This window comes from Mesoplodon mirus (assembly GCF_964341445.2).
Source record: "Mesoplodon mirus genome assembly, chromosome: 6".
Taxonomy (NCBI): domain Eukaryota; kingdom Metazoa; phylum Chordata; class Mammalia; order Artiodactyla; family Ziphiidae; genus Mesoplodon; species Mesoplodon mirus.
The window spans coordinates 87,919,831-88,208,188 of record NC_138982.1 but is presented as its reverse complement, the minus strand read 5'-3'; the positions used below and the strand labels follow the sequence as shown (position 1 = coordinate 88,208,188).

Genomic DNA, 288,358 nt, shown 5'->3' with positions numbered 1-288,358 from the left:
AGTGGGAGTGGCAAGTTGGAGAACCTTTGCTTCCTTTGAGCCTAGATACCCTGTTTCCATGTGGCCTGCAGTTCTAGGGCAGTGCTCAGCAAATTTCATACAAGGTGTGTTATTCCCTACCTACTGCTCTTTGCAGAGAGACCTATCCAGTAATCATCCCCACCCCCGCCCGAAACACACACACACACACACACACAATCACCACCTCCACCACCACCACCACCAACTCCCCTCTCTGTTTTACATTTTAAAGCACTTTGTCTTCAGCCTTCTCCTGAAGTTTGGCAGTGTCTCCTTCCAGGGCAGGACATGGAGGAGGGGCAGGCTTTGATTCCAAACAAAAGCAATAAAACCTCATTTCTCTTAAAAGTTTGAAGAAATGTCCAGATTTTTAATAATTTAATCCAAATAATTTGAATTAAGTCTTTTTACTGAACTTGTCATTTTCCTATTTGATATAGATTTTAAATATCTTTGTTTATATTAACTTGCACTCCTATGCACTGAAGGAGGCATTTATAGGGTTTTAAAAATTCATTTGTTATGAAGTCCAGTACTTCCCCTTATTAGGAAAATTTGTAAAAGACTTTTAAATGGGCAGAGATTACTAGGTGTTTTATTTGTTTTCTCTTACTATTGTAATAAATCACCCCAAACCTAGTGGATTAAAACAACACAAATTTATCATCTTACACTTCTGGAGGTCAGATGTCAGAAATGGGTCTTACTGGGGGGCTTCCCTGGTGGCGCAGTGGTTAAGAATCCACCTGCCAATGCAGGGGACATGGGTTCGAGCCTACTGAGCCTGCACTCTAGAGCCCACGAGCCACAACTACTGAGTCCGTGAGCCACAACTACTGAAGCCCACGTGCCTAGAGCCCATGCTCCACAACAAGAGAAGCCACTGCCATGAGAAGCCCACACACCGCAATGAAGAGTAGTCCCTGCTTGCTGCCACTAGAGAAAGCCCATGCACAGCAACAAAGACCCAACGCAGCCAAAAATAAATAAATAAACTTTTTTTTTTTAATTAAAGAAAAAAAAAAGGGTGTTACTGGGCCAAAATCACGGTGTCAGCAGGGCTGGAGGATCCAGAGGAGAATCTGCCTTTTCCAGCTTCTGGAGGTCACAGCATTTCTTAGCTTGTAGCCTCTTCCTCTCTTTTCAAAGCCAGCAGCCTAGTATCTTCAAACCTCTGACTATGACCTCCTCCTCTCCTGCCTTTTCCACTTTAAAGGACCTTGTAGTTCAATTGGACCCACCTGGATAACCCAGGACAATTTTCTTATATAAAGTCATCTGATTAGCAAACTTAAGTCTCTGTGCAATCTTAATTCCTCCTTTCCACATAACATAACATATTCACAGGTTCCAGGAATTAGGACATGAGCCTCTGGGGCAGGGGGCATTATTCTGCCTACCACAGTGTCCTTTCAATGGAATGCTCATTGTTATCTATCTACTGGACACTCTGGGGTTATCTGATTTTATACGAATATTCTCCTTGTCTTTGACAAGGCTATTTCACAACCCTGTAAACTGGAAAAACTGAGAGCAGTGCAAATGATTCTTCTCTATAGAAATACAAATGAATTATATCTAGTAGATATATAATTTATTTCTTCCCTGTAGAAAAGATAATTCCAAACTATATTTCATTGCCATATAGATATTAAATAGTTCTACATCAATTAGTAAATTAATTTTAGCATTGCTGAGTACCTAGATATGTGTCTGCTCTTCAGAGTTTCCTTTGAATCAGTTTTAATGTCTTCTCATTTCTTATTAAATCTTTGACAGGTATTCATTTATCAGTATGAGAATGACGATTTTACCTTTTAAAAGTTAAATTTTAACACCCGTGAAATTACCCAATAGCTGAGAACTATCTGTCTGGAAAATATACCAGAAGCTGATACTCTTTAGAACAGTATTTTCCGATGTGTGCTCAATCTAACACTAACTCTGCTAGTGTTAATAAATGTTCACTGAAAAAAGGGTTTCATTTTAAAATAATTTGGGGGAAGATTTTTATTTACAGAGCCTCTCACAGAGCTAGTATTCCATGTCAAGCATTTCAGGTAATTCTATTCCAGATTATTGGATTTTTGTCACATTATAAGCTAATAACAAACCAGTAGCCAAGACTCTCATAAAATTAAAATGTTCATATCAAAACAAAAATTTATTTTCTCAGTTCCTTTGCCTCAATTTACCCAACTTCAAAGTGCTGTTGAGTGTGTTTAACTAAAACCTGCTCGCAATCAGGAGGGTTGTAGGTATTGTAGGTATATCTCAGAAGTGAGGCTATCTCTGATTTTCGTTTGATCTGATTTTTTTAGATATTCAAGAGATTAAGGTTGGAATTAGAGTGTTAAATTATTGATTTTTAATAAATCATCAGTGACTCAAAAACTCTGGTTCATTATCCAAGCTTCCACCTTCCTGCTAACAGAGGGCCTGGTAGCTGATAGGCAGATAACTCCTTGGTGACCATGAATGAGAGAAAGGTGAGGTATGTAGTCTTTCAGATCAATTAAGATAATAAACACTAATATTATTAGATGTTTACCATTTTCCAGGCCTTGTGCTGAGCACTGTGTATAACTTCATTTAATGTCTGAACTTGTAATATCCTTATCTTACTAAAGAAGAAACCAAACCGTGAAGCCAGTAAGTCACTTGTTCCGAGTCACATGACATGTGAGTAGCTCAGCTGGGATTGAGGCCCACACATATACAGCATCATGACACACAGACCCCCAATCCCTTAGCTGATTGGGGCCAGATGTATTTCAGATTTCACAATTTTTAAGATTTTAGAGAAGTAAACAGTTCATTTACTGTATATGACAACACCCCTAGCTAGTGGGGTTGGGAAGCAGCTCATGATCAAACACATGAATGTATCTATAACACAACATAAATATATTCATGCTGAGATAAATGGAGGCTATAAATTACCTTATATCTACTCAGGCCACATTTCGTTGCCAAAGGAATTGTAAAACAGCTTCCATTTTCAGAGATTTTTGGATTTTAGGGCTCATTAAGGATTTTGGACCTCACTTCTTTTTTTTTTCTTTTTTTTTTTTTTTGCGGTATGCGGGCCTCTCACTGTTGTGGCCTCCCCCGTTGCGGAGCACAGGCTCCGGATGCGCAGGCCCAGCGGCCATGGCTCACGGGCCCAGCCGCTCCGCGGCATATGGGATCCTCCCAGACCGGGGCACGAACCCGTATCCCCTGCATCGGCAGGCGGACTCTCAACCACTGCGCCACCAGGGAGGCCCTGGACCTCACTTCTTTTCAAGTGCCCAGCTCTGTTCACTAAATTTAGTATCTCTCTCTCTCCTGGATAGTGCTGACAGAACACTGCTGATTCTTACCATTTTATTTTAAGTTTTGTGAGCCACCAGCCTTCTAACACCAGGTTCCTTTTTCAGTCAGGGTAAAACGCAATTAGCCTGTAAGGGGAGCTCCAGGCCTCCAGTTTCATTCCCCTTCTTCACCACTCCCCACACCCCAGTGCACAAGCATCTGGACGTGTCAAGAGGCCTTTTATTGAGCCACTGTACTAAGACTGCGGTCTCTTTGCCCCAGTATATTCTTTCTTGCGAGTCCATCTTGCCTCTGCATACCTGATACAATAGATGACCAGGAGCAGCTCCTGCCTGTGGCCCACACTGCCCTGAGAGAGCACGGGGTGGGGAGTTTAAATAGATCAGCCTCCCATAGCCCTTAAGGAGATGCAGACTGGCCCTCCCTTTTCCTTGGCAGGCTTTTGTACCGCCTTTCCTTGCTGTCAGTATGGTACACTTGAGAAGTCAGAGGCATTAATCTAAGCTCAGAAGAACATGGGCAAAACAGACCTTCATTAAATGTAGCAGAGAGAGGCCTCCGCATCCTCAGCCTGGTTCACCAGGTCACCCCATTGGAATCTGGGATACAAGTTCACAGAAGCAAGCCTATGTGTTCTGGTCTTGTCCTTGATGCATATTTCTCATATGAACTTCAGAGGGAGGTGGCCATAGTAAAGACTGTTTAGTTAGGACCCTGGACAAACACTGTTTCATTATCATTTAGACACAGTTTATAAATATGGTTCTCTAGGGGTGGGCTTTCTTAGTTTCAGTCACATTCCAGGCCTGTTCCCCTCTGTTACACCTTGAATTTGGGTGTTTTCATACTTTCTCAGGCCCACATTTACAGGAACGTTCTGGGGTTATTTCTGAAGATAGCTCATTGCATCCATTTATGTCTTGTATTTCACTGGTTTAGCTTTCAGCGGGTAACTGTGCACCCAGAGTTGGTATTCAAAACCCTGAACAACTGGAATGGCACAGGCACCAACCAATCAGAACAGACAACAGATACAGACAACAGAACGGGCTGTCCTGAGCCGTACTGGTGGAGCCTCAGCCTGGCTCATGTGTGTCTGTATAAGAAACTAGCCTATGATTCTATTCTAGCTTCTACTCCTTATTTGGCCCACTTGTGAACTGTATCTTCAAGTAACATTGAGGAAGGGCGGTCAGAGAAAATTTCTATGGCAATAAAACCATTCTAATACATGCTGCAGTGGGAAGAAATAAGTAACAAGCCAATGACAGTGCTAATTACTCTTTCTACCCACTTATGTGTAGTAAGAAAGGAACTCTTTTCTAGTAGAAGCTGATATCTCTCTGAAAGGCAGGCTGTGGCCTCTAAGAATCCGCTTTTACTTCTAAAAGGACAGGTCCTAAGAGACTGCATCAAGCCTTCAGCTCACAAAGAATTGCTGCTTTCACCATTCAAATTATTCAGTCTAGAAAGCTCCCCAAATATATTTCTTAAACCTGCTGACTGTAACTGTTACCCATCCTCCTGAGTTGGTCCCCAACAATGGTCCTCCTGCCCAGTGTCTCGTTCCAATAGAACGAGACAGTTCGGTTCAGAAGCAAAGCACAGCTTTATTCTTTGATCAGAGAACGGAGAGGCGCAAGCACTCAACCTCGAGCATTTGCTCTCCCGGCTCGAAGGCCGTGGGCGGGGCTGCTTTATCAGGAAGCCAGCAGCGGGGAGGGGGCTGAGCTCTCGAGGGGCGGTGCTTCTCACGCTCCAGACCGCAGGGCGGGCAAAGCGTGCCTGCGCACAGCCGCCTCCGCCATCTTGAACTGCAGTGTGAGGTGCAGCCGTTTCGCAAGAGGGTCTCTGGTCTGAAGCGCTGGAAGCGAGGCCTCTGCACGTGGCACCCTATGAGCAAGTGAAACTAGACGAAGCACTGAGGAAAGAAAAAAGGTTAGAACCTTTTTTTTTTTTTTTTTTTGCGGTACGCGGGCTTCTCACTGTTGTGGCCTCTCCCGTTGTGGAGCACAGGCTCCGGACGCGCAGGCTCAGCGGCCATGGCTCACTGGCCCAGCCGCTCCGCGGCATGTGGGATCCTCCCGGACCGGGGCACGAACCCGCGTCCCCTGCATCCGGCGGACTCCCAACCACTGCGCCACCAGGGAAGCCCAGAACCTATTTTATTATCTAGTTTCTATTTTTATTCCCCAGGATTTGTTAATAGGCTTGGTCAGTGACAAATCTCTCCTCTGTCTTTTGTCCTGTGCCTCCCTCTTGAGGAGTGCTGAGGGGCGAAGGTCCATCTTCTGTAATTGGGTCCTGCTGATTTGGGGGTGTCAGCCATCATAACCTTGGGTAGAAGAGCAGAACTTCTCGCCAGCTGCCTTTAGATATGTTTCGTTGTCACCAGTCCCAAGCCCAACTCTGTGTCCCTGAGCACCGCCATTTGGAGTTTTATAGTTACTCATGGCCCAAATATTAGCAAGAGAATAATGGTCATTAAGGGACCCAGGAAAGGTAAAAAACCAAGTGACGCCGGGGAGGGCCTGTTTTACCCAGCTGCGAGTTTGTTCAGTCAAATTAGGCTGAATTGCTTGAAGTCGAAGCCGGTGTCACTGGCCACCATTGCCACAGTGCCTGTTACCTTTTTTATGGTGATAGTGTGATATATGGTTCCCCCCGCCGAGGTCACTAGCACCCCTATGAGTGCAGTGTTTCCTGCAGTTAGTAGTCCTTTCCTGTTTTAGGGTGGGTGTGACAGATCCAACAGTCAGTGAAGTTCCACCCTTCCTGAGTATCCCTGGTCACATTTTTGTTGTTTTTCGGAAGAGAAGCTTCAGGTCAGAGGGAGGTTCACACAAGTAGTCGCGGGGGGTGGGGGGAGGGGGTCCATTGCCCCAGGTTGTCTCTCTGGAGGTTGGGGCTGGGGGAGGCCCCCTTCACTCGAGTGTGATGGGCCCCCGGAGTGATCCCCTGAAACTTCAGGGCAGAAGGGGTGGTTAGGATAACCAAGTGGGGTCCGTTCCACCTAGGAGTAAGCTGATCTTGTGGGCTGCCTGTTTTCCAGGTTTTTAGCTTCACCCAGTAAGTATCCTGGCTGGAAAGGGTGGAGGGCCAAATTGGTGGGTGTGGGCAGCACCTGGTTACCATATTCTGTGAAAGCTTTCATGTTTTCTCCTACCTGGAGGGCATACCGAATTGTTCCATTTCAAGGGTGTTAAGGTGTCCCTTCTCTCAGGCTTGGCAAATGGGTCTACCACATAAATTCAAGTGCACTAAACTTTAATTTATCCCTTGGGGCTAACTGCACTTGAGAGTAACTTAATCCGATTTTCTTGAGTCTCCTGGCATAGTTTGACTAAGGTTCATTTTAAGGTCTGATTGGATCTCTCTACTTTCCCGGACAATTGGGGTCTCCAGGCTGAGTGCAAGGTGCATTTTAAGCCCAAGGCACTTGTTATCCCTTTTGTCACTTGACACACGAATGCTGGGCCATTATCAGTTTGTAGGGATCCTGGGAGCCCAAACCTGGATATTATCTCTTTTTAGTAATACTTTAGCCACTTTGGCTGCCATTTCACTTCTAGTGGGGAACACTTCTACTCACCCTGAAAATGTATCCACTAACACCAAGAGATACCTGAAGTTGCCCAGTGCACTTGGTGTGACAGTGAAATCAATCTGCCAGTCTTTCCCAGTCTGATGGACCTTATGTGGAGGCCTCGGGGGGGGGTCTGGTATTGGGGTTGTTCATTGTACAGATGGGGCATGTCTCAACTAACTGATTGATAATGCTTTTCGTGCCAGGAGTTACCATGACCTCAACTGAACAATTATATAGGGGTTCCTTCCTGTAGTGAGTTCCTTGACAAACTTCCCTGATGGCTTGACAAGCTGCAGTTTGGGGAAAGAAGGATTGCCTATATTTATTAACTAGCTCTTCAGGGTCTCCTAGAGGTCTACTGAAGCCCTATTTCTGGGCTTTGTCTATTTCTTCCTTTGTGTAGACTAGGAAGTAATTGGCTGGATCTGGCCTCTTAGGTATGAAGGGTAATTGTCAACTTACTGGTTCTAGGGCCACCCTTTCGGCCCCTACATTGAATCACTACCACTTTTTTTTGGAAGCTGCACTGCTTCTAGGGATCTCAATATGTTTAAGCCATTTTTTACCTGCTTATTCTCTGCAGTAAGCATACCTCTTTCTTTCCAAATAGGCTGTGTGCATATAGGATGGCATACACATACTGGGAATCTTCATAAACTTTTAAGATCTTCCCTGGGAGGTCACTGCATATTCCGCTAATCTTTTCCCCTTTCTCATAAAACTGTTCCCATCTGTGAACCATTCCTCATCAGTGTTTCGAAGAGGCTCACTTCCTAGGTTGGGGCAACTGGAATAGATCCTGTCTGTGGTTTCTATACAATCATGCTCCATCCAGGAGCTCCATTTCTGTGGGTAGCAGGGTGGCAGGATTTAGCATGTGACAAGTTCTTATGGTAGCCACCGGGTTCTCTAAAAACATAGCCTGAACTTGAATTCACCTTCCAGGGGATAGCCATTCTGTCCCCTTAGAACTTACTAAAGCCTGAACCTGGTGTGGAGTCCATATAGTGATTGGCTGACCCAAAGTTAACTTTTCAGCCTCTTTTAGTAGGGTTGTAGTAGCTGCTACTGCCCGTAGGCAAGGAGGCCACCCCTTAATTGTTTGATCTAATCGTTTATAGAAATAAGCAACCACCAGAGTAAGGGATCCTGGTTTTTGAGCTAATATCCCAAGGATGATTCCCCTTCTTTCATGAATGAAAAGGTTAAAGGGTTTAGCTAAATCTGGGAGGCCCAGGGCAGGGCCTGGCCCTGAAGTAATTGCTTTTTCAATTCTTTTTTTTTTTCCCTTGGGGCAGTAAAGACCAGATAATTTATCTGGTCCCATTTATAATGAAGAGACAATAGGTTCACACTCAGAAGACTTAATTACAAAGTAACATATCCACAAGGAAAAAATTGTCTGTCTGTCTGTCTATCTATTCATAAAATCACTTAATCTTTGTTTTGGTGGAGACCTTAGAAGTCTTCTGTCCCAACCAGGCATACAAAACATTTTTTTTTCTTTTCAAACACACTTGACAATTTATTTATTCAAACATATCTTGTTTCTACTTGAATGTTTCCAATTAGGGGCAACTCACTTCTTTTCAAGAAAACCTAGTTCAGCAGCCGGCACATATAGACAGCCAGTAATGTTTCCTGAATGACTACTTGAAGTAACTTACAGCCTTTTAGGATTTTGCAGTGGGAAAGGACCATAGAGTGTGGAAAAATGAGACTTATATTGGTTAATGAGATGTATGTTGTTATTTAGTTATTAGTGACACGTTGGAATAACAACTCCGGCCTCTCATTTCCGGAGAGACAAGGAGAAGCCAGGAGAAAAAAAGACTTCCTGGGGTGAATGGGCGTCATGTAGAGAAGGGATTCACCTAATTTTGACTTGTTCCAGAGAGGGCAAAGCCAGGGGTAAGAAAACTGGTAGTTGCTTGTAAGCCAATTTCAGCCAAATTCAGGGAAGAGGTTTTTTTTTTTTTTTTTTGTGGTACGCGGGCCTCTCACTGCTGCGGCCCCTCCCGTTGCGGAGCACAGGCTCTGGACGCGCAGGCTCAGCGGCCATGGCTCACGGGCCCAGCCGCTCCGCGGCACGTGGGATCTTCCCGGACCGGGGCACGAACCCGTGTCCCCTGCATCGGCAGGCGGACTCTCAACCACTGCGCCACCAGGGAAGCCCAGGGAAGAGCTTTTTAATTGTTAGAATTGCTTTTTCAATTCTTGAAAGGTCCCTTCGCATTCTGAATTCCATTCAAAAGGATCATCGTCCTTTCCTTTCAACTTTTCATATAGAAGTCTAGCATAGTTAGAGATCCAGATGGGCAAAACCTGGCCTAAGCTGTCTTCTAGTTTTAGGAGGGGCAAGGCTGCAAATGGCTACTTTCTTCTCCTGAGGTAGGCTTCTCTGGCCTTCTGTGAGAATGAAGCCTGGATAGGTCACCCTATTTTGTGATATTTGAGGCTTTTTCTTGGACATCTCATATCCTTTATCAGCTAAGTTGTTCAGAGTGGTTACAGTGTTTTTGTCAGAGGCTTCCTTAGCAGGGCTGGTGGTCAGAATGTCATCTACATACTGAAAGAGGATTCCCTTCTCCAGATTTATAACTTTTGTGTCTTTAGCTAAAGTTTCCTCAAAGATGGCGGGGGAAGTTTTGAACACTTGGGGGAACACTGTCCAGCAGTGTTGTTTTTGTCGTGTGTTTGGTTCCTGCCAAATTTTTCAAAAGCAAAAATTTCTTGTGACTCTGGGGCTAATGGAATACAGAAGAACAGAAGGCATCTTTTAAATCTAATAATACAGGATACCAGGTCCTGGTGGATGGTAGCATGACCAGCAGGGTATAGGGATTAGGGACAACTGTATATATAGCCCAGGTAGCTTCACTGACTGCCCTGAGGTCCTGTATTATGCGGTATTCCCCACTGGGTTTCTTTATGGGGAGAATTGGGGTATTACAGGCTGATTGGCCTGGTTTAATAAAGCCTTGATCAGTTAGGCCCTGTATAACAGGGGCAGTGCCCAACAAGTTCTCCTGATGGCCATGTATGTCCAGGTTTTAGTTGGACTATCACGAGACTGGCTTCTACAGTTTGTCCCACATGTCCATGGGCCTGGGGAGGTCAACTTGCTCTGTCCAGGGAGGTTTGTCCTCAGCCATTAACATTATCATCTGGTGCCTTTTTTCTGATGCCGATCTCCAATTTGTCTCCCATTAGGTGGATAGTAGTTCTCAACTTATGTAAGGTGTCTCTTCCTAACAGGGATGCAGGGCATTCAGGAATGTATAGGAAGGAATGGGTGAGAGTATGCTCTTCCAATTTGCATTCTAATGGCTCTATGAATGCCCATCCTTGGGCCTTCCCTGATAACCCCATAATTTTACCACTCTTGTGACTGGGTTTGCCTGATCTGGTATTCAGAACTGAGTAAGTGGCACCAGTGTCGACTAAGAATTCAACAAGCTTTCCCCCTATGTCCAGCGTCAGCCAGGGCTCCTTGGGGGTCAATTGGAGTGTCAGATTAGGAGACCCCTGGCTCCATGATTGTTCATCTATTTGGACCATCTGCCTTTGAGGGTAGTGGCCAGGATCTGCCATTTCCAACCCCCTCCAGGGGTGGCGAAGGCATTCTCCCTTCCAGTGTTCCTCTGGTTTACATATGTCACAGTGATTCGGTCCTACTTTCCTTGGCTTGCTACCCCTTGGTGGGGACCAGTGTTGACCCCTGGAAGTCAGCAGGAGGGCAAAGAGCCATGGTGCAGCTGCTACTGCCTTGTACAGGGGTCAGGAGGATAGCGCTACTGGTGAGACAGTGGGCAAGATTTCCTCGGCTTCTTCTTGCCCACAAGTTGCCATCACCCCTGGGCCGCCTGGCACGGTGGAAAGGCCAGCCAGAGGCAATGGGCAGGCAGGCATGAGTTTTAGTCTCCAATCCCCAGTGATGGCACAGTATGATTCCCTCAAGGGGGCACAGTCCAGATGACTCTGGGGGCTATGCAGTGTGCGTACCGCTCCCGACTATCAGGTTGTTGGGCAGAGTCACTCTGAATTCAGTGGAAGGCTGCCACCGTTCTACCCTGTCAGAGTGTACCCAAGATCAGAGGCAGTCATTCCCATGCAAATCTCCAAAACATCCACTGTCCTCCAGCTGGAGCCAGAGCGAGTCTGAAGCCTAGTAGGTCGGTATAGGCAGCACGGCCATGGTCATTACCATCTGGGCTGCCAAAAATTTGTTACCGAACTCCCTGAATTGGTCCCCAATAAGGGGTCTTCTGCCCTGTGTTGCTCATGCCAATAGAACAAGACTGTTCAGAAGCAAAAGAGAGCTTTATTCTTTGATCAGAGAATGGAGTGGTTCAAGCCTGTGCTCTAGAGTACACACTCTCCCTGAAGGGCCCTTGGCAGGTCTGTTTTATAGAGTCCTTATGGGGGTGGAGTTCTTGTGGGTCAGGTACAGCTATGCTGGTCACTTCACTCCAGATAAAAGTGCTGGGTGCAGCATCCCTGCACATGGTCCACCATGCTGAAGTGTTGGCTGCAGCCATTTCACGCTAGGAACTCTAGTCTGAAGGGCCAGGTGCAAGGCCTCTGCACGCAGCACCCTATAAACAAGTGAAACAAGACTAAGCACAAAGGAAAAGAAAAAAAGGTTGGACTTTATTTTATTACCCAGATTCTATTTTTATTTCCCTGGAATTGTTAATGGGCTTTGCCAATGACATAACCTTCTGCCCAGCAATGGAGAATACCAGGAGCCAAAAATACACATTTCATCTAAACAGCCTTGAACTTTCTGAAGTGTCAGCTACCAAGCTGCCCTTTGTACATGACCTATAGTGTCTCACTCGGGAGTATTTTCTGCACACATCAGTCAGTGGCACCTTTTGACAAAGTATGACACTCCACTGTGGATCTATGATACATCCTAAATAGTAGAAAAAAGAAGAGAACTAAAATATGGGAGTTGTTGCAAGAAAACTATTGTGAGCAATAGCAAGAAAACAGAATTGGAAGAGTGGCCCCCTGGCCAGGAATATGCAGCCAGGAGCTCCCACCAGAAAGATTCACCTGGTTCATTACAATATCCAGACATGGGGTTGGCTTCCAAGGCAAAAGCACAAAGCAGTAACATCAGAACAAACATTAATATAGCCTCCCACTCTACAGAGAAGAACACAAATCTTTCAACTTCGTCTCAATTTCCGTTAAGTCCTTTAGAGAAGTTTTCTGATGAATCTGCATAAAGCCCGCTTTATAAAAATTGGTTTAATGGCCTCCTTGATTGGGACATTTCTGATGCATAAAACATGGGATGACTGCCATTGGACAAAGTGTCCCTTTTATATTTCTCAAGACTAGAGAGAATGGAGTACAAAGTATGAAGAACTTTTTCTCCTCTCCCATTCTCTCTTTCCTTCAAGTGCTTATTTTAGGCTCATATTTATAGGTTGAAGGACAGCTCTGTACAGAAATTTGAAAATCCTAACTCCCCCAACATTAAGCAGTGGGAATTTTTAAAAACTGTTTTTTTGTTTTTTACTTCTAGATAGCTTGAGAAGCACTATCCTGACTTGTAGTCTTTCCAGTTGCCATGCCCTAATCCATAATTATGTGATGATTAATTGTGACCTTCCAATTAGCAATGCCTAGAGTGCAAAATCAGGTACAATGTCCAATAAAAATAATCCATCACCTAACATCAGTATACTTTTTGTTTCTGTTTTTTTAACCTTGAAAACACATTAGCTCATTTTAATCTTTGCTTTCATATGAGATGGGAAAGAAAATATTATCTACATTTTATATGTGATTCTACTGAGCTCAGAAATAGTGTGCCCTGTGTGAAATGACAAGCTGGAGAGGACCAGGAGAGAGTAGAAAGACTATTTACTGTGTTAGTGACTGTGAAGAAATTGCTTAATCTCTCTGAGGTTTACTTTCCTTATCTGAAGCAAGCAGATAATAATACCTTGCAAGTTGAAGACTTGATTTATAAAAAAGAGAATATATGGTAATCACTTTAAAAATTGTGTTATTTGGACTTGTTAAAGATCTCTTCACTAGAACTACAGGTAAAACAATGGTATCTCACAAAAGTAGGACAGTTTTTCCAGGGCCTGGCACAAATCTAATTTTCAATAAATATTAGTGGGATGAATGACTAAATGAACAAGCACAGATTTTTTCCTTCTGTACTGAATCCTTTCTAATGCTCATAGAACTTAACCAAGAGGAACATAATCACACCAATTTTGTTCCCTATTACTATATCACTTAGAATTTCAGGGGCTGTGTCCAAGTATACATAGATTTTTGGATACTCAGTTTAGAGATCTTCAAACTCATTCTAATTAAAGAACTCCTTTCTCCAAACTTTTACCCAGAATTCCATTTTTAAAACAAACAATAAATATTCTGGTGGCAGAAATAAGGTGGTCTGTTTCCTCACTCACTTAGCCTCCCTCCGGCCCTGCAATAGCCCCTGAGACACCTTCTTAGACCCCTAGGGCACAGTCTGAAAACCACTGTCTTTCTAATAACGGTGACTGGGTGACCAGAACAAGAGTTTAGTAAGTTAGAAAAAATAAAAGGCAAGCATATAGACTTTTAGGAGCATAACTGTCTCTCCTGAAAATCTCCAAGAAGTGATGGCCAAAAATCAATTATTACATTTACCTTTGAAAGTCCAACCTATAGTGAGTTACCCAGAACCTTCCATTGTTCCACCCAATTATGCCTGCTTTGAGAGAAGTGCAAAATTAACTGTTGGGTACAGTGGTTTTAGTTGTTTGGTTGATTTTGTGATCATCCAGAGTCAGCTTTCCTCGAATTCAAAAACAGGAAAACACAAGAAATCAATGAAGAAGTTACAAACCTCTTGATAATCTTTGGATCGTACAAGGGTCAGGTTGTTGGAAACACTGATCTGATGAATCAGAAGAAGTGTACTTTTGGGGAAGTAGAATGAGATCTCTTCAGCAAAAATATTTGAAAGAACATGCTGCAACCTCAGGTTAGGTTCTGGGCAAGACATCAAAGGTCCCAGGAAATTTGCCTTGGCTACAGTGGTTGATACTGCATGGGGAGCTTGGGCAAATAAAGACTCTGAAAAGGCAGCATCCCAAGGGCCCATCCACAATTCAGAGTGGGTTCATATTCCCCTTGGGTTAGCTGTCAAGATGAGGAGCTTAGCTTTAGCCTTGTTGAATTCATAGAGAAGGTGGGGTATGTAATTCATTCAAGAAAGTGCCAAAATGTTGAAAGAATCATAGCCTTTTGTTCTGAGTTTCCTGGTTGAGTTCTCCTGTCTGCACGGTGAGAGATGCCCCAATGTGCTGCCAATTAGTATGGTTTGAATTAGCAACTACTGCACCAAGGTACTGTCATTCCATTTGTCCTCCCCCATTGATTCCTCTCTCTCTCTCTCTTTTGTAATTGAAGAAACTTTAATATACAAATTGGAAGATTTTAATCTCACTATAGACAAATTTTTGAGTCCTGGAGAGAATGGAGGAGGTGGGTAGGAGGACACAAAATATTCTAACGAATCTAGGAGGACATCTCTTTAATGTTTGAGGTAGCAGTTATACATTTGACTTCATTTTTCCTCTGCTCCAAATGAATTTTTCCTTCAAATCACGTGGACTGGGCTTCCCTGGTGGCGCAGTGGTTGAGAGTCTGCCTGCGGATGCGGGGGACGTGGGTTTGGGCCCTGGTCTGGGAGGATCCCACGTGCCGTGGAGCAACTGGGCCCGTGGGCCACGGCTGCTGAGCCTGTGCGTCTGGAGCCTGTGCTCCACAACAAGAGGGGCCGCGATGGTGGGAGGCCCGCGCACCGCGATGAAGAGTGGCCCCCGCTTGCCACGACTGGAGGGGGCCCTCGTACAGAGGCGAAGACCCAACACAGCAAAAATAAATAATAAATAAATTACTAAAACTCCTACCCCCAACATCTTAAAAAAAAAAAAAATCACGCGGACTTGTACATCTTAGAGCAAAGCTGTACAAAGTGACTTGTGAGATAGAGACAGATAATAAAGGAGTCCATGATTGCCACATGAATTTCATCTAGAATAATCTCAGTGCAGTTTACAAGGTCTGTATCACCTTCTAGCCATGGGTTATAAGTTAAACAATAATACTTTTGCAATAGCAATTTAGAGAGAGATAACCTCAACATTTCACATAAGAACTTTAAAATCACATGTTTGAACATCAACTCTGACGTTAGTAAAGAAACTTGACAAATACGTTCTTAGTTTGAAGCCGTAGGATATTTCATTAAGACTCTGGGAGGGGCTGGAGACTATTTTTTTTTTCCATTTTATATGTAAGCAAAATTTAGGCCCAGAAATGTTAATGGCTGTTGTAAATTCTATGACTAGATCCCAAATTTCCACAGTACTGACTCTTGAACTAGCCATTAAGTCAAGCCTTTATTCTAGTGGGATTCTTTGCAGAGGTAAGATTTTTCATTGTCTTTCATAGCACTCAATTTTCTGAGCCTACATACAGAATCAAAAAGCAGGTAAAATTAGACATATTCTAGGACTAAGAAAATTGAACCAACTTTCAGTATGTGGGGGTTTCCAAACCAAGTCTATACTGTTCACAGATTTTCTGCTACCCATAGTATTTTTGAGGAGAAGAGCTTTTAAATTATTAGCTGTCTTTTTGAATTATTCAACTAGAAGAACTAGAAACTGCATGTGGACTCAATAAAGACCCCAGCTGCTGCTAGCCCTATAATTGAGAGTGTTAGAATTTTTAAATCATTTGATTTTGATTAACTCCCTGGGAAAGATGGCATGGGGTGAGATAGAGAGATGTGTAGGTCACAGGGTCATGATAAAATGTTCATTTCCATATGGACAGCCAGAAGATGGACACTGGGAAGAAGTAGTGAACTGCTTGATGGAATATCTTTTTGTTGTTGTTGTTGGAATATCTTTCATGGAAGCAATGTGTCTGTTGGGCAGTTGGTAACCTGAGAGGAAGTACACTCAGGTGGAGCAGAGAAGAAATCCGTAAAGGTCGTGTGAATTTTTATTTATTTATTTATTTATTTTTTTGCGGTACGCGGGCCTCTCACCGTTGTGGCCTCTCCCATTGCGGAGCACAGGCTCTGGGCGCGCAGGCTCAGTGGCCATGGCTCACGGGCCCAGCCGCTCCGCGGCATGTGGGATCTTCCCAGACCAGGGCACGAATCCGTGTCCCCTGCATCGGCAGGCAGACTCTCAACCACTGTGCCACCAGGGAAGCCCAGATCATGTGAATTTTATTTTCATTCTCCTAGGCCAAGGGAAAGGAGCCAGGAAGGGAAGAAGCAAACTGAAGTTTCCTCTGCTAGAGTAAAGCAACTCATGCTGCAAATTATGCTGCAAATTCTTGATTAGCATCATACAAAAAGATCTGTGTACTTTTGATGAAAGCCTAGGATGGGCTTGGGGTCAAAGAGAGGTGAAGACTTTGGGATTCTTGTCAACCTTTATGCCCCCCTCCTTTGGATCACAGTCTCTAAAGCCAAGAACTAATACATTTTGCCAAAACATACATCTTGAATAATAATGGGTATGAAACCCCCAAATTATGACTTTCTAGTGGCTTTCCACAGCCATTATTTAAAATAGGATAATTATACCATATAGGCAAAATAACCAGGGTTTATACTGTTAGATTTCAGTTTGTAATATGAGCAACATGATCAGAAGTCTTTTCATGAAAGACAATATTCTTCATATTAAATTGCTTTAAAAAGTATTCAGATATCACAATTGTCTGTTTTTAGTTACTTCAGTGGTTTAGGGTCCCAGATTAATTAGTGCAATATCAAAAGTTTGATCTCAGAAGGTCTTTCTTAATTCCATGTCATTGCCAGGGTGAGTAAGAGCTGCTTGGCCCTAAAATATGTATAGTTTTTGCCTCCTTGTAGATCAACCATCCCATAATCAATACCCATAATTCTAGCTAGAGGTTTTGCTTATGCATTCATTCAACAAATATTTATTGAGCAATATGCTTGGCACCTTGCCCAGTACTGAGGATTAGAAGATAAATAAGAAAAAAGGAAACAAACATTTGAGAACCTAGGCTGTCCCAGGCATTGTGCCTATCAATTTACATGTAAAATGTCTTTTCATTCTAAATCAACCACACAATGTGGTTGTGTACATCATGACTTTTTTTCTTTAAAAATAAAACTCACTATTTTGAAAGTTATGAGTAATATATGATCATTATAAAGAATATGGAAAATATAGAAAGGTACAAAGAAGAACATTATTATCATCCATAATGGCAATCCCTAGAGATAATTATTATTAACTTGGGGAATCTTTTGTGTATGTGAACTAAGACTGTTCTGTGTTTGAAAAATTGTAGTGTGTCTTGAGGAGGTATCTTTTCTGGCAGAGGTGCTGAGGGGATTAGAAACTGAAGGCTTAATGCTAACTTTGCTGTTTATATGAGACTTTGTGAGATTCATCCTCCTCCCCACTCTCACCCCACTTCATCCTCAGCTGGACAATTGCTCATCTTCCTTTAAGTCTAAGGACATATTTCCTCTAGGAGCTCTTCCCTGACATTTCTTCCACACATTCACCCACAAGTTAGGTTCCCATTCTCTGTTCTTGGGGCACCCTGACTTCTTGTATGTAGCACTCTTATAATTGTAACAAAACAGTCAACTCCTATTCATCTAATGAATACTTCTCTCTTATTTATTGTTACAGCTTCACTCCCTAGCAAAGTGTCAGGTATATAAAATATTCTTTGGATTAACTGAATGAATGAAAGTTTATGGTGTAAAGACCAAAGGTTCTATAGGAATTCTGTCAGCACCAGAGGCTGTGAAAGTGGGCTAGGACCTGCTGCTCTAAACTTGGGTTCATATGTTGACGGGGGCAGAGGAGTGAGGGAAGTGCATGCCAGGATGAGGAGCAACATGACACAGAAGCTTGCTGTGGAACCTTGGGGAAGAGACTAAAGGATATGCCAATGAGCCTAATTTACACAATGGATTAACTTCTGAAATTTCACTTTTTTTGGCAATTGATTCATTTTCCTGTTGATATACACTAAATTCCAAGACATGGATACACGCATACACAGACACACGCACACACACACACAGATGTAAAATTAGCATTTAAAAATTGTATTTAAGAATGCCTAAAGATTTTCAAATACAAGAGTATCTGAAAATAATATTGTAATAGTCTTAATCTCACACAATCAGTCAAATACTTTACCAAATTGTCAGCAACACAAAGAGCCTAGAAGCTTCCTGGAATTAGGAGAGGTGGAAAAGAACAAATTTCTTATTTGAGACACCCTTAGGACATTTTTTAAAAGGAATTCATTAAAAGGAACACTTTTGAGCAAGTGCTTTCTTGTGATATCTTTTGCTTTTTGGCTTCTTTCCAAACCAGATGAGAAGTATCAGTTAAGAAGTCTAAAGTCTGCTGCTTAGAATTTTCTTACATTTGCAGTAAGGAGATGTAGTTGCTATGAGTTCCGCCCTCCCTACTGTCATTTGCCTTAGCATTCCACGTACCTTGCGGATTCAAGGAGTGTCGGCAGAGCTGGCAGAGCCTTTGCAATTACCTAGTCCAGCTGCATCATTTTGCAGTTGAGGAAAACAGGGATGAAGAGACTTCCTAAGCATTCATGCTAGCTGCTGGCAACTAGAACTCAGGCTTCTGCAGTCCCTGTCCCTCCAGTGTCCTTTGCCTGATCATACAGTCTCCCAGGATGAGCTGTCTTGCTATGTGTTTTGAGAAAGGAGGGTGAGGCAGTGTTCAGAATTTGAGACTGACCAATCACTTAATGTGACCATGGCCACAATTAGTCCAAAGGGACCCAGACTTCCATGCATTTTAAAGAGCCAAAGGAAGTATAATGTTCTAGCGCAGAAATAAGCAGGCTTGCAGTGCTGCCAGGTATCTGCAAAGGAGCTTCATACAGCCTGATGGACCTCAGATCTGGAATCACTATCACTATCCTGAGATGAAAAAAGAAAGTTACAGGAAAGAGATTTGGAATGACATTAACTGGTTATTTAAATTAAATTTACAGAACTGGATCTTCATCAAATCAACATTTGGAGAGTATATTTTTCACCTTCTTTAGAGGGTATTTTGAGTATATCAGCAATAACAGATAAAAGTAATATTAGACAAAAAGGGAAGACCTCCCCATACATGTACCACTCCCATTAAATTCAGAAAAGAAGAAGAAAAGATATAGAAGCCACACTTTGAAAAGAAACAGTCGGGTCATTTTGCCACTTCAGTTACATCTTGTGGGATGTTGAGACACAAATGGAACTCTTGTAAAACGTGCAAATGACTGAAGGCTCATCACACATGACCTAATGAAGATGAATATATGTGAAACAACCTAAGTAAAGGTAGCCTGTAAAGAATGGCAGTGCCCTGAACCAGGTTCTCCTGTGCTAGGGGAATGTAGAGAACAGACTTTCATCCTTCTGTGAAGTAAAAATAAGAGTCGAGGCTGGGCCATGTGCCTGGACAACTCACCCCTGGAGCTCAGCACATTTGGGCTCTTGCTTTACAGAGAAAAGCAAGGAATAATATAATCCTCCTAGTCCTCGGGCCACAAAGATCCTCAAACCCATTCTCAATCTGTCAGGGTGCTAATCGGTTTTGAACATTCAGTCCTTCTTTCCAGAAAGTTGGTTTTTTTTAATAAATTTATTTATTTTATTTTTAGCCGCCTTGGTTCTTCCTTGCTGCACACGGGCTTTCTCTAGTTGCGGCCAATGGGGGCTACTCTTCGTTGTGGTGCGCAGGCTTTTAATTGCAGTGGTTTCTCTCATTGTGGAGCATGGGCTCTAGGTGCGTGGGCTTCAGTAGTTGTGGCACTCGGGCTCAGTAGTTGTGGCACACTGGCTTAGTTGCTTCGTGGCATGTGGGATCTTCCCGGACAAGGGCCCGAACCCATGTCCCCTGCACTGGCAGGCGGATTCTTAACCACTGTGCCACCAGAGAAGTCCCAGAAAGTTTTCCCAGAGTAACCCAGCCTTCCTCCAAACTGCGAACACAGCCTGACTTCTGTGTTCCTTCAGTTGGAATTTTCTTGCCATACATCTGGCTGCCTGGTTTGTTTGTTTCCCCACTAATTTAGAAGCTGCTTAACAAAAATCTGACTCTTGATGTGATATTGGCCTGTCATTTTCTTTTTTGTGCAGTATTTTGTTCTGCTTTTGATATCAGGGTGATGGTGGCCTCATAGAATGAGTTTGGAAGTGTTCTTCCTCTGAAACTTTTTGGAATAGTTTCCGAAGAATAGGTATTAATTCTTCTCTAAATGTTTGACAGAATTTGCCTGTGAAGCCATCTGGTCCTGGACTTCTGTTTGTTGGGAGTTTTAAAATCACAGATTCAATCTCAGTACTTGTGATTGGTCTGTCATATTTTCTATTTCTTCCTGGCTCAGTCTTCAGAGATTGTATCTTTCTAAGAATTTGTCCATTTCTTCTGGGTTGTCCATTTTATTGGCATATAGTTGCTTGCAGTAGTCTCTCATGATCTTTTGTATTTCTGTGATGTCAGTTGTAACTTCTTTTTCATTTCTAATTTTACTGATTTGAGCCCTCTCCCTTTTTCCCATAGCTGCCCCCTGCCTCCCCAGGAGACCCTCCAAGACCAGCAGGTAGGTGGCCCAGGTTCCTATGGAGTCACTGCTTTTGCCCTGGGACCTGGTGCATGTGGAACCTTGTGTGCATCCTCCAAGAGTGGAGTCTCTGTTTCCCCTCGTCCTGAGCTCCTACACTCAAGCCCCACTGGCCTTCAAAGCCAAATGCTCTGGGGGCTCCTCCTCCCAATGCCAGACCCCTAGGCTGGGGAGACTGTCGCGGGGTTTAGAGCTCTCACTCCTGTGGGAGAACCTCTGCAATATAATTATTCTCCAGTTTGTGGGTTGCCCACCTGGCTGGTAGGGGGTTTGATTATATCACAGGTATACCCCTCCTACCATCTGGTTGTTTCTTCTTTATGTCTTTGGATATAGAATATCTTTTTTTTGGTAGATTCCAGTCTTTTTCTTTTTTTTTTTTCAAACGCCAGTAGAAGGCTGAATTTTTTTTTTTTTTTATTGAGTGCAGTGATTTTTATGAGGTAGGCGCTATTGTCCCTGGTTTACAGCTGAGGAGACTATTACTTTTTTTTTTTTAAGAAGATGTTGGGGGTAGGAGTTTATTAATTTATTTTAATTTTATTTTTTTGCTGTGTTGGGTCTTCATTTCTGTGCAAGGGCTTTCTCTAGTTGTGGCCAAGTGGGGGCCACTCTTCATCGCGGTGCACGGGCCTCTCACTATCGCGGCCTCTCCCATTGTGGAGCACAGGCTCCTGACGTGCAAGCTCAGTAGTTGTGGCTCACGGGCCTAGTTGCTCCGTGGCATGTGGGATCCTCCCAGACCAGGGCTCGAACCCGTGTCCCCTGCATTAGCAGGCAGACTCTCTCTTAACCACTGCGCCACCAGGGAAGCCTCTCCAGTCTTTTTTTTAATCAGTGGTTATTCAGCAGTTAGTTGTGATTGTGGTGTTCTCTGGTGTGTATATCTGTCGGTGGTCTGCAGCACTTTGCTCTGTGGTGTTCATAAAGTGGCTACGTATATGATATATATAAGGAAAGCTGGCTTCTACAGTGTAAAGGGTTATTGTACTCTCTCTAAGCTCTCCTAAAACTATGGCTGCAATACAGACCCTGAGGTAGTGAGGGCTGTGGGGAGCAAAGAGTGAGAGAAGATTATGGTTTAAAAGTTCCTAGGAAACTAATTTACATGATCCGTATTTACTCTCTTATAACCCATATAAAATGAAACCTGGTTATTATTCTTGCTGTGAAACCAGGTGCAGCCAACACAGTTAAACCACATCACCCTGCCTCAGAAACTTTCAAAAATTTACTAGATCTTTGTTGTAATTTTCTTAAAACTTGTAAAAATCCTCTTTAGGCAGCTTTTTTTCTCCCCAACTTTCATATCGCCAAGGGCACCTTTCCTCAAATTTTCATGAATAAACTCCTCCATCTAGTTATATGCTGATAGATTAAAGAACAGGTTGAAGCTACAAAGAGGATCCATATACATTACCTCACTGTTTAGCTTGATAAACATTTATTGAGCACCTGCTATGTACCAGTAACTGTTCTAAACGCTGTGGGTACAAAAATAAATACAACACAATCCCTGCCTATTGAAATGAAAATAGCAGAGCAGGCAACATAATTGTCTCTGAGTGTAGATTCTTTCTGCACTCAGAGATTAAAGGAGGCTGTATAGCTGGTAGTGATGACATCTGAACTAAACCCAGGACTATCTAAATTTTGGATCATAACTCTCTAGTTTTCTATCCAAGCGTTTGTTTTTCACAGATTGAAAAAAATGTGAACTATTTGGAAAACAAAAACAAAACAATGTGACAACAACAAAATCCTTTTAGTTATACCCAATTAGAATTCTTAAAAATAAGTTAATTAAAAATAATAGTTACAGCCAACTGGAATTTGACATATCTTTCTATATGGCATTTTACTCAGTTGAGCCTTTTATTCAATAGAACTTTCTGAAAAGATGAAAGTGTTCTGTGCTGTTCAATACAGTAATCAGTAGCCACAGGTAACCAGTGAGCCCTTAAAATATGGTTAGTGCAACTGAAGAACTGAATTATTTAATTTATCTTATTTTAATGAATTTAAATTTAAATAGCTACCTGAGGCTCTATCATGTGCAGATCATGGCAACATTGGGATGACATGGGAATTTTACATCTTTTACTAGAGGAGACTTTTTCCCTTAACAGATAGAAAAGATATTTAACCTGCTTTAATATTCTGTGGCTTGGAGGTAAAAGTGCAGTAGAAAGAGAAACAGACAAAGATGCTGACAGGCAGAAGCACAAAAGGATGCAGCCTTTCACAAAACAAAATAAGTGAATGAAAATGGTCATGGCCAACCCACATGCTCATCACTGGTAGGAAAACGATCCTCTCTCCACAGAAAGTGACAATTACACTTGCACCAGTGGGGAAAATAAGCTTGTGCTTACAGAAATCTGTTTCTAAATGAAACAGCTTGGCTATTTTTATCTATTCAAACCTAGACATATTACTGAATATTAATAAACTCTGTGGTGTAAAATTAACTGGTTGAATGTGGGAGGGAGAGAATTTTCTCTTTTTCTCTAAGTAAGAGACGAGCAAAAATGAAACCATAACTCTTTGGCTTGTGCACACCAAGTAAAGATTTCAGTCCTTAAAGATTCAGGTGTCTGCACAACAGGTGGCAAAATGTTCTTTTTCTATCATTAATTCCCATAATCGTCTGACTTGCACATGGTAGTATCTATGGATTTTTCTAATAAAAATACAACTTATTCATTTTGCATTTCCACAGTATAAAATATCCAAGCTGCTCAGTGTGATAAAGTTCTACCATTAGCTGTGCTCCTACACTGAGGCTGCCTAGGAGATTTGGTGAGCAAGGTCCAGATAACTTAATAAAATAGAGAAATTTATAATGGAATCACTGACACTAATTTTAATTCCAATAGCCCACATAGATGCCATCAAGCAGAGGGCATATAGAGGCCAAGACTCACGAAATTCTCACAATGCCATAATTTTCTCCCTTAATTATAAGGAATTACTCTAGAGATACAAGACACAATATATAGTAATACAAAGGTAACAGGATATGAATTTTTAATTTGGAAATTATTCCATGTTTTAATATGGAAATGTCACTACCTGTTTTCTGTTTTTCTTTGCTTCTGTGCATTGGAAGGAGTGATTCAACCCATTCTAGGATGGAGGGAACTTTCTCTGCCCTCCTTTTATTTCCATCACTCTCCACCCCTAGGAAGAAAAGCAAACATTTCTCCTTCCCCCCCCAGGAAGTGTCTAATGACTAAGCCCTCCTATGCTGTAAAGAGAAACTAGTGTTTAGTTGCTAGTAGTTTGAGCTCTGGATTTCATAGCTATTGAAGATTATTGCGTGAAAGAAAAGTAAATAGTATAGGACTTTGAGCTTGATAAAGGGTCTAGGGCTGTAGCTCTGGAAAGTACTAAAATTTGGGGGCAGAAGGAAAGAGAAAAGGGAGTCACTGGATGGGGAGAATTGTCTGGGAAAAGGATGGACTGGAAAGGGTGGGGAAAAGGGGCACTGACCTTAAAATACAGGATGAGTAATTGGAAAAAAGTACTGAATATGAGAGGTATCATAGTCCTGTCCACCTACTACCCAGTATTCACATAAATGAGAATCATCCCAAAATCGGTATCTAGGACCTCAGGGGGAATTTTTCTCCATCTGTACCAACACCTCACTAAATTGACTTCCCTGTGGAAACAACAACCATCCTTGCCACAGAACTTTCTTTGTTATTTGAAGTGACAATGTATGGACTATCTTGCCACTATATCTATCCCAGGACATCTTAAGCCCAAGGGACTCCGTGGGTTCTTCTATGAGTCATGGGATGGAACTTCTCTAACTTGGAAGGGCTGAATTGTATAAACTTACATCTCAAGCTAATTTTTAAGTGGAAAGCTCTGTGATGTAAGGATAGTGGTTCACTGATTGCCCCTCTAGTATCCATTCCCTCTCCCATCTTCTCCAAAAAGATTCCAAATATTTATTAGGTGTCCACTATCCCTTTTCTTTTCAGTCTATATTACTTAGGGGAAGCTGACCCTATCTCCACTTCAGGGATGCGTTCTTATTGATTGACATGGAAAGGACTTTTATTTCATGATTGGAAGAGATGCTACCACTCTCTCCTGCTGGACATGAATAAAGAAGCGTATCACCTTGATTCCTAATGAAAGCCATTTTATAAACAAAAGAGAAACCAATCTTAGGTTGATAAAATAGCTTTGACACAGAGAGAGATGGAAAATATTTTCATGTTTGAAGACATTGTTGAACCATTAAATCAGTCATTCCTGAAACACATCTTACCTATGGATTTATTCATTTCCTTATCACTTAAATCAATTTACTTGGAGTTGTCTATTATTTGCAGCTGAAAACTGGCTTAAAACCTTATTAGAAGAATTCAGGAAGTTGATGAGGAAGCTTCTTTATTAAAATAAAACCCAGAATGTTCAATGATTAGACAGAAAGGAAAATCATTTCGTGTAAAAGAGATGGGTAGCTAACTGATACATTCCCAAGGATCTCAGTCTTCTGCATGGAGTTCTCTGAAGTAAGACACTGTAGCCACCACCACACTTTGCCCTAGAGATATGTAAATTCCCTCTTAAGGCCAGATGTAGACACAGTCAAGCTGAAACTTTAAAGAAGACTTTGTTACATGCCAAGGGAGAACAATAGGGACACGAGCAAAGAATATACCAACAAATAAAGTTTATCTGACTTTTAAAGTATATAACCACACCATAGCTAGATGGTGCCTGGGTTTGCAGACCTTATCCTGTTTCTTGTCCTAATATCTCAGCTGATCCAGATTCACATGAGATCCCACTCAAGTTTCTAACTTCTTCCCTATGGGTCTCAGCATGGATGGCACCACTGTAGATTCTGCCCACCTGGAGTTCCTTCTTAGGCTTTCGATAAACTTCAGCATAAGAGTTCTATTCAAGTTCTATTCAGGAAAGCCCATCTCTGGATGTGTTTCTCAAATTCTGACCCAAGAACCCTCCACATTAGAATCAACAAGGGTGGCTACATAAAACACAGCTTCCTGGACCTTGCTCTAAGGGATTATGATACAGTAAGTGTGTGGCACCCAGGAATCTGCATTTAAACCAGTTTCCCAAGTGATTGTGATCAAGATAAAAATGGAAAGCACTGTTCTAGGAATACCTTTAACTTTTCTAAAATTAGCAGTAGGGGTAGCCTATCAATTATACCATCATGAAACAAACATCATATAAATGCAGTTCCTCACAAATGCATATTTAGTGGTTATTTTGAACTTTTAAATCTAGCTTTTAACTACAATTCTAGAAGCCATTTTCCATATCCCTTTTTTCCTTAACCAATCCAAACATAAACTTTTACCCAGAAGGATAGGTACAATACTACAGAATATTTGTTTTATTCCTGCTTTTAAAGAATTCTAGCTGAAGTTCAAATATACATTTCCTTATAAAAAGAGAATGTCACAAGAAGAAACAAATGAAAACGTACACTGTCAGTGAAAAATAATTTTGTTTTTTTCAATAAACTCTAAAAATTGCTAAACACATGCAGAATCAGGATGCTAACACATTCAAACTCAAAGATGACTAAAAATAAAAAGGAGGAGTATTTCAAGAAGTAACCCATGCACATGCCGAGTCACTCCTACCCATAACAGAATAAGAAAGTCCCTCCTGTTCCAAAATATCTTCCCCACCCATTTAGTCACCCATTCAGCCACCCACTGCCTTCCATTTCTACATCACATTTCTTTATTTAGTTTAGGGCTGCTGTAACTTCAAATCATTATGTGGAAAGAGTAGCATATAAACCAATTGTAAACTCTTCTACTAGAATGTATGTAACAATTACTTAGAATAACTGATGTAAGGACACCCAGGTCAGGTAAATTTCAGTGGGTAGGAAGTTGTCTTAAGTTGGATTCTATTTATTTGAGGTCATATCAAATGAGTCACAGGTAGGACAATGAGGAAGTGAAACAGGGAAAAGAAAAAAGCAATAGAGGGTGTGATAATGAGCAATTTACTACTGTGGCAACTGGGGCTTATCCCATAGGAGACCTCAGAGTTTTCTCAAACAAGGCGTAAGGAGCTGGAGTATTTTTTCACCAACCCCACCATTGTTTGAGGGATGTTCCAGGGCATTATCTCCCCCAAGCACTTCCAGTGTTCCACTTGTATGGATTGAGTGATTTGAGTCTCAGGGGCTTGAAAGAGAAATCCATCAGTATGTAAGAAACTGATGAGTGCTTAGGGGATATGGGTTGGGTTCCAGCAGTGTCTGCTGCAGTCTACCCTTTGCACCACTTAGATCCCCTTGGGCCCTATGTTAAATTGACTCAGTCCCATCATTGATTCCTCAAGGAGGTGATTCATTAAAACTTAAAGAGATAAAAGAAAAAAAAGACATTAGTAAGGTTGATGGGGCAAGATACAGTCTCCATTGGTGCAGTTGGTCCCAAATTCATAATTGGTAATCATCATCTCCATCCTCTACTACGTGTTAAACAGTTTGGCTTGGCTTGGTTGCTTGGTGTGATAACCTAGACCTTCATCCCTGAGGGGTCTAAGCCCTTGATTACCATGCTCTTGTTAGACTGAGACTGCTTAAAATGCCTGTTTATGATTATTATCATATATGAAATCAATAAAGAGTGACCCAGTGGATTTCCTGGGTTCCAGATATTTTCTTTCCTGTTGGTATTAAATGTTAGCAATCCTATCTCCTATCTCCTGATGGTAATCAGGGCCAGTTACCCCTCCCACTATAGAACTCTTCTTTGTCTGTTAGTCAGCATGAGAAGTCCAAAATGACTATGTGGGAATCATAACATTAGGATAGGGAATCTCAGGACTGAAGAGTCCTGGAAGTTCCCAAGACTATTTCAGGGGACTCATAAAGTTGACTATTTCCAACTACATATCTGTAAGACACCAGATTTTCTTCATACGCTTCAACCAAAATATCATCTCACAATAGATTGAATGCTGAAGCAGGTGTGAGAATCCACCTATCTTCTATTACATCAAAGATTGCAATGATGTAAAACAAGGCCATTTTCCCCTTAAATTTTTTTCTTTGGAAAATATTTGTTCTTCATTAAAATGTGTCATTTACTTTAACATGTAATGGGTTTGCAATTGTTATTTTTTAATAAATTAATAAATAAATACTATTAAAATTCTTTAGCTTAATGGGCAGAGAACCTAAATAGACATTTTTCCAAAGAAGACATACAGGTGACCAACAGACACATGAAAAGATGCTCAACATCACTAAGTATCAAGGAAATGCAAATCAAAACTATGATGAGATATTATGTTATACCTGTTAGACAACAAATAGCAAGTGTTGGTGAGGATATGGGGAAAAGGGAACCTTAGGTACTGTTGGTGGGAATGTAAATTGGCCCCGCAAAGGAGATCATCTTGCTGGTCAACAGCAGCACCACAGCTACCTAGCAAAGTGCTCTAGCATAGCAACTGTGGACAAGGAATGTTGCCTGCCATCCCAGTTCTACAAGGATCAAGCCATTAGCCACTGCAGCTGCCATTGACAGTGCACCTTGAGGAGAATTCAGGATGGAGAAAAACAGGAAGCATGCTGTGCTTTGGATACTGGCCCTAGATAGTTAATATGCATATCTAAGGAATAATTTCAGTGAGCCCAGACTCTTGCATCGTCCTATACATAGAAAACACTAAAATCATTAACTTGAGATGTTTGTTCTTTGTGATTAGCAGTAATCTTTTGATGTTCAGCTACATGTTTTGTTGTTATTTCCAGCCCAAAACTCCGGTATATCCTGGTTCCTCCCTTACCTCTTCAGAGCAGTTTCTCAGAGCTCTCTGAGAGGCTGTCTCCCGGGCTATAGTCCTCAGTAAGATTCCTGAATAAAACTTAACTTGCAAGGGGGCTCAAGATAGCAGAGTAGGAGTACTGAAGCTCATCCCCCCCGACAAGCACATCAAAAATATATCTACATGTGGAATAGTTCTCATGGAAAACTAACTGGAAACTGGCACAAGAAATCCTATACAACCAAAGCTGCAAGAATGATCTCCACGTAACCAGGTAGGACAGGAAAAAAAAAAAGACATTGGATTGGGAGCTATGACCCTGTGAGGGATCAGTAAGGAAGAGGAGGTCCACATGGGGGCACCCTCACCCTGGGAAATGATCAGGTTGACCCACAATCTGGGCACCCCAGTTCTGGGGTCCTGAGTGGATGAGACAAGCCCCCTTGCCTGCTGTGGAATCTGCAGAGACAGATAGAAGGGCTGGAGAAGCCTAGACTCTACTCATGAGGAGTGCACGCATGCTGGCTTGCCAACAATCAGGGTGGAGAGAGCTTTGCACTGGCAACTTTTGCCTTGCCACACCTCCCAATCTGAAGGGGCAAACACCCTGGCCTCGCTCGCTCGCTCCACACCACAGCCTGGCATGAGATCTGGGCAAAGATTTGGTCTAGCTATGCAAAGACAGACCAGAGCACCTGGGGTGTGGTCTGGGCAGAACCACAGAGGCCATTGTCAGTGCACGCATGGCACAGTGGGTCTAAAGAATGTGCAGTAGCTAGGTGCTGGCTGGATCTCTGGCAGATAATCCGTGGGAGAGGACTCAATATAGCTACAGAGACAGCCCAGAGGGCCTGTGGTGTGAACCAGGTGGAGCTGTGAAGTCCATTGTTAGAACCCCCACAGGGCAGCACCACAAGAGGGTGCAGCAGCTAAGTGCTGAATCTCAGGCAGACAGGCCCTGGGCAGGAGTACACACCAGTTTGTTTCCCAGCAAGAAGACCCTGGCCCTGCCCACTCCATACTGCAGCTTAACACTGGATCTGGAGCAGACAGGTCCTGGGAGAGGTCTGACAAAGAGGCAACCCAGATCTCAGGCAGTAGCACAGCTACCTCAATTCCTGCAGCCACAATGCCCTGACCCACAACCCCAGCCTACTCCACACCACAGACTTGCCCTAGATCTGGGACAAACACAACAGAGAAAAGGACATGACCTTGGGCTGCTTCTGAGGAGAACCGCAGTGCCTGCACAGGCAGTGCATAGATCCCCATGCACCTCACTTGCTTCAGCAAAATCACCTCCTTTTGGGCAGGGATTTCAATCAAGGGCAATGGAACCTGATTAAACATTACTCTCAGGCTTCTACTCCAACAACTGGGGAGCAGACCCCACCCCTGACAGTGCAGCTACAGCCACAAAGCAGAGGGTAAGCCCACTTCACATCCTTCATAGGTTTTAAATGCTCCAACAAAACCCACACCCCCTAGCAAGGGGATAACTGCCAGCACACTCTGCTCGACATCCATAATGAAACCAACTCTCACACCAAAAATACTGGACACACACAGTTTACACAGGGATGCTCCCACGTAAAATACCCCTTGAAGACCACAGTAGTTAACTGTTTCTTCTAAATTCATAGAGACAGAGAAAGCGAAGCAAAATGAAAAGGCAGAGAAACTATTCCCAATTAAAAGAACAAGAGAAATCCCCTAAAAGAACAATTATTGAAATAGACCTCACCAGTCTACTAAGCCCTGAGTTCAAAAAGGTAATAAAAATGCTAAAGGAATTAAGAAAGATTATTGACAGAAATGGAGATCCCAGTAACAAGGAACTAAAAACTATAAAAAACCAACCAAAGCTAGACAGTTCAACTGCTGAGATAAAAACCAAACTAGAAGCAATGAATAACAGACTAAATGACACAGAAAAATGAATAAGTGATCTGGAAGATAGAATAATGGAAATCAATCAAAAGAGCAGACAGAAAGAAAAAAAAATGAAAACAACATATGAGATCTATGGGATAATATAAAGCATGCCTACCTATGCATAATAGGGATTCCAGAGGAGAAGAGAGAGAGAGAAGGGAATCAAAAACGTATTTGAAGAAATTATGGCTGGGGGCTTCCCTGGTGGCACAGTAGTTAAGAATCCGCCTGACAATGCAGGGGACATAGCTTTCAGCCCTGGGCCTGGAAGATCCCACATGCTACAGAGCAACTAAGCCCATGCACCACAACTACTGAGCCTGCATGCCACAACTACTGAAGTCTGCACACCTACAGCCCGTGCTCCGCAACAAGAGAAGCCACTGCAATGAGAAGTTTGCACACCACAACAAAGAGTAGCCCCCGCTCACAGCAACTAGAGAAAGCCCATACACAGCAACAAAGACCCAATGCAGCCATCAATCAATCAATCAATCAATCAATCAATCACAGAGGGCCCCAAAGATAAGTACAAGCAGACCCACACCAAGATTTATCATAATTGAAATGGCAAAAGTTAATGATAAAGAGGGGATTCTAAAGGCAGCAAGAGAAAAACAGTCAGTTACAAGGGAACCAGAATAAGGCTATCAGCTGATTTCTCTGCAGAAACTTTGCAGGCCAGAAGGGAGTAGCATGATGTATTTAAAGTCCTGAAAGTGAAAAACCTGTTACATAGAATACCCAGCAAGATTGTATCATTTATAATAGAGAGATGAAGAATTTCTCAGATAAGCAAAAACTAAAATAATTCGGCATACTAAACCTACCCTAAAAGAAATATAGGATCTTCTCTAAATAGAAAAAAAGCAAGAATCTATAGGAAAGGGAAAATCACAATAGGAAAGGCAAACATACAGTAAGGATTGAAGATGACCGAAATAAGCCAGTACTTAGATTAAAAAACAAAAAAATTTAAAGTAGTCATATACAATTAACAGTAAAAGGATAAGCATGAAGATGTAAAGTAGGACATCAAAATCACAAAATGTGGGGGAGAGGAGTATAAAAATATAGATCCTTTAGAATGTGTTTGAACTTGAAAGACTATCAGTTTAAAGCAAGGAGATACAGTTATGAGTCAACATACATGAACTGCCAGGTAACCACAAATCAAAAACATACAGCAGTCACAAAAACCAAAACCAAAAAGAAAGGAACTACAAAAGAAAATCATCAAACCACAAAAAGAAAAACAATGAAGCAGAAAGAAAGGAAGAACTATAAAAACAATTTGGAAAGCAAAGATTAAAATGGAAATAAGTACCTACCTATTGAAAATCACTTTAAGTGTCGGTCAGTGGACTAACCGACAGTGCTCCATTCAAAAGACATAGAATGGCAGATTGGATTTAAAAAAGCAAGAACCTGCAATATGCTACCTAAAAGAGACTCAGTTCAAGGTGAAAGACACAGACTGAAAGTGAGGGGATGGGAAAAGATATTTCATGCAAAAGACAATGTAAAGAAAGTGGGGGGAGCAATACTCATATCAGACAAAGTAGACTTTAAAGCAAAGGCCAGGGCTTCCCTGGTGGTGCAGTGGTTGAGAGTCCGCCCGCCGATGCAGGGGACTCGGGTTCATGCCCCGGTCCGGGAAGATCCCACGTGCCGTGGAGTGGCTGCGCCCGTGAGCCATGGCCGCTGAGCCTGCGCATCCGGAGCCTGTGCTCCTCAACGGGAGAGGCCACAGCAGTGAGAGGCCCGCGTACCAAAAAAAAAAAAAAAAAAAAAAAAGCAAAGGCCATAAAGAAAGACAAAGAAGGCATTATATAGTGACAAAGGGATCAATAGAAGAAGAGGATATTACACTCATTAACATATATGCACGCAATATAGAAGCACCTAAATATATAAAACAAATACTAACAGACATAAGGGGAGAAATTGACAATTATACAATAATAGTAGGATACCTTAACACCCCACTGACATCAATGGACAGATCATCCAGGCAGAAAATCAGTAAAGCAACAGAATTCCTAAATAACACAATAGACCAGTTGGATTTAATTGATATCTACAGGACACTACAGGATTTAATTGATATCTACAGGACACTACATAAAAAAAAATACACATTCTTTTCAGTTACTCATGGAACATTCTCTAGGATAGACTACATACTAGGTTACAAAACAAGCCTCAATAAATTTAAGAGGATAGAAATTATTTCAAGCATCTTTTCTGACCAGAACAGTATGAAAATAGAAATCAGCCACAGAAAGAAAAACAGGAATAGAACAAACACGTGGAGACTAAACAATATGCTACTTAAAAAAACAATAGGTCAATGATGAAATCAAAGAAGAAATCAGAAAATACCTTGAGACAAATGAAAACACAACCTTACAAAACCTATGGGACGCAGCAAAAGCAGTTCTAAGAGGGAAGTTCAGAGCAATACAGCCCTTCCTCAAGAAACAACTCAAAAAAACAACCAAACCTACCACCTAAAAGAATTTTAAAAAGAACAAACAAAGCCCAAAATCAGCAGAAGAAAGGAAATAACAAGGATCAGAGAGGAAATAATAGCAAAACACAATGGTAAACATCAACAAAACCAAGTTCTGGTTCTTTAAAAGATAAACAAAATCAACAAACCTTTAGCCAGGCTTACCAAGAAGAAAAGAGAGGACTCAAATAAACAAAGTAAGAAATAGGAGAAATAACAGCCGATACCACAGAAATACAAAAAAAATCATAAGAGAATACTATGAACAGTTATATGCTAACAAATTGAACAACCTAGACAGAATGGACAAGTTTTAGAAACTATAGCCTTCCAAGACTGAGTCGAGGAGAAACAGATATACCCATGCATTGATGGTCAATTAATCTATGACAAAGGAGGCAAGAACATACAATGAAGGAAAGATAGTCTCTTCAACAATTGGTGTTGGGAATGCTGGACAGCTACATGTAAATCAATGAAATTAGAACACTCCCTCACACTATATACAAAAATAAACTCAAAATGGTTTAAAGAACTAAACATAAGACATGACACTATAAAACTCCTAGAAGAGAACATAGGCAAAACATTCTCTGACATAAATAATAGCAATATTTTCTTATATCAGTCTCCCAAGGCAAAAGAAATAAAAGCAAAAGTAAACAAATGGGACATAAAGTTACAAGCTTTTGCACAGCAAAGGTAACCATCAACAAAACAAAAAGACAGCCTATGGAATGGGAAAAAAACATTTGCAAATGATGCATCTGACAAGGGGTTAATATCCAAAATATACAAACAGCTCATGCAACTCAATTTCAAAAAACAACCCAGTCAAAAAGTGGACAGAAGATCTGAATAGACATTTTTTCCAAAGACAGACAGATGGCCAAATAGGTACATGAAAAGATACTCAACATTACTAATTGTTAGAGAAATGCAAATGAAAACCACAATGAGATATTCCCTCATGCACGTCAGAATGGCTATCATTAAAAATTCTACAAATAATAAATGCTGGAGAGGGTGTGGAGAAAAGGGAGCCCTCCTCCTCTATTGGTGGGAATGTAAATTGGTGCAGCCACTATGGAAAAGAGTATGAAGTTTCCTTAAAAAACTATAAATAGAGCTACCATATGGTATAGCAATCCCATGCCTGGGTGTATAAACAGAAAAAGTGAAAATTCCTGTTTGAAAAGATACATGTACCATAATGTTTATAGCAGCACTATTTGCAATAGCCTAGACATGGAAGCAACCTAAGGGCCTATCAACAGACTATTGGCTTAAGAAGATGTGATACATACACACAATGAAACATTACTCAACCCTAAAAAAAATGAAATATTGCCACTTGCAGCAACATGGATGAACCTAGATAATATTATACTTAGTGAAGTAAGTCAGACAAAGACAAATACTATATTATATCACTGATTTGTGGAATCTAAAAAATAATACAAATGAATCTATATGCAAAACAAATAGACTCACAGACATAGAAAACAAACTTCTGGTTACTTATGGAGGGAGGGAGGGACAACTTAGGAGTATGGGATTAACAGATACAAATTACTATAGTAAAATAGATAAGCAAGAAGGATTCACTGTATAGCTCAGGGAACTATATTCAGTATCTTATAATAACCTGTAATGGACTATAGTCTGAAAAAATACGGGACTCCCCTGGCAGCTAAGACTCTTCGCTTCCACTACAGGAGGAGTGGGTTCAATCCCTGGTCAGGGAACTAAGATCCCGCATGCCTTGTGGCATGGCCAAAAAATTTAAAAAAGAAAAAAAAAAAAATATATATATATATATATATATATATATAAAATTGGGGTTTCCCTGGTGGCACAGTGGTTGAGAGTCCGCCTGCCGATGCAGGGGACACGGGTTTGTGCCCTGGTCTGGGAGGATCCCATATGCTGCGGAACGGCTGGGCCCGTGAGCCATGGCCGCTGGGCCTGCGTGTCTGGAGCTTGTGCTCCACGGCGAGAGAGGCCACAGCAGTGAGAGGCCCGCGTACCGCAAAAAAAAAAAAATTGAATCACTTCGCTGTACACCAGAAACTAACACAATACTGTAAATCAACTATACTTCAATAAAAAAAATTAACTTGCAACTGTTAAATTGTGCATTTTTGCTCAGTCGATACAACAAGGGACTTTAGTTTTTGTGCGGGTAGCTGCATTTCAGCTCTTGGATGGTTAAGCCAGCTCTCCAGAGAACCAACTTGTAGAAAGTTACACCTCAACAAAATTAGGACTTTATTCCTTTCATATCCCCCTTGCCTGAATCTGTTACCGAAGTCAGGTTTGGCTGCTCACTGCTAAAAACCCAGTACTCAAGAGACAAGTGTTGGTTGGAAAGGAAAGGTTATTTATTCAGGGGGTCAGAAACCTGGGAAGAAAGCAGATTCATGTCCAAAAACCAACTCTGAGGATTCTGCTTGACCATAAAAGTTTTTAAAGGGAGAATCATTTGGGGAGAGGGTCAGAGTCTTCCATTGTGTGCAGACTATCTCCTAGTTGGCTGGTGGTGAGGTAACAGGGCAGGTGTTCCAGGAACCTTGTGCTCAGCCTGAAGTTACCATCCTCCACCTGGGTGGGGCCTTAGTTCCTGCAGAACTCAAAGATATTGTTATGTATATTCCTTAAGGAGAAACCAGGACCCTGCCCCATGGCTGTACCCTTGTTTCTTGACTGCTCGTCCTATTTCTGCATTCACTCCCTTCCCTGATAAGCAACTGTTTGAATCTGCCCTTTGGAACTCAGGGGAGGTCAAGGAGGCTGAGTGAAGCCTATTTCCTACAAATAACAAATGAGAAACACAGAAAGGATTTGTATCCAGGAGGGCCCTACAGGGTCCTACTCGGTTTCGGAACAATAGAGTGATTAATCTCTTACTAATTTGGTGTATGTCATTTTTTTACTGACTGATTAAGATACGTTATCCTGTATGCTATCGGCTTGTGAAATTATTATAACTCCCACAGCAAACCTGTGTTAAATAAAATATTGGCAAAGACAACCTCAGTTTCTGAGGGAAACACCTTGACAAATGGAGGTTTCCCTTATAAATGTAAGGGAAACTCACCGTTTAGGAAAGGGTAACTTCTCAGTTTTCAGAGCTTCATTTGTGTTGATGCCTAATGCAGATACACAGTGCACAGTAGTGGGCAGAGAGGAGGCCAAAGGGCAAAGAAAATTTTTTTGTTTAAATTTTCCTTGTCTTGCCATAAAATATGATTTTATTTCACAATGTCAATTAGGTCTAGTTGGTTTATACTGTTCTTACAATCCTCCATGTCTTTAGTGATTTTTCTTATCTTTTTTTGGTCTATGGACCTTAGCAATTACTGATAAAGGGGAGTTGAAATTTTCTACTGTGTGTTGAGTTTTCTGTTTCTTTTATTCTCTCAGTCTTGCTTCATGCCTTTTAAGGCTGTTATTAACTACATGCATATTTGTAATTGTTATATCTTTCTGATGAATTGTTCTTTTGATTATTATGAAATTTCCCTCTTTATTTCTGGTAATACACCTTGGCTTGAAGTCTATTTTATTATCTGACCCTCCAGCTTTCTCATGCTTATTGTTTGCATGGCTTACCTTTTTCCAGTGGTTTGTTTACTTTCAACCCATCTGTGTCTTCATATTTTAAGTGTACTCTTTTAGGAAACATGTACTATGTTCTTGCTTTTTAAAATCTATTCTGTCCATCTCTGCCTTTTAACTGGAACATTTAGACATTATCCAGTATCTCCCACTAGTAGCCCAGAGCTGTTCCCAGGGTCATTAACTCCCCGACATTCTTGGTCTGTCCCTCCTGATAGGCTGTGCATGGTCTTACAGTAAAAAGGCGTCCACATGCAGAGGAGGGATGAGTGTCAAAGTGATGAAGGGAGGGTCTTAACAATGTCCCGGAAGTAAAGAAAAAAAGGGAAGGGTTTATTTCTTTGTCTGAGGTATGCAATGTTGTTAATTAGAGGAAATAAGTCGGGATATTAGAAATGTGTGTGTTGATAGGTTGAGGACTGTGAGCCCTGTAGGAAGACAACAAAAAGAGGAAGAAAAAAAGGATATAGAAATCAGGCTTTTTTTTTTTTTTTAAAAAAAAGCTAACATTTTCAAGTATTACCATGACTTATGCCTCTACTTTCAGTGTGAAGCCACTCATTTGTGTTATTGGATTTAATATTTACAACAATACCATGTGTTAGATTGTATTATTTTACAAACGAGAGACTGAAACTGAGAAAAGTAACATCTCACAGTGAATAAAGACAGAGCCAGGATTCTAACCCTAACTATCAGACGTTAGATCCTGGGCTGGGAGGGGCTATGTGGGATAGGCTTTGCCTGCTTCACAGACCTCTGTATGTTTGCCAGGAATGCTCTGTGGAGCGTATCCTTCAGAAATCTAAATTCTGTTTACAGACTGTCCATAAACTGTGTGATCAAGGAAGTGGTATTCAGCCCACTTTCACAACTCCCTGGCACCCAGACAAGGACCAGAATAGGATTCTCACGGGGACTCAGAATCACCTTCTGTTGTGAGCCCTCGAGGGCAGGCTCCCATGCCTGCCTGGGTGCTCCTGTGCCCCACCCTTTAGGATGAGTAAGGGGGGCTCTGCAGCATCCCTATCACTTCATACAGCAGATGCTTGGGCACAAGCTGGCTGTGGAACAGTAAGAATGGCTCAATTCATAGGGCCCAAGAGAAAGTTCTAAACTTCCATGTGAAAGCCCAAGGCCCCAGGTGGCCTCTCTTGGGACTGATGTTCTTTTAGAGTGGACCATTTTTCTGGCTTCTAGTATTCTTGGTTACAATTTATATTGACTCAGCTGCAGGCACTCTAGCTGACACAGCTGTGTCATCAGCTGAAGACTTATAAATGTAATGATATATAAGCATTGGTCTGGGTCTGTCTGAAAAATAATTGCCCCCCCTAAGAGCAAAATGCCCCCTCTGCAAAATTACATAGGAGCCACAAACCTACTGGTAGGAGACGATTACTAAACCTAGACATCTTCTACTGTTCAATGCTTTACTAGCCAGGCTTCAAATTGTGCCACTCAAGTTATTCTCTCTCACAAACACCCATCCTACTAACTCATGCCCCTCCACCCTGCTTCATACACTTCTGTGAGGTATGAAGGTGCTCTTGTTGTACCCCATGTATGGGGTACAACAAGAGCACCTCCATTTTGTAACAAGGTAATTGAAGTCCAGACAGAAAGAGTAACTTGACCAAGGTGAAGCTGGACCAGAACTCAGAAGCAGGAAGTCCTTGTTGGGTGAACTTTGCAGTAGAGTATGGCACCAGGGGTGAGACACTGTGGCCAGTACATGTTTGGCTTCTCTCCTTATCCATACTGTAGGATGAGGACAGTCGGCTCAGCAGGAATGTACAACCTTTGAAAAGTAAATACTCTGCTTTCTACGGACTTTCTGGAGATCCTGTGTTTGATTCCTGTGGCTTCCATAAATAATTATCACAAACTTAGTGGCTGCAAGCAACAGACATTCATTCTCTCACAGTTCTGGAGGGAAAGTCTGAAATCAAAATGTTAGCAGCATTGATTCCTTCTGGAAGCTCTGAGGGAGAGTCAGTTCCAGGTCTCTCTTCTAGCTTCTGGTGGTCACCAGCAATTACTGGTGTTCTTGACTTATAGATGCATCACTCCAACTTCTGCCTCTGTCTTCACATCACCTTCTCCACTGTGAGTGTCTGTCCTCTGTGGTTCTCATAGGACACTTGTTATTGGATTTGGAGCCCACCTAGATAATCTAGGATGATATCATCTCAAAACCCTTAACATAATTATGTCGGCAAAGACGCTTTTTCCAAATAAAGTCATATTCACATGTTCCAGGGATTAATACATGGATATATCTTTTTTTTGGGGGGGTGGGGTGGGCACCTTCCACCCCACTACAGATCCCCTGTGTCCTATTCCTTTGGATTTATTTGAGTCATCTTGGTCTTGCTATATGCTGGAACTGAGCAGAAAACCAGAGTCCAAAATAAATTTAAGTAAGAAAATGCTTCTGGAGCTTCTACTATGTGAAACTAATTGAGTTAGGAGCTGGTAACATAAAAACAAATAACCTCCCACTGCCCACCTAACTGTAATGTACTAACAGGTATATGAGTAACTGATCCAGGACATTAGCGAGGTACAAGTACAGTAGCAGACCTTATGCCATTATCTTCTTGGAGATGTACTTAGCATACTTTTAACAGCAACATAAAGTCTCTCCTAAAATCTCACTCACAGTTAAAGGAAATGCCATCATTTCCTTTGCCTTTGGTGTGGACTCACAGAGAGATGACATTACAGGAAGTGAGTAAAGACATGTCAAACTTGGGACCCTTTGAAAAGATTTTGTGTGGTTGGTATCAGAACTTTGGCCAATTTCATCTCTGTTTGATTCCTGCGGCCAGACACTCTTACGGGAATGTGGAGCTCAGTAAAACCATTCACTGTATCAAGTAATCAACATTCTAAATAATTCCCAAAAGCATTATTTTTGAAGAATTTTGAAGAATCCAAAGATGGGACTCAATAAATGAGCTCTATAGGAAAATTAGTACTTCCAGTCTTTCTTCTCATGAAGCTAACTAAGCAGCCCATAAAAATAAGGACCAATTCCTGTAGAGCTCTACATTCTCTTCTAATTAAAAGACTGCCCCGTTTTGCTAACATTTTCTGTCAGTGTGGATTTCAGGACTGATCCACTAAGCGAAGACCCTAAACCACTGGAATTTACAAGAATCAAGGTCACTGAATAAATTGTGTCTAAAAATATAGAAGTGCTAAATGCTTTTAATTCCACTCCATATTTCATTCTGTTACCTCAGATATGGAACTTGGTGTATTTTTCTTCCTATTATTCTGAACCTTCAGCTCAGCAAGCCTGTGCAGTTTTATAAGCTGATGCTGTTCAATGTTTTCTTAATGTAACAACTTCTGAAAGATAGTGTTTGTGTGAACAGAAAAGAAGAAATAACAATTTATACCTTTATGGATGCATACACCTCAGTTTTGCAAGAAGCATTAGAAAAGGTCTAAACTCCTATAATTCTGGAAGAGTAAAGCTTAAAAGCAAGATTTGAGCAAAGAGGTGTGTTCTACCACCATTCTGCTGGCGTGGGCCACAACTGAGATCAGAGCCCAGGACTTCTTGGTTTGAGCTTCCCAACAGGAGAAAGGCGGGGGGGGAGAGAGAATATGGATGAATGAATGAATATGAATGAGAGAACCTTTTGAATTAAGTACGTGTCTGACCTGATTCAAGGCCCAACTTGCCAAAGCAGCCAGCCAGGGCCTGGTGTTTCAGAGAGAGGAATCAGGATGAATGCGCCCACAAGAAAGATCTTGATTCAGATTCCAACTTAAAATTGCATTTCCAGACATAGGAGGGGGATGGCCTGCTGGTTGATTCTTCCTGCTGTTGTCATGACCAGAACTCTTCTGGTCCTCATACATGCTTAATTGGTTGGTTGCATTTGGTTTAAGGACACAAATTCACTCCATGATTATACCCTTAGAATGGTTGTCTGTGGGAACTCCAGTCTGGCGTTACACTGGATGGGAAGCTGCCTTGTAGTTTTTACTCCTTCTACAGCAATGCATTTCTTGCCCCCAAAGAAAGTCTCATTATGCCCTTCCCATTCTCCCTTATAATTCTTCTTTGGCCCTCTCTCATATATGCAGAAGGCTTCCAAATTGTCAACTGGAGATTTCTTTACTTAGGATTGTTTATCCCCAAGGAAAGTCACAAGGATATGGGAGACTTACCTAGACCCTGACCACTTTTCCCTTGTAGGGTGCATTCCAGACACCCTCACAGCAGCATTTCTCATGCATGTGGCACTCAGTTTTATTTGCTTAATAACATTTGGCAATAGGTGTTTTCAGATGCTTAGTTTTCTTGCAACACTTTCCAGATGCTTTGTGCCCTCAGATTTGGTTATTCAGCCCGCAAAATATCTGCTCCTTAAACCTATCTGGGATCTTTGCTTTTAGTTTCTTTTATCTGTGGGGAAATCAATAAGTCTTGGGCCACAAGGAATGATTTCCTTTGCTCAACCCTTCATGATGCCAAAATTATCCAGCAAAAGATTGGAATAGGCTATCAATATCTCTCTCCCTATTGTATCTTGAGGGCCGAACTAGCACATACAGAATAAAAAAATTTTTGAAAGCAAGCTATAAGTACAAACAAGGAGAAGTACTTGAAGGAGAAGTAGGGAGAGGTGGAAGGTGATGGTTTCATTTGAACAAATTATCATGCTTATATGTACTAGTTTGGTGAAGGCACATTTGCTTCCTTTTCCTCCTGTGTATTCACATTAGTGAGTTTGTCTCAGAGGGCCAGTGTTATAGAGTCCAGGAAATGTCTTCTTGGATGACTTTTGGATCCAAGTAGCACGAAGTCATGACCGCTCACTTCACATGGGAAGATGATAGCAATGAGATCGTAGCCCAGAACTGAGACCAGTTAAAAATAAAATTGTGAAGAAGGTAAGTTTTGAGGTCAAGCCCAACTTCTCTGTTTCTGTAGCCCTCTTCCTGAAATTTCTTGGATCTGCTTTATTATAGCACCCTTTTATTACAAAGAGGAAAGCTGCCCTATGCATATATACCAAAACTCTTCAATCACTGGTACTTTGAACACTCTTCACCCTCAGTAATAAGACCCTTTCACTCTTGTTACTTTCTTCCACTGGGGAATTTATGTCAATCCCCCCAACCCCCACCAAAAAAAAAAAAAGCTAGAAAATTCAGCTGTGTTTTGCCTAATGGGGAGAAGAGAGAAAATGGAATTGAGCTTAAAAAGATAGTTCCAATACAACCAAATGAAGGTGGCTACTAGAGTAGGGAACTTCTCAAACACAGAGTGCATTCCAACCTGAAAAAATATTTAGAGATAGAATAAATCAGCACTGGCAAAATTGTTTGAGATAGTTGGAATGTTGTTTCCTTCTGAGACTGGAAATAAATCCCTGGTGGGTACTTTTTTTTCAAAAATAGAGTATATGGGGGCTTCCCTGGTGGCACAGTGGTTGAGATTCCGCCTGCCAATGCAGGGGACACGGGTTCATGCCCCGGTCCGGGAGGATCCCACATGCCGCAGAGCGGCTGGGCCCATGAGCCATGGCCACTGAGCCTGTGCGTCTGGAGACCGTGCTCCGCAACGGGAGAGGCCACAATGGTGAGAGGCCCATGTAACGCAAAAAAAAAAAAAAAAAAAAAACAGAGTATATTGCATTCGCTTTTGTTTAAGAAAGCAATTCATGATCATTAGAAAATGTTTGAAAAATATGAAAAAAGGAAGAAAAAAACCTCACAAAAACCATCCACCTGTAGTCCTACTGGACTGGAAGTAATTTTGGGAGTCATTGGGATTTTGTGAAAAGGACATGGCCTTTGGGTTCAGAAATACCTGGGTTTAATTCCAGTTCTAAGTTGTGTGTCCTTGGGCAAATCCCTTCAGGTTGAGCAAATACTTAATAAATGGAAGTTGAACAACAACAAAAACTGATCATTTTTACGTATGAGTAACTAAGGAGGAGTACTCCCCTTTCCTTTTCATATATGGCACTGATTTAGGATCAATGTTTAACTACCAATAATGTTCTTGTTTGGGCTTATTTTTCATTGGTATAACCTGAACTCCACATTCCTAGCTTTCTCATTTGACACTACCGTTACAGCCTTACTTTTAGCTATGGCCATGACTCCTCACTGTAGCTCTTGCCTTCCTTTTCCAAGACACCTTCAGTCTCTACCTACTAGCCTCAGTCATGCCAATGATGTCTCTCCACCTAGAACGAAGGTGGGCAACCATGAGCTTGAGCCTGCAAGCTCTTCTTCATTCTTGAAGTAAATGAAGGTTAAATTTTAAATGGCTATGATAAATCATATTGATGCTGTGTTTCAAGAACTGCTGTGTTATTTTGTCCACATGCTAAAGTAATCCAGAATTCAAATATTGGAAGAGCTATTGCATCTCATGTCCATTGCACCCTCTTATCTGACTTCTGTGTACTTTGGAAGAGCAGCCACTGCTCCTGCAAGTCTCTCTCACACCGTGTGCAGGGCAGAACCCAAGAGTCCTGGGGGCTTCCCTCCCAGGTGGGAGAAAACTGAGGGTCTATATAGAACCTCTCTCTTTTACCCAGGCTGCTGAGAGAGCCTTATGAAGCTCAGGGGTAAAGTTTAAAAATATCAAACAGTGGTGAAACCTTAATGCTTATCAAAAACCAAAGCAAAGCAAAATAAAAATCTACCTTATTTATCAATAACTTTCCTGGATTGAGACAGAGTAATACTTTATGAAAAGATATGGATTGTGAAAATTAGTTTGGTGGGTGGAGTTCAGCATTTTTAGGTGAAAGAATAGAATAAAATAGAAAATATCAAAGTACAAAATAGATGATGCAAGTAGATTTTTTAAATGTGTGTGTGTGTATGTCTTTGTAAGGCAAAATACTGTTGCCATGATCACAATCAAAAATGTTAAAGAAAAACCCTTGGAATAGGAACCTGGCTTGAGAATGGACTGATACTAGAGTCTTGAAAGAGGCAGGTTGGGAAGAGTAGGGTAGTGATGGAGAAAGGTGGGTGCTTGGGCAGTTACCAAAAATAGACTAGTCCTTCACGATTCACCAAACTCACACACCACACCATACCACACCCTGCATACACATTCTTCTATCCCTAACATCACTCTCCTAAATGCCTAAAAACTCCCCAGTTGCTGCCCCTGGCATAAATGCCATAGTCTCTACCCTTGGTCTGAAGGAGTCTTCTTGGGAAACAGCAGTCCAGGCCAATGTCCTCAAGAAGAAGATCAAGAACACCCAGAGACTTCTGCTTCTTTCCTGGACTGGTATAAACAGTTAATGAAGGGGTGATCAACCCAAGTATTCTTTACATAGCATCCTATTTTAGAGTCTCTGCTTTGAAATATTTAGATGAATAACATCATACGTAGACAGATCCCCCAGTTTTAGGTTAGATAATAAGCAGTTATAATTCAAACTTGAGAAAACCTGAAGTTTAGTGTTCTTAGTCACCTATATCACTTGTACAAACACTGCTACAGTCTCTCCTAAGGCAGTGTCCATTTAAACCACATCCACTGCAGGGTTCTCTCTAAATTGTGCAAGGACTGCGCTCGTGTGGTTTCTTCACGCTGTGTTAGATCTCAGACAGTAACTTAGAAAGGCTGCAGCCCAGGCAGCTGACCTAAAGCCAAAAGCATCTCTTCTAAGTTTCCTCATTTGGGTATGCTTGACATTTTCTCACCTTTCTTGCCAACGTGGAAACCTCACAGAGAGAGTGTGAGAATGAGGTTAAGAGTTTGGGGAGAGGGGAACTGAAAAGCACTCAGCTGTGGAGACAATATACCGCCATGGCGTCAGTGTGGGTAGGAGGCTGCAACGGCTCCCAGGGTCTCCTCAGCTGCTCGGGCTGCCCAGGCCATTCCCAGCCCCTTCCTCTTCCTATGGGGCTAAGAGGCAGCTTCTTTCCTTTCTTTGAGCTTCTCTCCTGCCATTGCATCTCTGATTGCCTACCCTAGGACACTTTCCTGTGAGTTACCTGCACTAGGCAGCTAGCCAAGGCACCTCACCTGGGAAACTTCTTTCAGTGACCTTTGCTTCTTTCATTGCCCTCTGGAAGTTTAGTTTCTGCAACTACTTACCTTAATTTTGGTCTACCCTGTAGCATATTTGTTAGCACTCCAATCCCAGGGGCAAAAAGAGGGTTGCTAGATGCCCATATTGTTCTGTTTCTTGATCTAAGTGGTGATTTCACAGGTGTGTTTGCTTTGTGACAGTTCATTGAGCTGAACACTTAAGATTTTTGCATTTCCTGTGCGTATGTTATATTTCAATAAAAGGGTCTTAATATTCCTATCTTGTCCACTAGACTATATCCTGAGGACAGTATTCTCCATATGTTCCTTAACTTACAGTAAAATGCTTGACACTTAAAGAGTTATCAGGAGGCCTTGATTTAAATTTTAGTGACCCTTTTTATGGAGGCAGCAAGGTCCAGTAGAAAAACACTGGTATAGAAATATGGAGACTTTAATCTAATCCTGGGCCTATCATCATTTACCTAAACTAATTTAGGCAAGTTATTTGGCCTCTCTAGATGTCGGCTTGTACAACTACAAAATAGACCCCACTACACCTGCCTTCCTGACCTTACAAGGATTCCTTCTAGGGATTAGATGAGGTCATGGTATAAAAGCATAAAAAAGTGGAAAGTGTTAGACAAATGTGAGGTTGGTTTTCTCAGGAGCCTCCTGCCTGCATCCGTGTCTCCTGGTCTGGATTAGATTGTAGGCATCCAGGGATGAAGCTTTTGTACCTCTCTTTGTGCAGTAGCAATAGAAATGCTTTTATACTATGAAGGATCATTTTAAAAGAATGTCCACTCATCCCCCAGCCTGGATCCCCAAGTCACCTCAGAAAGCCTTCCCCAGTGCTCTCTCTGAGCCCTTGTTTGCAGTTTCCCATGAGGTTTGACTCATGAAGATCCCTTCTGCCTTCCCCCTGGGGCCACACCTGGACTCGCTCACCCTGCAGTACACAAAGAGCTGTAGCCTGGCAGGAAGCAGCTGCAGTGGACCTAGTAAGTGGAAGGTGGTGGGGCAGGAGGAAGGAAAATGGGGTGTTAGAAGTGTGAAGATCCTGCAGAGAGAAGGGCCTGATCACCTCCACCGTGGGCTGAAGTAAAAAGGAGGTGCTCCCCTTAGACAGGAGCTATTGAACTTCTTGCTCAGAAGTTGACTGGTCAATCAAAAAACAATTCTAAGACTTTCTGTCCTAGATGGAAAAACGTGGGACCCCAACCAGAGCTACAAATCTAATCTGAGGGCTAGGAGGGGCAGTATGATGTGAAGGTTCATGGCACCAACTCTGGGTCAGGTATAGACCTCAGATTGAAATCTTGGCTCTGTAGCTTTCTAACTAGAGACCTTGACCTCCCTAAATCTCACTTTTTTCATCTGAAATGTGCTAGTAGGTACCTGATGAGTTTTCCACGTGATTAAATGAGAGAATGCATGAAAAGCACTTAGCACTGTGCCTGGCACATAGTAAGCTCTCAATAAATATTAGTAATTTTTTTCCTATTAAATACAAAGGAGAGCCTTATGAATGTTTGAAATAAAAAATAAAGGTAGCCCAGGTGTGGGGTGTGTGAGTGCCAAAAGGATGGGAAGGAAAAACAGGAAAAGACCACGAGCAAGCATTTGAATTCGAGTGGGAGGTTTGGGGAGTAAACAGGAGACAATGTGACTCAAGGGACAGAATTTATGACATTTAGAAGAATAACACAAATGGTTTAGTGCATCAAATAGTCTGTTAGTTTGTTAATATGGAAAGTTCTTGTTAGTTTTTAGCTCCAGCACTGTGGTATGGGTTGAGGAAATTTACTAACTTTAAACTGGCTCTATCAGGTAGGCAAAGATATCTTAAACAGATTACAAAAATAACTCTTACAAGAAAAGATTGATTAGGCTTCATTAAATTTAAGAAATGTTCATTAAAATACACCATTAAGAGCATGAAAATTCAGGCCACGGACTAGGAAAAGATATCTGCAACCCATGTATCCAACAACGGATTTAAATTTGAAGTATTTAAAGATATCATACATGTCACTAAGAAAATGACAGTCAACCCAAATAAATAAAAGTTTAGGGGGAAGGGGAAAGTGGTAGTAGACTTGAACTAAACAAAGAAGATATACAAATGGCCAATAAGCATATGAAAAGGAGTTACTCCTCTGGGAAATGCAAATTAAAACCACTCCTTACCTTCCAAAAGGGGGGGAGAAAAGGTGTTGGCAAAGGAACATCTGGAATTCTCATGCATTGCTGTTGAGAGTGGAAATTCTTACAAACCCTTTGAAAGTGGGTTTAGAAGTATCTACTATAGCTATACACATGCATATCCTATATCCACCAAATTCCACTCCTTAGTGCAAAAGAGTGCTCATAGCAGCATAGTTCACAATAGTCCCAAACTGAAAACAGTCCATATATCCATTAATAGTGGAATGAATAAGCAAATTGTGATAAATTTATAGAAATGGAATATTATTCAGCAATGGTAATGAACAGACAACTGCTAACATAACAACATAGATGAACCTTGTAAACATAATGTTGAGTGAAAAAAGTCCAACACAAGAGTACAATTTCATTTACCTAAAGCTGAAATGGAAAAAACTATCTATGATGATCCGTGGCAAGACAGTGGTTATCTTTAGGGAAGAGAAGGTAACTGAGAGGGACCCTGGAGTGGGGGTGGAGGAAGCCCTGGAATCACTTTTCATGTTCTGTTTCTTGATTTTTGTGGAGGTTACAAAAATTTCACTTTTAAAAGCTCATCGATTTGACTATGAATTTTGTATTTTTCTGAATGTGTTATAGGTCAATAAAAAATGTTTACTTGTAAACTAAGCAGAACCTGCCCCCCACTTCTATGTAACCCCTTAAAGAGGAATGCATCACCGTCACTTGTGAGATGTGGCCCTGTGTGTGCAGGCAACTTTGCCAGATGACTTGGAAACCTGAAGCCTTTCTGGGAGGGGGCACATCATCCCCGTCTGGGCGTTGACAGGTTGACAGAAAGATCAGATGGGCAATGAAGAGTTAATCAGGCACAACTCTGAGAAACTCTGAATTAATGAAACAACTTACACACCTTAAAAGAGAGTCAGGGCCATGTGTCTTGCTAGAAGGACTCAGGCAGCAGGGTATAGGAGATCCTGGTGAGGCAGGGACCGGGACCGTTGCTAGAAGAAAACTGAGGCATGGAGAGATTAAGTTACCTCAATCTAGTCACCTGCTGTGAAGTATCGAGATATGAATCCAGGATTTGAACTTCTGCAGCCTGGCTCCAGAGCTTGGAAATTTGGCCACCAACCTGTATAACCACTCAAAGGATGCATGAAATTTCAGGCAGGGCTGTCCAGTAGACATGCAATGGGAGCCACATATGAAAAAGTAAGAAGAAAGAGGTGCATTCATTTTAATGTTACATTTTATTTAGACAGATATATCCAAAATATTATCATTTTCACATGCAATGAATATAAAAATAATTATTGATGAGCGAGTTCACATTTTTTTTAACACCCGATTTTGAAATCTTGGGTATATTTTACACTCACAGTATATCTCCATTTCAGGTGCACAGGTGACTTGTGGCCAGCATTTTGGACAGCACAGGTCCGGAGAGCAGGAGAGGAACAGGAAGACTACCCAGGTGAGAGGAATGGCTTGTGAGAAGGCTCAGGGAGAGGAGTGCTCTGAGCATTTGGGGCATCTTTCCAGGAACTGCCAGAATTTGAGCATCCCAATAGCTGCTCCCAGGGAAATTTGCTCTGCGGCATGGCAAGACCCCTTTCTGCCTCTAGTGATTAAAGAGAGCTGAGAGCACACATCCAAAACGGCCTCTGCCAGAATGCTCTGGGGGCAGGCTTTCAGACCCACAGTCTATAGGAGTCAATATGAGGCCTTCTTTCAGCCACGCCTCCGTAAGTCTCAGAGTAGGAAGCCAAGCCTGGCCACCTTCACCTCCTATGCTATCCCTCCACTCCCCTTCAGGCACACCCTCCTCAGGCTCTTTCTTCACCCTCTTCTCTGCTGCACTCCCTTCCCCCTCCTCCTCATTCCTGACTCACAACTTGGGGTCTGCTACTCAGACTTTTTCCTCCTCCTCTCTGCCTCTCTAAACCTCCCCACTCTTTGCTCGCCATCCTGATACAGCCTCTTCACATAATGTATGAAGTGCTCCACTCTAACTAGCAACCACAGTTTGGGCTGCACAGTCCCGTATGGGTATCCCCACATACACTTGTCCATTCAATTTCATTGTCAGTTTGTCCTCTGATCAGAGCTGTATCTTCTATCAGTGTCAGATAGACAGTGAGCAACTTATAAATAAGTGTTGTATGAATAAAACCGTCAAGGTGTTGAAAGAAGCTGAATTCTCATGCCTACCTGACTCTGAAAACAGGATGAATGAGGTAACTACATCTTAACAGTCATTGTGCATTTGCCAAATAACAGCCTGTTGAATCATTCTCTGAAGTCTTTCTGATTACAACGTTGACTATGAATGAATTCTCCATCTGTATAGGAAACAATGATACACGATAATGTGAGCTGTGTGTGTATTTAACTCATTTAGAAATGCTGGAATTCACATTTTGAGATGCTCCAGGAATAACGGACTGAGAGATGCTCATTTGCAAACAAGCCTGCCATGGAGGCATGAGCAGGTCCTAACAATGCCAAGTTGAGATGCAAATAAATAATTTTCTCAAAAGGTTTGCAATAATGCCCTATTCCTGTGTAACACTAGGAAAAATTTAATTAAAATGATTGTATTATCGTCCCTGAATATGTAGTCATTGCTTTGAGGCCTTCATCAAACAAAACCATGGAAATCCCTTTGATTCTTGGAAACAATGGCTGTTTCTACAGAGGAAACTGGTGGTTTCCAGGACCACGTCCGTGGGTATGTTGTAAAGCATAGGATGGAAGCTCTACACTGACCTGGGTGAGGTGCCAGTTCTGCTGAACATGAACGTGGGCAAGTACAGGTCACTAGCTCTCTGAACTGCCTCTCTTTTCATCTGTAAAATGGGAGGAAGTAAACTTCTTAAGGTGGAGTCAAACACTGGGCAGAATGCACATCTATTTCAGGGCTTTGCTGCTCCCAGGGGTAAGAGGGTCGGGGGTGAGTGGGGGAGCCCCGAGGAAGAGAATGAGAATGAACTTGCCTGCTCTGATTCTCCCAGAAGTGGGATGGACCTTTGCATCTAGTTTCTTGAAGGGAATTATAGGGGAGAAATATGAGTCTCAGGAGAAGAGAGCAGAGTTAAGTCACTCCTCAATTCATGGCCCCCAGTCATCACCATTCTGAGCAAGGCCTTCTCTCATTTTGTTAGCTTTTGTTTTATTTTTTCTTTTTTTATACATTTCCTTTTCATCCCTGACTTCTACTTGCCCCCACCCCAGATACTAATACATACTTGGATGTGTACATATATTAATACATTTGAAATTTCATGATGCTGTATCATCATTGTATACATTTAAAATATATATGTATGTAAATATATAAGTATATATATGGCAGTGGACTATGGAACTCATTCTTTTTTTCCTTCTTTTTTCACTCAGCTCTATGCTTTTACGAGTTGCCCATGTGTTTGATTAACAGTATTCCACATTTATCTATTCGTTCCCCAATGATGGACACAGAGGTAGACCATAAAGTATAATTGTTAGGAGTGCACACTCAGGAGCCAGACTGCCTGGTATCATTTCCATTTACCAACTGTGTGAGCTTAGCCCATTTACTCCACCTCCCCATACCTGTGTTCTCATTTCCAAAACAGAGATAGTAATAGTGCCTACTTCATGTAGAGTACTGAGAACATGTAAAGTACTGAGGACACATAAGCATCCAGCAAGTGTGAGCCATCAACATCATCATCGTCATCATCATCATCATCATCATTATAATTCCCACATCCAGGGGTGCATAGAACACCCTCATATACATCTCTTAATGGACTTGTGCCTGAGTTTCTCTGGGGTGTAGACTCCAGAGAGGGATAGCTGGGTCACAGGGCATAGGCACATTTAATTTCACCAAGTACTGCCAAACTCCTCTCCAGAATGACTGCTCCAGTCTACATTTCCACCATCAGTCTCTGAGGGTTCTGGGAAACGTTTTCTCAGCCAGTGAGAGCACAGATTTTAACAAGTCTCCTCTCCAGTTGCAGTGACATCATCTGTCTGGGAGACTTCTGTCCAAGTTGGGTGGAGAAACAGCTCTAAGCCATGTGGCTGATTTAGAAGTCTGTGCTGTTCTACCCTCCAGAGCCCTAAATTCTGTAGTAATTATCAAATAGTAGGCTCATAACCTTGGGGGAGGGTATCAGAATCACCCTGGAGGAGTGCGGTTCAAAATGCTTCACCAGGGGATTCTGACTCGCACACCCTAGGAGAGCATGCATCTCTCACTCCATAACCCCAAGTAAGAGTCCCTGCCTCTGGGAGCCACTGTGCTGATGGATGGATGTTGTCAGCACAGGACAAAAGGTGGAGAACCACTGCGGGAAGGGTAGACCTGCAGTGACCCAGGGCCCAGGGTTGCATCAGGGCCGATGCAACCTAACGGAGTGGGAAGGTCCCCTTGTTCAGAAAATTCTCCTACTGTCAGACAGCCCTCTATAGCCTAGATAATACCAGAAATGTCACTACTCAATTCAGTCTTTTGAGTTAAGCCCATATTTTCTCTTGAAGACCATGCTCTATCAACATGTTATCTGGGCTCGATGTTACTTGGGCTCTATTGCCTACAGCCCAATACCTGTTAGTACCAAAAGGTGTAAGCATCTAGGCAGGAGTCCTTGAGGGACTTGGAAGTTTGGTAGGCAAAGTATGATCAACGTTTGATAGATTTGGGAGATGTGTGTCCAGGGTCCCCTCTCAGGGATAGTAAGTACAGCTCTAGAGGAGATTCTGAGGCCCACTGAAGGCTGTCATTTAAATCCATCCTGGCACCCACATCATGATAAGGATGATAAACCTTACACTTAATAACTGCCAGGTTGAAAGCTGATATTGGGATAGGGTTTGGGCACAGGAGGTAAGGGCAGGGACTAGGTGTGTAAGGAGAGGTTGGGATGAGGAAAACAGCAAGCAATAAAAGAGATTGAGGCTTGAGAACTGGGTCCAGATGCCAGAGAAGGAGGTGCTGTGCCAGTTTCCCCGTATCCATGATTTCTCCCTTACAGCATATTCCATTCCCATCCCATTCCTGCTCCCACATAGGGAAAGCAGGGCTGAAGCTAGACCCCATTGCATCCAGGGGAGGAATGCATCTTAGGTTTTGTCTCCCCAGTTTGGTGCCAAATTGTTATTGATGAGTGTCCCTGTCTTTTCCTTCTGGGACTAGGCCCTAGTGGATCCAGCATCCATGGCCCTACAAATGAGGTTCCTCAATCCCCATCCACAGGTTTGCCCTGCTCCAGAAGAGACAGGCCCAAAGGAGAAATTTAAGCCTGAGTCCTGTCCCAAATTACTGTGGCCTCTGATCTATCCCTGACTTTGACCCCCCCAATTCTGAAAACTGGGTCTCTCAGCCTTAGCTCAAAAATATTTATGGAACACCTGCTATGAACCAGGCACTCTGGTCCTTATTGGAGATACAGTTAGGGATAAGATACTGGCCCTTGTCTTATGAAGATTACAGGCTAGGGTCCAGTAAGTAGGAACTTGTAGTAAACTGTGATGAACACTGGGATGGAGAAATGGAAGCATGTAGGAAGACAGATAACCCGAACTTGGGGAGGAGGAGTGGGGCAGGAAGGACTTCCTAGAGGAAGTGATAGCTAAGCCCTGATGTAAAACACAAGTAGAAGTGAACCCAGCAAAGAAGAGGGCTGTGGATATTCGTGGGTCAGAGATTTTGGAGGAAGGAACAGCAAGTTCCTTCCTCCAAATGGCCTAGAGATTAAAGAAAGCAGGACAAATTCAAGGGTTTAAACATAATTCTATATGGTTAAAGCCACAGAGGATCATGGAGGAAGGGCAAGAGATGTGACTCAAGTAGTAAGGTGGAGCCAGATGACCATGGGCCTTACAAGTAAAGAGATCATACACATTTATTATCCAAATTGAAGACTGAACAGTTATAAACTGGGAATGTTCTGGCAAACCAATTCATATCATCACTTTATTTATAAATTGATTTAAGAGATTCAACTCTAACCGAATCTGGGTTTATGTCTTTCTTTACTGAGCCTCACCTCAGTGGCCTGCCTGAAATGTAAGTCCCTCCTGTACAGAGGCCCCAACTTGTTCTTGCTGAACTTCTCCTAGGAGGAAACCTGCCTTTCTGTATATTTGGATTCACATATTGCCCTCATTTCTGGGTAACCCACAAATATGCCCAGTCCCATAGTCAGTCATAAGCTTCCTGATCCTCCTTCTACTAGACCAATTGGCCTCCTTGCCAGAGGCCAAGACTTCTCCTATATGTACCCTATGCATGTGAGTGGTAATAATTTTATATTCTGCTTCTCTAGTTGATCTTGTCCCAGGGCAGTTAACCAGGGGCTTCCAGAAGAGATGGTATCTACAATCTTGAAAAGCTACTTATTTGAGTTATATATCTCCCAATAAAACAAACTTATTATTCACATTAAGATTGTTTCATGTTTTACCAACACCTAAATACGCACTGAGTCAGCATCAGAAGGCTAGAGTTCACATCCAGTCTGCTCTATTAACTTAGACAAGCTACTTGACTTCTTTGAGACACATTCTCCCATTTGCAAAATAAAACAGTGCCAATATCATACAGTTGTTAGGAAAGAACACTGGTGATAGAACCTAGCTCAGTGTCTGATTTGTGTCAGAGGCTCAATATAGCTTGCTTGCTTTATTATTATTTTTTAAAGAACCTGAACTTGGCAGTAGTCATGAACAAGTACCAACATCATTTATTGAAAAGGCTGTTCTTCTTCATTGTATATTCTTGCCTCCTTTGTCATAGATTAATTGTCCATGTAAGTGTGGGTTCATTTCTGGACTCTCCATTCTGTTCCATTGACCTATGTGTCTGTTTCTGTGCCAGTTCCATACTGTGTTGACTACTGCAGCTTTGTAGTATAGTTTGAAATAAAGGATTGTGATATCTCCAGCTTTGTTCTTGTTTCTCAACACTGTTGTGGCTATTCAGGGTCTTTTGTATTTCCATAGAAATTTTAGAATTATTTGTTTTAGTTCTGTGAAAAATGCCACTGGTATTTTGATAGGGATTGCATTGAATCTCTGGGTTGCCTTGGGTAGCATGGTCATTTTAACAATATTAATTCTCCCAATTCACAATCACAATATATATTTCATCTGTGCCATATTCAATTTCTTTCATCAGTAACTTATAGTTTTCCAAGAACAAGTTTTTTCCTCTTTAGTTAGATTTATTCCTAGGTAATTTATTCCTTTTAATGCAATTGTAAATGGGACTGTTTTCTTAATTTCTTTTTCTGATAGTTTCTTGTTAGTATAGAAAAACAACAGATTTGTGTATATTAATTTTGTATCCTGAAACTTTACTGAATTTTTTGATAAGTTCTAGAAGTTTTTTGGTGGCATCTTTAGGACTTTCAATGTAGAGTATTATGTTGTCTGCAAACAGTGACAGTTTTACTTCTTCCTTTCTAATTTGTATTCCTTTTATTTCTTTTTCTTGTCTGATTGCTATGGCTAGAACTTCTAAAGCTTTGTTGGATAAAATTGGCAAGAGCAGGCATCCTTGTCTTGTTCCTGACCTTAAAGGAAATACTTTCAGCTTCTCACTGTTGAGTATGATCTTAGCTTTGGGCTTGTCATATATGGCCTTTATTATGTTGATGTATGTTCCCTCAACCCATTTTGTTGAGTTTTTATCATAATGGATGTTGAATTTTGTCCAAAGCTTTTTCTGTACCTGTTGAGATGATTGTATGGTTTTTATTCTTCAATTTGTTAATGAGGTGTATCACATTGATTTGTGGATATTGAACCTTCCTCACATCCCTAGGGTAAATCCCACTTGATCATGGTGTATGATCCTTTTAATGTATTTTTGAATTCAGTTTGCAAATATTTTGTTGAGGATTTTTGCATCTATATTAATAAAGGATATTAACTTGCAATTTTTTTTGTGTGTGATACCTTTTCCTGGTTTTTGTGTCAGGGTAATGCTAGCCTTGTAGAATGAGATCAGAAGCATTCCTTCCTCTGCAATTTTTTTGGAAAAGTTTGAGAAGGATAAGTGCTAACTCTTAAGTGTTTGGAAGTATTCACCTGTGAAGCCTTCTGGTCCTGGACTTTTGTTTAGGAGTTTTCTTAATAACTGATTCAATTTCATTACTGGTAATTTGTTCATATTTTCTATTTATTCCTGACTCAATCTTGGGTGATTGTACATACCTAGAATTTGTCCATTTCTTCTAGGTTGTCCATTTTATTGGCAGATAATTGTTCATAGTAATTTCGTATGATGCTTTGTATTTCTGTGGTGTCAGTTTTAACTTCTCTTTCTCATCTCTTATTTTATTGATTTGGGTCCCACTCTCTTTTTTCCTTGATGAATCTAGCTAAAGATTTACCAATTTTGCCTATCTTAAAAGAAAAACATCTTAATTTCATTGATCTTTTCTTTTTTTTTTTTTTTAGTCTTAATTTCATTTATTTCTGCTTGGACCTTTATGATTTACTTCCTTCTATTAACTTTAGGTTTTGTTTTTTCTTCTTTCCCTTGTTACTTTAGGTGTAAAGTTAGGTTGTTTATTTAAGATTTTTCTTGTTTCCTGAGGTAGGCTTGTATTTCTATAAACTTCCCTCTTAGAACTGTTTTTGCTATATCCCAAAGATCTTGGATCATTGTGTTTTCATTTTCATTTGTCTCCAAGTATTTTTTGATTTCTCCTTTGTTTTTTCAATGGTTCATTCATTTTTTAGTAGCATATTTTTTTAGCCTCCACATGTTTATGGTTTTTGCAGTTTTTTTCTTGTAGCTGATTTCCAGTTTCATAGCACTGTGGTCAGAAAAGATACTTGATATGATTTTAGTCTTCTTAATTCTACTGACACTTGTTTTGTGGCCTGATACATGACCTATCCTAGAGATTGTTCTGTGTGTACTTGAAAAGAATGTGTATTCTGCTGCTTTTGGATGAAATGTTATATGTATGTGTGTATATATATATATATATATATATATATATATATGTAATAAAGTCTATTTGGCTAATGTGTCATTTAAGGCCAGTGTTTCCTTATTGATTTTCTGCCTGGGTGATGTGTCCATTGCTATAAGTGGGGTGTTACAGCCCACCTACTCTTATTGTGTTACTGTCAGTTTCTCCCTTTATGTCTGTTAATATTTGCTTTATGTATTTTTGTGCTCCTATTTTGGGCACATATATATTTACAATTTTTATATTTTCTTCTTGGATTGTTTTCTTTATCATTATGTAATGTCCTTCTTTGTCTCTTGTTATAGTCTATAGCTTTAAAGTCTATTTTGGCTGATATAAGTATTCCTACCCTGGCTTTTTTTTTTCTATTTGCATGGAATATTTTCTTCCTTCCCCTTTTTTTTTTCTATTTGCATGGAATATTTTCTTCCTTCCCCTCACTTTCAGTCTGTGTGTGTTTTTATATCTGAAGTGAGTCTCTCTTGTAGGCAGCATATATATGGGTCCTGTTTTCATATTCATTCAGCCAATCTATGTCTTTTGATTCAAACATTTAGTCCATTTACATTTAAAGTAATTATTGATAAGTATGTACTTATTGCCATTTTGTTCATTGTCCTTGGTTTGTTCTTGTAGTTTATTCTTATTCCTTTCATCTTCTTTTGCTCTCTTCCCTTGTGTTTTGATGACTGTCTTTTGTTTTATGTTTGGATTCCTTTCTCTTTTGTGTGTGTGTATCATAAATTTTTGGTTTGTGATTACCATGAAGTTTATATATAGCATTATAGATATGACTATTTTAAGCTGCTGATCTCTTAAGTTTGAACACATTTTAACGACCCTGCATTTTTACTCTTCCTTCCCTCCATTTACTGTTTTTGGCATCATATTTTACATCTTTTTGCTTTGTGTATCCCTTAACTACTTATTGTAGATATAGGTGATTTTACTGCTTTTGTCTTTTACCCTTCCTACTAGCTTTATGCATGGCTAATTTATAATACTACCTTTACTGTATATTTGCCTTTACCAATGAAAATTTTCCTTCTATAATGTTCATATTTCTAGCTGTGGCCTTTTCTTTTCCACTTAGAGAAGTCCCTTTAACATTTCTTATACAGTTGGTTTCGTGGTGTTGAACTCTTTTAGCTTTTGCTTGTCTATAACACTTTGGAGCTCTCCTTCACATCTGAATGATAGCCTTGCCAGGTATTCTTGGTTGTAGGATTTTCCCTTTCGTCACTTTAAATACATTGTGCCACTTCCTTCTGGCCTGCAGGGTTTCTGCTGAAAAGTCAGCTGATGATCTTATGGGATTTCCCTTTTATGTAACTTGTTCTTCCTTTGGTGCTTCTAGTATTCTCTCTTCATCTTTAATTTCTGCCATTTTAATTGTCTTGATGTGGTCCTCTTTGGGTTGATCCTGTTTGGGATTCTCTGTGCTTCCTGGTCCTGGGAGTCTGTTTCCTTTCCCAGGTTAGGGACCTTTTCAGCTACTGTGTCTTCAAATATGTTCTCTGCCTCTGTCTCTCTCTCTTCTCCTTCCTTCAGGGACCCCTATAATACAAATTTTAGCATATCTGATGTTTTTTCAGAAGTCTCTTAAACTGTCCTCATTTTTAAAAAAACTTTTTCCTGTTCAGCTTGAATAATTTCCACTACTCTGTCTTCCAGTTCATTGATCCACTCCTCTGTATCATCTAATCTACTGTTGATTCCTTATAGTATATTTTTTATTTCAGTTACTGTATTCTCCATCTGTTTGGTTCTTCATTATATTTTCTGTATTCTGTTTATCAGGTAGATTACTAATCTCCACCTCACTTACTTCTTCTGTAGTTTTATCTTGTTTCTTCGTTTGGAACATATTCCTCTGTCACCTCATTTTGCCTAATTCACTATTTTTATTTCTATGTATTTGGTAGGTTGGTTACATTTCCAAATCTTGGAGAAGTGGCCTTATGTAGAAGGCATACCATGCGTCCCAACAGCACACTCTCCTATGGTCACCAGAGCTATATGTTCTATGGGAGTTCCCTATATGGGCTCTATGGGTCCTTCTGTTGTGGCAGGCTGACTACTGTGGGAAGTCTTGCAGGTGTGTCTGGCTCCTGTTCCTGTTGGTTGCCAGGCCCTGCCTCATGTGGAGGCTGCCAGCCATTGGTGGGTGGGGCTGGTTCAAGATGTGGCTGGCTGTGGATCCCTGGGGGGTCCCAGTCGGTGGAGCTGTGTCCTGGGGTGGCTGGTTGGGAGCATGGGTCCAAGATCTAGTGTCAGCCTGCTGGTGGGTGAGGCCAGTTCTTGACGGCTGGCTTTGGGGTCTGGGGTGTCCCAAAGCTGGTGTCAGCCCACTGATGAGTGGGACCAGATCCCAGGGCAGCTGGCTGAGGGGCCCAAGGTGTCTTGGAGCTGGTGTGTACAACTTGGTGGGTGGAGCTGGAGCCCAGGGGATCCTGGGGCTGGTGTCAGCCTGCTGATGGGTAGGGTCAGGGCACAGAAGATCCTGGGGCTAGTGCTGGCCCACTGGTAGGTGGAGCCAGATCTTGGGATGGCTGATTGCAAGGGAAGGGGTCCTAGATATAGTGTTGTCCTGCTGTTGGATAAGACTGGTTCCTAACATAGTTGGCTATGGGACCTGTGATGTCCCAAAGCTGGTGCTGGCCTACTAGTGGGTAGGTCCTACCGAAGGGTCCTGAGGCTGTTGTCAGCCCACTAGTGGGAGGAACTGGGTCCTAGAGTCTCTGGCTGCAGTGTCTGGGTTTTCACAGAGTTGGTGTTGGCCCATTGGTCGTCAAGGCCAGGCCCTGGGCCCTCTGGTGGGTGGGGCCATGTCCCAGGGCAGCTGGGGTTTCAGGAGGTCCTAAGGCAGCCAGCCTATTATTGGTGAGTGGGGCTGTGTCCCCACCCAGGTAGCTGCTTGGCCTGAGGCATCCCAGTATTGGTGCCACAGGCTGGTGGGCAGGTCCAGGTCCCAGGCTAATAAGCTAGAAGGAGGATTCCAAAATGGCACTTGACAGCATTAGTTTCCTCATGGTAGAAAGAGCTCCCAAATTTGGCTGCCACCGGTGTATATGTCCCCAGGGTGAGTTCCAGTTGCCTCCTGCCTCTCTGGAAGGCTCTCCAATATCAGCAGGTGGGTCTGATCCAGGCACCTTTCAAATTACTGCTTCTGCCCTATGTCCCAGAGCATGTGAGTTTTGTGTGTGCCCTTCAAGAGTGGAACTTCTATTTCCTATAGTCTTCTGGCTCTCAAATTAAGTCCCACTGACCTTCAAAGTCAGACGTTCTGGGGCTCATTTTCCCAGTGCAGGACCCTCAGGCTGGGGAGGCTATTAGGGGCTCGGACCCCTTGCTCCTTGGAGAGAACCTCTGTAATTGTAATTATCCTCCTGTTTGTGGATCACCCACCAAGGGTATTTATCTTGACTCTACCACGTCTCCACCACTCCTACCTGTCTTGTGGTTCCTTCTTTATATCTTCACTTGTAGAAGGTCTTTTCTGCTAGTGTTCAAGTCTTTTTCATCAATAGTTGCTCTGAAAATAGTTGTAATTTTGGTGTGCCCATGGGAGAAGGTGAGCTCAGGGTCTTTGTACTGCACTATCTTGGCCACTCCCATGAATCTATTCTTCTTGATTGCTTAGCTAGATTCATGCCCCAAACCCATTAACCAAATGTGAGCCGTAGAATGTTGGCCCCCAGGGGGGTGGCAGGTACACAGAGGTCAAGAGCATATTGCTGGTAACCTGACCCTCTTCACATCTACTGCACTGATACAGATACATTTAGTTCTTCCTCCAACCAAACGCTTGCCATATTGTCCTGAATCACTGGGCTCTACATGTCCCCTCAGCAAATCCAGCCCCTAAGTGCAGAGCCCAGGATCATAACCTAAATTCCACTTTGCTTTGGATTGTGTTTGCCATAGCACTACCACATCATGGCAGATCATCACTGCCTTCATTATTATCTTGGAAGTGCTATATCTGCTAAAGGGAACTTTCATTTCCATAGAACTTTAGCCTCTTTAATATACCTCACAATAGAAAACAACCAGTGTTATAAGACATAGCTTCCTCTCCCCTGGAGCCTGATAGCCTTTGAATTTCAGTCCATAAGATGCTGCTCCATTTTCTGGGGCCAACCTTGTACTTGGATAGCATGGTGGTAGTGAGGAGTATGGTTTATAATGAACACTAATTACACATATGATCTGTCTTTCTGATGTCCCTCTTCTTCCCTTGGGATTCCCAGGATTAAATTAGATGAAATGATTTTGAAGGAGAGTTAATAAAAAGAGAACTGAACTGACAAGGGGCTATAAACTTTGAATGGTGCCAAGAAATCACTTATACCCATCCAAGTCCTTCTACACCCTCCAATGCTCTAGCCCTTGCCTCCTGTTCCAGGGACCAGATTCACCACACTGAATAAAGGAACCAACAGTTACCCCAGGACACCTTCTTCACAAGGAGCACACACCAGTCCTTTACATTACCTGATCTTGTCTTGATCTTCACAGAAAATAGCATAGAAGTAAGTAAAGCGCACTTCCTGAGAAATAAGATTAGAATCAAATTAGAGGTTTCAAGCAGGTGAAAACCCTGCCCATATTCCATCTTTAACCTCATATTTTCACACGTATGACTCTAGGAACACATAAAGTTATGTACATATTCATTGTACATAGTGCTTTTACTTGATCTTTCCCCAATTTTATAATACACTTACTCCCAGAGAGCTGAACCACAAAGGGTAACTAAACTTTTTTCTTTTTAAGAAGATGTTGGGGGTAGGAGTTAATTAATTAATTAATTAATTTTTGCTGTGTTGGGTCTTCATTTCTGTGCGAGGGCTTTCTCTAGTTGTGGCAAGCATGGGCCACTCTTCATCGTGGTGCACGGGCCTCTCACTATCGCAGCCTCTCTTGTTGCGGAGCACAGGCTCCAGATGAGCAGGCTCAGCAGTTGTGGCTCACGGGCCCATTTGCTCTGCGACATGTGGGATCCTCCCAGACCAGTGCTCGAACCCGTGTCTCCTGCATTAGCAGGCAGACTCTCAACCACTGCGCCACCAGGGAAGCCCCGGTAACTAAACTTTTACCTTGTTCTCCAGAAAAAAACCCCGTAACTCTTTTAAGAGGTCTGAGTTGCCCACTAAGAACCCATTGTCACATGGTTGAATCCATTTTATTCAATATCCCACTCTCTATCTGCCTGCCTGCTAGGAAACTTCCATCCTGTCTCATTGAGGCTCACAGTGACTCCATGGATCTTAAAATCAGCTTGGGTCTATGATAATATTTGTGGCCTGAATCTGCTTTCACAAGAACCTGTAGGTGTATCCTTCTAATGACTTGGGCTTGTCTTGAAGTTCCAAAACCCAGTCTTTGCTAAATCCTGAATAACAACCTGATCGTGTCAGCCTAAAGCCACAGTCATGATAATCAAAGCCACTTCTCTTTTAGGTTTTGGGACATGGACCCAGAATAATGATATAGTAGCAGTGGTAGGCACAGAGCTGGATCCCACTTCAGCAAATCTGAGAACAGCATCCTCTGGCCAGATCCGCTCCTAAAATTCGCAGAATAAAGTCCCCAGGATAGAGTTCTAGAGTTAAAGACCAGGATACTTATTCAGAAAGGTAGAATATCAGGTCCATGAGATGGGAAACTTCTTTCCTACTCACTGCCTTTTCCCAATGTCTAGTCCAGGAGTTGGCACTTAGTATTTGTTCAATAATACTTGCATGCACGAATAAAAAGAATATCTGAAAGAGTTATAAGTTTGAAAAAGAAAATATAAAACACAAAGTATAACAAAGGAATTTAATTTCTTTTATTTCAAGGAGAAAAATTTAAGAGAAATTTACATTAAAAAGCTGAAGGACTTAATTAGAGAGGGACTATAAGGGGCAGTATTAAATAGTATAAACAATTTGATACAGACTGCCTGGGTTCAAATCCTGGCTTTGACATTTACCAGCTATGTCAATGTGGCAAGTTAGTTTGTCTCTCTAAGCCTCAATTTTCTTATCTGTAAAATGGGAATAATAATAATACCTGTCTAATGGAACTGTTGTGGAAGTTACATGAGTTAATTTATGGAAATGATATAGTACCCTGGCTACAGAGTCAGCCCCCATCATCATTAGCCTTTATTAGTAGTAATATACTACTAATATAATCTTGTGTGCCAACACCAATTGTTTGGTGATGGCTTCCTAGAGGGCTGTGTGGAAGAGTGTATCCACTGAGCACCTAAGCTTGGAAGGAAAAAAGTGTTATGTCTGCTGTGGATGCAACTTGAAGGAGTAGTTGATCACATGCCATGTATTTGCAATTCGTGACCTGGCCTGTACATTTCTCAAACATAGAGACTGTGCTTATTCATCTCTGTAACCCCAGTACCTGGCAAAGTATTTGACACATACTGGTTCTGTCAATAAATCTTTTTTCAAGTGTTCAACCTTGTTATTGGCTGGCTAATATCTTTTCTCTGCTGTAATTCCATATGATGGATCATTGCATTGATAACATTATAGTCCCATAGTAAATACTGGAACAAACTCTGGTCTCAGTCAAGTGGTGGTGGTATATTAAGAATGAACACAGGCTCCATCAAAAATGTTCCACATTCCATAAATTCAGTACATTCCAAGAGGGATTAATGCTATACCAGGATTCCCCCACATGGTACCACATGTGGACATTCTGTTGATTTATGTGTGTCTCTCTCTTCAAAAGTCCTTTTTTCAACCTCATTTGAAATCTTATATAAAAATTTTTTGAGAGTATTGTGGTCTTGTAGCAATAATCTGGCAATGACTCACCTCCATTTCGCAATTAATTACTGTAAAAAGCAACATCCGGATCTTGCCAATAAATTCCTCAACTGTCTTCTCTATGACTTGTTGAAATAGCAGTGGCTTTTTCTATCATCAGCACATAGATAATTGAAGACTCAGCGAGCAGTCCAATTTTTAAAATATTATACAGCACCAGAATAATAGAACAGAACTCAAGTTACTTTGGTTTTTATCTCTAAATATAAATTTCAGATTACTTCAAAACATACAAGTATTCCTAACATACTACTAGGGTTATAGAAGGAAGAATAATCCTAGTAAGTAGTCCTAGGAAAGAGAGAGTGTATTTAGAAATGAGATGGTGTTCAGTAAACAAAGGTCAAAGTGAATTGGGATAACACCATGGCTTTGGATTAATGTGAGGATTGCTCTTAGTCTTCTCAGAGAAGAATGGATTACCTACAAGTCTGGGCTACCATGCTTAGGATTCAGCAGGGACAGCTGGTTACATATTCAGGATAGGGCAGGTAGGGTAGGTCTAGGGACCTAGCTCTAGAATTGTGACAATGGGGAAGGATAGGAATAGGATGAAAGAGGAGGGCTAGCCCAGTTGGAGTTGATGAAAGGAAGTGAGATATAACAGATAAGAGATGGATATTCACACAGAAAGTCAGCAACTCTTAGTCTTGTAACCGAGTAATTGTCTTCACACAGCACCACCTTCTTGGGAAAAAAATTGTACTCAGAAAATAAAAAATTTTGATCAGAGGGTTTATGAGGTTAAGCACAAAATTAGCATGAAGTCACTGGTTGGGACTTATTAATTAAGGTGTATCTCTATTTCACAGTAGCATATCTATTTTTAAGAACTATTTAATTCAGAAATATTTAGATAAAGGATATGTTGATAAAACTAATAAAACTCTACAACTGCTGGTGAAAGCAGATTTTTAAAAATCCTGGGTGATTTAGCTGTTTAACCTGTCCTCTTCAGCAATCTAGAACAAAATAACATAAATTCTAGCTTCAAAGAACAGAGAATTATTACTCTTTGAAAGATAGAGAAATTCGGAAAAAATCCCCAAACCTCTCATGGCTTTTATCTAGATCCAGAGGAAGTATGAGGGTCCCTAACTATGAGAAAGACCAGTCTAACTTTTTCAAGAAGAAATAGAACCATTTGAGTTAAAGTCAGATGAGGCTACAACATAGAATGAGTCCTGCCCTGGATACCCTACTTAAAATTGCAAATACCACTACCCTGGAACTTCCAATCCTCTTCACTTTGCTCTATTTGTTTTTTCCCATAGCACCAACCTCCTTCTAACAGAATATGTTTACTTTTTATTGTTTGTCTCACCTCACCAGAATGTAAGCTCTCTAAAGGGTAAGGATTTTTTGCCAGTTTTGTTCACTGATGTAACTCAACTTCCTAGAACAGTGCCTACCTAGTACAGGGTAGATGATAAATAAATATGTGTTGAATGTTTATTCAGTGAATCTTATGTAAACAGAACCAGAAGCATACCAAGTAAGGAAGGTCGCATCAGCATGTTAAGGGTGAGTATTGATGATTCAAACCAAGTTATGGTGAAATAGTGAAATATCTAACAGAGATGGACCAAGGGTTGAAACTCAGTGAGCCTCAGGTTTAAGTTATGGGGAAATAGTGAAATATCTAACAGAGATGGACCAAGGGTTGAAACTCAGTGAGCCTCAGGTTTATGAGCTGCTCCGAAGCTTTGAAGCCAGAAGCAAGTCAGCATGAGTGGGTGTCCAGATGACTCCTGACCCTGGCAGACACCATCAGCTACCTATCTGCTTTCCATTCCCCACCCTTAATTGCCATTGGAAACCCTGTTTTGTTTATAATGACATTATACACAACTTTGGATGGGGAACCATTAGTTGGGTCTAAGCCAATTATGACCATTCTTTTCCCTTTTTCTCAGCCTTTCCATCCAGGCCAGTGAGAACTTAACAGGAAGTCAACTAGGCATTTCTGAAAAATAAAAATTAGTTTTTCTGATAGAGACATAAATGGTTGTCATGGTTCTTTCCTCTTCTTCCTGTCTTGAACAAAGGGCATAAGAAATGGACCTGCACAAGGCCATGTCATGTGTCTGAGCGACAGTCAAGAGAACTTCATGTTCATCAGCCTTTACCTCATAGACACTGAACCAACACTAACAAGTGTCTACCTCAGGATCTTTTATTAAGTAGGAATTACCCTATTTTTAAAGTCCATTCTACTGGTCATTTACCTGTTTATTCCCAGATTCACTTCACATCTTTCTCTGTAATTGATAGTTCTAAACTTTCTTGGCAGCTTATGTCCAATTAGGTACAGTCCATTGGCAGCATTAGCAAGAGACTGGAGATTGAGAGGAAAGGAGAAGCCAGGGAATTCCTCCTTTTCCTCTGCTTTAGGCAGTATCTCCAGCATTGGCTGTTTCACCTCCATATCTCAATTCCTGCTGACAACCCCTCTTCCGTGGTCCCATCTTTCACTAAGCAGCCATCCTGTAGATCTGGCTCCATGTGGCAGTGACTCCTATGCCCCAGTAAACATCATCTCCTTCTTTTGTCCCTGCATCCCTGTTAGTGGTAATGTCTTCCGCTATAAGTAATCTTTGAGTTGCTACTCTTTGAGATAAGTTATTTAGCTTCAAAGCTTTCCCAGCTCCTTTGTAACTAGTTCCTTGTATTAAATTATTAATATTGGACTACCTAGCATGGACTGGGCTTTCCTGACTCATATAGCACCTTAGCTGGATTTTCCTTTACTTGACAAGTCACTCTCTGAATTGATCCAAACCTTAAGGAATAATTAAAGTTTCTTTACCTTGTGGACTGGTAGATTTGAGTGAAGTCCACCTTCCACCTTCCTTTTTAATATATATGAGAACCACACCAAGTTGTTGTCTTTACTCTGTCCCTGCCCATACTGAGGCCACAGTCACCCTGTAAACTCCATGGCCACTCTCTGCCTGAGATCTGAGGGTTACTCCAAAATATGATTTTCCCACACTATACTTGGAACATGCTTTCTTATTGATCTCCAACTCATTCCATTCCAATGGGTCTATACCCTGATTCACCCTCTCTACCAAGCCCCTTAAGATTGTTAACATACTTAGATTGTCTACATGTCTTCTCAAGATTTACCTCCCCAGCTGCTTGCTTGGGTATGCTTACCTTTAGCCATAAAGCAAATGATGTACTGCTCTGCATTCAACCAATGGTCTCTAGGAACCAAAAGCTGCCTGGGCCTAAGAAACTCTGGAAATAAACCTTGCAAAAAAGATCCAAACTGTGTGTGTGTGTGTGTGTGTGTGTGCGTGTGTGTGCATATGTAGTGCAGAATGAATTTTAAAGTTCTTTATGCTAACGGGTAGAGGGCAGGATGGAAATTTTGGAAAATAAACAAATTCATTATTTCAAACAATATATATTGAGCTATACTTTGTGCTTAGCCCTGTTCTGTATGTGAGGGATATGGCAGTCAACAAGGCAGGAAAAGCCCTGTTCTCTGTCCTCCTAGAGCTGCTTCTGACTTTTCAAAATGGCATAGAGAGCCTACAGCCAGCAGAGTATGTCATTAAGGTCATTAAGGCAATGTTTTCACAAGACACAGGTCAAAGTCTTGATATCAAAAGGAATAACTTTTCATCCTATGTGATTAGATTGTGTTGTCTCCCACCAAAATGAATGCTCATCCTGACAAGGAGTGCTTGCTTCTAGGGCAAAACAGCAAGAAAATAAACCAGCACTCAGGTGATAAGTACACCAAAATGAAATGGAGCACCCCCATTTTGCTTTCTCTCATTGACTAGAATTCAAACCCTCCCCCTCGTATAGTCAGCAATACCTGAGTTGAAGGGCATCAGCATACAGTCCAGGACTGAGACACCTAGAGCATGCTGAATGCAAGAAGGGTTTGGGTGGTGAGGAGAAGGGTGACAGAATCTCTTTCTTATCTAGGGAGAGTAGAACCATCAGAGGAGAGGGAGACACACACACACACAGAGAAAGACAGACAAAGACAGAGATGGGTCTGGTGGTAGCAAGAGAGAGATTGTCTTATGGAACTCCCTACTTTTGAATGCTTGAATGTGTCAGAAAAGCAGCTACATCTGAAGAGATGCTCTTTATGGATTCATTTAGTACTAACACTCCACAATTCTAAGATCTAAAGCAAGATGGAAAAAAAACCCTAAATTCATTATTTGGATTGTATCGTATTTGATAAGGCTCAACACTTCTTAAGGAAGATGTAATGTATCTTTACTAGTGTTCATAAAGAAACGAAAAATGCACTCTAGTTTTCAAAAGCAGTAGTAAATTTCAATGTCTTATACTTCTCAAGAAAGATCTGAGTTCAGTCAACACTACCAGAAACTGGTGTCTATAATCAGCATAAAATTTCCTTCTAAAAGCAAAAAGTAGTGTCTGTGTTAAACTGAAGTGAGATCTTTGAAATATTCTAACAATACTAACTTAACTTTAATGATCTGGTTTAACTTTCACACCCACCCAATGAGGTAGATAAAATTTGAAATCCTATTTATAGGTGTGGAGATTGGGACTTGGAAAAGCTGAGTAACCTGTTCAAAGTTACCTGGCCATTCAGTGACAGAGCCTGGATTGGAACTTGCACAACTTGGTTGCTGTCCATTTTTTCCACTATCCTGTAGTGCATCAGATAGACTAGAGGATGTCATAGTAACAAAGGAATAAGAAAAATCTTGAACTCAGCTTGCTTTAATAATCTTGAAGGAAGCTCCAAGTGTTCCAGGAGCTAATGCAAAGGCACTTGAAGATGGCCCCACACGCATTCTGCCCACTAGTGAGCTGATCAGGTGCAGCCTCATGGAACTAGTCTGAGAGAATGCTGAAGAGCTTTCAACTTTCAGGGCCCTTGTTTTCCAAGTTCTTTGAGTTAGGAGATAAGTAGCAACAAAACTATGCCTATCACTTCCTACAGAATCCTTACTCTCTTTTTTCACATCCCTTCATCCAGTTTCCAAAAGGAAATACAAGAGACTTTACCATCCTCACTCAGTGGCCCCATCACAGGGAGCCTTTGTAGTCCACAAGCATAATTGTCCTTGATCAGTTATTAGAACAGATCCATTTTCCACATCTTTGTGAACACTGCTGCTGACTGCCTTATCAGAGGGGCAAGAATTAGGCGGCATAGCCCACAAGTTTATTTTTCTTAGTTAAGCCAGACAGCAGTCTGGGGCTGGGGTGGTGAGTGGAAGGAGGTAGACGACCACAAAAGAAAGGGGAGAGAGAGAGAGAGAGTAGCCGCACTCAGCTCTAGGGGGCCTGGGTTTTTTTGTTATTTTCTAATGCCTGTGAATTAACAGCTGTTAATGGAATTTTGAGTTCAGCTGATTCCAGCGGTGTTGAATCTACAATGAAGAAGATCAGTCCTATTCTAAATTCCCAAACTTCTACCTACAGTACATTTCGCCAAACCTTATCAGGGCCTCCAACAGAGTGATAAGTGCTACAGGTTAGATTGACAGGTTAGATTGGTTCACAAACATTAATGTGGGACTTGACAACAGTGGTTCTCAACTTGGCTTGCATATAGGAATCCCTTGAGAGCTTTAAAAACTACTGATGCCCCAGTTCCAGCCCCAGCAGCATTTCTGATTTAGTTGAGTTCAGTAAGACTGGGGACAGAATTTTAAAACTCCTCCCAGGTTTTTTTTAGTTGTAAACAAGACTGTGATCCCCCTGCTGTAGAACACCATATTTGAGGTCCAGATCCTCTGCCTGCCTATCAGAGGATTCTGCAGGGCAGGGTTAGGTAGGGTGCCAGTGAACATAGTCTTGGCCATGTGAGGCCTTCTGCAGTTCTACAAATCCACTTCTTTAAATGATGACTGGGGCTTGAAAATAGAAGTCCACCCTAGCATACCCACAAGCTATACTTTCCAGCAATACTGAACCTCACAGATTTGAGTCAAAACTACAAAGACTAATCAAAGTCTCTCCATCCTCCTACCAACCAACAGGTAGAATTATTGGGCCAAGGAAGAACCCCCCTTGATCTTCTCTTTGCTTCCAGGACATGATTTTCAAACTAAACTTACACTTAACCCAAACATGAGAATACATCTTCTGCCCCATAATTCAGGTTGACCTGGAAGATATACTATCTATTCCCTTATTTTGTGCCAGTCACATGCATCTGACTCTCAGAGGAGTAGGAATGGGACAAGGACTTCCAATTTCTCAGAATTAGAGGTATATCCAATTCATCTTTAAAGGTTTGCTGAAATCATGCACGTAGCAAAGGGCCTATCATCTCTCCCTGTAGTGCCCTTAGGAATATGTGAGTGATAAATTTATTGCCCATGTTACATGGAAGTCCTTTGTGCACTTTTCCAGAGTCTCAAATCTAATCACAGTTAAGCCAGTAAAGGGATTACAGCCTTATCGGAAGTTTATTTTGCAAGGCTGCCACATAGCTCTGCCAGGATCCTGTTTTTCTCACTATGCTGAGCTCAAAGATCCCATTAAATAAAGTTGAACTCTTCAGTTATGCAGAAATATAAACAGACTGCTCAGTGTGATTTGGAGTTATATTTTCACTTGGAAAAAGATAATGTTCAAGTACTAAACAGTGTTGACCCCCGTAACTCAAAAATCTGGATGTGATAGAAGAAGAAATTCTAAAATTTCTCCAGTGAAAAAAAGGCACTACATATTCAAAACACAGGCGCACACACACACACACACACACACACACACACACACACACACACACAGACTTTGCCATTTTCTGTATCCTAGCCATAGAGTCTACTTGATAATCGATAGCTGAAGAGTTTCTCAGTGGATAAACCATTAAGGACAGCATATACCCATTCATAGCATGGGACAAACCCAGTGGAAAACTTTGTAGAATCAAGTCTAAACCATTCGTCTGATACACAGCTAGTTCAGCCTAATCTGAGCATACGGTATTTTGTAGGCTTAGTAACAGTGTAGCTTGAGAAAGATACTACAGATAAGGTTGGACATCTCTACTATGTAGGTTTCTGTAGACTAAAAATCTAATACTTGGTCCTAGGTAAGCCAAACTAGTAGAATAAAAGGTCCCTGTCCATATACAATTAGATCCAATCAACCACGTTAACCATAACAAATAATTCCCATTTCTATGTAAAATTGTGAACTGAAATGCCAAGGAGGAAATCTATTGTATGTCTCAGAAATCTGTACACTATCTTTCTACTGACAAATATGAATTCGAGCCACATCTCCTCAGGTGCATTTCTGACAGTGCAATGACGAATGATTTAGGAGGAGATGATGGAAATGAAAGAGGGTTATGGGATTTACTCTTTTGAAAGGACATTGATAACCCTATTCCATATTGCATTTTTGTTCACTCACATTGTGGCTATAAAAGCAGCGCGGTTGAGCCTCTGGCTATAACTGCCACATAACTAGAGAGATTGTATTTTCCAAAATGGCTACAAAAATATCTCCCATCCTTCCTACTCTTCTACTGTGTGATATTGCCACTCCCCACATCAAGAGGAGAGTCCAGTTTCTTTTTGTTTGAATCTGAGCAGGGCTTGTGGCTGCTTCTACTGGTAAAAGTATGGCAGAAGTGATGCTGTATAACTTCCAAGACTGGGTTATTCAAGGCAATGTAGCTTTTGTCTTGTTCACTAGCACACTTCCACTTGGAGCCTGGAACTGCCAAGTAAGAAGTTCATGGGGCTTCCCTGGTGGCGCAGTGGTTGAGAGTCCGCCTGCCGTTTCGGGGGACACGGGTTCATGCCCCGGTCTGGGAAGATCCCACATGCCGCAGAGCGGCTGGGCCCGTGAGCCATGGCCGCTGAGCCTGCGCGTCCGGAGCCTGTGCTCCGCAACGGGAGAGGCCACAACAGTGAGAGGCCCGCGTACTGCAAAAAAAAAAAAAAAAAAAAAAAGAAGAAGTTCAACTACCATGAGGTCACCATGCTGTCAGGAAGCCAGACCACATGAAGGCCATAAGAAGGTGCTGCATTCAACAGCCCCAGTGGCATTCTCAGCAAACTGTCAATACCAGCTGCCAAACCTATGAGTGCATCCTCTTTTTTTTTTTTTTTTTTCTCTTCTTTTTGCGGTATGCGGGCCTCTCACTGCTGTGGCCTCCCCCGTTGAGGAGCACAGGCTCCGGACGCGCAGGCCCAGCGGCCATGGCTCACGGGCCCAGCCGCTCCGCGGCATATGGGATCCTCCCAGACCGGGGCACGAACCCGTATCCCCTGCATCGGCAGGCGGACTCCCAACCACTGCGCCACCAGGGAGGCCCGAGTGCATCCTCTTGATCATCCAGCCCAGTCTAACATTCAGATGACAGCAGCCCCAGTGAATCTGATTCCATCTGCCTGAGAGACCCCAAGCCAGAACCATCCAGCCATGCTCCTCCAAAATCCCTGATGCAAAAAATAATGAGTAAAACAAAATGGCTGTTTTAAGCCACTAAGTTTGGGGGTAATTTGTTATGCAACAATAGTAGCCAAAACAGAATTATTTCAGAGTTACCTTTACTTCCTTCTATTCAGACTGCTTCAGAATCTAAGAAAATCAGAAGTTTCTGACCACCTTCAGGAAAGGAGTATCTTTTCTGAGGCACTTGACCTTGAACTTTCCAGCACTCTGGAGTTCCTAGAATTTGCTAACAGCTAATGGCCTTGACAAGCAGTCATGTAATGTAATCAGGCAGAGATTATATTTACAAGAACTCTTCTAAGAAAGATTGTTCCATATATTTAGGAAAGTACACTTTGATCAACTCATGGTAGAAACGAGATGAGATTAGGGCGGAGTGAGACATTCTGTTCATGTTCAAGTAGTAATAAATAGTTGCTAAATTTTCTTCTAAGGGGGCAGGTTGCTATTCATAGCAGACCCTTTTGCTTTGTCGAATACCTAGCTGAGTAGAGACTGCAAGTTTAGGAAAAGAACTGAATAACTCAGCAAAATAGAGGAAACTGGACCATGTTCAGGAAAAGTGAAAAGGAGAACACCCTGTTTGCTGAGTAGCCGAAATGAGAACTTTGGGGAACAGAGATATTCAACAATATTTTGAAAGAGTTTGCTATTGAATGCATACGGGAAACTTTATCCTCTATCATTCTTACCAGAATTTCAGTAAATATTACATTGCTCAATCATTCTCTTATTGCAAGTGGTTTAGAGAAATATGGAAATATTGAGGTTATCAAGATTAAAAAAGAGTACATATAAGGACGAGCAGATATCTAGGTTACCCACATACTGGTAAAAATGAAGCAGGGACAAAACATTTTTTTGAAAAGGGAAATAAAACTGCCAGAATAATTAAGCTATCACCCAGTCATGGAAAGCCCATTTTAAAGGAAGAGTTTTGTACACACACTGTCCCCTAAAGACTGAGAGGGAGAACAGGCACACTCAGTGCTCAGGCACATTCTTAAGCACTGATTTTTATTTTCTTCCCCTGATGCTAATGGTTGTTCTGTTTTAAAGGAGAAGAAACTTGTGGGAAAAGTTGGGCTGTGGATATACAGAAAGGGTCATATCCCAGAGTCCCATAAAAATGGCCCAATGCTTTTACCAACTCTTGTTACCTCTTTCAACCCTTTCAAAATTTTGTTTCTATCGGTTCCACTTTTGAGGAATAAGCTCTAATGTGATTCTGATCTGACGGACAAATCTGCACTAACTTGCTCATAACTGGTAATAAGTGAATGTAGTTTATGTATTTAGGTCCCTGGGCCATTTGCATTTATAACCTACCTGAACTTTACCCCACAATCTTGCGTATGAGAAAAGAGTACCATTTCTTCACTTTCTTCAAATTAAATCCAAGTTTGAGCCTCTTTCCTCCTGCAGTTGTAGAAAAATTCAACTTCTATCATTATTGGGATTGCTAGAGAGAAGTCTTCTCCTTCTTAGGTTCCCTCTATAATCTAGGAACCTGATGTGGTTCCTGAAAATAGATGGAAAAGTCACCGGCCTTCAGTCCATCCTACCTGCTGATACACATTGTACATATTTCATTGCTCCTTGAAGTCTGGTGGCTCCAAAGTTTCCTCTGCTGTGTGTAGGTAGAGAGAATGTAGCTAAGGCAGGGGCCCTGTGCTAGTGTCCAGCCTCCTTAGGTGCAGCTTTCCTACCTCCCACCTGCGTCTCTTTCATGGTGCGGGATTCCCAACATAGAGTTCCATTCCCTCCAATTTTGAGGAGTCTCCCTTCTCAAAGGACACTCACTTCTCTCCCATTTCCGTAGTATACTGTCAGCCCTCTGTATCCACATGTTCCGTATATCTGCGGATTCAACCAATTGCAGTTGGAAAATACTTGAAAAAAAATCCCGGAAGTTCTAAAAAGCAAAACTTGAATTTGCTGGACCAGCAAATATTTACATAGCATTTATATTTTATTATATTTTATTATTATAAATAATCTAGAGGTGATTTTTTTAAAAAAATATGGGAGAATGTGCATAGGTTACATGCAGATACTCTGCCATTTTATATAAGGGACCTGAGCATCCACAGATGTTAGTATCTAGTTGCGGGTCCTGGAGCCAATCCCCCACAGATACTGAGGGATGACTGTAATCCTCTCAAGGAGATCACCCCTTGGGGACATAAAATCTGGAAAGAGCCAATGTCTATAGTCAGTTTTACTTCCTGAACCCACAACACAATCCTCCCCTGAAGCAAGGGAGAGACTCAGAGGGCAAAGCTATCTTCCTGGGAAAGTTACAGAAAAACATACTGCAAAAGGAGAACACAAAGTAATGTTTCAACAGAACACTCAAACATATATTCGACAAGATACTGCAGAAGGAGTAATATTTTTACCCCAAGGCATGGTACTTTTAAAATGGGTCCTTTAGCACTCTTCAGGTCTGGGAGAGCTCCCTCTCCAGAAAGGCTCTGCCCAAGCACAAAGCATTTGAGGAAATTCTGAGTTTAGGGGCTTTGGGTGCAGCCCTGAATCACCTCTGAGCAGTAAACATCAGGAAGACATTTCCCAGCTCCAGCCTCCACCTCCAGGAGAATGTCAGCAATAATTCTGGGTGTGTTACCCAAAAGCAGGCCTTGACCTAACTGACTCCTGCCAGAAGCAGCTGCCTTTGGAAACAGCAGAAATAGCTTTCTGTGTTAGGAGGAAGCAACAGGAACCCTGGTGTTGAGCAGACTTCACACTTCCTTCTTACCACTAGTTTACAGGCAGCATGGTGTAGGGAAAATGAGGTCAAGGAGCTGTCGCCCTCTTTATAGGCCTGGGTGACTAGGGAGATGATCTTCAAAAACAGATTCCTTGATCACTCCCCTTGGTACCCATAAGACTTAGACTCTGACACATGACTTCAGAGGGGATCTGCCGAAACCCCCTGTTAACCTTCTGAGAATGGCAAACTTAGAAGTCCAAAAGGATATAGATTTTCATATCCAAAATAAGAGAGGTATTATAGCAAAGCACAGGTTACATTTCCATAGGACTTTTTTTTTTTTTTTTTTGCATTTCACTTAGATCAAGAAAAATCAAATCCCATAACTGCTGGGTGGGTGACTCACAGACTGGAGAACGCTTATACCACAGAAGTCCACCCACTGGAGTGCAGGTTCTGAGCCCCATGTCAGGCTTCCCAACCTGGGGGTCTGGCAATGGGAGGAAGAATTCCTAGAGAATCAGACTTCGAAGGCTAGTGGGATTTGATTGCAGGACTTTGAATGGACAGGGGGAAACAGAGACTCCACTCGTGGAGGGCACACACAAAGTAGTGTGCGCATTGGGACGCAGAGGAAGAGGCAGTGACCCCAGGGAAGACTGAAGCAGACCTACCTGCTAGTGTTGCAGGGTCTGCTGCAGAGGCAGGGGGTTGCTGTGGTTCACCATGAGGACAAGGAAACTGGCAGCAGAGGTTCTGAGAAGTACTCCTTGGCATGAGCCCTCCCAGAGTCTGCCATTAGCCCCACTAAAGAGCCCAGGTAGTCTCCAGTGTTAGGTTCCCTCAGGCCAAACAGCCAACAGGGAGGGAACCCAGCCCCACCCATCAGCAGTAAAGCAGATTAAAGTTTTACTGAGCTCTGCCCACCTGAGCAACACCCAGCTCTACCCACCACCAATCCCTCCCATCAGAAAACTTGCACAAGCCTCTCAGATAGCCTCATCCAACAGAGGACAGACAGCAGAAGCAAGAACTACAGTCCTGCAGCCTGTGGAACAAAAACCACATTCACAGAAAGACAAGATGAAAAGGCAGAGGGCTATGTACCAGATGAAGGAACAAGATAAAAACCCCCCAAAAAACTGAATGAAGTGGAGATAGGCAACCTAGCAGAAAAAGAATTCAGAATAATGATAGTGAAGATGATCCAGGACCTCGGAAAAAGAATGGAGGCAAAGATTGAGAAGATGCAAGAAATGATCAACAAAGACCTAGAAGAATTAAAGAACAAACAAGTAGAGATGAACAATACAATAACTGAAATGAAAACTACACTAGAAGGAATCAATAGCAGAATAACTGAGGCAGGAGAACGGGTAAGTGACCTGGAAGACAGAATGGTGGAATTCACTGCTGTGGAACAGAATAAAGAAGAAAGAATGAAAAGAATGAAGACAGCCTAAGAGACCTCTGGGACAACATTAAATGCAACAACATTCACATTATCGGGCTCCCAGAAGGAGAAGAGAGAGCAAAAGGATCTGAGAAAATATTTGAAGAGATTACAGTTGAAAACTTCCCTACCATGGGAAAGGAAATAGCCACCCAAGTCCAGGAAACGCAGAGTCCCATACAGGATAAAGCCAAGGGGAAACATGCCGAGACACATAGTAATCAAATTGGCAAAAGTTAAAGACAAAGAAAAATTATTGAAAGCAGCAAGGGAAAAATGACAAATAACATACAAGGGAACTCCCATAACGTTAACAGCTGATTTCTCAGCAGAAATTCTACAAGCCAGAAGGGAGTGGCATGGTATACTTAAAGTGATGAAAGGGAAGAACCTACAACCAAGATTACTCTAGCCAGCAAGGATCTCATTCAGATCTGATGTTAAAATCAAAAGCTTTACAGACAAGCATAAGCTAAGAGAATTCAGCACCACCAAACCAGCTCTACAACAAATGCTAAAGGAACTTCTCTAATTGGGAAACACAAGAGAAAAAAAGGACCTACAGAAACAAACCCAAAACAATTAAGAAAATGATCATAGGAACATATCGATAATTACCTTAAACGTGAATGGATTAAATGCTCCAACCAAAAGACACAGGCTTGCTGAATGGATACAAAAACAAGACCCATCTATATGCTGTCTACAAGAGACCCACTTCAGACCTAGGGACACATACAGACTGAAAGTGAGGGGATGGAAAAAGATATTCCATGCAAATGGAAATCAAAAGAAAGCTGGAGTAGCAATACTCACATCAGATGAAGTAGACTTTAACATAAAGAATGTTACAAGAGACAAGGAAGGGCACTACATAATGATCAATGGATCAATCCAAGAAGAAGATGTAACAATTATAAATATATATGCACCCAACATAAGAGCACCTCAATCCATAAGGCAACTGCTAACAGCTATAAAAGAGGAAATCGACAGTAACACAATAATAGTGGGGGATTTTAACACCTCACTTAGACCAATGGACAGATCATCCAAAATGAAAATAAATAAGGAAACAAAAGCTTTAAATGACACAATAGACCAGATAGATTTAATTGATATTTATAGGACGTTCCATCCAAAAACAGCAGATTACACTTTCTTCTCAAGTGCACATGGAACATTCTCCAGGATAGATCACATCTTGGGCCACAAATCAAGCCTCAGTAAATTTATGAAAATTGAAATCATATCAAGCATCTTTTCTGACCACAATGCTATGAGATTAGAAATCAATTACAGGGAAATAAAAGTAAAAAGCACAAACACATGGATGCTAAACAATACATTACTAAATAACCAAGAGATCACAGAGGAAATCAAAGATGAAATCAAAAAATACATAGAGACAAATGACAATGAAAACACGACAATCCAAAACCTATGGGACACAGCAAAAGCAGTTCTAAAAGGGAAGTTTATAGCTATACAAGCCTACCCCAAGAATCAAGAAAACTCTCAAACAATCTAAACTTACACCTAAAGGAACTAGAGAAAGAGGAACAAACAAAACCCAAAGTTAGCAGAAGGAAAAAAATCATAAAGACCAGAGCAGAAATAAATGAAATAGAAACAAAGAAAACAATAGCAAGGATAAATAAAACTAAAAGCTGGTTCTTTGAGAAGATAAACAAAATTGATAAACCATTAGCCAGACTCATCAAGAAAAAGAGGGAGAGGACTCAAATCAATAAAATTAGAAATGAATAAAGAGAAGTTACAACAGACACTGCAGAAATACAAAGCATCCTAACAGACTACTACAAGCAACTCTATGCCAATAAAATGGACCACCTGGAAGAAAGGACAAATTCTTAGAAAGGTATAACCTTCCAAGACTGAACCAGGAAGAAATAGAAAATATGAACAGACCAATCACAAGTAATGAAATTGAAACTGTGATTAAAAATCTTCCAACAAACAAAAGTCCAGGACCAGATGGTTTCACAGGTGAATTCCATCAAACATTTAGAGAAGAGCTAACACCGATCCTCAAACTCTTCCAAAAGATGGCAGAGGAAGGAACACTCCCAAACTCATTCTATGAGGCCACCATCACCCTGATACCAAAACCAGACAAAGACACTACAAAAAAAGAAAATTACAGACCAATATCACTGATGAATATAGATGCAAAATCCTCAACAAAATACTAGGAAACAGAATCCAGCAACACATTAAAAGAATCATACACCATGATCAAGTGGGATTTATCCCAGGATTGCAAGGATTCTTCAGTATATGCAAATCAATCAATGTGATACACCATATTAACAAATTGAAGAATGAAAACCATATGATCATCTCAATAGATGCAGAAAAAGCTTTTGACAAACTTCAACACCCATTTATGATAAAAACTCTCCAGAAAGTGGGCACAGAGGGAAGCTACCTCAACATAATAAAGGCCGTATATGACAAACCCACAGCAAATATCATTCTCAATGATGAAAAACTGAAAGCATTTCCTCTAAGATGAGGAACAAGTCAAGGATGTCCACTCTCGCCACTATTATTAACATAGTTTTGGAAGTCCTAGCCACAGCAATCAGAGAAGAAAAATGAATAAAAGGAATACAAATTGGAAAAGAAGAAGTAAAACTGTCACTGTTTGCAGATGACATGATAGTATACACAGAGAATCCTAACGATGCCACCAGAAAACTACTAGAGCTAATCAATGAATTTGGTAAAGTTTCAGGATACAAAATTAATGCACAGAAGTCTCTTGCATTCCTATACACTAATGATGAAAAATCTGAAAGAGAAATTCAGGAAACACTCCTGTTTACCATTGCAACAACAAGAATAAAATACCTAGGAATAAACCTACCTAGGGAGACAAAAGAGCTGCATGCAGAAAACTATAAGACACTGATGAAAGAAATTAAAGGTGATACCAACAGATGGAGAGATATACCCTGTTCTTGGATTGGAAGAATCAATATTGTAAAAATAACTATACTACCCAAAGCAATCTACAGATTCAATGCAATCCCTATCATCCCAATGGCATTTTTTACAGAACTAGAACAAAAAATCTTAAAATTTGCATGGAGACACAAAAGACCCCGAATAGCCAAAGCAGTCTTGAGGGAAAAAACGGAGCTGGAGGAATCAGAGTCCCTGACTTCAGACTACAGTACAAAGCTACAGTAATCAAGGCCATATGGTACTGGCACAAAAACAGAAGCATGGATCAGTGGAACAAGATAGAAAGCCCAGAGATGAACCCACACACCTATGGTCAACTAATCTATGACAAAGGAGGCAAGGATATACAATGGAGAAAAGACAGTCTCTTCAATAAGTGGTGCTGGGAAAACTGGACAGCTACATGTAAAAGAATGAAATTAGAACACTCCCTAACACCAAACACAAAAACAAACTCAAAATGGATTAGAGACCTAAATGTAAGACCGGACACTATAAAACTCTTAGAGGAAAACATAGGCAGAACACTGTTTGACATAAATCACAGCAAGATCTTTTTTGATCCACCTCCTAAAGTAATGGAAATATAAACAAATGGGACCTAATGAAATTTAAAAGCTTTTGCACAGCAAAGGAAACCATAAACAAGACGAAAAGAAAACCCTCAGAATGGGAGAAAATATTTGTCACCGAATCAACAGACAAAGGATTAATCTCGAAAATATATAAACAGCTCATGCAGTTCAATATTTAAAAAAACAAAACCGAATCCAAAAATGGGCAGAAGACCTAAATAGACATTTCTCCAAAGAAGACATACAGATGACCAGGAAGCACATGAAAAGCTGCTCAACATCACTAATTATTAGAGAAATGCAAATGAAAACTACAATGAGGTATCACCTCACACCAGTTAGAATGCGCATCATCAGAAAATCTACAAACATCATATGCTGGATAGGGTGTGGAGAAAAGGGAACCTTCTTGCACTGTTGGTGGGAATGTAAATTGATACAGCCACTATGGAGAACAGTATGGAGGTTTCTTAAAAAACTAAAAATAGAATTACCATATGATCACCAATCCCACTACTGGGCATATACCCAGAGAAAACCATAATTCAAAAAGACACATGTACCCCAAAGTTCATTGCAGAACTATTTACAGTAGCCAGGTTATGGAAGCAACCTAAATGCCCATCGACAGATGAATGGATAAAGAAGATGTGGTATATATATACAATGGAATATTACTCAGCCATAAATAGGAACGAAATTGGGTCATTTGTTGAGACGTGGATGGATCTAGAGACTGTCATACATAGTGAAGTAAGTCAGAAAGAGAAAAACAAATATTGCATGTTAATGCATATATGTGGAACCTAGAAAAATGGTACAGATTCACCAGTTTGCAGGGCAGAATTTGAGACACAGATGTAGAGAACAAACGTTTGGACACCAAGGGGGGAAAGCGGCGGAAGGTGTTGGTGGTTGTGTGATGAATTGGGCGATTGGGATTGGCATGTATACACTGGTGTGGATAAAATTGATGGCTAATAAGAACCTGCTGTATAAATAAATAAAATAAAATTCAAAAATTCAAGAAGAAAAAACAACAACCCACGCCCTTAGTCTCTGGCTTCTTATTTCTCTTAGTAGCCTCACTTTGCAGATGAGTAAACTGAGGCTCAGAGAGATTAACTGACTCTTTTCAGGTCCCACAGGTAGTAAATTGTATAATTCAGGATTAAAAGCTGACATTTCTGGTTGACTTGACCGTTTTGTGGCCTTTTTGGATATATATTTCAGTAAAATATTTTTGGGTTTATTTGTTATTTTAAGATAGATACTTGAAGAAGACTGGAACTTCTTAACATTGAGAGGCTGCGTCCCTGTTAGGAAAACCAGACGTGTCTTTATTAAATTCTAAGCAAATTATCTGTCTCTGGCAGACACCAGTAGATCACAGATGGCAAGAGAAGTCTAAACAAGTCTTCTAATTATTTTACAAAGAATTGCTTTCTGTTTATGAGCTGTTAGCTCAATTTAAGCATTAGTGCGTTATACTGGGGGTGTTTGTGTGTTAGCGGTGTCCATGGAGTACACAAATAGGCTTAATATAGAGCTGGGTAAAGCCAAAGAAAAAGCACATTGTATACAACAGAACAAGTAGAGTGTTCTGTAGCTTTGAAAAACATTGTGGCGAAACAAATTGTTCTGCCAGGGGAAACATGGGTTAGCGTTCCATCATCTCAGTATGAGCAGGTTATTTTCAGGTTCTATTGGCCTTCAAGATCCAGCCTAATAATCTCTGTTCTTGTGTACCGTGTTGTATAACAAAACTAACAGTTCCATTTGGGGAGCTGAGAGGGGAGGAGCTTTTTAATTCCTTTCACAGAAGTGTACATTTTTCAGAAAAATTCTTAGTCCTGAACAAGTGCCTCTAAAGAGGTAAATAAGAGGTATGTTTCCTTTTGAGAAGTTATAGCATCTTTAAAGCACTTTTTTCAGTTGATCGAGGGCTTCATTAGAACCAAGTGATAGTAACCACCGTTAACTGAATGCTTACTATGCACAAGTACCGTATAGACATGATCTCATTTAATTGCCAAGGAAGTCTCAGTATATAGGCAGCATTTGTCATGCATTTGGACACAGAAACTGGGGTTCAGAGATTTTAAATAATTTCCTTTAAATAACCTTGTGGAAAGTGATGGAGCTTTCTGACCTCAGCTAGAGCCCTAACCACTACACTATACTGCCTCTCAGCTTGACACTAGGGAAAGGATAAATTATCTACAGGGGAGAGGTGGGTGTTGGCACTAGATGACCAAGAACCAAGCTGTGATCAGCCATCCCTCCAGATTAGAGGACAACTGTAATCCTCATCTTTGCTTTGAAGGGAACTGTTTTCTGTAAGCAGTCTATATTTTTTCAGCTTTCTGCTTGGTACTTTAGGGGAAAAAAAGATACTAAAATTTAATTGCTTTACAGAAAACACCTCTTTTTTCATCTCTTGGGTCCATGAAAAAAAAAAGCCACATAGAATTAGATCATATGCAAAACTTCTTCTGAGCTAATCACATAAAGATTATTCTGTCCTAAAGAAAACTTGCATTGAAGTTCAAATGTGTCTAAAATGAAAGTTATCTACAGAAACTTTGCTACAAGTGACATTGATGGCTTTAAATCACAGTGGTCTTCACAGAAAGTTTATTTGAATGTTGAAAAGTAAAAATGGTGGCACCACAAATTGTGAAATTGTGATTAGTTTGCTTGGCATTAACATGGATAAATATTGTGGACATAATGAGAAGCAAAACACAGAAATTGTAGAAGAATACATACATATGAGTCCATTTATATAAAATTTAAAATATGTACAATTAAATAACATATTTTATAAGGATACATACATATGTGGAAGCTACTGTGAACTTCATGACAATGATACACCCCAAATTCAGGACAATGGTTATCTCTGGAGGGAAGAGAAGGAGGTGAAATCTGAATAGGACACAGAGAGAGCATTAACTGGGTTTGTCAAGTTTTATTTCTCAAGCTAAGAGATGACTGAGGTGTTTCCCTTTTACTGTTTACATCTTCTGGTTTTTTGAAACATTTCATGATTTTTAAAATTTTCCCTGAGATCAACATGCCCCCTCCAAGTGAACAAAGCAAAGCTGTGCTCATCATTGGAGTGCATTGCCTTCTTTTGACCTGAGACTTATGTCTCAGATGAGACAATGAAGACAACTCACAGGATTCCATTTTGGAAGAATGTGAATCTGTCCTAAATCTGAAACCTGGGCCCTCTTCAGCAACACTCAGAAACTCACTAGTGTGGATTCCATGCCTTTGCCCTCAGTCCTGGGCGCTGGTGGAGAAGGGGCACTGATATTCAAAGAGGGGGATAGATTTGGATTTCAATTCTAGCCTTGCCACTTTCTAACCTTGATTTCTTCATCTGTAAAATGGACCTAATAAGACAAACCTCCTCACTGGATTTTTATAAGGATGGAATTAGTTGCCACATGCAAAGTATTTTTGGCATGCAAAAAAACACTCATAAATAATGTCGCCATGGTTTATATAAATCACCAGTCTAGGATTCTTTTTCTAGCTCTTACTTTCTCCCAGCTGTCTGACATTTTCAAATTTGCCCTGTAACTGAATGTTTTCATTCAAATCAGTTTCCCGAGACTCATGGTAACATGCATCCTAATTCATTGTTTGGATAGTCCACTTTCCAGTTACTTCTGAACTTTAAAAAAAAAGAGAGAAACAAGAATGTTCTACTTATTCATGTTTCTGTCATTTTAAAAAGTACTAGTTGAGGTCATGAGACCATTACCTCAGAGTGCTCAGACATTATGAAAACAAATTACACTGGGTCACTGTGAGGAGAGCCCTAACACTCATTCTGACAGAGGAGGCTGGGAGGCCCCTTGAGAAGGAGTGAAAGAATGGATATTTTGTTGGCTCACACATGACATTATTTAGAAATAGCTCATTTTGCTAATATGACCAGGTGTCTCCCAGCCATATATAAAAACATTCTAACCTACACTGATTTGTTTAAGAAGTGTCCACAACAAGGTAGTTAACAAGACTGAAGGGCCTGTGTCTATTTAGGGGTAAACTTTGTTCAAGGATTGCATCATCTGTTGATGAGAGCTCTTCCTTGGGAGTACTAGAACCCTAATGTTAATGGTAAAAGTGCTTACTTGAGCCAGAGATTAGAGGTTTGAAATTTTACCACTTCCTGGTGATGTGGCATGAATATACTGTTTAATTTCTAGGTCTCCCTTTCTTCATTTGTAAAGCAGGCATAATAATATGTATCCCAAGGAGTTCTGATAAGATTTAAGTGAATACCATGAAAGAATTTGGAACAGAGACAGATGCATAGCAAGTATTCAACAAATGTTAGGTGAAATATTAATTGACTCAGTAGATCAACTTGGACATGTATCTTCAAATTTCAGATCCTAATTTCAAGATGATAGGGATGATAGGGGAGTGGAAAAAGTGTTAGACTTTGAGTCAAGAAAAATAACTAAATTGTGCTTATTTTTTGCTGTGTGGCTTTGGACATATTTCTTAGCTTTTCTAAGTCTTATTTTCTTAACGTGCAAAATGGACATAATAATATCCTCTCACTCCACTTTCCAGGATTTTGAGAGAAGGAATGTTTGTCTGTGTTTCCTCAATCTTCAGATTCTGTATTTCTTCTGTTTCTAAAAGTAACAACAATTGTTAAGTATGTGTTTTTGTTTTCTCAAATCACTACTTCTAATGGAATGAATAGCCTTCAGAAGAATCCAGTGGAAGAATTACAGCTAGGTTCTGGAGTTCTACAGTTCTCTTTGAGGGAACACTTTATATGCAAAGACAAACAGAATATTAGTCCCTCCACACAGAACAGTAGTAACAGCCATGATTAACATAATTATCCATCTCTGGAGAAATGCTACCACCTTCTGTGACCTTGTGCTTTCAAGTTCAATAAGATGGAATAATTCCATAATAATTTAAATCCCAGAACTACCTTTACTAAGAGTCTGAGTAATAGCTCCTGAACACTCTACAAATCAAATTTTATAGTTAATTGGCTGCATTATTGGGTAAATCAAAGGATAATGCTTATGAAAGCCTGAGTTCTTTAAGAGTTCAGACCCAGTGAATTGGGTGGTATTCTAGAACATGGGGTATGCATGAAAGTTTACATAATATTGCCTGGAGGACAATAACTTGAGTTAGATTTTTAGTTTAATTAATAGAAAATGCTTAAGTTAATTTATCTTCTTCCATTGGAAAAAATAAACTCTCTTTAATTTATAAATAATACATGAATACATTCTTACTTGAAAAAAGTTTAAACCCTATAAGGTTTAAACCCCTTTCATTAGCACTTCCCTTCTCAAAATAGTAGTCAGTCCAAAAACTGACTACTGTTATCAGTTCATCGTATATTCCTTCAGAACTCTTTTCTCTGCATTTTCTTTAATACAAATAGTTTCATTAGTGTATATTCATACATAAATAATACAATTTATCCTTAACTAGCTTTTTACTCTACAGTGTGTATTAGTCAACATGAAGATACCCACCTCATTCTTTTTAACTGTTGCATAGTACTCCACAGTATGAATATGCTATCTTTGATTTAACCATTTACTTATTGTCTTACAAGTGAATCATTTCAAATATTTTGTTATTTTTATGTTTTTAACATCTTTATTGGAGTATAATTGCTTTACAATGCTGTGTTAGTTTCTGCTTTATAACAAAGTGAATCAGCTATACATATACATATATCCCCATATCTCCTCCCTCTTGCATCTCCCTCCTACCCTCCCTAGCCCCCCGCTTAGGTGGTCACAAAGCACTGAGCTGATCTCCCTGTGCTATGCAGCTGCTTCCCACTAGCTATCTGTTTTACATTTGGTAGTATATATAAGTCCATGCCACTCTCTCACTTCATCCCAGCTTACCCGTGTCTTCAAGTTCATTCTCTACGTCTATGTCTTTTTTCCTGTCCTGGCCCTACGTTCTTCAGGACCACATTTTTTTTAGATTCCATATATATGTGTTAGCATATGGTATTTGTTTTTCTCTTTCTGACTTACTTCACTCTGTATGGCAGACTCTAGGTCCATCCACCTCACTAAAAATAACTCAATTTCATTTCTTTTTATGGCTGAGTAATATTCCATTGTATATATGTACCACATCTTCTTTATCCATTCATCCGTCTATGGACATTTAGGTTGCTTCCATGTCCTGGCTATTGTAAATAGAGCTGCAATGAACATTGTGGTACATGACTCTGTTTGAATTATGGTTTTCTCAGGGTATATGCCCAGTAGTGGGATTGCTGGGTCGTATGGTAGTTCTATTTTTAGTTTTTTAAGGAACCTCCATACTGTTGTCCATAATGGCTCTATCAGTTTACATTCCCGCCAACAGTGCAAGATGGTTCCCTTTTCTCCACACCCTCTCTAGCATTTATTGTTTGTAGATTTTTTTGATGATAGCCATTCTGACTGGTGTGTGGTGATACCTCATTGTAGTTTTGATTTGCGTTTCTCTAATGATTAGTGATGTTGAGCATTCTTTCATGTGTTTGTTGGCAATCTGTATATCTTTGGAGAAATGTCTATTTAGGTCTTCTGCCCATTTTTGGATTGGGTTGTTTGTTTTCTTGATACTGAGCTGCATGGGCTGCTTGTAACTTTTGGAGATTAATCCTTTGTCAGTTGCTTCATTTGCAAATATTTTCTCCCATTCTGAGTGTTGTCTTTTCATCTTGTTTATGGTTTCCTTTGCTGTGCAAAAGCTTCTAAGTTTCATTAGGTCCCATTTGTTTATTTTTGTTTTTATTTCCATTTCTCTAGGAGGTGGGTCGAAAAGGGTCTTTCAGTGATTTATGTCACTGAGTGTTCTGCCTGTGTTTTCCTCTAAGAGTTTGATAGTGTCTGGCCTTACATTTAGGTCTTTAATCCATTTTGAGTTTATTTTTGTGTGTGGTGTTAGGGACTGTTCTAATTTCATTCTTTTACATGTAAGCTGTCCAGTTTTCCCAGCACCACTTATCAAAGAGGTTGTCTTTTCTCCATTATATATTCTTGCCTCCTTTGTCAAAGATAAGGTGACCATATGTGCGTGGATTTATCTCTGGGCTTTCTGTCCTGTTCCATTGATCTATATTTCTGTTTTTGTGCCAGCACCATACTGTCTTGATTACTGTAGCTTTGTAGTATAGTCTGAAGTCCAGGAGCCTGATTCCTCCAGCTCCGTTTTTCTTTCTCAAGATTGCTTTGGCTATTCGGGGTCTTTTGTGTTTCCATACAAATTGTGAAATTTTTTGTTCTAGTTCTGTGAAAAATGCCATTGGTATCTTGATAGGGATTGCATTGAATCTGTAGATTGCTTTGGGTAGTATACTCATTTTCACAATGTTGATTCTTCCAATCCAAGAAGAGGGTATATCTCTCCGTCTGCTTGTATCATCTTTAATTTCTTTCATCAATGTCTTATAGTTTTCTGCATACAGGTCTTAAATATTTTGTTCTTATAGATACTGCTACAATGAATATATTTTACCAAGCCTTCTTAGGCATATGAATAAATATGAAAAAGTAATTACTGATCATAGGATATACATGTTTAAAATTATAACACTGTCAAATTACCTTTCAAGATGTCTATACCAGTTAATATTCTGACCAGCAGTGTATTGTGGTGTCCATTTCCCTGTACTTTTACCAACATTTGATATAGGATATTTCAATTTCTTGCTTAATGACAGGAAATGGTATCTCATTGCTGTCTTTATTTGTATTTCTTGTTTTTTTTTCTTTTTGGCCACGCTGCATGGCATGTGAGATCTTACCCCAACCAGGGATCAAACCCATGCCCCCTGCAGTGGAAGCACAGAGTCTTAACCACTGGACCACCAGTGAAGTCCTGTATTTCCTTGATTAGTAGTAATATTGAGCATCTTTCCAAGAGTGTATTGATGATTTTCTCTTTAATAAGCTACGTGCTAGTATATTCATAAGCTCTTTCTGTCCTTTATTCTTTTAATCTATATTTGCATTTTCCTACATAGATGCTACATGTTTAATCTAGTTTTTTAATATTTCAATCTTTGGGGGTAGGGGCTTCATCTTCCATTTTTATAGATCTTTTTATAAATTTCTTACACAAGGAAATATCTAATTGCACATCACACCTGTGGCCAAATGACAGCTACTACTCTCCATTTCTTAGGGATGAGGGAATAAAACCACAAAATGTATAAAGCCAGATCTAAAACCCAGATCTTTGGGTCCAGTGCCTTTCCTTCTGAAGGTCTGCGATTATACCCAGGTGCCACAGAAGCCTAGAATATTTGAGAGGCTTCAAATATTAATTTAGGCAAAAAGTGTCTAATTTAAACTCCTCATTTCACAGATGACCAAGCTAAGGTATGGGAAAGTGAAATACCTATGACCTGATACAGTACTAGAACACAGTTATTCAGGCTCTAGTTGGGATTCTTTCCACTAAACCATGTAAGTTTCTGTAATGGCAGCATTTCATAAACAAATTCTAGTTTTTTATCACTATCAATCACCTGGAAGGGGAAAAGAATTCAGAACTCATTGTCAGACCTTCAATTTTTTCCCATTCTCATAACTCACAGAACAAAGGGAAATAAAATGGTTAAAGTTGAGGCTGCACACATGAAAATGAAAGCTCGAGAGTCTTTCACATCTTTATACTCACTCCGTGAAAAAGACAAAGGGAATAGAAATATCCTTGGTTAAAATGATATATTCTGTTTATCAACTGTCCATCTACGGGGTATCTCAAGTATTTCATGACTGGTGTTTTGTGTATAAGTAAGGATGAGCAAACATGTTTGGGATGAGCCATCACAACTATCTTGAGGACTTCTCTGTAACAGAAGCTGATTTGAAGTCTATCTTTTATTGGGATCCTTCACACCCTAATTTTGGGTATTCTGAGCTAGGAAACACTTGAACACTGCATTTCAACAACTCTCTTATTTCACCTGATTGTACCTTTCTTTGCCTGGGTAAAGGACAAGAACAGATTACCTGTGTCACATACTTCAAAATTGTTGTAACTACTCTTGGAAAAACAGATATAGAAGACTGCCCTTAAACAGACAGCAATACAAATCTGCAGGGTAAGTTGCAAAGCAGGAAGAAAAAAGGGTCGTACAGGGTCATGAGCCACAAAGCCTGAATGAATAATTTCTGATTATTCCTGGGTCCCCAAATTGGCTATCTTACCACCTGCATGTGTTCCATTTGCAGTCCTCAGGCAAATTCTTTAAGCTTTTTGGGCACATTTTACATTTCAGTTTGTTTTAAATAATAGATCAGAGCACATGTCTTGAATAGCCTAAGATCTAAAACATATGTTTGTGCAATGAGACCACAGAGGTAGAACTACAGAACTTGAAGCCAGTTTTATTTTTAGCAGACACTATAGATGTCTGCTCAATACATTTATTTGAAAAGTAATATTTGTTCATCCAGTATGTCAAGAAATATACCAAAGAAGAAGACCAAGTTCCTGTTCTCCAGGAGTGTACAATACTGTTGGAGAGCAAATGTCTCATTCCTAAATGCCCCTTCTCCATGCACAGAGAATACTAGTTTAAAGAACTAGAGGTTCAGAAAAAGATAATGAGAGTGAAGTCAAGTTGAAGGGGAGTACACTTTCCCCCTTTAGCTACTCTCAAGCCAAGAAGAATCCTTACCAATTACCTTTGGGCCCTTTAATAAGAGCCATAGGCCTGTCTACTATATGGATGACTCAGGTCTAATTTATAAAAACGCTCCTTTGTCCCCTACAATACTGTACTTCTCCTATTCATGCACATACTTTCCTGGCTCTAGAGCAGAAACTTAGATACAAAACCCATTTCTCAGGTCAGCCTAACTTCTCTTGGTGAGGAAGTTTCCTTCTGCTCAGATATTCCTCCCTTGAACTTAGTATCTTTCTTCACTAACTTGGTAGATACTTTCCTGCTCCTTCTGGAGATTTCTGGTCCTAGAACAATTACACTTCTTCCCTTTACCCTTCCCAGATTTTTAGAAGAAGGTCAAGGTAACAGTATTGTAGGAAAACCCCGAGGTATAACTCTGGATTCCCCCCCCCACTTAATGATTTGAGCTTCAATGCTCTTTATTATAAAATAGATAAAGTCATTAATAATTACCTGCCTTGGCAGATCAACGAAATGATTGAGTCCAAGATCAAGGTATCAGCAGGTTTGGTTTCTTCTGAGACCTCTCTCCTTGTCTTGCAAATGTCCATCTTTCCACTGTGTCCTCAGTGCACACGATCTTTCCTCTGTGCGTGCACATCTCTGCTATCTCTTTATGTGTCCTATTCTCACTTCTTTTAAGGACATCAGTCAGATTAGATTAGAGTCCATCATAGTGACTTCATTTTAACTTAATTACCTTTTTAAAGGCCCTATCTCCAAATACAGTCACATTCTGAGGTACCGGGGTTAGGGTTTCAACGTTAACATATGAATTTTGGGGGGTGGACACAATTCAGCCCATGACAACTGGTCCTTTGGCAAGTGGGGAGGTAGGAGCCCTGATGTGTGGCATGGAGCAAGTATTCCCATCATAGCCTCCTTCGAGCTACCAGTCGTAGCTTGAAAAACCAGCTCACAAATATCCTGAACATTTAATAATCAGTCTTACAAGCTGGTAGGAGGTGGCTCCAGCACACAGCTGATACAGATTCCAGCTGAATGCTCCTTCTTTCATTCAAGGAGATGTCCTTTATTCTGTAACCACAGTCAGACTTCATAGGACCTTCTACTGTGTCCTTCATCCAGCTGAGGGACACCTCTAGTTTGCAGCCCACTTGAGCTCAGTAAAGGGTACTGAGCCCTTCCACGATTAGATTACAAATCCATTCACCTCATCAGGATGGTAAACCATTCTTTCTACCCTTGGGAAATTGTTTATTAGGAAGTGGTTTTTTTCTTCTTTTTTTAAACCATGTTAAACACGTTGATACTTATTTAAACCCTGAAACATATATACACATAATTTCACTTGGGGCCAAAGGAGGGGAAAAAAACCTGTTAAAATTCTCCCCATTTCTCAAGGGCTCTTGTAAGAGCAGTAGGGTAAAAAGAGAGTGAGTCAAGTTCAGGAGAGGCAAACATGAAAAAGGCTAAGACTTATGCTAGCATGAAAAATGATGATCTTTATCTTTTACCATCCATGTTGAAAGCTGCATGATTTCTTGTAATACTAGGGGAAAGAATATAATATTTTAAAATAATTTTAAAACTTTTCAATCAGGTAGAACTCCAGACAAATAATGCACCAAGAAGAACAAATCCCCTTACATTTGTAATTTCTCATTTTATTCTGACAGCTTTGGAAGAGTAACAGAAAGTATCTTTTTTTTTTTTTTTTCCGTATGCGGGCCTCTCACTGTTGTGGCCTCTCCCGTTGCGGAGCACAGGCTCCGGACGCACAGGCTCAGCGGCCATGGCTCACGGGTCCAGCCGCTCCGCGGCATGTGGGATCTTCCCAGACCGGGGCACGAACCCGTGTCCCCTGCATCGGCAGGCGGACTCTCAACCACTGCGCCACCAGGGAAGCCCCAGAAAGTATCTTTTGATGAAGAAATTCCAAACTGGCTTCAAATGAAAAAAAATTCTTGAATCTATTGTGTGAGACACTTTCAATTTCTGGGTTTTGTTTAATCATTGTAACTTAGTAGATTAGGCAAAGTTTTGGGCCTTCAGATCACATAAATACGTTGACCTCATTCCAAACTTGTGTCTACATATCTGAGTCTGATGGATAGTGGATCTATTTGACTGTCCACTTTGATTATGAAATTAACTAGATAATTCTCAAATTTCTATTTTGCTTAGTGTAATTACCAGTCACCAATGATCCTCTCTTCCTGTTGTTCATGCTCTGGTGTCATCCTTTCCTACACTAAATAGGATTGACCTGTGTAACCAGTAGAATATTGTGCAGAAATGTCATAGAAGTCATTGCAGCTTCTGCTTTGTTCTCTCCTGGATCATCAATAGCTTTTGTATAATGAGAACTCTCAAACAGACCTAGAGAGAGATCTATATGGGGAGGAACAGAGGCCTCCTGTCAACCCCAGGCATCAACTGCCAGCATGTTAGTGAGCCCTCTTGGAGGGGAACAGTCTAGCCCCAGTCAAGCGTTCAGATGACTGCAACCCCTGCTGACATCTTGACTGCAAGCTCATGAGAGCTCCCAAGCCAGAACCACCCAGCTAAGCTGCCCCTGAATTCCTGACCCACAGAAACTGTTTGAAATAATAAATGCTTCTTTTTGTTTTAAACTGCTAACTTTGGGGGGGGGGGTAATTTGTTATGTAGCAATAGAAAACTAATATACTCAGGCATTTAAAACCCAATATTCAGAAGGCCAGTGTTTATAAACATCTCAGGGTCAGTAAATGCAAAAACGCTTCCATTTTAATCCCTGTGATAAACATTTATTAGGTTTCTGAAACTCCTTGGCCTTTGAACTCCCCTCCTATGTTTACAAATTCTCCACCTTCTGGGTCTTGGTGAGAGGCAGAGCATTTCCTTCTACTCTAGACTCAGAAAATACAAGATACCTACTTTGCCAGTTCCTCTGGCAGCTGTTGAACAAGTACCCCAGGCATGATTTGCAGCTGTTGAACAAGTGCCTCAGGCACTTGCACTTGTTCATGATTTGCACTTGTTCATCCAAGATCTTGAATCAAGGGCTAGTGATGCAAACAGGAAGACAATGAGAGGTGGAAGAAGTATCTCCAATACCCAGTGGCAGTAATGGTGGTATGTTGTAAGCTACAGCATCCACTATGGACCAGCAGCTGTGGCAGCAGTGCCATTCCTCATTAGACTGGTTCGTGCCTGCCATTTCCCAATATTGGTTTTCCAGCCACAGAGATTCCATGAGCCACCCAACATTCCTTAATAAACTTCTTTTGTACTTAAAGCATCATCTACCATATGCATCCTACATCATGGTAGGTACAAGGAAATTACAAGGGCATCAGGTACAACAAAAGGCTACTGCCAGTAGGAATTGCCTGAGAGGAAAGATTACCTCATTCTGGCCAGTTGAATCTGTCTTCAAAGACACAGCTTAATTGTGAGGGAGAAACTGAGTCCTGATATGGAAAGAAAAATGTTAAAGGATATAGTTTATTTAAAATAAACCATCGTAGGTGTGCATCAGTGAGCTAGGAGTTTGGAATCCTCGAACACTAGTGATTTATAAATGAAACATTCTTTTTGTTCAGTAGCTTTATAATTACAGGTTTATTAACTTACTAAAATTATTTCAAACCTTTCATGTACTTCAAAAAAAAGAGGCATCAAAAGTGAAAAACAAAACTAATTTTAAAGCCATACTGGTTAAAGCAAGGACTCTTAGAAAATGAAATTTTATTTACACAAAACTTAAAGTACTTGAATTGAAACCAGCTATAAAAGTATGAGACAGTCATAAATATCAGATTTTTATACTGTTTTCCAAATAATTAAAAAGGCATATCCATGACAGAACTTGGATTCTTTGTTTCATCTTTATCCTCATATGCCTTTGATTAATACTTGAGTTACAAATTCTCATAAATTCTGATATTTTTAGGCTGGTAAACAGATATGTAGGGAGGCCAGAGAAATTACAGAGAATTAATAAAAATGCAGAATCATAGCTTCCTGTATGTTAGAGTTCACCTGCTTCACCCCAGCTTTATTGGACTCACCCTTAGTAACATGTCAGTTCTAAACTCAGCCCCTCTCCATGGCCTTAGCAAATCCCTATAAGTCTTACCCTGCCTTTTGGCAAGAAAGTACATTGGATTGTCTTACTCTTTATTTTTTAAATCTTTCAGAAATTCTTATTTTTAACTACACGGAGTACATGGATACATTGTGGGTACAAAATCCAAACATTACAGATAAACTAAGGCCTCCCTTCACTGCTACCCACAGTCCTCTGTGCATGCTTGTACTCTTCCAGACATTTTTCTATGTATCTACTGGAATAGGTAGATACAGCTGTAAAACTCAGCCTCTACCCTGGGTTGCAAAGAAAAATCACTTATATTTAGAGTACTCATTCATACTCATTCTAATAGCATGAAAAAAATTACTTCAGTCCATCAACTCCTTCTGTCCTCTATTTCACCATGGCTGAATTTAAATTTGGTGTTAGTTAGAGAAGCATCTGGTCCTCTAAGTCATCTGTCCCATAGACATTTGTGGAGAAAACCCTTGTTCCTACTCGTCTAGCTCTTTAGAATGAAGACTGCCTTTGCCACATCAATATGGGTATAGTAAGAATCAGTTTACCTGTAGTGCCTGTAGAGCGAGAGAATTCCTGCAGTGACTTCCAAGGTCTCTTCTGCCTGAACTCCCTCGGGTCTTTCATCTCCTGGGCTCTGCCTGGGGGAGAGGTTCCCCCCTTCAAAAGAATCTATACTCTCATCACTTGCCTCATTGGCCCTTCTCCTCAGCTCAAGGTGGGGTGTTGGTTTTTTTTGTTTTTTAGGTTGTGGAGTAAGGTGGGAGGAGAAGACTCAGAATTCTCTCTGTTCCCCTAAGAGAATTTATGCTTTTGAAAACCAGCGTTAGAAAGAAACATGTATGTGACATTTCTACCTTCTGCCTAAATATATCTTTCTTCTGAGGTAATGAGCCTGGGATGGCCAAGCTTGCCATAGGAAGGGATGAGGACAGAGTGGGATTATTAGAAGGATATTTCAAAAAAGAAAAAAATAATTTTGTACTTAACTCTACATAAATTATATCATCCTATATGTATTATTTTATAACTTGCTTTTCCTTAATCAATATGCCTTGAAGTTATTTCCATGTTGCTATACATAGCCCTATGTTATTCTTTCAGTGATCATTTATTGAGCCTCTACTGTGTGCCAGAGTCTACATATATGGCACTGGAAAAACAAAGTATCTATTCTCATTGGTCTTACATGTTAGGGGAAAGATAACAGTCAACTGTACATGTGCGTAAGTAATATAATATGAAGTGACTGGAATTAAGAAAAAGAAAATGGGATAAAAGGATAGAGACAGGGGTGGTTTTTTAGATAGAGGGGACCTCTCTGCAGAGGCAACTTCATTCTTTTCAGCTTCTATATAGCATTACATTCCCCTAAAGAAGGATAGTGAGGTTTGTTTCCCATTTTTGTTATTGCAAACCATGTTGTAATATTTACTTCCTTGTGCACATGAACAATAGTCTTTGAATAGATACTGAAGACTAGAATCACTGGGTCATGCTTGCAAACTGCTCTCTGAAATGGCTATATGATTTATACTCCCATCACAAACTGCTTGTTGCCTGTAACTCTCTTAGTTGAGTCTATCAAAATTGTTAATTTCACCAATCTGATATGTGAAAAAAAATGGTATCTTGGATTTTTTAGTAATTGGCACTTTGCTGATTCTTACTTAGGTTGAATATCATTTCATATGTGTATCAGACATTTATATTTCCCATCTTGTAAAATGGCTTTTCGTATCCTATGTCCATATATCAATAGGATTTTTGTCTTTTTCTTTTGATTTTTTGGCGCTAATATGTTCAGGGTAGTAATATTTTATCTTATATATGTAGCAAATATTTTCTCCCATTATTTGTCTTTATCTTCATCATATAAAGCTTCTTTTATTCATGTAGTCAAATATATCCATATATCCCTATAATAATCCTACCTCTTTTATTATTTTGAGTTTGTAAATTCAAATTCAGCATTCATTTATTGAGTATTCAGTGTGTGTAACTCACTGTGCTAGGCAGTTTAGAAGATATAAAAATAACAGAGACTTGACATCTGCCTTCATGGGTCTCACAATTTAGTGTTGGAGACACATGTGCACAAATGCCTATAAAGCCAATCTGCAAAGTCCTATAAAAAGAATTAATTTGGTGGAGCAATGCCTAGCTCAGAACAAGGCACCTGGAAAGGTTTCACAGATGCAGTAGCATTGAAAGGCAGGAGTGAGCGTAAAGGAGAAAGGCACAAGCCAGGCAGAAAATGCAGCCAGGAAGTGCTGGGGAGAAATTTCTGGGAAAGCAGGATAGTGGGTATGTGGGTAGGAATAAGAGAAGTAAACATAGTGGAAGACCAGATTGAAAAGGTAGGGTGGAACTATCCTAATCTTTTACCCATAAATAGGAAATATAGTAATAAATTCGACAACACCTAGTTTCCTTGAAAAATATCCATTAAATAAAAGAAGAAGACTGTCAACTATGAGAATTGAAGTAAAGATTTGTAGTGATTGGATGAGCATAGATAGCCTCGCCCTTTGGATTTTTGACAGCCTGCAGATGGATTGTTCCATGAACCTTCAGCATGTGCATGTGCACTGCCAGTGTATCTGCTGGTTTTCGCTGGCCTGAGCCCTTGCCTGACAACAGCTGCAGTTTGCAAGTCTTAGGTCTGTTTTACCATCCTGCAGAGGTAAGAGTTGGATAGTTTATGCATTATGAACTCACAGTCCTCTGGAGAAGCTGCCAAAGAAAGCATGTTTTGGATAGAAATCTGAAAAAAAAAGAAAAATTAAAAAAAACCAAAAAATTTAAATGCCCAAGATGAATTTGGCATAGGGATAAGGTTTCATATTCAGCTCCTATCTAGGCTCTTCCATTTTATCATCCTCCAGGATGCAGGGGCTGCCACGGGGAACCATGGATAGAGCTTAGGACCCCTTGGGCCGCATCAGCAAACACCCTCTTCTGATAGGCAGTTAGAAAGTAATGGGATTTGGGTTTTCGTTGTAAGGGAACGGTGGAAAATGTTACAAACAGCTCACCTCCTTTGCCCCCACTGAAATGACTGCCTTCCTCTGCACATTTTATGTTGCTTTGGGGAGAATGACAAAAGACAGATGCTTCTTGCTGGAATGCTAGTTGTTTAATCATTCTTTCTAGTCCCAAGACATTTACTGTAGTTTCTTGGAGCTGACATCTTGGGCAGTTCCTTGGTTTTCAATATCTTGTAAATGTGCTGTGTTGTGATTTTCCATCACATGGAATATGAGAAAGTCTGGGTGAGTTTTCTTTAAAAGGTGTTATGTAGCAGATGGTGTCCTCGGGTCAAAAGCCTTAAACCGGGAGTGCATGAACTGTAAACAAACTGTAAGCTCTTGTATGCAGACACAAAATACACAACCTGGTCCATCTCCTGTCTCCCACAGTGCATTATTCAGGTTTACAGAGATGCTCCTGTCCTTCCCAAGGGTCAGCAGCAACATATAAAATTCGTCTTTCGAGTAGCATGACCTGCCCACACAGCACCAACAAAGGAGGAGAACTGCTTCCTTCCCAGGTTCTGTGGCCCCCATAGAACCCCAGGAAGCTTCACAGTAGACACACTGCCCTTCAGAAACAAAGTAAAACTCTTGTGTTAGCCACAAACCACCTGTTCAATAGGTCTCTTGCTCCTATTTTCATAAAGGTAACATAGAAGAGAAGTTGAAAATATGCACATTTTCATCATCTTAAGGAAGAAGGTAAATGATTAATCTCATAATCATATACAACTTTTTCCAGGAGGATCACATTCTTAACAACAAGCAAGTCATAATAGCAATTTGGAAAATGATTCATTTCTCCTCCCCTAAAAATCTTAATATTTGTTTTAGTGTATCTTGTTTAAATTTATTTTTTTCTGATTTTGAGCATGTGCATTTTTTTCACTCTCTCGTTAAATTTGTGATTTCTCTTGATTAGTCCCATGGCTTCCTTCTACCTGTACAGAGGTGATCATTTCTTTCCTCTCTGGTGATTACCATACCTTTGAGGGGCTCTCCTCCATATGTGGAAAGCTTAGTGTAGAGAGGACATGATTGGAAATGGGAATCTATGTCTGAGATGTCCCTGTGTGGGACCTCTAGGTCTTAGGTGGAAGAAAAGTTTCAGGGAAGTCTACTTCATTCAATTTTTTCTACATACCAATGTGTGCATAAGGACCATTTGAAAGCAGGTAGAATGAATAATAAGACTTTGTGTTTCTATAGCACCTTTCCCAAGGACATATATAAACATAGGAGGATTATGCTCAAAACCCTCTCTTCAAGTGTGTTAAGAGCAAGAATTATTCTCAGAGATTGGTTCAAGATGGCAGAGTACAAGTACATGTGCTCACTCCCTCTTACAAGAGCACCAGAATCACAACTAACTGCTGAACAATCATCAACAAGGAGACACTGGAACTCACCAGAAAAAGTACCCCACATCCAAAGACAAAGGAGAAGCCACAATGAGATGGTATGAGGGGCGCAATCACAATGAAATCAAATCCCATAGCTGCTGGGTGGGTGACTCACAAACTGGAGAACACACCACAGAAGTCCACTGACTGGAGTGAAGGTTCTGAGCCCCACGACAGGCTTCCCAACCTGGGAGTCCAGCAAAGGCAGGAGGAATTCCTAGAGAATCAGACTTTGAAGCCTAGCAGGGTTTGATTGCAGGACTTCGACAGAACTGGAGAAGATAGATACTCCACTCTTAGAGAGCACACACAGAGTAGTGTGCCCATCGGGATCCAGGGGAAGGAGCAGTGACCCCATAGGAGACTGAACCAGACCTGCCTGCTAGTTCTGGAGGGTCTCCTACAGAGGTGGGGGGTGGATGTGGCTCACCGTGGGAACAAGGACACTTGTCTGGCAGCAGAAGTTCTGGGAAGTACTCCTTGGTGACAGCCCTCCCAGAGTCTGCCATTAGCCCCACCAAAGAGCTGGGTAGGCTCCAGTGCTGGGTCACCACAGGCCAAACAACCAACAGGAGGGAACCCAGCCTCACCCATCAGCAGACAAGCAGATTAAAGTTTTACTGAGCTCCGCCCACCAGAGCAATATTCAGCTCTACCCACCACCAGTCCCTCCCATCAGGAAGCTTACACAAGCCTCTTAGATAGCCTCATCTACCAGAGAGCAGAGAGCAGAAGCAAGAAGAACTACAATCCTGCAGCCTGTGGAATGAAAACCACATTCACAGAAAGACAGACAAAATGAAAAGGCAGAGGGCTGTGTACCACATGAAGGAAAAAGATAAAACCCCAGAAAAACAATTAAATGAAGTGGAGATAGTCAACCTTCCAGAAAAGGAATTTAGAATACTGATAGAGAAGATGATCCACGACCTTGAAAAAATAATGGAGGTAAAGATTGAAAAGGTGCAAGAAATGTTTAACAAAGACCTAGAAAATTAAATAACAAACACCTAGAAGAATTAAAGAACAAACAAATGCAGATGAACAATACAATAACTGAAAGGAAAACCACACTAGAAGGAATCAATAGCAGAATAACTGAGGCAGAAGAACGGATAAGTGACCTGGAAGACAGAATGGTGGAATTCACTGCTGCAGAACAGAATAAAGAAAAAAGAATGAAAAGAAATGAAGACAGCCTAAGAAACTTCTGGGACAACATTAAATGCACCAACATTCACATTATAGGGATCTCAGAAGGAGAAGAGAGAGTGAAAGTACCTGAGAAAATATTTGAAGAGATTATAGTTGAAGACTTCTCTAACATGGGAAAGGAAATAGCCTCCCAAGTCCAGGACGTGCAGAGAGTCCCAGGCAGGATAAACCCAAGGAGAAACATGCCAAGACACATAGTAATCAAACTGACAAAGATTAAAGACAAAGAAAAATTATTAAAAGCAACAAGAGAAAAATGACAACATACAAGGGAACTCCCATAAGGTTAACAGCTGATTCCTCAGCAGAAACTCTACAAGCCAGAAGGGAATGACACGAATATTTAAAGTGATGAAAGGGAAGAACTTACAACCAAAATTACTCTACCCAGCAAAGATCTCATTCAGATTCGATGGAGAAACCAAAAGCTTTACAGACAAGCAAAAGCTAAGAGAATTCAGCACCACCCTACCAGCTCTACAACAAATTCTAAAGGAACTTCTCTAAGTGGGAAACACAAGAGAAGAAAACGACCTACAGTAAACAAACCCAAAACAATTAGGAAAATGGTAATGGTATCGATAATGGAACCCAACATAGGAGCACCTCAATACATAAGGCAACTGCTAACAAATATAAAAGAGGAAATCGACAGTAACACAATAATAGTGGGGGATTTTAACACCTCACTTACACCAATGGAAAGACCATCCAGACAGAGAATTAATAAGGAAACACAAGCTTTAAATGACACAATAGAACAGATAGATTTAATTGATATTTATAGGGCATTCCATCCAAAAACAGCAGATTACACTTTCTTCTCAAGTGCACACAGAACATTCTCCAGGATAGATCACATCTTAGGTCACAGATCAAGCCTCAGTAAATTTAAGAAAATTGAAATCGTATCAAGCATCTTTTCCAACCACAATGCTATGAGATTAGAAATCAGTTACAAGATAAAAAACGTAAAAAACACAAACACATGGATGCTAAACAATACATTGCTAAATAACCAAGAGATCACTGAAGAAATCAAAGAGGAAATAAAAAAAATACCTACAGACAAAGACAACTAAAACACAATGATCCAAAACCTATGGGATGCAGCAAAAACCGTTCTAAGAGGGAGGTTTATAGCAATGCAATCCTACCTCAAGAAACAAGAAAAATCTCAAATAAACAATCTAACCTTACACATAAAGGAAGTAGAGAAAGAAGAACAAACAAAACCCAATGTTAGCAAAAGGAGAGAAATCATAAAAATCAGAGCAGAATAAATGAAATAGAAACAAAGAAAACAATAGCAAAGATCAATACAACTAGAAGCTGGTTCTTTGAGAAGATAAACAAAATTGAGAAACCTTTAGCCACACTCATCAAGAAAAAGAGGGAGAGGACTCAAATCAATAAAATTAGAAATGAAAAAGGAGGAGTTACAACACCATAGAAATACAAAGCATCCTAAGAGACTACTACAAGCAACTCTATGCCAATAAAATGGATCACCTGGAAGAAATAGACAAATTACTAAAAAGGTATAACCTTCCAAGACTGAACCAGGAAGAAATAGAAAATATGAACAGACCAATCACAAGTAATGAAATTGAAGCTGTGATTAAAAATCTTCCAACAAACAAAAATCCAGGACCACATGGCTTCACAGCTGAATTCTAACAAACATTCAGAGAAGAGCTAACACCAATCCTTCACAAACTCTTCCAAAAAATTGCAGAGGAAGGAACACTCCCAAACTCATTCTATGAGGCCACCATCACCCTGATAACAAAACCGGACAAAGATACTACAAAAAAAGAAAACTACAGTCCAATATCACTGATTAATATAGATGCAAAAATCCTCAACAGAATACTAGGAAACAGAATCCAACAGCACGTTAAAAGGATCATACACCCTGATCAAGTGGGGTTTATCCCAGTGATGCAAGGATTCTTCAATATATGCAAATCAATCAATGTGATAGACCATATTAACAAATTGAAGAATAAAAACCATATGATCATCTCAATAGATGCAGAAAAACCTTTTGACAAAATTCAACACCCATTTATGACAAAAACTCTCCAGAAAGTGGGCATAGAGAGAACCTACCTCAATATCATAAAGGCCATATATGAAAAACACACAGCAAACTTCATTTTCAATGGTGAAAAACTGAAAGCATTTCCTCTAAGATCAGGAAAAAGACAAGGATGTCCACTCTCACCACTGTTATTCAACATAGTTTTGGAAGTCCTAGCCACAGCAATCAGAGAAGAAAAAGAAAGAAAAGGAATCCAAATTGGAAAAGAAATAAAGCTGTCACTGTTTGCAGATGACATGATACTATACATAGATAATCCTAAAGATGCCACCAGAAAACTACTAGAGCTGATCAATGATTTCGGTAAAGTTGCAGGATACAAAATTAATGCACAGAAGTCTCTTGCATTCCTATACACTAACAAGAAAGATCAGAAAGAGAAATTAAGGAAACAATCCCATTCACCATTGCAACAAAAAGAATAAAATACCTAGGAATAAACCTACCTAAGGAGGTAAAAGACCTGTACTCAGAAAATTATAAGACACTGATGAAAGAAGTCAAAGGTGACACAAACAGATGGAGAGATATACTGTGTTCTTGGAATGCAAGAATCAACATTGTGAAAATGACTATACTAGCCAAAGCAATCTACAGATTCAATGCACTCCCTATCCAATTACCAATGGCATTTTTTACAGAACTAGAACAAAAAATCTTAAAATGTGTATGGAGACACAAAAGACCCTGAATAGCCAAAGCAATCTTGAGGGAAAAAAAATGGAGCTGGAGGAATGAAACTCCCTGACTTCAGACTATACTACAAAGCTACAGTAATCAAGGCCGTATGGTACTGGCTCAGAAACAGAAATATAGATCAGTGGAACAGGATAGAAAGCCCAGAGATAAGCCCATGCACCTATGGTCAACTAATCTATGACAAAGGAGGCAAGGATATACAATGGAGAAAAGACAGTCTCTTCAATAAGTGGTGCTGGGAAAACTGGACAGCCACATGCAAAAGAATGAAATTAGAACACTCCCTAACACCATACACAAAAATAAACTCAAAATCGATTAAAGACCTAAATGTAATACTGGACACTATAAAACTCCTAGAGGAAAACATAGGAAGAACACTCTCTGACATAAATAACAGCAAGATCTTTTTTGACACCCCCCCAGAGTAATGGAAATAAAAACAAAAATAAACAAATGGGACCTAATGAAACTTAAAAGCTTTTGCACAGGAAAGGAAACTATAAACAAGACGAAAAGGCAACCCTCAGAATGGGAGAAAATATTTTCCAATGAATCAAAGGACAAGGGATTAAGCTGCCAAATATATAAACAGCACATGCAGTTCAATGTTAAAAAAACAAACAGGGCCTCCCTGGTGGCGCAAGTGGTTGAGAGTCCGCCTGCCGATGCAGGGGATACGGGTTCGTGCCCCGGTCTGGGAGGATCCCATATGCCGCGGAGCGGCTGGGCCCGTGAGCCATGGCCGCTGGGCCTGCGCATCCGGAGCCTGTGCTCCGCAACGGGGGAGGCCACAACAGTGAGAGGCCCGCATACCGCAAAAAGGAAAAAAAAAAAAAAAAAAAAAAAAAAAAAACAACCCGGGGCCTCCCTGGTGGCGCAGTGGTTGAGAGTCCGCCTGCCGATGCAGGGGATACGGGTTCGTGCCCCGGTCTGGGAGGATCCCATATGCCGCGGAGCGGCTGGGCCCGTGAGCCATGGCCGCTGAGCCTGTGCGTCCGGAGCCTGTGCTCCGCAACGGGAGAGGCCACAACAGTGAGAGGCCCGCGTACAGCAAAAAAACAAAAACAAAAACAAAAAAAAAACAAACAACCCAATCCAAAAATGGGCAGAACACCTAAATAGACATTTCTCCAAAGAAGACATACAGATGGCCAAGAGGCACATGAAAAGCTGCTAACATCACTAATTATTAGAGAAATGCAAATCAAAACTACAGTGAGGTATCACCTCACACTGGTTAGAATGGGCATCATCAGAAAATCTACAAACAACAAATGCTGGAGAGGGTGTGGAGAAAAGGAACCCTCTTGCACTTTTTGTGGGAATGTAAATTGATACAGCCACTATGGAGAACAGTATGGAGGTTCCTTAAAAAACTAAAAATAGAATTACATATGACCCAGCAATCCCACTACTGGGCATATACCCAGGGAAAACCATAATTCAAAAAGACACATACACCTCAGTGTTCATTGCAGCACTATTTACAATATCCAGGTAATGGAAGCAACCTAAATGCCCATCGACAGATGAATGGATAAACACGTGGTAATATATACAATGAAATGTTACTCAGCCATAAAAAGGAATGAAATTGGGTCATTTGCAGAGATGTGGATGGACCCAGATACTGTCATACAGAGTGAAGTAAGTCAGAAAGTGAAAAACAAATATCGTATTTTAACACATATATGTGGAATCTAGAAAAATGGTACATATGATCAAGTTTGCAAGGCAGAAATAGAGACCCAGATGTAGAGAACAAACGTATGGACACCAAGGGGGGAAAGCGTCGGGGGGATGGTGGTGGTGGTCGGATGAATTGGGAGATTGGGATTGACATATATACACTAATATGTATAAAATAGATAACTAATAAGAACCTGCTGTATAAAAAAATTAAATTTAATTAAATTTAAAAATGAATTATTTTCATATTTCATGAGGGGACACCAGAATAAGGAGAAGTGCCTCAACTCTGCCAGCTTCACCCAGCTCGGAAACCAAGTCCCCCCCTTCAGAGATGAGGGACATCAATCAGTCGACCCTCTGCTGCTCCAGCCTGAGGTCCCCTTCCTCTCTTTGGTTCTCCACTGTGAATAACCAATGTTCTTGGCTCCTTGTTTGATCTTAAAATCAGTGTTTGATGAATCAGTCAGAAGACTTGGACATTCTCTTCAGAAAACAAGTTTATAAATTCATCAGCTTTTGCTGGATCTGCAAAAGTATCCTGGCATTCTCAATAGAATAGCAATCTTCTGTCCCCAGATGACTTCATGAAGTGTGGGACTTGTGTGAGGAGATGATACAGACAGTTTCCCATTGCCCTGAAAGAGACACACCCTGTCACAGCTCCCTGCCTTTACCCATGCTGTCCTCTCTTCCCTGCCCTTATCCACATGTAGCATTCCTATGCATCTTTTAGAACTCATTTTGACTGTTATCACCTCCTTCATCAAGGCTTCACATGCATTCTCAAGTTCTGCTTTCTTAACAAAGTCCCAGTTTAGTTCAGGTCTCCACTTACTCCTCTCCCACCAGGATGAGTGCCTGGTGAAAGGCACTGACTTTAGCCCCAGCTCCCTGGAAGGCCTCATCAGTGTAAGCATAATCTCTGCCCCTTTGCCAGAGATTGGATCTGTAGCTTTGACCAATCAGACAAGAGTGGAAACATATAAGTACTCTTGGTCCTCACAAGTAGGGTGGGATTTGAGGAAGAAATGCTCAGCCCTCTTCCTCTGGACATGCTGTGTCTGGCTGTGGCCTTGGGGTGGCTGCCACCTTCTCACTTCCAGCCTGAGGATGATGCAAACACTGATGATAACAGAGCAGAGACAAGGACAAAAATCTGAGTTCTTCAAAGCTTTGTAGAGCCATTGAAACAACCAGACTTGAGGTTGGCCCTACTTCTAGATGCCTTCATATATAAGATAGTAAATGGCCTTATTAACTGCCAGAGCCCTACTTTCTGTTTCTTGCAGCAGCTGAAAGCCTCCTAATTTATCCAATGCTTTTCCTTAACTACAAGCCACACCTTCAGTCAGAATTGGATATTTATTCCTTTGATTGCTATAACACTGTGTATATACCTCTATCAGTACATCAATTCTGGGTTTTAATGATCCACTTATGTCTATCTTCCTTACTATGAAATCAAGGATCATATTTTTATTTGATTCACACTTTACTTATTTATTTTTAGAGTTTAGTGTTATGGCTGACACATATCAAGTAATTAATGAATATTTGATGAATGAATGAATGAATTTACTCAGAATATGTCAAGTGAGTGCCATAGGCAGCCTTAGGCATAAGCAATTTAAATAACTCCTTGAGATCCTAGCCCTTTAGACCCTGCTTCCAGGACTGACTGATTTTTCCGTCATCTGTCCATCTATCCATCCAATCCACAGAAATGCCAGGCACCATGCCAACCCCTAGGAATTCAGAGAGATACCCTGTCCTGTGCTGGTATAGATTCCATTCTGCCCTCCACAATGTAAATTGGGGGCCCTCTGGCCCTTTGACACCACTTCAGGTATAAAGTCTTTCTGGGGGCATGTGGGAAGCTGGCAATGGACAGAACTACAGCTCTCAGTATAAACATATAGGCCAGCACTGACAAGGAAGTGCTTAGTTTTCTGTTCAGGAAGTAGAGGTGGACACGCATCCAAGAGAGAAAAATAGCAGAGGGTGCTGCTTCCCATCTGAGAACTGGGGGCCCTGATTCCCACTGGGCCTAGTTACACAGAGTCACTGCGCACATCTGCTGAATTGTCTTTCTGGCCGATTTTGGCTGTTTAGTAATGGAGAGAGCTTGCAGCTTCCTAAGAAGAGAACACTCTCTAGAAATTTAAGGATTTCTGAGTATTCCTATTTGATTACCTGTTTTTTCTTCTAGTCCAGAAAATTACATGCTGCAAGCCACTAGGAAAAAGGCAGGAGAAGGTCAGACTCTAGATATAGCCAGGACCTTCAGAGATTCTGGAGTTCATCTCCTTTTTATCAGGACATAATATGTTTAAGTGTTCAGAGTTCAAGTAGTATCTCTGTGAGTAGACTGACTGTGAACTTCTCCTAATCATCCTTGCAATTCCCAATGGTCCCTAAGAGTTCCAGTCTTCTGGGAAAATCTTTTCCTTTAATGTCCAAATAAAATAACTCAAAATAACTCAAATAACTGGCCACTGTAGTTTGGGGAAGTACAACACCCTCTCCAGCATTCTGAAAATGCCTAATGGAGTACTTGCCTTCCTCTGCTGGCTTCTTGTCATCTCTCTCCCTCAACTTCGAATTCCAACTAATTCTTGGTCATCCTTGGTTTCTCACTACCACGCCTGCCAACTGCTGCCCTCTTTGTTCTGTTTCCCCCAGGATGTGGGCAGAATTCCCTCTTCCTTCATTTCTAAAGTACTGTTAATCACATGAAGGCTATTGTATATAACAGATTTTAACTAAATATTAACAGAGAGGCATCTTTAATTCTAAAATTCTTTAGCTATCCCTTCACAGAGAATTTATGACCAACCAATTCTCTTGTTGTAGCTAAGACCTGTTCTATTTCTTCTTTTACCTGATTCCTCAAGAGATTCCAAAATTTCTATTACTGGATCTCAGAAGAACACTTTTTAAATTATGCTGATCATTTTAGTTTCCTTTATTTTGGTATTTCCAATGCAATCTACAACCTGAGCCCTACCTTCCCTGTCTATAAACTGTTGGTGTATTTCCCTAAAAGGACAAATTTTTCTCTCATGTCTCTTTTCTTGCATCGGGATTGTAGAAAAGACTAAAGTAAGATTTAAATGAGCAATTTTTAAATCTCCTTATTGCACTTGTTTCTCAGTTTAGATGCGATATACTTGGTATGTGAGGTTCTTGGCATGTGGCAAAACTCAATCTTTAACAAGAGTAATATTCGATATTTCCTTGAAGATAGTGATTAATCTCATGAATATTTCATGTGTTGTTTCCCTTTTTCATCTTGTGATCCTTTTGAAGACTCCCATAAATTCTCTCTTGAACCCTAATTCTCAATCCAAACAAAACAAACTGTAAAGTCCACTTTGTGAATGCTCTCATCAGCAAGCAAAGCAATTTCACACTCCAGCTGGCTTCTGAGTAACACCCAATTGTCACTTTACTCTGAGAGTCTTAGTTTCCTCTTTTGTAAAATGAGGAAGTTTGCCTACTTTTTCTGTAGCTTCCTTCCAGCTTTAGAATACCATATATGCCTCTTAAAGATGATGGGGGAGGAGATAAGGGGTTGGATCCAGGAAGTGGAAAAGGCCAGCTAATCTTATTTGTATCTCCGACCATCTGCTGCCATTAACACTAACAGCCGCTATTTGTTTTTTAGTAATCGAGTGATCTCAACTCTCCAGTTTAAGAAATAAGTGAGTACTAATCTTGATTTAAGTGCTAAGAGATCCTCATATTTCTCCTTTCCCTGAAATAAGACTATTAATACTGACCCCTATCTGGTTTGATAAACAAAATGTTTCAACTAAAATTAAGTGATAGGGGTAATACAATCCAAGTTTGAAAAAGTTTTTTTCTCCTTAATTTTAATTTAAACCATTTTCCCTTTCTTCTGGAACTGTTTCAGAACTACCCAAGAAGACCTAAGAATTAGTAAATGAAGGGACAGTTGTATGGAAAAATAAAAGAAAAAAATGCAGGATTAATGTCTGAGGTTAGATTTTAGCTTGCTTGGAAATGTTAAAAAAATTAAGTTGAAGCACCATCTAGTGGCTCTCAATTGTGTTTTATAAAAGTTGCTCCCAATTTCCCTCAGTTTAGGACCACAGTTAATTTGTTGTGCATGTATATGTGTATGCACATATGTGTTCAGAAAAGAAAAAGAAATTTTTTTTGTCTTATGTAGGGGTAGGAGGTTGAGAGGGAGTACCTTAGCGTTTTACTCTGCCCAGAAAATCTTGGCAGTGAGAATGGATCAGGCAAGAAGCATGAACTTGGTTTAATCTCTTCAGGGAATGATGGAGTCTTTTTCATGGAAAAAGAATTAGCACAATAAAGTCCCATAGATTTCAGTTCTTCTGTTTTTCCTGCTCACATCCTCTCTAAGAGCCCACAACAGTATCTTTATCTTCCCAATCCTATAATGCAGACATGTCCTCGCATGTCTAGGGATTAGCTGACTATTAGGTCACCTTTTCACACCACCTGATTCCCACATCCTTTCCTATCACAAGCCTACAGCATTCCTTGAGCTTACACAGCCAGCTATTCCTCTGGAACTGTCAGAAAGATGGCTCTCATACCTATGATTACTATATTCTGAAGTTACATCTGTTTCATTATCTCTAAGGGAAGAATGAAAATAGACCATGACAATGCACATGAATAGAATATACCTTGCTTCATAATCTCTAGGGGAAGAACAAAAATAGGCCATGACAATGCACATGAATAGAACATAATCCATGTTGCAAGATTGACAGCAAACCTTATGATTGGTAAACTAGATATTTGTATCAATCAGATTAAGTTCAACTACACATGGAGTAAAACCCAAAACAACAGTGCCATGAACAAAATAGCTTATTCTCTATCACACAAAAGTTTAGAGGTAGGTAGTCTATGGTTACTCCATGCTCATCAGGGACCAGGATCCTTCCATCTTTCTTTTCCACAATCTTAATGAGTAGCTTCCGTCCTCAATGTTACCTAAGACCCATGTTGGCTGCTGGACTTCCAGTCATCACACCAATGCTGCAGGCCAGGAGATAAGAAGAAAAAGCAAAAGAGGACCTCTTCTTTCTCTTTAAAGAGCTTTCCTAAAAATATCACACAAAATGTTTGCTTACACTTCATTTTTGAAAACTTTTGTGGGTGGTCATACTGAGTTGCAAGGGAAACTGAGACATATCTTCTAGCTAAGTATGTCTCCACACTAAATAAAATTGGTGTTATATTACTAAGCAGTATATCAGAAACCTAATGTCACAATAATGCTTTGTAACAAAACCACAAAAACCACTGTGACAATTGGTCAAATGTCTGGGATTAACTGGGGGGTCAGGTAGGCAGCTCCTCTGATCTTGACTGAGCTTCTTCTCACTTCTGGGAGATGGCTGACAACTACTGGATTGTGTAGGCTGGCCTCAACAGTGAAGTGGAGGATGAGCCTGGGGTGTCTCAGCTCTGTTCTGCATGTTTCTCATCCTCCAGAAGACTAGCTCAGGCATGTTCCTGTGGAGTAACAATAGAAACTTGCAAGACCTCTTGAGACCTAGGCTCAAAACTGGTACATGCCACTTCTGCCTCATTTGATTGGCTAATGCAAATTATATGGGGTGGAAAAATATGAACTTTCTTTATGAAAAGAACTCTAAGGTTATTGACAGATTACATGAGTAGAGGGAGAAGAGAAAATTTGGACTCATGAATACAATCATTTACTGTGAGGAGAAAAGAGAAAATGAGCATTGAACCGGGCAGCTAGCAATCTGTGCAACAGTATCTTTGAGTCTGTGACTGAATTGTGGTACTATGCTTTTTTCCATTTTATGCCCTGTCTTAAAAGTCAGGGAATTATGATTTAAAAAGAAAAAGAAAAGAGCAAATATGTTATACACGACATTATTTACTAATTTTTTTCTTGACTCATGTTCAGTTAACTAATGGAGTAGGTATTAATCTTAGCATTTGTCTTACTGTTTACTGTAGGCAGAGACTGGATGTATAATATATGTACCCAAAACCTGATTCTATTTCTTCCAAGGCAACTACACTACATTTTTCAGCTTCCATAGAAGTTGTGTGGCTGTGTAACAAGCACCAGCCAATGGAATGTGACCAGAACCGATTACTACTAAAATCCTCCATCTCTCTCCGTTTCTCTCTCTCTCTCTCTCTCTCTCTCTCTCTCTCTCTCTCTCTCTCTCTCTCTCTTTCTTTCTTTCTCTCCATCTCTCTCCCATTCACCAGCTGAACGGAAAATACTCTGAGAAGGGCAGAGCCATAGGATAAAATGCTAGCTTATAGCAGAATTCTTCCTGCCACCCACATTAGCCCCACCAACCTGCATTGGAATGTGAAGTGAGCAACAATTAAATTTTTGTGTATGAATACACTGAGATTTGGGGGTTGTTTGTCAACAGCTAGACTATCCTGCTTAGGTTAGTATCCTCCAGGTAGTATGCATTCATTTTCTCTCTTAGGGTTTTGCTTAAAATAAAAGTAACAACCCAAACCACCTGCCACTTTACACAATAAAATTTTCCTTTAACTAAAAGGACCCTTTTTTACTATAGGATTGGCATAAATATCAATGAAGTTAAGGTTCTAGTTTACAGTGGCCCTAGAATATGTTAGAGTTTCACCAAGCACTCTTACTCTTACCACAGTTAACCCATTGTGTAGTGCAGACAAGAAACTGAGACACTGGAGCTCTAAAAGGTGAGGTGACATTCAGCACTGTCTCCAGTGACTCTAACAGTTCCTTATGTGGGATCAACTTACAATTTCTTCAAAAATGCAGGTGCTACTAAAAACGACTCCTGGCCATTTATTTAATGATCAGGTCAAACATGCAATACAAATATCTCAGTAATTGCTAGCAAGCGAGAAAAGGATGTGAGGTCAGCTATGGACTGACTTGAAAGCAGTGTTTGTAGTGGTTCCAGCCATTGAAACGTTGATTAACATCTCAAGTGGGTAGAGGAAACAACTAGATAGGATGAAAGCACCATCCAAAGAATCTAATGGGTGTAGAAAAACTGCACAGCATTGTTATTTGCTTTTTGCTGAGCCATCCTCCTCTTTCGGCTGAGAAGCAGGGTTGTTTCTCATTTGCAAATAAGAACTCAGTAGGGCAAGGGGAAAGTAGATGTGTCATCCTAGGCATTTATAATGGCAGGCGACAAGCTTTTGCATGTGTATATACATATACACTAAGAATTTGAAAGAGGTTTGACACCTATCACACGAATTCTAAACACAAATGTATCTAACAGTAACAGGAGCAGTTGAGCTAGATGTTGAACCCGAAGGCTGATCTCAACTGGCTGCTTTTTTGTGATATCAAGTCTAAATTAACTTCCAGATTTTTTTATTTTCTTGCTCTAGGAAAAAACATAAAATATAAAATTAAGCAGAAATGAATGCAAGCCTTCAGAAGTATAGAAACTGGGAAGTAAACACTGAAGGAGCCCCAGCTAAACTTCATTTCCCACACAGAATTTTCAAAGGATGGTCTAGGACAGGTCTTTCCCAGGGAAAAACTACAATGAAGCAGACTCTCTTGCCCCAGTGATGCAAGAATTTCTGCCTGGGATCTCAGTTGTTAACAAGGCTTTTATGTCAAAGAAGGAGCTGGGGCACAAACTGTGTGCCAAAAAATGGGTCAAGCTTTTCCCATGACATTGTAAACTCAAAGTCTTAAAATAATGTTTTCTTTCTAATGAGTCTGTATTTTTCACTCTTTGTCTCCTACCTGCAATCATTTGTTTGCTGGAAGTAGATGAAGCCCACAGTGACTAGGATAACCAAGAAAAGAGAGAATTTCACATAGAGAATGATCAGTAAGCCTGATGCTGGAAATCCCAGGGATCTGACACCTTTAAGCATAGGCAACACAGACAGGGGTGAAGAGCCATTTCAAAAATTCTTCTAATGAAAAAATTAGAGTCTGTAATTTAAGAGAACCTTTTACAATATTCCTAAAAGTTCACAGACTATCATAGTCAAAACCCCTTCTAAATTACAATTTGAATTCTGCTAGTGTATAATTCTTTCAGGACAGAATTTAGGAATGGTGTGTTTGTTTTTGTACATGGTATTTTTTTTATACTTTAGACTTATATTATTTATTACTTCTTGATATCATTCTTTATCAGATAATCTTTCCCAACTCCAGACATTTGAAGAATAGCATTTGTTTATAGCTTGATTGATTACAATGTCTTATAGGACAAAGAAGATGTTTTAAAATCACATTTCCATTTGCAATTTGAAACTCTTCTGCCACCTGGGTTTTTCCAAAGGACCTGCCTCTCTGAAATTCTGTTCCCTTTTCTATTAACTTTTGTAGTAATCACATTGCAAAGAATTAATGCGATTAATTGAGGCATGTTTAAATAATCTTGTATAGTACCTCATTTGTTAATTTCCCTACCTCTTGCTTTTCTTCAAAACCAAATTTAAGGCAATTTTAATTTAATAACAAACCTAAGAGTTACCCTGAGTTCATTTAAAATGCTAATTAGATAACATTTTGTACACACAATTAGCATTATATTAATATTTTATTTTTACGGTATTAGAGTCAGCATGAGTCATTAACATAGTTTGTTTTTAGTAAATATTTTCTGAATGAATAAATGCATAGTAAGCATTGTAAAAACCTCCCAGTTTTATATGAAAAAAGGAAATGTACTTTCTAACTTCCTGTGTAAATGTTAGTCTTTTGGGGCATTATTCTTAAATATTTTGAGCACTATTTTATGGTACTTTCTACACAGTGAAGTGGTTTTGTTACTGAGTTGCTGTCACCCCTTTAGTAGGGTATTTTATGTCTTCCTACTTTCATTTATCCATCTGTGAAATGGCCCCAAGAACTGCTGAAAAGATAAAATGGGACTAATTAGGACCATCGTTCTGAAGTCTTTACTCCTATGAAAATGGCAGCCAAAGAGTGTGTGAACTCTAAGTACTAGTCTGACTCTTCACTCAAAAAGTCATGTCATCCTGTTAAATAATCTGCTCAAGGCCTAAACTAGAAGACGATCTCCTAGGCACTGTCAGGGAAGAAGAAGAAGACATGTCACATCCCTCAAAAACCTCACAATCCAATTGGAGAGTCAGACCCAGACAAATGAAAAGATAACTTACAAGACACTAAACAGCACTAAGTGAGCGTTATGGATTGTAAATCATCTAAGGAATAAGAAAGCTTAATCAACTCTAACTGGGAGGTCAGGGTGAAGTGGAATTTGAACTGAGCCTTGCTGATAACAGGATTAAATAGGTTAAGAGATGAAAAAAAGACTTTTCAAGGGAAAGAAACAATATGAGCAAAGTTTTGAAGATGAGTTAACTTTAACCATATTTGGAGCATAGAGTGGGATATATAGAGATGAACTCTGTGATGATCTGAACTTAAGTCTTCAGTTATTTGTGTCAGGCACTGTGCCAAACTCTGGGGATATAGAAATGAATGATATGGTTCCCATTCTCAAGGAGCTTACCCAATACTGGGAGTCAGAGAAGTGGGTGGTCAACTAAAGGGCTGTGGAAGTACTCAGACAGAGGCATGCATGAGGCTTTATGTGGGCACAGAGAAGGAACAGCTAACCAAACTTCAGGGCAAGAGAAAATTATCCCAGAGGAATTATATCAAATTAAGTCTTAAAACTTCAATAGGAATTGATCAAATGGAGTGGAAGAAGAGAGTTGGGGAAAGAAGTATACTATGAAGAAGTAGAAATTGCTTGTAAAAGAGAAAGAAGACTAAAAGAGGATAACACTTTTGAGGAGCCTGAAGAGGCCCATATGCATGGGGTACAGGCTGGAGAATAGCAAGACACAAGGCAAGGAGAGCAGCAGGCCAAAGTGATTTAGTTTTCCATGAGGCAAGGAGAAGTCACTGGGGGCACTTAAATAGGGGAGCAGCATGTTTTTCAATTTGGAAGTCACTGGCCACAGTATAGGGGAATGGAGGGAGGAAAGCTGGGGGACAGAAGACCTGTTAAAAGGACATGATCATGTGCTCAATTAGTGCAGTCAGGAGAAAGAAAATGGTCTAGATTTAAGAAAGAATTTAAGGTAAAATCAGCAAAACATAGTAACTGATTTCCATTATGGGAAATAAGAAAAAGTGCTATTGTGGGATATTTTTAATTTTCTGGCTTGGGTCATTTATCAAGACATAAAATATAGGTATGGAGCTACAGAATGGGTAGAGGAGAGGAATTATGTTTCAGGAATATGCACATTGGGGTGTCTCTGATGCATTCAGATGAACCTTTTCAATTGGAAATTGATTTTGATCATGGGGTAGCAAAGGAGAGAAATCTGGGCTAAAAATATAGATTTAAGAATCAAGAATTAGACAATGGCGGAAGCCATGGGTAAGGATGAGACCTCTCAAGGAACAGGGGTAAAGGTGAAAAGAGACTCAGTGATGGAACTCATAGAAATGCCTTCCTTCATGGAATGAGTAGTTGAAAAGGTATCTATTAAAGAAGACTAAGAAGTTGGCTGAAAGTTAATAAGAGAACCAAGTGAATATGGGAGGAAAACAGATAAGAAGGGAAGAGAGACCGCATCAAATATCACAAAGAAGCTAATTAATAACAAGGAATAAAAAAATTATATTTTATTTGGAATCTGGGAGAACTTCAGTGCTTTTTGTTAGAACATTTTATGTGCAGACAGATGCATGTGAGTTGAGTAGATGTGAGGTGGCATAGAAAAGACAGACAATATAGAATCCTCCTGTTTAAAAAAATTTTTTTTAATTGAAGTATAGTTGATTTACAATGTTGTGTTAGTTTCAGGTGTACAGCAAAGTGACTCAGTTTTAAATATATACTTTTTGAGATTCTTTTCCATTATAGGTTATTACAAGATATTGAATATAGTTCCCTGTTATATACAGTAGGTCCTTCTTGTTTATCTATTTTATATATACTAGTCTGTATCTGTTAATCCTAAACTCCTAATTTATCCCTCCTCCTTGCTTTCCCCTTTGGTAACCATAAATTTGTTTTCTGTGTCTGTGAGTCTATTCCTGTTTCATAAATAAGTTCATCTGTATCATTTTTTAAGATTCTACATATACATGATATCATATATTTGTCTCTCTCTGTCTGACTTCACTTAGTAAGACAATCTCTAAGTCCATCCATGTTGCTACAAATAGCATTATTTCATTCTTTTTTTGTGGCTGAATGATATTCCATTGTATATATGTATTTAGGTTGCTTCCATGTCTTGGCTATTGTAAATAGTGCTGCTATGAACATTGGGATGCATGTAACTTTTCAAAGATAGAGTTTTCATCTTTTCCAGATATATGCCCAGGAGTGGGATTGTGTTTTTTTTAAGGAACCTCCATAATGTTCTCCATAGTGGCTGCACCAGTTTACATTCCCACCAACGGTGTAGGAGGGTTCCCTTTTCTTCACACACTCTCCAACATTTATTATTTGCAGATTTTTTGATAATGGCCATTCTGACTGGTGTGAGGTAATACCTCATTGTAGTTTTGATTTTCATTTCAATTTGAGATGCTAATTATTAGAGCTAAGAGCTTGAGGAAGTCATAGCATCTAGTTTTAAATATGGGAGGAAAACAGCCATGTTTATATAATCAGTCTTAGGGAAAAGATTTGTGAAAGAGAAAAGACTGAACAAAACAGAGCAAGGATAATTAATGGAGCACAGCTTCTGAGGACATGAAAGAGGAAAATAGAGTATAAGTTGAATGTTTGGTCTACAGAAGAGAAGGTCAGGTGGGACTGGAGATAAATGCATGGGTCTAGAGACAGGAAGTATAAAATAAGAGCCTGGAGTTGGTGGGAGATGGATACAGGAAAATAAAGATTAGAAGTGAATATACTGATACATGCTACAACATGGGTGGTTCTTGAAAATATGCTAAATAAAAGAAGCTAGTCACAAAGGCCACATATTATATGGTTCCATTTATATGAAATGTCCAAAATAGGAAAATCTATTGTGAAAGAAAGTAGATTAGTGATTGCCTAAAACTAGAGGAATGTTGGAGTTAGGGAGTGATAACTAAAGGGTAGAGGGTTTTGTTTTGGAGTGATGAATACGTTCTAAAACTGATTGTGGTGATAGTTGTACAACTATGTTCAAAGACCAATGAATAATGCACTTTGAATGGGCAAATTGTATGGTATATAAATAAGATCTCAATAAAACTGTTGCAAAAACACAAATAAATATGACAGGTGTTATGAATAATTAATAGGTATGATTATTTTAATAGTTATAATAATGAGTATAATAGCTAATGTGTACTAATATAATTAATATAATAATAGTTAATATTTCTTAATATAATACATACAATAGCTAATATTTATTGAGTACTGACTTTGTGCTAGGCACCATGTTAAGTAAGTATATTATTTTATTTAATTAACACAATAACTCTGTGAGGTGGGTACTTTCATCCTATTTAACAGATAAACCACGAGACATTAACTCGATCTATTTTGGTGATCATTTTACAATATATACAAGCATCAAATATTATGTTGTGCACCTGAAACGAATATAATGTTATATATCAATTAAAAAAACAAAATCATGAGACAGAGAAATTAAATACTGTTCAAAGTCACACAGTTGGTAAATGAGAAGCCATGTATCACCAAAGGCATTGCCATTATTACCAAAGGCATTGCTCCTAATCAACAGATAATATTCCCTGGAGCAATATGAAGGCATGGACTTTGTCTTTTCATCTTTGTATCACCAGCCTGAAACACATAATAACATTCAATAAATGTCTGGCCAATGAATTGGTTTCAGATGACAAGGGAGAAAGAGAAGGAAAACTTGACTTTTACTCAGAGTAGCAAATAAAGTGGTGACTACTATAAGAAGCAAAAACATCAGGAAGGAAATAATTATTGTTCTTGGCTATCTACTGAATAAGTATTGTTAAATTATATAAAAGTATTGATATTTTATACCAATAATTAATCTCAAAGTAAAACCCTGGATCACTAAATTAGCAAATAATATTTTATGGCTGCCAGAATAAAAAGTATTTAGAGAATATATTAGTAAGGAGTTATTGAGTTAATTCCTTCTCTTTGATAAAGGAATACAAACAATTTCTCTAGCATACTAATGCATTACCCAGTTAAATTTTAGAGAATATCTTCAAATTAGGAGCATAAGCTTTCTTATCTTCTGCTTGGTTGTTCAGTCTTCTGTGGAGGAAAAGGCTGAGCATCAACTTCACTACTCTAAAGAAACAGGTGCTTACCTTGATCCAGCTCTATGGACAAACTCTTGTTCCCAGTCAAGTGGGAGACAGAACAGGACACATTAGGTACACGGCGGCCCTCCCAGTGGCATGTACTCTGGACAGTCACTGTGCCATTGCCCCAATGACATTTTTGCTCAGTGACACAATCTCCCTCTGGGGTCCAGGAGATCTGTGCAGCTGGCTTCCCTACAACTGCCTTGCACACTGCAGTTCCATTCTCAGTTTGAACCAGGGTCACCTCAGGGGGCACTGCAGAAATGTAGGGGAAATGCTTCAGTCTTAACACATGGGCTCAATAGTCGTGGCCCACGAGCTCTAGAGCACAGGCTCAGTAGTTGTGGCACACGGGCTTAGTTGCTCTTCGGCATGTGGGATCTTCCCAGACCAAGGATCGAACCTGTATCCTCTGCCTTGGCAGGCGGATTCTTAACCACTGCACCACCAGGGAAGCCCTCTATTTATATATTGTTGAATTCAGTTTGTTAATATTTTGTTGAAGATTTTTGCATCTATATTCATTAGAGATATTGACCTGTAATTTTCATTTTTTTGTAGTGTCTTTGTCTGGTTTTGGTATCAAGGTAATGGTGACCTCTTAGAATGAATTTGGTAGTGTTCCCTCCTCTTCATAGTTTGAGAAGGATAGGTATTAACTCTTATTTATATGTTTGGTAAATTTCCTTGTGAAGCCAACCAGTTATGAACTTTTGTTTGCTGGGAGTTTTTTGATTACCGATTCAATTTCACTACTAGTGATCTGTCTGTTCAGATTATCTATTTCTTCCTGATTCAGTCTTGGAAGACTGTCTGTTTCTAGGAATTTAGTCATTTCTTCTAGTTTGTCTAGTTTGCTAGCATATAAATATTTAGAGTATTCTCATGATTTTTTTGTATTTCTCCGTGATATCAGTTGTAAATTGTCCTCTTTTATTTCTTATTTTGTTTATTTGCATCCTCCTTTTTTTCTTAATGAGGCTGGTTAAAGTTTTATCAATTTTGTTTATCTTTTTCAAAAAACAGCTTTTGTTTCATTGATCATTTCTTTCTTTCTTTCTTTCTTTCTTTCTTTCTTATCTCTATTTTGTTTATTTCCTCTCTGATCTTTATTATTATTCCTTCCTTCTGCTGACTTTAGGCTTTGCTTGCTCTTCTCATTCTAATTCCTTTAAAGAAATTAGGTAGGTTAAGTTGTTCATTTGAGATTTTTCTGTTTCTTGAGGTAGACCTGTGTCACTATAAACATCCCTCTTAGAAATGCTTTTGCTGCGTCCCATAGATTTTGGAATATTGTGCTTTTATTTTGATTTGTCTTGAGGTATTTTCTGATTTCTTCTTTGATTTCTTTATTGACCCATTGGTTTTTTAGTAGCATGTTGTTTAGCCTCCACATGTTTGTGGGGTTTTTTCCCCATTTTCTTCCTGTAATTGATTTCTACTTTCATACTGTTGTGGTTGGGAAAAAAAAATACTTGATATAACTTCTATCCTCTTAAAGTTATTGAGACTTGTTTTGTGGCCTAGTATATGATCTATCCTGGAGAACGTTCCATGTGCATGTGAAAAGAATGTGTATTTTGCTGGTTTGGATGAAATGTCCTGTAGATATCTATTAAGTCCAACTGGTCTAATGTATCATTAAAGACCATTGTTTCCTTATTGATTTTCTGTCTAGAAGACCTGTCCATTGATGTAATTGTGGTATTAACATCCCTAATATTACTGTATTATTGTCAGTTTCTCCCTTTATGTCTGTTAATATTTGCTTTACTTTTTCAGGTATTCGTATATTAGGTGCATGTATGTTAACAAATGTTATATCCTATTCTTGTATTGAACCCTTTATTATATAATGCCTTTTTTTGTCTTTTGTTACAGACTTTGTTTTAAAGTCTACTTTGTCTGAGATGAGTGTTGCTACCCTTGCTTTCTAGTCATTTCCAGTGCATGAAAAAGCTTTTCCACCCCCTAATTTTCAGTCTGTGTCTTTTTTTTAATTGAAGTATAGTTGATGTACAATATTACATAAGTTACAGGTGTACAATATAGTGATTCACAACTTCCAAAAGTTATACCCTGTTGATAGTTATTACAAAACACTGGCTATATTCCCTGTGTTATACAATATATCTCCATAGCTTATTTCATACAGAATAGTTGTATCTCTTAATCCCCTACCCTTATTTTGTCTCTCCCCCTTCCTTCACCCCACTGCTAACCACTAGTTTGTTCTGTAAATCTGTGAGCCTTCTTCTTTTTTATTATATTCACTAGTTTCTTGTATTGTTAAGGTTCCACTTAAAAGTGATATTATACAGTATTTATCTTTCTCTATCTGACTTATTTCACTTAGCATAATATCCTCCAAGTCCATCCCTCTTGTTTCAAATGACAAAATTTCATTCTCCCCCATGTTTTGTGTTTTTGATGTCATATTTTACATCTTTTTATCTATCCCCTATTTATTGTAATTATATTTGATTTTACAATTTTTGTCTTCTAACCTGCATACTCATTTAATTAAGTGGTTGATACATAGCCTTTTTACATATTTGCCTTTACTAGTGAGAATTTTCTTTTTCTATCAATTCTTAGTTCTTGTTGTAGCCTTTTCTTTTCTGCTTAAACAACATCCTTTAACACTTCTTGAATGATCAGTTTAGATGAACTCTTTTAGGTTTTTCTTCTGAAGCTCTTTATTTCTGCTTCAATTCTGAATGATAACTCTGCTGGGTAGAGTATCCAAAGTTGTAGATTTTTGCCTTTCAGCACTTTAAATATATCATGTCACTTCCTCTGGCTTGAAAAGTTTCTGCAGCAAAATCAGTTGATAACCTTATGGGGACTCCCTTGTATGTGACCCTTTGTTTGTCCCTTGCTTCCTTTAAAATTCTGTCTTTATCTTTAACTTTGCCATTTTAATATGATATGTTTCAAATCATACCAATGTTTTCTTAGGTCAGTTTCCAAGGCAATAGAAATAAAAGCAAAAATAAACATATGGGATCTAATCAAACTTATAAACTTTTGCACAACAATGGAAACCATAAACAAAATGAAATGACAACCTCTGGACTGGGAGAAAATACTTGCAAATGATGCGACTCATAAGGGCTTAATTTCCAAAATAAACAAACAGCTCATACAACTCAATAACAAAAAAAAAAACAACCCTCACTTCCGGGGAAGATGGCGGAAGAGTAAGACGCAGAGATCACCTTCCTCCCCACAGATACACCAGAAATATAGCTACATGTGGAACAACTCCTACAGAACACCTACTGAATGCTGGCAGAAGACCTCAGACTTCCCAAAAGGCAAGAAACTCCCCACGTACCTGGGAAGGGCAAAGCGGAGAGATTCCCGCACAGAGGATCGGTGCCGACCGGCACTCACCAGCCCGAGAGGCTTGTCTGCTTGCCCGCCGGGGCGGGCGGCGCTGGAAGCTGAGGCTCGGGCTTCAGTCAGAGCACAGGGAGAGGACTGGGGCTGGCGGCGAGAACTCAGCCTGAAGGGGGCTAATGCGCCACAGCTAGCCGGGAGGGAGTCCGGGAAAACTCTGGAGCTGCCGAAGAGGCAAGAGACTATTTCTTCCCTCTTGGTTTCCTGGTGCGTGAGGAGAGGGGATTAAGAGCGCTGCTTAAAGGAGCCCCACAGACGGGCGCAAGCCGCGGCTGAAAGCGCAGAGCCCAGAGACGGGTGTGGGACGCTGGGGCTGCTGCTGCCGCCGCCAAGAGGCCTGTGTGCGAGCGCAGGTCACTGTCCACGCCGCCCTTCCGGGAGCCTGTACAGCCCGTCACTGCCGGGGTCCCGGGATCCAGAGATGGCTTCCCTGGGAGAACGCACGGCGCACCTCAGGCTGGTGCAACGTCACGCGGGCCACTGCCGCTGCAGGCTCACCCCACACTCCGTGCCACTCCCTCCCCCCCAGCCTGAGTGAGCCAGAGTCCCCGAAGCGGCTGCTCCTTTAACCCTGTCCTGTCTGAGCGAAGAACAGATGCCCTCCGGCGACCTACACACAGAGGCGGGGCCAAATCCAAAGCTGAGACCTAGGAGCTGTGAGAACAAAGAAGAGAAAGGGAAACCTCTCCCAGCAGCCTCAGAAGCAGCGGATTAAAGCTCCACAATCAACTTGATATACCCTGCATCTGTGGAATACATGAATAGACAACGAATCATCCCAAATTGAGGAGCCAGGAGTCAGTGCTGTGCCTCTGAGGTGGGAGAGCCAACTTCAGGACACTGGTCCACAAGAGACCTCCCAGCACCACATAATATCAAATGGCGAAAATCTTCCAGAGATCTCCATCTCAACACCAGCACCCAGCTTCACTCAACGACCAGCAAGCTACAGTGCTGGACACCCTATGCCAAACAACTAGCAAGACAGGAACACAACGCCACCCATTAGCAGAGAGGCTGCCTAAGATCATAAAAAGTCCACAGACACCCCAAAATACACCACCAGACGTGGACCTGCCCACCAGAAAGACAAGATCCAGCCTCATCCACCAGAACACAGGCACTAGTCCCCTCCACCAGGAAGCCTACACAACGCACTAAACCAACCTTAGCCACTAGGGACAGACAGCAAAAACAACGGGAACTATGAACCTGCAGCCTGCAAAAAGGCGACCCCAAACACAGTAACATAAGCAAAATGAGAAGACAGAAAAACACACAGCAGGAGAAGGAGCAAGATAAAAACCCACCAGACCTAACAAATGAAGAGGTAATAGGCAGTCTACCTGAAAAAGAATTCAGAATAATGATAGTAAAGATGATCCAAGATTCTATTTCCAAGATCCAAAATCTTGGAAATAGAATAGACAAAATGCAAGAAACAGTTAACAAGGACCTAGAGGAACTAAAGATGAATCAAGCATCGATTAAAAACACAATAAATGAAATGAAAAATACTCTAGATGGGATCAATAGCAAATAACTGAGGCAGAAGAACGGATGAGTGAGGTGGAAGATAAAATAGTGGAAATAACTGATGCAGAGCAAAATAAAGAAAAAAGAATGAAAAGAACAGAGGACAGTCTCAGAGACCTCTGGGACACCATTAAATGCACCAACATTCGAATTATAGGGGTTCCAGAAGAAGAAGAGAAAAAGAAAGGGACTGAGAAAATATTTGAAGAGATTATAGTTGAAAACTTCCCTAATATGGGAAAGGAAATAGTTAATCAAGTCCAGGAGGCACAGAGAGTCCCATACAGAATAAATCCAAGGAGAAATACGCCAAGACACATATTAATCAAACTGTCAAAAATTAAACACAAAGAAATCATATTAAAAGCAGCAAGGGAAAAACAACAAATAACACACAAGGGAATCCCCATCAGGATAACAGCTGATCTCTCCGCAGAAACTCTACAAGCCAGAAGGGAGTGGCAGGACATAATTAAAGTGATGAAGGAGAGAAACCTGCAACCAAGATTATTCTACCCAGCAAGTATCTCTTTCAGATTTGATGGAGAAATTAAAACCTTTACAGACAAGCAAAAGCTGAGAGAGTTCAGCACCACCAAACCAGCTTTACAACAAATGCTAAAGGAACTTCTCTAGGAAAGAAACACAACGAAGGAGAAGACCTACAACAACAAACCCAAAACAATTAAGAAAATAGGAATAGGAACATACATATTGATAATTACCTTAAATGTAAATGGACTAATTGCTCCCACCAAAAGACACAGATTGGCTGAATGGATACAAAAACAAGACCCATATATATGCTGTCTACAAGAGACCCACTTCAAACCTAGAGACACATACAGGCTGAAAGTAAGGGGATGGAAAAAGATATTCCATGCAAATGGAAACCAAAAGAAAGCTGGAGGAGCAATTCTCATATCAGACAAAATAGACTTTAAAATAAAGACTATTACAAGAGACAAAGAAGGACACTACATAATGATCAAGGGATCAATCCAAGAAGAAGATATAACAATTGTAAATATTTATGCACCCAACATAGGAGCACCTCAATACATAAGGCAAATACTAACAGCCATAAAAGGAGAAATCGACAGTGACACACTCATAGTAGGGGACTTTAACACCCCACTTTCACCAATGGACAGATCATCCAAAATGAAAATAAAGAAGGAAACACAAGCTTTAAATGATACATTAAACAAGATAGACTTAATTGATATTTATAGGACATTCCATCCAAAAACAACAGAATACACATTTTTCTCAAGTGCTCATGGAACATTCTCCAGGATAGATCATATCTTGGGTCACAAATCAAGCCTTGGTAAATTTAAGAAAATTGAAATTGTATCAAGTATCTTTTCCGACCACAATGCTATGAGACTAGATATCAATTACAGGAAAAGAGCTGTAAAAAATACAAACACATGGAGGCTAAACAATACACTACTTAATAACGAAGTGATCACTGAAGAAATCAAAAAGGAAATTAAAAAATACCTAGAAACAAATGACAATGGAGACACGACGACCCAAAACCTATGGGATGCAGCAAAAGCAGTTCTAAGAGGAAAGTTTATAGCAATACAATCCTACCTTAAGAAACAGGAAACATCTCGAATAAACAACCTGACCTTGCACCTAAAGCAATTAGAGAAAGAAGAACAAAAACATCCCAAAGTTAGCAGAAGGAAAGAAATCATAAAAATCAGATCGGAAATAAATGAAAAAGAAATGAAGGAAACGATAGCAAAGATCGATAAAACTAACAGCTGGTTCTTTGAGAAGATAAACAAAATTGATAAACCATTAGCCAGACTCATCAAGAAAAAAGGGAGAAGACTCAAATCAATAGAATTAGAAATGAAAAAGGAGAAGTAACAACTGACACTGCAGAAATACAAAAGATCATGAGAGATTACTATAAGCAACTCTATGCCAATAAAATGGACAACCTGGAAGAAATGGACAAATTCTTAGAAATGCACAACCTGCCAAGACTGAATCAGGAAGAAATAGAAAATATGAACAGACCAATCACAAGCACTGAAATTGAAACTGTGATAAAAAATCTTCCAACAAACACAAGCCCAGGACCAGATGGCTTCACAGGCGAATTCTATCAAACATTTAGAGAAGAGCTAACACCTATCCTTCTCAAACTCTTCCAAAATATAGCAGAGGGAGGAACACTCCCAAACTCATTCTACGAGGCCACCATCACCTTGATACCAAAACCAGACAAGGATGTCACAAAGAAAGAAAACTACAGGCCAATATCACTGATGAACATAGACGCAAAAATCCTCAACAAAATACTAGCAAACAGAATCCAACAGCACATTAAAAGGATCATACACCATGATCAAGTAGGGTTTATCCCAGGAATGCAAGGATTCTTCAATATACGCAAATCAATCAACGTGATACACCATATTAACAAATTGAAGGAGAAAAACCATATGATCATCTCAATAGATGCAGAGAAAGCTTTTGACAAAATTCAACACCCATTTATGATAAAAACCCTGCAGAAAGTAGGCATAGAGGGAACTTTCCTCAACATCATAAAGGCCATATATGACAAACCCACAGCCAGCATCGTCCTCAATGGTGAAAAACTGAAACCATTTCCACTAAGATCAGGAACAAGACAAGGTTGCCCACTCTCACCACTCTTATTCAACCTAGTTTTGGAAGTTTTAGCCACAGCAATCAGAGAAGAAAAGGAAATAAAAGGAATCCAAACTGGAAAAGAAGAAGTAAAGCTGTCACTGTTTGCAGATGACATGATACTATACATAGAGAATCCTAAAGATGCTACCAGAAAACTACTAGAGCTAATCAATGAATTTGGTAAAGTAGCAGGATACAAAATTAATGCACAGAAATCTCTGGCATTCCTATATACTAATGATGAAAACTCTGAAAGTGAAATCAAGGAAACACTCCCATTTACCATTGCAACAAAAAGAATAAAATATCTAGGAATAAACCCACCTAAGGAGACAAAAGACCTGTATGCAGAAAATTATAAGACACTGATGAAAGAAATTAAAGATGATACAAATAGATGGAGAGATGTACCATGTTCTTGGATTGGAAGAATCAACATTGTGAAAATGACTCTACTACCCAAAGCAATCTACAGATTCAATGCAATCCCTATCAAACTACCACTGGCATTTTTCACAGAACTAGAACAAAAAATTTCACAATTTGTATGGAAACACAAAAGACCCCAAATAGCCAAAGCAATCTTGAGAACAAAAAATGGAGCTGGAGGAATCAGGCTCCCTGACTTCAGACTATACTACCAAGCTACAGTAATGAAGACAGTGTGGTACTGGCACAAAACAGAAAGATAGATCAGTGGAACAGGATAGAAAGCCCGGAGATAAACCCACGCACATATGGTCACCTTATCTTTGATAAAGGAGGCAGGAATGTACAGTGGAGAAAGGACTGCCTCTTCAATAAGTGGTGCTGGGAAAACTGGACAGGGACATGTAAAAGTATGAGATTAGATCACTCCCTAACACCATACACAAAAATAAGCTCAAAATGGATTAAAGACCTAAATGTAAGGCCAGACACTATCAAACTCTTAGAGGAAAACATAGGCAGAACACTCTATGACATAAATCACAGCAGGATCCTTTTTGACCCACCTAGAGAAATGGAAATGAAGACAAAAATAAACACATGGGACCTAATGAAACTTAAAAGCTTTTGCACAGCAAAGGAAACCATAAACAAGATGAAAAGACAACCCTCAGAATGGGAGAAAATATTTGCAAATGAAGCAACTGACAAAGGATTAATCTCCAAAATTTATAAGCAGCTCATGCAGCTCAATAACAAAAAAACAAACAACCCAATCCAAAAATGGGCAGAAGACCTCAATAGACATTTCTCCACAGAAGATATACAGACTTCCAACAAACACATGAAAGGATGCTCAACATCTTTACTCATTAGAGAAATGCAAATCAAAACTACAATGGGATATCATTTCACACCAGTCAGAATGGCCATCATCAAGAAATCTAGAAACAATAAATGCTGGAGAGGGTGTGGAAAAAAGGGAACACTCTTTCACTGCTGGTGGGAATGTGAATTGGTACAGCCGCTATGGAGAACGGTATGGAGGTTCCTTAAAAAACTACAAATAGAACTACCATATGACCCAGCAATCCCACTACTGGGCATATACCCTGAGAAAACCATAATTCAAAAAGAGTCATGTACCAAAATGTTCATAGCAGCCCTATTTACAATAGCCCGGAGATGGAAACAACCTAAGTGTCCATCATCGGATGAATGGATAAAGAAGATGTGGCACATATATACAATGGAATATTACTCAGCCATAAAAAGAAATGAAATTGAGCTATTTGTAATGAGGTGGATGGACCTAGAGTCTGTCATACAGAGTGAAGTAAGTCAGAAAGAGAAGGACAAATACTGTATGCTGACACATATATATGGAATTTAAGAAAAAAAAATGTCATGAAGAACATAGTGGTAAGACAGGAATAAAGACACAGATCTACTAGAGAATGGACTTGAGGATATGGGGAGGGGGAAGGGTAAGCTGTGACAAAGCAAAAGAGCGGCATGGACATATATACACTACCAAACGTAAGGTAGATAGCTAGTGGGAAGCAGCCGCATAGCACAGGGAGATCAACTCGGTGCTTTGTGACCGCCTGGAGGGGTGGGATAGGGAGGGCAGGAGGGAGACGCAAAAGGGAGGGGATATGGGAACATATGTATATGTATAACTGATTAAATTTGTTAAATAAAAAAGAGAAAAACAAAAAAACAAAAGGGGCCGAGAGGGTCAGGGAGAGGGACTAAAATAAATTAGTTTAGAAAGCCCGTAAAAAAACAAAAAGAAAAAAGAAAAACCAAATAACTCAATCGAAAAATGGGCAGAAGACCTAAACAGTAATTTCTCCAAAGACACACAGATGGCCAATAGGCACATGAAAAGATGTTTATCATCACTAATTATTAGAGAAAGGCAAATCAAAGCTACAATGAGGTGCCACGTCACACTAGTCAGAATGGCCATCATTTAAATGCCTACAAATAACAAATGCTGTAGAGGGTGTGGAGAAAAGGGGACCCTCCTACTGTGTTGGTGGGAATGTAAATTGCTCCAGCCACTATGGAAAACAGTATGGAGGTTCCTCAAAAAACTAAAAATTGCGTTTCATATGATCCAGCAATCCCACTCCTGAGCATATATCTGGACAAAATTATTATATAATTTATCCAGATAAAATTATATGGCACTATTTACAATAGCCAAGGCATGGAAACAACCTAAATGTCCATCAACAGATGAGTGGATAAAGAAGATGTGGTATATATATACAATGGAATACTACTCAGCCATAAAAAGAATGGAATAATGCCATTTGCAGCAACATGGATGGACCCAGAGATTATCATACTAAGTGAAATAATCAGAAAGAAGAAAGACAAATACCACATTATATTACTTATATGTGGAATCTAAAATATGACACAAATGAACATATCTATGAAACAGAAACAGATTTACAGATATAGAGAACAGACTTGTGGTTGCCAAGGAGGGTGGGAGTGGGAGAGGGATGGATTGGGAGTTTGGGATTAGCAGATGAAAACTATTACATATAGAATCAATAAACAATAAAATCCTACTGTAAAGCACAGGGAACTATATTCAGTATCCTGTAATAAACCATAATGGAAAAGGGTTTTTGAAATGCGATATGTCTTCATGTGGGTCTCCTTGGGTTCATTTTGTTTGGGATTTTCTTCAGGTTCAGGAAATTTTCAGCCATAATTTCACCAAATACATTTTCAACCCTTTCCTCTCTCTTCTCCTTCGGGGACCCCTATAATGCAAATGTTAGTATGCTTGATGTTGTCTCAGAGGTCTCTTAAACTATCTTTATTTTTTTAATTTGTTTTTCTATTTGGTGCTCTGATTGGGTGATATTCATTTTTCTATCTTCCAGATTACTTATTCATTCTTCTCTATCACCTAGTCTGCTGTTAATTCCTTTTAGTGTATTTTTTATTTCAGTTATTTCATTCTTCAGTTCTGACTGGTTCTTTTTTTTATATTTTCTAGTTCTTTGTTAAAAGTCTCACTGTGTTCATCTATTCTTTTCCCATTTTGTTTTAGCATTTTTATTACTATTGCTTCAGCATTTTTATCTGGTAAATTATTTATCTCCATTTCATTGAGTTTTTTTCAGGGTTTTTTCCTTGTTCTTCAGTTTGAAACACAGTCCTCTGTCTTTTTATTTTGTTTAACTTTATCTGTCTCTATGAAACTAGGCGAAACAGTTACCTATCCTGGTCTTAAAGGGATGTCCTTGGGTGGGAGCATTACTATGCAGTCTGCTTGTGCCCAGTGGCTTTTGTGAGATAGTTGGATCTGAAGTGAGCATGGGTCACATCTACCCCCAGGGTTTGCTGGCAACCACCACCTTGGTGGGAGGTAGGGGTGGAGGTGGAGGGGTAGAGCCAGAGCCAGATGTGAGCTGGGGTTTCTCCTGTGCCCAATGGCAGTCACCACCATATCAGGGGCAGGGGCAGGGCCCAAGGGTTTGGAGCAGAAGCCCTGAGGGAGCTGGGTTTCTTCCCGTGTGTGATGGCAGTCTCTACCTTGGTTGGGGTACTGGAAAGGGCCTGAGGGCTTGACACTGCATATCAATGCTGGGTCACTTTATTCCCCATTGTGCACACTTTGGTTAGAGGCTGGGTCAGGCCAGAGGGTTTGGTGCCTCACTACTGAGCTGATTTTGCTCCTGCTGGCAATGTCAGTCTCTACCCTGGAGCTAATTTAGTTCCTCCTAAAGGTGGACCGGAACATGTGTGCTGGCAAAGGCTGCCTCCACCCTTGTCCGAGGCAGGGTTGGGTCCGAGCTGGTTCTGTTTCCTCTAAGTGTACATACTCTCCTTGGTAAAGGCAGCCTTCACCCTAATGGAGAGCAGGGCCAGAGCAGGAGAGGCTATAGCAGGCACCCAATGTGGCTAGGGTACACACTGGGGCTGCCCTGGCAAGCTGGCCAGAGCCCTGGCAGTTTTCAATCTGCTTCTTCAATGCTGTGCCTGGGAGTAAGTAAGCATGTGCAGTGCTTTTCAAGAGTGTTATCTTGGTTTCTTTCAGCTCTCTAGTAAGTCCCACTGGTTTTCAAAGAGGATTCATCTTCCCGGTGTTGGACCCTTGTGCTGGGGTACCTCAAAATCCTTGCTCCCCAGGGAAGATCCCTCAGCCCATGATGTCCCCCTCCTCTTCTGTTTCCCTGTTAAGGGTTGGGTCCTGACCTGATAGCTTCTCCTCCCTTCCTAACCAACTTCATGGGGATCTTTCTTTACAGTGTTGGTTGTAGAAGAGCCTTTCTACCAGTCTCCAAGTTGTTTTCAGTAAGAGTTGTTCCACGTGTAATTGTATTTCTGATGTGTTCACAGGGGAGGTGAATGTAGCATCCTCCTATTCCACCATCTTAATCTCCCTCTCTATGTTTAACTAATTGAAAACTCACCAAACTGCTGTTAACAGTGACTGCACCATTATACACCAGCAATATATAAGTGTTCCAATTCCTGGGACTTCCCTGGTGGTCGAGTGGGTAAAACTACATGCTCCCAATGCAAGGGGCCCAGGTTTGATCCCTGGTCAGGGAACTAGATCCCACATGCATGTGGCAACAAAGAAGCCCACATGCCAGAACTAAAGATCCCGCATGATGCAACAAAGATCCTGAGTATCACAACTAAGACCTGGCGCAGCCAAAATAAATAAATAAATAATTTTTAAAAAGAGTTCCAATTCCTCTGCAACCTTGCCTACACCTGTTTTCCATTTCAGTAGTAGTAATAGTAGTAACATCCTAGTGGGTGTTAAGTGGTATCTCATTGTGGTTTTGATTTGCAATTCCCTAGTGACTAGTGATATTGACCATCCTATCATGTGCTTGTGCCTACTTGTATATCTACCTTGGGAAAGTGCCTATTCAAGTCTTTTACCCATTTTTAAATTGGGTTATTTGGTTTGGAGTAGTACAAATTTTTTATATATTCTGAATACTTAAACCTTATCAGATATATGATTTGCAATTTTTTTCACATTCTATGCATTGTTTTTCACTCTTTTGGTAGTGTATTTTGACATAAAACTTTGTGTACAAAGTTTTTAATTTTGGTAAACTCTGATTTCTCTATATTTTCTTTGGATGCTTGTGCTCCTAATGTCATATCTAAAAATTGTTGCCAAATCTAAGGGGATTGAAGATGTTTTCTTCTAAGAGTTTTATAGCTTTAGTGCTCATACTTAGGTTTTTTAAATCTACTTGGGGTTAATTTTTTAATATGATGTGAAATAGGGATCCAAGTTTATTCTTTTTCATGTGGTGATCCATTTGTCCCAGAACAACTTGTTGAAGAGACTTTTCTTACATACAGTGAATGGTCTTTGCACTTTTGTTGAAAATCAATGGGCCATGGGAGAATGGTTTTATTTCTGGACTCTCAATTCTTTTCCATTGGTCTACATGTTTATTCTTTGGCCAGTTCCAAACTGTTTCAAGTACTGTAAACCTGTAGAAAGTTTTAAAATTGGGAATGTCAGTTCTCCAACTTTATTCCTTTTTCTCAATATTGTTTCGATTATTTGGGGTCCCTTGCAATTCCATATGAATTTGAGGTTTTTACATTTCTGTAAAAAAAAAAAAAGAGGCTACTGGAATTTTGATAGAGATTACATTAAATATACAGATGTCTTTGAAGAGTATTGTCATTTTAACAATTATTACGTCTCTTATACACGAATACAGAATGTCTCTCCATTTATTTAGATCTTCTTTAATTTCTTTGAGCAGTTTTACAGTTTTCAGTATACAAGTCTTGCAACTCCTTGATTAAGTTTATTCCTCAATATTATATTCTTTTTGATGTTATTGTAAATAAAATTGTTTTCTTAGTTTTCCTTTAAGATTGTTCTTTGCTAGTGCATAGAGATACAATTCATTTTTGCATGTTGATTTTGTATTGTGCAACTTTGCTGAATTTGTTTATTAGCCCTAATTTTACTGGTGGGGGAGTACTACATTTAGGATTTTCTACATATAAGAAGATCATGTCATATGTGAACAGAGATAGTTTTATATCTTCCTCTCCAATGTGGACATCTTTCATTTCTTTTACTTGTTTAATTGCCCTGGCTAGAACTTCTGGTATAATGTTGAAATTCCAAAACATAGAAGTAGCAAAAGTGGACATTCTTGTCTTGTTCCTGATCCTAGGGATAAAGCTTCCAGTTTTCATCACTAAATATGATATTAGCTGTGGGGGAGGGGTTATAAATTCCCTTTATTATGTTGAGGACTTCCATTCCTAGGTTGTTGAGTGTTCTTATCATGAAAGAGTGTAGATTTTGTCACATACTTTTTCTATATCAATTCAGATGATCATGTGGGCTTTTTTTCCTTCAGTCTACTCAAATGATGAATTACATTGATTGATTTTCATGTATTGAACTAACCTTGCATTCCTAGGATAAATCCCACTTGAACATGGTGTATCATTCTTTTAACGTGCTACTGGATTCAGTTTGATAGTATTTTGATGGAGATTTTTACATCTATATCCATAAAGAATGTTGATCTGTATTTTTCTTTATTTGTGATGTCTGTGTCTGGTTTTGATATCAGGGTAATGCTGTCCTCATAGAATGAGTTGGTAAGTGCTTCCTTCTTTTCTGTTTATTGAAAAAAAAAATTGAGAAACATTGGCATTAATTCTCCTTTAAATGTTTAGTAGAATTCACCAATGAAGCCATTTGGCCCTGGACTCCTATTTGTTGAGAGGTTTTATATTACTGATTCAATCTTTTTACTTATTACATATGTTCAGATCTTCTGTTTCTTCTTGAATCAGTTTTGGTAATGTGTGTGTTTCTAAGGGTTTATCAATTTCATGTATGTTATCCAATTTGTTGGTATACCATTGTTCATAGTATTCAATAAATAATAATACTTTTTATTTCTGTAAGTTTGGTAATACTGTCCCTTTCATTCCTGACTTTAGTAACTTGAGTTTTCTCTCTCTTATTTTTTAGTCAACTGGCTAATTTTATTGATCTTTTTAAAAAAATACCTTTTGGTTTTACTGACTCTATTGTTTTCCTATTTTTTATTTATCTCCACTCTAATCTTTATAATTTCCTTCTTCGGTTAGCTTTGGGTTTAGTTTGCTCTTCTTGTCTTGTTCCTTCAGATGTACATTTAGGTTATTGATTTGAGATTTTCTTCTTTTTAAACATAGGGTTTTACAGCTATAAATTTGCCTCTGAGCACTGTTTCCATTTTCTGTAAGTTTTGGTATCTTATGTTTTTATTTTTATTCATCTCAATGTATTTTATAACTACCCTTGTGATTTCTTTTCTGTCCCATTATTAGTTTTAAAAAATGATGTTTAATTTCCACATATCTTTGAATTCTCTAGTTTCATTCAGTGATGGTGGTCAGAGAAGATACTTCATATGATTTCAGTATTTTTAAATATTGAGACTTGTTTTGTGGCCTAACACATAGTCTGTCCTGGAGAATGTCCCATGTACACTCAACAAAAAATGTGTATTCTGCTTTTTGGGGGTGGAGTGTTCTGTATTTCTGCTAGGTCTAGTTGGTGTATAGTATTGTTCAAGTCTTCTATTTCCTTATTGGTTATCTGTCTAGTTGTTGTATTCATTATTGAAAGTGGGTTATTGAAGTTTCCAGCTATTATTGTAGAACTGCCTATTTCTCCTTTCAATTCTGTCAAATTGTGTATATGTTTATAATAATTATATCCTGCATATGTTATATCCCACATACTGACTTTGTTCTCAAAACTTAGACATTTTTATTTGCATTGGAGGTAACCTATTTCCTATTTGCCAAAATCTGTTCACTTTCAAGGTCACTTTTGGAGACTTTGCAGTCTTTCATCAACATGGCTTAAGCTGCTTCTGCTTGGACATATCTGGGGCTCCAGGTAGTCTGTCACCCTCCACAATCAGCTTGACTCCCTGCACTTCTTCCCCAATTCTCTGGACAGCCTTTCTCATCTTTCTCTTCTACCTGCCTTTCTAAAGTGCATATTTTTAACACTGAAATAGTTACTTACATGAATTTCCTGTTCAGGCTGATTCTTACCACAGATATTTCCACCACTAATACAAACATTTTATCTAATATCTTTAAACACATGAATGGAAATGTACCACATACACACAAACCAAATATTAGGTTTTCACCTAATATTTGTGGTCAATTGTGGTCATCATAAACATCATGGCTCAGAAGAAATTGTTCTTTGCTTATTTCTCATCTGAACCACAGGCAAGGTGGTTGGTTATGTTAATGCTATAATTGCTATAACTGTTCTAACATTTTAGCAATATATTATTTAATCAGTAGTCCCTAAATTGTTGTGACTATGAATAAGACTTTGTTAGTATGTTTTATTTTATTTTGATCCTGAGAGGGGTTTTTTTTAATCTCTTTTTCTCAGAAGGAAAACTAGCTCTGCTAATAACTCCATGATTACACTGTCAGATATAATAGATCCTACCACACATTCAGTGAGTGGCATGACAGATAGACATACTCTGGACTAGGGTGAGCTACAATGGGTTATTGTAGATGGTGATATCCCACCAAAAAAAATATAAATAAAAATTCTAAATCATGATTGGTGATGAACAATAAATCCATTTAAATGTATAGTTAAAACTAAATACTTGAGAGAATTATGTATAAAGAACACAAGTGTTTTAAACCTTCAAAATGTAAAAATAATATATAACCAACAAATCAGAAAGTGGGAGAAAAGGCTGTTTGAAGAAGTGTAAAGTTGGTCTTTATCTTATCTCCCTGTTGGCAGGGAGTCAACAAACACAGTGACAGTGAAAATACAGGTTTAAAGTGTACAGTTACATCATCCTTTTAATATTGTTCACAATCTTTTTTTAACTTACAGAACTCCTTTAGAAATGAGTGTCTCATCTGGTAAGGATATTTTTTTTCAATATTTAGGGGGCAATAGTCCAAACTCACTGGAATAGACACTTTCTCTACTTGACATGCTGTGCTTTTGTTTTGGTTTTTAGTTTATTGGCTGCCTTATACATCATTATGATACACCAGAAAATATTGCTTCTGCAAAGGAGCTTACTTTTTATATTTAAGCTAAATTTTTTTAGAGCAGTTTGAGATTCACAGAAAAATTAAGCAGAAAGTACAAGGAGTTCCTGTTTGCCCTCTACTCCCACACGTGCATAGCCTCCCTGATCGCAAATATCCCCAGCAGAGTGGTACATTTGTTACAATCAGTGAACCAATAATGATGCAGCATTATCACTCAAAGATCATAATTCACATTAATGTTCACTTTTGTATGTGGTAGAGACATTTTTATCTCACATTCAGCAATGACTTCTGCTTCTTTCACTAGCTTAAAATAAAGTAACAATAAGCATAATAATTTTTATGTAAAGTAATTAATTTTTATTTAAACATGCTTATATGAAATAATTTTTATAAAATAATTTCTGTCTTTCCTTCTTTTTACATATAGTCATAGAAAAGTGTTCAGCTAATGTTATCACTGGTTGTTTTGAGTGGTGGAATTTGAAGAAATTACATTTTTCTGTATTGCCTGAATGTCCTATTATAAATATGTTTCATCTCACAAAAATAAAATGTCATTTTTAAAAAGAAAAAACTAAAGAGAAAATTATACACCTTAGGGACCACTGATAAATATTTCCACAGTAAGTGTTAATGCTGATTTATAACATATTTGGCAGAATTGACTTAGAAAGCTATCTTGAAAAACAGCAGGAGACTTGAAAAAAAAAGAGAAAGATATAGTAAACAATTGATTTGGGAAGATAAGAATAAGTGGGATAAATGGAATATTTCAAATGTTTATTTAGGCTAAAAATAGAAAGTATTTACATCAAACATAACCCATACTTAAGGCAGGTTAGACCAAGTCCCATAGTGTACTCATCTGCTATGGCAGCAGTAACAAAATACCACAGACTGACTGTTTGGCCTAACCACATGGTGTTTGTCCAAAAGGCAGGTTATTAAGGTTGGAAGGTGTGTTTGTTGGTAGTCAACAAAAACTGAAGTTATGCTTGTGTTAATTTTAAAGAAAGTGACCAATAAAAATCTAAGTGATTATTTATAAAACACAACAAAAACAAAAAAGAGAGGAAGCTCTGAAGCTAAGGAATGAGTTTTAGTCTTAACTATCAGAACCTGTTATAACTCTAAAAAAAAAAGAGAGAGAGAGAGAGAGACTCACAGCCAAGAACTCAGTAATTTACAATCAATTCGGGTAAACCAAATGATACAGCTTATGAATTTTCATTATTTTTTCACACTTGATAATATTTTATAATTTTATATAATTTTCTAAAGTTATGTTTTCCAAACTTAAAACTAATTCAGTCATAAGTGATCCTAATATGTATTTCATATCAGCTAAAACAGCAATTCTCAGGCTTTTTGGTCTCAGGATTTCTTTATACCCTTAAAAATTGTTGAGAATCCCAAAGAATTTGCCTTAGAAAAATTTGGAAACACACACACACAAATACACAAATACTCCATAAGCCATTAAGGCAGTATTATCAACATATGCCATGTAACATCTAGAAAACTAATGTGCACTCATGTAAGAGAATGTAAGTGCCAAAAGCAAATAACATATTAGTATTATTATGAAAATATAAACAACCTTGAAAACCTCCTGCAAGGGTTCCTTGGACCACATTTCAACTAGAGCTAAGCTAAAACAACCTTGAAAGCTCAGATTATTCTTCTTTTATCCATTTGTGTGCCAAAAAATGTTAGGGAGGAGAAAAATGTAGAAAAAATAAAAATGTAATTTCATTTATTTAGTCCCATTATTTTTAATTTAACAATTCTAGTTGGCAAAGCAACTGTGAATAAAAAGCTCTTTACACTTTGAAAGAGAAACCTGCTTTTTTTATTATATGTTATTTTCTCCCACCAAGATCACTGCTGTACCTTGACATATCCAAAAATGCATGCATATAAGACATAAAAGCTTTTCACATAAATGGTCAGTTACCCCCAATATTTAGTTCCATCCTTGTCAATAAGAAAAAAATAGTTTAAGTGACATGTGAGGCATGTGGTATGGTGCCTGGCAGAGTAGTAAACATTCAAATAATGACAGCTATTGCTGTTTGCTGTAAGTATTGAATACTAAGACTACAGGGGTAGCATAGCAGGATCACAAATTTTGTTGCCTATGAATTTCCCATTTAAGTAAACGTACTTTGAACTCACAGTCCATTTTAATTAACTAATAGATAACTTGCATCCAGTAAACTTCCAGAAAGCAATGGATCCCACAACAGGCAGAATGCCCAGAAGGAAATAGAGACTTATGCAGACTCCAGGGGGTGGAATAACCTGGAGGCTCAAGACTTTTAAATACAAGCACAAGTAATGCCTTAAAGGTACATTCCTTATTGACAAGTCAGGTTGATCTATAGTGTATTATTGACACTAATAATGTTTTTTGCTCAGAGTAGCAAAGGAATCTGGAGAAAGGTGTTTTGCTTTTCTCTTAAAAATTTAAGAATTTCTAGTGAAATTTTGCCTAATGTTCCACAGAACTTCCTTGTAAAGGAGTCTGTAAATAAGATATCAAATGTTAGCATTCTGATCAAAATATTTTTGACCAATGTGCTATTTAAAATTATTTAAAGAGTTTTATTCTTAGAAAATGAATATTATGATATTATACAAAAGAACATCAGTATGGTATTTTGGGATATTTCCTGATATGATTCACAATATATTTTTTTAAATAATCAAAAGTTGCCTGAAAAGCTAGCCCTCCCCATCCCTACACAGTTCCTCTACTCTTTCCACCACCCCCCAAAACTGCTTTTATGACAGTCATCAGTGATCCAATGATTGATTCAAAGAACATTTAAAATTCCTATTCCACCTGACATCTTGAAGGAACGTGAAATTTTTGCTTCTTCCTCCCTCAAACTCTTCTGTTGGTTTCCATAGATTTTCTTTCCCCATGGACTGCATTCTGCCTCTTTTATTAGATTCTCTTCTTTGGCCCACTCCTAAAAATGTGGTGTTCCCCAGATTCCATCTTGTGCTTGCTTCTGTATCCAACTCAACATCCTTCCCTAAAAAAATTTGATTCATTCCCATTGGCTTATCCATTGCTTGAAAGAAGATGACTCCCAAATCTGAATCCCACTTTAACTTCCTATGTTTCAAACCTGTGTTTCCAACTCATCTGTAAAACAGATTGAATCCAAACAAATCATCTTCACTTCATTCTTTGCATTCCTTATGTAAGCAATGGCATCATCATCTACATTTACTGACATAAAATACCCAGTCATGTAACTCCTACTTAAGTCCCATATTTAATTGATATAAATCCTATTGATCCTGCAACCAAAATACCTTCCAAATATTTTATATTACCATTATTTATATCCAAGTCTAGCCCTTATTATCTATGTCCTAGACTATTAAAATAGACTGCAAACTAATCTCCTTGCCACTAACTTCTTTTAATCTTAGCCCATGAAAACCATATCATGTCATTCCCTTATTTGAGACCCCCTATTGCCTTTCTATTGCTTATTGAATAAAATATAAATTCCTTAGAATGGCATAGAAGGCTCTTCACAACTGGGCCTTAGTTTATTTTTCAAGACTTATATCTAGTCGAGAGATTAGAAACACTGGTCAAATCTAAACTGCAGATACGTGAATTTGTTTTGAGCTCATACAACAACATTTTTCAAATGAGAAAATTTTACATAAAAATCTAGATGTCAAGCTCTTTTGAGAAATTTTAAGATGTGGCAATACTGAGCCCTCATTTTCCAATGGAAATCATCTGCTGGACTGAAGTGTTAAATTACTCTTATACATTCTCACACGCTCTACATGGAATATTGCTCTCCATTTTGCCACAGTTTACCATCTAGCTCACTTAGACTCCTCTATGTTAGCTGTCTGTCTCCTAAAACTCCTTAACACCACTGACCTAGTCACCATACACTCTCCCCACACTGCATTTCTTTCAAGTGATTTCAAGTAATTTGATGATTCTAAGTCTTTGTATATTCAGTCATCTTTATTTAAAATGCCCTCAGGGCTTCCCTGGTGGTGCAGTGGTTGAGAGTCTGCCTGCCGATGCAGGGGACACAGGTTCGTGCCCCAGCCTGGGAGGATCCCACATGCCATGGAGCGGCCTGGCCCGTGAGCCATGGCTGCTGAGCCTGTACGTTCAGAGCCTGTGCTCTGCAACAGGAGAGGCCACAACAGTGAGAGGTCCATGTACCAAAAAAAAAAAAAAAAAAAAAAAAAAAAAAATGCCCTCAAACAGATGGAGAGATACACCATGTTCTTGGATTGGAAGAATCAATATTGTCAAAATGCAATCTACAGATTCAATTCAACCTCTATCAAATTACCAATAGCATTTTTCACAAAAAATTTTATAATTTGTATGGAAACACAGAAGACCCCAAATAGCCAAAGCGAACTTGAGAAAGAAAAAATGAGCTGAAAGAATCAGGCTCTGTGACTTCAGACTATACTACAAAGCTACAGTAATCAAAACAGTATGGTACTGGCACAATAACAGATCAATGCAGCAGTATAGAAAGTCCAGAGATAAACCCACACACCTATGGTCAACTAATCTATAGCAAAGGAGGGAAGAATATATAATGGAGAAAAGACACCCTCTTTGATAAGTGGTGCTGGGAAAACTAGACAGCTACATGTAAAAGAATGAAATTAAAACATTCTCTAACACCAAACACAAAAATAAATTCAGAATGGATTTAAGACCTAAATGTAAGATGGGATAGTATAAAACTCTTAGAGGAAACATAGGCAGAACATTCTCTGACATAAATTGCAAGCAGGATCTTTTTTGATACATCTCCTAGAGTAATAAAAATAAAAGCAAAAATAAACAAATGGGACCTAATTAAACTTAAAAACTTTTGCACAGCAAAGGAAACCATAAACAAAATGAAAAGACAACCCTCAGAATGGGAGAAAATATTTGCAAACAAAATGACTGACAAGAGGTTAACCTCCAGGGGCTTCCCTGGTGGCGCAGTGGTTGGGAGTCCGCCTGCCAATGCAGGGGACATGGGTTCGTGCCCCAGTCCGGGAGGATCCCACATGCCGCGGAGTGGCTGGGCCCGTGAGCTGTGCCGCTGAGCCTGTGCGTCCGGAGCCTGTGCTCCGCGGCGGGAGAGACCACGGCAGTGAGAGGCCCGCGTACCGCAAAAAAAAAAAAAAAAAAAGATTAATCTCCAAAACATACAAACAGCTCATGCAGCTCAAAAAACCAAACAACCCAATCAGAAAAATGGATGGAAGACCTAAATAGACATTTCTCCAAAGAAGACATACAGATGGCCAAGTGGCACATGAAAAGATGCTCAACATCACTAATTATCAGATAAATGAAAATCAAACCTACAATGAGGTATCACCTCACACTGGACAGAATGTCCATCATCAAAAAATCTACAAACAATAAATGCTGGAGAGGGTGTGGAGAAAAGTGAACTCTCCTACACTGTTGGTAGGAACATAAATTGGTAGAACCACTGTGGAGAACAGTATGGAGTTTCCTTTAAAACCTAAAAATAGAGCTACCATATGATCCAGCAATCCCATTCCTGGGTATATATCTGAAGAAAACCATAATTCGAAAAGATATATGTACCCCAATGTTCATTGCAGCACTATTTACAATAACCAGGTCATGGAAGCAACCTATGTGTCCATCGACAGAGGAATGGATAAACAAGATGTGGTATATATATATAGAATGGAATATTACTCAGCCATAAAAAAGAACAAAATAATGCCATTTTCAGTGACATGGTTGGACCTAGAGATTTTCATACTGAGTGAAGTAAGTCAGACAAAGACAAATATCATATGATATCACTTATATGTGGAATCTAAAAAAATGGTACAAATGAACTTATTTACAAAACAGAAATAGAGTCACAGATGTAGAAAACAAACTTATGGTTACCAAGGGAAAAAGGCGTAAGGGAAGAAATAAATTGGGAGATTGGGATTGACATATACACACTACTATATATAAAACACATAACTAATAATAACCTATATACCCCAGGGAACTCTACTCAGAACTCTGTAATGACCTATATGGGAAGAAAATCTAAAAAAGAGTGGATACATGTATATGTATAACTGATTCACTTTTCTGTACACCTGAAACTAATACAACATTGTAAATCAACTATACTCCAATAAAAACTGAAAGTGAAATAAAATGCCCTATTTTTACTTTGTCAGTCTAATTAACTTTTTAAACTCTTATCTATCCTCCAGGCCTCATTCAAATTTTATCCCTTGTATAAAGTACTCTCTAAATTCTCCCCACTCCCATTTACCATTTAAGGGTCACTGTTTCTTCTATAATTCTGTAATTCTGTTACAGCAACCAACAGGAGAATTGGCAACACAATAACTAGAAATAATAGGATAGTACCAAAACCACCATAAAGTAACATAAGGTTAACAAGGTTAAAAAGGGAAAAGAAGAAACAGAAAAATAAAATGAAAGAACTGAACTTTTAAAATGAAAAATTCAATCATTGGAATTAAATCTCAGTGGGTGGATTAAAAAGCAGATTAGACACAATTGAAAATAAAAATTGTAAAGTGGTAACATAACCTGATAATTAAAATGCATTGTCAGAATGCACTAAAAATTGATAAACAGATAAAAAAGTGGAAAATTGTTCTGAGAAAATCAACCTCAGTTCAATAATAAGACATAAAGCAAAGTAAAACATGAAAGAGGGAATAAAACAAATGGAAGACAGAATGGAAAAATTCAATGTAAGTCAATTAGAATTTCCTGAGGAGATAACCGAGTACATAAATAGGTGATGACTTGTTTGGTAAGAAGTTTTGATAATCAGATCAGTTGCTGCAAGCCTACTCACCTATGGTTAGACTCTTATTCCCATACAACTGTAAAACAAAGCAGGTCACATAAGATACATTGTTGCCTACCCAGTGGCATGTGCTCTGGACAGTCACTTTCCTGTTAATCGGAGATTCATACTCAGTGATGCAATCTCCTTCTGGGGCTCAGAAAATCTGTACTGCTGGCTTCCCTGCAAGCGCTTTGCACACTGAAGTTTTATTCTTCCCCAGAAGAAGGGTCACCTCTGGAGATGCTGTAGATGAGGACAGAAAAAAATTGTTCAAGTCTAATATTAAAAAAGCAACAAAGTTTTATCCATGAATATTTATTAAGGATCTACTTATAGTACATGTTGGTTAAGGGCATGGGCTCTGGAGTTAGATTATCTGGGTCCAAATTCTGCCACAACTGTTTCCTAACTGTGTAATCTTGAACAAGTTTCTGTGCTTATCAAATAAAAGATTGATACTAATTTGTAATGTATTAATTATGTAACAGTAGGAAACAAAAATTCTGCCAATTACTCATGACATGTTCTCTACTGTAAGATGCATCTTGTGCTAGAATATCCTCCGTTTTCTCCTCCAGATCAATTCTTCAATCTCTTCTGCCATTCTCTGGGTCCTAAGAGGCTGACTTATTGGAGGAATTGGCAGTAAATGTAGGTCAAAGGTGGGAGGAGAGTGAGGTCAGGGTATTATATCTTTCCTGTGATGGTGTCAGGGTTTGCCTATATACCACTACAATAGCCATAGTCCTCTAGGCAGCCCTCTCAAAGCCACTGCTTTCTTCAGCTTCCTTCATCGTGTAACTTCAAGCCAAGGAGTGGAATGCCTTCCAGAGGGTGCAAGCCACCAGGTCCTTCATTATCTCTTATTGGTTAGGGAAACCACATCTTTTTAAAGCATGCATACTCTTATAAAACTCTCCTCAAGTTACTCAAAGTGTGCTGTTTGTTTATTGCTGCTGCTCTGACTGATGCACATCCCACTTTGGAGATGTTAAAATGTGAAAAAAATATTGCAGCTAAGATATAGTGAAATATATCACTTAGCTTCTCTGTGCCTCAGTTTCATTTCTCTTAAATAGAAATAATATTCCTCTTAGAATTAGTATGACTAAATGCACTAATGCATGTAGAGTACTTAGAAGAGCATGTAGTATGTAATAAGTTCTCAATAAATATCATCATTAGTATATTTAAAACATTGTGATAGGTGCCATGAATTATACAAAGATGGGTAAAGTACAAAGCATCCTGGTCATCTTAGTAAGTGACAGCTTAAAATCAGTTATTTTGACCTAAAGCCCAGTATTCTTCTATCAAAACTTCCTTGATAATCCAAAATAACTGGAAAGAAGATCACTCTACCTTAGTGCAAAAGCACTTTTAAAACACTTTTTAGAATAAATGGTGTTATTAGTTTTAATTATGTACAGTAACACAATGTAATAATTAAAATGCAGTCAGAATGCACTAAGAATTGATAAAAAGATAAGAATTTAAAATTATCTTGAATGTAAAAATGGTAGTTATTTATAAATAAATAGATTCTTCAAAAGATAGAAAAGTGATTAGAAAACTAATCTTCGTTGAGCATCCACTATGTGAGAGGCACTTCAAGACTGAGTACTCACAAACTGTCTAACAGGGAGAAACGGCTACCCCGGTTGTACAGATGAGGAATCTACCTCTGAAGGGCAGAGCAGAGACTCAAACCCAAAGCTTCCACAGACAGCAGGGGGAAGCACAGGGAACAACCATGACTTTTCTATATCACACTGCCTCTGGAATGCTTAAAAAAATAAAATCCCCGGGCTTCCCTGGTGGCACAGTGGTTGAGAGTCCGCCTGCTGATGCAGGGGACATGGGTTCGTGCCCCGGTCCGGGAAGATCCCACATGCCGAGGAGTGGCTGGCCCCGTGAGCCATGGCCGCTGAGCCTGCACGTCCGGAGCCTGTGCTCCGCAACGGGAGAGGCCACAACAGTGAGAGGCCCGCGTATCGCAAAAAAAAAAAAAAAAAATCCCCTAACATGGCTTAAATAACACATACCCACTTATAAGGAGATTTATGTTTACGTGTGAGTTTGTTCTTAGTCTCCTTTTTGGGGTTTCTGTTTGTTTCTTTGTTTTTGCAAATGACACAAAGATGCAGTCTAAGAATTATCACAAGTGTCTTTTTTCAAAAAACAAGACTTCTTTAAAGCCTTGCTACTGAGTATGATCTACAGACCAACAGCAGCAGTCTCACCTGGAAGCTTGTTAGAAATGCAGAACATTAGGCACCCAGACAAGGACTGTTGTAAAATTGCTAGCCAAGGAAACTAGAAAGAGAAGAATAAAACTGAACATTTTCAAAGACAGAAAAATTCTGGTGGAAAACAATCTAAAATATCTTTCTCATCATGGTTTCCTCTATTTCACTCCAATACCTTTCACCCTTCCCACCACCACTCCAAACAAACTTACCAGCTGTGAAAGGGAGAAAAATTGTGAAAAGTATCCCAAAAGCTGAAGACATATTCTGAAGGGAGTTCCCACCTTCTTTTTTTTTTTTTTTTTTTTTTCCTATCCCTACCTCTCTGTTTTCCTTCCACCATACCATACACCTAGCTGTGATCTTTTTCTTCTCCTGATCTCTCTCATAAGCACTGATGAGAAATCCCCTACTGTCTTACTCCACTGTATTTCTAGCTATTGAGCAATTTAAGAAGAAGCATTTCCTGTTTGTAGAGTTGAGGTGATAATGACTGAACTTCCTGGTTTGTGCTTTTATACATTTATTTCTCTCCAGCGAAGCATATATATTTGACCCACTATTCAGATCCAATGGTAATCACTTGAGTTATATCCCAGATAATGTTAAAATGATTCTTGGAGCTTCCCTGGTGTCACAGTGGTAAGAATCCACCTGCCAATGCAGGAGACACGGGTTCGAGCCCTGGACAAGGAAGTTCCCACATGCCATCGAGCAACTAAGCCTGTGCACCACAACTACTGAGCCCATGAGCCACAACTACTGAGCCCATGTGCCACAACTACGGAAACCCATGTACCTAGAGCCCGTGCTCCCAACAAGAGAAGCCACCACAATGAGAAGCCTGCACACCACAACAAAAAGTAGCCGCAACCAGAGAAAAGCCCGCGTGCAGCAACGCGAAGACCCAACACAGCCAAAAATAAAATAAATAAAATAAAATAAATTTATTTTAAAAAATGATTCTTATGAGGCATGTATCAGTATATTCATTTTTATAAATAAAGAAGTAGAGAAGTTAAGTAACTTATCCTAACTTGATTAATGACAGAGCTATAGAACCAGGATAGAAACCGTGATCTTATCATGGATAGTTTTCCTTCCCTTGCGCTGTATTGTGTGTGTGTGAGTGTGTGCATGTGTCTGTGTGTGTCTATGTATATCTGGTAATTTGTTGTGTGGTTTATGAGAGACGACAAACATGATCTCTTCCTCTAGAGGTATGCACTTTAATACAAAAAACACTGAGGCAGAGAGTATTTAAAAGTAAAACACTCCAAAAAACCATAATACAAATAGTTCTCCACTCATATGACCCCTTCCAAGTAGAAAGCTTGGACTGGAGCTAGAGGTCAATCTGCATTCAGGAATTAAAGCCCAGCTGAGGAAATTTTACTTTGATCCATCCAAGAAATCCTATGCACAAGCCCTGGGCTTCTGTCTTCTGCAGGTGAGGAGGGGACCAGGTACCATGATAATGCTGCATCTGGCATTTCTGAGGCACCTCCAACCTGGCTCCAGCACAACTGCCCCCTTGCTGTTTCTGAACATGGCCCTAGTGGAATGTCATCCCTGCCACAAACTAACAGAGGACACCACTGCCCACTGCACAAGCTCAGACCTTTCGTGGGAGAGGCCAGGTCCTCCTTGCCTCCACCCGACCTGCCTAAACATTCACCCTTACACTTTCACACCCTGCTGATGATGTTACCCTCTTCTACTTCATAACTTCCACTTTATTTCTTTTTTCTTCTTTATTCTGTTTGTTTCTGGCTAAGGCATTTCGGGATATGCTGTCTTCTACCACAAAATAGAGGGTGGCATGGTAGGGGAATCAATCTACAGATTCAATGCAATGTTAACCTGGGTTTTCTATGTGGAAGAGACAGTGAAGGCTGAGGGGCTGGACTGGTAGGCAGAAGTTTCTGCTTATAAATTCTCCTTACATCTTCTTGAACAGATGATAATCCTTCCGTTTGGGTTTGTTCTATTAACAAATGGTTAACATAGGTTTCAGTTTGATTATCCAAAGGAACGATTAATGAAAACTTCTTGTGAAAAACATCAGGATCAGCTTCTTGTCACCAGATAGATAATTCCTCTACACATTTGAAGATGAAAGTTGGGATTCTTTTAATTGGTGAATTTTATTACCGTCAATATCTTGGTTACTGTCAATATAGTATAATTTAGCAGAATGTTATCATGGGGGTAAACTGAGAATGGTGCACAGGGATCTCTTGTGTTATTTCTTACACTTACATGTGAATCTATAATTATTTAATTATTTCAATTTAAAAAAATTGAAAGTCAGGTGTGGCTGAGGGAGGAGAAACTCCCTGAAGGTTATAGTCAAAGCGTTTATTAGGACTGGCCTGTGAGACATGGACTGAAGGAAGATGGAGAGCCTCTCTTCCAGTGTGATTTTGATCATGGCCTTTTCCAGAGCATTTGAACTAGTTGCTGGATTGGGTCACCATGAACTTGCCCATCAATCACAGGGAGACCTGGCCTTCAGAGATGATGGCCTTCAGTCCTGGGAGGAGCCTGCAATTCCTCATCAACCTTCCCAGTTTGTACCATCCATGGGAATCCAGGACAGTAAGGAGCTAAACAGAACCTGCTGTCTGTATGGGGAAACCTGCATCCTGGGGTCCTTTTTGCCTGCCCTCCCTCTTTCTATGGACGGAACTGTGAGCATGACTTGCACAAAGAGAACTGTGGACCTGTGCCCCATCACACCTGGTTGCCCAGGAAGTGTTCCATGTGTAAATGCTGGCATGGCCAGCTTTGCTGCCTTCCTCAGTCATTCCTACCTGGTTGTGATGGATGACCACCTCACAGCTTCTGGGACTCCAGAATTAACACTGTCTGCATGTGCTCTTATGCTACCTGGCATCTGCCTTGCTATACAAAGTTATAATTAACCCATATTTGCATGCAACGTTTGTCATACAAATTTCATGACCTGTAAAGGCTGTCCCTCCAATGTCCCACCTGAGAGATGATGATTTGTTAGTTGCCTTGAAATAGTGAATAGATTTCCCTAACACAGTGAAATAGTGAATAGATGGTCCCTAACATTTCCTTAAAGTACCAACTACTTTCCTCTGCCCTGCCCTCTCCAAAAAACTACTTAAAAAAAAAAAGTAACCCATATCTTGTGCCCAAGTCCTATGTTTCTTGATACATGTAACTCTAGCAAGGGCTTATTAATAGTTTCCTTTAAACAATTGAATTCTATCTTCAGATTATTAAAGATTACTCCCAGTGTGGAACTGAGTATAAAACACTGAATAGAGTTGATCAAAATCAATTAAGATAATATCTTGAAAAGGAAAGGAAAGGAAGTATCTGTAAAGGGAGCAAAGAAGAAGAGAGGGGCAGATATCAGAGGTGAGAGACAGAATGCTGGAGAAACGGAAGTGTGCGTGTGTCCCTAGGAGACTAGATATTAAAGTGGGAACAAATGAGAAAAAGTTGAGAAAATAAAATGGATTACTTGGTTGATCGGATGGGTATAGAGAAGCAAGCTAAAAAGCTAAGTTGAAGGACAAGTTTCTATCATCTATAGGAAGCTGTATAAGACAAGGGCACCAGTTTTCTCAAGGATTTGAAAAGAGAATAAAGTCTCCTTGAAAAAAAATTCTATGTAAAGTCCCCCAATGTATTAAGAGTGCTTAATACATTATGATTTCTCCATACTATGCAATTATTTTAATGGTGGTAAAAGATAAAATGTTCACAGTATATTTAATTGTAAATGAGGTGATAAAACTATACATTGTAAAGCCCATTTTAAAAATATGTATCTGGTGTGTATCTGGTGTGCCTAGTAAAAGTGGGAAGTACGCTGAAAAAAAAATGAAACGGGTCTATATCTCAAATTTTGATGTTAGTAAATTTAGGATAATAGAAAGGAAGTTGGTTGCAAACTTATAGAACTTACTGGCCTAATTTCAGAAGCTGCAACACATGGATGGAATAAAATAATTTGAGGTATTATTATATACATGATCCATCCATAAGGGATACCTCTAATTAATTAGGATATTCTGTAGTTCATCACTACACCTAAGTTTTAGGGGAATTCACACCCTTTCAAAATTGTTCTTTAGTATCTCTGACAGAGATTTAATATAGTATTTGGGAGTTGGTGGTTGTCATTTCTAACATCAGTCATAGGAAGTTTTTTAAAAACAAACTCATCACCTCACATAGTACCTTTCTTTGTATACTTGAAATTAGCAAGTTTCGAGTATACAATACAGTATCATTAACTATAGTCACCATGCTGTACATTAGATTCCCAGAATTTATTCATCTTATAATTGAAGGTATGTACCCTTTGACCAACATCTCCCCATTTCCCCAACATCCCAACCCCTGATAATCACCATTCTACTCTGTTTCTATGATTTTGACTTTTTTTCCCTTAGATTCCACATATAAGTGATACAATGCAACATTCGTCTTTCTCTCTCTGGCCTATTTCACTTAGCATAATGCCTTCCAGCTTCATCCATATTGTCACAGATGATAGGATTTCCTTTCTTTTTAAAGGCTGAATAATAATCCATTACATGTATATACCACATTTTCTTGATCCATTCATCCGCCAACACACTCGTAGGTTATTTCCATACCTTGGCTATTATGAATAATGCTTCAGTGAAAATGAAAGTACAGATATCTCTTCAAGATAATAGTTTCATTTCCTTTGGATATATACTTAGAAGTAGGATTAGTGAATCATGTGGTAGTTCTAGTTTTAATTTCTTGAGGAATCTCCATACTGTTTTACATAGTGGTTTACCAGTTTACATTCCCATCAACAGTGCACAAGGGTTCCCTTTTCTTCACATCCTTGCCAGCATTTGTTATCTCTTTTCTTGTTGATGATAGCCATCCTAAAAGGTACAAGGTGATAGCTCATCATGACTTTGATTCGCATCTCCTTGATGACTAATGTTGAGCACCTTTTTGTGTACTTGTTGGCCATTTATATGTCTTCTTTGGAAAAATGTCTACTCATGTCATTTGTCCAGTTTTAAATTAGAGTATTTGGTTTTGTTTTGTTTTGTTTTGTTTTTGCTATTGGGTTGTATGAGTTCCTTATATATTTTGGATATTGACCTCCTATAGATACATGGTTTGCAAATATTTTGTTCCATTTCGTAGGTTGCCTTTCCATTTTTTATTGAGGCATAATTAACTCATATAACATTATATTAGTTTCAGGTGTACAACATAATGATTTGTTACTTGAATATATTATAAAACGATCATCACAATAAGTCCAGGTAACACATGTCACCACACATAGTTACAATTTTTTTCCTTATGATGAGAACTTTTAAGATTTACTCTGTTGGCATCTTTCAAATGTGCAACACAGGGTATCATTAACTATAGTCACCATGCTGTACATTATATCCCCATGACTTCTTTATTTTATAACTGGAAGTTTATACCTTTTGACTCCCTTCACCCACCTCCTACCCCCCACCTCTGGCAACAACCAATCTATCCTCTGTATCTGTGAACTTGGTTTGGGGGGTTTTTGTTTTGTTTTGTTTTAGATTCTACATAAGTGAGTTCATATGGTATTTATCTTTCTTTGTCTGACTTATTCCACTCAGCATAATGCCCTCAAAGTCCACCCATGTTGTCACAAATAGCAAGATTTCATTCTTTTTTTATGGCTGAATTATAATACATTGTAGGTATTTACCACATTTTCTTTATCCATGCATCCACCAATGGACACTTAGATTGTTTCCATGTCTTGGCTATTGTAAATAATTGATCCAGCAAAGCAGAGTAAAAGAAAAAATAAAACAGAGCTGGGGGAGGAAACATAGTAAATGAGACATGTAAAGTAAGATTGTAAAAATATGGCCAAATATGTAAGTAATCACAAATGTGAATGGTTTAAATTCTCTTATTAAAAGTTTAAATTTGCCCTCACACTCATCAGAATGTCCATCATCAAAAAATCTGCAAACAATAAATGCTGGAGAGGGTGTGGAGAAAAGGAACCCTCCTACACTGTTGGTGGGAATGTAAATTGGTACAGCCTCTATGGAGAACATAGAGTTTTTTAACATTTAACATTTAACATTTTAACATTTAACATTTAAATGTATTTAACATTTAACATTTAACATTTTAACTATGTTAAAAAACATAGTTTTTTAACATTTTTAGTTAAAAAACTAAAAATAGAATTACCATATGACCCAGCAATCCCACTACTGGGCATATACCCAGAGAAAACCATAATTCAAAAAGACACATGCACCACAATGTTCATTGCAGCACCATTTACAATAGCCAGGACATGGAAGCAACCTAAATGTCCATCAACAGAGGAACAGATAAAGAAGATGTGGTACATATATACACAAAATATCATGTGTCGGGTGTCATTATTAGTTTTACATGCAAAATAGACTAAAAATCCTTTTAAGGATAAAGCCTAGAGGAACCAAAATGTCTTCAGGGAGACAAACATTAACAAAACAAAATAGCTGTCTTAAACATTTCAAATGGCACAATTAAAGAATGAAATGGATTTTGTTTTAATTTCTACCATGTTGAAAATTTTTAATTTTCAGTATCATTTTTTCCTGCTATGGAGTAAATAGACGTATTTTTCATAATTAAAACATATATTTAATAATATTAAAAATGATTAATATACACATTCCCAATTTTTTATTCCATAGAAAAATGTAGAAAAGGGTCACGTCATCCCATGGCTATTCCCTTAGCACATAGATCGTATTTTATAAATATCCCAAGTCCTCCATAATGCATATTTAGCTGGTTATAAAAATTTGTTATTTGATAAATGCATCACAATAAAGTGCACACCATAAAAATACACATTTCCAATTTATCACATCTGTAAAACTATTAGGCATTAGATAGCAATACCTCTATAGAGATATAAGTTCAGAAGAAGCTAATGTCCTCACGTGTCTGTTCTCCCTCTCTCCCTCCCTCTGTCCCTCTCTCCCTCTCCCTCTCTCTCTCTCTCTCTCTCACACACACACACACAAGCATGAAAGAAAAATATAAATTCAGTTTTATTAAATAGTGAAATTCTTATTATAATCTTATATTAGCTAACAGTAGGTTGGCATTTTACAGATATTAAAATAACAGAAAAGGCACATTCAAACAGGGTTGGAGGGAATGTAAATTGACACAGTTTGACATATTAGTCAATAAAAGAGATGCACAAACCCTTTGACCTGGCAATTTCACTCAAGGAAATTATCTTACAAATATATTCAAACACATACAAAGAGATATAGTCACAAGAAACATTCTATGTAGCATTGTTTATAATAGCAAAACAAACAAAACAATCTAAATGTCACTCAAGGAAATTATCTTACAAATATATTCAAACACAAAGAGATATAGTCACAAGAAACATTCTATGTAGTATTGTTTATAATAGCAAAACAAACAAAACTTAATCTAAATGTCCACCACTAGAGTTGTGGTTAATTAAATTAAACTCCATTACATACAATGGAATTTTTTGTAACCATTAGGAAGAATGAGGTAGCTCTGCTTGTGTTGATATAAAAGATCTTCAGGATATATTATATTATTAGCTTTCTATAAGTATAGAACAAAACTATGGTATGTTCCCATTTGTGTCTTGACAGGATATGTGTATGTATATGTAAATGGACATATAAGTGCACACATATACCGTGCACATATAGATATGACATATGCACATAGAAATTTTCTAGAAGATTACATTAAAACTGTTGGTAAATTGTTCCTTCTGTGGAGTTACTTGAGGTAACTCAGTTTTCATCATTTACTGTATTGAACAATTTGAATATTTTATCATGAGCATGAGCTTTCTTTGTAATAATATCAGTTCTTCAAAGAACTACCTAGTAACAGCTAAAATTCTAAAATTTCAAATGTATAAGGATATGAATGCAAATCCTCTAGAATGTCTCTGTCTTCTAAGAATCTTTGAAAAGCTAATTTCAAAATAAGCCTTCCATTCCAGAACTCCAAGAAAATCAAAACAGTATCTGTACTGTATCTTGATTCATTTGTCCTGGCACTACACTTCGGGAACATATACAGTATGGAGACTCATCCCATCAACTTCACTTTGTAACACCTTAGACATCTTCACCCTGTTTGTAGTATCATAAAGTGGGTTGTTCTTCTCTGTGTAGCTGGCATAGGGCTGCATTTCATCCTAAGAAATAACCCAAAGTTAAAATCAATTCAAAAAAGCCAGAAATCAGTAACCACCTATGTTTTTCTAACAAGGGCCCACAGCTTTAGTGTCTACCAATAGTAGTCTCTGGGCTTACATGAACATAAGAGCAAGATTTTTCTAATATTTTATCAAAAAATTATTGATTATTTAAGTCTCAGTGTGACATGATAACAGTTGTCTGAAAGTAGGAGTGGAGAAGAATGGAGTGATATGAGAAGTATTTCAGAGGAGAGTGTCAAAGACTTAGTAAGCTATTGGCTATAAGAGATTATAGAGCTGGATAGGTTTTAAGCTTGGGTAAGAGAAATGATGATGGTATTGAAAAAAGGAGGTCAAGAATTAGAGCTGGTTTAATGGGAGAGGAAATACCAATTCAACTTCTCCAAATATTACAGCCCAAATGAGGCAAACATTATGTCTTTTGTAGGATGCAGTTCTTGAAATAAAAATATGGATTTGGAGTGTATATAAATAGTACTTGGTGGATAATTAACAAAATAAGTACACCTGACAGCACTGTAAAGTTAGAATTTTTGCTTTTCAACTAAAATACTAATAATGATGCAAATTACAAATTATGTGACTAGATTTTCATACTACATAGCTTAAAAGTTTGTAAATATTCTTTTTAATCTTATCTTACCTCCTCAACAACTGAAGTATGTTCTGTTTTTTTCAATTTACATTTTCTGCAAAAATAAAAATTAGCTGGAGTGAATGTCAAAACATTATTATTCAGATTGAAAATGGAAAAACAAAACAGTATGCTATTGACAATTGTGGTTCATTTTGATAGAAGCCTTAATAAATCAGAAATGAACTACCGGAAATGAGTGAAGAATGCTGCTTGTAAGTTAATTTGTCCAAATAAGGTAATTCTGGATTTTGGAAAGGGAAATGAAATTATGCAAAGAAGTTTGATGTAATAGAATATATGTGACACCTCATATTTGGTGTATGAAATGAATTATTGTAATTCTTTTCTCAAATAGAAAATAGCATGCACTGTCTCTCCCAAGATCCTGCCCTAAGTGGGCTGTGCTTGCATGTCTAATTCACTATGCTTGCATGTCTAAGTAACCTAGAAAAATCTCCCTCATCATTAGTGTAGTCCCAGTCTGTTATTTTCAGGACACACTTATTGATTATGAGAGAACTGAGGTTAACCTCTTTTTAAAAATTTTTATTTTATGTTGGACTACAGTTGATTTACAATGTTGTGTTAGTTTCAGGTGTACAGCAAAGTGATTCAGTTATACATATACATTTATCGATTCTTTTTTACATTCTTTTCCCATTTAGGTTATTACAGAATATTGAGCAGAGTTCCTTTTTTACCTAGTCAATTCCATTTTTCTGACTCTTTTTAATCCAATAAAGCAGGAGAAGTGAAAGCATCAGTCAGTACCTGCAGCCACTGATTTTCAAAAGCCAAATGGATCCAACGATGACCAAGATAATAAAAATAGGGGGGACGATACGTAAAATTCTTAAGGGTGCTGATGCTTTGGCATCTGTAAATGTAGACACAAAAATATATGATTTACTATTATTCAGCAGTAGAAAGAAATGAGCTATCAAGCCATGAAATCATGGAGGAAAATTAAAAGCATATTACTAAGTGAAAGGAACCAATTTGAAAAGGCTAAATACTGTATGATTCCAACCATATGACATTCTGGAAAATACAAAACTATGGAGTAAAAAGATCAGGGGTTGCTAGAAGTTAAGGTGGAAGGAGGAATAAATAGGTGGAACATAGAGGACTTTTATGACAGTGAAACTACACTATATGATACTATAACGGTGAATACATGGTATTTACACATTTGTCAAAACTCATAGAATGTGCACCTAGAATGAACCCTAATGTAAACTCTGGACTTTGAGTGATAATGATGTGTTAAGATAGGGTCATTCATTATAACAAAGGTACAACCGCGGTGCAGGGGGATTTAGATAGACAGGGAGACCATGCATGTGTAGGGTCAAGGGTTATATGGGAACTCTGTACTTTCCACTCAATACTCCATCATCATAAAACTGCTCTAAAAAATAAAGTCTGTTTAAAAATTTTATATATAGCATGGTTCAAGAATGTCTCACAGTACATGAAATTCATTTCTGTGATTTTATTTGAAAAACTTTTGATCCATTTATAGTTCAAATAATTGTTATAATTAAATTGCTTTATCACCTCAGACTCTTAAGTTTTCAACAAGACATCATCTTGTGTCAGTATTTTGTTGCTTTAAGGATTCATGTGGTGAATTCCTGTAAGAGAGATGTGAAATTTACACCTCTCTGTTACAGTAATAGAGTGTTTCTCATCTCCAGTATTCAGAAATAAATAGAGTTGTAAGGAAGCTATTTGGATAAATAACCCTAATTCTGAAGTCACCTTTCTTCCAGGGCATTGAAACTGAAATGAATGCATGGCAGCAACTTTAAACTATTCACTGACTGCTGGCAGCAATACAGAGTTCAATCTGACAGGAGGACAAGTCAACCAAGGAATTGCCAGCTCTGAGAGGTTTTGAGACTGTGCTCCTGGTGTTTTGTGAATGCGGCTGGGGCAGCAGAGGGAGGTGAGTGGAGGCCACATCCAGTCCCTCCATCTTCCTTCAATACTTTGTTTTTAAACATTGGATTTTTATTTGAAAAAGTTTGGTTTTGCATTTTAAAATGACAACATTGTTTTGAAACCCTCTCTTTCAAACTAATGGGCTCTCTTTTATTGGAAGTTCACTAGCACAGGTGAAGGTCCACCCTGCGAGGAAGACATATCTGCACGGGGTGGGAGTGAACTAGAGAGTCACTCCAGTTCTGAGATTCTATAAATATGACATCATATTGTAATACTGGGTGGTCGGACTTCATACATAACCAGTGGCAATTACTCTTCTCAGTAAATACTGCTAAACTATTAATATGTATATAAAACTTTAAGAATAGGTATTAGAAAATTGTGGTTTAAACCCATGTGTTTTCCTCTTCTCCTTTCTTAACACTTACTAAAATATCATCAGAGAATTTTTTAAAGTATAGACTTGCAAAGACAAAGAGAACATGGATGAAGACAAGAGCAGATGAAAGATTTCAACTTGTTTTTAGGGTGAAAAATGAACAGAAGAATGGCCAATAATTCAGAGTGAAATAAGTATAAACCTTAGTGAACTCCAGGAAGACTCTAGAGTAGGAAAGGCCAAATATAGAGAAGGGGGAATGTAGGGACTGAAGCGTGGAGCTAAAGTTAGAAGCTTCCTTGAAGGTCTGTATTAAGAACAGATGGGCTGCCAAGTCTCCTCCCAGCCCACGCAACCAGGTCTCACACCTTCCCCGACCAGCAGAAAACAGGAAGTGTGGCCCAAAAAAGATGAACTGGAGAAACTCCAGAGTGTCAAGGATCCAGACATAATGGAGGGTGAAGATGAAGTGTCATTAAAACAAAGTTGAGTTCTGAACAGTCACACACACACACACACACACACACACACACACACACACACACACACACACACACTTCCCTCTCCTCCCTGCTCCCAGAACATTGATAGTCAGGATTATCCCTCCCAGGCAAGAGACTGGAGAGTTATTTTCTGCAGAGTCTATATAGCCTCAGAGAAAAGACCTTCAGGTACATAAGGAAATAAGGAATCCCCAATTTTAAAACAATCACCTGTTTTCACCCTATAGAAACCTACTAGCTAACAAACCCACTCACAGATAATATAGCTTCCAATCAGCTCCTTAGTGCTCACTTTGAAGTGAACAGATAGCCAAGGAGTTAAGGAAAGCCTTGTATGTGGAAGAAAGATTAAAACAAACAAATGTCAGGAAGGCAGAAGGAACTCAGATTACACAGATGTGGCATCAACCAGAGGACTGAGGGAAAGAGAACATCCAGGACAATAGCTGTGCAGCATGTCTCGTGACCAACCAGGCCAGATTAGAACAAGAGTGTGTAAAAACTCAAGAAAGAATGTCTTCAAGAAAAAAAAAATGGAACTGACATTACCTAACAAATCTGACCATGTGGAAAGCAGTATTAAGAGGCGTTTTCTAGGGTTTTGTTTTGTTTTGTTTTTAGTGTTAGTGATCATTAATAATAGGTACATGCATTATTAAGGAAATGAAAAAGGAAAGCAATTAAGGCCAGGAAAAACAAAAAGTTATTCAAAAATGAAAGTATGAGTTTATTTCTTGATTCAGAGCTTAACAAAACATACATGTTCAAAATAATGTAAACACTGGCTATTTAATTTAACCAAAAATTGCTATTTTACTATATATGAATGGTGAGGGAAGAGAAGGTAAAGTTAAATCCTCATCTACCATAAGAGGAAGTGGGTACACTAGGTTTAAATTTGCTATATTAAGAAATAGCAGCACAACCATGTTGTTTATAAAAACTGAGTCAATTACTAGAAGAAACACTTGAAGATCTGAAAGTACTTGTCTCTAGAGAGTTGTGTAAAAATGTAGAGGTGGGGTTGGAGAGGCAGAGATGGCTAATGTTTTTCATGGTAGCCTTATAGAACAACGTAGACTTTAAACTATATGAGTTATGTTGATTAGAATAATATTTTTTATAACAAAAAATAAGAGTAGATGGGAGCAGAGAGTAGAGAAACTAAACTGTAATGAACTGAATCATAGATACTATTATAAGACATTAAAGAAATTTCACTGGAAGAGCCTGGAGGAGAAAATTCTACCAGACTGAAAATTCATGAAGATAATTTATGAGCAACATTATTCTTCTAATAAAATAATAATTATTTGTTTAAAATTACCCATTATCCTTCTATTAAAACCATAATTATTTATGTAAATGTACACTACACAAGCCAATTTAGTAGTACAGAAGAGAACATTAAAAGAAGAATAAATTGGGAAGTTCACTAGTGGCCTAGTGGTTAGGATTCAGGCTTTCACTACCATGGTCCAGTTCGAATCCCTGGTCCCAGAACTGAGATCCCGGAAGCTGTGCAGCATGGCCGAAAAAAGAAGTAGAATAAATTGCATTTGATAATATGACTTTTTACAATAAATTTTTATATTATTCTTCCAGGCAATCTCTTTACTTTGAGGAGGAAAGGGAGATAAAGTGGAGGGTGGAAAGGACATCCTTGAATGAAATTTCTCTGCACACTCCTTTTTCCTTCTTAAGGTAACTCTTCTGAAAGAATGGAAAGATCAAAAACAAAACTAGAAAAATTACTAACCTTGATCCAGCTCTATGGACAGACTCTTGTTGCCAGTCAAGTGGGAGACAGAGCAGGACACATTAGGTACACGGCGGCCCTCCCAGTAGCATGTACTCTGGATGGTCACTGTGCCATTGCCCCAATGACGTTTTTGCTCAGTGACACAATCTCCCTCTGGGGTCCAGGAGATCTGTGCAGCTGGCTTTCCTGCAACTGCCTTGCACACTGCAGTTCCATTCTCAGTTTGAACCAGGGTCACCTCAGGGGGCACTGCAGAAATGTAGGGGAAATGCTTCAGTCTTAACACATGGGACATGGGATTCGGAGATTTGTTTCAGCCCAAAATCTGGTTATCTGAAGCACCACAATATATGATGTTCCTTACCTAACACTTGGAGGTGATATCCACGATGGAAATTCCCATTAGGTATTACCATTTGACACCTGTAATACCCATCATGAGTGATGGCCACTGGATCAATCTGAAGGGCAGGATTCTCATCAAGTCTGGAGGCCCAGGTTATTCTCTCATCGGTACAGTTTCCTCCCTTGGTCTCATTTGTATCACCCCTGAAGGCTCTGAAGCAGGGCAACTTGTCTCTGAGGACTATTTCCCATGTTGTTAGCAGTATACTTGTCCACAGCACAAGAGGGCAAGAGAGCACAGTCTTTGTACCCACTAGTACTGATAGTGAAGTGTTAACTGTACACACACACACAAAGACACACATGCACAAACAGAGAATAATAAGAGAAAAGCTTGATAAAGAATTTCAGTGTTAAAATTTATTCACAGCATATTACATGAAATTGTACTTGAACATTACTTTGCGTGGTCTTATTCCAGAAATATTAGACTTACGTAAGAAATTAACATTCATGAAGTATACATAAAGTATTAAACCCATCCAAAGATTAACCAACTTCCTCCAGTATTATGCATCACTAGGAAAACAACATGAATTACATATGTGACAAAATTGTTTAAAGTGTTATGAAATTAATTCAGGAGATTTGATCTATAAGACAAACAGATGAGAATGCAGAATCTAAATTAAAAGACAAAGGCAGTTTTCTAAATCTAATCTTTTGGCTTCAGAGACTATTAGATTTATCATACAACTCATGCTCCTCAGGGGGGAAAAAAATTGAATAATTAGTGATGTGGTTTTCTCCTCCTAAGTTCTGATGAAAGTGAAAAATCAGTAACATCAAAACTAAACACCTATCCTTAAGGGTGGCAATTCAGACAAACATAAATGTGGAAAGATATGGTACTTTCATTAAAAATAGCTAAGATGGCAATCAGGCTGAACAAGGTGGAAATTATTTTGTTTAATTTTTATTCAGAGAATCACAAAATCAGTTAAATCAACAGATTTTGTTTATTTATATAAAGAATAAAAATTTCCTTTATTCTTCCTAACACCTCAGATGTACTCCCTAAGTCTACAAAACAACACTGAAAAGCACTTGCTCTGTCTTTCAGATGTAAATATGCACACTTAAGTATGTATTTACATACAAACATGCATATTTTAATTTATATATATATATAAATTGAGATGTATATTGCATATCATACTGTGTATATTTTCCTAAGTCTTTTGCTTTTTTGTTGATCTATAATAGACCTATCACCATATCAGTATACCTATATCAATCTCACTCTTTTTTTTATTAATAAATTTTTATTGGAGTGTAGTTGCTTTACAATGTTGTGTTAGGAAAACTGGACAGCTACATGTACAAGAATGAAATTAGAACACTCCCTAACACCATACACAAAAATAAACTCAGAGTGGATTAAAGACCTAAATGTAAGGCCAGACACTATCAAACTCTTAGAGGAAAACATACGAAGAACACTCTGCATAAATCGCAGCAAGATCCTTTTTGATCCACCTTCTAGGGTAGTGGAAATAAAAACAAAAATAAACGCGTGGAACCTAATGAAACTTAAAAGCTTTTGCACAACAAAGGAAACCATAAACAAGACAAATAAACAACCCTCAGAATGGGAGAGAAATTTTGCAAATGAAGCAACTGACAAAGGATTAATCTCCAAACATACAAGAAGCTCATGCAGCTCAACATCAAAAAAACAAACAACCCAATCCAAAAATGGGTGGAAGACCTAAATAGATATTTCTCCAAAGAAGATGTACAGATGGCCGACAAACACATGAAAAGATAATCAACATCACTAATTATTAGAGAAATGCAAATCAAAACTACAATGAGGTATCACTTCACACCGGTCAGAATGGCCATCATCAAAAAATCTACAAACAGTAAATGGCAGAGAGGGTGTGGAGAAAAGAGAACCCTCTTACACTGTTGGTGGGAATGAAAATTGATACAGCCACTATGGAAAATAATATGGAGCTTCCTTAAAAAACTAAAAATAGAACTACCATATGACCCAGCAATCCCACTACTGAGCATATAGCCAGAGAAAACCATAATTCAAAAAGACACATGCACCCCAATGTTCATAGCAGCACTATTTACAATAGCCAGGACATGGATGCAGCCTAAATGTCCATAAACAGAGGAATAGATAAAGAAGATGTGGTACATATATACAATTGAATATTACTCAGCCATAAAAAGGAACGAAATTGGGTCATTTGTGGAGACGTGGGTGGACCTAGAGAATGTCATACAGAGTGAAGTCAGAAAGAGAAAAATAAATATCATATATTAATGCATATATGTGGAATCTAGAAAAATGGTATAGATGACCTTATTTGCAAAACAGAAATAGAGATACAGACATAGAGAACAAATGTATGGATACCAAGGGAGAAAGGGGCGGGGTGGGAGGAATAGGGAGATTGGGATTGACACATATATACTATTGATACCATGTATAAAATAGACAGCTGATGGGAACATATTGTAAAGAACAGGGAACTCTACTTAATGCACTGTGGTGTCCTAAATGGGAGGGAAATCCAAAAGAGAGGGGATATATGTATATGTATGGCTGATTCATTTTGATGTACAGTAGAAGCTAACACAACATTGTAAAGCAACTATACTCCAATAAAAATTAATAAGGGCTTCGCTGGTGGCACAGTGATTGAGAGTCTGCCTGCCAATGTAGGGGACAAGGGTTCGTGCCCCGGTCCGGGAAGATCCCACATGCCGCGGAGCGGCTGGGCCCGTGAGCCATGGCCGCTGAGCCTGCGCATCTGGAGCCTGCGCATCCGGAGCCTGTGCTCCGCAACGGGAGAGGCCACAACAGTGAGAGACCTGTGTACCGCAAAAAAAAAAAAAAAAAAAAAAAAAAAAAAATTAACTAATAAAAATAAACAGATTTTTAAATAATCTGTAATTTCTTTAGTTTGACCACCTCACAAAAATGAAAAATGATGATGCCAAGTGGTAAGAGATGCTTAGAAGTTTTTTTCTAGAAAAAAAGTACTATAGTATATAAATACAAATCAATGCAAAAACAAGGATTAGTTTCCTCTGTAAATTTTCTATAAAAAGGATTTTATTGCAAGCATGTAATAGTGTCAAATATGGCCTTTCAGAGCGTGATAGTGGGAGGCCCGCGCACCGCGATGAAGAGTGGCCCCCGCTTGCCACAACTAGAGAAAGCCCTCGCACAGAAACGAAGACCCAACACAGCCATAAATAAATTAATTAATTAATTAAAAAATATATATATATATGGCCTTTCAGTGAGTTCCCCTTCCTTCCTATTCATTCACACATATACTCCCTGACAGCTTGCTGTGAACCTTGCTCACAGATTTTGTTTCCATACATTCAATATCATTATCAGGATTAAATATAGCATTGACCTATTTTTCCATATTTTAAAATACAAATTAAAACCAGCAAGCATCTCCTAATGTAGAAGCTCACGCTTTCCCATAAGCTGACATGTGTACCTGACAGAAAGGGGTTTGCTGACAGGTGATTAGGTGTATCTGTCACAAGTCACCTGTAACGAAGGAGAGCATCATTGATTTCATCAGTTTAGCATGAACAGAACCAGCTGTGGTACGGCAAAATTTTTATGTGGATGAAGCTTATTTTTTCTAAACCTTGCATTTAATATTTCTCCTATCCTCTTTTGGTGTCATCTTCCCCCTCTGTGATGTACTCAAGCCTTTGCATTTCATGGCCATATAAAGATCATATTACTAGATGAAGGAAGAGGGAGGATTTTAATGCAGATCTAAGAGGGCAGGCAAATCCATGCTCTTCCCATCACTCCAAGTGGCATCTCCTCATAGCAAGAAAGTCCAATTTGGCAAAGGCTTGGAGAGAAGCAAGAACATGGCTTGTTAGAGAACTGCTAGAGGTCGGGTGTGGGAAGCACATATGTGCATAAGGGAATCGTGATTAAGATAAAACCAGAAAAATAAGAGACTGACGAGATAGCAAGTTGTGAATGTCCTGTTGTTCTTGGGATTTGGAAGTTTAGCTTATAAGCAGTATAAGGCTTTAATATTTAACCTCAGTATCTGACTCATTTTTGTAAAAGAAAGTTCTTGCTAATCAAACAAACATGTATTTGAATAGGGGCACAGTATCCAAAGAAGTAACTCTAATGGTGAGGATTCCAAGCACTGTAGATATTCTCTGTTCTTTCACTTTCCTCCATTCTATAAACTTCAGTCAATCACCCTACACCTATAATGATAGTTCTTATGTTATTGTTATTTTTTCACCCTTTCTTCATCCTCCTCTTTCCTTTTTCATACCTGTTGTGATAAGTTACACAATGGCCAGTACCTCTACAACACTCAGTGGGTTTGGCACCTGTCTGACAGATATATTCTCCATATGCTCCTGTGATCAGCTAGGGTGATTTCACTTCCTGCTTCACTGAGAAGATAGTAGATTCTCATCTCTGCTCCCAAACCAGCAGTCACATCCCATCTTTTCTGCATCCTTTGCCTACGAATATCTTCCAGTCTCATCCAGCCTTATGCACACTGACAAATTCTTATTGGCTTTGGGGCATTTCCTTTCTTTTCTCACAACCATAGCCTAGATTAAGTCCTCATTGCCATGTACCTGGATTGCTGCAAAGGCCTCCTAACTTCTCTCTCTGTCTCAAAACCCTTCTCCTTTCAGTTCATACCTTACACTGCAGCCAGTACTTCATTCTGTAACACAGATGTGATTCCCTCAACTCTAAAACCCTCCAGAGATCTCTCACTGTCTGAAGAATAAGTTCAAATGTCTTCGTATTGGCTTTGAAAGCCCTCTTTTTCACATTGACTCACTTTGCAATCTTATCACCCACTACATTCCCCCAAAACTGCAGAAAAAAACACCAAGCACAATTCCATTTCTATGTCATTTCTCACATCGTTTTCACTCTCTAAGGTGCCCTACATGATGCTCTTTTTCTATTAAAGTACTCTACCTTTAAGACCTGATTCACATGCTACATCATCTGTGAGGCCTTCTCTAAGCCTTGATGCTTAATCACTCCCTCTGTACACTCCTGGTACACTCGATGTGAGTGCTTACCTCCTCTGCCTGTGTGATAACTGTGCTCCTGTCGGGGTTCCCCCACAAAACTGAGCTCCCTGGGGGCTCTCTGATAGTCTTGCTCATCTTGCTTATCTTCATGTTCCCCACAAAGCCTAGCACAGTGCCTGATAGAGAAAGCTCCACAGTCTTCCAGTGGAATTGAACTGTTTTAGGGGAAGATGGGTGAGGTCGTTCAGGTCCCTCATCCCACAGCATTCAGATCACCATATTCTTCAACTGGGCACAAGGCTGGACTTGGTCCAGACCATCGACTATGTTTCTAAGGAAGCTCAACATTCCATGCTTCAGTGCTGGCCTCAAAAAACAAACAAACAAACAAACAAACAGCATACTACCTTCTGCAGGGGGTGTTACAGTGCTCTGCTTTCTGTCCATAGATGAAGTAATTGTTGAAGCTAGAAAATATTCAGAGGAAAGTAGGTGAAATCAATTTTAGATATTTAAATGGAGTGAAAACCATTATTTCTCCACAAGACTTGTATGCAACATGATAGAAAATCAACAAACCATAACTAAAGTTACACAAAAATCCTTGAAAAAGAGAAATTAGAAGCTGTTCCATCACTATATGGAAAAAAACCTGAACATTTGAAAATTACATTTATAAGCTGTTAATCAATGATTCCCCATTTATGTGACACCTCATTTTATACGTAAAACTATTCTGTACAAGGTAACGCAGCCTCCACCCATTCCCTAGTCATAATGGATTCGTCCATCATGGGCACCTCACATGAGTTGGGCTGATGATAGTCCTCCTTCCAGATGCCACACCCTGATTAAAATTGTCTGGTCCATTGGTAGGCACCTCACCCAGCAGGACAAATCAGAGTACTTTCTCAAGAATTTTGAAACCAGAATTGAGAAGAATAGTTCATCCCTCTTTCTCCCCCATTTTTCTACTGTAGCAGTTAATTTTATGTGACAACTTGGCTAGGACACAGTACCCAGGTACTTGGTCAAAAATTATTTGAGACTTTTCTGTGAAGGTACTTTTTATCAGTAGACTTTGAGTAAAGTAAATTACCCTCCATAATGTAGGTGGGCCTCATCCAATCAGTTGAAGGTTTTAATAGAAAAAGACTAACCTTCTGGGAAAGGGAATTCTGCCAGCAGTCTGCCTTCAGACTCAAACTGCAACTCTTCCCTGGGTCTCTAGCCTGCTGGCCTACCCTGCATATTTTGGACTTGTCAAGCCTCTGCAATCATGTAAGCCAATTCCTTAAAGTAACACAACCTCTCTCTCTCTCTCTCTCTCTCTCTCTCTCTCTCTCTCTCATCTCTATCTCTATCTCTCTCTGAATCTCTCTCTACAGGATGTATGCCCAACACACATGTACATCCTGTTCTGTTTATCTCAGGAACACTGACTAATACACCTACCTTGGGGTTAAAAAGTAAAACTATACATGAAAACTATACAAGCATCAAGCATCCTTCTATTAGAATTATCATTAAAAGGTGAGCATTACCCCAACTGTAATTAACCTTGACCATCTGCTGCATTAATGAGTTGTTTGATGTAACAAGATCTTCCATTACTGCACTTATGCATTCTGAAAAGACATATGGAGTAAAGAGAGGAATATGCATTAGTATTTCTGACTCCTACCTAAAATCACATCCTTTGGGCTATTTTAGGGTTGCAGTTGCCAATAAATACATAAATTATGACAGGCAAGCAAAAGTCTCAGAAAAATTTGTCTCAGTATGAACTTCTGAATTGATCTTCCTACCTGTTTGGCATACCCCTACTTTCAGTCCAGAGTGCCCCTTACCACCCTCCTGTCTTTATATTCAAGTCAAAGTATTTCTTCTCCCAGGCTTATATGCATTTAATCTATCTCCAATTGTGAAAAAGTGTTTTACTATCTGGTACAGATTTTTCAGGCACCAGTGATGAGGTAGAAGAAGTTTAGAAGTGATGTGTTGGTTGGATGCTGGTATAGAGCAAAGAAAGGAGCTTCCTAAACATTGTTGAGATCACATCATATAGACAACTGTCTATTAAGTTCAAATTTTATAAGGCGAGCTCTAAGTGAGAACAAGCATTTTTAGCGTATCAACTCTTGGCAAATACTCACTAGGCATAGAGACATCATAATAAACAATAGCTTCTTCCCTCCATGAGCCTAAGGTCCAGGCGAGAAGTTAGCTATGTAAACAATAATAACATAAAGTTGTTGGTATGATGATAGCAGTATACATAGTGTCCAGAAGATAAAAAGAAAAGTTGTTTCATTCTAAGAGTGCAGTAGTAAGAGACTAGGAAAGACTCTACAATAGATGATATTTGAGCTGGATCTTAGAAGATCAGTTTTCTAGGAAGGTAGAAGGAAAAAGAAAATTGCACAAAGAATGACATTTAGAGGAAGGGATGAAACCATGGGATTTTCAAAGAACTACACATTATGTATTATATTGCTATTATGTGAGAAAAACTGGATGTGTGATTAGAATTGAGGCTGGATATTGGCGGGCTCTAACTATGGAAGACACAACACTCCTAAAAGTTTTCACAAGGAAATGATACACTTCTAATGCATCTACAATGGATGTATCTGTCCAGCAAAGAGAAACATTTTACAGTAAAATTCAGTGCACAGTGTTTTTCTGGAGAAATTTTGAATACACTACTTCTCTTAGCTACCATTTTCTTTTACAAAACATTGATAAATAATAATTTTTGAACACTCATGTTAGAAACAGATTTTTGGTAATTTGCACATGTTATTCATTTTAGTCTCTCCACATTGACAGGTATTATCATCCTCATTTTAGAGATGAAGAAATACAGATACACAGTGATGAAGCAATTTGGCCAAGGCCGCCCAACTTATAAGCTGCTCCAATTGCCCAATTATTTTCATGTGAGTAGTTCTTCCTGCAGTGAGTAGGAACCAAGGGTTGGATCCTAAGAAATACACCAGGATAAATACACTACCCAAATTGAGAGAGTTGGAGAAGAAAGTCCAAGCCATGTTTCTGTAGAAACACTGATAGACAACGGTCTGAAAAAGCACATCAAAAGGCAAGTCCATAAAATCAGGATTATAATGGCACATGGATACAAGCATTATGAATGCTGGATCTGAATGGGAATAGTTAAGCTAAGGAGGAAGATTTGAGACAATTGCCAAAATTCATGGACCAAACCCACCACTCCCTCACAAGATTGTAAGCTCCAGGAGGGCAGGGATTTTCATCTATGTTGTTCATTCTTCATCCTCAATGCTTAGAAGAGTGATTTGCACAGCTCCCTTGCAGGTGTCTGGCTCAAGGTGGGTTTAAAATAAAGGTCAACACAACCCTATAGCAAGCTGGACTAAAGATATGGACAGTTAGTTTACAGAAAAAGAAGTATACATGTCTCTTAGTCATTTAGAAAGAAGCACAGCATCATTTATGGTAAAAGAAACACAAATTAAAACTATGCAGAAATGCCATTTCTCACCAATGAGATCGTCAAAACCCAAAAGTTTGACAACATACTCTGTTTGCACAACTGTAGAGAGATAGGCATGCCAATATACTGCTGGTGGGAATGTAAAATGTTACTGATTCGATAATGGAAAATATGACAGTAAATAGCAAAGTTACATATGCATTTTCCTTTTGACGCAGCCATATCACTTCTCAGAATCTATCCCAAAGATATGCAGGCAACCGTATGAAAATATATGTATACAGAAGACTCGTCATTACAACATTGTAATAGCAAGACTTTTAGAAATAACCCAAATAGCCACCCATAAGGAACTAGTTGTCTAAATTATGGGACATCCACAAAATGAAGTATAATGAAACTCCTAAAAAGAATGAGAGATATCTTTATATTACTATTATGGAGTGATCTCCAGGGCATATTGTTAAGTGAAAGAAGAGGGACAGATAACAGTGTATACAGTATCACATTTTGTGATATGCAGCTAAAACAAAAATAAACAGCTTACAGAAAAATTAATAGCTTTAAATACTAATTACAAAACAAGAAATATCTAAAATCCACTTAAAGAAGCTAAAAACAAAAGAGAAAGAAGAAAATAAAAGGAAGAGCAGAAATCAACAAAACAGAAAACAAGCAAGACAAAAATTAGCAAAATCAAAAGCTGGTTCTTTGGGAGTTCCCTGGTGGTCCAGTGGTTAGGACTCGGTGCTTTCACAACCGGGGGCCGGATTCAATCCCTTGTTGGGGAACTGAGATCCTGTAAGCCGTGGCGTGACCAAAAAAAAAAAAAAAGCTGGTTCTTTGAAAAGTTCTTCAATATTTATAAACCAATAACCATATTTATCAAGAAAAAAAACAAAACACAAATATCAGGAGTGAAAGAAGGGACGTTAACATAGATACTACATTCATGAAAAGAATAACAAGCAAATATTAAGTACTTTATGCTAATCAAATTCAGTAACAGATGAAATGGACAAATTCATTGAAAGACACATCTTTCAAACCTCATTTGGGATTAAACTGATAATCTGAAGAGCCTTATACTTATTAAAGAAATTAAATTTGTTGATAAAAATCTTCCCATCCGATTGGCTACACTGACAAATTTAAGCAAACATTTAATAAAGAAGTAATATCAGTTCTACACACAAACCCCCTTCAGAAAATACACAAGGAGGGAACACTTCCCTACTCATTTTATGAGTGTAGAATAAACTGTTCACCAAAACCAGGCAAACACATTACAAATAAGAACGACGGAGCAGTAACCCTTATAAACTTTAAGACACAAAAAATTTTCACAAAGTATTATCAAATCTAGCACTTGTAATACAACATGATCATATAAGGTTTCTCTCAAGAATGCATGTTGGGGCTTCCCTGGTGGCACAGTGGTTGAGAGTCCGCCTGCCGATGCAGGGGACACGGGTTCGTGCCCCGGTCGGGGAAGATCCCACATGCCGCAGAGTGGCTAGGCCCGTGAGCCATGGTCGCTGGGCCTGCCATCCGGAGCCTATGCTCCGCAACGGGAGAGGCCACAGCAGTGAGAGGCCCGCGTACCGCAAAAAAAAAAGAATGCATGTTGATTAAAAAAGAATGCATGTTGACTGAATACTCAAAAAATCAATGAAATTGACCACATTAACACAATAAGGGAGAAAAAACATGATCATTTCAGCAGATGTAGAAAAAGCGTTTGACAGAACTCACCACTCATTCATGATTTTTTAAACTCTAGGAATAGAAATAAACTTCCTCAAACAGTTAAAGAGCATCTATGAAAATCCTATAGCTAACATCATACAAATAATGAAATATTTCCCCTCTAAAATCAAGAACAAAGCAAGAAGTTCTGCTCTTCTTTTCAATTTTGTACTACAGGTTCTAGAGATTGCAATAAAGCAAGAGGAAAAAAAGGCATATAGATCAGAAACAGAAACATAAAACTGTCTTTATTTGCAGATGACATGATTGTTAGAAATCTATAAAACAGCTCCGAGAATTAATTGAAATTAGTACGGTCATAGCATTAAAATGCTAATAATATTTTAAAACAATTATATGTTTATATACTAGCAACACATAATTAGAAAATAAAATTTTTACATCAATTCTATTTGTAGTAATGCAAAAGAAAAAACTTAGGAATAAATTTAACAAAAGATGCACAAGGCTTATACACTGAAAACTACAAAATATATTACTGATAAATTAAGAATACCTATATATATGGAGATAAATACCTTGTTCTTGGATGGAAAGACTCAAGAGGTCAACTCTCCTCAAATTGGTCTACAGATTCAACACAGTCTTAATTAAAATCTAGTAGCCTTTTCTGTGAAAACTAAGAAGCTGAAATTTATGTGGGAGTGCAAACCTAGAATAGCCAAAGCAACAGTTAATAAATGAATAAGACTGGGAGACTCATATTACCTAATTTCAAGCTTTACTCTGAAGCCGCACTGATCAAGGCAGTCTGGCATTGGCTAAAGGATAGGCACATACTTCAATAGAGCAGAATAGAGGGTCCGGAAATAGACTCACACATTTGTGGTCTATTGATTATCACCAAAAATGTTAAGACAATTTAAAAGGAAAAGAAAGGTCTTTTTTACAACTGATGGTGGAACAACTAGATATCCGTATGTAAGATGAAAAAAAGAACTTTAACCACTACTTAATACCATACACAAAAAATTACCTTAAATTTGATTATTGACTTAAATGTAGAAAGCTGAGACTGTAATACTTCTAGAAGAAAACATAGGAGATAATCTCTGTGACTTTGGCATATACAAATATTTCTTATAATACAAAATAACAAACCATGAAATAAAATTTGATAAACTGGACATTATCAAAATTTAAAACTTTTGCTCTTTGAAAAAGAACATTAAGAAAATGAAAAGGGAATCCACAGATTAGGAGAAAGTATTTATAATACATGTATTTAACAAAAGACTGCTATGTAGAATATGTGAAGAACTTTTACAATTCAATAATTTTAAAAATAAATATTAAAAAACAGGAAAATTACTTGAACAGACACTTCACCAATAAGACATTCAAATTGCCAATAAATACACAAAAAGATGTTCAACATTAGTAATCGTAGAGGAAATACAGATTTAAATCACAGTGAGATAATGATTACACACCTATCAGTATGGCTAAAGTTAAAAAGACTGATAATATATATTGGCAAGAATGTGAAGCAATTGGAACTCTCACACATTATAAATGGGAATGTAAAAAAGTATAACTGCACTAGAAAATTTCTGGCAGTTTTTTTCAAAAGTCAAACACATGCCCATTTATAACCTCACCATTCCAATCCTAAGTATTTACCCAGGAGAAATAAAAACATATGTCCACACAAAGACTTGTGCATGAATGTTCATAGCAGCTTTATTCACAAATAACCAGAAGCTAGAAACAACCCAAATGCCAGTCAGCAAATAGATAGATTAATTATCCATACAATGGGATACTATTCAGCAACGAAAAGGAATACACACAACATTGATGAATCTCAAAATCATTCCCTTGAGTGAAATAAGGCAGACACAAAAGAGTACACTACACAGTACACAAAAGAGTACTACTAATGTAAAATGCTAACTAATTTATGGTGACAAACGGCAGATCAGTGGTTGCCTGAAGATATGGGAATGAAGACAAGGATGGACTACCAATATACATGGAGGAATATTTTGGGAATGATAGAAATGTTTTGTATCTTGTTTGTGATGATGATCACAGATATATACAACTGTCAAACCTCATCATAATGTACCTTTTAAATGGATGTAGTTAATTGTACATAAATTATCCCTAGATTTAATTAAAAATAATATCGAAACATCAGGTTGTAACACATAATATTAGAACATGCATCTACACAAACATAAAAGAAAATACAAATGAAAAACCTTGACACTGAAAATAATGTTTAAAAAAAACCCTTTTCCATCTAAGTCAAAATCATCAGTAGAAGTAAGATGTTTTGTGATTTGACTACTAATGAAACCTCTTAGTCACTTTGAGTACTCACTTTGAGTTTTCTTTCCCAAATCGTCCTTGTCATATGCCTGAGCAAGCATATACCACCCACACAATAGACACTGTATAGGCATTGACTGTGCAAACCCATACTCCAAAGGCTTCCTCCAGAGAGTGAAAAAGGCTCTCAGAAACAGCACATGGTTTTTTTGTGCTACTTAACAGTTTTTATCTATTGTAAAATCCTGTGCTCTGCTGGGCTCTACTGACTAAAAAAGTTAGAGATAGGCATTTCTGATAATTTCACCATTCTCAATAAAAACCTCTGATTCAGTAACTGTTGTTAACCAAAATAGAACATGGATTATGCCATACTTAAATAGTCAGTATAGTGCCTTAGATGATTATTTCTAATGTATGAAGATGGAAGACAAAAAATTAAAGATTTTTCTGCCCTTTGATTCATTGGCAAAGTTTTGGGAGAATACAAACACGCAGTAAGGAGTCTGATCAAATGAATTTTAAGCTAAAAGAATTCTAAAATTGAAGGAAAACTGTAGCTTAAAGTATCTGGCTATGCTCTAATAAAATTACCATATAGCTGTAAAAGAGAATAATGGAGAATAGCTTTATTTTTACATTTCTTCTGATATTTCTCTCCAAAACTTGAGGCTTCTATGCTATTATTGAACTAATTAGAAGTTATTCTTATTGCTTATTATGGTCTTTGCATCTTGTCATCTTTATTGTTATTTAACATTTAATGAACTTACTATCAACTCTTTTAAAAAAGGAACATAGAATACAAATATATTGAATATATTTCAATACACTGAAATCTGTGGGAATATTCTGATATTTTACACAAGGAAAATATTTGGTGTTTCAAGCTCTCAAACTTCAAAACTCTGCAAGTTATAATAAATACAGAACTGGACGATTTTGGATTAAGCAATGGCAGGAAAATATGAGGGATATGAGTTTTGCTTCTTACTCTGCTTCTTCCCTGAATCATTATAAATAATTAAATGAATTTATTTACTCTAGTTCTCTCCTCTGCAAAACACAGACTGTCATCCTTACTTAATAAGTAAGGAATAACTAGTGAAAGGTATCCAACGAACATTACAAACTGAGGTTTTAAACCCAGTAAAAAGGAAACCATACATCTCTCGTAAAGATTCAAGTTTCATTTAAAATAAATGCAACTTTGAGACTGAGATCTTAATCACACAAAGCAAATTAAAATTACATTGCTGGAAGAACTTTATTTAGCTATACTGAGCACATAAGTTTTTCTAATCACCAGTATTGTGAAGTAAATACAGTATAGAAAACTTTACTATAACTTTTTGGCTCCAGAAAGCTTAAAATATCAATCTTAACATTTTAGTTAGTATGTTTGTACTGTGTTTTATAAAACTGCATATTGTGGATATAGGTTAGACATAAAAGTATTATTTCCCAACAGTTTTTAGAGTTATGAATGGATTCAAGCAAGAAGAGACATTGAATTGTTTTCTTTAGAAGTACTGAAAATAAGATGAATTGTCATCCAAATAGTCTAATTCTATTTCTGCTTCTAATGCAATGATTTTCATGTTGGGAACGAGTGGAAGTCCATGATAATTGGCCAGAAAATCCATAAACTTTGTAACTTTGGGGGAAGGGATCCTAATTTACTATTTTTTTTCTGATATATAATTTAAAAGTACTCCCACCCCTGTAAGAATAATTGAAAGCATAGCCAATTTTCCCCAAAATTTTATTTTCTAGGTAGCAAACAGGAATGGTTGGAATAACAGACTCATGTGATCTTTTTCTCTACTAAAGCTACCTGAAAAGTAATGCACGAATTTTACTAGAAATTTTGGAAGAAAGGAAATAGGTTTTTTTCTGCCTTTTTTCACTAGTTTTCATTGAGATGGTATCTTAGTGACCACCTATCACATATATAAGAGCTTTTGGACTGGTGGAGGGAAGCTGGAAGCTGCATTAATAATATTTATTTATTCAATTACAATAGCTAGGCACTCAATAAATGCCCATTTATCATGGAGCTTTCAATCTAATGGGGACAATACACATTAACCAAATAATCAAATAGTTATGTGAAATTGCATTAGTAATAAATGAAAAGTACATAAAATGTATCTTGAGTAACTTATCCTAGTACTGAGGCATGGTAGGCACCCTCTAAGATGGCGCCTACTGTTCCCCCTTCTTGGTACTTGGGTCTTTGTAAAATCCCCTTCTCTTGAGTGTGGGCTGGATTTACTATAACTCACTTCTAACAAATAGAATACAGCAGAAGTGATAGAATGTCACTGCCAAGATTAAGTTATAAAAAGACTGTGGCTTCTGTCCTGGTGTTTTCTCTCTCACTCACTCTTGGCTCACTGTGAGAATATAAATATTTGTTAGGGGGTAATTTATTATGCAGCAATAGGTGATTAATACATGGCCTAATGAACAAGAACCTGCTAATAAGAAAGAGAATGAGAGGAGAACATTCCAAATAAAAGTACTTTTATGTGCAGAGAACATGTATCTGGAGGGAATACACTAGGATCTGAAGAAAGACCAGGGCTAAAAAAAGATAGTTTCAGCTTTTGCTATAAATCTAGTCTCCCATAATGATTTCAGGATTTTTTCCCTGAGACAAATGTAGTTTCCTACAGAAAGAGAAGAGAAAAAAAAATAAATGTTTGCCATTTTGGCAATATAAAATGGAACATGCCTTTTAAAATTAAAACTGTCTCCTTCATCTGTCTCATAGCTTAATATTTCAATTAACATGATCCTTGCCTCCAAAAAGGAAAGAAACTGAAATGCAAAATAAGAAAATTTTTATGTTAAATCATAATTGTTATTTCTGCACCAGAATTTTTCCAGGGGAAAAAAACTATTTTGCAAACATTTGAAATTTTATGATAAAAATTATTTATATTAATGAACAGCAGCTACAAACTTAAATATAGTTAAATCTCAAACATAATATTGAGTAAATAAATGTAGTTATAAAATAATATACATAGTATGATTCCATTTATGCACAATACCAAAAAAAAGGCAAAATAAATTTTTTTGTTAGGGACTACATCATATGTACATGGTAAAATGTAAAAAAAAACAGGGAATGATTATACACCAAAGAGAATGATTATCCCAAAAGATAATGGCTACCTTTAGAGCAAAGTTTGGGAGCTATAATTGAGGAAGAATTGACAACAGTCTATGTCTTAATTTACATAGATATTCACTGTATAATTGTTCTTTAAAATGCACATATATCATACTCTGCAATATATATTATATATGTCACTATACAAGAAAATTAAAATAAGTACGAAGAAACACAAGAATACTTACTTTTTTTAACATAATAATGTCAACAATTGATCCTGGTATCACAACATATATTTCGTGGTCTTACACTTTATGAAAGTGATTTATGTTTTAAAATACATCAATTTAGTAGCAGACAACACCTAATTAGGTGTTCAGTAAACAAAATATTGGGTAAAAACCCAAAGTTTTAGCAGAGACAAAAATAGAAAAAAAACACCAAAATTAGAGTAAGAAAATCAACTAACATTTTGGCTCTTCCATTTATTACCTCTGTAATCTTGCACAGATTACTCTCTGAACCTCAGATGCTTTATCTACACATATGGGAATTTAGTATCTGATAACAGTGGTCATTTAAATTTGTAAGGGGAAGGATGATTATTTATATCACTGATAAATGATACTAGGAGAACTAATTAGCCATTTGGAAAAGAAATATGGATAGGATACAATGCTAATAAAAACCATATTTCTGGGAATAATTTTTGTGTGTGTGACTATAGTCACAAAGTCTGCATCATTTTATTAGGACACAGTATTAATGAAAGCCATATTGTTGGGCTAATTTTTTTGAGGCAGTTACCATCACATAGTCCAAAACTAGTTAATGAAGACAGATTTGTTCCCTAGCTCATAGAAGATATTGTACAAATGTGTATCAGTGATCACAAGGGTCAGTGCGTTCAGTGGACAGATCATGAATATATATGCATATCAAATATACAAAGATACAGACATACTTCCTTTTACTGTGCTTCACTTTACTAAGTTTTTTACAAATTGATGTTTTGTGGCAACCCTGTGTTGTCAGATGATGGTTAACATTTTTTAGTAATAACGTTTTTAAATTAAGGTATGTACATTGTTTTTTAGACATAATGCTATTGAACACTTAATAGACTACAGTATAGTGTAGACATAGCTTTTATATGCACTGGGAAACCAAAAAGTTTGTATGACTCACTTTATTGCAATATTCACTTTATTGTGGTGGTCTGGAACTGAACCCACAATATCTCCAAGGTATGCCTTATGTTATAAGATATTAATTCCAGCATAGTTTTTAATTCCAAGAAAAAAAAAAAAAAACTAGAAACAACCAAAAAGTCTATCTGTAGGGGCCAATTAAATAAGTTATAAAATGATATCTATGAAAGTGCTTTGGAAACTGCAAAATAATTATTGATGCGATTTTTTTTAATGTTTGTAAAATTCAGACACAGTATTAAGTGTTTTATATACATCATTTTGCTTAATCCTCACAGCAACCCCAGACACTATCTCAGGTTTTTTGGGTAAAATCTCCCAATTTAAAAATATTGGCAACAAATTCAAATTTTTAAAAATAGTACATGAACCAGTCAAAAGTCTCTTCAAGCCAGATCCAGCCCATGGGCTGCCAAATTGCTGTCTCTGTTGTGGAAATTAGAGAAGAGGCCACAACCAGAGTCTTGAAAACATTTAAAATTAGGGATCTGTTGGAGGAAGTGAAGTTAGCAGAAATGATGAGGAAAAGTAGAAAGTAAATGCAGTGTCTTGCAGCCAGGGAAAGAGATTTCAAGACAGAAATAATCAAGGTCAAATCATGTATGAAAAGTCTTAAAGTAAGGACTAAGAGGCTTTATGGTTTGCTAACAAGGTCATCAGAGACATTTAGGAGCTGTAAGAAAGTAGTGTTATAGTACAGAGGGATGGGTAGAACAGATTGCAAGGAACCAAGCAGAAGCAATTATCAACAAATGTAGACTTGCTCTTTCAAGAAGTTTGACCTTGAAGGTATGGGAGATATGGGAGAATGGGACAGTGGCTTTATCCTTTCATGTCAAACCTGAAAGAGAGATATGGGGCAATATCTGGAACTATGAGGACTGAGAGGGTATTTAAGAAGAGAGGAGAACATAGCATATTTGTAGACAGAAAGAGGGAGCACTAGAAGTTACAAGAATGAAGGAGGCTAACTGGTAAAGCAGGATCCTAAAGGTAGCAGGAGGAGATGAGACAAACGCAAAGTGGAGGCTTGCTTTTGAAGACTGACACTTGGTTTCTGAAAGAGAAGCATAAAGGGCAAGAGTGGTTACAGAGGCAAGAGACATTTTGAGGAAGTTTAGGTTGACAAACGTTTTCTGAGTATACGTACTCAGCTTCAGGTAGCTGTGCAGAGTTCTGGGGATGGTAGAATGAATAAGGCAAGGCTTTGGCCCTCAGAAACCTTATCATTTGGGGAAGTTGGATGATGGGTAAATCTGAAGGTGAGCAGAATCTGATCCATAGCAGCCTGTAGATCTGGGACAACAGGGATAGTTTGGGTAATGAAGAAAGACCTAAAACAGTGTTCTTAATCCTAGCTCCCATCAGAATAACCTGCAAAGATTTGTGAAAGTCCAGATGCCCTAAAAGGTCTGATTAAGTAGGCTTAAGATACCACCACTGTATCTTTAATATTTTAGGCCCTGCGGGTGACTCTGTCTGGCAACTAGCTTAAAATTACTGGCTTAGAACAACCTCTGGGTAACATGTAGGAGAGAGCCAATAAAAGGCAGATAGAATGATATTTTGGAGAATAAAAACAACTAGATCTAATAGTTTTGAATCTACCACTATTTACTACTTGAACATTTTTTCAAAAATTGTCAATACCACAAAAATAAATCCTATAACCAGATACTCCCATATGACGTAATAGATAAATTGTAGGGAAAGATGGCATAGTATTTCATGGTAAAGTAACAAAATGGCAAGGGCAAAGAAAAGAAATCACTAAACAATTTAAAACTGCATATGCGAACACCCTGTTTGGGAAAATATCTTTACCAAATCACTGACTGTTCTCCAATGATACAGTTTGAACACACTCAGGCTCCCCCTATGTTGACAGAAAATTAACATAGAATTAGCCGTCTAAGCCCACAGTCTCAATTTCCCCCCCACCCACTGCATCCTCTATGTCAGCAATTTGTGGTTCTTATACCCTTCCACTCAAACCACAATTTTGAAGGTTACCAGGCCCTTTACAGTCAAACTTTAGACCTTTCTTCAGTGCTTATGTTCCTGAGTTGCTTGGTGTACTTTGATCCTATTATTTTCCTCTCCCTCTAAAACCCCTTCCTTCACCTCTACCACTACCCTGTGCTTCTCTCTATCTGTCTCCTCATTTGCAAGCCTGCCTGTCTCCTTAGGCACCTTAATAAAGGTATTGCCCCAAGTCTCGCCTGCTCCTCTCTCCCTTTACACCTCTCACCATCCTTTCCCACCTCCAGAATTTGAATTGGGCCTCGACACAGTTGCTTTCTCCTTGTTTTACCACTTCAGTCACAGTTTAGCTCCCTCTGCCCTCATACAGGCTGTTTGACTCTCTGGAATGTTCATCCCCTCAACCCTCCTTGCCTAGCTATTTTCTGCTCATCTTCATCTTAAACCTCACTTCCACAGAGCAGTCTTCCCTGACCCTCAGATCAGATCAGACTTACCAATTACACATTTCCATGCCACCTTATACTTCTCTTTACACATTTCATATTGTTTAATTATTTGTGATGATTTAGTTAATATCTACGTTTCTTACCAGATTCTAAGGTTCATGAGAGCAGGATCAATGTCTGTCTTATTCAAGTATCTGCAGCATGAAGCATAGTGTCTGACACATGGCAGACACCCACTTACTTATTGACTGACAGAAAAACTAGCCCGCATGCTAGCCTTGACTTATTTTTCCTAAACAAAAATCTCAACCCGTAAGCTGCTATTTCTCTTCACTTGAATGCTTGCTGTTACTTCAAGTACATCACATCTAAAAAACCATAGATTCTCCCACATATACTTGCCACATCCATTTTCCCCTCTATTTTTGGTGCTATGGAGGACTTCCAAGCTCAGCTCATCGACTAAAAAGTTGGGTAATGTCTTTAGTAATTCCTTAAACATTTCTGGGCTTTATTTGTCCATGTATAAAATGAAAGAATTTAATTTGAAGGTTTCTAAAATCCTTCCTGTCTGAAAACTCAATACTTCTCAATAGTGTCATGCATCTCCTTTATTTCACAAATGAGGAAATTACTGTTTAAAGGGGGGGCAAGTATTTCTTAAAGATGACATAGCTAGTGGTTAGAATTATATCTCATGACGGATCTTTAAGTCCAATACAGAGATATATAAGAATCTAGAAAACGAGGGAAAGGGGACTGAGATTTTCTTGAGAAAAATGAAAAACACCAAAATAGTCAAGGCATGGATGAAATTTAGAAAACAAAAAGGCATTTAATAATATAATACATTCAATCTAAATGTCCAAGATAATACAACCAACCAAATCAATATCACTTGGTAAAAACACAATGATATTAAAAAGACATAGATTTGAAGAAACTTCTACTTTGTTTATGGACAAGTAAGCTTCCACACATAACAACCACAAATTCTGGACAAAATAGAAAAACAACTATTTGAAGCCACTGGCAAGTAGAAAAAGCAAGAAGATTCTTGAGAGGTATCAATCCTTGAAAGAAAGAAAGTTTCCCATATTTACCACTTCTAGTCCCAGAAAAGGCTGCAGTTGGCATGACACTGGACAGCTAAAACTCTAGTAGAAAACCCACAGTTCTCTGAAGAACAAGAAGATAAATTTCAGGGCAACCTTGGTCTCTTGAAATTGAGAGAGGCAGAGAGCTAGAGTTCTAAATTCTGTGTATAAACTGTACCCACCTCTCTGTCTGACCCCAAGCCCCACATGGCAGGGCACACTTGAAGCCAACTAGCTAAAGGTAAAAGCACCGAGATTTAAAATACTGTCCAAGGGATGGGACTTCCCTGGTGGCCCAGTGGGTAGGGCTCTGTGCTCCAATGCAGGGGGCCCAGGTTCAACCCCTGGTCGAGGAACTAAATCCTGCATGCATGCCGCAACTAAGATTTCGCATGCTGCAGCTAAAAGTTGCATGCCGCAACTAAGAAGTCCACGTGCCACAACAAACATCCCGTGTGCCACAACTAAGACCTGGCACAGCCTAAATAAATAAATAAATAAATTTTTTTAAAAAATAATGAAATAAATTAATGTCTGAGAGAGTTTTTAGTTTGAGTTCCACCAAGGTAAATGTTTTCTGGGGGAAAAAAATCAACAAAGTAATATAACAGAATATAGCCTCTAAGACTTAGTATTCACAATCTAAACAAAATTACCCTACAGAGAACCAGGGAAATGTGGCCCATTCTTAGAAGAAAAAAAAAACATTAAAGGGAAATCAACCTCAAATTGACACAGATACTGCAATTATCAGAAAAGGACCATAAAGTAAATATTAAACTATGCACAGTGATATAAAAGAAAATAGACTCACAATGAATGAAAAAACAAAAAATCTCAACAGAATGAAGAGACAAGTTACGAAATAAATGGAAATTCTAAAATTGAAAATACAATATCTGAAATAAAATATTCAGTGGATGGCCTTAAGAGAAGTGAGAGAGGAAATTGTTAGCAAACTTAAAAATGTATCAATAGAAGTTATCCAATCTGAAGAGCAGAGAGAAAAAAAAAACTGAAAAAAACAACCTATAATAGCTATAGGGACCTGCAATGAAGTAGCATAGAAAGTTGATAGATAAAATATTTGAAGAAAATAGTGATTAAAAATTTCCCTAAATTTGCTGAAAAGCATAAATTTACAGATTCAAGAATCTCAGTAATCCTCAAGCAGGATAAATATGAAAATAACTATACATAGACACATTATATGTGGTGAAACTGACAATAAGGAGAAAATCTTTAAAGCGGCCAGAAAAAAAATGACTCCTTATAGTCAGAGGAACAATGTTTTGAGTCTGCCAACTTCTCATCAGAAATGGTGAAACAACATTTTTAAAGTGCTGAAAGAAAAAAAAGTCAGCCAGACTTCTACATCCAGCAAAAATATGCAAGAATGAAGCATATTCAGATAAAAGGAAACTAAGAGAACTCCTCACCAGCAGAACTTTACTACTAGTGATGATAATAGAAATTATTTAGGTTGAAGGGAAATAACACCAGACAGAAACTCAGAAATTCAGGAAGGAATGAAGAGCCCTGGAAATGGCAGCTATGATGGAGATAGTATGTGTACGTGGAATCCTATTCGAGGAATGAGTTTCTGCTCCTGCTGCTAGGAGCATTGTCAGCAGACAGCCTTCAGTTCTCAGCATCTTCGGAGATCAACTCAGTTATCTCACACACAGTCAGACTTTTCCCAGGGCAGTCCACATCCGTTGACTAATTTGGAGGTATAAAGCTCCAGCCATTTTGATTCAAAGCAGAGTCTCTCTGGAGCCACTCTAACTCTAGAGACCCCCATGAGGGGTCAGATGAGGGTCATGGTTAAGATTGCTGGTGGACTTCTCCCTCTGCTCCCTTGTCCTACTTTCCAGCTGTTTCTTCCAAGGGTCCTCACTAATAAATATTCTCTGCTCAAAACTCAACTTTTAAAGTTTATAACTATAAAAAAAAGTAATGGTTTGATTCTTAGGAGCAATTAGCATCACACAGTCCAAAGTCATTTCATAACCACAGATCTGCTCCCTAATCCCATTTAGGAATTATCAAATGTGTATTGATGACAACAAGGGGGAAGAGGCAAAAGTATATATTAAAAGTTACTACATTTTGGGCTTCCCTGGTGGTGCAGTGGCTGAGAGTCCGCCTGCCGATGCAGGGGACATGGGTTCGTGCCCCGGTCCGGGAAGATCCCACATGCTGCGGAGCGGCTGGGCCTGTGAGCCATGGCCGCTGAGCCTGCACATCCGGAGCCTGTGCTCCGCAACGGGAGAGGCCACAACAGTGAGAGGCCCGCATACCACAAAAAAAAAAAAAAGTTACTACATTTTAATCACTGTACAGATTGATTTCTCAGATGCAACATAAAACCAAATGAAAACTGAATTATGTTATTAACTAGCACCGTTAACTGAAATACTCATGACTTTATTGGGAGGGAATTTATCTACCGTGGAACTCTCATTTGTTCCCATTTCCTTATTTCTATCCTCAACCTATTAGCGTCCTTATATCCAGCTTCTCATCTTACTCTGCAATTTCAGAAGAGTTTCTGTCCTCTTATTTAAAGTGAAGCATTCCATTTATATGGCAGATTGTCTCCCTTCCCGTCTCTTCTCAGATCTTACTCTCTGTTATAGAGAGGAAGAAATAATTATCACTCCTAGGATCCAAATCCAGAAATCTCTAGAGTTTATTCTATTATTTTTATCTCTTCATGTGTACTCTCTTTGTGGGATCCTCCATCCACAAATTCTGGATGTGCTATACTTCCAAGTACTCATAAGGATTTTCATCCTATGTGTTTGCCCTCTCTGTACTGAATTTAACATCTTCCCCTGCAAAGAAACTTCCCTTCTCAGCTGCCAGTGTCTCTCAGTAATATCATGAGCCTTCCTAAAATGTAAACTCAAGGGTAGGAGCTCTTGCCCCTGCTTCAAAATAAAGCTTTACCAAGTGCCACTCCCACTCAGTGAGCTACCGATGCCACATTTTTCTCCAAAATATTTTTTTATTATATTATTTTCCTGACTAGTGTACGGTATCCAAGTTTCTTTGTTTAGAGATCAAGGACCCCTGAAATTCAGCCTTATTTCCTGCAATCATGTAACAAACAATCTCTGATACATCAAGCTAAGAGTTTTTTTCTCCCTGAACAACCTTGCCTTTGATCATGCTACACGTCTCCTCCTCCCACTTTCTATCTCTGCCTTTCTGCATCTATCCAAACCTATCATTCAAGACCCATCTCTTCCATAAAGTCTTCAATAAGTCCAACCCACCATAATTTCTCCTATCTTTGGATTTTTACTAGATTCATACACAATTTCAAGACTGACTGATTGAAAATGTTCTCTGCTTGTTTCATCTTAGCTTGATCTCTCTAATTTAGATTGCTAACAATTTTTAGGCCCTATTCCCCCCACACACACACACATACACACACACACACACACTCTATATACAAGACTCTATATAAAGACTTTTGGTTCATTTATTAATTGTTTAAGCATGGATGTTTAGAGGAAACCACACCTAAAAATTACTATAATGTGTAAATTCACAGCTATCACAAATTAGAAAAGGAAGAGAAGACAAATTAATGAGGACAAGCGCCTTCTTTTTCTCAATTGCTTTTAATCTCTTTTTCGTTTTTCTGCAAACTTGCTGAAGCTACCTAACAGCCCTGCCATGATTTTTATCTCCTCTTCTTGTTACTGCCTGCCCCCTACTGGGAAATAATAACAAATGGTCAAAATTAGCCCAAAGAAGAAAAAAGGTGGAGGATTCCTTTTCAGTAACTCATAATCTCAATATCTGTGAGATTATATATCTTTACAAAAGATAGAATCTTTTATAAAAGATTTTGATGGGGATGTCAAAATATAATTTGAACACAAGAAAAAAATCTAGAAGACAATAGAATAAAATAAAAAAGAAGTGGTGTGGGGTAAAGGGAGTTTGAGGGAAGGGGACCAGACACAGGGTTCGAGAGCTTTACTATGCAGTGGATGATTAGCATTGTTTTTATTTTTCCCTCTCAGGTATTTTCTTAATAAATCTTGTCTATCAACTTTGTCTATCAACTACCACACTGCTTGAATTTATAATCAAATAAGGAAAAAAAAAAGTCAGTGGATTTTTTAAAATAGTATGTTGTTTACGGTGAAGTCATTAGCTCTCCTCCTTTGTGAGTTTGTCTTGTATAATAAAGTGAGTTATTTCTGTTTGGCAGCATTAATAACAAAGAAGTATTAGTGATAAAGATATAAACTCATGCCCCAAGTGCTTTACATATCATTATTCGGAATTATTTCATGGTGAATTTATCATGCGAAATCACTGCACATAAAGTAATTTGCTTTTCCATATCTTTATCCTAAACATTCTGATAACACTATAATTATAGAAGCACAGACTTCAGAGATTTGATATTTGTAGCATCGCCTAGTTGTGGTTAGAAATAGTTTTAAAATCCAAACCTTTAAAGCATTAAATTCAAAATTATTGATTATGTTTCAATCTTGATCGTTTTTCTTTTACCCAAAAGTCATAGTGCAACTTGACATAAATAGCTCATTGCCTAGCTGATATTCCCTGCCAAGTTGGGTCCTGCACAGGTTTCTTTAAAAACTTTCTACAACAAGACCTCAACTATTGAAAGATTCAGATCAATTGATTTTTTTTTTAAGTGAGTAAATACTCCATTCAGTTTATAACTAAGTATTGGCTTAGTGGCACTGTTAGTGAAAAGCATAATGACTAAGTATTGAGGAAAATTGCCTATTCAACTCTTTAGTGATGCTTACAGATGTATATTATTACTGGGTATGACTGTCATATACTAGTAGTGTAACCTGGGACAAATCACTTCACCTCTCTATGCCTCAGTTTCTACCTTTGTAAGATGGAGAAATGTCTTCTATGCCTGCTTCACTGGGTTGCTGTGCAGATCAGAGGAGAAAAAGTATGTGAAAATGCTCCATAGAAAAGTACAGTTATACAGTATAGTTACTTTACGTGTGCTCACCAGTAAGATTAACATGCAGAAAAACAGATGTTTTGCTGGAAGATAGACAGTATTTTAAAGTCATTTATATGAGAAAAAATACTTTTCTTCCTTCATTTACCAAACTATAAAATTTAAAACCAAATATTTCCTTGCAGCTGCTTCCATCTACTACAAGTGAAACCTGAAAAGACCCTCCCACTCCTACCAACCTTCTACCAACCCTACCAACCCGGACAGCCCCACAATAGCCCCAAGTTCTCCACAACTCCTTCAGGAAAGTAGATGTTGAAGAACGTGCCTTCTAACCCAGAAACTGTCTCCAACAGCCCACACATGTTAAAGATAAATACAGACCTACATCACAGACGCACCACCAAACTTGGGAACGTATTATATTTTTAAAAGTGCCTGGTCATCGAAAGTGACAAGAAAGCAATAAACTTTCCTAATTTATACTGTTAACAATATGGACATAAATAGGTTGGGATTATTATTTAAGTTTTTTAAGAGGGGGAGACGAAAATAGCGCCACTTTTTTCAGGTGACTTGAATTGCTACTAGAAATTAATTTATTCTGTCTCACTCAAAAAAGGGGGAGGGGGAATAAGGAAATGGGCAGTGGGGCAAATTATAGAGATATGTAGAGTGTAGTAGGACACAAAATAAAATAAGACAAAGAGGAAAATAAGAATAATAAAGTGAAGTAAATTTAGAAGGAAACCCCATCCCCCATATCTCAGATTGCATTTATCATGCTCTGCTTAATAAGAAAGGCAAAGAAAGCTCAGGAAAATCTTAGACCAGGTTTCTCACCAGTCATTCTCCTGTCACCCTCCCAAAGAGAATTCAAACCCACCTGCAACTAAGAAGAGAGTCAAAATCAGTAGTAGCTGAAGATCAGAAGTTATCCAAGTGCAGGGCATTTCTGTTTTCTTATTTTCTTCCCTTCACTCAGCACTGTTCCTCCACACAGGTGTAAAAGGAGCTATGGACATGGTGAGGCTCTCTCTCGTCCACTTCTCCGTGCTGGATCCTCTTAGCCCATTAGCAGCACGGCACTTCTTTCCTCCTAGCCCTTTCCGTCAACTCTATGTGTTTCAGCCTGATTAGTAACTTGGAACAGAAGAAACTTCTCTGGAACTTGACACGGCAATAGATTTCCTGTATGAAGCACTGAAGCAAAGACGGAGGAAGTGGATTGATTGAGTTATCTTTCAGCTCATTGGTCCTCTTCTCACTTCTGCTGTACACAGATAAACTTTACAGTAAGGCATTGAACGTGCCCAAGATAAACTGATTTGTCTAAATTTGGTTTAAAAAGCAAAACAGGATATTTCTCCATATTTGACCCATCCTGTAAATTTCCCAGTCATCATAACTTTTAGCAGTTATCTCCAGTTTGAAGAGGTGTACAGCCTCAGTAATCAAGTTTAGAATAAAAGATAATTCTTGAAATTCTTGAAAATTCTTATGTGATTACTGTCTATAATGGGAGTCACATAAAATTCTAGAAGCATCATAAGTGTATTACTACTGTAATAAATTACCACAAACTGAATGGCTTAAAACAACACAAATTAATTATCTTACAATTCTAGAGGTCTGGAGTCCAAAATAGATCTTATAGAGCTAATATCAAGGTGTTGGCAGGGCTGTGTTCTTTCTGGATACATGGAGAGAATCTGTTTTTTGCCTTTTCCAGCTTCTAGGGGTCACTTGAATTCTGTGTCTCATGGCTGCATCATTCCCACCCCTGTTCCTTTGTTATATCTTCTCTGGTGGTAACTCTCCTGCCTCCCTGTTATAGAGACCTTTGTGATTATATTGGACCACGCAGGTAATCCAGGATCATATCCCCAGTTCAAAATCCTTAACTTAATCACATCCGCAAAGTCTCTTTTCCTGTGTAAGGCTACACATTTACAAGGGGTTAGGACACAGACATCTTTGGGGGGAGCATAATACTGTCTATCACAATTCAGTACTTATTCCCATTCACTTTCATGTTTGAAGAGCTAGAATGATCATTTGAACCAAATTACAAATAAATACTCATCTTTAGTTGCCACACATCTGGAATTTAGAGTTACCAAAAAAAAAAAAAAAAAAAAAAAAAACCAAACACAAAAGAAACACCTGCCTTAATGTGACTATTCATAGGTATTGAGATTATGTTTGGGAGGAACAAACTCCTCTATGTACTAAGAGTTTCCTACCCCAAGGCAAAACTCCCCAGGAAGGGGAAGAAAACATTGCAAACAGGAAAAAAATTAAATAACATGCATTTTTTTTCTTTAAGCTAACAGTTCCATCTTGCCTCTTGCCAAAGAGTAAACAATATATATTTCCCCTCTTCCCCTTCTCAAGCTTTCCTTCCACTGAGTCAATTTAAGACAGTGAAATCAGGTGCTTGAGGGCATGGAATACTTAAAAAGACCATGGGTTGAGTCTCTGCTGGACAATTACTAATCTGATGATACTAGGCAAGTTTCTTAATTGAGTCTATGACCTATTTTTTCCAGTTAATATTATATTGAGATGAGCATTTTCTCATGTCATCAAAAATTCTTGATGATCATTTATGTTAATGCCTGTTGAATGACACAGCCAAAACTAAAGCACAGAAGGGTTACATGATCTGCCTGAGGTCCCAAAGTGACTTGGTGACAAAGCTGGGAGTAAAACTCACATTTCAAGTTCACTAGCCCTCTGTTCTTTCCAGTTAACTCCTCTAGTTTGAAATTTCAGGCAACAACTTTAAATAGACACACTCCTATGCCCTCATCTCAGGTCCAACCACAATGTACAATCAGCATTTTAAGAGTCAAGTGCGTGGTGTGAAAAACCATAGAATTCTCAAAGTAGATTTGGCGGGATGAGACCTTCTCTTCGCACTCTTACATCCCCTCCATCCCAAAACCCCATCCCCCCAACCTCCCAACTCCCACCTTGACCTCTTATGCAGAGCAAGTATTTGGAAGAATAATAAAGAGACCAGGAGTTTTTTAGCATAACCATCCACCAAACATAAGCCGTGAAAGTCAACAGAATGAGAGAAAAATGTGCTTGTCTTGTATATGCAGGTCTCTGAAAAATCTCAAAGATCCTCCTTAGGTGTGCCCCTTGGGTCCCAAAAAGCAGAGCAAAAGATGGAAACAAGATCAAGAGAAAGGTACCCCTCAAACCAGAAACTCAAACCTTTTACTCCACCAGTCTTCCAACTCCTCTTCAGTACTGCCAATTATGAATCAGTGCCCACAGAGACACACACAACAATGTTACGCAGGTTAATGTTGTAGCAGCCAAGGCAAAAAGGCCTAGTAAGCTTTAGTAAGTTAGAGCTGCTTTAAGACATAATGCCCCCAATTTGCTCTGTTGATTTACTGAAAAAAAAAAAAGATTCATCTGCCTATAAATGCTTTTGAAGTAAACTTCTTCCAGTCAGGTGTATCTCTTTGTCTCCTGTCACAGTCATGCTTAGCCACAACTGAAACCAGTCAAGAAGATGTCATCTTGCCCTTGGGACGCCTCCCCATTATATAAAGGCTTTGCATGGACCTTGAATATTTATTGCACAGACTCTAATGGCCTTTTATTTCTGACCCCTTGTTCTCCATTGCCTGCTCTTTCACCTCTTGGATTTGAGTCTCGACTGCCTGTAACTGAAGTACCTGCCTGCTCCTCCCTCCTTAGCTGAATTTTCTGGATGTGTATCCTTGCGATAATGGGCCAATGCCTACTTGCCTTGTCATTTTTGCTCTCTGTGAACATTCTGGCTTAGATATGTGGCCTGACTTACCCTTCCATTTGCATGTGCGTACACACACACACACACAAACTCACATGCACACTACTAAACACTTAATTCCAAGTCCCTCAGTTTACCCTGTCCTACTGCCACCCAGTTGCTAACGTAACTATTTCATGGAGGTGAAAGAACAATGCCCAACAGTGTGAAGAATTTCAAAGAATTCAAACTCTACAACACTCCACTCTTTATTTTATTTCCTCCCTGCCCTTATGGTACAATGGTTAGAGATCTAAGGCTAATGAATTACCACAGAGCCACTATAATTCAATCTATGATTGCATAAAATGGCTGGTCTCCTAGCCATTTCCTATTTCCCTATTCTCTAATTCACTTTTCCGCACTCTTCCCTGACCCAAGCTCTGAAGACCCATCTGAAGTCCTGGATCTTCTTCCATGCACAGTCATTAAATGTACTGATGAGTAGCTTAAAAAAGCCTCACAAAATGTGTATTTCTATGTTTTACATTCTACTATGTCATTGATATTTACCTTGAAAATTTTCACTTTCAATATACAGTTGATGCTATACCTCCATAATTCTCCTTTAAAAGTTAGAAGATAGATAAGAGCTAATCATTGTTTTCCAATATAAGTTCATAAATTGTACAAAAAGAAAATTTAGAAATAAATATTTGAAAATAAAATGTATGCAATATCAAATAAACAAGTAAAACCAGAAGAGAGAAATTAGTAACCACATTTTATATATTTATATTTTGTTAAAATATCAATTCTAGGGCCTCCCTGGTGGCGCAGTGGTTGAGAGTCCGCCTGCCGATGCAGGGGATACGGGTTCGTGCCCCGGTCTGGGAGGATCCCATATGCCGCGGAGCGGCTGGGCCCGTGAGCCATGGCCGCTGAGCCTGCGCGTCCGGAGCCTGCGCGTCCGGAGCCTGTGCTCCGCAACGGGAGAGGCCACAGCAGTGAGAGGCCCGCATACCGCAAAAAGAAAAAAAAAAAAAAAAAAAAAAAATATCAATTCTAGACCTCACTGGTTCTGTCCATAGTAAATAGTTAAGATCCTGTTCTAAGCATTTTATAAATATGGCCTCATTTAACCCTCTCAACCCTATGAAGTAAAAACATTATTATCCCCATTTTATAGTTTACTAAAGTCAGTAAATTGTCCAGTCACACAGCTAATAAGTGATGGAGATAGAATTCAAGCCCAAGAAATCTCACTCCAAATCTGTCTCTTAATTATGTGGCAAATTACTTTACTACCTATTTTTTAACTCTGTCTTGACTCTAATACATCTCCCACACTTATCACCCTTCCTAAATCTATTCATCTACTCACTCTTTCTTCCATTTGGGCACTCTTACAACTTAATAGTTTGTTTTGAAGAGAGAGCGAGAGAGATACATGGACGTATGGATGGAGGGAGAGAGAGAGAGACAGAGAGACAGAGACAGAGAGAGAGGGAGTAACTCTGTGCTCTGCCTCTAATCACTATTTGCAGTAAGATCACTCTCTGCTGCCCCCTGGGGATAATTTAGTGAAACCAAAGCTAATGTTTTTACAAATAAATTTATTAGCAAATTCAGTAACAGCTACACTTTGAGATTTTGATTACAAAGTATGTTAACATTCTAACATGTTACTCCACTTCCCAAAGAGAACTTGGATGTGGGGGAGGGGGAGGAGTGCTGACCAAAGAAACATCCCTTTTCTGTGGCATTAGAAAGGGGAGGGACAGCTGGGGACCTCCCCAACCCATTTCTCCCTCCTTCCAAACTCCTGACCAGCCCCTCAGTCAGTGTTTGAGCCTCCTAATTCCCCTTACACACCCCTTGGTGAATCTTGGTGACGATTTTGGCAACTTTGGGTAAAACTGGCAATTCTCAGAGAAGAATAAAAAAAAAAAACTTCAGAGGAAGTTATGTTATTTTCATCTATGAGTGACAACTGGGACGGGGAAGTCCAGAAGAATACAGAAATGAATTGAAAAGAATGAAAAGCCAAGTCATATACCTTGGCTAAAAACCAATATCCAGGCAAAGTATTCTGAAAAGAGACATATATTATCTAATCTCCAAAATGCCTTAATTACTAGAGTCAAGAAGAAACAGGAACTTTTAAAAATAAATTTTCCAGACTGAGCTAAATGGGATCACCTTAAAAGTTTTAGACAGTATTAAATTAATAAATTATTTCTGTGCAACTTTCTGGTAAAAGAATATGAAACATGAAAATTATATCATTCATAGAAACTGTTATCTCTCTACAGTTTCATTCAATTTTCAATGGAACTTTTTCACGGAAATGACAAATGTTCTGTTGACCATGGTTTTATTATATCAGTGGCTTAAAATTTATATTTCCAAACTACATATTTGACCATACTACATATTTGTCTATCTTTTATGACATCACATAATATTTTCAATGATTAACCAGAATGTAGTTTAAGTTGGTTAAACTCTCATTAAATTTGGAAGTTTAAGAATGTTGACAATTTTTTTCCTAGTTTTCAGAGTAGCTGTTAAGACCAAAGTTGAACTTCCTGGGTTCAAACTTCAGTTTTGCTGCTTAGTTTTTGGTTACTGCATTTTTTTTTTTCTGTTCTAGAATGTCTATTTGATTCTTATTTTCAAATCTGCTGTCATTTTTTAATTTCTCATTTTCCACCAGAATTTTGATTTTGTCTTTTGTCTCCTTGAACATAAAAAGAATATTTTAAAGTATCTGGCTGTGAGTGAATCTCTATTATCTATTGTTTCTATTGATTCTTTCTGTGATGTCGGGTTTTCTCATGTGCCAAGCATTATGTGTTGTTTTCCAAAGTGTAGAAAAAATTTGAGGCCCTGTATGATTTTATCTTTCTCCAGAGAAGATTTTCATTTACTTCTGCCAGGAATCTGAACATTAGCAATCTGGCATCATCTTAATCCAACGTTAAGGACAGATTCTCTAGGCCACCAGGGGCCTGAAAGCTGGGTTGCAATCTACGTGAGGAATAGTTTTACTTTCTCCTTGCCTCCCCACCTCTCCTGCCCCAAGAAACTGTAAATCACTACTTAACTTTTCAGCCAGCTCATCTAGATCAACAAATATCCCCAAGGTAAAAGTAGTTACAGGTGCTAGCCTCACCAATCTGTATTTCTTTCTTTTTCTGGATTTTGACCAGGTAATTCTTCATCACCTTGTGAGTTCTCTGATACCTTCCAACAGATTTATTATTATTATTATTATTATTATTATTATTATTATTATTACTATTCTAGCTTTTCTACTTGTCTTCAGTGGGAAGGTTGGTCTAAATTTCTATCTGGCATTACCTGATATAGAAGTCCCATCCTTTGATTCTTTACTCTTCCTTATCTCCCACAATCCATCAGCAAGTCTTTTTGTTTCCTTCTTTAAAATATTTCCAAGTGGCGGGTGGTGGTGGTGGTGTGATGAATTGGGAGATTGGGATTGACATATATACACTAATATGTATAAAATAGATAACTAATCAGAACCTGCTGTATAAAAAGATTAATTAATTAAATTAACTTTAAAAATATTTCCTAACTTGGCCATTCTACCCATCTCCACTGTATTGGATCAGAAAAAAAAAAAAGAGAGAGACTAAAGTTCTTAATTCAAAAGCACTTTTTTAAAAAAATGTAACTTGTGGGCAGTAGCAAAAAGATAAAACAGATACCAGAAGCTGAGGAACCCTTGCATTTGGTAGCTGCTCCGTTTTATCACGACTTTCTGCAATCTGCTCTATTAAAATCTTTGTTTATTTTGGTCACTTGTAGACTTGACTATGTTAATGAAACATAAAAGCTCAGATATTCCATACATCAAATTTAAGAATTTTAAAAGTCAGAAGTCCTACATTATTTTTCCTTGAAATCATTTATGCTGTATTAACATCTGTCTAAATTATGTTCCTGTGACTATTTTCCTACTAGTGACGTTTCTTTCTTGTTTGCTTTAATTCATCTTATTTAATATACTGCCAATAATTTCAGAGTGGTTCAGTATGACTTGAAAGTGTGTCTAGGGGAATTTTCTAATGAATATTTTTATGATCATCTCACATTTGTCGGTGGAGGGGAAGGTTATGAGACTGTTTAGATGTTGAACGCTCTGTATCGAAAAAAGGAAGTAGATAAGATCTATCTGGTTTAGTGTTTCTATATTTTCCTTAGGTGAACATGATAAAGCAATCATACCTATAAGAAGTGGTGCCCTGGTTCTAACAAATTTGTCCTAAGCCAATTATGACTGAGCTCCTGCTGGAGATGTACCAACCTTGGGGAGAATGAATCAGAGATGAACTTCACCACCTGTTGATATATAAACCCTAATTTTTCAAAACAAAAACCCCAGAACCAACGGCAGTGGGAACACAGCAGCCACGCTTCCATCTTCCAAAGCAAATCATCACCACAGTATCTATCGTGAGGCACCTCCATCCAGAGGGAGGAAACCCGGACCATTAGAATGTCTTGGGAGATACATTTAGGAGAAGGGATGTGGGCAGTGATGTGAAGGGTAGGCTGCTTTTATCTTTGTCCATTGTGCATGTATTAAATAATCTCTCTTCTAAAGTAATGCATTTTATGAGTGCTTAAATCTGGTTTGCTGACGTGAGAGGATCAAGGAAAAAGAGAAATAAACTATTACTATCGCTAAAAGAGTTAAGCTTTCCCAGGAATATGTCATCAGGTATTTAACTTAAATTTTAACTTGGGCCCATTTGGAGGCAAATAACAACTCCTTGAGCCCTGGGGTATCAGTAGTATTGAGAATCAGAGTCAATACACAGATTGGAACTAGTTTTGGGGAAGTGACATGCTGAAAGGAATCTTTTTTAAAATCTTATTTATAGTCTCTTATTCCACTGTTATTCTTCTTCCAAAAGATTGTCCCTTTATTCAAGTATAAATATTAGGTAACTCAGTTATGCTCTATATACACCAATTTGTATCTCTATTAAATGGTATTAAACACAATGACTTTAAGAGGCCATTTGAAATAATTCTCCTACAAGGCAAAGAGATGCATGATATAAAATATACTTTCTATAAAAAGAAACAAAAAGTGGAGAGGGATCAAAATATATTTTTAATGGTTATTATTATAAAAGTAGAATCTTCTTTGCGAAAGCAATTTAAACAGTAGCACAAAGTTATATAAAGTAAAAAATGAAACTATTCCTCCAAATGCTCCAATTTCTACCTGCCTTCCTATTCCCACTCTCCATTTGTGGTAGTCAGAACAATGTTTCCCCCAAACATGTCCATCCTAATCCTTAGAACCTGTGAATAGGTTTCTTATGGCAAAAAGGACATTGCTAATGTGATTAAGTTAAGGAGTTTAAAATGGGGAAATTATTTTGGATTATCTAGTTGGGTCCAATATAATCACAAGGACCCTTACAGGGGAAAGAGGGAGGGAAGCAACTCAGAATCAGAGGGATGAAAGACGCTACATTGCTGGCTTTGAAGATGGAGAAAGGAGACAAGAGCCAAGGAATGCAGGCTGCCTCTAAAACTGGAAAAGGCAAAGAGGCAGATTCTCCTCTAGAACGTCTAGAAGGAACACAGCCTTGCTGACACCTTGATTTTAGCCCAGATAAAGCCATTTCAGATTTCTGACCTCCAGAACTGTAAGACAATACATTTGTAAGACAAAAGTTGTTTTAAGCCATTAAACTGCTGTATTTTGTTACAGCAGCAACAGAAAATTAATACACTGTTTAACCACTGTTATGCTTGTATAGTCTTCCACAATAGGTACAAAGGCCTGCTATGATTTTCTTTTATTATTCTGTCTCCTTTATCAGTCCACTCCTAATATCTGTTGGGCCCACATGAGAGTACAGATGGAGGCCCACATAGCACATGTCTAAATATTTTAAAGTTATAAGTCAAGCTAACAAATTGTTAAATAAAGTGTGTTTTATCCTCCTACCTTAACAAATAGAACTTCAAAACAAAAAAAGTTTTAAAATGTAAGCCTATGATATGTATAAGGCCAAATGTTGGCAAAATATCAGAGATGGTCAAATTCAATTACTATTATGTAAGTCTGAGTCTTCTCTTGATGGTCTATCTATGTTCGAAAGAGTCATAAAACATATATAATTCATAAGCCATTGTGTAGTATGTCATAAATCCTTTTCTTGTTTCTATACAATTCAGTTTTCCTCCTCAGTAAACTGACCATTAATATGCTTTGCCTAGCCTTTTCTCTTTCTGCTTGAGTTAACTATAATATTTGTTGATATATTGAAGTTCCTTATATTCAAGATATTAATCACCTCAACTACATCCTGGCTCGGGCCCACCCCATCTGTCTGCTTCCAATAGTTCAAAAGAAGTTAAAAGGCTACATATTTTATTTTAAACTTTGTCTCAAAGACAGCATATACAATTACCTAATGAATTTGAATGTTGCATTTTCATTGTGTTTGTTTTTGTTGTTTACCAATGTGAGAATCGTATCATTTTATGGGTTAGTTTAAACTATTTATATTTATTATATTGTTGTGATATTAGATCATATTTCAGCCATCTTATTTCCAGGTATCTATTTACCATACTTTTAAAATTTACTTATCTTTTTCCAATACTTCCATTAGAAGAATTCCATTTTCTATTCTATTTTAAAAGATCTACATCCTATTTTTATTCTTACAGTGGATAGCCCAACTTAATAAAATTCATATTTATGCTTATTTTTTCTATAAAGTTTTAAAGTTTATCAATATCTAAAACTTCTTTCCACCACGAAGCCAAGACAAATACCCAAGCTCACATTCATTTTCCTATGGTCTTGTGCACCTCCAGTCCACACCCACCTCATAATGATATCCTCTGCAAACAGGCTACTCAAAATATGGTCCCTGAACCAGCACTAGTCTACAAACTGTTTGATATCAGTTTTGATATTTTTAGAAAAAAGAACTTTGTGCCAGAGTCTAAATCATCTGTATTTCTAAGCACACAGTTTAGTCCAGCTTACTTTTTTTTTCCCTAACAAGATACTATCAAAAAAAAAAAAGGAAGTGGTGTATTCATTTATACTCCTGCATATGCTTCTTGTCTCATCCAGATGGATAACAGACACTTCTTGGACTTGCACTTAGAGTAGCAGTGGTTTAGACTAGAGTTTTAGCTCTAGGTTGTTGGAATATGCTTTTGTGTGTCATTGCTTATTTAGTCAACAATAAAGTATACTGAGATTGATGTTCATTTTCTCCAGTGCTTTAGTAATGCTACTTTATTATTTTCTCGCATTCAGTGCTGCTACCCAGAAGATTTAATCTGACTCCTATTGCTTGGTAGTTGACTTGCATTTATCCTCTGGAAATTTTTAACATTTGCTTTTTGTACTTGTTGCTCTAAAATGTTAATTTAATATGACTAGGCATAAAGTTTCTTTCATCTATTCTGTTGTATAAGCCCTTTCAAACTGAGGTTTCACATCTCCCATTCTGGAAATTTTTTCAATAATTATTTTTTAAAATACTAATTTTCCTCCATTTATTTTACAGTGACTCCAATAATACTGATACTAACATTTCTTCTACTCCCCACAGCTCTTAATTTTTTTATGTTTCATTTTATTACCCCTTCCCAGTGCTTTCCTAGACTGTTCTTTAATTTGATCATCCAGCTCACCATTTTTTTTGGCTGTATTCACTCTGTTATTCAATTATCAAGCCCATCCCCTGAGATCTTTACTTCAACAATAATACATTCATATCCAGTATCTCCAATTGGTTCTTCTTTGAAGCTTCCTGTTTCATGTTTTTCATGTTCCCCCTTATCTCTCTGTGAATATTTACTGGTTTTATTTTAAATTCTTTGTCTACCAGATCTGTTCACTCTGATTACCTCTAGAATGATTTTTTTTACTTTTATCTTTTTTTTTTTTTTGGCTTGTGGGTTTGTAATGTAAGTTTGTGAGCTCATATTATCATGGTAAAATCAGTTAGTTACATTGGCAAATAACAGATACAGATACAGGGTGAGAAGAGTGAATTAAGCCCTAGCTTGTAGTAGTTGGGCAATAGAGGGGTACCCCACAGCATGAAGACCATCTTGCATTACATTCTGGGCTCAGCCACTCCTTCTATGCCCTCCACCCATGAGATCTGCCTATCAGGTAACTGCCTTGTACTTCTATCCAAGCATCCTTTCTAAAAGTAATCACGAAACATTCTTTGAAATGTATTGTCCAGCTCATGAAGGAGGGTGAGTAAGGAGGTTGGAGGGAGTATTCCAGAACCTAACTGCACTCAACTGCAGCTAAATACCCCAGGATTCACTTAGTCACCCTAGGCTCTGCTGTTCATACCAATTCAACCATTAATGCTAACTGCACTGCTCTTAGGGTCTCCATACTTCATGACAGGTAGATGGCACAGCAATGTTGATTATAACCTCCTTCATCATAAAGAGTTCTGGTTTTGCCATGTTTCACTCAAATGACTAAAGCAGGTTTGTCCCACCTTTCTCAAAAATCTCTAGAAAAATCATTTGTATTTAGAGCAAAACCTGAAATAGAGCTTTTCTACAAGCATATGCTCTCACAACAAGTGCAGATAAGAAACTCCTCATTAAAAAAATTTTTTTAACCTTTTAATCTATGTGCAGAAAAGAGTTAACATAGCAGGCCTGTGACTGCTATCCTTAAAAAGGCTTGCTTGCAAGATTGGCATCTGAGAACTTGATTAGGAAACGTCCCCTAAATGATAACAGTGGCTCAGTGGACCTAAACTGTTTGTACAAACAATGTGGTTAGGCTGAACATCTGCTTTCCTTCTGTGAGTCTGGAATTTCAGTGACCACAGTCAGCCACACAAGCACTATGCGCTATATGGCCAGCCCATGATAAAACACTGGAGTCCTAGGCTCAGGTGAATGTTCCTGGTGGACATTTCACATGTGTCATTATAGTTCACTGCTAGCAGAATTAAGTGTATCCTGTGCAACTCCCCTGGGAGAGGACTCATAGAAGCTTGTGACTGGTTTTCTCCAGACTTCACCTTGAGTGCCCTCCCCTTTACCAATTTTGCTTCATATCCCTTCACTTGGATAAATCATAGCCATGAGTACACCCATATATTGAGTTCCGTGAGCCCACCTAGTGAATCACCAAATTTGGGGAGTAGTCTTGGGGACCACTGACACAATCTACCTGTGAGTAAGTTAAAGAACCTGAATGTATCTCAACATCTCTGCCTCTGGAATGTCATCTCATCTATTCAGGGTGCCAGAGAACACACCATTCACTTCCAGTAAGGCAATGAAAATATAAATTAGAGGCATACTATTGATACAATGTAAACTTGCCCATCAAAATGATCTTGCCTAATAGGTAATAATAATTAAAATGTTAATGAATTATCTGTGAGAACAGCAAAATGCTTTTTTCCAACAACAACAAAAATAACTGAATAATATAAAAACAAGTTGAAGAGAGTTCTAAAATATTTTAATAGCACTAGTATGGCAGAGAGAGCAAATACGCAGTTACAAGTGAGAACAACTGACTACATAAAACAACCGTTTTTCTCTTTATTGAGAAAAACAACCTTGAAGGAAGTGAAGCTCTACACTCCTCCTCCTCCAAACCCAAATCATTCTAAGAGCTCACCTCCTACACATGATCAAGATCTGATATTTAATCTCCAGATCTTTCTAGAAATCTGTTAGTACAGTAGACACAACCTTAAAAGAAAGCTCAAAAAGCTTATCTGAAGGAAAAAAAAAAACTCTCTGTAAGAGATATTCTCTAAAGATACATTAATGAAATATAAACTGAAACTAAGTGATTGATGAGCTCCCAAAGAAGAGGATTATAAGAATTATGTCTCTGTTGTTTCTTGAATGATGGTCAAATAATAAATTTCAAGAATAACAATTTATAACCTAATTAGGAAATTATGTGGACAAATCATACATCATGTTACACATGTGTGCCGTAAATTTGTGTCAACATGTTAGGTAATGTAATTTAATTTTTTAATCAGCTGTTGCACAGAAAAATTTAAAAAGTATAATTAAATGCATTTTTAGTTTATAGCATTCACTCAGACAGTAGTTATTACAATTCAAGCAATTTAAGTTACACGTGGAAAGCTCTTCCATGTTACTCTCATTCATACAATGTGTCTTCCTAATACAAGACTTTGAGATCCAAATTAGATTGTAACCATGTTTTTCTGATTCCTGGCACCTAGATCAATTCCTGGCATGGCACGCAATCAATAAACGTTAATTACTGTTGTTTAAAACAAGCAGGAAAGTATGATAGGAAAAGGTCTTGTGTAAATTGGACACTGAGACCTAATCCATTACCTCTCTCTACGTTTTCCTAGAATCTCTGCCCTTGCTTCTGTGAGAGCTTTCAAACCATTTCTAGCCTAGGATGAGAGTTAATCTATGTGTATTCTATGCTTGCTAACTCTCTGATGTTACCGATTCTGCCTACAATGTTTTCCTTCTTCATGTCTTGATGGATTCCCTAACTTAACACTTACAGGACTTGGACATAAATTGAGATCACTCTGAATTCTATGGCAATTCGTTATAGAGACAGACATCACTGAAGGAATAATTGAGATGATCCTGTCCTAATGCTAAGATCCCACCCCTGTTCTACCTATGTTCCTTCCATTCTTATTAGATAAACATGACAGTATAACTATAGCATTTAGGTCAGATAGGTTTTAGCAATGAAAGCTGATTCTAAGGAGTGTATATAAAGTATGTAATACCCTCCCAAATCATATTAAATAGTAAAATCTTGTTAACTTTGTGGTGAACTACCTCCTAAGCTGTCAAACAGAAGGTACTTTTTCTCAGAAGGATGACTATAAACACATCCTGAACTCTGCTAATTTTCACAACATAACCAGATTACTGACCTTTTTTTTTTTTTTTGCTGTACGCGGGCCTCTCACTGTTGTGGCCTCTCCCGTTGCGGAGCACAGGCTCCGGACGCACAGGCTTAGCAGCCATGGCTCACGGGCCCAGCCGCTCCGCGGCACATGGGATCCTCCCAGACCGGGGCACGAACCCGTATCCCCTGCATCGGCAGGCGGACTCTCAACCACTGCGCCACCAGGGAGGCCCCAGATTACTGACCTTTACCAAAGATCATGAATATCCACTGGATGAGGAAATATCCTGAGTGGAAGGAAGATTCTTAAGCCTCCTAAAGTCCAGCTGTTACATTAAGGGAGGGTAATAGTTTGGCCCTGCTTAACTTGCAGCCACAGGCAATCTAAGCCCTAAAGCTTTACCATGACTCCTCTATAATAGGGTTGAAATTTACATAGGACATTCCAGCTATCCTGCATGGTAGTCTGGAGGGCTCTGAATTTACACAAGGAACCACACATCATCTTAAAATGCTCTATTAAACAGGACTCTTGGCTGCCATCAAATCCAAGTCAAATCAGTTTCAGTAAACAAGGAGAGAAGCATACTGACTTGTGTGATTGGACAGCAGAGGGACAGAGAACATGATATTCAACATAGGTCATCAGGAGTCACGCCACCTCCCATCCCCACCTCTCAATACTGTTTTTCTTTCTGTGTTAGCTTCATTCCCTCTTAAATCCCCATAGGTATCCTTCATGTAGCAGTGAAGAATAGCCATCAGCCATCATGAGTGTAAGCCTCACATTCCAACATCATGACACAAGGTTTAATGGTAGAGCCAGCTGCCTGTCCAACTTTAACATAATGACTGGCTTGGTTGCGATCACCTGCACATTACCCAAGTAATCGTTATTGTCATAATACACACAATGTATAACCAAATCCCACCTCCTGTGACCAGAAGAGTGGAGTTCTTTAATTGATAGGCCTATTAGAACCACATAGAGTGGATGTAGGAGGTTCCTCCCTACACAAGGGATGCCAACCAGCTAAAAATAACTTATGCATACATTCACTTCAGATATCTATATCGAAGCCAAAGCTGGCTAGAGTCACTGCCAGAATCCATCCTTTTTTACTCCATCCTGGCCACATTGGCCTCCTTGCTATTCTTCAAACAAGCCATACACACTCCTGTCTCTGAGCCTTCACACTTCCACCTGGAATACTTCCCCCAGATAATCACATGGTTATTCCCTCACTTCCTTAACATCTGCGCTCAAAAGTCACCTTATCAGTGAAGATCACACTAAAATGGCAACATTCCTACATCTCTACACACATACACATCTAACCTCCCTACCCAGCTTTAGCTTTTTCCTAAGCATTTTTCATTATCTAATATACCCTTATTTTACTTACTGTCTCAAGACCATAACATATGAGAACAGAAACTTCTTTGTTTCATTTACTGTCTTATACCTCCAGCTCTTAGTACAGTGCCTAGCATGAATATTTGATGAATGAACAAAATGGTGGAATCGACCAGGGGTGCCTTATCACTCTCAGTATTAGATAATGTACACTAAAGTATTATACAAGAAGGAGTACAGAACAGTACAGTCCATGAATACAGTCCTCATTTATCAGCCTCCCTGGGGTACCACAGCTTAGTGAGTATGTCTTGACCTCAGTGCTGTGGAACTAAACCAAGTGTGGGTTTTCCACAGTTCTCTGGGAGGAGTGCTAAGATGCCCTTAGATCAATTCAAGCCCTATCTCACATTCTTGTTATGTCTATGGAATCTGCATGACTAAGTAGCTGCTTGGTTTCCTAATTCACACTCATTTTTCCCACTAGGACTTAAACCCTATTCTGAATGGTATCCCTGACACCCTGCCTATCCAGGAGGATCCTGACTCCCAATCCAAAACCGTTAGCTAGGGTACTACTTCATGCAGACAGACCACCTGGAACCAAGATGCTGCCTACAGTCAGAGGCAGAATATTGCCAGTAAACAGATAATACTATTACAACATTCATCCACCAGACTGGATTCCCTTCAATACTGATTTGGCCTGATTTTCCTGGACTTTGACAATTCCCTGTGTACCCCATGATTTCCACTGCAGCTCCAGAACAGAGTTATTTCCCCTATACTAATTCCTCCAGTTTCTAGCTTTTTCCCTCTGACTAGCAGGCCTCACAGCTATGAATGCCTCATGCGGGATTACAAAACGAGTACTGTGATGTCTATTAATCCCTGAACACCTCTCAAACCCTTGTAAGAATTGGCAAAAGTCCTTCATGCTCAGGTTTATCTCCACACCTGGGACCCCAAAGTTAGAAATGAAATAGCACATATGAAAGTACTTTCAAAGTTCAGAGTTGTCTGCAAATGTACCCACATACACATTCGGTGAAGAAAAGATAGACTATTTAATAAATATTGTTCAGACAAATGGCTAACCATTTGGAAAAAAATAAAGCTGAATTCCTAGCAGACTCTTTTCATTATAACAAATTGCAATTATATTAAATATTTAACTGTAAAAAAAGTTAAACTACTAGAAGAAAAGATAGGTTCATTTGTTTATAATCTTAGAAAAATTTTCTAAACATAACATAAAGCTTAGAATACATAAGAGACTGTTCAGCTTAGCCACCTACAAATTAAAAATCTGTACAATCAAAAAGTATTCTTAGAAAGTAAAAAGTAAACAAGTTGGGAAAAATATTTTTAAAACATGACAGACAAGAGATCAACATTCTCAATAAAGAAACAGTTATTACAAATCAAATTTTTTAAAGTGAATAACCTAATAGAAAACATGATGTTTACAACAAATAAATACAAATGACCAAAAAAATCTCAAAATATGTTTATCCTCTTTAATAATCAGGAAAATATTAACTAAAACAAAAAATAATTTAAAAAATTTTTTCATCTATGTATGGCAATATTATATAACATTATAATACTCTACTTTTATAATTCTTGTTTTGATGCTATAATACTCTTTTATTAGGGAGTAATTTGTTGCAATTTCTTTGGAAGATGATTTTTCTACAGAAATATGAAAGTGCACACACCTGGGCTTCCCTGGTGGCACAGTGGTTGAGAATCTGCCTGCTAATGCAGGGGACATGGGTTCGAGCCCTGGTCTGGAAGGATCCTACATGCCGTGGAGCAACTAGGCCCGTGAGCCACAACTACTGAGCCTGCGCGTCTGGAGCCTGTGCTCCGCAGCAAGAGAGGCCGCGATAGTGAGAGGCCTGCGCACCGCGATGAAGAGTGGCCCCCGCTTGCCACAACTAGAGAAAGCCCTCACACAGAAACGAAGACCCAACACAGCAAATATAAATAATTAATAAACTCCTACCCCCAACATCTTCTTTAAAAAAAAAAAAGTGCACACACCTTATGCACCTATCAAGTCCTCCTCTAGGAATTTATCCTACTTCCACAAGTGTGCAAAGATATCTATTCATGAGTGCTCACTGTAGCATTGTTGTAATAACAAAACCTAATTATTGATCAATAAGACGCTGGAGAAATAAACGGAATAATATGCCTCCATTAAAAACAATCATGTAGGAAAATGTTACTATGACAATGTGAAAACCACATGTGAACAATGATAACAAGAGAAGAGGCCACCCTCTCATATCTAACTAGTGCTTGGAGTGAATGCGGACTTTGTGTTTTTATGGTAGTTTAGGGGTTTTTTTTGTTTTTTTTTTTTAAATCATGTAGGTCGGTACGTATTGATATAAAAGGACTTCCAAGTATATTGTTTAAAAATTTTTTAAGGCTTTAGAACAGTATTTTGAGTTAAAATACATACATGGTAATATATATATCCAGAATGTCTGGATGTTTACAATGAAGTGTTTTCTTTGGAGGAGTGAGACTAGGGGAAGGAGGAAAGCCTCAAAGCCCAATACAAAGATCAACAGAAAATTAGCCGGCCGGCAGTAGGTCAGGCTACTCTCCAAGTCGTTGGTCCTGTTCATTAACTTTTGTGTAACATTAATTCAAGAATTGCCCTTATTAGTCACTGAACAACCTGGGGAATCGCTCAAAAGACAGTGCGTTAACATTGGTATGCTGTTTGCTGCTAAGGTTTTAGAAGACCCATCGTCTTTTAAGCAGGAATATCTTACAGATATTCATTTTGTCATGATCCCTGTATCTCCCATTCCAGCAGTGATCGGTTTGAATTGCTTTGAAAAGAAACTTTTGAAATAAGATGTCATTACGTAACTTCAATGAAACAACTCGAACACTTGTGCAAACTTTTTTTCTTTTATTCTGTAAGAAATCTCTAAAATTTAATGACATTTCCTGCAACTATAGAGAAGGCTGAATAAAATATGAATAGGCGCTTTTTCAACTACATTTCTCACCAGCCCTTTTCATTTTTGAGAAAGTGTTTTTCCTAGTGATTTGTACAACGTCAACGTACGTGAGACAACCAGAAACTGTGAAGAGCAAACCGGCCTGAAATCCACCAGAGCTGCACAGGTTTTCTTCTTCATTTGAGGCTCAAGGCTCACACAGCCAGATATGTCTCTTCACCTCTGAAAATCGTTAAACAGCCTCCCCACAGCGACATACAAGTCAAAGGCACAGGTGTCAGGGCCAGAGTGTGAAAGGCACCCAGCGAACTTTTTTTCCCCCTGCGAAGCAACACCTGCCTCCGGCTCTCTGTACGCGAAGAGCTTAAGCAGGAACCAGCGAGGCCAGCGGAGACTACAATTCCCAGCAGGCGTAACGGGAGCAAGGTCACACACGCGCAGTTCAGACCTTCGAAACGAAGGCCCGAGGCGGGGCTTCTAGAAGAGGAAAATGGCAGCGCGCGGGCTGCGGCTTGACGTGGGCCGGCTGTTTGCGATGGGGGCAGAGCTGGGGAACGGAAGACGACCTTACTGCACGTCCCAGGCCTTCGCGGAAGTTTTACGGCTGCCAAGCAAGCAACTGACGAAGCTCGTGTTCCCACTGCAAGAACTCGAGCGGCATTTCGTCCCGGGCTCGAGGCCCGACCTTCACCTGAAGATCTTCGACCCGAGCCTGGATGACATCGCGAGGGCGGAGAGCGTCTTCACGGCCTCTTCGCGGAACCGCATCGAGTACCTCAGCTCCGCCGTGCGTCTCGACCACGCCCCGGACCTCCGCCGCCCTGAGGTGAGAACGGCAGCCGGATGCGGGTGCTGAGGACACCCGCATGGGCTGGGATTTTGCTGTCATCTCTTTCTTGTCAGCAAACCGCAGAGATTTACTAGCTTTCTGTGGACGCATATCATTATTATAACAAAGTAAGCAGATATAGTTTTAATTATTTTGATAGTGAATATAAAAGACTTTAAAAGGCGTTTAAAAAATTAACCATTTATCTTTTTTCTAATTAACTGCAGTAGAGAATACATGCCTAGACAAAGTGAAGAATATGAAAAGTATAGTAGTTTCACAAATGAAGTGATTCTTATCAGTACGTAATTTTCACCCAATCTAAATTTCCTATCATGGCAAAAAAAATTTATGTATAGATGGCGATAATGTATAAGATTTTTTAAAACAACTTAAGTGAAATTCAGTGAGTGTGCATTTTATTCATGTCCTGCAGTTTACTATTTTGTTCTGTCTGTTAAATGAAGGCTCTGACCTTACATACTTGTGATAACGGTACCACTGCACTGAAACTTTTCTGCTAATATATTTAGAACTGCTGTAATAATTTAAGAGTACATAAATCACTTAATGATTTTGAGATAGCATCGATTTTCAATTTTCTAAATTACTGGACTTTTTGTGTAATTGGCTTTTTAATTCAGTTTTATTATCTGTATATTATCATTGGATTTAATCTGGGAGAGCATTTGAAATTTTTGCAGGACCCAAATCAATTCATTCTGAAGGACTGACCCCAGTTTTGCAAAATGTGTAGCATTGCTGGCCCCTGCCCACTAAATGCCACCCAATCCTATTGATAACCAAAAATGCCCTTACAAATTTCTAAAACACCCCAGGGGGCGGTACCGCCCTCATTTAGAAGCACTGACTGGAAATGTTCCCTCTTCAATACTGTATTAAATAGACGAGCCATGTGTACTAATGGTTAATATTAGGAATATTTTGTTGCTTCCTACATTCAGACTAAAGGAGAAAAGCTTAATTGGAACAAGAAAGGTCAAGAGAAAGGAGTAATTATAATGGTGTTATGGTCTACTTTGAGAGTTTGTGGGGAAATAGGGTTCCAAAGACAGAGCCAGTTTTGTTGAAACGCGTCTAGTTTTTAACTTCAAAAAAGCTTTGTAGGGGCTTCCCTGGTGGCGCAGTGGTTGAGAGCCCGCCTGCCGATGCAGAGGACACGGGTTCGTGCCCCGGTCCGGGAAGATCCCACATGCCGCGGAGCGGCTGGGCCCGTGAGCCATGGCCGCTGAGCCTGCGCGTCTGGAGCCTGTGCTCTGCAATGGGAGAGGCCACAACAGTGAGAGGCCCGCGTACCGCGAAAAAAAAAAAAAGCTTTGTAAATATGGAATTCTTAATAAATGTTGCAGATATTCTTGAGTGGCATAGTGTAATTAAAAGCACAGGTTCTGGATGTAGATGCCCTGAGTTCAGATTCCAGTTTCTTCACTTTCTGGCTGTATAATTTTGGGCCAGTTATTTAACCTCTCTCTGCCTCTAGTTTTATCACTTGTAAAACGAGGATACGAATATTATCAGTCTCATAGAGATATTGTAAAAAGTAAATAAGAAAATATGTTAAGTGCTTTTAAAACAGTACCTGCCACATAGAAATCATTTAGTAGATAGTAGCTGTCTATTAGAATTTGAGGTTTGGCTAACTATAAGCCACTTTTTATGGTTAGGCAAGACTGAGTAGTATTCACAGATTTTTGCTTCTAATACATTATATAGTTATATATATATATATATAAACTAGTACTCAATTATCTTCTTTTTGCTTGTATAAGGTGTGTTTTATAGGCAGAAGCAATGTTGGAAAATCCTCTCTAATAAAGGCTTTATTTTCACTTGCCCCAGAGGTTGAAGTTAGAGTCTCCAAAAAACCGGTATGTTAAAATTTTAAATATATCTAACTATCTCTGAATTGACTAAGATGAATAATAAATGTTGGAGGGGTAGAAGAAACCATCATTGCTAAGTTCCTAGGAAAGTGATTTCTTTCACACAAGTACTAATGTAAGACATTTCATTAATGCCTGTGTATTTCTCTGAAGAGAAGAAAGGGTATCTGGAGTTATTTTAGTAGTCTTGCCAGTATCTTGGGGAAATCTTCCTTGGTCCAGTCTTTTCCAAAGAGTTGTTCTAGTGTCATTCTATATTTGCTTCTTTGAGAATGATCATCTACTTCTACTTTGATTTTAAAGAAAACAGCTTTAAAGTGTATTATTTTTTCCTCCTGTAATCTTTTATACCTTGCTAACTCATATATTTACACCCATCAGGCGCTTCCCAGTTTACCCAGGGCCAAATTATGTGCCTAATATCCCAGCCAGCCTCCTGCAGTAGCTTTCTGTCATTTTCTAATTTCCTCTGCTTTCTTCTCAATAATGCAGACTCTACCAATATTTAAGATATCCTCTCCTCAAAACTCACCTCAGTTCCCCTCACCTTATTATCTGTCCTTGGCAAAATGTTCACACCAACCCAATGCTCACTGCCCCTGTTTCCTTGCATTGGAACCCTTCCCTGAGGCTTCACTGGTCTTCTCTTGCTCCGCAGTTTTTCCTATGGTTGATTCCTTGATACCATCCTTGACAATTGTAGTCATTTGTTAACCCTCCTAGCTTTACTCCCTCCTGCCCTGCCTCACCAAATACCCCAGCTAAACTCTCACTTCTAGGTAGGGTTGTTCCCTTTCTGCTGTGAGAGGACAATGAAAAAAATGTATTCTTGACATTGCTAATCAGTAATTCTAAAATTATTTTCCTATATGTAGACACATAAGCTGCCTGGGAACCTAAGCATCATTTATAAAATCTTTCCTCTGAAAATATTTCTTCTAAGTTCTAAACAATTGACTTTTAAAGTTATTTGTGTTAATCTTTCCTTTTCTGATTAATAATGTCCGTGGACACGAAACCACATGAATAAACCACTTTTTATCATCTTTACATCAGTTTTAGTTGCACATTTTACAGTTGTACATGCTTTTTAAAAAATGCTTAATGAAAGCACGAAACCCACCTAATAAACATGCAAAACATCTTGATTTTAGGAAAGTTATAGTCTAGGCATAATAAACTATCAGGCTTTGCATCTAGGTGTTATGCAAACTTGTATGACTGATAGTAAGCATTTAATTTAACCTATCTGTGCCATAATTCATTCCTCTTTAAAGTGGAGTTATATTGTTCACCAGAGAATATTGACTAATGCAGTCGTACTATTTAGAACAGTATAACTTTTTCACAGAGAGGGAGCTAATGAAGTAGGAAAGACTCAAAAATATTTTGCCTACGTTGTTTCTAATATGGAATCTAAGGTTCTTAAATCGTATAGATTCTCTTTAAAAAATGAATTGGAGGGAAGAAGTAGTATCATCTAAGCTTATCTCCAGCCATTTGCCTTCTGTCTTCTTTTCCTGTATTATCGTCAGCATAGGGTTATATACAGAATACTTTTATGCTTTTAATAAGTAATTGTTAATTGAACAGAAAATATTTTGAATCATGAAATATATAAAGGACATATTTTAAGAAAGCTTTTATTTTTCCATTTACGTTATCAGGGCCACACAAAGAAAATGAATTTTTTCAAAGTTGGAAAATATTTTACATTGGTGGACATGCCAGGTTATGGCTATAGAGCACCTGAAGATTTTGTTGACATGGTAGAAACCTATCTAAAAGAACGAAAGAAGTAAGAAAAACACTTTTCTTGTAATTGTTATGTTGAACCCCCCAAAGTTCTCATGACTAGGACATTCTACATATGATGAACACTTCAGTTTTATCAAATGACTTTTTTAGAAAGTCCACTTTATTCTCATAATATTCTACAGTACAGTATTTAGGAGCAAGTTATATACTGCCTGCTTAGTTTTTTCCTGTAAGTTAGCTTAAACTTAAATTCAATTGTTTTCCTAAATTGAGACTATCAGTAGTAATTCAGCAGACTTTATTTAAATTTTTTTATACCAAACTCTAAGCTGGCTATTTTTAAAAATGAAAATTGTTGGGTAATGTGGTATTTACCAGATTTAAATAAACTTCAGTAAATTCTGATTATCCTTAAAATACTTCTGACATCACAGCCTCTGTAAATACTACCTTTTTTTGTCTCCATAGGTAGTCAAGTAGCAGGTCTATGTTTCAAGCATTGCACAATATATAGAAAAATTAATGTTAACCTTTTGAAGAATAAAAAAGTGTTTACAAGTATCTTGCTTGTTGTAGCTTTACATAGAAACTAAGATAAAATACTTGCAAAAGAAAATACAAAATATAACATGTTTGGTTTCTGTTATCTGTTAGTCTTAAAGTAATATTTGAAAATTTAGACCTTTTTATGGTAACTTATAGTTAATTGGGTTCCTGTTTCTTTCTCCCACTAGAGTTCAAGCTCTTAGAGGAAGGGGCTCATTCATCTTTGTATCCAGTTCTAGGCAGAATATCTTACGTTCAATATATACTATTGAAATAAATTAATATTAATGAATTTAGTTACTGAATGTAAACAACATTGAGACCTCTCGGACTGTAGGATGGACTTCATAGTGAATTGAGAATTCCTTTTGCTTAAAGAAATTTTTAAATTTTGAATTGATAATTATTCAAAGTAAAATTTCTTAGTATAGTGAAAGTTGGGGGGAAGAAATGAATGAGTATACTTTATATTGTCATTAATCTTTTCTGCGTTCTTACAGTTTGATGAGAACATTTTTGTTAGTAGATAGTGTTGTTGGAATTCAGAAAACAGACAACATTGCCATAGAAATGTGTGAAGAATTTGCATTACCTTATGTGGTAAGTATTTCTTTTGAATCATAGTTGCATTTAGAAATACAAGTTCCCTGTGTGTCTGTGTCTGTGTGTGTGCATGTGCACATGTGTACATCTTTTTAATGAAAGAGTAGGCCTTGCCTCCTCAAAAGATAAAAAAGAGTACCTTTTAAACAGTCTTTTCAATTATCAGCCATTAATATTAAAATAAGTTCTGTGGTACTTTTATTCCCTTTTCCTTCTCCTAGCTTTTAAGTTTTCAAAATTATAGCAAAGTAAAAGTTTTCTAAACTGTTCATTTAGTGTTCCTAAGTGCTTTTCTTTGTTTTTTGGATTTTTTTTTAAGTGACAATATAAATATTTGCTAAGACTCATTAGTAGCTCCTTAACAGCAGCTTAGCAGATAGTACTTATCAGAATGTAAACAAAACTGCAACTGAAAAATTTGCTAAACTAATCTGGAATTTAAGAACATCACAGGAATATAGTAGGCTCCAGCACACATAAGTAGGATGTTTATATTCTTAAGGAAAACAAAATTTCTTATGAGAATATCTTACCAGTTCTTACTGTTGTTTACCCTAGAATAGAATACAGATTGCTAGGTTGGTATCCACATTTATTTGCTTTGTAGGTTTTCCAGATAAAATGGCAGTCTTAAAGTTCCTCTCTAAGGAAAAGAGCCCACTGACTATAATTTGGTTTCAAAAAAATGTCAGAAAACCACTGAAATGTAGTGGTTTTGGAGTTTAATGCAAATCAAACCATGTTACCAATCAGAAACTTTTCTGTATTCTTGGGGTTACGGAATTCTTGGGGTTTGCAAAAGCCCTGTGAAACATGAGAGGTAATTTATGGTTATGAGGAGCCAAAGGATTGGTAAACATAGTCTATGTAGTAAAAAAAAAAAAAAAAGAAACCCAAATATTGCACAACTGGTTATATTAAGTGATAGTGATAGTACTCCTAATTTGATATCATAGATACCATTTTGTGGAATCATATATTTTTCTCAGTTTTAACTTTAAGGAAATATTAACCTTTCTTCTTTGGAAAAGAAGTTGTGATAGAGGAATTATGTCTCCTTTTAAATATCAGCATATTTGCCTTTATGAAAAAAGACTTTCACTTTCTTCTCGCTCCTTCTGCCATTAATATTTTTTTAATTGAAGTATAGTTGATTTACAATCATTAATTTTTTTTATAACTGAAAAGCATAAATGATTAGTCAGGAAATTTAATTTTATAGAAATTCCCTAGGAAAACCTCCGACAGATACATCAAGCTTTTACTTTTTAATTGATTTTGTAATCATCCATGCATTGACCTTCCTCTAGTATGTATTCATAATTGTCTTTGAGTAAGTAAATTATTCAAAGTATTTACTGTTGAACCTAGTAGAATCTAGGCTTACTTGGAATATAACTATATATCGCTATAGCTTGGAATATAACTATAGTGGCTACAACCTACAAATAGCCTGATTTCTAATTTTTCCTTTAAATTTTACATATAAGGCAGAACAATTATGTAGTTCAAAAATGATCATGTTGGCAGTTTTATATGGATCAACCTAATAATATTCACTTCTATATCTTAGACCATAAGATATATAGTGATCGTATGAAACATTTGGCATATGGCAATTGCAAGTATGGCTCCAGGGTGCTTTTCACTGGTCTTGAATCCAAGATATTATGGCCCTGTGTAGTTAAAGCATCGGAAACAGCAAACATATATAGTGTATGCTTTATATATTGCATACATTAACTCATTTAATCTTCTCAGCAACTCCTTTAGGAGGTATTGCTTTTATTTTATAGATGAGGAAACAAGTACAGAGAGATTAAGAAACTTGCATAGGTCACCTAGTTATTATTGAAATTTGTAACTAAAATGTATAAAACTGTATATTAAGAAATAACAGTTGACCCTTGAACAGTGTGGGAGTTAGGGGCACCAACCCTCCTTGCAGTCACAAATCCAAGTGTAACTTATAGTCAACCCTCCCTATTCGGGGTTCCTCCATATTTGCAGTTCCACATCTGTGGATTTAATCAACCACAGATCGTGTAATATTGTAGTATTTACTATTGAAAAAATCTGCATATAAGTGGACCTTTGCAATTCAAGCCCATGTTGTTCAAGGGTCACCTGTACTTTATTTCTAATGCCTAAATATTTGTTTTCCTACAGATGGTATTGACAAAAATTGACAAGTCTTCCAAGGGACATCTTTTAAAACAAGTCCTTCAGATCCAGAAATTTGTTGACACTAAAACACAGGGATGTTTTCCTCAGTTGTTTCCTGTAAGGTAAGAGTTGAATTGTCTTTATGTACTAACATATAACTTTATGTACTAACAACCTTTAGTATTAAATCAGTGTATCTGAGGTATCACTTAAAATTAGAGGAGCTTGGAAGACTATGCACTTAGCCATAATTTATTGGTACAACCCATCAACACTTTTATTTTTTTCTTCCCTCTATTCTTTCTTTTTTCTGCAGATTCTTGCTGAATCTTCCCTGTAGTATCTTCATGATCTTTCCACCTCAGCCTATTTCAACCCTAGACCACAGTAAAAGTGAAACTTTTTACTTTTTAAATCCCCTAAACAACAGCCATAATAAAGATACTACCATCTCTTTCTCAATTCTAAAGAAAAACAGCTCATATCTATGGTAGAAAGCTCATTCAGGCTGTGAAGGATAAGAATTTTCCTTTTAAAGGACGATGTGCAAAGAAGAAATGCTTCATATAAGTTAGAATTAAGCATCAGTAGCAGACAGGATGGTTATTTCCTGAGCAGCAATTTTTGAGATATTAGATGTGGTTTAGCAATGAAACATGAGTTTGTCTTTTCAGTGTACAGTTTGGGTACAGTAAGTAACCTATATACTAGCAGAAATGCAGTGCCACTTCCCTGTGATTTTCTGACTCTAACTTCTTTGAGGCACTATGATAGTTTCTATGAGAAAATAATGAAACCAAGTAACAGTTGTATATGAAACTGTCCTCTAAGCAGTCATTCTACTTCCTACAAATCCAGATCACAATTAAATTGTTTGTAATTATGAACATGCAAGTCTAAATCCATCTTCATTCTTTCCTACAAAATGCTCTTCCCCCTTGTCTTACATTCAGGTATTTATCCTGTTCATTTGTCTGTATACAGTGGGAACTCCTAAGGGCAGGAATGAAATCCTAATTCTTCTTAGAGCCCTGAGCATTGTCATAGAAATATATCTGTTTCTTTTAAACATTTAATAAGAAGGAAGTGAGACTTCATCTAAAAAGGCAAAACAAACATAAGATGGGCAAATTATGGCCTAACAGCAGCATTTATTGAAAATAAATGTTTTAGTTGACTGTAAGCTGAGTTTAATAGTATAATGGGACTGGGGAAAAACTGACAATGTTTTCTTGAGCTACATTAGTAGAATTATAGTGTTAAAACAAGGGAATGATCAAACAGTAGTCTCACACTGCTATAAGCTGTATGCTACCAGATCAGTTGAGCTAGATTGTGGCTTGACATTAAGAACAACTGGAGCTATCTGAAAACAGATGGTCTCGGGGGAGGTTATGTCACTAGATCATTCAAAACACTTAATGGATCCACAAAGTAAGCATCCCTGTTTCACAGATATGATTACAAGTCGGAGAAGTGAAGTGAGTTACAGAGAGGTATTTGCTGAAATAGAAAGCACATGAAAAAAAAAAAAAAAAAGCATGGACCTCAGAGTCAGACAGCCATGGTTTTGCATGGTTCCTCTACTTCTTGGCAGTAGCTTTTAAAGCAACTTATTTCATTTTCTGAGTAAAAAAATATGACAGAAGGATTAAATAAAATGCATTGTGACTGATGTACACACATTAGCCACATAATAAATGTTAGTTTCTTTCCTTCCCAAAGGTCAGCCAGTGAATGGCAGGGTTAGGCCAACAACCCAAACTATCAGATTCTCAGTACTTTTTTTTGTGTGTGTGGTACATGGGCCTCTCACTGTTGTGGCCTCTCCTGTTGCGGAGCACAGGCTCCAGATGCGCAGGCTCAGTGGCCGTGGCTCACGGGCCCAGCCACTCCGTGGCATGTGGGATCTTCCCCAACCGGGGCACAAACCTGTGTCCCCTGCATTGGCAGGCAGACTCTCAACCACTGCGCCACCAGGGAAGCCCCAGATTCTCAGCACTTTTTAGAGGCGTACCCTTCTTTAGATGTGCCAGCATTTTCTGCTGCATGACCTTGGAATCACTGCCACTGTATCACTAAGTGACTAAGGCACTGCAGAAGCCACACAGCACTCAAAGTCTTAAGAATTGAGACACACGCAGGAGGCTGCTGGCTTTCAAAACTTCAGCGTTCACCATACCACAGTGACAACATACAGGAAGTTGTCAGGTTGTACTCTGTAATTCTCAAAACCCAATTCAGAAAGTAGAGTTATTTATACTGCTCGCTTTTATTTGCTTGACCAACTCCCAGTACATCCCTCCAAAAGAGAATTTGGCCTACTCACAGAATAATTATTATAAAGTAAGTCAAGTTTTATTTCCTTGTCTTCCTGTATGATCTTGGTAGGAGAAAGGTGGAAGTGTGGGTAGACATGTAGTCCAACAGGGTTTGGCCTTTAAGCCTGCTGGCAAAAGTTAAGTGCTAACCTTCATGTCTGAACTCTGCCCCAGCTGAGTAGAGAAATATAATTGGTGAAAGACCCCTAAAGATTGATTCTGGGATCAGTCTGTTTTTATAAATGGTATGGAAGAAATATATAAGTAGGCACAATATAATTGTTTCTGTGGTTTACAAGCAAATGAGAACTGAGTCTTAAGGACAAAGAAAATCATATGAGTTGACAGAAATGTTGCAAATCAGTTCACGGTGCCATAGTTAGTGTGTGGACTATCCAACTTGTATTGCTCCTGTAAACCGTACATGTGTAACTTCAGTTGTAACTGAGAATCATTATGGGCTGTTCTCAAGTAGGCAGCTTTGGTCAAAAAGTCTAAAATGCTGTACTTTATCAAAAAGAGAATTAGCAATACAGCAGAAAATATTTTACCTGTTTTATATACAGGTATACACCATACATGTATCCATAAATGTCATAGTGTCTCCATAAAAGTCCATGTATCCCAAGAAACCATGTGTTCACTTCCATGCTGACAAATGGATGAAAGGATATGGATGGATACAGTAAGATAGATCGAATAATAGACACAATAATGGTGATGATTTTTTTTTTAAAAAATCATGAAAAAAGGTCTACATTATCATGGTAATTGAATCTTTGAGACAAAAAGAACAAATTAAAGAAATCAGAATTTTAGTCTGGGAAATAAAAAGCAAAACAGAAGATATTCCAATGGCATTTTTCACAGAAATAGAACTAACAGTCCTAAAAGCTGTGTGGAACCACAGAAGACCCCGAATAGCCAAATCAATCTTAAGAAAGAACAAAGCTGGAGGCATTACACTTCCTGATTTCAAACTGTGTTACAAAGCTATAGTAATGAAACAGTACGGTACTGGCATAAAAACAGACACATAGGTAAGTGGAACAGAATAGAGAGCCCAGAAGTAAACCCATGCATATATGAGAAATTAATCTACAAAGGAGCCAAGAATATACAGTGGGGAAAGGACAATCTCTTCAATAAATGGTGCTGGGAAAATTGGACAGCCACATGCAGAAGAATATGTTAAGACCTGAAACCATAAAACTCCTAGAAGAAAACAGGCCCTAAGTTCCTTGACATCAGTGTAGGTGATCAGTTTTTGGATCTGACTCCAAAAGCAAAGGCAACAAAAGCAAAGATAAGTAAATAGGACTACATTAAACTAAAAGCTTCTGCACAGCAAAGGAAATTATCAACAAAATGAAAAGTCAGCCTACTGAATGGGAGAAAATATTTGCAAGTCATATATCTGATAAGGGGTTAATATCCAAAATATATAAAGAACTCATACAACTCAATAGCAAAAAATGGATTTAAAAATGGGCAGAGGATCTGAATAGACATATTTCCAAAGAGGACATACAGATGGCTAACAGGTATATGAAAAGATCCTCAATATCACTAATCATTATGGAAATGCAAATCAAAACCACAGTGAGATATTACCTCACACCTGTTAGAATGGCTGTTATCAAAAAGACAAGAAACAACAAGTATTGGCAAGGATGTGGAGAAAAGGGAATCCTTGTGCACTATTGGTGGGAATGTAAATTGGTGCAACCACTAAGGAAAACAGTATTAAGATTCCTCAAAAAACTGAAAATAGAACTATCATGTGATCCAGGAACTGCACTCCTGGATATATATCTGAAGAAAATGAAAACATTAATTCGAAAAGATATATGCACTCCCATGTTTGTTACAGCATTATTTTCAATAGCCAAGATATGGAAACAACCTAAGTGCCCCTTGGTGAATGAGTGAATAAAGAAAATGTGGTATTAATACAGTTGACCCTTGAATAGTGTTAGGAGTTAGGGGCTCTGACCCTTGGCCCAGTCGAAAATCCAAGTATAACTTATAGTCGACCCACTATGTCCACATTTTCTCCAAATCCCTGGATTCAGCCAACCAGGTGTAATGCTGTAGTATTTACCATAGAAAAAATCCACATATAAATGGATAAATGGAATTCAAACCCATGTTGTTCAAGGGTCATTCTGTATACACAAGTAGAATACTATTCATTCACAAAAAAGAAGGAAACCTTGTCATTTGCGACAACATGGATAGACCTTGAGAGCATTATGCTAAGTGAAATAAGTCAGAGAAAGACAAATACTGTGTGATATCACTTACATGTGGAATTTAAAACAACAACAACAACAAAACAAGCTCATAGATGCAGAGGAGAGATTGGTGGTTGCCAGAGGTAGAGGTTGGGGGTAAGAGAAATGGGTGAAGGTCAGAAGGTACAAACTTCTAGTTCTAAAATAAGCCATGGGGATGATGAAATGTACAGTATGGTGACTACATTAATACTATATTGCATATTTGAAAGTTGCTAAGAGAGAAGATCTTAAAAGTCCTCATCACAAGAAAAGAAAATATTTTTTAATTATAAATGGTGATGGATGTAACTAGACTTATTGTGGTGATCATTTTGCGATATATACAAATATCAAATTGTTGTACCCCTGAAACTAATATAGTGTTATGTGTCAATCATACTGCAATAAAAACCAAAACAAACAAAAAAACACTTTTAGTCTGGAAAATAAAAGGCAAAACAATAGATGTGAAATTTTTAAAATCATGAAGGACATAGATCCGATAATGTGGATCTCCAGATTTAGAATACTTCAAGAGGCTGGGGGAAGAGAGGAAAAGTAGGACAGATTAAGACATTCTGTTTCATACATGGAACTCACAAGAGTTTGTAAACAGATTTTGAGTTAGATGAATTCAGATCTGTTACTACCTCTGAAGTAAGGAAGAAAATGATTTTGCTTTTTTTCTTTTTTTTTCACAGTGCTGTGACCTATTCTGGAATCCATCTCTTGAGATGCTTTATAGCAAATATAACAGGAAATCTGGAGACTAATGGCTTCCAGTTTAGCTGAAGATTCAAAATTGTCTATACCAACTGAAGTTAAAGACTTAGAATTTCAACATTGTTTTAAATGTTGTGTATCTGTGACTTGAATGATCACTTCAGCTTTAAAACCTGCATATTCCCAAAGCAAGAATGAATTTGTGCCTGCAGCGGGGGAAAGGTTTATACATGATTGAATTATGCTGTTCATTTGAAGAGATACCAGCCGTTTTTCCTGTTTTAACAAACTGACAAACGAGCATATAGAGGTCCATAAAATGAAAGTATATTTCCTACTGTGTAGACAAGGGTTTGCCATATTATTTATTGGGTTTTTGTCTTTTAAAGGAATGTCTATTATATTTTTTTTTTTTTTTTTTTTTTTCTTTTTGCGGTATGCGGGCCTCTCACTGTTGTGGCCTTCCCCGTTGCGGAGCACAGGCTCCGGATGCGCAGGCCCAGCGGCCATGGCTCACGGGCCCAGCCGCTCCGCGGCATATGGGATCCTCCCAGACCGGGGCACGAACCCGCATCCCCTGCATCGGCAGGCGGACTCTCAACCACTGCGCCACCAGGGAGGCCCTATTATATATTTTTTTTAAAAAATATTACAATGGACTAGGTTAAAAAGGGGGCTACTTTTCTGTTAAGCACTAATAGATAGGTTGAAGATAAATTCTTATATGTATGGCTATAACTTATCTTTTTTTAGAGACCTTATTTGAATATAAAAAATGTTATTATTGATAAAATTTCAGTCAGTCCATACTGTAAATACCAGTTATTTCAGGCTGGGGTCAGTCACCTTCACAGGGTTCAGAATCAGAAGACCAGAATTCAAGTTCCAGCTCTAATATTTATTATATGTTGGAAGTTGGGCAAATTACTTGAGTTCTCTGAACTTCTTTTGTAACTCTTACCTCACAAGCTATGAAGATTAAAATGTGAAAAGGACATCTGCATATTCTACGTATTTGTAAAGCAAAACCAACTCAAGTATATAGCAAAATTCACAGATAGATTTATCACAGAAAACATCCTGTCATGGAGGAAGTAACATTTTATCTAATGAAAGACCAAAAAAAAGTTTTAGGTGAGAAAAGTGATTTGCAAAGGGCAAGAGAAAAAAGGTGATCAGACAGTTTATAATTGGTTCATTAAGATTCACAATGGAGGAAGGGAGGAAGATGGCAGAGGAGTAAGACACAGGCATCACCTTCCTCCCCACAGATACATCAGGAATACATCTACATGTGGAACTGCTCCTATAGAACACCCACTGAATGCTGGCAGAAGACCTCAGACCTCCCAAAAGGCAAGAAGCTCCCCACGTACCTGGGTAGGGCAAAAGAAAAGAGAATAAACAGACAAAAGAATAGGGACGGGACCTGCACCAGTGGGAGGGAGCTGTGAAGGAGGAAAGGTTTCCACACACTAGGAAGCCCCTTCACGGGCGGAGACTGCGGGTGGCAGAGGGGGGAAGCTTCAGAGCCACAGAGGAGAGCACAGCAACAGGGGTGTGGAGGGCAAAGTGGAGAGATTCCTGCACAGAGGATTGGTGCCGACCAGCACTCACCAGCCCGAGAGGCTTGTCTGCTCACGTGCCAGGGCGGGCAGGGGCTGGGAGCTGAGACTCGGGTTTCATTCGGATCGCAGGGAGAGGGCTGGGGTTGGTGCCGTGAACACAGCCTGAAGGGGGCTAGTGCACCACGGCTAGCCGGGAGGGAGTCCGGGAAAAAGTCTGGACCTGCCAAAGAGTCAAGAGACTTTTTCTTCACTCTTTGTTTCCTGGTGCGCAAGGAGAGGGGATTAAGAGCACTGCTTAAAGGAACTCCAGAGACAGGCATGAGCTGTGGCTATCAGCGTGGACCCCAGAGACAGGCATGAGATGCTAAGGCTGCTGCTGCAACCACCAAAAAGCCTCTGTGCGAGCACAGGTCACTATCCACACCTCCCCTCCCAGGAGCCTGTGAAGCCCGCCACTGCCAGGGTCCGGTGATCCAGGGACAACTTCTCCGGGAGAACGCGTGGGGCACATCAGGCTGGTGCAACGTCACGCTGGCCTCTGCTGCTGCAGGCTTGCCCCGCATCCATACCTCTCCCTCCCCTGTCCTGAGTGAGCTAGAGCCGCAAATTCAGCTGCTCCTTTAACCCCATCCTGTCTGAGTGAAGAACAGATGCCCTCAGGCGACCTAGACGCAGAGGCGGTTCCAAATCCAAAGCTGAACCACGGGAGCTGTGTGAACAAAGAAGAGAAAGGGGAATTTCTCCCAGCAGTCTCAGAAGCAGCAGATTAAAGCTCCACAGTCAACTTGGTGTACCCTGCATCTGTGGAATATCTGAATAGACAACGAATCATCCCAAATTGAGGAGGTGGACTTTGGGAGCAAGATATATTATTTTTTCCACTCTTTCTCTTTTTGTGAGTGTGTATGTGTATGCTTCTGTGTGAGATTTTGTCTGTATAGCTTTGCTTTCACCATTTGTCATAGGGTCCTGTCTGTCCAGGGTTTTTTTGTTTGTTTTCACTTTAAAAATTTTTTTTCTTAAAAATTATTTTTTATCTCTTATATTAATAACTTTATTTTATTTTATCTTACTTTATTTTATCCTTTCTTTCTTTCTCTTTTTCTTTCTTTTTTTCTCTTTCTATTTTTTCTCCCTTTTATTCTGAGCCATGTGGATGAAAGGCTCTTGATGCTCCAGCCAGGCATCAGGGTGGGAGGGCCAACTTCAGGACACTGGTCCACAAGAGACCTCCCAGCTCCATGTAATACCTAACAGCAAAAATCTCCCAGAGATCTCCATCTCAACACCAAGATCCAGCTTCACTCAACGACCAGCAAGCTACAGTGCTGGACACCCTATGCCAAACAACTATCAAGACAGGAACACAGCCCCATCCATTAGCAGAGAGGCTGCCTAAAATCACAATAAGGCCAAAGACACCCCAAAACAAACCACCAGACGTGGACCTGCCCACCATAAAGACAAGATCCAGCCTCATCGAACAGAATACAGGCACTAGTCCCCTCCACCAGGAAGCCTACACAACCCACTGAACCAACCATAGCCACTGGGGACAGACACCAAAAACAACGGAAACTACGAACCTACAGCCTGTGAAAAGGAGACCCCAAACACAATAAGATAAGCAAAATGAGAAGACAGAAAAACACACAGCAGATGAAGGAGCAAGGTAAAAACATGCCAGACCTAACAAATGAAGAGGAAACAGGCAGTCTACCTGAAAAAGAATTCACAGTAATGATAGTAAAGATGATCCAAAATCTTGGAAATAGGATAGAGAAAATGCAAGAAACATTTAACAAGGACCTAGAATAACTAAAGAGGAAGCAAGCAATGATGAACAACACAATAAATGAAATTAAAAATACTCTAGAAGGGATCAATCGCAGAATAACTGAGGCAGAAGAACGGATAAGTGACCTGGAAGATAAAATAGTGGAAATAACTACTGCAAAGCTGAATAAAGAAAAAAGAATGAAAACAACTGAGGACAGTCTCAGAGACCTCTGGGACAACATTAAATGCACCAACATTCGAATTATAGGGGTCCCAGAAGAAGAAGAGATAAAAGAAAGGGACTGAGAAAACACTTAAACAGATTATAGTTGAAAACTTCCCTAATATGGGAAAGGAAATAGTTAATCAAGTCCTGGAAGCACAGAGAGTCCCATACAGGATAAATCCAAGGAGAAACATGCCAAGACATATTAAACTATCAGAAGTTAAATATAAAGAAAACATATTAAAAGCAGCAAGGGAAAAACAACAAATAACACACAAGGGAATCCCCATAAGGTTACCAGCTGATCTTTCAGCAGAAACTCTGCAAGCCAGAAGGGAGTGGCAGGACATATTTAAAGTGATGAAGGAGAAAAACCTACAACCAAGATTACCCAGCAAGGATCTCATTCAGATTTCATGAAGAAATTAAAACCTTTATAGACAAGCAAAAGCTGAGACAGTTCAGCACCACCAAACCAGATTTACAACAAATGCTAAAGGAACTTCTCTAGGCAAGAAACACAAGAGAAGGAAAACACCTACAATGACAAACCCAAAACATTTAAGAAAATGGGAGTAAGAACATACATATTGATAATTACCTTAAATGTAAATGGATTAAAGGCTCCCACCAAAAGACACAGACTGGCTGAATGGATACAAAAACAAGACCCGTATATATGCTGTCTACAAGAGACCCCCTTCAGACCTAGGGACACATGCAGACTGAAAGTGAGGGGATGGAAAAAGATATTCCATGCAAATGGAAATCAACAGAAAGCTGGAGGAGCAATTCTCATATCAGACAAAATAGACTTTAAAATAAAGACTATTACAAGAGACAAAGAAGGACACTACATAATGATCAAGGGATCGATCCAAGAAGAAGATATAACAATTGTAGATATTTATTCACCCAACATAGGAGCACCTCAATACATAAGGCAAGTACTAACAGCCATAAAAGGGGAAATCGACAGTAACACATTCATAGTCGGGGACTTTAACACCCCACTTTCACCAATGGACAGATCATCCAAAATGAAAATAAAGAAGGAAACACAAGCTTTAAATGATACATTAAACAAGATGGACTTAATTGATAATTTTAGGACATTCCACCCAAAAACAACAGAATACACATTTTTCTCAAGTGCTCATGGAACATTCTCCAGGATAGATCATATCTTGGGTCACAAATCAAGCCTTGGTAAATTTAAGAAAGTTGAAATCATATCAAGTATCTTTTCTGACCACAACGCTTTGAGACTAGATATCAATTACAGGAAAAGATCTGTAAAAAATACAAACACATGGAGGCTAAACAATACACTACTTAATAACCAAGTGATCACTGAAGAAATCAAAGGGGAAATCAAAAAATACCTTGAAGCAAATGACAGTGGAGACACAACGACCCCAAACCTGTGGGATGCAGCAAAAGCAGTGCTAAGAGGGAAGTTTATAGCAATACAATCCCACCTTAAGAAACAGGAAACATCTCAAATAAACAACCTAACCTTGCACCTAAAGCAATTAGAGAAAGAAAAAGAAGAAAAAAACCCCAAAGTTAGCAGAAGGAAAGAAATCATAAAAATCAGATTACAAATAATGAAAAAGAAATGAAGGAAACGATAGCAAAGATCAATAAAATTAAAAGCTGGTTCTTTGAGAAGATAAAATTGATAAACCATTAGCCAGATTCATCAACGAAAAAAGGGAGAAGACTCAAATCAATAAAATTAGAAATGAAGAGAAGTAACAACTGACACTGCAGAAATACAAAGGATCATGAGAGATTACTACAAGCAACTCTATGCCAATAAAATGGACAACCTGGAAGAAATGGACAAGTTCTTAGAAATGCACAACCTGCTGAGAGTGAACCAGGAAGAAATAGAAAATATGAACAGACCAATCACAAGCACTGAACTGAAAATGATTAAAAACCTTCCAACAAACAAAAGCCCAAGACCAGATGGCTTCACAGGCAAATTCTATCAAACATTTAGAGAAGAGCTAACACCCAACCTTCTCAAACTCTTCCAAAATATAGCAGAGGGAGGAACACTCCCAAACTCATTCTATGAGGCCACCATCACCCTGATACCAAAACCAGACAAAGATGTCATAAAGAAAGAAAACTACAGACCAATATCACTGATGAACATAGATGCAAAGATCCTCAACAAAATACTAGTACACAGAATCCAATAGCACATTAAAAGGATCATACACCATGATCAAGTGGGGTTTATTCCAGGAATGCAAGGATTCTTCAGTCTACGCAAATCAATCAACGGGATACACCATATTAACAAATTGAAGGAGAAACACCACATGATCATCTCAATAGATGCAGAGAAAGCTTTTAACAAAGATCAACACCCATTTATGATAAAAACCCTGCAGAAAGTAGGCATAGAGGGAACTTTCCTCAACATAATAAAGGCCATATATGACAAACCCACAGCCAACATCGTCCTCAATGGTGAAACACTGAAAACATTTCCACTAAGATCAGGAACAAGACAAGGTTGTCCACTCTCACCACTCTTATTCAACATAGTTTTGGAAGTTTTAGCCACAGCAATCAGAGAAGAAAAGGAAATAAATCCAAATTGGAAAAGAAGAAGTAAAGCTGTCACTGTTTGCAGATGACATGATACTATACATAGAGAATCCTAAAGATGCTACCAGAAAACTACTAGAGTTAATCAATGAATTTAGTAAAGTAGCAGGATACAAAATTAATGCACAGAAATCTCTTGCATTCCTAAACACTAATGATGAAAAATCTGAAAGTGAAATTAAGAAAACACTCCCATTTACCACTGCAACAAAGAGAATAAAATATCTAGGAATAAAACTACCTATGGGACAAAAGACCTGTATGCAGAAAATTATAAGACACTGATGAAAGAAATTAAAGATGATACAAACAGATGGAGAGATATACCATGTTCTTGGATTGGAAGAATCAACATTGTGAAAATGACTCTACTACCCAAAGCAATCTACAGATTCAATGCAATCACTATCAAACTACCAATGGCATTTTTCACAGAACTAGAACAAAAAATTTCACAATTTGTATGGAAACACAAAAGACCCCGAATAGCCAAAGCAATCTTGAGAACGAAAAATGGAGCTGGAGGAATCAGGCTCCCTGACTTCAGCCTATACTACAAAGCTGCAGTAATCAAGACAGTATAGTACTGGCACAAAAACAGAAATATAGATCAATGGAACAGGAAGGAAAGCCCATAGATAAACCCATGCACATATGGTCACCTTATCTTTGATAAAGCAGGCAAGAATATACAGTGGAGAAAGGACAGCCTCTTCAATAAGTGGTGCTGGGAAAACTGGTCAGGTGCATGTAAAAGTGTGAAATTAGAACACTCCCTGACACCATACACAAAAATAAACTCAAAATGGATTAAAGACCTAAATGTAAGGCCAGACACTATCAAACTCTTAGAGGAAAACATAGGCAGAACACTCTATGACATAAATCACAGCAAGATCCTTTTGGACCCACCTCCTAGAAATAAAAACAAAAATAAACAAATGGGACCTAATGGAACTTCAAAGCTTTTGCACAGCAAAGGAAACCATAAACAAGACGAAAAGACAACCCTCAGAATGGGAGAAAATATTTGCAAATGAAGCAACTGACAAAGGATTAATCTCCAAAATTTATAAGCAGCTCATGCAGCTCAATAACAAAAAAACAAACAACCCAATCCAAAAATGGGCAGAAGACCTAAATAGACATTTCTCCAAAGAAGATATACAGATTGCCAAAAAACACATGAAAGAATGCTCAATATCATTAATCATTAGAGCAATGCAAGTCAAAACTACAATGAGAAATCATCTCACACCCGTCAGAAGGGCCATCATCAAAAAATCTAGAAACAATAAATGCTGGAGAGGTTGTGGAGAAAAGGGAACAGTCTTGCACTGTTGGTAAGAACGTAAACTGATACGGCCACTATGGAGAACAGTATGGAGGTTCGTTAAAAAACTACAAATAGAACTACCATACGACCCAGCAATCCCACTGCTGGGCATATACCCTGAGAAAACCATAATTCAAAAAGAGTCATGTACCAAAATGTTCATTGCAGCTCTATTTACAATAGCCAGGACATGGAAACAACCTAAGTCTCCATCATCTGATGAATGGATAAAGAAGATGTGGCACATATATACAATGGAATATTACTCAGCCATAAAAAGAAACAAAATTGAGTTATTTGTAGTGAGGTGGATGGACCTAGAGTCTGTCATACAGAGTGAAGTAAGTCAGGAAGAGAAAGACAAATACCATATGCTAACACATATATATGGAATCTAAGAAAAAAAAAAGTCATGAAGAACCTAGGGGTAAGTCGGGAATAAAGACACAGACCTACTAGAGAATGGACTTGAGGATATGGGGAGGGGGAAGGGTAAGCTGTGACAAAGTGAGAGAGTGGCATGGACATATATACACTACCAAACATAAAATAGATAGCTAGTGGGAAGCAGCCGCATAGCACAGCGAGATCAGCTCGGTGCTTTGTGACCACCTAGAGGGGTGGGATAGGGAGGGTGGGAGGGAGGGAGATGCAAGAGGGAAGAGATATGGGAACATATGTATATGTATAACTGATTCACTTTGTTATAAAGCAGAAACTAACACAGCATTGTAAAGCAATTATACTCCAATAAAGATGTTAAAAAAAAAGATTCAGAATGGAAAGACAAAGCCTTACTCTGAACTAATGTTAATGGAAAATATTTTTATGAAGATGCTACTGACCTATTCATATAAGTGGCTTAACTTTTCAAAGTGAGGCTGAATATTAAAATGTTACAGCAATAGCACTGCATAAAAAATTAACTCTGTAAAACAGCTTTGTGACTTTTAGAAAATTCAATTCTGGATATGTTTTCAGTTTTATATTTAGTTGTGCTGGTTTATTCTAATCAGCAGTGATCTAAGCTTAAAAAAAATTTTTTTTAAGGGCTTTCCTGGTGGTGCAGTGGTTAAGAATCTGCCTGCCAATGCAGGGTACACAGGTTCGAGCCCTGGTCCGGGAAGATCCCACCTGCTGCGGAGCAGCTAAACCCGTGCACCACACCTACTGAAGCCCACGCGCCTAGAGCCCGTGCTCCACAACTAGAGAAAGCCCGCATGCAGCAACGAAGACCCAGTGCAGCCAAAAAAATAAATAAAATAAATTTAAAATAATTTTAATATAGGTATTCACCAAGTAAAATCTGTAACAACAGAATTTCTTAAAAGTCATCTTTCTGCCTGCCAGTGTTGTTTTACTGCTTGTCTTAGCCTTGGTTCTGGTTCTCCTAAAAGCATGGCCCAAGACAAAAGCTTGCATCCAATAGTTTACTGGGGATGTGATCCCAGGGAACAGGAGTGAGGGGGAAATTAAACAGATGGCAGGAAAGCCAATCAAGGACACATTGAGTTGGAAACAACATAGTACTAGGGCTTGGTCTTGAGGAGCCTTATGAAATGTGCCTCTGAATTGTATTTGAAGGGGGGTTAGAGGACGGCCCCACATCTCTCCCCAGTTGTATATGCCCAAATGCCAAGCAGTTCCTGTAGCTTGTCAGAAGCCAGGAGGAAAGGTGCAGTTGCCCAGTCCTGCTTGAAACTGGTTGCCATACTAGTGGCTCAAGTAAGAGGCCAAGAGGATTTCAAGTGACATGTGGGAGGTCGACCACACTGCTCTTAAAATGACCAGTGTTTTAATGCCACCCGAAGTGATTGAATTGGTATTCACTATGATGATGTTAACAGTATTTTCTAATCTAATTTACTGGATAAGTTATGGGTTTGTATATTTAAGATTTCACTTTTAAAAATTTAAAACATTTGAATTTAAGTTGTTTGGAAAAAATAACATATAGAATACTATGTTCCTTATATATAAATTATCATTTTATGGACACATGAAGCCCTTTACATTTTTCCCAGAATTTTAAGGGAGAAGGAGGAGATAAACATACTCCATAGGAACACTAATGAAGTAGAAAAAAAATGCTAGGCTTATAGTCTAATCCAGTTTTACCTTAGACAATTCACTGAACCACTCGTTTTTTCCAGCGAAGGATGATCTCCAAAGTCTCTTCCAGCTGTAAAAGTTTATGATTCTTAGACAATAATGCCACTTCAGGTGGAGTGACCTAAGCCCAGGGAAACCTACTAGCTCCACACAACTAGTGGAGGCATGTGCAAATAAAAGTAGACGCGGGCTTGAGTCTGCCTGCCAATGCAGGGGACACGGGTTCGTGCCCCGGTCCAGGAAGATCCCACATGCCACAGAGTGGCTGGGCCCCTGAGCCATGGCCGCTGAGCCTGTGCATCCGGAGCCTGTGCTCCGCAACGGGAGAGGCCACAACAGTGAGAGGCCCGCGTACCGCAAAAAAAAAAAAAAAAAAAAAAAAAGTAGACGCAAGACCGGACCTTAAACCTTAGAAGCTGGTGGCTATTTCTAGACTTGTCATGAATGAGACTTCCTTGGTATTGTCCATGTTTTAAAGCACTAAGTAGCTCTACCACCTGGTAGGAAACCAGGAGAAATATAAACAATAAAAAGTGACTAGAGGGCTTCCCTGGTGGCGCAGTGGTTGGGAGTCTGCCTGCCGATGCAGGGGGCGTGGGTTCATGCCCCGGTCCGGGAGGATCCCACGTGCCGTGGGGCCGCTGGGCCTGCGCGTCCGGAGCCTATGCTCCGCAACGGGAGAGGCCACAGCAGTGAGAGGACCGTGTACCGCAAAAAAAAAAAAAAAAAAAAAAAGTGACTAGAGATTGATTAAGAACTCTGAATAGGATATTTAGCAAGGCTTCAGAAAAGGCAGCTAAACCAGCATTTATCTAACTTTGCATTTCGGGCTACTTGCATCAAAATCACCTGAGCCCCTTAATAAAAATGCAGGCTTCTGGTCCTATCCCCTAACCATATTTATCGATCTCTTTGGAAGGGACTCAAAACCTGCATTTTTAAACAACCCACCAAGTGATTCTCAAAACATCCTACAGTTTGAGAACCTCTGATACAGTATTGTAGGTAAGTGGGAAAATATACAGAAAGCAGATGAGGAAAGAACAAGGCCAGATAAAGAACAAAAAGGATGCTAAAAAATGATAGGATGGCTGAGGAAAGGAAGGATGCAGTGTATACTAGGGCACTGTTTCATTTTTCTATAAATTACTGTATATAAACAGAAAACTTAAGCCTATAACCTGCTGAGCAAATAACTTATTAACCTAATTCTAGAAAACTAGAACATTTGAAAGATACCTCAAACTTCACATCATTATTTGAAAATATGTAAGATTTACCTTCTCAGAGCAATTGTATGAGCAACATACCAATAATCAGATGACATCAGCACCAAATTATGCATTTATTTTTAGCCTCTTTGGGTTGGTTAATTTTGTGTCTCCTTAGCTTTATCTTTTCATCTAACTTTCTCACCTACTTCTACTTCGTGTATAACCATAAGTCACTTTACATCCTTTTTGGAAAAAATTTTATTTGGACTCACTCACTAGCACCCAAATAAATAAACAAAAGCCCCCACAAACATTGTAGAACTCCAAAAGCATTTTAATATGCCCTTCTATGTGGTAAGGTTAACAAATGAAGTGAAATAATGGTTGTGACTACTCCCTGGTAATAGTGGCAAAACTTCGATGATAATTCTAACAGAAGAGGGCACAACTGTTAAAAGCTACAAACCTTGGTGTTCAGAAGAGCACTTAGCTACAATGGAGCCATTAAGGCTAAAGTGACCTTTTTGGTGATTCCTTGCTACTCCCCACCCCCGCTCCCCATTTACCTAAGGCACAGTGTAGGTTTTGCAAGCCTAATTATTCAGGTCCTAATTAAGTCAAAAATTGACTGTTTGTCAAATACTTGTCAGTTAAATGACACAAAGCTATGACAAGTGTTTACTGAACTAAAATGAACTGCTCTACAATGTTGCACTTAAGCAGCTCCTCTGAGTCCAAATGGTACTTCCAGATCTTTCCAGATCTCAGCTGTTCTACTTAGAACACTGGAGCAGTTGGTTAACCAGTTAAAAGTCTCACATATGAGCATCTAAACTCCCATTAAAGCAAAAATATCATCAATGTCGTCTGTCTCCTTAGTGATTCCTGATGTATTATGTTTATTTATTTGCATCGTTGTCCAAGAATCAGTTTCATTTTCATTGCTTTCTATAAGATTTTCATGAATTTGTTTCTCCTTAGTTTGTATGACAGGACTTGAAACTCTTCTACTCAACTGCTGCTTATTGTTAGGGTAGAGATCAGTTGTACGAACTGTAGGGTGTGAGAGTCTCCCTTTAATGATATCGGTAGCACTCTGAGTCCCTTGAGGGGGCTGCTGGGTTTCCTTTAAAAGAGTCGACTGCAACTTTCTCTGTGGTTTCCTTCGTTTCAATGAAAATTTATTCTGTGATCTTCTTTGTCTCAGATGATTCTTCAAAGTTTTGCTACCTGAGCCATGAAGAAGGCAGTTGCAAATTGATGTTTTTATGCACTCTAGTTTCTTTGGCAAACTTTAAGACAGAGAGAGGAAAAATTGGAGATTGTTAAGATGCAGAAAAACATTCTCAGAAACTTTTGTCTCCTTTTTACCAACTTCCAATTGAAAAATATATAATTTATAAGTCCTATGTCTGTGTACAACTCCAGAATCATAAGGAAAAATAAGGAAATAGGAGCTTCAACCCAAGTCTGTGTTTTCAGAGCACAACTTCCCTCTGATTTAGATTGTGAGCAAATGTGTCCCCATTATGTTTCCAAAGTAAAGTAGCTCCTACAAGTAGCAAGGTAAGTGAATGGTGAGATATCTCCATATTTTAGTGCCAGAGCTCTTCCCTGATAATTGCTAATCTGTTCAAAATATAATAGGAATGGAACTGGGGAAAAGATGAATCACAAACAGAAAAATTGTTAGGATGCATCAACCCATTTCTGGATTAACAGCTTCATATTACAGCAGGAAATGAACAAAGAAAAAGAAATAAAAGTGAAAAGGGAGTTTATGTAAAATGAGAAAACAGGGCTCCTGGCATAGACATAATGACAGCCTTGAGCTACCCTAATTGTGATTCATATATCATCTTCAAATTTGGGAATTTGGAACTCAAATGGCCAGTTATTTTAGGTGTTTTGCTTCTGAATAGGGTACACTGCCACAAGGTACATCAGTACCCCGCTAACTGCCTGTTTTGATAGACTGCAAAAGATTAGCATGAGTCTCTATCTCCTAACCTACCCTCTTCCTTTTTAAACAAATATAGAACTTTGAGGAAGCCCATTTTAATGTAGTAATTCATGATCTCTGTTTCCAAACCATTTTGTCTTACCATAAGCAGTAATCTTTAATTGAGGAGAGGGTAGGTGTACTTCCCAATTGAAATGGAAATAGGAAGAATGAAAACAGAAGGATCAGAGGATCTGCACTGAGTTCTAGATCTCCAGCTCTAATACCCTGAGTAAAATCCTCTATTTCCTCATCTATATAATATGAATAATACTACCTACCTCACAGAGTTATTGTGGACATTAAATAAAATTCAGATGTACTACAAATGTATTACTGAAACAGCAAACCAGGGCAAAATAATGGTCTAATCAAATAACTACCAGTTTCTTACCCTCTGCATTAACTTTTAATTATCATCTCTGCCTTATCTACCTCTGACTTTACATGCAGTCTTGAACAAAACACCTCCATCTTAGGCTGAGTTTCTACTCTAGAATGTAATGTAAAAACCCTTAACTTCCCCAATAGCTTTTAATGAAAACTTGGTATAAAACCTTCAATATATATCATATTTTTTACTAAAATAGGAATATCTTTTCCATAAATTTTTAAAGAAAATTTAACAAATTTTAGGCTGTGATTCACCCACGGGAACCATTATAAAGCCCTGAATAGATACAGTAACTCCCCTACATACAAACGAGTTCCATTCCGAAAGCACGTTCTTAAGTCCAATTTGTTCGTCGGTCCAACAAAGTCAGCCTAGGTACCCAACTAACACAATCGACTATATAGTACTGTACTGTAATAGGTTTAACAAAACTGCACTTTGAGTAGATCTCAATTTTAGACTACTGGACATTAAAAAGGCTAACTTGAATATATATACTTTTTCCCTAAATGATAATAGAAAAAGTAAAGAAATATAATTTTTGTGATGTACTTACCTATAGCCTTGAGCTTCCACATGTTTAAGCCGGTTACTTTTAAGAAGTTTATTACCCAGAAAGGTGGTCTGAGCCTTGAGTTTTTTGCTCCTACACCACAGAATTGCCATTTGGATCTCTTCAGAAAGTTGTACGAAAGTCTCAGTTTCTCGGAATCTTTGCACAAGACTTTTTACACAGGGAGTTCCTATTGCTTTCCGAGAAGAACGTTTGGTTGCCTTTAGTTTGGATTGAGAACATTTAAACTCAAAACTGTTCTCCTGAAATATGGAACGATGAGAAAAATATATTGGATTTGTTACTGACTTATATAACAACAGAGAGAAGTTGACTCACAGACTATAAAAATTTGAAAATATGTCTTTTTAAAAGAAGGAAAAAAAGTTTTTTCAGCTCACTATGCTTTCCTTTCTTTTTTTTTTTTTTTTTTTTGCCGTGCTGCTTGGCTTGTGGGATCTTAGTTCCCCAACCAGGGATTGAACTTGTGCCCCCTGCAGTGGAAGCGCAGAGTCCTAACCACTGGATGGCCAGGGAATTCCCTTACTTCTTCTTAAAAATGTTTTTATTCACTGCTCCTAACACAAGATTTTTTCCCCTCTGTGCTACAACAGATCCTATCTATAGCTGAATTCAGCTGTATACAGGTAACAATATAAATATTTGCATACATTTCTATTTATTTAACCTATACATACGAATAAAACTCCACATGATTAAGTATTGGTCAAAGCCTATCTAGTGGGAAAAAAATCACTGAAGAGCCCTCTTCCTCTAATACTGGACTACCACAACTTGTTTTTCATTTATTTCTATATCCTGAGTCACCCTCCTCAATGATGGGTCATAAATGTTATTGAAAACATGTGAAAATGGGGATGATTGCTGAATGTATGTTAAAAATGCTTAACTGAGCAACATTTCCAACTCCAATCTAACCATCTTTTGATGAGGTACCTTTGGTCTCTTCAACCTCATCTTTCTATATCAAGTCAAGTTTGAATTTTATCAACTTATTACTGTTTATTGAAATATGCCACCTACTAGGTCTGCTTCCATCCTCTGTTCAAAACTTACCTTCTTCCAAATTTCTCACTCTCAAGAACATAAAGTAGTAGAAAGTATGAAAGCAAAGACCTATCAACACTTTGTGTTGGTGATCCATAAAAGTTTGACCTAAAAGCAAGCTAAGCATATTGGTGCTAAATGCTAAAAATATGGTAGTCATTGGTCATGAATAAGAGGGATGCTGGAAACAGCTCACCTAGGAACAGGTGGACGGACCGCAGAAAGTTTCAAGAGTCACAGAGAGCCGTAGTTATTAAGAGAGAGCTGACGAAACTATTTGGAGGACTGGTGTAATGATAAAGGACAAGGACTATGAAACCAAACTGCCTGCATTCAAATCCCAGTTCTGCCCCATATCTGCTGTGTGGCCTGTGCAAATTTCTTGTCCTTTCTGTGCCTTAATTTTCTCATCTGAAATATGGAAACAGTAATAATAGCACCTACCTCACAAGGCTTTTGCAAGGATTATATGAGTTAACACATATAAAGTGTTTTGAACAATGCCTGGCAGAGAGTAAATGCAACGTAAGTGTGAATGATGATGATATCTTCCTCCGGAACTTGTGAATCGGACAAAATATAAATGCAAACTGGAATCCTTGTAAGCCTTCAAGAAAGTACTGACTCGTTAGAAATGATTAAGAATTCTTGAATCAAATGGAAGAAATAACCCATGAAGGAAACCAGAAGAAAACAATTTTGAAAAGAGAAAGGGTAAAAGAAGTCAAGAAGTTACTGATGAAAGAGGATGACATTGATGTACTTATCCATGTCAGGTCCAGAACAAACAGAATTTGCAGACACTGGCCAAAGACAGGAATCAGGTTAAAGCTTGAATGCTGACAGGAAGAAAGAAATAGAAGCCTCATGACAAAGGATGAGGATGACGATAATGACGATGAAAGTAGCTAACAGTATCTAACACCAATTAAATGCTTACCACACTTTAGACTCTGTGCTTACCACTTTACATGAACTAAAACTGGCACAACCCTATGAGGTACATACTGTTATTAGAAACAGAGGTATGGACAGGCCAAGAAACTTACATAAGTCACAGAGCTAGTACAAACCAAAGCCAGGACTCAAACCACTTCTGTCTGATTGTAAAGCCCATACTCTTAAGCTGCAGTACAATCCACTCCTATGATGGAGCCTAGGATCACTTTAAAATTCTAGCAAAACTCTTAGTAAAATGTTTCTGAAGGCACTGTATTAACTGAATTAACTACATACACACAAATCCCTTGGGAATGCCTCTATTCATTCAGAAACACACACTGAGAACTAAGATGGCACTACTCTTAGAGCTGGGGATAAAAACAGAAGATTCAGTCTCTGCCATTGGTAAGTGGCATCTACTCTACAAATCAGCAGAAATCATAAGCTATATTAAAATAAGCCAGACAAACCTGAATAGCTTTGTGTTTCAGCTGTTTGCAGAAAGCCCTCACGTCAAATTCTGACGAGTTTTCTGTAAAGATGGAAAGATCACAGATACAAAAACTTAGGCATACTATTTTCAAATCAACAAATTCTTAAGTGCATGACTACATTTCTTGCCAAATTACTACAAGAGAAACAAAGGGAATTAAGCAAGCAAAGAACTATGAAGCAACAACAGAAACAACTTTATATGCTCAAGCTGAGAAAACACAAGTATTACCATACCTCTCTAAGAATAATCAGAGTTAAAATTAAGAAGAAAGATGCTGAATTTCTTCCTACACAATGCATGACTACATTATAATTTCAAAAGTTTTTTTGTTTGTTTTTTTAGAGTATGTGCCATATCAAAGCAAATTACCTTTTAAGATTTTCTTATTCTTTACTGGCTGTCCAAGATCCACATTATTCTGAATATTGATCTTCATTTGTTTAGCTTTTTTGGAAATTCTAAGTAATGTTTCTTCACTGGACCTCTGTGATTGTTCTTTTGTTAAAAATAGTTTATTTAGCAGTTTAGTTACTCCTTTAGCTGCAAAAGCTGTAGGCATTTTTTTCTTAAAGATTTCAAAGTAGGGCTCTCCTAAAAATTCAGCAATATCAGAAGGAAAGGTAAAACCTTTGAAGTAAGGCAATGGTTGAATCCTGGAGACCTCTTGAAGTAATCCAAACAATGGCTCATATAAAGAAACCAGCCTTTTTAAAACATCTTTATAGAGAACCCTAGAGAAAGAAGTAGGAGCTCATGAATTAGCTAGTAATTATCATTTGCAGATTACATAATAATAAGAGAGTCAAAGCTGAAAATAATGCCTGTGAATCTGCCACTATAGATTAAAAAAACACTAAAGCGGATACTTGCAAAGAGCTAGATTAGTCCAGCCTAAACAGAAAAATACAAGTACAAAATGCTATATAAAACCAAATAAAGTACTACATGGAGAGATATCTCAAAAGATGTGCCTCAAAATCTTAAGTGTGGTTTTATCTAGATGATGAGATTTTAGGCAAATTTCAGGTTCTTTGCATTTTTTCTATTTTTAAAAGTTTCTTAAAATAACCTTGTATTATTATTATAATCAGCAAAAATCAAAGCTATTTTCATTACAGGAATAATGAAGGTTTGACATTTTAAAATAATATGATTAGTAATTCTAACACTGTAAGTGCTAAAAACAAGCAGAATAAAAAACAAGATGATTGGAAATAGTACTTGAGATATCCAGGTTAAGATATCAAAGCAAGGTTTAGAGAGAATTTTCTCTCTCTTTTTTTTGGTTTTCATTCAAATTAGAGCTAATCACCCCAATTGTTTAAAATGGCCAAAAGTAGGTCTCCTTATAAATATGGGCAGATTTTGAATCCAATTATCCGTCAAATAAGTTTCATAATATATATTGTGAGATGCAAGGGAAGGGCTCTTTGGTTTGCAACTAGTAGTATCAGTGTTCTTTACATCAACTAACTATGCTCAAAAAGCAGTGGTGGTTCAGGTGGAAGAAAAGAATCTAGAAAACATAAGGAAGGTCATTGCCATTAAAAGTTAGAAACCTATGGCAGAAACAAATGATACAGACTGCTCAGGAACACCTTCATTTTAAATGGCCCAGCTGCTGAATGATTAGAGGAACCTTTTTTTTTTTTAATTCCAGCTGCTAATCCTAGGAATTCATTTGCTTAGTTGTTTAGTGTTGAGGTGATCTCATGGATTCAGATTCAAAGCCTAATCCTTTGACATAACCATCAACACTTAGCTTCCCAATCTACCCCAAATAAACTGATCAAATGAAGAAACAGAATTCCTGCACCTTCAGCATCCCATGGGAAAGCAAATATCAAAACTACTAATAAGAAACTTAGTCTGAGTTAGAGAAATGAAGGATTTCAAAGGTACATACATACATACCATAACCTGCTCACCAGCCCAACCATCACAAGGTTTAAAATAATGAATTCTTGCAAACCTAGATGCTTCACAGTCAAGCTGGAGAATCAAGTTAAAGTTGGAAAACAGAATCAAAGGAATTTAGGTTTTTTTAAGTTACATTTATGAAAAGAACAGACTGGAAGTAGAAAGAATTTTCTGGAAGGAACTAAAACCTTAAAACATGTTCTATTTAAGTCATGGAAGCTTAAAAATAAAGTAATATACACTCTGCTAGAGGAAAAATAAAGTAATACACACTCTGCTAGAGGTCTCATATAAATTTAGTTTCTAAGATTAAGAATTTCTAACAGTCAATGCCCTTAGGATAATACATACTAGGTAGAGACAGAAGTCTCTGGCAATGGCTATATCAGGCAAATCCCAGGAAAAGGAAGCCAAAGAGCAAAATTTTAAGAATTCCCGTAAGTTATAACTCCTACAGACTCTCTAGCTTTCAAATATAAATACTATTAAATATATCCCAACAATTCCAACTCAGAAGAAGTACTTTAGTTGATTCAAGGATACAGAAATGTCTTGCAGCAACAGTCCAACAAGCGAAGTAGCAACTTGCAGGCTCCCAAAATCTTCATCAGCACCAGTTCCACCACTGGTTGGCTAGGGATGACACATGCTTTGGTATCTACAGGCTGATTTTCACTTGGCAAAAACAGAAAAGTACATTACTTTCATTCCTAAATATAAAGCACTTATATAGCAATTTTCAAGTGCAGACTTGCCTTAAGCTCAATTTGAGGTAGTTATGTTTAATAATGACTCACTGAAGTTGACTGACACTTATGTTTCAAAATAATCTACCATGACCCAGATTTCAGTGTCACATCATTCCCTCCCACTGGCCGACAGAGGGAGATTACCACACAATACCAGGGGTCTTTTATTGAAACAAAATTTGTACAGCTAAGGTATAATTGTTTATATTCTAACAATAAGTGAAGAAAGTCTAAAGCGAGGTCACAGCAAGACACTGGGTTCCCAGCCCACCAAAAAGCCCATTACAAAGCAACTGGACCACTTACTTAGAAGAAAATGACTCAGAGAGATCTTGAATTGAACCTTCCAAATTCATGTTTTTCAAGCGTTTTAAACATTGTTCAACCTGAAAGGGGAAGAGCAGCTCATGTGTGACACAGACAAAGCCACTGATGTGACCAGGAAAACAAATACAAAATTTCAATGTATGGAAATACACTCAATACCAAAGAATACCTTTTTTTAAGGGTAAAGAAACCCATAGCCCAAAGCAATTGCTTCTGGTTAAAAAATTGACATTTATCCAGCCAAATAAATTTCTCAAATCAGGTTATGACTAAGAATTTATTGTACTACATGCCAGGATGTGCTTGATGCTATAAATGGGACCAAGGTAAGTATAAGATTATTCTCAAGATTATATTTTTCTGAAGCAACATGATTTCTAATAGTGAAACTATTAAAACAAGATAGTAAATTATTAAGTACTAAATTTCAACAGTCTGTAAGTGCCACAGACATAAGGGATCAAGTGATAGAGGGATTGGGCATTGTAAACATACAGGACCAGGTGAGCAAAGGTTCAGAGGAGGGAACGAATGTGGTGAGTAGGAGGACTCACAAAGAGTTCAGGCTGTCTGAAATACAAAATATATGAAGATGAAGACCAGAGAGAAGCCTGAGTTAAGGGAAACTGAAGAGGCCAGATCACGGGGGATCTTGTAAGTTAACCTAAGAGGCTTCCTCTTTATTCAGGAGACAATGGAGAACTATTAAAACTTAAAGCTGTGTTTTAGGGTGATTAACCTGGCTTTGGTACACATGAATATGCCAGAGTGGAGGAAAGACTGGAAGATGGAAGATCAGTCCGAATTGCAAGACAACTAACAATTGACAAGGTCTGAAAAAAGAAATGGCAGCCAGAACTAAAAAGGGACTAGATGCAGAGAAAGTTTTGACTGATCAGTTGGCCGGATAGGAGAGCTACGTAAAAGAAAGAAGCAGAGAAAACAGAACACCAAATTTTTCTGACCGGATAATTATTCGCAACTTGGAAGCCGGGAGGAGAAATACGTATGTTCAATCTGAGATGGTAAGTTTGGTTTTGGCGTTAAAGATTCAGAAGGAGATAAAAGCTGCCCCAGAGAAGAAAACTTAAGAAAGACCATGATCCCAAATCTTTCTTTGATGAAAAAAATCTTCATCTTTTTTGCCTTAAGTAATGGGAGTGGAAAACTAACCAGAGAATGAATCTGTAAGGTTAGAGACTATGTCTGTCTTTTTCATCCTGTATGCCTAGCACGAAGCACAGTGCCTGGCACATAGAAAGTTTCAAAAATACTTGGAGAATTAATAAAATGAATGAATGAATGGACTCGTAAGGAACTCAGGTTAGGAGGCTCTACTCTGTGGTGTAGTCCCTGAGTTGGAGGGCCCAATTTTGTCTTAAACTCCAAAAGTTACACAAAACCACTTTACACAACTTGTTATATACTCATTCAGTATATTACCAATTAGATTATTTTCCCCACAATAAATAGACTGCAACTTTGTTCTTTTTATGATTTTGGGATTTTGATTATGGTCAGGAAAATTGTTTCTTAATCCAAAACTCTGTCTTGATCAAATTACTCAATCTTTAAACTAGGCAGAGGCAGGGTACTAAGTATTATAGATTTCATATAATGAAAATTTTTTATAAAAATTACCTACCTATAATAAGAAAAATAAATAAATAAAAAGTAAACATAAAAACAAAAAATTACCTACCTACTAGAAACAAGACTGGGAAAGAATCCAACATAGCTCCTTTTTAAATAAACTGTTTTTTGAAATGCTTTCAGGGGAAGAAAAAAAAAAAGCCCACATGCAATTGCAAGATGACCTATAAATCACAAGTAAGTTACAAAATATTAAATAGCAGTGTGATCTCCATCTTCATCAAGTAAACATGTTGAGTATTAAACACAGGGATCCCTCCTTACCTGTTTGAGGGCCAAATGGGGCTTGTGGCGGCCCATTCTGTTGTGATTGCTGTAAAGGATTGCACATAATACATCTGTTTCTGCATCTAAGATTTGGCTCTTCAGTGACAATGTAACGAGACAGCATTCTTTAATTACAGCTGCAATGCAAAGGTCTAAAGCAGAGACGTTTCATAAGACTTAATATGCATTTCTACATTAAGTATATTCTATAAAAAAATACACTGAAAGAAGCATCTTTCCTTATGTTTTAAAGAAATCAAGAACAAATTAACATAATCAGCCTCACCTGTAAGAACATAATTAATGTTTCCAAGTATGTGAGAAGTGACATAGGAAGGAAGTGATCGTACAGTGACAGATGATATCAAGTCCAGGAAATCATTAAGAGAACATGTGTTAAAGTAGAATGTACATCTTTACACCACATTTTATCATGATTTTAATAATCTTTCATACGAATACTCTGCAGTCATTTGGTGTACACTTAACACTTCAAGTACCTTAAAGGTGGGACGTGTTGTATACTGCTCTACCACTTTAAGAATATATTCAGAAGAGAAATCACTGTAACAGCTGGAAATTATATTACATAATGAATGTCTGACTGAACACGGGGTGCTTATTTAGTAAAACAAGGTAACAGCCTCCTAGTCTGAAAAAGCTGTGAATAGAAGATGGAGTAAATGTGTTCTCTATGGCTCTAAGGGTAGCAGTAGCATCCTAAGTGGCAGTAACACAAAGGAAGACTTACACGCAACGTGGAGAACTTTCTTACTATACGAACTATTTGAGGCCAGAATAGGCTACCTTTGGGGTGGGGAGAGACTTGGTGAATTTCCACGCCTAACAGAATCCTGTTAAAGAATCCTTGAATAGAGGAAGGGGTAAGATTAATCTGTAAACTGAGCAGGATGGATGGATGGGGAGGGGGATGTGATGATAAGTTACAAGTATTTAATAACAGCTGTCATTTGAGTGTTTATTTACTGTATCAGGCATTGTTCCAAATGCTTTACCTATAATGTTAATTCTTTCATCAGAACAGCTCTATGAGGCAAGTACTATTTTTATCCCCATTTGAAAATGCGCTTAAGTCCAGAAAGGTTAAATAACATTTCCCACTCCTCACCCCAGCTCCAGCAGAGAGAAGAGCCAGGATTCAAACCCAGGCAATTTGGCTCCTGAGCCCAGCGTGTACTGCCCTACTGCCTAATGACGGCAATGCCACCATACACTGGTAGAACACTTTAGACCACGCTCTCCTAAATGACATCATTAGACCCTCCCAACAACCCGGTGATAGGGAAAACTAACCCGATTTTACAGATAAGAAACAGGGGATCCAGAAAGACTGCGGTTTAAGTGCAGAGTGCTTGAGTGACGACCCGCAGCCTCTCAGAGGCAGAGGTCGAGAAAGACTGAGGGGGAACCACGGCACTTGGTGGCCTGAGTGAACGCAGGGTCCCCAGGCAGCAATTTTTCCTGACGCTAGCTGCGTCCGCCCTCTTTCCCCATTTCGGTGCGGGGCTGGATCTTGGGCCTTCGGCGCCCCAGCCAGGCCCTGCGGTAGACTCGGTGGGTCCAGCGAGGAACGGCGATGCCAGATGCCCTGCAAGATTCCTCAGCAAACTCCAGAGCCCAGGTCCCTTTCGGCCACGGCGCTGCGCAGCGTCCCGCGAGTTCCGGAAGTCCCGCCCCCACTCCGCGCACGTGCGCCTGCCTGACACCTCCGGAAAAGCCTGCGCCCCGCGCCGGGGGCCTCACGCGCCAGGCGCCTCACTCACCCAGCGCCGCGCCGGGGTCCTGTACGATCACTGTGCTGCGGCTCCCCGCCTTAGGGAGCCTCACGCGGTTCCATGGCTGCGGGCCCGGAAGCAGCGCAGCCATCTTGGGAGGCAGGAGAGGGACTGGGAAAGGCGGACCTGGGCGAGAAGCAGTGGAGCGACCGAAGGAGGGGCGATGAGCCGACGTCAGGGGAAGGTAGAGGGCAAGGGGTGGGGCGGGGGCGGGGCCCGGGCGGGGAAAGGGGAGGGTCCTTCACGAAATAGTGGACCAAGTACGGTGAGCCTGAAAAACCCAGAGTCATCCAGCCCCTGGTCAATAATACCTGGCCGCGTATCAGAATTACTTGGGAGAATTTGGGGGAGCCGCATCCCGGTACTACTCAATCAGAATCTCGGAATGGGGTCTTGTGTTTATGCTTCCCCACGGGATTCTGAAGCACAACCAGTTTTCGAACTACTTCAAGGTATTTTACAGATGTGGAAAGTGAGGCCCGCAGTTGAGTTGGTGCATATGCCCCCATCTCCACCTCAACCATTAGCGGAAAAGGAAGAAATGAAATAAAGAGGCTTATGCAAAGTGCTCATTTGTAACGCAGAAATAATTTAAGTTAGTCAAGGAAGGCTCTACCTGGAGCAGCAGCAAAACCACAGTCATAGAAACTTGGAGGCCGTCTGACCCTCCATCAACCCCATCTTCTGTCAGTGTCCAAAACAAGACGGTATTCCAAGCTTTCCTGATCCTCACCTCATTTATATCTTTATAATAGTTCATTTATCTTCAGCTACCCTGATGCCAGCTTACTTAAGGCCCCCCGCGCAATGTATTAGAGAGGCAGTTAGTGGGTTTTGAAGACAGACCAGCAAGGTTCTGATTCTAGATCTGCCCTTTACTAGCTCTATGATCTCAGGAAAGTTACCTAACTCCTCCAAATCTTAGTGTTCCTACAGGTAAACTGAAGATAATAATACAAACTTGTAAAGTGCTCACAGTTAAAAAGTGCTTTAGAATAGTGTCTGGCATACAAACAGTATTTACTCTTAGCAAAATTAGTATTGTTGATATTATTTTTACTGTTTAATACAAGTAGCCACGCCAAACTGAAACACTTTGCATGTTCTCTGTATGTGCCTTTGTACATATTAATTTCTCTATCTGGGCCATTTCCCTGAAACACAATCTCCCTCAGCTCTGGTGTCATCACCTCTAGGTAATTCTTCCTGAGCATCCCATTCCCACTCCATAGCTTGAAGTAGAGATGACTTTATGTACAACCGTAGTGCCCTGTGCTGGCCTCTGTATTAGCCTCCTATTGCTGCTGTAACACATTACTACAAACATAGTCACTTAAAACAACACAGTTATTATATTACATTTTTGGAGGTTAGAAGTCCAAAATGGATCTCACTGGACTAAAGTTGGCAGGGCTGGATCCTTCTGGAAGCTCTAGTGGAGAATTCATTTTCTTGCTTTTTTCAACTTCTAGAGGCCACCTGCATTCCTTGGCTCATGTCTCCATCCTCCATTTGCAAAGTCAGTAGCATAGCATCTTCCAATCTCCCTCCAGCCTCTCTTTCTCTCTCACCCTTCTGCCTGCCTTCATCTTAAAAGGACCCTAGTGATTACACTGAGCCCAGCAAAATAACCCAGGATACTCTTCTCATTTCAGAGTCTTTAACTTAATCATATCTACACAATCTGTTTTGCAATGTAAGTAAACATTCATAGATTTGGGTGATTAGGACGTGGCTGTCTTTGGGGGGTCATTATTCAGGCTACCGCAGACTCTCACAGAATTTACCTCACTGTACTGTATTAATTTGTATATTTGTATGTCTCCTCCAATGGCATGTGAGCTGACTGAAGGCAGTACTACCAGTGTAGCTTACTGATCTTTATATCACAACGCTTAACTCAGAGCCTGGTGTGTAGTAAGACCTCAATAAGGCTTTAACAGCTTTGTTGAGGTAAAATTGATATACAGAGAACTGCACATAGTTAATGTGTACAATTTTACTAGTTTGTCAATATTTACTGGCTAAATAAGAGACTAGATGATGCTTGAATAGAGTTTTTGAAGGACAAGTAGGAATTTCCCAGGCAGATAAGGGAAGAAGACATTCCTGACAGAGAGATGGTAAACAACATGAGTTGGAAGAATCATTAGTCCTGGCTGAGTCAGTATTGCTGGAGCATGATGTGTTCTGAGGAATGAAGCTGGGAGTAGTGGTGTCAGATCAGGGACAGAATTTGGATTTACCCTGAAGGCTGGTGATTCCCAAACCTGGCTGATCATAATTACTTGGATAGTTTTTAAAAAATATTTAGAAAATTTTCAGGCCCCACTTTGGACATTCTTATTCATTATGTCTGAGTAGGGCTCTAATCTGGGTTTTTGTTTTTTTTTTTTACATCTTTATTGGAGTATAATTGCTTTACAATGGTGTGTTAGTTTCTGCTTTATAACAAAGTGAATCAGTTATACATATACATATGTTCCCATATCTCTTCCCTCTTGCGTCTCCCTCCCTCCCACCCTCCCTATCCCACTCCTCTAGGTGGTCACAAAGCACCGAGCTGATCTCCCTGTGCTATGCGGCTGCTTCCCACTAGCTATCTGTTTTACGTTTGGTAGTGTATATATGTCCATGCCACTCTCTCACTTTGTCACAGCTTACCCTTCCCCCTCCCCATATCCTCAAGTCCATTCTCTAGTAGGTCTGTGTCTTTATTCCTGTCTTGCCCCTAGGTTCTTCATGACATTTTTTTTCTTAAGTTCCATATATATGTGTTAGCATATGGTATTTGTCTTTCTCTTTCTGACTTACTTCACTCTGTATGACAGACTCTAGGTCCATCCACCTCATTACAAATAGCTTAATTTCATTTCTTTTTATGGCTGAGTAATATTCCATTGTATATATGTGCCACATCTTCTTTATCCATTCATCCGATGATGGACACTTAGGTTGTTTCCATCTCCGGGCTATTGTAAATAGAGCTGCAATGAACATTTTGGTACATGACTCTTTTTGAATTATGGTTTTCTCAGGGTATATGCCCAGTAGTGGGATTCCTGCGTCATATGGTAGTTCTATTTGTAGTTTTTTAAGGAACCTCCATACTGTTCTCCATAGTGGCTGTACCAATTCACATTCCCACCAGCAGTGCAAGAGTGTTCCCTTTTCTCCACACCCGCTCCAGCATTTATTGTTTCTAGATTTTTTGATGATGGCCATTCTGACAGGTGTGAGATGATATCTCATTGTAGTTTTGATTTGCATTTCTCTAATGATTAATGATGTTGAGCATTCTTTCATGTGTTTGTTGGCAGTCTGTATATCTTCTTTGGAGAAATGTCTGTTTAGGTCTTCTGCCCATTTTTGGATTGGGTTGTTTGTTTTTTTGATATTGAGCTGCATGAGCTGCTTGTAAATTTTGGAGATTAATCCTTTGTCAGTTGCTTCATTTGCAAATATTTTCTCCCATTCTGAGGGTTGTCTTTTCGTCTTGTTTATGGTTTTCTTTGCTGTACAAAAGCTTTGAAGTTTCATTAGGTCCCATTTGTTTATTTTTGTTTTTATTTCCATTTCTCTAGGAGGTGGGTCCAAAAGGATCTTGCTGTGATTTATGTCATAGAGTGTTCTGCCTATGTTTTCCTCTAAGAGTTTGATAGTGTCTGGCCTTACATTTAGGTCTTTAATCCATTTTGAGCTTATTTTTGTGTATGGTGTTAGGGAGTGATCTAATCTCATACATTTACATGTACCTGTCCAGTTTTCCCAGCACCACTTATTGAAGAGATTGTCCTTTCTCCACTGTACAGTCCTGCCTCCTTTATCAAAGATAAGGTGACCATATGTGCGTGGGTTTATCTCTGGGCTTTCTATCCTGTTCCATTGACCTATATTTCTGTTTTTGTGCCAGTACCATACTGTCTTGATTACTGTAGCTTTGTAGTATAGGCTGAAGTCAGGGAGCCTGATTCCTCCAGCTCCATTTTTCATTCTCAAGATTGCTTTGGCTATTCGGGGTCTTTTGTGTTTCCATACAAACTGTGGAATTTTTTGTTCTGTGAAAAATGCCAGTGGTAGTTTGATAGGGATTGCATTGAATCTGTAGATTGCTTTGGGTAGTAGAGTCATTTTCACAATGTTGATTCTTCCAATCCAAGAACATGGTATATCTCTCCATCTATTTGTATCATCTTTAATTTCTTTCATCAGTGTCTTATAATCTTCTGCACACAGATCTTTTGTCCCTTAGGTAGGTTTATTCCTAGATATTTTATTCTTTTTTTGCAATGGTAAATGGGAGTGTTTTCTTAATTTCACTTTCAGATTTTTCATCATTAGTGTAAGGGAATGCAAGAGATTTCTGTGCATTAATTTTGCATCCTGCTTCTTTACCAAATCCATTGATTAGTTTTAGTAGTTTTTAGTAGTAGAAATTAAAGATGATACAAATAGATGGAGAGATATACCATGTTCTTGGATTGGAAGAATCAACATTGTGAAAATGACTCTACTACCCAAAGCAATCTACAGACTCAGTGCAATCCCTATCAAACTACCACTGGCATCTAGTAGTTTTCTGGTAGCATCTTTAGGATTCTCTATGTATAGTATCATGTCATCTGCAAACAGTGACAGCTTTACTTCTTCTTTTCTGATTTGGATTCCTTTTATTTCCTTTTCTTCTCTGATTGCTGTGGCTAAAACTTCCAAAACTATGTTGAATAAGAGTGGTGAGAGTGGACAACCTTGTCTTGTTCCTGATCTTAGTGGAAATGTTTTCAGTGTTTCACCATTGAGGATGATGTTGGCTGTGGATTTGTCATATATGGCCTTTATTATGTTGAGGAAAGTTCCCTCTATGCCTACTTTCTGGAGGGTTTTTATCATAAATGGGTGTTGAATTTTGTCGAAAGCTTTCTCTGCATCTATTGAGATGACCATATGGTTTTTCTCCTTCAGTTTGTTAATATGGTGTATCACATTGATTGATTTGCATATATTGAAGAATCCTTGCATTCCTGGAATAAACCCCACTTGATCATGGTTTATGATCCTTTTAATGTGCTGTTGGATTCTGTTTGCTAGTATTTTGTTGAGGATTTTTGCATCTATGTTCATCGGTGATATTGGCCTGTAGTTTTCTTTCTTTGTGACATCTTTGTCTGGTTTTGGTATCAGGGTGATGGTGGCCTCGTAGAATGAGTTTGGGAGTGTTCCTCCCTCTGCTATATTTTGGAAGAGTTTGAGAAGGATAGGTGTTCGCTCTTCTCTAAATGTTTGATAGAATTCGCCTGTGAAGCCATCTGATCCTGGGCTTTTGTTTGTTGGAAGCTTTTTAATCACAGTTTCAGTTTCAGTGCTTGTGATTGGTCTGTTCATATTTTCTGTTTCTTCCTGATTCAGTCTTGGCAGGTTGTGCATTTCTAAGAAATTGTCCATTTCTTCCAGGTTGTCCATTTGATTGGCATAGAGTTGCTTGTAGTAATCTAATCTGGGTTTTTTAAAAGCTCCTTGTGATGGTGGTCTGCTTTAGGGATCCCTTTCTGGAGGTGACAAAGGAGTCACTGAGATTTAGGCTGGGCAATTTTGGCACCTTGCATCAGAGGATGAGCACTCTGGAGAATAGATTTGAAGGAGATGAGACTGGAGGAAGGGACTTAAGGGGATCTGTTACAGAAGCTGAGGCAGGAGATAATGAAGACCTGAATTCCAACACTGGCACTGAAGATGGACAGTATGACTTATTTAGATGTCTAGTATTTAGGTATTTAAATGTCTAGTATGACTTCCAGACTTTTGCCTTGAGTGACATGTGGCATCCAAAAGAAGAACAAATTTAGATACACCTAAATAATAGGAATAATGAGATAACTTTTGATGTACTGAGTTTGAGATTGCCTATGGGCTGCCCACAAGAGTATGTCCAATTCGCCAGTTGAATAAATGGGACTGTAGTTCAAAGGGTAATTGCAAAGGGAGGGAGTAGAGATGATGAATATAGGATAACGTTTTTAGCGGCTTAGATGAGAAGGGAAGACAGAGTTTATGTCATAACAGAGAGATGTAGGATCAAGCAGCGTATAGTTTTGTTCTAATTTTAAGGATAGTGTATCAGTTAGGGTTCCACCAGTCAAACAGAACCAGTAGGTGATACATATATATATATATATATATATATATATATATATATATATGTATACTTTTGAAAAGAAATTGGCTCACATGCCTGTAGGGGTTGAATAGTCAAGCCTGAAGTCCAAAGGGCAGGCCGTCGTAAATGGCAGTCTGGAAACTCAGGCAGGAGCTGAAGCTGCAGTCTACAGATGGAATTTCTTCTCCTTCTTGTCCTCAGGGAAACCACAGTTCTGTTTTCAAGGTCTTTTAAACTGATTGGATCAGGCTCATCCAGATAACCCAGGATAATCTCCTTCACATACAGTCAACTGATTGTAGTTGATAATCACATCTACAGGATGCCTTCACAACAACACCTAGACTCACGTTTGATTGAATAACTGGGTGCCCCAGCCTAGTCAAGTTGACCCATAAAACTGACCCTCACAGACAGAAAGTGGTTTCATCATCTGAACAGGCTAAGAGAAATGGGGCCAAAAGAGTGAGAGAAGCTGGACCTACTAAAGAGATAAAGGTGAGAGAATTGATGAAGAAAGATCCATTATTCATTCAACAAAGTTTGTGAGCATCATCCCAGAGGAGACAAGCAAAGGTGGGATCAAGAGCTTAGGTAGAGGGTTGTCTTAAAGATCAAAAAGACTTTATCCTCTGAGCCAGGAAGAAAAATCAAGATAGCTTTAGACATGGCTATGTTTGGGGTACGGTAACAGAAAGATGAGGGAGCTCCTATGTTGTCAGTGAAGGAAGATCATTACCAAGAGGGGAGGGCAGGGAGATGGGTTCTGGGCGAGCAGTGGATATTTAAAATCAGAGTTTCCTTGAACTGGGGGATATGGAAGAGGCGTGTGTTCTGTATATTAGGGAGAAAGTAAGGATTTACGGCTACGTTTTTAAAATTTCAAATTTGCAAAGAAAGACTGCCACAGACACAAATGACCATGAAATAGACAGAACCTTGTCCATCTCATTAGCAATTCAAAAAATACAGATTAAAATAATTTCGCGGTATTGTCATATAGACAAAGAGTAAAAGCATGGTGTCTCATGTTACTAGGACTTTGGACAAAAATTCAGATACAAAGTGATCCTTTGTTGTTGTAATCGTGAAAATGGAAATTGATATATTCACACAATGAATCAGTGGCTTTCTAATATTTTGGCAGTGGAATTCTTTTTCCCCCACAAAATCTTAACACAGAAATCAAATATATAAAACAGTAAAAGCAGAATTGTAGTGGTTCTCTCTCAAAGGAGAATGCAGGGCCCTTCCATAAAGGCCTCCTGCCCAGGCTCCTAGAAGTACCTCATAAGACACTTCCTAGGAACAGTTTGGAATCCACTGTTGTAAATAAATAAATATGTGTTGATGTGTGCAATTGTTTACCATACATTAAGGTGTTTTCTAAAGCAGTTTAGAAAACTCTATGTACAATGTGATTACATGCAAAAATATACCTCCACACAGAGAAAAAGGTCTGGAAGGATCTAAATGAAGGTGTTAACAATGATTATATTTTCAGCAGTAGGATGGATCTTTTTTTCTTCTATGAGCTTATTTGTACTTTCTAAAGGAAAGAAATACATGTTGCTATTGTAATGAGAAAAAATTATTTTTAACGTTAAGTGTGTATCAGACTCTTAGGATGTGTGTGTGTGTGTGTGTGTGTGTGTGAGTGTGCGTGCATACACCAGCATATTCGGAGACATACATTTTTTGGCCCATCCAGCTACGGTCTTTCAGCTCTAATCTCATGCTTCTATACTTTGCTCTGTGATGCGGGGGCTGGGATTCTGCAAAACCACATGGTCTTTGCCGGCTGGTGGTTATACCCATATGGACCACTAGAGGGAGATTGGAAGGCCGGAGGAGGAGAGAAATTCCTGTTTGTTTTCTTATTCCTGGTAGTGTTGTCAGGCAACAGCTCTTCATCCCAGGTAATGACAGTTGCTTCTAGTCCCTGACTCATTTTTACACACTGGCAGAACTAATTGACCCCTCTAAGGTACTAACAGCACCTGGATGATGTTCTTTTGTCAAAGATCTGAGTCCCAGTTCTGCATATCACTTCCTCCAACAATCTAAATTCTAGTCTTCTCCTTGTCTCCCCAGCTCCAGGGCTTATAACTGCTTTCAGCAGTTATCTCTGTGTTACCTCAGTGTTGCATGTGTGCTTTTAAGTTCTTAAACATCTATTTAACCAGTTCATTATATTAAATTCTCTCTGGTGAAATACTTAGTATGAGTCTGTTTTACTAACATGATTCTTAAACAAGAAGTGGTCCTAAGAAACAGCCCCTCAAAATGGGATTCTGAGGTTGCTCTGAGCTTATCCTTAGCTTTGAACACCATAGTGATCTCTTTAGCAAGGGGAAATAGGATTTGAGTATCCATGATACTCTGTGGCATCACACTTAATCACCTGTGGTTGATTGTGATGAAATGCCTTCTGTGGCCCTAAGAGGGACCAGATGACCGTTTTGATAGCAGTGATGCTTCTACAAGAAATAACAACCTCAGATCATTAACTCTTAGCTCAAGTCACAGAGAATCAGAGAGTTTCTATAGTGGCTCTAAAAGAATCACCTGTTTCTTATAGCTGCAGGGCTGACCTTGACCCAGAATTTAATTTTGTGGGTTACAGAATTTCAACCAGAATTGAATTCATAGATTTGAAAATCTTGTATGTGAAAGTTAGGGCACTGACTGGTAAGAAGAACTCTGAGACATGGAATAGGAACCATCTAGTTTGACTTGGGAAAAGCTGAGAATCTTGGAGTTGCTTGCCTTCTTGTGTCTGAGGGAACTTGTGTTAAGACCCCATAATAACCTCAAGACCCACTCCAACTACTTCCCATCACCTCTAGAGCTAACCCAGTTCAGATATCAGTTTGCTCCAAGGGGACAAGTACAAAGTCTGACATGGAAGGAGATGGTTTACTCCAAAATAATTGCAAAATGTTGCTAATTGACAGAAATGGGAATAATAGTGGATTTTAAGTTATTAGACTAAAAGAGGAAGGAATATAAAACACTGGATTAGACCAAATGTATTGATAATGGGTCATTATTACAGTTACTAAAGATGTTAGTTAAGGACTTCCCCTGTGGTCCAATGGTTAAGACTGCACACTTCCACTGCAGGGGGTGCGGGTTCGATCCCTGGTCGTGGACCTAGGATCCCGCATGCTGCGTGGTGCAACCAAAAAAATAAAAAAGATCTTACAGTTAGAAGTGTGTCTAATGATTTTCTTGGTTGCTTGAAACTTGAACTCAACTATAGCCTATACTCACTGAAGGTAAAATACCAGATTTTTCCTGGCACAATGTAGAAGGAGGAGTCAAAGACTCAGAGAGATTGGAATGATGGGGTGCATATATAATCTGACTTGCACACCCATCCACCCCCAACTGTGTCCTTTGAGAGGTCACTCACCCCACTGAGACATTGAGAAAGTCATTAATGACGGGCTACTTTTGTGTCCTCACAAAGTTCTGTGATGGCTGTCTTCTGTAGGCTATGGTGATGGTAGAAGATACCGCCATTGAAATCGGCTCCATGATTTCACTGAAAACGATGGGATCCCAGAATGACAAAAGCCAAGTGGCAACAATTAACTACAAGAGACAAGGTTAGTGCATTTACTATAATGGGCAATAGAGGCAAAATGTTAACCAAATATTTTGACTAGCAGGAATTTTTAGTAGTAGCTAATTGATCATGGTGCCTGTAGGAATTGAATAGATAGCAGCCTATTAAAATATTACTTCATTTATATAGCAGGGACCAGAAACCTAATCTGAGCACCAAAATGGAGAGGAGACATGACTCCTTACTCAATTTCCAGACTTAAACAAGTTCAGCAGCACAAAATCGAAGCTGGTACAAAGATGCTTATCAGTGTCATTTACAGGAACAAAACTTTAGAAACATATAAGTATCCATGTATCAGTTATTTATTGCTGGTTAGTCAACATATTCACGACTTAATCATTTTATTACTTACAGTTCTGTGGGTCAGGAGTTTGGGCAGAGCTCAGAAGGGATGGCTTGTCTCTCCTCCACATAGTGTTGGCTGGGAGGGCTCTACTGGGTCTAGAGGACCTACAATGGCCTCACTCACAAGTCTGGCACTCCCATTGGGATGGCTCAAATGACTGAGGGTGAACTGGGATGGCTGGGTCTCTCTTTTTCTGTGGAATTAACCGGGCTCACACATATGTGTGGGGCCTTGGTTCTCCTCTATGTGGTTTCTCTCCACATGGCATCTATCCTCTAGGACCCATCTCCCCATGTAGACTCCCTCTCCAATCGGATAACCTGGACTTCTTTATGCAGCAGATGGATCCACCCTGAGCAAAAGCAGATGCTGTACGGCCTCTTAGAGTCTGAACTCAGAAGTCCCCAAATGCCACTTCCATCACACTTTATTGGTCAAAACAAGTCAGAAGGGCAGAATAGATTCAAAAAATGGGGAAACAAACATGAGCTCTTTTTGGAAAAAGCAGTAAAGATGTATTGCAAAGAGGTGTGGACACAGAGAGACCCAATTCAGTCACTGGGTCCATTGTCAATAACCTATTACAGGCTAACAAGAAACATATCTCTTAAAAAATTAAGGTACATCCATACAATGAAAAACAGAGTAGGCAAAATTGCTGTAACAAACAGACCCCCAAATATATAATGGTTCAAGCACAATAGATGTTTATTCTCACCCACATTGTGTTCAATACATGATTATTCAAAATTTTAGTCTCCTTCCATCCTTTGGCTTTGAATTCCCTTAGGGCCTTGTCATCATCTACATCTAGCTGTAAGAAAAGATAACATAAAGGATACACACCTGCCTCTTAAAAGCATTGGCCCAGGAATAGCACACATCACATGCATTCCTATTCTTTTGGCTACACGTAACTGCAGAGGAGCCTGGAAATGTAGTCTAGCTGCATGCCCAAGGAGAAGGAAATGGATTTTGATGAACAGCTAGAAGACTCTGCCACAGTCATTTTTTAAAGATAGGCAGTGGCACAGGGAAATGCTCACATTATATTAAATGAATGGAAGGCATTACAAAACTTTATATGACTCCAAGTTGGGGAAGGGGCAAAGAGAAATGTATATCTGGAGTGGAAATGGTACCAAGATATTAATGATTTTTGTTTCTGGTTGGTGAGAGTACAAAAGTTTTATCTTTTCATTTTCAGAATTGTGTTCAGTGAACACAAATGACCTCATAACATGATAAATAATATTTTTAAATGTTAAAATATCTAAATTATAAACTCAAAGCACTCTTTTAGCATCATTGCTGACAATCAATCCGTCTCAACTCCTAGAAGCTCATAGAAATGTAAAGAAAAAATGCCCATTGATAGATAGCATTATTTTTGCCACTCTGTTTTCTGAAGTATTTAGGGACAAGCATACAATTTTAATACAGACAATTCCTAATTTAGAAAAGCCATTTCTAAGTGCATTGTTTGAAACTGAACATCTTCGCCCATAAAGTGAACGTAAAACATGATGATGAGGAACCAGAGCCAGTGCCCCAAAGCCACTTTCCTCCAATCACTCATGTGATTGGTTCCGGCCAATGATGTCCCGGCCATTGGTTCTATAGAGGACAACTATGGATTCCAGGATTGTTACAGAAAAGTGCTTTCCACCATCAAGATTAAAACAGCAGGAGCACATCTTCCCTCAGCTTGGGTCACCCTCACCCCCAACAAGCTCTGGCACTCAGAGTGGGAGCTTACATCCTGCCATGTTCCCAGAACCAGTTTCTCTACCAGGTGGGAAGTGGGAGCTGGGATCTCTCAGCAGTGAGCCCCTGGCATGACAGGAGCAAGAAGGTGGAGGGGAGAGCTGGGTTCTAGGCCTGGGCAGGGGTCCCCATGTGGCATGGCCACATTAAGACCCAGGATTCTGAGGGAGATACAGTGGTGGGGTATCAGATTAGGATGATGGGAGAAATGCTAGGGACTCCTAAGCTGGGGAAGAGATGTTTTTCCCATTCACTTTCCCCTTCATAGATGTAGTGATCTTGAATACTTCAGTTCCTCTCCATCCCAAGTCCTCTGTCATCCCAGTTCCTTCACTGTCCTCAGCTCCAGTAACCTTCACATTCACTTCACTTCAGTCACATGCTCTCAAATCATATCCCAAATCTTGCCACCATCCAGAATTACTCCATATCTGATATCATAAATGCAGACATTTTTCTTTCTGATGATAGCGTTCTATCTTTTCAACTTTCTTACTCAAGTTATTTCTTATAAATCTGATCTTAAACCTTACTGGATCACCAGTCCTTAACCTCTTACTGTCTTCACATCACTACCCTTCTTTGTATACAGCTTAGATTCTCCCAGTCCATGGCACGCCAATGTTATCAATCCCCTCTCCCCATTACACTTCCATCACATTTGGCTAGCCAAAGTCCAACCCTTTATTAATTCCACTCTGAATTTTCTGTAATTATGGGGAAAAAAAAACTGAAGTCCTCAGACAAGAACTCTCTCAACTTACTAATGCCAAACCTACAAATTTACCTGTCCCTCCACCATCCTATCTTCCATTCCTCCAGTTACAGTGCGTAAGGCGATCCTCCCCTCACCTGAGGTGAATCCCTTCACTGGCTGTCACCATCCAGTAAAAGCTTTTTCAGAAAAAGGATCATGTATGCTTGTTAACTGCTGCCTTCCAGGACCTAGCAGAGTATCTGGCATATAACAAGTGCACAGTATTTATCAAAAGAATAGCTTTGGTGAGTTAAGGAAAAGATAGGGACAGAGAAAAGGAGTAAAAGAGTTATTCTTTCTATCCTATTTTACTGTTTTTGGTCAGAAGAGAGAAGAGTACTTTGAGGAGGAAAACAGCATTTTTCTCATACATAAAGGACAGAGGTTGATCAAGAATTGACAGTATTTGAACTGTTAATAATTCTTACATTTCAAAAGTCACCTGAGTGGGTGAAAGTCATTCCCATGGCACGTATTAGCTATGTATAATTTATTTTCCTGAGAAAAATTCTTCCTTTAGAATAAATTTCCAAATAAATGCCTTTAGAATAAATTTCTGTCATCTAGAATAATTTTATGTACAAATCCTGTTCATCCTTTAATTCCTAGTTCCGATGCCCCTTGTTCACCTCCCCCCAAATCTGGAACTTATCTCTTCCATCTCTGAACTCCCATCTCACTTTCTCTCTACCTCTCTTTTATGAGACTGACTGCCCACAGTCTGCCTTGTTCTTGAGACATTTGTACCGAGCTCAGTAAGCACTTTCACTCAGGGATGTATATCCTCCCTCCTGCTGGCACATGGGTGCTCAGTAAATACTTGCTGAATAAATACTGAATGAACTAAGTAATGAATAAAAAAGTCTTTCAATAAGAACCAAATACTAGCCTGGCATCAAGAATTTCTTAATTCAAGAAACACAGTAGTTCTAGAAGTCACGGGAACACATTTGAAAGGCTAGGCCTACATATGCATAATGTGTTAATAACCCATACGATAGTCCAAAAATTTTCCTTGATTCTAAAAGGCATCCTGTCACAGGTTTTAATTTAAAAAGCATGCTTCTACCTGACTATACTTTTTGAAAATGTTGGCATTTTTAGGGCTGTTAAAAAAACAAACATTTTCTTTCAAAATGTAATTTGCACGCAAAAGCCTTAAGGAGACAGCCTCTGACTTGTACTCAGGAACTTTCAGAAGATACAAGACTAACATGTTTCATTTGAATTCCTGAAGTGAATTTTGGTTTGGATTTTGATCTGAATGTATAGGTATAAATCCCAGTTTAAGATCTGGAGTATATAAGAATTACAATTTTCTTGGGTCAAATGTGATTTTCACTTTATGGAAATGTGTAAAGATAACCCCTTACAAGAATCTTATAATTATCTAAAGATACATGAAGTGATGATTGAAGAAAAGGAAGAGTTTAGAGAAAAAAAGATGAGAAATGAGTTCCCAAAAAACAGAAGTAAAAAGAGAGTGGAATTAAAGCACCCATTATTGAGAAATCAGACTCATAGAGCAACCTTTCAAACTCCATTCAATATATATTTTATTATAACATTTAGCTTCACAATAGAGTATAACTTAATAGCTTTAAGTGTAATTATTCCCCACGGACCTTTACACAGACACCTTAACAGCATTTGCTGAGGAAATCCACAGTCCGCAGTTATGGCTTGCTCAATACCCACCTCTCCACCAGAGGGCAGCAAGAGGCTGTACCCAGATTACTCTCTAATGGCTCCTGGTTTAGTTAGAAGCCAAGCAGAACCTAATCTACATTCCAGCTCGCCAGTGGAATCCCAGCTTCACAACCTCAGACAGAATGGAGACAAATCGACTTATCCCTGGCAGAAGAGATTCAAATTATCAAAGAAACGTCTTACAGCAAAGTAGATGCACATGATTTCAAGGCTTTGCCCCTTACTTGGAAGCAAGTCATGTGACCTGAAGGCATAGTTTTGGCCAGGAGTGGCATAACCTAAATTTATTTTCAAGGCACAGAGTCACTTGAACCTGAGAATGGCAAGACTTAAAAAAAAAAAAAAAGTTGATAATCAGATAATTGGATATATTTTTTTTCTACATTAAAGACTCAATGCCCACGAACTGACCTTGGAGAAAGTGAAATCATTATTCCTGCTCTTTGACAGCCTTGAGGCAAAATTTCCAAGTCAAATTTATAAGGTGTATAGGGATTTGGTTGCTTGTTTTGCTTTCTTCTCTCTTGCCAGTTACCTCCTGAGATCCGGGCATGGATCAGTAAAATCCCTCTGCCGTGGCTGCCAGCAAGTCTGTGCCTGATTCGGCGCCTTTCTGAAAAGGTACCAGGGCCTCTAGTGGAACATAACACCCTAGTACTAAGCCAAGGGACAGAGCCAAGCCACATTTCAGTGTCTGCCGCTGAACCAAGCTCCGAGCAGGGGCCACCTTTTCTGCCCAAGAAGTTGTTAGTGGACTCTTTCAAGTGTTTGCTTTTGCGACTAAACTGGTCAAGAAAATGTTTTTTAAAATTAGGGTTCACTCAGAAAGGAGATAGTCTATCTATACCTGACATTTTCAAGAGACACATCATCTGTGCACCCAGATACACTCACAAAAACACACATACAGAGATGCACACTTGCCAAGAAACAAAAAGTTCTCAGGAGAATAATGGTCCTGAAAGCTTTCTCTCTTTTACACCAGTATTTATTGCTATCTCTTCTCATAAAATCTACTATAAGAGATGCTGGCATAGCAAGAATTTTGCCTCAGGAATATATAAGAAAACATGATCAGGGCAGTAAGCAGATGTATTCAAATAGTGACAAGGTACTCAAGTGTGATAAAGCCAGTACATGGAGTCACATCTAACTCAGGTCAACTCTAGAATAAAAACGAAGGATATTAAAATTGGCATGGAAACTCTCCCCCTATGAGCATGTAGGCATCACAAGAACAGGAATGTTTAGTTCCTTGTTCTAACAAGAAGCTATTCAGTTCCTCATTCTGACCTAAATGCCTAGAACAGTTCAGATGCTCAATTAATATGTCAAATGAAAAAAGTGCTTAAGAAAGTTACTGCATCAGAGACCAACATCTCTTAGTAAGTCCATTTCAGATAATCTTTCACCTCCTCAAGCATGAAAGCAGATCATGATTTCTTCAGTTGAACACTAGCTGATGTAGTTGTCATGAGTCAAGGGGCCATGTTGTATGCATCTTTAACAACAGTCATATCCAGAGAGGCAAGCTGTTTACACCATGGGCACAGATGCTGACTGAATAAATGAAGATTCCCATCTCACACTCTCTCTGGGGTAGTGTTGCCAGACTGAGCAAATAAAAATAGAGGATTCACAGTTAAATTTAAATTTCAGATAAGTGAATTTAGCATAGGACAAAGACTTATACTAAAAAAAATTCACTAACTAAAATTCAAAGTTAACTGGGTGTCCTGTATTTTATCTGGTAATCCTAATCTGTGGCATATACTACAGCATTTTGCTCTTCCTGAGCAAAATCGTGGGAGTATTGTCTAACTTTTAAATTGTCGGACTTCCCTGGTGGCGCAGTGGTTAAGCATCGCCTGCCAATGCAGAGGACACGGGTTCGAGCCCTGGTCCGGGAAGATCCCATACGCCCATGTGGTTCCCACATGCGGAGCAACTAAGCCCGTGTGCCACGACTACTGAGCCCATGCTCTGGAGCCTATGAGCCACAACTGCTGAGCCCATGTGCCACAACTACTAAAGCCCATGTGCCTAGAGCCCATGCTCTGCAACAAGAGAAGCCACTGCACTGAGAAGCCCACACACCGCAACAAAGAGTAGCCCACACTCGCCACAACTAGAGAAAGCCCTCAGGCAGCAACAAAGACCCAACATGGCCAAAAATAAATAAATAAATTATTTAATTAAATTCTAATTAATTAATTAATTAATTGTGACCTTTCTCTCGGGTGACATAGATTGTATCTTTTTTTTTAACACCTTTATTAGAGTATAATTGCTTTACAATGGTGTGTTAGTTTCTGCTTTATAACAAAGTGAATCAGCTATACGTACACATATATCCCCATATCTCCTCCCTCTTGCATCTCCCTCCCACCCTCCCTATCCCACCCCTCTAGGTGGTCACAAAGCACCGAGCTGATCTCCCTGTGCCATGCGGCTGCTTCCCACTAGCTACCTATTTTACATTTGTTAATGTATATATGTCAGTGCTACTCTCTCACTTCATCCCAGCTTGCCCTTCCCCCTCCCCGTGTCCTCAAGTCCATTCTCTACATCTGCATCTTTATTCCTGTCCTTCCCCTAGGTTCTTCAGAACCTTTTTTTTTTTTTTTAATTTTATTGTGACCATCAGTTGAAGGTCAGTTGAAGGCTCCTCTCATTTAAATCTTTATTTGCTCTTGATAAAATAAATATTTTTATGGGGGAAAGCACTCCTTTAAGAAGACCTTCTGGGGACTTCTCTGGTGGCACAGTGGACAGGACTCTGTGCTCCCAATGCAGGGGTTCAGGGTTCAATCCCTGGTCAGGGAACTAGATCCCACATGCATGCCTCAGCTAAGAGTTCTCATGCCACAACTAAGGAGCCCTGGAGCCGCAACTAAGGAGGCTACATGCTGCAGCTAAGGACCTGGCGAGCCACAACTAAGGAGCCCACCTGCTGCAACCAAGACCCAGCACAACCAAAATTAATTAATTAATTAATTTTTAAAAAGATGACTTTCTGTCTTCAATCATAAAATCAGATTTAAGAATAAAGAAAAAAATAAGATGCAAATATAATTCTGACAAAATAACAACTGTTCTCCAAAATAAGCCCCCAAACTGAAATTAAAATGCCTAGGGTACATTTATAGTTAGCGCAAATACTAAAGGAATAAACAATAATTTTCAATTGATCAGCTAGCATTTTGTGAACGCTTGTGGCTTTAAGAATGAATAAATAGAAATGTTAACAGGAGGTGGGGAAACATCACAGAAGCACTGACTTTTAAAATAAAAAGGAGCAGGGGCTTCCCTGGTAGCACAGTGGTTGAGAGTCCGCCTGCCGATGCAGGGGACACGGGTTCGTGCCCCGGCCCGGGAAGATCCCACATGCCGCAGAGCGGCTAGGCCTATGAGCCATGGCCGCTGGGCCTGCGCTTCCGGAGCCTGTGCTCCGCAACGGGAGAGGCCACAACAGTGAGAGGCCCGCATACCGCAAAAAAAAAACAAAAAAACGAGCAGTCACATGTAGAGAAGCAGTCACAAGAGCCTCTACAACTAAAGGAAATGAGAGTTGCGGGTAGGGCAGAGTTAGTAATACACAGCAAAAGAGAGCTAAAATATTTCTTTTTTTTTTTAATTTAATTTATTTATTTTTTATACAGCAGGTTCTTATTAGTTATCCATTTTATACATATTAGTGTATATATGTATACACTATATACATATATACTATATACACATATAGATTCCATATATATGTGTTAGCATACGGTATTTATTTTTCTCTTTCTGACTTACTTCACTCTGTATGACAGTCTCTAGGTCCATCCACCTCACTACAATTAACTCAATTTCATTTCTTTTTATGGCTGAGTAATATTCCATTGTATATATGTGCCACATCTTTATCCATTCCTCTGTCAATGGACACTTAGATTGCTTCCACATCCTGGCTATTGTAAATAGAGTTCCAATGAACACTGTGGTACATGACTCTTTTTTTTTTTTTTGACATCTTTATTGGAATATAATTGCTTTATAATGGTGTGTTAGTTTCTGCTTTATAACAAAGTGAATCACCTATACATATACATTTATCACCATATCTCCTCCCTCTTGCATCTCCCTCCCGCCCTCCCTATCCCGCCCCTCTAGGTGGTCACAAAGCACTGAGTTGATCTCCCTGTGCTATGCGGCTGCTTCCCACTAGCTATTTATTTTACATTTGGTTGTATATATAAGTCCATGCCACTCTCTCACTTCGTCCCAGCTTACGCTTCCCCTTCCCTTTGTCCTCAAGCCCATTTTCTGCATCTGCGTCTTTATTCCTGTCCTGCCCCTAGGTTCTTCAGAACCATTTAAAAAAATTTTTTTTTAGATTCCATATATATGTATTAGCATATGGTCTTTGTTTTTGTCTTTCTGACTTACTTCACTCTGTATGACAGACTCTAGGTTCATCCACCTCACTACAAATAACTCAATTTCATTTCTTTTTATGGCTGAGTAATATTCCATTGTATATATGTGCCACATCTTCTTTATCCATTCCTCTGTTGATGGACACTTAGGTTGCTTCCACATCCTGGCTATTGTAAATAGAGCTGCAATGAACATTGTGGTACATGACTCCTTTTGAATTATGGTTTTCTCAGGGTATATGCCCAGTAGTGGGATTGCTGGGTCGTATGGTAGTTCTATTTTTAGTGTTTTAAGGAACCTCCATACTGTTCTCCATAATGGCTGTATCAATGTACATTCCCACCAAAAGTGCAAGAGTGTTCCCTTTTCTCCACACCCTCTCCAGCATGTATTGTTTGTAGATTTTTTGACGATGGCCATTCTGACCAGTGTGAGGTGATACCTCATTGTAGTTTTGATTTTCATTTCTCAAATGATTAGTGATGTTGAGCATCCTTTCATGTGTTTGTTGGCAATCTGTATATCTTCTTTGGAGAAATGTCTATTTAGGTCTTCTGCCTATTTTTCAATTGGGTTGTTTGTTTTTTTGCTATTGAGCTGCATGGGCTGCTTGTAAATTTTGGAGATTACTCCTTTGTCAGTTGCTTCATTTGCAAATATTTTCTCCCATTCTCAGGGTTGTCTTTTCGTCTTATTTATGGTTTCCTTTGCTGTGCAAAAGCTTTGAAGTTTCATTAGGTCCTATTTGTTTATTTTTGTTTTTATTTCCATTTCTCTAGGAGGTGGGTCAAAAAGGATCTTGCTTTTGATTTATGTCATAGAATGTTCTGCCTATGTTTTCCTCTAAGAGTTTTATACTGTCTGGCCTTACAGTTAGGTCTCTAATCCATTTTGAGTTTATTTTTGTGTATGGTGTTAGGGAGTGTTCTAATTTCATTCTTTTACATGTAGCTGTCCAGTTTTCCCAGCATCACTTATTGAAGAGGCTGTCTTTTTTACAATGTATATTCTTGCCTCCTTTATGAACAATAAGGTGACCATATGTGCGTGGGTTTATCTCTGGGCTTTCTATCCTGTTCCATTGATCTATCTTTCTGTTTTTGTGCCAGTACCATACTGTCTTGATTACTGCAGCTTTGTAATATAGTCTGAAGTTTGGGAGCCTGATTCCTACAGCTCCGTTTTTCTTTCTCAAGATTGCTTTAGCTATTTGGGGTCTTTTGTGTTTCCATACAAATTGTGAAATTTTTTGTTCTAGTTCTGTGAAAAATGCCAGTGGTAGTTTGATAGGGATTGCACTGAGTCTGTAGATTGCTTTGGGTAGTATAGTCATTTTCACAACGTTAATTCTTCCAATCCATGAACATGGTATATCTCCCCATCTATTTGTATCATCTTTAATTTCTTTCATGAGTGTCTTATAGTTTTCTCCATACACGTCTTTTGTCTCCTTAGGTAGGTTTGTTCCTAGGTATTTTATTCTTTTTGTTGCAGTGGTAAATGGGAGTGTTTCCTTAGTTTCTCTTTCAGATTTTTCATCATTAGTGTACAGGAATGCAAGAGATTTCTGTGCATTAATTTTGTATCCTGCTACTTTACCAAATTCAGTGATTAGCTCTAGTAGTTTTCTGGTGGCATCTTTAGGATTCTCTATGTATAGTATGTTATCTGCAAATAGCGACAGCTTTACTTCTTCTTTTCTGATTTGGATTTCTTTTATTTCTTTTTCTTCTCTGATTGTTGTGGCTAGGACTTCCAAAACTATATTGAATAATAGTGGTAAGAGTGGACAACCTTGTCTTGTTCCTGATCTTAGAGGAAATGGTTTCAGTTTTTCACCACTGAGAATGATGTTGGCTGTGGATTTGTCATATATGGCCTTTATTATGTTGAGGAAAGTTCCCCCTATGCCTACTTTCTGGAGGGTTTTTATCATAAATGGGTGATGATTTTTGTCAAAAGCTTTTTCTGCATCTATTGAGATGATCATATGGTTTTTCTCCTTCAGTTTGTTAATATGGTGTATCACATTGATTGATTTGTGTATATTGAAGAATCCTTACATTCCTGGGATAAACCCCACCTGATCAGGGTATATGATCCTTTTAATGTGCTATTGGATTCTGTTTGATAGTATTTTGTTGAGAATTTTTGCATCTATGTTCATCAGTGATGTTGGTCTGTAGTTGTCTTTTTTTGTGACATCTTTGTCTGGTTTTGGTATCAGGGTGATGGTGGCCTCGTAGAATGAGTTTGGGAGTGTCGTCCCTCTGCTATATTTTGGAAGAGTTTGAGAAGGATAGATGTTAGCTCTTCTCTAAGTGTTTGTTAGAATTCAGCTGTGAAGCCATGTGGTCCTGGATTTTTGTTTGTTGGAAGATTTTTAATCACAGTTTCAATTTCAGTGCTTGTGATTGGTCTGTTGATATTTTCTATTACTTCCTGGTTCAGTCTCGGAAGGTTGTGCTTTTCTAAGAATTTGTCCATTTCTTCCAGGTTCTCCATTTTATTTGCATAGAGTTGCTTGTAGTAATCTCTCATGATCCTTTGTATTTCTGCAGTGTCAGTTGTTACTTTTCCTGTTTCATTTCTGATTCTATTGATTTGAGTCTTCTCCCTTTTTTCCTTGATGATTCTGGCCAATGGTTTATCATTTTTGTTTATCTTCTCAAAGAACCAGCTTTTATTTTGTTCATCTTTGCTATCATTTCCTTCATTTCTTTTTCACTTATTTCTGATCTGATTGTTATGATTTCTTTCCTTCTGAAAACTTTGGGGTTTTTTTGTTCTTCTTTCTCTAATTGCTTTAAGTGTAAGGTTAGGGTGTTTATTTGAGTTGTTTCTTGAGGTAGTATTGTATTGCTATAAACTTCCCTCTTAGAACAGCTTTTGCTGCATCCCATAGGTTTTGGATCGTCGTGTTTTCATTGTCATTTGTTTCTTGGTATTTTTTGATTTCCTCTTTGATTTCTTCAGTGACCTCTTGGTTATTAAGTAGTGTATTGTTTAGCCTTCATGTGTTTGAATTTTTTACAGTTTTTTTCCTGTAATTGATATCTAGTCTCATAGCATTGTGGTTGGAAAAGATACTTGACATGATTTCAATTTTCTTAAGTGTACCATAGCTTGATTTGTGACCCAAGATATGATCGATCCTGGAGAATGTTCCATGAGCACTTGAGAAAAAAGTGTATTCTGTTGTTTTTGGATGGAATGTCCTATAAATATCAAGACCATCTTGTTTAATGTATCATTTAAAGCTTGTGTTTCCTTATTTATTTTCATTTTGATGATCTGTTCATTGGTGAAAGTGGGGTGTTAAAGTCCCATTGTATGATTGTGTTACTGTCGATTTCCCCTTTTATGGCTGTTAGCATTTTCCTTATGTATTGAGGTGCTCCTATGTTGGGTGCATAAATATTTACAATTGTTATATCTTATTCTTGGACTGATCCTTTGATCATTATGTAGTGTTCTTCTTTGTCTCTTGTAATAGTCTTTATTTTAAAGTCTGTTTTGTCTGATATGAGAATTGCTACTCCAGCTTTCTTTTTATTTCCATTTGCATGGAATATCTTTTTCCATCCCCTCACTATCAGTCTGTGTGTGTCCCTAGGTCTGAAGCTTGTCTCTTGTAGACAGCATATATGCAGGTCTTGTTTTTTTTTTTTTTTTTTGCGGTATGCAGGCCTCTCACTGTTGCGGCCTCTCCCGTTGTGGAGCACAGGCTCCGGACGCGCAGGCTCAGCAGCCATGGCTCACGGGCCTCGCCACTCACAGCATGTGGGATCTTCCTGGACCTGGGTACGAACCCATGTCCCCTGCATCGGCAGGCAGACTCTCAACCACTGCGCCACCAGGGAAGCCCCTGCAAGTCTTGTTTTTGTATCCATTCAACCAGTCTTTGTCTTTTGGTGGGAGCATTTAATACATTTACATTTAAGGTAATTATCAATATGTATGTTCCTATTACCATTTTCTTAATTGTTTTGGGTTAGTTATTGTAGATCTTTTCCTTCTCTTGTGTTTCCTATGTAGAGAAGTTCCTTTAGCATTTTTTATAAAGCTGGTTTGGTGGTGCTGAATTCTCTTAGCTTTTGCTTGTCTGTAAAGGTTTTAATTTCTCCATCGAATCTGAATGAGATCCTTGCTGGGTAGAGTAATCTTGGTTGTAGGTTTTTCCCTTTCATCAGTTTAAATATGTCCTGCCACTCCCTTCTGGCTTTCAGAGTTTCTGCTGAAAGATCAGCTGTTAACCTTATGGGGATTCCCTTGCATGTTATTTGTTGCTTTTCCCTTGCTGCTTTTGATATTTTTTCTTTGTATTTAATTTTTGATAGTATGAATAATATGTGTCTTGGCGTGTTTCTCCTTGGATTTATCCTGTATGGGACTCTCTGTGCTTCCTAGACTTGATTGACTATTTCCTTTCCCCTATTAGGGAAGGTTTCAACTATAATCTGTTCAAATGTTTTCTCAGTCCCTTTCTTTTTCTCTTCTTCTTCTGGGACCCCTATAATTCAAATGTTGGTGCATTTAATGTTGTCCCAGAAGTCTCTAAAACTGTCCTCAATTCTTTTCATTCTTTTTTCTTTATTCTGCTTTGCTGTAGTTATTTCCACTATTTTGTCTCCCAGGTCACTTATCCGTTCTTCTGCCTCAGTTATTCTGCTATTGATTCCTTCTAGAGAATTTTTAATTTCATTTATTGTGTTGTTCCTCATTGTTTATTTGCTCTTTAGTTCTTCTAGGTCCTTGTTAACTGTTTCTTGCATTTTGTCTATTCTATTTCCAAGATTTTGGATCTTGGAAATAGAATCTTGGATCATCTTTACTATCATTACTCTGAATTCTTTTTCAGGTAGACTGCCTGTTTCCTCTTCATTTGTTTGGTCTGGTGGGTTTTTACCTTGCTCCTTCATCTGCTGTGGTCTTCTCATTTTGCTTTACTTACTGTGTTTGGGGTCTCCTTTTTGCAGGCTGCAGGTTCGTAGTTCCCGTTGTTTTTGGTGTCTGCCCCCAGTGGCTAGGTTGGTTCAGTGGGTTGTGTAGGCTTCCTGGTGGAGGGGACTAGTGCCTGTATTCTGGTGGATGAGGCTGGATCTTGTGTTTCTGGTACACAGGACCGCATCCAGTGGTGTGTTTGGGGGTGTCTGTGGCCTTATTATGATTTTAGGCAGCCTCTCTGCTAATGGGTGGGGTTGTGTTCCTGTCTTGCTAGTTGTTTGGCATAGGGTGTCCAGCACTGTAGCTTGCTGGTTGTTCAGTGGAGCTGGGTCTTAGCATTGAGATGGAAATCTCTGTGAGAGCTTTTGCCGTTTGATATTACGTAGAGCTGGGCGGTCTCTGGTGGACCAATGTCCTGAACTCTGCTCTCCCACCTCAGAGGCACAGGCCTGACACCCGGCTGGAGCACTAAGACCATGTCAGCCACACGGCCAGGTACGTGGGGAGTTTCTTGCCTTTTGGGGAGTCTGAGGTCTTCTGCCAGTGTTCAGTAGGTGTTCTGTAGGAGTTGTTCCACATGTAGATGTATTTCTGGTGTATTTGTGGGGAGGAAGGTGATCTCCACGTCTTACTCCTGTGCCATCTTGATGGTCTCCCCAGATTGTATCTTTTTTACTTTGATGTAGAAATGCCACTGTAGTATAATGATGACAATGGGTTCCATTTAATTCCTTTAGGTGTGCCATGGAAAATTCCAGTATTTGGAAATGTCCTCTGAACTCAGAGTTTTGAACACCACTAGTATAGAGTCTTTGGTATCAGCCTTGTTTTATCTAAATGAAGGATCTGCCCTATAACATACTTTATCCCCTATACTTTGGAAGATAATTTCTGGGCAGATACCTTAGTTGAGAAGGTTAACTAGGCTTAGGAGGTCCTGTGTTTCCTGAGTGATTTCCAGCGAATTATCAACCGTCTGATCATGAAGTGGTGATAAAACCCAATTCTGGGAGTTGGGCAGGAATTCATAATGCAAGAGTGTGGGGGGAAAGTATTGAATTAAGTAATGCTAATATGTACTCAGTTTTACCAACATGAATATGGCTTAGAAAAAGTGATCCCCTGACTTCTGTCCACAAACGTCATGTATTAGTCCCGGACCAGAACCAGTCTTTCCTGAGAACCCATACCTAGCTGTAAGCTAAACAAGTGATCAGTTCCTGGTTATTGTCTCTGAGGGACCTGGTCCACCTTTACGCAGAGCTCAGCCCTTGTACTTCATGGCTCAGCTCAGCCAGAAAGCTCAGTGGATAACCCTGGGTGACTTGAGTGTCGGTGGGGGTGGAGGTGGAGGAGTTGCAGGGGGCAGAGGAATTTAGCTGGTAATCAAGGAAGGAATACATAGGAATGAACTCTTTTCCATAAGAAAATTTTTGTTCAGCTAACCTCAAAGCTTAGTTTTAGAATTTCATAAAGAAAATGTTCCTTTGTCACTTGTAAGCATTATTGCTTTTTATTGAACTATACTATAAATGCGTACCATTGAATAAAAGGAGACCAATTAAATGAATAAAAATAAAACTCTTACCTTCCTAGAAACCTCCATTATATTATATGGCATTTAAGACCTTTCACAAATTAACACCAATCTATCTTTCCAACCTCATTTCTTGCCACTTCTTTCTAGGACTGTCATACTCTACCCCAGGGTTGGGTCTTCGTTGCTGAGCTCGGGGTTTCTCTATTTGCGGCGAGCAGGGGCTACTCTTTGTTTCAGTGTGTGGGCTTCTCATGGCGGTGGCTTCTCTTGTTGTGGAGCACAGGCTCTAGGCGCATGGGCTTCAGTAGTTGTGGAGCATGAGCTCAATAGTTGTGGCACATGGGCTCAGTAGTTGTGGCTCACGGTCTCTAGAGCACAGGCTCAGTAGTTGTGGCGCACGGGCTTAGTTGCTCTGCAGCATGTGGGATCTTCCCAGACCAGGGCTCGAACCCGTGTCCCCTGCATCGGCAGGCAGATTCTTAACCACTGTGCCACCAGGGAAGCCCTCTGCTTATTCTTGAAAGCCTAAATCAAATGCTATCTATCTGAATAGTTTTCCTTACAATCTATGCCAGCATGATTTCCTTCCCTGCCTCTGGCTGCCAGAGGCACTGCACACATCTTTACTACTAGTACTAATGGTGTTTACCACACAGAGCTGCGATTATCCCCTCCTCTCAAGAGAGTGAGTTTCTCAAGAGCAAGGTCTCTATATCCACACTACCCAACACAGTGTGTGTGTGTGTGTGTGTCTCACCAAATATGCACAGCACTCAAATAGATGTTTATGTAAGCACAAGCCAAAGTCCTGAGTTACAACATTTACTCTATATTTCCTAAAGGAATACATGGATTTTCATATTTATCAAGTAGATAAAATTAGACTAGACCCCACTAGACTTCTGTGCTTCAGCAAATCTGGTTTACTCACCATTTTCCAAACACGCATGGTAATTTCCCACCTTTACACCACAGTTGAAATTTTCTTCCCCTGAAAGCGTCTATTCTCATTTCTCCCAGTTAAAATCTTCCTAAACACCACCTCTACTTTTCACAACTCTAGACACACACTTACTCACATGCCCACACACTATGATCTCTCCCTTCTGAAAGCATCTTTGCTTTTTTTCTCTTCTTTTCTAGTTCTCCTCATTCTCCATCTTATTCCCAATGGTCTTCTCTTAAAGTTGGATTCTGCTCCTTGAAGGCAGAGACTCTATCTTCCTCTTTCTGCAGCTCCTCACCAAGGGACTTGCACATACTAGGCACTAATCAAGAATTTGTTGAATAGAAAAAATCAGAGGTCGTTTAAAAAATACTCAGTTCCCACCAACAGTGCAGGAGGGTTCCCTTTTCTCCACACTGTCTCCAGCATTTGTTGTTTGTAGATTTTTTGATGATGGCCATTCTGACCAGTGTGAGGTGATAATTCATTGTAGTTTTGATTTGCATTTCTCTAATAATTAGTGATGCTGAGCATCTTTTCATGTGCCTCTTGGCCATCTGTATGTCTTCTTTGGAAAAATGTCTATTTAGGTCTTCTGCCCATTTTTTGATTGGGTTATTTGTTTTTTTGATATTGAGCTGCATGAGCTGCTCGTATATTTTTGAGATTAATCCCTTGTCAGTTGCTTTGTTTGCAGATATTTTCTCCCATTCTCAGGGCTGTCTTTTTTCTTGTTTATGGTTTCCTTTGCTGTGCAAAGGCTTTTAAGTTTAATTAGGTCCCATTTTTATTTTTGTTTTTATCTTCATTACTCTAGGAGGTGGGTCAAAAAAGATCTTGCTGCGGTTTATGTCAAAGACTGTTCTGCCTATACAATGGAATATTACTCAGCCATAAGAAGGAACGAAATTGTGCCATTTGCAGAGACGTGGATGGACCTAGAGACTGTCATACAGAGTGAAGTAAGTCAGAAAGAAAAAACAAATGTCGTATATTAACGCATATATATGGAATCTAGGAAAATGGTACAGATGAACCTATTTGAAAAGCAGAAATAGAGACACAGACATAGAGTGGGATGAATTGGGAGATTGGAATTGACATATATACACTATTATGTACAAAATAGGTAACTAATGAGAACCTACTGTATAGCACAAGGAACTCTACTCAGTGCTCTGTGGTGACCTAAATGGGAAGGAAATCCAAAATGGAGGGGATATATGTATAGGTATAGCTGATTCACTTTGCTGTACAGCAGAAACTAACATAACATTGTAAAGCAACTATACTCCAATAAGAAAAAAATAGTTCATATCCAGAGACAAATGTAAGTGTATACAGAAAGGAAGGGGACTGCAACCCATCATGGGGAAGCTTTAGAAAGATTAATTCACCTGGGTCAGGAAAGAATGGAGGTGCATTATCAGGCAACCACAGTAGTCCAAGGGTAAGATAAAGCCATCGCTTTGATAATAACAAAGATGTCAGGAACGATTTCAAAAGGATGGGGTACAGGATTTGGTACCTAACTTGAAATGAGGCAAGAGAGAGAGAGGAGTAGGAATAAATAATATTCAGATCCCGATTCTGGGTGCTGGGATGATGACAGCATCACTTACCGAAATATAAAGTTTTGGGGGAAAGGGTGAGTGCAGCAGTTGAGTGTCAATGAGCCACCTCAATAGAAGTATAACAGAGACAGTTGGAAAGAGGAGCATGAGGCTTAGACAAGCAGGGGAGCCCAGTGACGGAGTTCGGGAGTCAGTCATATAGCTGAGGCCAAGGGGCAATACAGGGTGATGGAGGGGCGGGGTCTGTGACAAGAGGAGAGGAGAGGGGCTGGTGAGGGAGGCGGGCGGGAGAAGGGGAAGGGGGCACTGCCGTGGAGTAGCATTTCAAGGGCTTCAACACTGCAGGAACGGTAAGAATGAGGGCTGGAGATAGGCCAGTGGGTATGTTGATGTGGTGGTCCGCTGCCTTTTTTTTTTTTTTTTTTTTTTTTTGCTGTGTTGGGTCTTCGTTTCTGCGCGAGGGCTTTCTCTAGTTGTGGCAAGCGGGGGCCACTCTTCATCACGGTGCACGGGCCTCTCACTATCGCGGCCTCTCTTGTTGTGGAGCACACAGCTCAGTAGTTGTGGCTCACGGGCCTAGTTGCTCCACGGCATGTGGGATACTCCCAGACCAGGGCTCGAACCCGTGTCCCCTGCATTAGCAGGCAGACTCTCAACCGCTTCGCCACCAGAGAAGCCCAGTCTGCTGCCTTTGAGGATGAGACTCGTGGGGTAGAGAGGCTGAAAGCCAGACTGCTAGGAGGTGTGGAGTGAAGGAGCAGTGAGAATGTAATGGCTAAGACAGAAGAAACCGATTTCCTCAACAAGTGTGTCAGTGAGAGGAAGGCCATCGGTACCACAATAGCTTGAGGGCATAGCAGTGTTCAGAGAGGTTGTGATTGTTTTTAGGTTGTGTGAGACTGGAACTTGTTTGTTGACAGAGGGAAAGGAGCTCGAAAGTAGGAGATTTGGAAGCTATGAGAGAGAAAATGTAATAAGCAAAGTCTTGGAGGAGGTGGGATAGGATTGGAGTCTCGGTGGAAGGGCTGGCTTTGGAAGGAGAAAAGACCTCTTCCTCCAAGAGAGAAGGAAAGAAAGGGGGAGGAGTGAGGAATCACATGACTAAGGCAAAGAGGAGGGTGGAGGGGCCTCACCTCCACACTTTCTTATCCACCAGAGCAGGAGGGGAAACCCTGTGCCCAGGTGTGCCCAGTTTGTGAGTCTGGAGTTACATGAGGACAATCCTGAAACACATGTGTCAGGGAGATGACAAGAGACAAGCGAAGGGGTGGCAAAGCAGCAGTGAGGCCCCAGGATTCCTTTCAGATGGGCACATCTTTTCCTGGGAAACTCCTTACCCTTCAAGACCCAGCTCAAATGTTCCTTCTCTGGCTTACCCAGGTGAAAACTGAACTCACGGGGGTCCTACTCCCCCACCCTGCCCCGCCCAGGCCCTGCAAACTTTATTAAAGTATTTACCTTGTATTTCAAGTTTCACTCATTTGTCTCTCCCATCAGTTCTTAAGCTTCTCAAAGGTCATAATTTATCAGTAAGTGCTCAAAAAATAACGAGTGAGTGAATGAACCAAGGGATGGATGTGTGAATGAATGATATTTCCTCCCCTGGTGGAAGCTGACTTCTGCTTCCAGTGTATTAATGCAGAGAGAGACCTCAGGAGGGAGATTAGGGGAAAACGGCACGTGTGGATACATGTGAAGTAAAAGCAAATGAGAACAAGAATAGCCATGAAACAAATGTGAAACTCAAATGGTCTTCTCAAAAGCCATATGCAGTCCTGAATAGTAGGGGAAACGAGTGGAAGGATGGGGAGCTAAGTGAAAAAAGTAACAGGCCCAAGAGATAACTTACAGTTGGGAATGGAATGACTTCCTACATCGTAGAGTGTGTGGTCCAGGAGCAGGGCACCACAGATGCAGTTACTGTAAAAAAAAACCACTCGTGACTTCTTTTGGCAAAAAGAAAGTCTGTTTTGAATCTGACAGTCTCTCTAGCAGCACATGACCTTGCCTTAAAAAACAACAGCTTCATGAAACCCTCGTTCAGATGGAATTCAGTTTAATGTGCCTAATGGCACCTTCAAACACTGGTGATGTTGTTTACTGAATCCCAGTACGTGCTCACAATCTTCCTGCTGGGTGGGTGTGATGCATCTGTTTTACACACAAGGAAATTGAGGCAAGGAGCAATTAAGTGAGGAACCCTAGGTCACACAGTAGTATATAGGGCCAAGATTAAAGACCAAGTCTAGTTGATTTACAATGTTGTGTTAGTTTCTGGTAAAGACCAAGTCTTTCTAACTGCAAAGCCCGTATTTTCCTCACGATATTAAGCAGATGCTCCATCATATGTGATCCAAAAAGGGTAGTGAGGGGCCACCTGTAGAATCAAGGACGGCTTACTGAGTGAGCTATCTGGTCAGGCATGCAGGACCCCGTGCTTAAAAGGGCCCTGTGCTTGGCTTCGTGTTATGCGGTTGCTGTCTTGAAATTCTTAGTAAGTTTCAGCAAGAGGCCCTGCATTTTCATTTTGCACTGGGCCCCACAAATTTTGTAGACAGTCCTGTGTAGAATCATAGAATGTTTGAGCTGGAAGGGCTTTGAGAGATCATCAGTTCCCCACCACCATCCATTTTAGAGGTGAGGAAACTGAGGCACAGCAAGGCGAACTGGCCGGCCTTCAGTCACACAGCTCATTGGTGGCAGAGCAGCAGCAGAACCCAGGTGTCCAGTGTTCTTCCTCTTTTACCACACCAAACCCTCGAGAGCCTTTAAAGGTGGAGAAGGGAGGTTTTTCCCCTTCCCTACAGGAGCTTATCTCTAGCCAAACTATCATTTGTGGCTGAGCTGGGTCAACTCATTTCACTTCTGGGCAAATGGCCCTGGGTTTTTCATAAAACCAAATGCACATTAACCTGGATGTGATTCCAACAAAACCACAATGTCTACACTGTGGTAAAGAAGGCTTTAGCTGAGTCTCTCACCCAGCACCCGTCTCCCCTGCTGCAATCTCCCTAACGTGCATTTCTCATGCAGAGGAGGGTTGGCTAAACCAATGTCAGGCTGGGTCAGGGGGAGGCCAGGCTCAAGGGCAAGGCCCAAGCTCCTACCAAAGCTGACCCTGAGAAGAAGAAGCATTCTGGCACTGCCAGTCTCTGTCCAGGGCCCAAGGCAAAGATGTGCTGCTTCTCCTTACTTGGTAGCACATTAAGCCCCAGTAGCAGGACCTGTCAGGGCCACCCTCAGGTCAAGACAGAAGTGACCAAGCACTTGTAAGGGTTTGTGCTCATCTCTCCTGTGCCCATGTATTTGGAAGTTACAACAAGGAAGCCATAGTGTTCTGATTTTCAGCCCAGAAAACATGTATTTGCCTCAGACACACCAGAGCATGTGGCTCTGCTCAGGGGACAGCTGGTGCTGAGAAGCATCTGACTGTTTTGAAGGTCATGTGCGTTCCCCCAGTGTGAAAGAGAAGAGGTGCAGCCCATGCAGGTCACCAAGGAAACTTGGTTATGTTACAAAAGAGTTTCTCAAGGTTTCCTGGTTTGGTGCAAATGTTTTGCCTGTACCACAGTATGAACAGCTTCCCTTTCAGTCAGAATGAACACAGTCTTTCTCAACACTGTTGTGGCATGGTCTCAACTGAGTGACCTGGTACCAACCAGAAGACCATTGTCCTTATGTCACATACATCACCACCTAACGAAGAAGCACCATAAGGGCAGAGGATCTTACCTCTTGTTCACTGATGTGCCCAAGAACCTGAACAGAGGCTGGCACATGGTAAGTGCTCCTTGAATACTTGCTGTGTGAATCAATGCTATTCGTGGCTTTCAGTGATCATTGAGATATTGAGATAAATGAAAGACTAGAGTAGTGTCATAGCTTTTCATTCTAACATGACAACTAAAGAGGGGTATTTCAGGGACTCTGAGGAGGTAGAATGGGTCCATGAGGTTTTGTGAGCATTTGATCCAAATGACAACAAGGAAAGATGGGGAAAATATTAGAAGTTACCAATTCATTTCGTGATTATTCCCCTAAGGGCTCTATTATTTAGGCTAATTTTAGTAACTCTAGCACACATATGTATCTATGTATATGTGTATATATGTGTATATTTATAAATATATTTATAGAGAAATACATATAATTTTTATTTGCTTATATGTGTATATATGTGTGCAAATATATGTGTGTAAGTGTGTATATATACATACATATATATATATGAGAGAGAGAGAGTCCTTTTTTCTGGCATCATGACCCATGACTCCTAAATACTCCCTGTCTACTTTCACAAAACAGGAACACTCTTCTGTGGTACTACCTTTCCATTCTGGAAAATCAATGTCAACACAACACCAGCCTCCAATCCACTGACCCCATTCAAATTTCTCCAATTGTCCCATCGTCTCTTTTTCCTCATTCCTCTCCAGGAACACCCATTATCTCATTGTTCTCCTTCAGTGTGGAACATTTCCTCCTTCCTTCCCTGGTTGTGTGTCCTTGACAGTCTTAAAGAAGCATTGACTTTTCACTCACTAGGATGACCCTCAACTTGAATCAGTCAGATGTTTCCTCTGACTCAAGCCTTGCCTTCTCGGCTTACACTAGGAGAAATGATGCTGCACCACATTAGGAGGCTATATTATACCAATCTGTCCCACTGCTGGTGATGTTAGTCTTGATCCTCTGGCCAAATTTTGGTCTGCCAAGTTCTCCACTGTGAAGTCACCATTTTTTCTTTGTACTTAATTAGTATTTAGTGGGGAGATATTCGAATGTTATACCAATATACTATTCATCAAACCTTCACATTTTACAGTTGGAATTCTGCTGTAAGGAAGAACTTCTCTTTCATTTGTTTACTTATACATTCATTTATTAGTATCAGGTGAAGTTATGGATTCTTATTTTATTCATTGAGTTTCAATCCAATATTTTCATCATTTACTTTGATGCTGTAGTTGTCCTAGATTTGGCCAGTGCAAACTCCTTCAATCTGACTTCTTTATCCTATTGACATGTCCCTATCATTCTTTGGGCGTTTCTTTACTTTCTGTCACAACAAGATGATTCAGGCTCATCTTGTTCTTTCCCTGCTCTAGACTTACAATTACCCATTCCTCTAAGGCATCCTGGCTCCTTTTAGTGCAGGAGGTATTTAAAAGCCAAAATCTGGGGATTTGGTGTGCTCATTGCTACATATATCTATAACTTTTCTATATCTATGTATATATATGTATTTTAAAATTCATAAGTTCATACAGGTACTTCCAACTTTAATCCAACACCTCAGTATCTTTTTAGTTTTCCCAGTTTCCGTGTTTGAAAATCTTGTGAAAGTGAAAAGATGGTGAAAAATGTGGATCTGACTCTCCTCAATATACTTGTCTATTGATACTTGCTCAGCCAACTAATTTATTTGCTGAAGGTAACCAATCCCCAACCTTCCAGCTGCCTTCTCTACCTGTCACCTCTGCATCTTCCTCACTTTTTAAAAAATTGAAGTATAGTTGATTTACAGTATTGTGTTAGTTTCAGGTGTTCAGCATAGTGATTTTTTTTTTGCAGATTATATTCCATTATAGGTTATTACAAGATATTGGATATAATTCCATGTGCTATACAGTAAATCTTTGTTGCTTATCTATTTTATGTATAATAGTTTGTATCTGTTAATCCTATACTCGTGATTTGTCCCTCCCCTGCTTTGGTAACTACGTTTGTTTTCTCTGTCTGTGAATCTATTTGTTTTATATCTAGATTCATTTGTATTAATTTTTAAATTTCACATATAAGTGATATCATATGGTATTTGTCTTTCTCTGTCTGACTTATTTCACTGAGCATAGTATTCTGTAGGTCCATCCATGTTGCTGCAGATGGCAATATTTCATTCTTTTTTATGGCTGAGTAATAGTCCACTATATATACTAATATACCACATCTTCTTAAGTCAGTCAACCATTCATGGGCACTTGGGTTGCTTCCATGTCTTGGCTATTGTAAACAGTACTGCTGTGAACATCGGGGTGCATGTATCTTTTCGAATGAGACTTCTTGTTTTTTTCTGGATATATACCCAGGAGTGGACTTCCTGGATCATATGGTAATACTATTTCTGGTTCCTTAAGGAAATTCCATACTGTTTTTCATAGCAGTTTCACCAATTTACATTCCAGACAACAGTGTCCAAGAGTTCCCTTTTCTCCACACCCTCTCCAGCATTTATTGTTTCTAGATTTTTTTATGATGGCCATTCTGACTGGTGTGAGGTGATACCTCATTGTGGTTTTGATTTGCATTTCTCTAATAATTGGTGATGTTGAGCATCTTTTCATGTGCCTGTATATCTGTATCTGTATATATCTGTATATCTTGTTTGGAAAAATGTCTGTTTAGGTCCTCTGCCCAGTTTTTGTATCAGGTGGTTTGTTTTTTGATATTGAGTTGTATGCACTGTTTGTGTATTTTGGATGTTAACCCCTTGTCCATCACATCATTTGCAAATATTTTCTCGCGTTCTGTACGTTGTCTTTTTGTTTTGTTGATGGTTTCTTTTGCTGTGCAGAAGCTTTTAATCTTGATTAGAGCCCATTTGTTTATTTTTGCTTTTCTTTCTTTTGCCTTGAGAGACTGATCTAAGAAAATATTGCTATGATTTTTGTCAAAGAATGTTTTGCTTATGTTCTCATCTAGGAGTTTTATGGTGTCATGTCTTGCATTTAAGTCTTTAAACCACTTTGAGTTTATTTTTGTGTATGGTGGGAGGGAATGTTCTAATCTCACTGATTCACATGTAGCTGTCCAGCTTTCCCCGCACCACTTTTGAAGAGACTGTCTTTTCTCCATTGTATACTCTTGCCTCCTTTGTCATAGATTAACTGACCATAGCTGCGTGGGTTTATTTCTTGGTTCTCTCTTCTGTTCTATTGATCTATCTGTCTGTTTTTGTGCCAATACCATGCTGTTTTGATTACTGTAACTTCGTAGTATAGTCTGAAGTCTGGAAGAGTTATACCCAGCTTTGTTCTTTTGTCTTAGGATTGCTTTGGCAATTCTGGGTGTTTTGTGGTTCCATATAATTTTTAAGATTATTTGTTCTGGTTCTGTGAAAAATGTCATGGATATTTTTATAGGGATTGCACTAAATCTGTAGATTGCTTTAGGTAGTATGGCCATTTTAACAATATCAAGTCTTTCAATCCAAGAGCATGAGATATCTTTCCATTTCTTTGGTATCAGGATGATGGTAGCCTCATAGAATGAATTTGGGAGTGTTCCCTCCTCTTCAGTTTTTTGGAGTAGTTTGAGAAGGATAGGTGTAAGTTTTTTGTATGCTTGGTAGAATTCCCCAGTGAAGCCATCCAGTCCTGGACTTTTGTTTGCTGGGTTTTTTAAGTTATTATTATTACAGATTCCATTCCACTTCTAATGATAAGTCTGTTCAAATTGTCTGTTTTTCTTGACTCAGTCTTTGCAGGCTGTATGTTTCTAGAAATTTGTCCATTTCTTCTAGATTGTCCAATTTGTAGTATTCTCTTATGATTTTTTGTTTTCCTGTGGTATCAGTTGTTATTTCTCCTCTTTCATTTCTTATTTTGTTTATTTGGGTCCTCTCTCTTCCTCTTGGTGAGCCTGGCTAGAGGTTTGTCAATGTTGTTTATCTCTAAAAAGCAACAGCTCTGGGCCTCCCTGGTGGCGCAGTGGTTGAGAGTCCGCCTGCCGATGCAGGGGATACAGGTTCGTGCCCCGGTCTGGGAGGATCCCATATGCCGCGGAGCGGCTGGGCCCGTGAGCCATGGCCGCTGGGCCTGCGCGTCCAGAGCCTGTGCTCCGCAACGGGAGAGGCCACAACAGTGAGAGGCCCGCATACCGCAAAAAGAAAAAAAAAAAAAAAAAAAGCAACAGCTCTTGATTTTATTGATCTTTTGAATTATTTGTTTGATCTCTATTTTATTTATTTCCTCTCTGATCTTTATTTTTTCCTTTCTTCTGCTGTCTTTGGGCCTTGTTTGTTCTTTTTCTAATTCATTTAGGTGGTAGATTAGGTTGTTCATTTGAGATTTTTCTTATTTCTTGAAGAAGGCCTGTATCTCTATGAACTTCCCTCATAGAACTGCTTTTGCTGAGTCCCATAGATTTTGTAAAGTTGTGTTTTCATTTTTGTTTGTCTCAGGGTATTTTCTGATTTCTTCTTTGATCTTAATGTTGACCCATTGGTTTTTTAGTAGAATGTTGTTTAGTCTCCATGTGTTTGTTCCATTTTTCCTTCTATAGTTGACTTCTAGTTTTATACTGTTGTGGTCAGGAAAAATGTTTGATATAATTTCTGTACTTTCAAATTTGTTGAGGCTTGTTTTGTGACCTAGTATGTGGTCTATCCCAGAGAATATTCCATGCACACTTAAAAAGAATGTGTATTCTGCTCTTTTTGGATGTGGTGTCCTGCAGATAAAAATTAAATCCAACTGTTCTATTGTATCATTTAACATTTCTGTTGCTCAACTGATTTTCTTTCTGGATGATCGGTCCATTGATGTCAGTGGAGTGTTAAAGTCTCCTACTGTTACTGTATTACTGTCAAGTTCTCCCTTTAGGTCTGTTAGTATCTGCTTTATGTATTTCAGTGCTCCTATATTGAGTGCGTATATGTTAATGGGTGTAATATCCTCTTCTTGTATTGATTCCTCTGTCATTGTATAATGCCCTTCTTTGTCTTTCTTTATGGCCTTTGTTTTAAAGTCTATTTTGTCTGATATGAGTCTTGCGACCCCTGCTTTCTTGTCGTTTCCATTTGCATGAAATATCTTTTTCCATCCCCTAACTTTCAATTTATATGTGTCTTTTGCCCTGAAGTGACTCTCTTGTAGGCAGCATATTGCAGGTTCTTGTTTTTTATCCAGTCAGCCACTCTTTGTCTGTTGATCAGAGCATTTCGTTTTTGACATTTAGAGTAATTATTAATAGATATATACTTATTGGCATTTTAATCCTTGTTTTCTAGTTGTTTTTGTAGTTCTTATTTGTTCTTTTCTTCTTTTATTTTTCCTTTTGTGGTCTGGTGATTCTCTTTTGTAGTATGCTTGAGTTCCTTTCTTTCTGGTTTTTGTGAATCTATTATGTTTTTGATTTGTGGTTGCCATGGAGTTCATAGCTGTTGATCCATAACTATATCTGTTTGATTTAAACTGATAGTAATTCAAGTTCAAACACATTGTCAAAGATCTACATTTTTATGCCTCCCTCCCCCATATTTTGTGATTTTGATACCCTATTTTAAAGCTTCACGCTTATCCTTTTACAGTTAATTGTAGTTATAATTGGTTTTACAATTTTTTAATCATTTTTTCATCTACATACTGACTTATTTAAGTGACCTTCAATTCTTACTATATATTTGCCTTTCCTGTTGTGATTTTACCTTTCCTATAGATTCGTGCTTCTTTTCTATTTAGAGAAGACCCTTTAATATTTCTTGTAGGGTAGATTTTGTATTGCTGAATTCTTTTAGTTTTTGCTTATCTGAGAAATTCTTTATCTCTCCTTATATTCTAAATGATAATCTTGCTGAGTAGAGTACCTAGGTTGCAGGTTTTTCCTTTTCAGGACTTTGAATATATATCATGCCACTCCCTTCTGGTCTTCAAAGTTTCTGTAGTAAAATTGGCTGATAGCCTTATGAGGGTTCCCTTGTAAATGACTCTTTGTTTTCCTCTTGCTGTCTTGAGGATCCTCTTTATCTTTAACTTTTGCCATTTTAATTATAATATGTCTTGGTGTGGGTCTGTTTGAGTTTATCTTGTTTGGGTCCTTCTGTGCTTCCCATATGTGGATATCTGTTTTCTTCTTTAGGTTTGGGAAGTTTGGGGCCATAATTTCTTCAAATACATTTTAGATCCCTTTCTCTCTCTCTTCATCTTCTGGGACCCCTATTATGCATAGGTTGGCACACTTTATGTTATCCCATAGGTCTCATATGTTGCTTTCATTTTTCTTTTTCATTTGTCTTTCTGTCTGCTGTTCTGATTGGGAATTTCCTTTGTTCTATCTTCCAGATCACTTATTTGTTTTTCTGTGTCATTTAGTTGGCTATTTATTGCTTCTAGATTGCTTTCTACCTTAGAAATTGAATTACCTGTTTTTGATTGGTTCATCTATATAGTTTCTAGTTCCTTGTTAACAGTAATGTGCATTTATATTGATAATCTTTCTTAATTCCGTTGGCATTTTTATTACCAGCTTTTTGACCTCAAGATCTGGTAGACAGGTGAGCTCTCTTTCATTATTTGTTCTTTCAGGGGATTTCTCTTACTCTTTTAATCAGAACCAGTTCTTCTGCCTTTTAATTTTATTTAATTTTCTCTGTCTCTGAATTTAGGAGAAACAACTATCTATTGTGGTTTTGAAAGCGTGTTTTTATGTGGGAGAGTCCCCGTGTAGACTGTGTGTGTCCAGTGTCTTTGTTGTGAGGTCTGGTTTTGATATGGACACCAGCCATATCTTCTCTCCTCAGAGTATAGTGGCTGCTATCACCTTGATAGGGGATTTGGTTGGTGTTAGGAGACCTAAAGCCTGTGCAGGGTGTGAGGCGGGACTTCCTCTCTGCTCCTTGGCAGTCACTGCCCTGTCAGAGGTGGGGCATGGTCCCCAGTTGTAGGAGTAGAAGCCCTGAGGGTCAAGCTCGATCAGGTTCTATTCCCCTCGAGTGTATGCCCTGCCCCTCGGTGGGGAGTGCTGAAGGAAGTGAGGCCCATGTGCTCACAGAGGAGTGATGTGTCACCTGTGTAGGCACCCGTAGCTCTGCTCAGACATAGCCCAAGGTCACATCCCTTCCCTTGTTGTGCTCGTCCTAGATCTAGTGCAAGTCTGTGATGTGGAGTGGGTACAGCCAGAGCATCTGCTGGACTGTGGCTGGGGGTTGGAGCATTGTGGCTGCAGGAATTGAGGTGGCTGTGCTGCCGCCAGAGATCTGGGCTGCCTCTGTAGCAGTCTTCTCCTGAGACCTGTCTGCCCCCGATCCAGCGCTAAGCTGCGATGTGGAGTGCGTGGGGCTGGAGCCCTCTCGCTCAGCTGGGAGAAGAACTGCAAGTTCTCTCATAGTGCCACTCCAGCATTTGCTGACAATGGCTGCCACCACCTCACCTGGATCACACCCCAGACCCGCACCCCCCGGACTATCTCTGTGTAGCTAGACTGAGTCTTTTTTTTTTTTTTTAGTAGATATTTATTGGAGTATAATTGCTTCACAATACTGTTAGTTTATGTTGTACAACAAAGTGAATCTGGGAGGGAGAAGCTGGGGCAAAGTGAGAGTAGACCGAGTCTTTTCCCATGGCCTGGTTGGCCCTGATCTCCCACCAGGCTATGGCATGGAGTGAGCAGGGCCAGGGTGTTCACCACATTCGGATTGGGGAGTGCAGCAAGGCTACAGCCACCAGTGAAAGGCTCTCTCCGCCCTGACTGTCAGCAAGCCAACTGTGTGCATTCCCCATGAGTAGACTCTAGGCTTCTCCAGCCCTTCTGTCTGTCCCAGCAGTCCTTCCAGGAGCCAGAGAGTCTCTGGTGGATGAGGTGGTGACAGCCGTTGCGCGTGAGTATAGCCAGTGGATGTACATCTCTGCCAGCACACCTCAGCTTTGGCCTGTGATGTCTGCTCTTGGCTGATCCAACCTTGGACCATCACTCAGCCACCTCATCGCCTTCTTTATTTAATCATTGCCATATAGCCTGGTAGGAATCATAAACCCAACACTAAACTCCACAAGCCAGAACTGCGAGGGTAGAGCAGTATTAACCCACCTGAGCCAAAGTTATTGCCCTTTCTCCAGCTCCACACTAATGAAGAAACGTGTCAAATATTTATTCTGGAAGAGAAATTGAAATCAAGTAATTAGAAAAGGAGGATGAATGACTGCATTCTGATATTGCCTTTCCTGGCTTTTGACATTGCTAGAGAAAGCAAGAAAACCTTATTTGTGCTGTTAATTTTCATACTTTCATGCTTACATTATGGCTGAAAGGAAAGTCAGGTTTGGCTCCAGATGAAACATCTCTGCCTAGAAAAGGAACATTTTGTCCCAGAGCCACAACTGACATGGCCCTGCAAAGCAAGCTTACACAACAAAATTAGGGAAAAAGTTAAACAAGCGAAGAACTAAAAAGAGAAAGAACTCAAGAGAGGAGGTTCTTTAATTTATTAAACCTTTGTGAAGTCAATATCTGATCTGCTAATAATAGAGTGGTCTCTAAAATCTTCCTCTGACCTGATGGTCAATTCCCAGAGATCACCATGGATGGCATTTTGAGAAGGAAACCTTGAGTAAATCACAGACTGACATGGACCACAAGAAAACTCCAGTGTGAGATGGAATTCATGCTGCATAAAGTTTAGCTCTAGGAGCACCTTCTCCTTTCAAAGATGCTAATATGGAAGGTTAAAGTTGATTATATTTTCATGGGTATGTATGTGTGCATTAAAAAATCAAAGCAACAGAATCAAGGTGCCAGCAGACTTAGTGTCTGGTGAGGGGCCCCTTCCCGGTTCATAGGTGGCTGGCCATCTTCTCACCGTGTCCTCACAGACAGGAAGGGGTGAGAGAACTTTCTGTGGTCTCTTTTATAAGGGCACTAATCCCAATCATGAGGGATCCACCCTTATAACCCAGTTAACCTCCCAAGGATTCCACCTCCAAATACTATCATACTGGGGATTAGGTTTTAACGTGGCTCCTGTTAAGCCAGCCTCCAGAAGAGGGCAAAGCCATATGGTGTCTTGGGGAGGCTCCTGTTGAGAGCAGGACTTGAGTAAAGGGGAGGAAAGAAACATCTGTGTTTTTTCCTAGCCAGTCTTAATCATTATCCCCACCTCATTCCTAACCAGAGTCATCCCATCAGCCTACTCAGTTTCTAGGGAGAGGCAGAGAGGAACACAAACAAAGAAAAGGAGAGAGTAAAAAGGTGCTGAAGCATACAATTCATTGACTTTTAGAGATGGAAAGGGCCTTGAAGATTACTCAATCCAACCCCTCACTTGGAGTCGTGGAAATAGAGCCAAAGAGGTAAAATGACACTAAGGTCATACAGTTAGCAAATGACACAGCCAGGGCTGGAACCACGTCTCATCCACTACTCCTACTATGTGCTAGGTACTGTGATGGTTTCTAATCCTTGCTTTTCATACTGCTACCTCCAGTGTAACTTACAAGTAGGGGGAAGCAGAGTGGAATTAAAGGAAGAACTGAGACTCATTAATTCCTCCCTCCCAGCCAGCACATTGAACATGTAATGTTTCAGAAAGAATTGGGTTTATTAATTCCAACCACGTAGGGCCTGCCAACTTAAAAAAGGGATGTGTGCTTGAAGAGCTGGTAATGAAGGTGCTGTGTATGTACCATCTGGTGTAACTGGGAAAAAGGCATCTTTTGTCCTAAATTGAGTTCCAAGTCACAATTTCTTAAATCACAACTTTTACTCACTAGGAAACTACCAAAAATGAGCTGGTGGTTTCAATTCTTTCCAGATGGAAAAAGGTTGATGTCAGCCTGAGCATTGCCTCTACTAGTGTCATTTATTCTGCCTGGGCAGCTGTGGTAGAGGCATCAGAGTTGGAATGAGTCCCTGAGACCAAACAGACCTCTCTAGAGCTATTTCCTAACTGTTAGGATTGCACACCTCAGACCTGGGGAGAGAAACTTGTGCAGTGGCTACATCAGCTGAACTTTCTCAAGACATAGAAGATTTGGTTCTGCACTTGCCATCCAACCCTTGTCATCAGCATTATATTTTAAGAAGGGAGGTTCTTATTAAGTTAGCCTAAATAAAGCCTTTGTGAGGAACAATTCCATGCTGGTCCCCAGAGCGGTGGATAGAATGTATAGCTTGATTGATCCTCTGCCTCTCTGATTGCACTGATTATTCCAACAGAAGTAATAAAAGAATCAGTCCACCGTTGGCAAGGACTTTTTTTTTTTGAGTTCTATTTTTTTTATTTATTTTTTTTGCTTTATAACAAATTTAATCAGTTATACATATACATATGTTCCCATATCCCCTCCCTTTTGCGTCTCCCTCCCACCCTCCCTATCCCACCCCTCCAGGCGGTCACAAAGCACCGAGCTGATCTCCCTGTGCTCTGCGGCTGCTTCCCACTAGCTATCTACCTTACGTTTGGTAGTGTATGTATGTCCATGCCCCTCTTTCACTTTATCACAGCTTACCCTTCCCCCTCCCCATATCCTCAAGTCCATTCTCTAGTAGGTCTGTGTCTTTATTCCTGTCTTAACCCTATGTTCTTCATGACTTTTTTTTCTTAAATTCCATATATATGTGTTAGCATACAGTATTTGTCTTTCTCTTTCTGACTTACTTCACTCTGTATGACAGACTCTAGGTCTATCCACCTCATTACAAATAGCTCAATTTCATTTCTTTTTATGGCTGAGTAATATTCCATTGTATATATGTGCCAAATCTTCTTTATCCATTCATCCGATGATGGACACTTAGGTTGTTTCCATCTCCGGGCTATTGTAAATAGGGCTGCTATGAACATTTTGGTACATGTCTCTTTTTGAATTATGGTTTTCTCAGGGTATATGCCCAGTAGTGGGATTGCTGGATCATATGGTAGTTCTATTTGTAGTTTTTTAAGGAAAGTCCATAGTGTTCTCCATAGTGGCTGTACCAATTCACATTCCTACCAGCAGTGCAAGAGGGTTCCCTTTTCTCCACACCCTCTCCAGCATTTATTGTTTCTAGATTTCTTGATGATGGCCATTCTGACTGGTGTGAGATGATATCTCATTGTAGTTTTGATTTGCATTTCTCTAATGAGTAAAGATGTTGAGCATCCTTTCATGTGTTTGTTGGCAGTCTGTATATCTTCTGTGGAGAAATGTCTATTGAGGTCTTCTGCCCATTTTTGGATTGGGTTGTTTGTTTTTTTGTTATTGAGCTGCATGAGCTGCTTATAAATTTTGGAGATTAATCCTTTGTCAGTTGCTTCGTTTGCAAATATTTTCTCCCATTCTGAGGGTTGTCTTTTGGTCTTGTTTATGGTTTCCTTTGCTGTGCAAAAGCTTTTAAGTTTCATTAGGTCCCATGTGTTCATTTTTGTCTTTATTTCCATTTCTCTAAGAGGTGGGTCAAAAAGGATCTTGCTGTGATTTATGTCATAGAGTGTTCTGCCTATGTTTTCCTCTAAGAGTTTGATAGTGTCTGGCCTTACATTTAGGTCTTTAATCCATTTTGAGCTTATTTTTGTGTATGGTGTTAGGGAGTGATCTAATCTCATACTTTTACATGCCCCTATCCAGTTTTCCCAGCACCACTTATTGAAGAGACTGTCCTTTCTCCACTGTACACTCCTGCCTCCTTTATCAAAGATAAGGTGACCATACGTGCGTGGGTTTATCTCTGGGCTTTCTATCCTGTTCCATTGATCTATCTTTCTGTTTTTGTGCCAGTACCATACTGTCTTGATTACTGTAGCTTGGTAGTATAGTCTGAAGTCAGGGAGCCTGATTCCTCCAGCTCCATTTTTCGTTCTCAAGATTGCTTTGGCTATTCGGGGTCTTTTGTGTTTCCATACAAATTGTGAAATTTTTTGCTCTAGTTCTGTGAAAAATGCCAGTGGTAGTTTGATAGGGATTGCATTGAATCTGTAGATTGCTTTGGGTAGTAGAGTCATTTTCACAATGTTGATTCTTCCAATCCAAGAACATGGTACATCTCTCCATCTATTTGTATCATCTTTAATTTCTTTCATCAGTGTCTTATAATTTTCTGCATACAGGTCTTTTGTCTCCTTAGGTAGGTTTATTCCTAGATATTTTATTCTTTTTGTTGCAATGGTAAATGGGAGTGTTTCCTTGATTTCACTTTCAGAGTTTTCATCATTAGTATATAGGAATGCCAGAGATTTCTGTGCATTAATTTTGTATCCTGCTACTTTACCAAATTCATTGATTAGCTCTAGTAGTTTTCTGGTAGCATCTTTAGGATTCTCTATGTATAGTATCATGTCATCTGCAAACAGTGACAGCTTTACTTCTTCTTTTCCAATTTGGATTCCTTTTATTTCCTTTTCTTCTCTGATTGCTGTGGCTAAAACTTCCAAAACTATGTTGAATAAGAGTGGTGAGAGTGGGCAGCCTTGTCTTGTTCCTGATCTTAGTGGAAATGGTTTCAGTTTTTCACCATTGAGGATGATGTTGGCTGTGGGTTTGTCACATATGGCCTTTATTATGTTGAGGAAAGTTCCCTCTATGCCTACTTTCTGCAGGGTTTTTATCATAAATGGGTGTTGAATTTTGTCGAAAGCTTTCTCTGCATCTATTGAGATGATCATATGGTTTTTCTCCTTCAATTTGTTAATATAGTGTATCACGTTGATTGATTTGCATATATTGAAGAATCCTTACATTCCTGGAATAAACCCCACTTGATCATGGTGTATGATCCTTTTAATGTGCTGTTGGATTCTGTTTGCTAGTATTTTGTTGAGGATTTTTGCATCTATGTTCATCAGTGATATTGGCCTGTAGTTTTCTTTCTTTGTGACATCCTTGTCTGGTTTTGGTATCAAGGTGATGGTGGCCTCGTAGAATGAGTTTGGGAGTGTTCCTCCCTCTGCTATATTTTGGAAGAGTTTGAGAAGGATAGGTGTTAGCTCTTCTCTAAATGCTTGATAGAATTTGCCTGTGAAGCCATCTGGTCCTGGGCTTGTGTTTGTTGGAAGATTTTTTATCACAGTTTCAATTTCAGTGCTTGTGATTGGTCTGTTCATATTTTCTATTTCTTCCTGATTCAGTTTTGGCAGGTTGTGCATTTCTAAGGATTTGTCCATTTCTTCCAGGTTGTCCATTTTATTGGCATAGAGTTGCTTGTAGTAATCTCTCATGATCTTTTGTATTTCTGCAGTGTCAGTTGTTACTTCTCCTTTTTCATTTCTAATTCTATTGATTTGAGTCTTCTCCCTTTTTTTCTTGATGAGTCTGGCTAATGGTTTATCAATTTTGTTTATCTTCTCAAAGAACCAGCTTTTAGTTTTATTGATCTTTGCTATCGTTTCCTTCATTTCTTTTTCATTGATTTCTGATCTGATTTTTATGATTTCTTTCCTTCTGCTAACTTTGGGATGTTTTTGTTCTTCTTTCTCTAATTGCTTTAGGTGCAAGGTTAGGTTGTTTATTCGAGATGTTTCCTGTTTCTTAAGGTGGGATTGTATTGCTATAAACTTCCCGGCAAGGACTTTTTGTAGCAAGAAGATTACAGAGGTTTTCTTTAAAGGGTCATTTTGGGGACTAGACTAGGAGAAGATGAATTATATCAGATCAATCTCAAAATTCTTACTTTCTGCCTAATAATCATACTACTGAGATGAATTAAAAGACTAACTCATCATCCACAGATATATCCACTGAACAGATGGTGATCCCTGCATAGCTGGGAATAAAGTGGAACTGTAGAGACATGGAGCAAAGCAAAACTGACCACTCATTCATGCTGCTCTGAGGACAGCAATCCATCTAAATGAGATGCACTGTTACATTATATGTGAGCTTCATAACAAATCTGCTGGGTTATAGGGTGACCAACCATCCCATTTTGCCCAGGACTGAAAGGGTTCTTGGGATGCAGAATTTTAGTTTTAAAATCAGGATAGTCTCAGATGAACCAGAAAGGTCTGGTAACACCATTAAACCCCAGTTCCACCTATCCCCTAAATCATGAATTATGAAGCTGAGACTCCAAGAAATTAAGAAACTTGCTCAAGATCACAAACTATTTGATGGCAGAACCTGAATTGGTATCCCAGTCTGACTTCAAAGACAGGACTTTCCTTTCAGTAGCCTTTAAGGGTATTTATATTTATTGACAGAGAAAGATGTGAAAATATTAAAGAGCTGGATGTTTCCTTGTAGCTCTCCATGTTGGAGGTCTATTTAACAAGACAGCAGGCTTAAAAACCAGGTTTGGATGAGAAAGAAGATTTCCTGAATTTCTTTGGAAGCATGAAAAACTCAGATGATAGAGTATCTCCCATATTTTATAGAAGATACAATTTCTGATTATGAAGACTAGGTTGTGAATAGGATAACCATGCATTCCAGTTTTCTGGGACAGTCCTGGTTTATTCTTGTTATACTGATGAATAATTAAGAGTGCCCCTTTCACTCTCAAAAAAAGTCCTTGTTTGGATGATAAATTATATGGTTCTCCTAGCCAAGAGACTTAATCCCTCCATAATGGAAGGAGGATATGATATATTTGGAAGAAAAGAAAACCCACTCTTCATGGCTGAGAAATTGTGAGAAGAAACAAATAGATAAATGAGAAGGGAACAAAGGTAGATAAAGGAAGGCTCCAGGCAGCTGGATGCTGGACTCAGCTTATACTGGCTAGCAAGGTCACTTTTTAAATTTGGAAATTTTCTGAGCAGGTTGTTAAATCATTTATAGCTTGAGATCAGCCATGGTGGGAGTATTTACACCACAGAAATCAGCAAACACTACAAACCAGAGCCCTTTTTTCCCCTCACAGATCCAGATGACCAGCACACTCCTGGCTCCAGAGAACTCATTTTCTCTCTCATCCTCATTCACTCTTGTTCACGCACATATGTACACAGACCATGAGCTGAAACAGCAGGGGTACTTCAGAAACACCCAATAAGTCAAGTGAATTCTGAGGAGAGGAATATTTATTCTAGCTCCTCACTTGGGGCTCTGGAAGGAGATGACTTCCTATGCTACTCTTGATCAACATGGGATGTGTTACTTTAATGCAAACCAAGGGATACAGTGTAGTTGAGCACAGAAAGCATATAAAGTTAGCTTTTCTCAGCCACCTTCAGTTACCCATGGTACGTAGAACTCAGATGTGGCTGAGAATCTTATCTGGAGAACTTGCCAAAGAGGATTTGCCAACCTGGGGTGGGATGATGCTCAGCATAGAGGACCACCTGGACCAAGGCCAAATATATGGCTTAGCTCGACTCCAGAGGGATCCACAGATGAGGCAAGAATTCCAGCGATGGTTACTATCCCCAAAGGAGCCCAAAGAGACCTAAGTAAGCATTATGCTACCTACTGACATTAGCCATGAATTCCAGAAAGGCCAATAGTGACCAGCTGGACAAAGGACATCACTGTGGGGCCCAGAAGAGCAGAGGGCCCATAATAGTAAGCACTTAATGAATATCACCTCTCCCCAGTTTATGTCTAATTTTCTTTCCTGACTGTTGGCCCTGGTGACCCCAAGCCTAACATCAGGTATAGAAGTGTAGCCTTAAATAGACTGCTTAACCAGCCCCCATGACTGTGCAAGGCCTAATCCCTATCATAAGTCCCTTACTCTCTGTCATTCATGGCTCTGCTGCTCTGATCAAACCCTGACTGATACAGAAATTAATACTGGAAGTGGTTTCAGAGAAGCATATCTTTAAGGGTGAGTTCTCTGAATTGGCTTTGGGGTTTTTAGAATTGTTTCTTTGATCTGATTAGATTTAAAGCCATGGATTACCCTATTTCTAGTGGTAAAGGAGACACAGGTAGCCCATGACATACTGAGGCAGCATTTACTTATGTTACCACCCATCACCTGCAGACACATGTAGTCAATTGCCAGTAGAAGTCAAGGCTTCTTTGTGACAAAGCAGCTGTGTCATAGAACATTGTAGTAAAAATAAGAAGTATAATGGAGCTAGTTGGATACTTCTTAGTATGCTGGAGAACTTGAGGGGAAGAAAAGGGTGAGTTCAGGGCTTTAAATTGCCAACTCACATTTTAATGAGGACATATGGGCAAATCCTGACCGTAAACTCCTAAATTCTGCTGAGTTTTCTTTGCAAGAAGGAGCATTCCTTCCTCTCATTTCTAAGAAGATTAGACTCCCCTCACCTGAAGGACCTGAAATGGCCAATCCTGAGGTAGTTGCCTTGAAGACTACTGACCTTCCAGACCTACCCTCATGCATTCTCACTGCTTCTAGGCTTAGAACCAGACTCAAGTCCTGGCAGGCCCAAGGGTAATATACAGAGTTGATGATCCATGAGAGGGTGCAATATACACAAAAAGAATTGCACAATTTTGCCCATTTTTACTGACAGAACCTTGAGGAAATGTATGGGAATGGATCCTAGGGGTGATGGGTCAGAGTGGAAGGATTATAATGTTGGACATGGCCTAATTCATTGATATAGGTGCACTAAATAGAGATTCTGGATTCAAAGTATTGGCTCAAGCAGCTGGGAATAGCTCTAACCTGGGTTATTTGACTGAATTCTGGATGCAAAGTTGGCCTATCCCAAATAAAATGCCAGAACTTCCTTGATACGCTGTAGAGCAGAGGTTTTTAAAATGTAATCCACCAAAAAACTTAATAAAATAAAAATTTTTAAAAAAACAACCAAAAAACTTAATAAAATAAAAATGTTACATGTAATCCACTGAACCCTGGGGGTCCCCATTACCCTTTTACGAGGTCCATAAAATCAAACCTATTTTTATAATAATACTATGATGTTATTTGCCATTCTTCACTATGTTGATAGTTCCACTGATGGTGAAAAATCAGTAATGGGTAGAGCTGCTAGTGTGTTAGGAAGAATCAAGCAGGATCACCAAACTATTCTACTCATCATCATAGACTTCACTGCCACCCACTCACAATAAAAAGGAAAATGTCAGTTGCACTTAAGAATATCCTTGGTGAAGTAGTAAAAATATTAATTGTATTAAATTTCAACCCTTGAATATACATCTTTTTAATATTCTGTTTAATGAAATGGAAAGTACATATAAAGCACTTCTGCTGCACACTGAAGTTGATCCAGCTAAGTGGCAGACAGTCGCCAAAGACAGGTGGATATAGTTACCATAATGGGCAACAGAGCCAAAACAATAAATAGAAGAGTTTGAAGCTCAGAGGTCAAAGGCATTGGCTAGTTAATCGTGGTGTCCCTAGAACTAAATAGATGGACAGTCTACTAAAGGCTTATTTGATTTGTAAAAGCAGAAAAGCTCTAGGTTTGTTCAACATAACTCTGACTTGAATCACCACAATAGAGACTTGTGGCCCCTCATTCAATTTTTAGACTTGAGCCAGTTCACAAATCCAGAGCCCCTTAAATGAAGAGGCAGCTGAGCCCTCTTGAGCAAATCCTCTTTACACAGCCAAGAATGTATACTGTAAATCGTAAATCATCTTCCTAAAGGTCCCTTCCTAACAAGAGGCCTATACCCCAGCTCTCCAGGGGCTTGAAACTGTCCTAATTAGTCATTATTTTTCCATCTAAATCATTCCAGGCTAGCATGTCATTGCCTGGTGCTGCAAGACCCCACTCAGGCCAAGAAAGGGAGGACAGATCTCTACAATCACTGAGCCCCGTAGCATCCACAAGATCCACGCTGGACCAACCCTACCTCCAAGAGCATACTTCAGTTTGTCTCTGCCTCCTCTGCTGCACATCCCTCTACTTGATTTTCTCAGTGTACTCCTTCGCTTCTGCCTTTTCTCTGCCCTCAAGGTCTTTGTCTGTTAGCTTAGTTGGTGGCAGGTCTGTCCCAGATGAGAGGGGAGTCTTGTATATTTGGAATTGAGAAGATACAGGAAAGGTATCTAGAGCATCAATGTCATGTCTTTATCAGCCTGAACTTCACTTTCCATCCCAAAGTAAAGCTACAACATAAGAACCTTCCAAGTTATTCAGGACTTGAGGGCCCTGCTGTAGTCCTCCTAAAGGGTTGGTACCACATCTCACTCATGAAGGAGCTGGTTGATAGGAGCTCAGGAAATGTGTGCTGAGTGAATGGATGAATGATCATTCTCAACTTTGTTGGATATGAGTGTTAAAGAGATCAGTGCCCAGAGCACCTGAACACTACACGTTAGTAGCTGGAGAACCTCAACTCCATACCTCATATGGGAAGATATAGTACATGTATTTCTAGAGCAAGCTAGAAAGAGATATGCCTAGGTATATAGCTAGGATATATAATGGCAATAAACTGAAATTTCACCCCCACACACACTGGGCCTTCAGTACAAGTCCTCTGTAATACGAGCTTTCTATGCAGCTGAGGATGTATCCCTTTAAGTATCAGATATTTTCATTGAACTATGTTGAAATTATAGATATATTTATTTTCATGTATATTTCTCATATTTTCATTTGCTATATATAAATATATATATATATATACACGTGTATATATATATATATATATATACATCCCTTCTTAACCAGAGCCTGTTGAACGTAATTCTGTATGTTCTGAACATCAAATTATGACTATCAAATATGGTTTAATGTCGTAGTCTAGTTCCTGTAGCAGTTGGATATGTCTACAGATTAGTCAAGGGTGAGGTTCTGTCTCAAAGAATAATTCTATAGCTAGGCACTGGAATGAGCTAAATGTCCCCCTAATTCTTTAGGTTCAGGTCAACAGTTCAAGACTATGTCTATTCTATGGCTACTTCATGTCAGGCACTGTGCCAGGGGCTGGGTACAGAGGAGTAATAAGACCTGAAAGAGCTCTCAGTCCACATGAACGTTCTTTTATGAGACAGAGGGTGGGAAGGAGTCCTGGGAGCCTTTCCTTCCACAGTCAGTTTGTCCTCTACCTCGTCCAAATGGAATTGTGACCAAGTGTCTTTTCCAAGATTCTTTTTCATTGCTCTGTTTTTCTTGGAGAAAAAGTTTTTGTGTCAGCAGCAGCAGCAGCAGCAGCAAGTCTTTAGATGTGTTGAGTGCTTATGCTAATCAGTAATCTGGCACCAGTTTACTGATTCTTTTGCCTGATTATTATTTATAGAGTGTGGTAAGTACAGATGGAATTTTGCAAAGCACAGAACTCTGAGAATGAAACCCCAGCCTCAAGGCGTTGACTGTCTGATTTAGACATAAACAAAACATTGAATAAACAGACATCTAGTTGAGTTGATATGGCTGGAAAGGAGGACAAACCTGGGAGATCCAGAAAAAAAAGTGAGGTTTATGGAGGGACGTGAAGGAGGAAAAGGTAGCATGAAAATGTGAGCCATTTCAAGAAGCATCTAAGCAAGATTACAAACCAAGGAGTTAAAAAGGAAACAAAAGGAGCATTGGGGACAGAGTCCCAGGAGAAAGGACTCACTGAGATTCCCTGGGTGCCTCTTTTGGCTGGAGAGATGAGAGGCAGAGACGTCCGGGTGAAGAAAACTAATGATCCTGGACAAAGGTGACAAGGTCAGGGACTAGTGTTTAATATTCAGAGAGAAAGAGAAAAAGATGGCAATCAAAAGTGTGAGAAGACGGGCTTCCCTGGTGGCGCAGTGGTTGAGAGTCTGCCTGCTGATGCAGGGGACGCGGGTTCGTGCCCCGGTCCGGGAAGATCCCACATGCCGCGGAGCGGCTGGGCCCATGAGCCATGGCCACTGAGCCTGCACATCTGGAGCCTGTGCTCCGCAACGGGAGAGGCCGTAACAGTGAGAGGCCCGCGTACCGCAAAAAAAAAAAAAAAAAAGTGTGAGAAGACTTGGAGGGAGTCTCAATGAGAAAAGAGAGGAAAAGAAATGGAGAGTTCAGAAGATGAGCTTTCAACGTGGGTCGAGGGAGCTGGCCACTTCCGTTAACTGGGCCATCTATACACCTCATCTTAACTTTTTAGGTCCAGAAATTTCCTCTTATTAACTCACCCGGAGATGATCCTACTCTCAGTATCTTACTCGAATTAATGAAATTCACAAAAGGCTCTTATGTTAACATGAATTTAGATGTATTGATTCTGAGTGGATGATATAGGTTGGTACTAACTGGGTAGAAAAAAATAAACCACCCAAGGAG

The 288,358-nt window shown here is 39.1% G+C and overlaps 3 protein-coding genes, 1 long non-coding RNA gene and 1 pseudogene across 7 annotated transcripts; 3 read left to right on the top strand and 2 right to left on the bottom strand.

The window, feature by feature from the left end:
• The first annotated feature begins 144,024 nt into the window (after positions 1 to 144,024).
• On the top strand, positions 144,025 to 145,129 carry LOC309805995 (protein Cripto-like; annotated as a pseudogene). The gene is made up of 2 exons: positions 144,025 to 144,113; positions 144,598 to 145,129. The product of its transcript is annotated as a protein Cripto-like (transcript).
• Positions 145,130 to 149,340: 4,211 nt separating this feature from the next.
• Positions 149,341 to 182,871, bottom strand: LOC309806881 (cell surface glycoprotein CD200 receptor 1-like). Its single transcript, XM_082625907.1, has 8 exons — positions 182,404 to 182,871; positions 162,686 to 162,769; positions 161,549 to 161,608; positions 156,070 to 156,387; positions 155,703 to 155,954; positions 151,883 to 151,988; positions 151,118 to 151,163; positions 149,341 to 150,450 (listed from the first exon to the last, which is right to left on the bottom strand). The coding sequence occupies exons 1-8, from the start codon at positions 182,468 to 182,470 to the stop codon at positions 150,310 to 150,312; spliced, it is 1,074 nt and encodes a 357-aa protein (XP_082482033.1). The 5' UTR covers positions 182,471 to 182,871; the 3' UTR covers positions 149,341 to 150,309.
• Positions 182,872 to 200,600: 17,729 nt separating this feature from the next.
• GTPBP8 (GTP binding protein 8) lies at positions 200,601 to 214,687 on the top strand. Its single transcript, XM_082625908.1, has 6 exons — positions 200,601 to 201,389; positions 203,183 to 203,281; positions 204,964 to 205,094; positions 206,101 to 206,200; positions 208,373 to 208,491; positions 213,671 to 214,687. Exons 1-6 carry the CDS (start codon positions 201,054 to 201,056, stop codon positions 213,759 to 213,761), a joined length of 876 nt encoding a protein of 291 aa, XP_082482034.1. The 5' UTR covers positions 200,601 to 201,053; the 3' UTR covers positions 213,762 to 214,687.
• Positions 214,688 to 224,871: 10,184 nt separating this feature from the next.
• RMP64 (ribonuclease MRP subunit p64) lies at positions 224,872 to 236,903 on the bottom strand. 3 transcript variants are annotated; one of them, XM_082625904.1, is made up of 9 exons: positions 236,714 to 236,903; positions 234,927 to 235,081; positions 232,989 to 233,068; positions 232,477 to 232,608; positions 231,928 to 232,005; positions 230,383 to 230,744; positions 229,988 to 230,049; positions 227,511 to 227,770; positions 224,872 to 225,850 (listed from the first exon to the last, which is right to left on the bottom strand). In XM_082625904.1, the coding sequence occupies exons 1-9, from the start codon at positions 236,814 to 236,816 to the stop codon at positions 225,388 to 225,390; spliced, it is 1,695 nt and encodes a 564-aa protein (XP_082482030.1). In that variant the 5' UTR covers positions 236,817 to 236,903; the 3' UTR covers positions 224,872 to 225,387. The 3 variants fall into 3 exon arrangements, with proteins under 3 accessions (XP_082482030.1, XP_082482031.1, XP_082482032.1); XM_082625905.1 differs by having other exon boundaries at positions 234,927 to 234,975; positions 236,714 to 236,803; XM_082625906.1 differs by lacking the exon at positions 236,714 to 236,903 and adding an exon at positions 236,244 to 236,527.
• Positions 236,834 to 264,089, top strand: LOC309806883. Its single transcript, XR_014294451.1, has 3 exons — positions 236,834 to 236,909; positions 246,379 to 246,493; positions 263,769 to 264,089. It is a non-coding gene; the product is annotated as an uncharacterized lncRNA (long non-coding RNA).
• Positions 264,090 to 288,358: the final 24,269 nt, after the last annotated feature.

What these genes read in the sequence shown, in the direction of transcription:
- LOC309806881 (XM_082625907.1), bottom strand. Translation starts at nt 182,470, where the DNA reads ATGCCCTGCACTTGGATAACTTCTGATCTTCAGCTACTACTGATTTTG. An exon ending in GACTCTCTTCTTAGTTGCAG is followed by an intron (nt 162,770 to 182,403) that starts GTGGGTTTGAAT and finishes ATGTCTTTTCAG; the next exon opens with AATGCATAAGTGCAGTAATG. An exon ending in CAAGGTTAATTACAGTTGGG is followed by an intron (nt 161,609 to 162,685) that starts GTAATGCTCACC and finishes AATATTTTCTAG; the next exon opens with CTTCAACAATTACTTCATCT.
- GTPBP8 (XM_082625908.1), top strand. Translation starts at nt 201,054, where the DNA reads ATGGCAGCGCGCGGGCTGCGGCTTGACGTGGGCCGGCTGTTTGCGATG. An exon ending in TATCTAAAAGAACGAAAGAA is followed by an intron (nt 205,095 to 206,100) that starts GTAAGAAAAACA and finishes GCGTTCTTACAG; the next exon opens with TTTGATGAGAACATTTTTGT. An exon ending in AATTTGCATTACCTTATGTG is followed by an intron (nt 206,201 to 208,372) that starts GTAAGTATTTCT and finishes GTTTTCCTACAG; the next exon opens with ATGGTATTGACAAAAATTGA.
- RMP64 (XM_082625904.1), bottom strand. Translation starts at nt 236,816, where the DNA reads ATGGCTGCGCTGCTTCCGGGCCCGCAGCCATGGAACCGCGTGAGGCTC. An exon ending in GGACCCCGGCGCGGCGCTGG is followed by an intron (nt 235,082 to 236,713) that starts GTGAGTGAGGCG and finishes TCTCTGCTTTAG; the next exon opens with ACCTTTGCATTGCAGCTGTA. An exon ending in TGAAACACAAAGCTATTCAG is followed by an intron (nt 227,771 to 229,987) that starts GTTTGTCTGGCT and finishes TCCATATTTCAG; the next exon opens with GAGAACAGTTTTGAGTTTAA.